Here is a 243793-nt window from a genome sequence, read left to right as displayed (position 1 = left end):
TAGCTCTTGATACATATTGTCAATTATTTTTCAATTCAGTTATACTGTTTTATATAAAGTTTTGTACATAATATATGAATACATAACTTTCCTATGCCCTCAATTTGAACTAAATATTATCATCAAAGCTTTGCTAATTTAATTAGCAGAGTGATATCATTATTTCAGTTTGCATTTCCTTGAATAATAGCAAGACCAGCTTTTTGGTTGCATTTCCTTACAATTATTATTTTTTCTTTTAGGAATTGTAAGCCTATGTCTTTTGTCTATTATTCTTTGATATCTTGCTATATTCCTTATCAAGTTTATGGTACTTTACATAATAACAATCCTAAAATTTTGTTACATTTGCTATAAACATTTTTTTCCTTTTTTTGGGGGTACCCCATCTATGGTCTACTTTTTCTTCAATCATCTACATACCTTTTAATACGATTTTTTTTTGAAGTCCCAGTCTTGAATGTGACAGTCTCCTCCTAAAAACAAAACCAAACAACCAACCAAGAAAAAAGTCAGTAGTTTCTTACTGTTTAATACAGCAGTTCCCATTTCTTTGTGACTCAGGACACCCATGACAGATAGTCATCACATGCCTGTCACACTACCATTGCACATCCAGGATTATGCACAACTTTTCACACATTTGTTTTCACTTCACCTTTTTCCCTCATTTAAACAACACTTATCAAGATTTTCTAATTCTCTGCTGAGATTGCCTATTTTTTCACTTGTTACAAGCATATTTTCTTGATGAGCATAGTTATAATAGTCCCGTTAAAATTCTTTTCTGACAGTACCAATGTCTACATTATCTTGGAGCTGGCATCTGTCAATTGTTCTTTCCCTTAGAAATATCTTCTTGATTCTTCATATGTTAAATGATTTAGGGTTGTGTCTTTGGCGTGTTAATACTATGCTGTGGGATACTCTCAATTCTGTTATATTCCTTCAAAAAGTATTCTTTTTATTTTCTTTGGAAAGCAATTAACTTGTTTAAACTCAAAATGTAAAATGAAAGCTTGCCTGCCCTGGTGGTGACTCTGCATGTATGGTTCAGTGTCTGCCAGGGTCTTGGGCAAAGTGTATATGCAGATTTTGACATTTCCTCCTCTGCTTCTCTTGTTTCTGGAGTTCCCCCATCATCCTCCAGTGCTCCTAGCTGCCCAAGCCTCCTCTTTCTAAATCCCCTTGGCAGAGAGGCGGAGGATTTCAACTGCAGTTTTATCCCCTTCTGCCAACACCATGATTGCCTGCAGGGTAAACTGCTGCAGGGCATTGGCAGTCACCTCTTCCAAACTGTGACTCTCTTTTTGCTTTGCTACAGTCTCCAGAGCCCTCAGAGTGACTTTTTTGTTGTTGCTCAGACTTTATAGTTGTTATCTGTCAGACAGTCAAGCTGTTAGATTAGAAACCTACTCTACAATACTGGAAGCACAACTCTTTCAGAATATATACTTATGCGGTGAAGTTTCATAAAAATACACATACTGTTTGTTCAAGGTGAACACAGAGCCATTTTGGTTTGGAGTATCACTATTTTGCTCATAACTTTTTGTTTAATTAATGGCTGCAAAATTTTAACAAGCAGCTACCAGTGTACTAACATGTCTCTAAATCAATCGCCTATAAACACACTCTCAATGAACATACACAACTTTTGTAATTCTTTTGTTCTGTTTGTTCTGATTATATCCATTGAAATGTAATATGTATCTGTTAACTATACATAATATATATTTAATATATCTGAATATATATTAAATATATTTTTATGTATTTAAAAATATATTTTTATGTGAAAATATTTTTTTATATTTATTTATTTTTAACATCTTAATTGGAGTATAATTGCTTTACAATGGAGTGTTAGTTTCTGCTGTATAACAAAGTGAATCAGCTATACATATACATCTATCTCCACATCTCCTCCCTCTTGCGTCTCCCTCACACTCTCCCTATCCCACCCCTCTAGGTGATAACAAAGCACAGAGCTGATCGCCCTATGCCATGTGGCTGCTTCACACTAGCTAGCTATTTTACAGTTTGGTAGTAGATATATGTCCATGCCACTCTCTCACTTGGTCTCAGCTTACCTTTCCCACTCCCTGTGTCCTCAAGCCCATTCTCTATGTCTGCGTCTTTATTCCTGTCCTGCCACTAGGTTCATCAGGACCATTTTTTTTTTTTTTTGATTCCATATATATGTGTTAGCATACGGTATTTGTTTTACTCTTTCTGACTTACTTCACTCTGTATGACAGACTCTAGGTCCACCCACCTCACTACAAATAACTCAATTTCATTTCTTTTTATGGCTGAGTAGTATTCCACCGTATATATGTGTCACATCTTCTTTATCCATTCATCTGCTGATGGACACTTAGGTTGCTTCCATGTCCTGGCTATTGTAAATAGAGCTGCAATGAACATTGTGGTACATGTCTCTTTTTGAATTATGGTTTTCTCAGGGTATATGCCCAGTAGTGGGATTGCTGGGTCGTATGGTAGTTCTATTTTTAGTTTTTTAAGGAACCTCCATACTGTTCTCCATAGTGGCTGTATCAATTTACATTCCCACGAACCGTGCAAGAGGCTTCCCTTTTCTCCACACCCTCTCCAGCATGTACTGTTTGTAGATGTTTTGATGATGGCCATTCTGACTGGTGTGAGGTGATACCTCACTGTAGTTTCAATTTGCATTTCTCTAATGATTAGTGATGTTGAGCATCCTTTTGTGTGTTTGTTGGCAATCTGTATATCTTCTTTGGAGAAATGTCTATTTAGATCTTCTGCCCATTTTTGGATGGGGTTGTTTGTTTTGTTGATATTGAGCTGCATGAGCTGCTTGTAAATTTGGGAGATTAATCCTTTGTCAGTTGCTTCATTTGCAAATACTTTCTCCCATTCTGAGGGTTGTCTTTTCATCTTGTTTATGGTTTCCTTTGCTATGCAAAAGATTTTAAGTTTCATTAGGTCTCATTTGTTTATTTTTGTTTTTATTTCCATTTCTCTAGGAGGTGGGTCAAAAAGGATATTGCTGTGCTTTATGTCATAGAGTGTTCTGCCTATGTTTTCCTCTAAGAGTTTTATAGTGCCTTACATTTAGGTCTTTAATCCATTTTGAGTTTATTTTTGTGTGTGGTGTTAGGGAGTGTTCTAATTTCATTCTTTTACATGGAGCTGTCCCGTTTTCCCAACACCACTTATTGAAGAGGCTGTCTTTTCTCCACTGTATATTCTTGCCTCCTTTATCAAAAATAAGGTGACCATATGTGTGTGGGTTTATCTCTAGGCTTTCTCTCCTGTTCCATTGATCTATATTTCTGTTTTTGTGCCAGTACCATACTGCATTTAAGACAATTTTAACCCCCAAAATTTCAATCACATGATAAGTTGAAAATTTTTAACATAATGCTAAGGGACAAAATGAGGGTGGAAAACTGTACATTTGTTCTAGTTCTGTGAAAAATGCCATTGGTAGTTTCATAGGGATTGCATTGAATCTGTAGATTGCTTTGGGTAGTAGAGTCATTTTCACAATGTTGCTTCTTCCAATCCAAGAACATGGTATATCTCTCCATCAGTTTGTATCCTCTTTAATTTCTTTCATCAATGTCTTATAGTTTTCTGCATACAGGTCTTTTGTCTCCTTAGGTAGGTTTATTCCTAGGTATTTTATTCTTTTTGTTGCAATAGTAAATGGGAGTGTTTCCTTAATTTCTCTTTCAGATTTTTCATCATTAGTGTATAGGAATGCAAGAGATTTCTGTGCATTAATTTTGTATCCTGCTACTTTACCAAATTCAATGATTAGCTCTAGTAGTTTTCTGGTAGCATATTTAGGATTCTCTATGTATAGTATCATGTCACCTGCAAACAGTAACAGCCTTATTTCTTCTTTTCTGATTTGGATTCCTTTTATTTCTTTTTCTTCTCTGACTGCTGTGGCTAAAACTTCCAAAACTATGTTGAATAATAGTGGTGAGAGTGGGCAATCTTCTCTTGTTCCTGATCTTAGCAGAAATGGTTTCAGTTTTTCACCATTGAGAACGATGTTGGCTGTGGGTTTGTCATATATGGCCTTTATTATGTTGACGTAAGTTCCCTCTGTGCCTACTTTCTGTAGGGTTTTTACCATAAATTGGTGTTGAATTTTGTCAAAAGCTTTTTCTGCATCTATTGAGATTATCATATGGTTTTTATCCTTCAATTTATTAATATGGTGTATCACATTGATTGATTTGCATATATTGAAGAATCCTTGCATTCCTGGGATAAACCCCACTTGATCATGGTGTATGACCCTTTTAATGTGCTGTTGGATTCTGCTTGCTAGTATTTTGTTGAGGATTTTTGCATCTATGTTCATCAGTGATATTGGCCTGTAGTTTTCTCTCCTTGTGACATCTTTGTCTGGTTTTGGTATCAGGGTGATGGTAGCCTCGTAGAATGAGTTGGGGAGTCTTCCTCCCTCTGCTATATTTTGGAAGAGTTTGAGAAGAATAGGTGTTAGCTCTTCTCTAAATGTTTGATAGAATTCTCCTGTGAAGCCAGCTGGTCCTGGGCTTTTGTTTGTTGGAAGATTTTTAATCACAGTCTCAATTTCAGTGCTTGTGATTGGTCTGTTTATATTTTCTATTTCTTCCTGGTTCAGTCTCAGAAGGTTGTGCTTTTCTAAGAATTTGTCCATTTCTTCTTGGTTGTCCATTTTATTGGCATATAGTTGCTTGTAGTAATCTCTCATGATCCTTTGTATTTCTGGAGTGTCAGTTGTTACTTCTCCTTTTTCATTTCTAATTCTATTGATTTGAGTCTTCTCCCTTTTTTTCTTGATGAGTCTGGCTAATGGTTTATCAATTTTGTTTATCTTCTCCAAGAACGAGCTTTTAGTTTTATTGATGTTTGCTATTGTTTCCTTCATTTCTTTCCATTTATTTCTGATCAGATCTTTATTATTCCTTTCCTTCTGCTAACTTTGGGGTTTTCTTCTTCTTCTTCCTCTAATTGCTTTAGGCGTAAGGTAAGGTTGTTTATTTGAGATGTTTCTTGTTTCTTGAGGTAGGATTGTATTGCTATAAACTTCCCTCTTAGAACTGCTTTTGCTGCATCCCATAGGTTTTGGGTCGTCGTGTTTTCACTGTCATTTGTTTCTAGGTATTTTTTGATTTCCTCTTTGATTTCTTCAGTGATCTCTTGATTATTTAGTAGTGTATTGTTTAGCCTCCATGTGTTTGTATTTTTTAAAGATTTTTTCCTGTAATTGATATCTAGTCTCATAGTGTTGTGGTCGGAAAAGATACTTGATACAATTTCAATTTTCTTAAATTTATCAAGGCTTGATTTGTGACCCAAGATATGATCTATCCTGGAGAATGTTGCATGAGCACTTGAGAAGAAAGTGTATTCTGTTGTTTTTGGATGGAATGCCCTATAAATATCAATTAAGTCCATCTTGTGTAATGTATCATTTAAAGCTTGTGTTTCCTTATTTGTTTTCATTTTGGATGATCTGTCCATTGGTGCGAGTGGGGTGTTAAAGTCCCCTACTATGATTGTGTTACAGTCGATTTCCCCTTTTATGGCTGTTAGCATTTGCCTTATGTATTGAGGTGCTCCTATGTTGGGTGCATAAATATTTACAATTGTTATATCTTCTTCTCTGATTGATCCCTTGATCATTATGTAGTGTCCTTCTTTGTCTCTTGTAATAGTCTTTTAAAGTCTATTTTGTCTGATATGAGAATTGCTACTCCAGCTTTCTTTTGATTTCCATTTGCATGGAATATCTTTTTTTCATCCCCTCACTTTCAGCCTGTATGTGTCCCTAGGTCTGAAGTGGGTCTCTTGTAGACAGCATATATACGGGTCTTGTTTTTGTATCCATTCAGCCAGTCTATGTCTTTTGGTTGGAGCATTTAATCCATTTACATTTAAGGTAGTTATCGATATATATGTTCCTATTACCATTTTCTTAATTGTTTTGGGTTTGTTTTTGTAGGTCTTTTCCTTCTCTTGTGTTTCCTGCCTAGAGAAGTTCCTTTAGCATTTGTTGTAAAGCTGATTTGGTGGTACTGAATTCTCTTAGCTTTTGCTTGTCTGTAAAGGTTTTAATTTCTCCTTCAAATCTGAATGAACTCCTTGCTGGGTAGAGTAATCTTGGTTGTAGTTTTCTGCCTTTCATCACTTTAAATATGTCCTGCCACTCCCTTCTGGCTTGCAGAGTTTCTGCTGAAAGATCAGCCATTAACCATATGGGGATTCCCTTGAATGTTATTTGTTGCATTTCCCTTGCTGCTTTTAATATTTTTTCTTTGTATCTAATTTTTGATAGTTTGATATGTGTCTTGGCATGTTTCTCCTTGGATTTATCTTGTATGGGACTCTCTGTGCTTCCTGGACTTGATTTACTATTTCCTTTCCCATATAAGGGAAGTTTTCAACTATAGTCTCTTCAAATATTTTCTCAGTCCCTTTCTTTTTCTCTTCTTCTTCTGGGACCCCTATAATTCAAATGTTGGTGTGTTTAATGTTGTCCCAGAGGTCTCTGAGACTGTCCTCAATTCTTTTCATTCTTTTTTCTTTATTCTGCTCTGTGGTAGTTATTTCCACTATTTTACCTTCCAGGTCACTTATCCGTTCTTCTGCCTCAGTTATTCTGTTATTGATTCATTCTAGAGAATTCTTAATTTCATTTATTGTGTTGTTCATCAATGTTTGTTTGCTCTTTAGTTCTTCTAGGTCCTTGTTTAACATTTCTTGTATTTTCTCCATTCTCTTTCCAAGATTTTGGATCTTTAGTATCATCACTGTGAATTCTTTTTCAGGTAGACTGCCTATTTCCTCTCATTTGTTTGGTCTGGTGGGTTTTTACCTTGCTCCTTCATCTGCTGTGTGTTTCTCTGTCTTCTCATTTTGCTTAACTTATTGTGTTTTGGGTCTCCTTTTCACAGGCTGCAGGTTCACAGTTCCCGTTGTTTTTGGTGTTGCCCCCAGTGGCTAAGGTTGATTCAGTGGGTTGTGTAGGCTTCCGGGTGGAGGAGACTGGTGCCTGTGTTCTGGTGGATGAGGCTGGATCTTGTCTTTCTGGTGGGCAGGACCATGGCCAGTGGTGTGTTTGGGGTGTCTGTGACCTTATTATGATTTTAGGCAGCCTCTCTGCTAATGGGTGGTGTTGTGTTCCTGTCTTGCTAGTTGTTTGGCATGGGGTGTCCAGCACTGTAGCTTGCTGGTCATTGAGTTGAGCTGGGTCTCAGCATTGAGATGGAGATCTCTGTGAGAACTTTCGCTGATTGATATTACGTGGAGCTGGGAGGTCTCTGGTGGACCAATGTCCTGAACTCGGCTCTCCCACCTCAAAGGCACAGGCCTGACACCCGGCCACAGCACCAAGACGCTGTCAGCCACATGGCTCAGAAGACAAAGGAGAGAAAAAAAGAAAGAAAAAAATAATAAAATAAAATAAAGTTATTAAAATAAAAAAAAATATTAAAAATAAAAAAATTTAAAAGTCATAAAAAGAAGAAAGAAAGACGAGAGCAACCAAACCAATAAGCAAATCCACCAATGATAACAAGCACTAAAAACTATACTAAAAAAAGAAACCCTAGGACAAATGGTAAAACCAAAGCTATACAGACAAAATATAGACACTCACAAAAAGAGAAAAAGGAAAAAGATATATATACCTATATATATGATAAAAAAAAAGGAAGTGAGCAACCAAATCAATAAACAAATCTACCAATGAAAATAAACTCTAAATACTAAACTAAGATAACCATAAAACCCAAGACAAATCAGATGCAGAAAGCAAACCTCAAGTCTACAGTTGCTCCCAAAGTCCACCTCCTCAATTTGGGTTGATTCGTTGTCTATTCAGGTATTCCACAGATGCAGGGTACATCAAGTTGACTGTGGGGATTTAATCCGCTGCTCCTGAGGCTGCTGGGAGAGATTTCCCTTTCTCTCCTTTGTTTGCACAGCTACTGGGGTTCAGCTTTGGATTTGGCCCCGCCTCTGCGTGTAGGTCGCCTGAGGGCGTCTATTCTTTGCCCAGACAGAATGGGGTTAAGGAAGCAGCTGATTCGGGGGCTCTGGCTCACTCACGCCTGCGGGAGGGAGGGTTACGGAATGCGTGGCGAGCCTGTGGCGGCAGAGGCCAGCATGACATTGCAACAGCCTGAGGTGCGCCATGTGTTCTCCCAGGGAAGTTGTCCCTGCATCATAGGACCCTGGCAGTGGCGGGCTGCACAGGCTCCTGGGAGGGGAGGTGTGGATAGTGACCTGTGTTTGCACACAGGCTTCTTGGTGGCTGCAGCAGCAGCAGCCTTAGAGTTTCATGCCCATCTCTGGTGTCCGCGCTGATAGCCGTGGCTCGTGCCCGTCTCTGGAGCTCATTTAGGTGGTGCTCTGAATCCCCTCTCCTCGTGCACCCTGAAACAATGGTCTCTTGCCTCTTAGGCAGCTCCAGACTTTTTCCCGGACTCCCTCCCAGCTAGCTGTGCCGCACTAGCCCCTTTCGGGCTGTGTTCACGCCGCCAACCCCAGTCCTCCCCCTGGGATCTGACCTCTGAAGCTGGAGCCTCAGCTCCCAGCCCCCGCCCGCCCCGGCGGGTGAGCAGACAAGCCTCTCAGGCTGGTGAGTGCTGGTCGGCACCGATCCTCTGTGCGGGAATCTCTCCGCTTTGCCCTCTGCACCCCTGTGGTTGCGCTCTCCCCCGTGGCTCCAAAGCTTCCCCCCCCCCATCTCCGCCAGTGAAGGGGCTTCCCTTCCTAGTGTGTGGAAACTTTCCCTCCTTCACATCTCCCTCCCAGAGGTGCAGGTCCTGTCCCTATTCTTTTGTCTCTGTTTTTCCTTTTTTCTTCTGCCCTACCCAGGTACATGGGGAGTTTCTTGCCTTTTGGGAAGTCTGAGGTCTTCTGCCAGAGTTCAGTAGGTGTTCTGTAGGAGTTGTTCCACATGTAGATGTATTTCTGATGTATTTGTGGGGAGGAAGGCGATCTCCACGTCTTACTCCTCTGCCATCTTGAAGGTCTCTCTCAATGTGAAAATATTGACATAAATCAGTCTCTTGTAGTTTACCAAGCTCTGTCCCTTGTGGTTCATCACCATCAAATCAGTTTGATGAATATTCTCATGTAGATTTCTGGTAATTTACGTTTCTTTTCTCCAGAACAAGCAAACTCTGACTAAATTGGTTTATGCTAAATTGGCTTATGCTGACTCCCATAAATATTTTGCATCTACCTCATAACTACTTTACAATATTTTGATACAGTACCTAGGTTTTATTGTTTATATTTTGAGTTTAAAAAGATGTTTTTGAACTCCTATACTAATAGATATTTTGTAAGTTCCATGAGAAACAGTAAGTTCCAGTGGGAAACTGGGAACCAGGGCTCATGAATAGACTTTTCCATACATTTCCAAAGGCAGTTGGAGCTTTCCTGTGCTGGTGAGGGCAAGGTCAATGGACTCGTGGTGCCTGGCAGGAGTGGGAGAATCCAGTTCCTTTTTGATCAAACATCTTAAGAACACTGGCATTATCACTGGTATTCATTCTATGTTCTGATATGAATATTAAAACTTTGATAAGAGCATGAGAACTTTGATAAGAGCATGAGAATTTTGGCACTATTACTAGTTTCCTCCACCTCACATATTGGCCACCACTTTGTACACCTGGTAAAATGAGCCTTGCAGCAAGTCGCAGGAGAGCAGTATTGTCTAACTTCAGACCTAAGTCTATTTTCATGGGCCATGTTCACTGGTGAGTTTTTCGTACAGAGAAGCAGGAATATATACACCTTTTACACGCAAACAATATTTACCCCACTGGGACCACTTCAGTCAACCATCAGCAATCATAAGAAGCATTGATACTAATATACAATACTTGTATTTGTGACAGAATGTCCATGTGGATGCCTTTCTAAAGAGTAAACCTGTGTACATATGACCAGTGTCATATTCTCAGCTCAGCTTCTATTCCACAAAGCCAATCAACTTGCTGTCCTTTATCCATGCTGCACTGGGTCCTCACCAGTGACCCTTTGCTTGGTCATCCTTACAGCCTCTTTCTTCCTCTTTGACCATCACATGAATCCCACACTTCAGCCCACATCTGAAAACTGACCCCATCAAGAAGCTTCTCCAGCAACTTCCTCTTGATCTCTGTTTTAGAAGATAGATTACTAAGTCGGTGCTGCATTAATTTGTACTTGTTTTTAATCCTACCTGCTCATTTTTACTCACTTCCCTGGCTAAACAAATTACTGAGCACATGACTACAATTGCTCCTACAATCTCTCATGTGGGCCTGAAATTTACTTAATACCCCACATTGGTAGATTAAAAAAATATTAAAAAATCTTTTTATTATATAGCTAATACTGTTACATTGTGGAAAAATTATAAAAGAGAGAAAATAATAAAATTACCCATAATTCCACCTGCAAGCAACAGCAACTGTTAGCATGTTGGTATCTATCCTTCTAGAGATCATTCTATATAATTACATAGCTATAGAGATGGATATGGATGCAAACCTAAATATAGACACAGATATAGATATATTACAAATGAAAAAACTGACTAGATTATGAATGGTCATGAAAATAATTGCATGGGGAAAATGCAATTTAGATACTTTATGTTAACATTATGCTTTACCAGTTTTTAGCTTTAATTCCAAAAGACTGTCTCCCTTTACCTGGAAGAGTAAAATGGAATACTGGATTCCAATTTGCTGGATATAATGACTTTCCTGGACATAAGGAAGGTTAAATACAAACATAGGTTCCTGAGGGATATTTAATCTCCTTTAGACATTTTAACAGAAACAGTAACAAAACTACATAGATGTTAATACATAGGGACAAATGTAAATGTGGTCTTCTCTGAAGACTAGAGCAAAATGGCAAAACAACCCTCCAGGTTGCCACAGAAAATTCTGCTTCTATCTACGTGGTAAGTTTTCATGGGGCCGTGAAACCCAGCTCTGATGCTGTCATTACCAAGTCCTGGGATCACAGGGAAGTCCCTTTACCTGTCTCAGCAGCAACAGCCTGAGTTTTAAAATGAGGATGTTATGGAGGAGATCATGGATGAGAGAATGTAGCTCATCAGCTGTGGTCATTACTCCTTTGCTTCTAGATAAGAAGGGACTGGCTTCTTGTTAGTTTCTATACTCTTTTCCTTCCCTTCTAAATAGAAATTACTCTTTCAAAAGACATTTCTTTTTTTTTTTTTTTTTTTTTTGAAGTCAGTATCACTTGAGAGTTTTCAGCTTCTCGGAGACTGGCAAGGACCTTCTGACAAATAAAGACACACACCCCCACCCCACGACCTTACCCTCATGCTCATGGAAAGCTTTTGTATGATCATATGCCATCTCCTGGGTTTGGCAGGACCAGAAAATACAACATAGGGTGAGAACAAGCAATTTCAGAGGTTTTGAAACTCAGTAGGAAAAAAATAATGCAAGCTATTAGAAAATGGGGGAGAGATAAACCTAAGCGGGGTCTGCCCTGTCTTGTCTTCTTGTGCTATTATGTTATCCCTGGGGGGAGGAGAGGGGAAATGTCTTCATAGCACAGAAACACCATACAAACATTAAGGGAGCTCATCACTTCCCCACAAAAAGGCTAACACACTCTTTTATAATCTGGCATTCTTTGGATAGGATTTTGTTAAATGGCATTGTAACATATTTATTCAGACATAGTTTTAGTTTCTATAGCCATGTGGGTAGGACAGAGAAATTAGAGGAAAGAAGGAATTGGTGAGATGAAGAGTAAAGTAACTCCAGACATGGGCTCTCAAACTTGAGAGCCTGAGCATCAGTTTCCTCAACTGTAAAATGTAGATAGTCATTCTCAGTGAGGTGTCATGATATTCAAATTATATCATTGATCTGAAAGGGCTGATAAATCAGAAAGCATTATATAATTATAAGGAAATATTACTACAAAAGATGAAAATCCCCTTGCCTGTACTCTGAGCATGCGTGATGTTCTCCCATAGCAAGATTTCCTCTCATGATACCTGTACAATCCTACTTTGCTGTACTTCTACATTTTACCACCAATCCAGACTTCCTCTCTGAGCTCCAGAATGTTCATCCAATTGCCTACTTGACCTGGGCACTGAGATATCTCAAAGGCACTGCAAACTCTACAGGTCCAAAGGTAAATTCATGGTCTTTCCTCCTCAAACCTCTTTCAGCACTCCTTAACTCAGGAAATGGTGTCGTCTTTCAACCAATGACTCAAGTCAGAAACTTCGAGTTATCATTGACATCTCCCTTTCACTCATGCTCTGTATCCAACCCATCACCAAATCCCATTAATAGTATTGTCTTAAATATCTCTTGAGTTTGCCTACTTCCTTGCATCTTCATCACTACAACAACCACCATCTTGGTTCAAGCCAACCTCACTTCTAGTCTCCTCACTTCTCTTTCTGTACCCCCATTCTTAGCTCACCCCATCTCACCCATGTGTTTACCACACTATTCACCAGAATAATTTTTTCAAAACACAGATCTCATCATGTAACCCTTCTGCTTCAATGGCTTCCATGGCTTCCCATCTTAGGGAAAAAGACAATGATGACTCCACAGTCCAGCCACCACCCACTGGTCCAGCCTTATCTTGCCAGTTCCACACTATCTGCACTAGCCTTTTCTGTTTCTTGAATTTGTAATTTTCCCTCCTGCTACAGACAGTTGTGCTTTCTATGAGCCCTACCTAGAACCTCTTCCCTCGACTCTTCACCTGATTACCGAAGGTGTTATTTCCTTTTCCTTGATATACCTGACTAGGGCAAAGCCCCCCACCATATACCCATGAAGCATCATGTATGCCAACTTCAGAGCCCTTTCATGATTATGGTTTTATAGTTACTTCTGTGAAGCTGTCTCCTCCACTGTCTCTTCAAGCATGTCTGTTTGGCTCCATCCGCAATGTCTGACCTATACTAGATGCTGGATAAATATCTTTTTGAATAAATGAATGAATGAGTGAATGAGTGATGATACAGTTATTCATTATTTCTATATTTGTCTTTCCTAGGAAAAGTGAGCTCCTAAAAAGGCAATGAGACCTAATTCATCTTAGAAGCCTTCAGTGTCTAACACTGGCCTAACATATAACAAATATAAAATGTTTGTTGAAGGAACAAATTAATTCCAATATTGAGGTATATATATATAATTGAAAAAACAGAGTCATATGGATCTTAATTTGAGTCCCTACTCTTTCCTTCACTAGTGGTAAAACCAGGGACAAGTGACCTAGCCTTTCAGAAACTGTTTCCTCATTATATACCTATCTTACAAATCTGTCATAAAGAGGGAGCTAACCCATGTAGAGACCCCACACAGAGACTAATAAATAGTAATCACGCAAAGTTTCACCAGTGTTCCTTTTCCCTCTCTCAGAGTATGTATACCATCCACCTCGATACATCTGAGATATTATGGTGTGTCTTGCCCACTTTTTGTTTGAGAATGTAATCCTATGACCCTGAGTCTGACAAGTATTAGTATGCTCATTTTTTCTCTCCCAAAGCTCATTCATTAATTCAGTGATTCATTCTTGGGCCCATCCATTCATTAAACTGTTGACTCATCAAGAGGTTGCTGTGTACCAAGCACTGTGATGACCCAAATAGCCCTCCTGATGCTTAGAGTCTACTGGGAGAGCCGGCCATCAAAGAAACACTTATGTGAATAACTATTTTCAAAGCTAGGGGAATTCAGTCTTCAGGCAAGATTCAGTCAAGGCTTTCCTAAGAATAGATGCTAGGAATGAGAAGTGAGGAGGACCTAGTCTGGCAAGGATGGCTTTCCCAAGGAAGAGATGTTGAAGCTGAGAAGGGGAGGATGGAAAGGGTTAGGCAAGGGAAGAGGGTATAGAAATATCTCTAGGTAGAGGTGCCAACATGTGTGAAAATGCTGAATGAGGCTATTTGAGAATCTAAAAGAATACTGATGTGTCTGGAGGGTGCCAGTGAGGAGTGAGTGGTGTGGAAGGAGCTCAGAGAGGTGGAGAGATGCCATGGTCTGCAAGCCCCTGCAGGCCATGCTAAATGTCATTCACCTGCTGTGGCCAGAGAGTCAGGCAAAAGTATGGAAGGAATTCAAGGCAAATTCAATATGAAGGAATGCAGAATCCAATCCGATGGTTAACGGAATTCATTGCAATCTGGGACAGAGTGTAGAAAACATCTATTTAAATTAGGTGATAAAAACTGAGAGAAGTTATGAGTGAACTAGGTAAGAGTATAACTTGAACCCATGGAATGCTGGTCGTGAAACCAATACCGTGTAAGGGATATGGACTCAGAGTCCCTTGTTGATACATCAGCTATAAAAAGGGTCCAACATGTCATCTATGGCTTGAATAGAATCATCCTGGACACATGTAGCTCTGGAATCCCTCCAGCTATAAATTTATACAAATTAAGAAATGCCTTGGTAACCTCAGCCTGCCTGAAATGAAAAAATGCTCCAAGAGGGTTTAAAATTAAATTAAAAATGATAAAGTAAATTAAACCTATCATTTGGTTTAGGAATAATCTCTGTGCTGTAACTTAACATGTAATGTTTGAAAGGTTCTTGACATTTTAGACTTGTGATTTTAAGTTTAAACATAAAAGAAAGCTAACTAAACTTGTGAATAGTATTGAAAATTTAAGGGAATTTGGCAATTAGATTTACTAGAGCTATTCAAATACTTGGAAAGTTCCTGTTTGTTAGTGTAGACATTCAAAGATTCCCCCAAGTAAAGTCAAATATAGTAAATGTATACATGAGTTTAAATGTTTAAGATAATTTAATTAATTGAACTTGTATATGGGATCAATTGCATAAGGCAGTTTAATTTGTATAATTTGAGCTCGTCACACATTAATCAAAGAAAAAATGAAAGTGGTTGTTCTTACTAAATTTACAAACAGGATTACAAGATTTGTAAGCTGAACTCAAAAGACCTGAGGGAAAAAATCTGTTTTAACTTTGCAAATTTAACATATTGAATATTATTTTAAAACAAAGTAACTGTAAGTAGTCTGTTCCACACTCAAAAATGGTTCTGAACATTTATCAAAAACAAATACCCTTCACACTGACTTTAAGAACTTGAGACTCTCAGTGCAATTGTTGGTCTATAGCCACCCCAGATTTCTTGATATGTGTATATATATATATATATATACACACACACACACATACTAGTAATCCCTTCCTGAATTAGAGACTGGCTATGAAAACCTTTTAAGCTATGCTAGCCAAATCAGTCTTTGGCTGGATTAAAGACAGAATCTGAAATTAGTTCTCTGGAAGCTCATTCATTTCTCTACTTCTGTGGTTTCCTTTCATATCTTAGTAAAAATGACAGCCTCGTTATGTAGGGGGATGGAACTCTTCGACTGTCAGTAAGGTTAGAGATGTGAGCTGGATATGGAGCCAACAGACTGGACTGGTTCAAGGCCCAGAGTGACTCACAGAGCTGTGGGGGACACAGACTAGGACCCAAAGAGGGAAAGAATTAGTGATACCATCAACTGCCAAGACAGGATTTAAGTATGCCACCCTACAACATGACATGCTGGAAGTGAAGGGGCAGGCTGGACACAGAAGTGAGGTGCCGGGCGGGGAAGGGGGAACCCTCCAGACACCTAGGAGCAGGCCTGCTGGCCTCCACATGAGAGTTTCTGAGAGCAACACTGAAAGGCTGGAGGGGCAGGTCGATGGCAGTTTACTGTAGTGAGCACTGAAGACAATTTCCAGAGTCCACTGGCTGATGGGGTGGACGTTCCCAATGTCATGTAGGACTAGACATAAGATGCGCTAGAGCTGAATCAGGGAGCAAGGCTGGAGGCACGCTTCTTTTCCGTGTTCCACCAATCATTTTTTTCCTTTTTTTTTTGATAAATTTATTTATTTATTTATTTATTATTTATTTATAGCTGTGTTGGGTCTTCGTTTCTGTGCGAGGGCTTTCTCCAGCTGTGGCAAGCGGGGGCCACTCTTTATCGCGGTGCGCGGGCCTCTCACTGTCGCGGCCCCTCTTGTTGTGGAGCACAGGCTCCAGACGCGCAGGCTCAGCAGTTGTGACGCACGGGCCTAGTTGCTCCGTGGCATGTGGGATCTTCCCAGACCAGGGCTCGAACCCGTGGTCCCCTGCATTGGGAGGCAGATTCTCAACCACTGTGCCACCAGGGAAGCCCCACCAATCATTTTTTAAAAACTTAAATCATTGGAACATTTTCTAAAAAAGTAAATCTTAACTGTAAACCAATACATCACAGATAAGGAATGCTGCATTGTTGAAGAGGAGATGGGGGAGGGGCACTGGGCTCCCTTTTATCTACTGGAGATGGAAGAGGTCCAGTTAGCCTCCTTTTAATCACTGGGGATGGGAGAGAGGCACCCGTAACTTCTCTTTCAACCATTATGGATGGAGGAGTGGGAGGCACACGCAGCCCCTCCTTCAATCCTTACCCCATCCCTGAGGGCAACTCAGAGAGATCTGAGTTAGCAAACTCTTGCCTCTGATCATTTGCCCTTAGTCTTGTCCAAGAAAAACGCAAATGTATATGTTGTCTTACAAAGAGGATCTTGCATTGTTGGCCACAGCTGGAGACAAACAAGAAAATTAAAAGTTTCCATGATAGTTATCAGGCTTGAAAGTAGACAAGGAAGAAAAATATATTGCCCATATTTTCTCTGGCGCAAAATTAGGGTGTAATTATGCAATGGCAACTGTCCTGTGAACAACTATAGCCTCAGGCTTTGCTCATAATGGTTACCACCAAGGCAGAATATTCCGGGTTGTTGTGGATCTGAAGCTGTGCTACACTGAGCTGGAGTGACAGGAAGTTTCTGTGACGAGGGTGAAGAGCATACTGAGTGCTCATGTCTAATCAGTACTAAATGCTGGGCTGCGTATTTGCCACATAATGTGAATAGTTATAACGAAATACAGGGGAAGGTGTGTGGCAAAGGCCACTTGTTCTTTATTAATGGGAATACAAATTGGTCCAACTTTCCCTTAGAGAAATTTGGCAGTACAATCACCATTTTAAGTGTGCATAAGCACCAACACAGCAATTCCACTTCTAGCAGTGTATCCTATAGAAATACTCAGCAGATGTACACATATATATAGAGAGAGAGAGATATTAAGGTTTTTTTTTTGCAGCGTGGTTTGTAACAGCAAAAAGAAAAAAATGGGAATACTAAAATAACTTTTAATAGAGATTTTACCTAATATATTATATATATATTACATAATCTGTACCCAGTATGGAACACAACACAGCTTTCAAAAGGAGATACTTTTAAATGTATGGGCATGGAGGGATATGCATGTAGTAAGCAAAAGAGAATTTCAGGCAGTCTGCATAGTATGCTTCCATTTGTGTGTAAAACCCTCAAAACTATGCATCTGCATAATGCATATAGACAGCTGGAGCCATAGTAATTGACATTGCCATAGAAAAAGGTAAACACCAAATTTTAACAGTTTTTTCCCCTGGGGAGCAGGTATACAGGAAAAACTTTAACTTCCTACTCTTCAGTGGTAATCGAAATACTTTCAACAAGAAAACAACAAAGTGGGCATGAAAAACAAGAGAATGACAGAGTCAGCATCTGCAGCCAGGTTGGGCTGACTCACTGTCCGAATCTTCTGCCCTACGCCACAAGCCACAAGCCAATTTTATATATAGACAGCTGGCCACTGTCTCTATATGAAATTACCTGTCAGGCTACCACTTGGTCTACCAACACCGTGGGGCTCTTCCCAGCTGTCACTACTCCTGTTGCAGGAGGCTGGGGCCAAAATTTTAGTTCCTGTTTCACCTCCTCAGAACAATGACCAGCCATTTAGAACCCTTGAGATGGAGAATGGGACTTGCTATTTGAGACCCCAGACTGCTTTGACCAGGAATTTCCCTTTTCATTAATCAAAAATAAAGACTTCTCTTAAAAACCTAAACATAAGTTACGTGTTAAGCAAACCTCTGAACAGAGCAGATGCTGAGAACAAACCTCTCACGCAGACAAGCCTGGGGCCTGGTTAACTACCCCAGCCCTTCCCATCACTTAAACCCCCCGTCCTGTCGCTGTAGGTAGGTTGAGGAGGGGCCTGGGTTCTTTTCCATCTACTTGAGTGCTGTGAAAACCCTCCATGGCTGATACTTGGTGTGGTTCCAGTGAGAAGGCTTCTGGGCCTGCTGGTCTCCTGGCCCCCTGGGGCTTGGCTTTCTGAGACTCTGATCTCAGACTTTCCCTGCTCAGGTTCCGTGGCCAAGGGAGCCAGCTATGGCAGAAAGGCCTCTGACTTTCCTGACCTTGTGCTTTTTCACCTCTTTCTCAAGCCCAGGCTTTTGCCCTCAGCAGCCAGATCCTCTTAGTGCTGGTCACAAGCTACTCACAGGTCTGGGCCACTCCAGGCTCAGACACCTTCTCACCCATGTTACTGACCAACAGGAGAGACTCTTTTGCTTTATGTTACAATTCTGTTTTCACTCTTTCTGTCTGTTCGGGAAAGATCTGCTTTTGACCCCTTGCTTCTAACTTTTCAGACATCCATGGTTTTTTTGAGGTATCATCAGATTAACAGGAACAAGATGTATTTCTCTGGTTCCTATCTCCACACACCATAGTGGGGGTGAAGTAGGAAGATCTCCATCTCTTCCTACTTCACCCCCAAGGGTCTCCATCGTTCTTCTTCTGGGAGAGCTGGATCTTCCTCACAATCCACAAGGCGGGCACCACGTCGCCATCAGTGCTCCCTGCACTCAGCAAAGGAAGAGGCAGAACCGAGACAGGAGCCTCAACATGACGGGCAGGCTGGGGAGGGCCTTCAGAACCCCGACCTTTCTGTGCCTGGAGGTCTGCTGGGTAAGGATCTACCCAACCCCCATCCCTCACCATCCCACCATTTAAAACCAACAAACATTTATTTTAAATCTTTGTCTCCGAGATTTTTCAGTAGGATTCTGTGAGGAGTCCCCAGGGGCGATGCATCCGGGATTTGAAATGCATATTCAATATTAGAATTTAAGACTCTTTTTCAAATTTGCGTTTTATGTTCTTCAAACCAGTGTTTGCAATACCAGTCTTCGCAACTGTCGGTTTAAAAACCTCTGTCTCCTCTTCTCATAGGAAAGAAATCACATGGATGGCTCCATGTTTAGTTCACAAGACAGAAAATTCTTTGCAGGTGGTTCCTTAACTCAGAAAGCTAGGAGAATGAAGAAAATTTGGAAGTCTGTCTCCAAAACAGCCCTGATCGACATGATGACTGTGCTTATCCACCACCACTGCCCTCAATCCCCCCAGGTCCTGGGATGGAGGTATGTTGGTACCGTGGATAAGACCTAGCTTTGCAGACAGTGGTGGACCAAGCCTGAGCAAATGTGTTTGGGGAGATTTCTGAAGACAGGCCTCTACCTCGGTCTGATCTTCGACATTTCTCAAATGTTCTGGTTGTGTCCTGCAGAAGTTTGCACATTGTACCCAGTCCCATTCCAAATTCCATCTCTCACGTGTTTAAGCTTCCTGAATGACTCTGTTTGGAGGTAACCACTGGTTACAAAAGAAAAGAAAGGATAATACTGCAAGCGACTACCCTTCTCTTTCTTGGTTTCTAAAATACTTCTTTTCTGATATACCATAAAATGTCTTTATTTATTATGTTTACTGTTTATCATTTATCTCTTCCTGTGGAATGTAAACTTCAAAAGGGCAGGAATCTTTGTTTTGTTTACTGACAAATCCCATATGCCTGTAAAAGATCTGACATATAGTAGGCAGTCAAAAAGTATCTGTTGAATTAAATTGAAGTTGAAACTGGGACACAGTTCAAAGTTCCCTTCCCTGATATCCGAACCCTCTGATTTTCAAAGTTTTTCTTGATTACGGGTTAGGCCCATTTGTGCCAGCTTGTTGGTATTCTCCTTGGAGGCGGCCATGCTCCCTCCTCCTGCCAACTGCCGTGACACTGATACATTGTTTGTATAGAGCTCCTCCTAGGCACGGAGACAGTCCTCCATATCAGAGCCCACAGCCAAGCTCAGGCAACCAGCTCAGATGTGAAACACTAGACTTGGCAGCTGGCACCTGGCAGCCAGACATGATAAGCGGTCCCCAGCTTTCTTCAGACATTTCCAAGCACTCCTGGGTATGCCTGCACTTCCCTGAGCATGAGCTTTTTCACTTGACATGACTTGGAAGGGAATGAGCAAGCCCTGGGGCTCTGCTCACCATCAGCTGCTTTTCATTAGAGCAAACATTCAGCCATGCCCATGTGTTTGGCTCAGCCCTGCCTGGAGAAAAGGGCACAAAAGCTGGGCCAGTGACCAGCAGGGCCAGAAGTGGGCCCCAGATTCGGGTTCCCTGCCAGACAGAAGGGAAGAGGACTGCAGATTATCACTGAGGAAGTAGAAGTACTGAAGACCAGATGGGTGAGGGGATTTGTCCAACATCATATGGCAAGATGGTGGCAAACTGTATTGCATTTCCTACTCCTTCACTGCCCTGCCTCTTGACTGTTAACGTGTCTTCTTTTACCTTTAGCCCAAGCGACAGGGCCACCACACCTGCCCTGCATGAGTATGGCTCAGGCATGGAGGGTCTTTGAGGCCTTTCTTGTCTACGTGTCTTCACACAGCTCGATTGGTTCTTTACTGGAAGACAACTGACTTCAATGACATTCTCATTCATTCTATTTTACCCATCTCTTCTGCCCTGAGCACCTAACACAGTTACTTGCATTTAACAGGTACTCGATAGACAGCCACTGAATAAAGAAATGAATAAGTAAATATGTTTCATCCCCTTAGTTCTATAGATGTGGCACATGGTTTCTTCCATGAGTATTGTAGTTTAAGCACCAACCTACCAAGGCAATCACACAGCTGACCAGTCCTCACTTCTGGGAGCAGATCTCCAGGGTGGATATTTTAGGTAATTTGGTGCTCTTGAGCAAAGGCAAGGAGGCCTGGTTGTTGAGCATCAGGCCTTCTGGAATTGATGCGCCAAATGGGAATTTCCAGCAGGGCCAAGGAGAGACCAGGACCAAAGGGGCAGGTATGAGACAGAAGAGAAGTATTTCTGCCCTGCATTAGCCAACATCAGAGCTGGACAATGACAGTCTGTTCCTTACTAGCGAGGCTAATGTGTCAGCAACGATGCAGGCAGATAAGTGAAAGCATTTGAGTTATGAAAATACATTTTAGGTTAATTTCTGGGAGACAACGTGCCAAAATGGCAATAGCACAGGTTCTGTGGTTAAATCAATGAGGTTCGTATCCCTGCTGCACCATTTACCAGCTGCAAAACTTAGGACAATTACTTAACTTTGTTTACTCATTTGTAATAAGGAGGAAAGTAAATTGCTGGCAGGAATAATGTGAACGTGAAAAGGAAAAATAATGTGTGTGTGTGTGTGTATCTTAACACAGTACCCAAAACACTGAAAGTACTCAGTTGCTAATATAAGACTAACTTCAGTCCTTTCATCATCACTCAATAATTGTTTTTAAGCACCTGTTATGTGCTAAGCAGTTGGTATTCTGTTTAAGTTTTATTTTAAAATATCCCACATTAAGAAATATGCACTTTGAGGACTTCCCTGGTGGCGCAGTGACTGGGAGACCACCTGCCAATGCAGGGGACACGGGTTCGAGCTCTGGTCCAGGAGGATCCCACATACCATGGAGTGGCTGGGCCCGTGCGCCACAATTACTGGGCCCGCACTCTAGAGCCCACAAGCCACAACTACTGAAGACCGCGTGCCTGGGGCCCGTGCTCTGAAACGGGGGAGGCCACCACAATGAGAAGCCCATGCACCACAGCAGGGAGTGGCTCCCGCTTGCCGCAACCAGAGAAAAGCCCGCATGCAGCAATGAAGACCCAATGCAGCCAAAAATAAATAAATAAATAAATTTATTTTTAAAAAAAAGAAAAAAGAAACATTCACTTTGAAGAAGTTTTCAGAAGCGGCAGAGGCATTTTATAAAAGTTGCAGGTGAGCTGTAATCATTGATAAGTCACCAAAAGAAGCCTCTGTAATACTAGCTCTCTGCTTGGTAACTATTAATGAGCAACAGCTCCCTCTGACTGAGTAAGTGGGAAAACACTATCTTCTGATTAGAGAGGATACGGTCTTGAAAAACTGTCTTCTTAACAAAGGGAAACCTGTGTGGTTTCTTTCCTTTTGCCTCTATTGCATGAAAGGGAGGTGGTAAGAAAGAAAAACGGCCCCAGGTCTTTAAGTCAGGTGTATCCACCTTTATAAAATTCACGTGCTTCATGTGGGGTTTCAATGTTTTTTAAGCTAATAACAATCATGAGTCAAGAAGCTCCTCGTTTGGTGTAAGTATTGGATGTAGCTCCGATATTAATGAAATATACACAGTCTTTATTTCAAATTATTTTATTTTTGTCTGTCATCCTTTATTTTGCCTCAATGTAGATTAATTAAAATCAGTTCAGAATTATATAATTAATTACATTCAGCTTTAATTATGGTTACTGCTAACATGATATCTGGTGAGAGTCAGTTACTAACGGCCACAGCCAAGTGCGGTCCCTACTGGATTTGTGTTAGCTAAAGAAATTTCAGAAAATTTTGGCTAATGAATTGTGGCCTGTAGGCCACATCTTGGATCCCCAGGGTACTGGTGATCTGAACTGCTTGGAAGGGAAACTGAGATCACCCTATATATACCTTCGATAGCTTAGGCCAAGTTGACAAATAATGTTGCCTTCTTGATTTTTTTCATCCTAGCACACATCACTGTTGATCACTATACTCTCTCCTAGTAAGCCTAAACTCTGCCCCAGAATATTTTTCAAGATAGCCATCACCAGTTGTATTAGTTATCTATTGCTGCCTAGCAAATTACAACAAACTTAGCAGTTTAAAAAAAACACACATTTATTATCTCACAGTTTCTGTAGGTCAGGCTTCTGGGCATGGTTTAGCTGGATTCTCTGTTTCAAGATCTTTCACAAAGCTGCAATCCAAGTGTTGGCCAGGGCTGGGATCTCGTCTCATCGAGGGCTGGGGAAGGATTTGCTTCCATGCTCCTGTGGTTGTTGGCAGCATCTAGTTCTTCACAAGCTGCCAGGCTGAGTGCCTCCATTTCTTGCTGGTTGTTGGCTGGAGGCTTATCTCAGCTGCTGCCACATGGCTCTTTCCCTAGGCCGCTCACAACATGGCAGCTTGTTTCTTCAAAGCCAACAAGGAAGGGAGTCTTCTAGCAAGACAGCCATTACAATTTTATGTAATTAGGTACAGCTTGTCACCTTTGCTGTATTCTACTGGTTAGAAGCAAGTCACATGTCCTGCCCACATTCAATAGAAGGGGATTACACAAGGGTGTGAATGCCAGGAAGTGGGGATCATAAGGGTTACCTTAGACTGTCCCTTACACCAATATATCAGAGTTATCTGGAGAGATAACACAGTTTCACCTTTCTTGATTTAGGCAGTTAGATTGCCTGTGATGGGAATTTTTGACCAGCTGAACCAGGCCACTTAAAAGTATTTGAAGGTCATGTTAAGCCATTTCTGGGAGACTATAACTCTAAGAATTTTTGTTACAAAGGAGCATTCTAATTAAATTCTAAGTATTCAGACTAAAAAATATTAGGGAAGACTTACATGTTCAGCAATATGGCAAAGTTTTTCAGTACAAAACATCTAAGAATATAGGATAAAAATACATGAAAACTTTAAGGGCATGGCTGAGTCTATTAAAAAAAAGAGTAAGACAAAGCCTCAGAAATTTGAATCAATCAGAATACACAATTCTAAGAGGCAAGAGAGCACTGAAGCACTTGTCTGTGGCATCTGCTAATCACCAATGAACTGAAACTTAGGTTTTAATGGGCTAAAGATGTGGCAGGGAGGAGAAAATCCTAGGTCCAGCATGGTGGGAGGTTGGATTGTAGCCTATCTTCTCCACCCATTAAAGCCAGGACATTGAAAAGACAAGACCCTCAGTGGTAAACTGGTGGGGAGGAACCATCTCTCACAGAGAGATGATAGAAATGATTACTTGACTATTAGGAGAGAAGAAAATATGGGGGAAAAGTGCTCCCCTGAGAATTGCTAACCACCATGAGCGACCCTCATGAAGATTTGGGGCAAGAATTTGTACTTGTACCTCCAAAAAATCTCAAGCTGAAAATTTAGATTAAAATTATCTTGGGATATAGCTACTCCAGGCCTTTGGTAGAAATGTTCCTAATCATTTCAGAAGGAATGTATTTAAATTCAAGCTTCACATAATTCCCACAGATAAAGTTTGAATGAACTCACAGTAACCATAACCACAACAACAAAATCACAAAACATACAAGGAAACAAGGCAGTGTGAGCTAGAGTCTGCAGAAACAAACAAACCCAGAAACTACAAAGGTAGACTTGCAAAGACTGCAGATACAGAAATTATAAGATATAGAGTATAAAATAAATACATTAAAAATGTTTAAAGATGGAAAAAGAATTCAAAAGGATGCTTAGGAATAATAACTTATCATATTTGATTAGGCAAAGTTGAAAAAATTACACTGCTAAAAACACAAGATACATAACTGACATTAGAAACTTGGTGGGTGATTTTAAAAGCAGATTAGACACAGCAGAAGTGAGAATTTATGAATTGAAATATAGATCTGAAAAAAATTGCACAAGAATCAGCTCAGTAAAACAAAGGAATGAAAATTTGGGAAGAGAAATGGGAGGGTAAAGTGAGAAAGTCTAATGGGAGTTCCAGAAGAAGATAAAGAGAATAGGAAGAGGTGATATTCAGAAAAAAAATAGATGAGAATTTCCCAGAACTAACAAATGATATAAATCTTCATATTCAAGAAGCTCTGTGAAACCCAAACGAGGTAAATTAAGAGACAAAACAAAAACCCTAGATTTATTGCTCTTAAACTTCAGAACACCTAAGTCAAAGAGAAGCTCTTGTATCATGAAATATTTTAATCTGTTGAGGAAAAAAGGCAGATTACTCATAAAAGAACAATAGTTAGACTGATTTGACATCTGAGTTCTCAAAAGCAACAAAGAAGACAGAAGAAAATGGAATAATATATTCAAAGGGTTGAAAATAATTAACTGTCAACTTAGATTTCTGTTGTTAATACACTAATAATAATATCTAATTTGGAACTTACAAAAGAGAACACATATACAGGGAAACTACAAATAAGGTGGAAGAGTGTGACAGGAGTTAAAGTTCTCATTTTTCTGGAGAAGGGAGAAAATATTGATAACTTGAGACTTTATTGAGTTAGTATGAATATTAAAATTTCTAGGGCAAACACACAAAAAAATCAACGGAGTATATACTTTAGGAAAAATTTTAATATGGACTGTGGCCTCAAACAATCTAAAATGAGGCAACAAAGAGAAAAAAAAGATACACAGAAAAAGTTAGAACTAGAAAGCATACAATAATATTGTCAAAATTAATCCAAATATACCATTAAATTTAATCAATGTATACAGACTAACCTCCCTAAGTTTAAATGAAAAAGATGGTCAGATGGGGTAAATCCTACCTATGTGAAGACACACAAAACTAAAATACAATAAGGTTTAAAAATTTTTAATGATATTCTAGGTAAGTAGTAACAAAATCTGGAGTAGCCATGTTTATAGTAGACAAAATAGATTTTTAGGAAAAAAAATCACTAGAGACAAAGAGGGTCACTATATATGAATAAATGTTCAATTGGGCAGGAAAATACAATTCTACACTTGTGTGTTCCTAATTAGATAGCCTCAAAATAAGTAAATTCAAATTGACAGAACTACAAAAAAAAATATTCAAGTTCACCATCATAGTGAAAAATGTTATCATATTTTTCTCAACAATGTATAGACCAAAAAGTTGAAGATTTAAACAGTGAAAAGCTTGATCTAATGAACATAATCAGAACACGGTACCCAACAGTTACATTCTTTCCACACATTTTTCCAAACACACATGGAACACTGTGGCAGAGACAGACAGAAGACTTCCGGTAACCATTCTCTCTCTCTCTTCTCTGAGTTTTAACCTGGGAATATGGCCATTCCAAATAAGGAACTACATTTCCCAGCTTCCTTTGAAGGTAGTTGTGGCCACCTGACTACATGCTGGCTAATAGGATATAAGCAGAAGCAATATATGTGCACTGAAGGGAGGGCACAAGTTCTTTCCTTCCCTGTCCTCCTTCCTGTCTGGAACACAGCTGGGGTGGTAATGTACACAAGGAGATAAAAACAAGAATGTTCATAGCAGCGTAATTCGTAATAGCCTAAAACCAGTAACACACTAAATATCCATCATCAAAGAAAGGAATAAGTAAATTTGGAAAATCCATAAAATAGAAAACTATTCTAGAGTAAAAATGAGTGAACAGCAGCTACACTTGTCAACACAGCATGGAATGAAACAGGACACAGAGGAATACATATAGTACAATTCCAGTTATATAAAAGTAGAAAACTAAATAATATATTTTAAGGGATGCATACAAATGTGGTAAAAACTAAAGAAAAGCAAGAGAATTATAAATCCAAAATTCAGCAGAGGATACTTCTTCATAGGAGAGAGGGGGGCAATAAAGGAGGGATATACAGAGAGCTACAGATGTACTAGTAATTTTTATTCTGAGTGATTACACAGGTTAATTTTATTATAAATCTTATAAATCTATTTATAATCTTATAAATCTATTGAAATTATATATACATAAACACACATATATTATGTATTCTCTACTGTATATGTAACATACTAAAAAATGAACTTAGAAGAGATAAGTGGTAGAACTACCAGATTCTTCCTAGACATTCATATCTTTAAAAGCCTGCAACAATTATGACTTACCTATTATTTAATGTTTAACTGATTTAATAAGCCCTTGAGTGTGGAAACCTGAACTATCTGGCACCATTTTAGTAACTTAGAGATGGACTTCCCGGGTAGCTCCTGGCTTAGCCCACCCTTTATCAGACTTTCTGTCTGGACCAATAGTTTTCATATTTTACTTTTTGAAATCCTTTTTTTAGTGGACCCTTCCATCAAATGAGAGCTCGTGGAAAGCCAAAACATACAACAGATAAAAGCAGAGCTGCCCTGACTGGGGAGAGGGGTATGTGAGACCATTCTTGTTAACATTACTAGTGCCTGGACGTAATCCTGGGAGTCTATGGCTCTGGGGAATGTCATTAATGAAGGTACAAAGCAGAAGTGACATTATCGCATTTGTGCAACATCCTCCTTTTGCAAAGGAGGAAACTAGACCCCAGTTGAAGCTCAGACCAGCGGCAATAAATCTGTGGTCATTGGAGAGGACAAAATTAATTAGATTAATTGCTGGGTACCATCAGCTTTTAATAACTATCTGCCAGACTCTGCTCTAAATGTAAACACACACACACACACACACACACACACACAGGGAATATCTCGCCCCTGCCCCTTGCCCCTACAGAGCTCACCGTGAATGAACCTCCCTAATATGGCTGGTTCCAAAGGGGACAGCAGCTTTTGCCATGGCACGCGGTGAAGCTCATTATCACAGGAGAGCTGGTCATGAAGCAGCGGAGGCAGCCTTTTCCTGCTGGGAGACTCGTTCTTACCACCTGCTTTACCAAGTAACCCTGTCAACATGAATCAAAGCTAGGCAGGACGCAGACAATTGCTTGTAGAATACTCAGCTGCAACAACAAAGGCCTAGACGAGGTGGGTGCCTTGGCCTCTTCTCAGCAGGCCGTCCGGGCCTCAGAGACAGTGGAGATCTCAGACCTTGGCTCCTGCACGTGCAAAAGTGCACGTGCACAGTCATCTCAGCAGCTGCTGCTCCTACCAGGAATTCCCTCTGGGCGACGTTCAGGCCTTTGTTCCAGTCAGCGTGTCTTTTTCAGTTCTAAAGCTAGAGTCAAGAATCAGGCTTACGCATCTTGCCTAGAAAAATGTCCCACAAATGCTTTTACCTTAGAGATGACTATACATGAACTGACGTGTATACTTTAAATGTAGGCAGTGCAAAGAGTCTGGTACCTAAAATTTCTCCTTTAAAACACTTGTGAACATCCATTTGGGTCTTTCTTCCAAGGCCTTTCTCCAGGTCAGCCAAAAGCATAGACCATCTTTATCTAGAATTTTGGATTTTAATCTTCAGCTACCTGGTTTGTAGGTCCAGAATGCCTTTGAAAATACGATGAAAGCTATAACCCTCTCCGAGAAAAATGCACAGAACTTTGCACACAATTTTGGAGGATTCATGGATCCCTGCATGAAAACCCTTCCCTAGGCTGACAAGCATTTACTTTCTCCAATTATAAGAAGAGTTCCTGACCAAGAAAGAATGGAGCTTGGCATTACCCCCTACTATCAAGTCAGTCTGTATAGGTCTGTTCAATAAGCTCGTCAGGTTGACAGTCCTATTCCTCCAGCCACACTCATTGGGAAATTTTGGTTCCAATGGAAGATAGATTAGATTAGATAAATAGATTAGAAAGCTGTAAGGCATATTTGCTGCCTTTTCTCTCCTCCATTCCCCACCCTGGGTTTCTCTTCCTCCATCACCGCCTTCAATGTTGGCTCCTAATCATATGGCTCCTCTGTTTGAAACACTTCAGTGATTTACCATCTCCTACAGGACAAAGTCCAAGCTCCCCGACATACTTTCAAGGCTGTCCATCTTCCTCATCCATCTGGCTCATATCCCTCCACTCCTTCTGGTCCCATCCACCCAGAAGTCCACCTCATGCTTCTGCCTCTCGTGCCCGGCTCATGTAGTCCCACGGCCTAGAATACTCCTCTCCCTTCAGTAGGCTCATCCCTGGTCATCAGTTCATTTGGCTGCCATCTTCTCCAAGGAGACTTTGCTGACCCCTCTGTGCGTCCTTTGTCATGCTGAGCTTCCTTCCCCCTCTCAGGGCACATATCATTTTTCAATTGTCCGCTCACAGGTCTGTCTTCCCCACAAGACGGTGAGCTCCCCAGGGCTGCTTCAGTTTTATATCACCAGTCTCTGCTGCATGGTGGATACTCAGTAAATGCTTGAGAAAGGAAGGATGGAAAGAGCCTTTGAATACACCCATTACATGCTCTAACAGGACAAGGTCTCCCTGAAAGTTTATACCTGCAGAACAATGCTAAATCACAGGGTGAAAAGGAGTGGGTCAGAATTAGTACGGGGACCTGAAAAGAAGCAAATCACTCAGTCGGTTCCGAGGGAGCCTGACATGCTGCACTCACCACCTCTCCTTACGGCTTCATGGCTAAGGGCCCAGGGAGAACAGTTCTCAGGTGGAACTGCACATCAGAATCACTGGGGAGCTTTAAAAAAATACCGATATCTGGGTCACATCCCCAGAGATTCTGATTTAATTGTTCTAGGGTATAGCCTAGGCATCAGGAGTTTTAAAATCTCCCCAGGCGATTCTAATGTGAAACCATGGCTGAGGTCCGCCACTTTAGATTTGGACATGCATTGAAGTCTAGCTCTGGCACTAAAGCAGCTTTGAACATTCTGGTAAGTCCCCTAATCTCTCTGAACTTCAGATTCCCCTTCATTTGGATAGTGTGAGGATTAAATGAGATGATGACTATTAAGTGCTCAGCCTGGCACCCCGTAAGTAGACACACAGTAAGTGTCAGCAGATGTCATTATGATACCACCGACTTTGTCCTCCCAAAGGGAAACTCTAGAAAGATGCTGAAAGAGGTAGTGAGTCATACAGAGCACCAGTTCCTACAAGACTGGCTGGCTGGGATGACTCTTGGTTGTTCAAGCATTCTGGAACCAATAGGATGCTCATAGTAATCAACACACCTTGGTTAACGAGGTAAGATTACTGAATGCAAATTAGTCAGAGATATATTGCAGCTGCTTGTCAGCGAGGCCTTGGAACATACTAAAGTTTATGAGCTTAATAAAGCACGGGTTTTTTTTTTCAGTCCCCAACCTCACTGAGTCTGACCAACATCAGCAGCCCAGCAGTCACTCAAATCAGTTCAAAAATCCTCAGGATGTGGGGTAACATTAGCAGAGGGGCTCAACTGCAGAGAGCACAAGAATCACCTGGGGGCATGTTTAAGTACAGAACCCCTGGCTTCACCCCAAGGATCAGTGGGGCTACTCAGAAGTGTTTGGGGGCTTTAGCCCACACTCCGTAATCCCCACGAGCACCGTAAGCCACCCCAAATTTCATAAAAACAGTAATATACATTGATATGAAATGGACAACTGAAATTTCCTTATCCTGTAAAGTGTGAATCTTTAGAAAGCATTGCTCTTTGTAAAAACTGGCTGTATTTTAAGTGAAAATGCACCCATTTAAAGGGAAAGTTTTGATCAATTTTGACAATTTTACACACCTGTGTAACCACAACCACAAACACTGCCAAACATGTCCATCAACCCCAAAATTTCCCCCCCCAGGCTCCCTTTCAGTCAGTCCTCACTCCACCCCACATCCCCAGACGTGGGCAACAATGAATCATCCCTCTGTCACTATAGACGAGGATGTATTTCTAGAGGTTTGTTTTTTTTTAACAAATATAATCAAGCAGCGTGAATTCTTCTGTGTCTGGCTTTTCCCGCTCAGCACAGTGTCTGTGAAATTTATCCTTGTGGCTGCACGTATCACTAGTTTATTCCTTTTTATTGCTGAATCATGGTCCATTGTAAAGATGTACCACAATTTACTTATTCACCTGTTGATGGACATTTAGTTGTTTTCAGTTTGGGCTTTTATTCAGTTGCACACATTCTAAGTCAAACAGTGCATTTACTACTTAAACAGTTTCAAGACAAGACTCAGCCCCTTTACCAAACAGATTGCTGACCCTAAGTCTCTCCTGTATGAGAGTTCTAGAGTTGCCTTCTCCAGGAATTCTGATGAGGTTTGAGTTACAGCCCAGGAACCTGCATCCTTAATAATTATGGCTGGTTATGCTGATACCCAAGTCCCCAGACTATACCATGAAGATATCGTCCCAAAGTTTAGGGCAGTGGCTAACCCCAGGTACAACCCACCTCTGGTCACAAGGATTTGCATCTTTCTTCTGTGGCAGAGCTACGTTAAGACCCTCTCTCTCAGAGTCCACAGGGCTCACCAGGCTCCTGTATCAAATGGCCAAATCAGAGATGGGGGGAAGCCAGGGCACTGCTTCCCAAATTGTGAATCCTCTCAGGCCAACAAGCTCGCTGCTATGCAAAGATCCTCAGGGAGTGAGAGGCAGCCATGAAGGCCTTTTGCACACCCTCCATCCCTAGTCATTTCAAGACCCAATTTTTCGTCTCATTAAGGAGTCAGACATGAGGTAAAGTTGATGCCACTGATGTCTGAAGCAAGAACCTGTAATTATGGCCTAAAGAAAGATACCACCTAATGGAAGGGTATGAAAGAATTCCAGAGATTGGCCCGAGCATAAAACCATGGGTAATCATTAGTTAAATCCATCACACCTCTAACCTGCCCTAACCAATCAAGGTCATCTTAATTGTTGCTACAAAAGACTTAACAGGTCCTCCAAGCAGCACACAGCCTAAACAATAAGATGTTTGCCTGAGTTGTTTTCCAGGAACTTGGAGTCAGCTGTGTCTAGTTGGAGTTGAGCTGGTTAAGACTGGGTAAGACCACCGACCCTCCAACTGGGCATGCACAAGCGTCCGCTTGGTGACCTTTTGACAGCAGAGGGCTGAAAACTCCACCCTCAGATCCCGCTAAGCGCCTCCACATTTGAACGAGTGCAGAGGCCTGTAGTTAGTTACACCTGCGCAGAACAATGATTACCATACCTTTTCCCAATCACCTTTCCCCAGGCTCCCTATGCCACCATGCTTCAGACCGCCCTGCTGCTTTATCCCAGAAGTACCCTGGGCCCACTGCCTTTGGGGAGGCTGAACTAAGTCTTGTCTTGCGTCTCCTCACTTGGCTGCCTTGCAAATAAACCCCCTCTTTGCTGCTAAACCTCAGGGTCTCAGCATTTTGGCTCCCTGCGCGTAGGGCAAAACAAACCCGGTTGGGTAACAAGTATGGCTAAGACAGAACACAGGTGGCCAAAGTTATAGCTAAAGAAAATGAGGCTCAGTGCTAACAAGGCTGGCCTGCTTGGCAAGGATCCTTTAACGAAGATTGAAGGAGAAGTGGGGAGTATCAAAGGAGGCGAACACAAGAACCAGGGCTTAGTTTGTGGGGCCTCTTCTTATCATCTTAAAGATCATACTAGTTAACCACTGACAAAAGGATTCTCATTTTTCCTCTAAGAAAAACATACATTTTGTTGAGCCTTTCCTCCCCAAACCACTCTGTTGTTAGTTTCATTCCTTTAGATTTCTCCTTTTTTGGGAACACTTTTAGCCTGTAGGATACAACAGATGAAACACATCCCTAAGTTTCCACATCCACAGAATTAAGGAAGCCATAAGCTTTTCCTTCTCCTTTTTCTCTTTCCCTCCCAACCATCTTTTTTTGGGCCAAGTTTCATGACCCATGCCTGGCATTTTGCACAACAGGAGTGTGTCAGAGTCAAAATGATAAAATATTATGCCAAGGAGGAGAGAGGTGGGAGATGGATGTACTGGGAGGTTGGGATTAGCGGATGCAAACTGGTATATATACAATGGATAAACAAGGTCCTACTGTATAACACAGGGAACTATATTCAATATCCAGTGATAAGCCATAATGGAAACGAATATGAAAAAGAATGTACATATGTGTGTAACTGAGTCACTTTGCTGTACGGTGGTAATTAACACATTGTAATTCAACTATACTTCAATAAGAAAAATCTCTCAAAAAGAATATTATGTCACATCAACCTAGTCCATGTGTGAAAGCTTGCCAGCCAACCTTGGATGTTAATAGAAGTGTTTTCAGTTTCTACAACAGTTCGGAGTTTTTCTTCCATTTATTCATTCTTTCAGCAGATAGTTAATGAGGACCTAATAAATGCCACGCACTGTCCTGGATGCTGAGGATGCCAAAATTAGAGTTTACGGTCCAGTGGGAGAAACAGACATTGAAGCAGACAAATTACAAGTTGGTGCTGCAGGGCAGGAAAAGAGATGGGAGCACAGGAGTGGGAGGAGGATGCTGCAGGAGCTGGGAGATACTGACGTTAATTTAAAAGTCTGCTGTGCCATCAGTGACCTCCGTTCATGCAAGATCATAGCAGATTTAATGGAGTGGAGGGAAGGATCGAGGGCAGGAGTGCTGAGGAAAGCTTTCATAATTTATCACTCTATGCAGGCTGGAACCCTGGTTTTCACCAAAACAAAACCTGTTGTTCTATTAGCTCTTCTCGCTTGAAAGTCAAGATTGTCCTCTTTCTTCAGGACACTGTCAAGTAAATCTGTTGATGTGTGAAGCTGAGGGATTCGAGATGAAATTACTCATGGAAGAAATGAGTATTTCAAGGAAAATAACATGAGCTCTCTGAGAATCTCTTGAAGTTTGGCCAGAAGTTCATACCAACCCTTTGTGCTGGCCAAATGCCTGATTTCTGGGAAGTTTAAACATGTAATTGACATTTCCCCCATGGTTGTCATAGAAACTCTCCAATGGGGATGGATGACCAAAAACATTGTAAAAGTGGGGGGTAAACAATCAGAAGGAATATATGTTGGGGTTGCCCTGGGTTCTTTAGAGCCCCCTTTTCCTTGTTTTTCATATTCATCAATTGCCTTCTAGGCCTTCCACCCCCATCTGACCGGCCCTCCCCATCTGTGTATTCAGCCACTAGCTTTCCCTCCAGCTGTAGAGCTATGTGTCTATCTGCCAGAGCCAAACTTAGCATCCACCCCCTCCAGATCTGTGGGAAAGAACATATATAACAGGAATGTATGGAAAAATCTACAGTCTAATGCAGATAGAGATGGGGATTCTGATCTCTTTCCCAGAATTTGTTTTTTAAGTCAGATCTAATAGCAAGTAAAAAAATGGTTTAGTTTGACTTTCCGTTCTTTCTATTTCTTTTCTCCTTGAAAGGTCCCAAAAGCAGGAAGACAGAAAAACAGACAGCCCCAAGAAATCCAAACGGGATGTGGCAGAAACTCTTACATGCCTCCAATATAGCCACTCTTCTCTTTTTCCTTAGTAACAGAACCTTGATTTTACTTGGTCCAGCAGTGCATACAGCTGAAAGACATTTCCCAACCTGCTTTGCAGTTAGCTGTAGCCACCTGACTAAGTTCTGGTCAGTGAGACTTAATTGGCAATATCTTATGGGATTTCCAAGAAGGCTGTTTAAAGGGATTTAAAGTTATCTGACACTGCTGGGAAAAGAGCCCTTCGTCCTTTCTCTCCTTCCTCCTGCCAGGGATATAGACATGATGACTAGAGGTTCAGCAGCCTTTTTCTGCTAAGAAGACCTTGGTGATAAAAATTATGTGCTGATGAGGGAAGAGCCAGGCTCTCTAATGACCTCATGGAGCTGCCATACAAGCCCTGGACTGCTTATTTCCAGACTTCTTTTAAGTAAAAGACTTTAAGCCACTATGTACTTAAGCTACTATATTCAGGTCTCTGTTATGACAAAACCTAACATTTACCGATACATTAAATAATAAGGAGTTAGCTATAATATCTAATAATCGGGGGTTAACTGTAATATCAGCAGTTAAAGCTTGGGAGAGACCTATAGTGTCTGGTGAGTGTGATAATAAATTAAACATCAGCCCTTCCCATTCTCAACATTATTGTGGCCTTGACGGATGCAAGGCAGTGACATCAGCAGGACAAAGGAAATGAATGTTGGGTTAAAGTTTGACTGCACAGCCTGATGAAGTTCAAATGCCCTAGCAGCTGAGGTTCTTCTGGTTTTATTGTTTAACTGCTTTGCTCCGGGCCTAAATTCAGCACTAGGATCCTCAGGCTCCACAGCCTGTACTGATCAGATATGAGCCACATGACCCAAGTCAGCATCAAGCAAACAACCCTCACAGTAACAACTCTGCTCCCATTTGCCTTATCAGGAAGCTGGTGACAAATCCACTCAGAACCAAGACCAAGCTTGGAAAAGGGAAGAAGCCTCATTTAGTGACAAAAACAAGTTACTCTCTGCCCCTCCCAGCTCATCAAGATGTCCGTGCACATCCCCACCAAACCCCGGGACAAGAATCATCACTATCACCAGGCCTATAAGCAGATGAGGCCAGAGGTCACATTTGTACCAGTGGCACTTCCCCCCCACAACCTCTACCCCAGCCTTGATATTCCACTGGGTCAAGCAGGGCTCAAGGCAGTCACTTCCCCAATCAAAGACTCAGGCAGCCTTCTCGCCTGGAATCAGCCCTGCCCGGCTGCCTCTGACTTTGGCCCTCCTCCAGAGAGACTGAGAGCCCTTGTCCAGGGGTGAAGACAGGACAGGCTTTCCCCACCAGGTCAGTGGAGAGAGGCCTTGCCTTCTCCTCATGTTTCTTTTGGCTCCCTGACATGACCTCAGTAGGTCCCACAGCAAGGGTTTCTTCAGAATTTTGGGGGAACACTGCTGGGCAGGAGTGGGATTGCAAGCCACTTTTCACTGGGCACCCCTCTCACACCACCATCTTATACTCTACCATTTCTTAATTTAAAACAGGGCTTTCAAATCTGAACGGAATTAGCTGGATTTTTAACACCTTGTCAAAGGCAACCTGGCTCAGTATGGTGCATTGGAAAGAGCTGAGTTATGGGCCACCAGAGGCGTGGGTTCAAGTGTTACTGTTTTACTAATTAGCCATGGGGTCTTGGGCAAGCCCCGTTTCATCCTTTTTCTTTTTTTCTTTTTTCTTTTTTTTTTTGGTGACTTCTACATACCAAGTATTTGTCAAGGTGCTGAGAATTCAGGAGCAAACAAAACAGATAAAAAAATCCCTGCCTTTATGGGGTTTATGATTTGGCTGGAGGTGTGGGGAGAGATAGACCTGAAACAGAGAATGACATATGTACATGTATGTTTGCAGACTCTGATAAATATTATGAAAAGAAAGCATATGGTTCTCAGAGGGGGAACCATCTACTTTAGACTGAGGGAGATAACATTTTAGCTAAAGCCTGAGGAACGGGCAGGAGTTAGCTAGGCAAAGAATGGAAGAAGATGGTTTGAAAACAGAAACCAGACAGGCAATGGATCTGAGTCCATATTTCTCTTTCACGGCTCCAAAATAATAATAATAATAATTATTATTACTATAATAGTCAAGCGACCTGTATATGTATGTATACAATGTACACACATGAATAATAATTATAATAGTCAAGTGACCTGTGAGAGCCTGTTGACCAAGACCAGATGAGAGATGTGACATTCAGGAGACACTGATGGAACAGAGGCCAGTCATCAAAAACCAGACAAGAGGGTTTGCACCCTGTAGACACCAGCCAAGGGCCAAACCACCGCCCCAGCCCTCCACCACACCCTGAATCCCTGACATCGTGCAAGACCAGGGCTCTTGGGTCCCCATGAGGGTAAAAAAGGCAGGTGGTAGTAGTTATCCTGAATTCACTGGGATTAAATCTGAAAATTCTGAAAAACACTGCAGTGACCAAGCCTATTTGGAAAGAATGAAGTGGAGTTTTCCGCCACGGGCTTGAGATGGAAATTGTTTTTGCCATGAGAGATTATGGTTTTGTTTTGGTTTTTTTTGCACATCTGACTGTAACCTGTGAGGTGCTTCTGTGTGAGTATGTATGTGCATTCCACAAAAGGAGAGAGTGATGGGAGAGTGAGTCAGCTGCTGGCTGTTATGGAGTGCAGACTGGGAGCAGCAGAACACATCACCAACCTCTTGGCAGCCTGGCAGCAGGCTCCCCCAGCCCACGCCCGAGCTCAAGCTCCCTTACAGACCTCTCCACCCACACTCCCTCCGCTCGCTTGGCCCAGGCCTAAGATTTCCCAGCACCCTCCAGGAGCATGCACACGTTAACAAACGGGTCTACTCTGGTCCTGGACATACTTCCCAGCGCTTCCTGACTTCTTCCGGCTCTACAGGGTGTGCCATCTGAGGCCCGAGCCTGGGGGTCGCCTCCTAGTAGCCCCCTCCACCCCAGTGGGCGCCTGCGACCCCAACTGTGTTCTCCCAGACCGAATGGCCTCAACTCCCACTTCTACCTGAGAGAAGGGGCTGGCAGCCCTGACTGGGTGGAGAGGTCGGAGCAGGGATGTAAATAACTCTGAGTTAGCATAGTGTACTTGTTTTTCTCTTTCTGACACATATATATGGAATCTAAGGGGGAAAAAAAAAAAGGCCATGAAGAACCTAGTGGCAAGACGGGAATAAAGACACAGACCTACTACAGAATGGACTTGAGGATATGGGGAGGGGGAGGGGTGAGATGTGACAGGGTGAGAGAGTGTCATGGACATATATACACTACCAAATGTAAAATAAATAGCTAGTGGGAAGCAGCCGCATAGCACAGGGAGATCAGCTCGATGCTTTGTGACCACCTAGAGGGGTGGGATGGGGAGGGTGGGAGGGAGGGAGATGCAAGAGGGAAGGGATTTGGGAACATATGTATGTGTATAACTGATTCACTTTGTTATAAAGCAGAAACTAACACACCATTGTAAAGCAATTATACTTCAATAAAGATGTTTAAAAAAAAAATAACTCTGAGTTAAGATGAGGCAGCTTGGCAGAGTGAAGAATAGGCTATGCAAAAACCTAGAGGGCAATGGCCATTCTGACCGGTGTGAGGTGATACCTCATTGTAGTTTTGATTTGCATTTCTCTGATAATTAGTGAAGTTGAGCAGCTTTTCATGTGCTTTTTGGCCATCTGTATGTCTTCTTTGGAGAAATGTCTACTTAGACCTTCCACACATTTTTTGATTGAGTTGTTTCTTTTTTTGATATTGAGCTGCATAAGCTGTTTGTATATTTTGGAGATTAATCCCGTCTCTGTTGCTTCATTTGCAAATATTTTCTCCCGTTCTGTGGGTTGTCTTTTTGTTTTGTTTATGGTTTCCTTTGCTGTGCAAAAGCTTTTAAGTTTCATTAGGTCCCATTTGTTTATTTTTGTTTTTATTTCCATTTCTCTAGGAGGTGGGTCAAAAACAATCTTGCTGTGATTTATGTCAAAGAGTGTTCTGCCTAAGCTTTTCTCTAAGAGTTCTATAGTGTCTAGCCTTACATTTAGGTTTTTGATCCATTTTGAGTTTGTTTTTTGTGTATGGTGTTAGAGAATGTTCTAATTTCATTCTTTTACATGCAGCTGTCCAGTTTTCCCAGCACCACTTATTGAAGAGACTGTCTTTTCTCCATTGTATATTCTTGCCTCCTTTGTTATAGATTAGGTGAAAATAGGTGTATGGGTTTAGCTCTGGACTTTCTATCCTGTTCCATTGATCTATTTTCTGTTTTTGTGCCAGTATCATACTGTTTTGATTACTGTAGCTTTGTAGTATAGTCTAACCAGTCAGAATGGCCATCATCAAAAAATCTACAACCAGTAAATGCTGGAGAGGGTGTGGAGAAAAGGGAACCCTCCTACACTGCTGGTGGGAATGTAAATTAGTACAGCCACTATGGAGAACAGTATGGAGTTTTCTTAAAAAAAAAAAAAAAAACACTAAAAATAAAGCTACCATATGATCCAGCAACCCCAATCCTGGGCATATATCCAGAGAAAACCATAGTGTGAAAAGATACATGCACCCCAATGTTCACTGCAGCACAATTTACAATAGTCAGGACGTGGAAACAATGTAAATGTCCATCAATGGAGGAATGGATAAAGAAGATGTGGCTTACTAGAAGACATCAACAAACTAACACAGGTAGAAACATGAATGACTTAGACCAGTAGGAACAAAAGTTTGGGGTCAGTCTGCAGAGCAGTGAGACATTGTCAGCTGAGTGACTTTCTAAAACTAAAGAAGACATTTACTGGAGAGAGAAAAATAAGATATACCGACCAGGGACCTTCAAGACAGTGGAGGAATAAGACATGGAGATCACCTTCCTCCCCACAAATACATCAAAAATACATCTACATGTGGAACAACTCCTACAGAACACCTACTGAACTCTGGCAGAAGACCTCAGAACTCCCAAAAGGCAAGAAAATCCCCACGTACCTGGGTAGGGCAAAAGAAAAAAGAAAAAACAGAAACAAAAGAATAGGGATGGGACCTGCACCTCTGGGAGGGAGATGTGAAGGAGGAAAAGTTTCCACACACTAGGAAGCCCCTTCACTGGCGGAGACGGGGGGTGGGTGGGGGGGAAGCTTCAGAGACATGGAGGAGAGCGCAGCAAGAGGGGTGCAGAGGGCAAAGGGGAGAGATTCCCACACAGAGGATCGGTGCCAACCAGCACTCACCAGCCCGAGAGGCTTGTCTGCTCACCCACCAGGGCGGGTGGGTGCTGGGAGCTGAGGCTTGGTCTTCAGAGGTCAGATCCCAGGGAGAGGACTGGGGTTGGCTGCGTGAACACAGCCTGAAGGGGGCTAGTGCACCACAGCTAGCTGGGAGGGAGTCCAGGAAAAGGTCTGGACCTGCCTAAGAGGCAAGAGACCATTGTTTCGAGGTGTGCAAGGAGAGGGGATTACTTCCCTGTCTGCCCACAGAAGGCAGAGCACCACCTAAATGAGCTCCAGAGAAGGGTGTGAGCCATGGCTGTCAGCTCGGACACGAGAGACAGGCATGAAATGCTAATGCTGTGGCTGCAGCCACCAAGATTCCTGTGTGCAAGCACAGATCACTATCCACATGCTGCACCCCCAGTGTGCAGCCCGCCACTGCCAGGATCCCGTGATCCAGGGACAAATTCCCTGGGAGAACACACAGTGCACCTCAGGCTGTTGCAACGTCATGCCAGCCTCTGCCGCCGCAGGCTCATCCTGCATTCCAATTATAACTACCGTACCTCTCCTTCCCCCTGGCATGAGTGAGCCAGAGTCCCCTAACCAGCCGCTGCTTTAACCCCGTCCTGTCTCGGTGGAAACAGAATCCTGAGGGCGACCTACACACAGAGGTGGAGCCAAAACCAAAGCTGAACCCTGGGAGCTGTGCGAACATAGAAGAGAAAGGGAAATCTCTCCCACCGGCCTCAGGAGCAGCAGATTAAATCCCCACAATCAACTTGAGGTATGCTGCATCTGTGGAATACCTGAATAGACAACGAATCAACCCAAAATTGAGGCAGTGGCCTGTGGGAGCAACTGTAGACTTTCGGTTTGCTGTCTGCAACTGACTTGTTTCTGATTTTTATGTTTATCTTAGTATAATTTTTAGCGCCTGTTATCATTAGTGGATTTGTTTATTGGTTTGGTTGCTCTCTCCTTTTTTTTTTTAATTATTATTTTTTCTTTCTTTATTTCTCCCATTTCTTCTAAGCCATGTGGCTGACAAGGTCTTGTTGCTCTGGCCTAGTGTCAGGCCTGAGCCTCTGAGAGGGGGAGCTGAGTTCAGGACATTGGACTCCAGAGAACTCTCCCAGAGATCTCTGTCTCAATGCTAAGACCCAGCTCCACCCAAGAGCCAGCAGCTCCAGTGCTGTACACCCCATGCCAAACAACTAGCAACACAGGAACACAACCCCACCCATTAACAGAGAGGCTGCCTAAAATCATACTAAGTTCACAGACACCCCAAAACACACCATAAGATGCAGCCCTGCCCACCAGAAAGACGAGATCCAGCCCCCCACCACCAGAACAGAGGTACCAGTCCCCTCCACAAAAGCCTACACAAGCCACTAAACCAACCTTACCCACTGGGGGCAGACACAAGAAACAACAGGAAATACAAATGTGCAGCCTGTGAAAAGGAGACCTCAAACACAGTAAGTTAAGCAAAGGGAGAAGACAGAGAAACACACAGCAGATGAAGGAGCAGTGTAAAAATCCACCAGACCAAACAAATGAAGAGGAAATAGGCAGTCTCCCCGAAAAAGAATTTACAGTAATGATAGTAAAGATGATCCAAAACCTTGGAAATAGAATGGAGAAAATACAAGAAACGTTTAACAAAGAACTAGAAGAACTAAAGAGCAAACAAACAATGATGAACAACACAATAAATGAAATTAAAAATTCTCTAGAGGGAATCAATAGCAGAATAATGGAGGCAGAAGAACGGATAAGTGACCTGGAAGATAAAATAGTGGAAATAACTACCACAGAGCAGAATAAAGAAAAAAGAATGAAAAGAATTGAGGACAGTCTCAGAGACCTCTGAGACAACATTAAACCCACCAACATTCGAATTATAGGGGTCACAGAAGAAGAAGAGAGAAAGAAAGGGTCTGAGAAAATATTTGAAGAGATTATAGTTGAAAACTTCCCTAATATGGGAAAGGAAATAGTCAACCAAGTCCAGGAAGCACAGAGAGTCCCATACAGGATAAATCCATGGAGAAACATGCCAAGACATATATTAATCAAACTATCAAAAATTAAATACAAAGAAAAAATATTAAAAGCAGCAAGGGAAAAACAACAAATACCATGCAAGGGAACCCCCATAAGGTTAACAGCTGATCTTTCAGCAGAAACTCTGCAGGCCAGAAGGGAGTGGCAAGACATATTTAAAGTGATGAAACGGAAAAACCTACAACCAAGATTACTCTACCCAGCAACGATCTCATTCAGATTTGAAGGAGAAATTAAAACCTTTACAGACAAGCAAAAGTTAAGAGAATTCAACACCACCAAACCAGCTGTACAACAAATGCTAAAGAAACTTCTCTAGGCAGGAAACACAAGAGAAGGAAAAGACCTACAAAAACAAACCCAAAACAATTAAGAAAATGGTAATAGGAACATACATATCAATAATCACCTAGAATGTAAATGGATTAAATGCTCCAACCAAAAGACATAGACTGGATACAAAAACAAGACCCGTATATATGCTGTCTACAAGAGACCCACTTCGGACCTAGTGAGGCATATAGACTGAAAGTGAGAGTATGGAAAAAGATATTCCATGCAAATGGAAATCAAAAGAAAGCTGGATTAGCAATTCTCATATCAGACAAAATAGACTTTAAAATAAAGACTTTTATAAGAGACAAAGAAAGACACTACATAATGATCAAGGGATCAATCCAAGAAGAAGGTATAACAATTGTAAATATTTATGCACCCAACATAGGAGCACCTCAATATATAAAGCAAATGCTAAAAGCCATAAAAGGAGAAATCGACAGTAACACAATCATACAGGGGACTTTAACACCCCACTTTCACAAACGGACAGATCATTCAAAATGAAAATAAATAAGGAAACACAGGCTTTAAATGATACATTACACAAGATAGATTTAATTGATATTTACAGGACATTCCATCCTATAATGGAACTCATGGAACATTCTCCAGGATAGATCACATCTTGGGTCACAAATCAAGCCTTGGTAAATTTAAGAAAATTGAAATCCTCTCAAGTATCTTTTCCGACCACAACGCTATGAGACTGGATATCAATTACAGGAAAAAATCTGTAAAAAATACAAACAAATGGAGGCTAAACAATACACTATTAATAACCAAGATATCACTGAGGAAATAAAAAAATACCTAGAAACAAATGACAATGAAAACACAATGACCCAAAACCTACAGGATGCAGCAAAAGCAGTTCTAAGAGGGAAGTTTATAGCAATACAATCCTACTCAAGAAATAAGAAACATCTCAAATAAACAACCTAACCTTACACGTCAAGCAATGAGAGAAAGAAGAACAAAAAAAAAAACCAAAGTTAGCAGAAAGAAAGAAATCATAAAGATCACATGAGAAATAAATGAAAAAGCAATGAAGGAAACAATAGCAAACATCAGTAAAACTTAAAGCTCATTCTTTGAGAAGATAAACAAAATTGATAAACCATTAGCCAGACTCATGAAGAAAAAAAGGGAGAAGACTCAAGTCAATAGAATTAGAAATGAAAAAGGAGAGGTAACAACTGACACTGCAGAAATAAAAAGGATCATGAGAGATTACTACAAGCAACTATATGCCAATGATATGGACAACCTGGAGGAAATGTACAAATTCATAGAAAAGCACAACCTTCCAAGACTGAACCAGGAAAAAACAGAAAATATAAACAGACCAATCACAAGCACTGAAATTGAAACTGTGATTAAAAATCTTACAACAAAAAAAAGCCCAGGACCAGATGGCTTCACAGGCGAATTCTATCAAACATTTAGAGAAGAGCTAACACCTATCCTTTGCAAGCTCTTCCAAAATACAGCAGACAGAGGAATACTCCCAAACTCATTCTACGAGGGCACCATCACCCTGACACCAAAAACCAGACAAAGATGTCATAAAGAAAGAAAACCGCAGGCCAATATCACTAATGAACATAGATGCAAAAATCCTCAACAAAATACTAGCAAACAGAATCCAACAGCACAATAAAAGGATCATACACCATGATCAAGTGGGGTTTATCCCAGGAATGCAAGGATTCTTCAATATACACAAATCAATCAATGTGATACACCATATTAACAAATTGAAGGAGAAAAACCATATGATCATCTCAATAGATGCAGAGAAAGCTTTTGACAAAATTCAACACCCATTTATGATAAAAGCCCTGCAGAGAGTAGGCACAGAGGGAACTTTCCTCAACATAATAAAGGCCGTATATGACAAACCCACAGCCAACCTTATCCTCAATGGTGAAAAATTGAAACCATTTCCTCTAAGATCAGGAACAAACAAGACTGTCCACTCTCACCACTGTTATTCAACATAGTTTTGGAAGTTTTAGCCACAGCAATCAGAGAAGAAAAAGAAATAAAAGGAATCCAAATCAGAAAAGAAGTAAAGTGATCACTGTTTGCAGATGACATGATACTATACATAGAGAATCCTAAAGATGCCAGAAAACTACTAGAGCTTATCAATGAATTTGGTAAAGTAGCAGGATACAAAATTAATGCACAGAAATCTCTTGCATTCCTATACACTAATGATGAAAAATCTGAAAGAGAAATTAAGGAAGCACTCCCATTTACCACTGCAACAAAAAGAATAAAATACCTAGGAATAAACCTACCTAAGGAGACAAAAGACCTGTATGTAGAAAACTATAAGAAACTGATGAAAGAAATTAAAGAGGATACAAACCAATGGAGAGATATACCATGTTCTTGCATTAGAAGAAGCAACACTGTGAAAATGACTATACTACCCAAAGCAATCTACAGATTCAATGCAATCCCTATCAAACTACCAATGGCATTTTTCACAGAATTAGAACAAAACATTTCACAATTTGTATGGAGACACAAAAGACTCCAAAAAGCCAAAGCAATCTTGAGAAAGAAAAACGGAGCTGGAGGAATCAGGCTCCCGGACTTCAGACTATACTACAAAGCTACAGTAATCAAGACAGTATGGTACTGGCACAAAAACAGAAATATAGAACAATGGAACAGGATAGAAAGCCCAGAGATAAACGCATGCACGTATGGTCACCTTATTTTTCATAAAGGAGGCAAGAATATACAATGGAGAAAAGACAGCCGCTTCAGTAAGTGGTGCTGGGAAAACTGGACAGCTACATGTGAAAGAATGATATTAGAACATTTCCCAACACCATACACAAAAATAAACTCAAAATGGATTAAAGACCTAAATGTAAGGCCAGACACTATAAAACTCTTAGTAGCAAACATAGGCAGAACACTCTATGACATAAATCACAGCAAGATCCTTTTTGACCCACCTCCTAGAAGAATGGAAATAAAAACAAAAATAAACAAATGGGACCTAATGAAACTTCAAAGCTTTTGCACAGCAAAGGAAAACATAAACAAGAGGAAAAGACAACCCTCAGAACGGGAAAAAATACTGGCAAATGAAGCAACTGACAAAGATTAATCTCCAAAATATACAAGCAGCTCATGCAGCTCAATATCAAAAAAACAAACAACCCAATCCAAAAATGGGCAGAAGACCTAAACAGACATTTCTCCAAAGAAGATATACAGATTGCCAACAAACACATGAAAGAATGCTCAACATCACTAATCATTAGAGAAATGCAAATCAAAACTAAAATGAAGTATCACCTCACACCAGTCAAAATGGCCATCATCAAAAAATCTACAAACAATAAATGCTGGAGAGGGTATGGAGAAAAGAGAACCCTCTTGCACTGTTTGTGGGAATGTAGATTGATACAGCCACTATGGAGAACAGTATGGACGTTCCTTAAAAAACTAAAAATAGAACTACCATATGACCCAGCAATCCCACTACTGGGCATATACCCTGAGAAAACCATAATTCAAAAAGAGTCATGTACCACAATGTTCATTGCAGCTCTACTTACAATAGCCAGGACATGGAAGCAACCTAAGTGTCCACTGACAGATGAATGGATAAAGAAGATGTGGCACGTATATACAATGGAATATTACTCAGCCATTAAATGAAACGAAATTGAGTTATTTGCAGTGAGGTGGATGGACTTAGAGTCTGTAATACAGAGTGAAGTAAGTCAGAAAGAGAAAAACAAATACTGTATGCTAACACATATATACGGAATCTAAAAAAAAAAAAAGGGAGAAAAAATGGTTCTGATGAACCTAGGGGCAGGACAGGAACAAAGATGCAGACATAGAGAATGGACTTGAGGACATGGGGAGAGGGAAGGGGAAGCTGGGATGAAGTGAGAGAGTAGCACTGACACATATACACTACCAAACGTAAAATAGATAGCTAGTGGGAAGCAGCTGCATCACATGGGGAGATCAGCTCGGTGCTTTGTGTCCACCTAGATGGGTGGGATAGGGAAGGTGAGAGGGAGATGCAAGAGGGAGGGGAAATGGGGATATATGTATACCTATAGCTGATTCACTTTGTTATATGGCAGAAACTAACACAACATTGTAAAGCAATGATACTCCAATAAAGATGTTAAAAAAAAAAGTTGTGGTACATATATACAATGGAATACTACTCAGCCATAAAAAAGAATGAAATGATGCCATTTGCAGTGACATGGAAGTCAGACATATAAATATATATTTATATATCGCTTATATGTGAAATCTAAAAAAAAATGGTGCAAATGAACTTATTTACAAAACATAAATAGAGTTACAGATGTAGAAAACAAACTTATGGTCACCAAGAGGGAAAGTGGGGGGGGGATAAACTGGGAGATTGGATTGACATAAACACACTAGTATATATAAAATAGATAACTAATAAGGACCTACTGTATAGCACAGGGAACTCTACTCAGTAATCTGTAATGACCTATATGGGAAAAGAACCTAAAAAAGAGTGAATATATGTGTGTGTATAACTGATTCATTTTGTTGTGTAGCAGAAACTAACACAACATTGTAAATCAACTATAGTCCAATAAAAATTAATTTATAAAAAAAAACCTAGAGGGCACATGGCTCTGGGTCCAGGAGGGCAATCCCCCAGAGCTGGCCAAGAGACCACCTCTAGCCACAAGGTGCCCCCTGCAGAACTCGCCACTGGAAACCAAGACAAGGCCTGGCCTGGATTACTCACGAACAGTATGAGGCCTTCCCCAAGGAGTGAATTCTATCCAGTCCACCATTTATTTGTTTGGAGGACTTGCTTTTCCCTTTTTTTTCTGGAAGACAGGGAGCTTGCAGACAGGACAGCAGAACGGCACCTAGAGCTGACAGTAGTCTGGAAACTTGACCACATCCCCTGGGGTGGCAGAGGGGGTCTCCTGTGCCTTGAAACACAGCCCAGGGAAAAAGCACTGGTCTTGAATTGGAACCAAGATAGCGGAGTAGAAGGACATGCTCTCACTCCCTCTTGCGAGAACACCAGAATCACCACTAGCTGCTGGACAATCATCGACAGGAAGACACTGGGACTCACCAAAAAAGATACCCCACATCCAAAGACAAAGGAGAAGCCACAGTGAGATGGTAGGAGGGGCACAATCACAGTAACATCAAATCCTATAATTTCTGGGTGTGTGACTCACAGACTGGAGAACACTTATACCACAGAAGTCCACCCACTGGAGTGAAGGTTCTGAGCACCACGTCAGGCTTCCCAACCTGGGGGTCTGGCAACGGGAGGAAGAATTCCTAGAGAATCAGACTTTGAAGGTTACTGGGATTTGACTGCAGGACTTCGACAGAAATGGGGGAAACAGAGACTCCACTCTTGGAGGGCACACACAAAGTAGTGTGCGCATCGGGACCCAGGGGAAGGAACAGTGACCCCAGGGGAGACTGAACCAGACCTACCTGCTAGTGTTGGAGGGTCTCCTGCAGTGGCAGGGGTGGCTGTGGCTCACCGTGGGGACAAGGACACTGGCAGCAGAAGTTATGGGGAGTACTCCTTGGCTTGAGCATTCCCAGAGTCCGCCATTAGCCCCACCAAAGAGCCCAGGTAGGCTTCAGTGTTGGGTTGCCTCAGGCCAAACAACCAACAGGGAGGGAACCCAGCCCCACCCATCAGCAGTCAAGCAGATTTAAGTTTTACTGAGCTCTGCCCACCAGAGCAACAGCCAGCTCTACCCACCACCAGTCCCTCGCATCAAGAAACTTGCATAAGCCTCTTAGATAGCCTCATCCACCAGAGGGCAGACAGCAGAAGCAAGAAGAACTACAATCCTGCAGCCTGTGGAACAAAAACCACATTCACAGAAAGATAGACAAGATGAAAAGGCAGAGGGCTATGTACCAGATGAAGGAACAAGATAAAACCCCAGATAAACAACTGAATGAAGTGGAGATAGGCAACACTGCAGAAAAAGAATACAGAATAATGATAGTGAAGATGATCCAGGACCTCAGAAAAAGAATGGAGGCAAAGATCGAGAAGATGCAAGAAATGTTTAACAAAGACCTAGAAGAATTAAAGAACAAACAAACAGAGACGAACAATACAATAACTGAAATGAAAACTACACTAGAAGGAATCAATAACAGAATAACTGAGGCAGAAGAATGGATAAATGACAGAATAGTGTCAGTGCGGAACAGAATAAAAAAAAAGAATGAAAAGAAATGAAGACAGCCTAAGAGACCTCTGGGACATTAAACGTAACAACATTCACATTATAGGGGCCCCAGAAGGAGAAGAGAGACAGAAAGGACCAGAGAAAATATCTGAAGAGATTATAGTCGAAAACTTCCCTAACATGGGAAAGGAAATAGCCACCCAAGTCCAGGAAGCTCAGAGAGTCCCATACAGGATAAACCCAAGGAGAAACATACCGAGACACATAGTAATCAAATTGACAAAAATTAAAGACAAAGAAAAATTATCGAAAACAGCAAGGGAAAAACGACAAATAACATACAAGGGAACTCCCATAAGGTTAACAGCTGATTTCTCAGCAGAAACTCTGCAAGCCAGAAGGGAGTGGCATGACATACTTAAAGTGATGAAAGGGAAGAACCTACAACCAAGATTACTCTACCCAGCAAGGATCTCATTCAGATTCGATGGAGAAATCAAAAGCTTTTCAGACAAGCAAAAGCTAAGAGAATTCAGCACCACCAAACCAGCTCTACAACAAATACTAAAGGAACTTCTCTAAGTGGGGAACACAAGAGAAGAAAAGGACCTACAAAAACAAACCCAAAACAATTAAGAAAATGGTCACAGGAACATACATATCAATAATTACCTTAAACGTGAATGGATTAAATGCTCCAACCAAAAGACACAGGCTTGCTTTCTGGATACAAAAACAAGACCCATATATATGCTGTCTACAAGAGACCCACTTCAGACCTAGGGACACATGCAGACTGAAAGTCAGGAGATGGAAAAAGATATTCCATGCAAATGGAAATCAAAAGAAAGCTGGGGTAGCAATACTCACATCAAATAAAATAGACTTTAAAATAAAGAATGTTACAAGAGACAAGGAAAGACACGACATAATGATCAGGGGATCAATCCAAGAAAAAGATAAAACAATTATAAATATATATGCACCCAACATAGGAGCACCTCAATACATAAGACAACTGCTAACAGCTATAAAAGAGGAAATCGACAGTAACACAGTAATAGTGGGGGACTTTTAACACCTCACTTACACCAATGGACAGATCATCCAAAATGAAAATAAATAAGGAAACAGAAGCTTTAGATGACACAATAGACCAGATAGATTTAATTGATATATATAGGACATTCCATCCAAAAACAGCAGATTACACTTTCTTCTCAAGTGCGCATGGAACATTCTCCAGGATAGATCACATCTTGGGTCACAAATCAAGCCTCAGTAAATTTAAGAAAACTGAAATCATATCAAGCATCTTTTCTGACCACAACGCTATGAGATTAGAAATGAATTACAGGGGAAAAAAACGTAAAAAAACACAAAAACATGGAGGCTAAACAATACGTTACCAAATAACCAAGAAATCACTGAAGAAATCAAAGAGGAAATCAAAAAATACCTAGAGACAAATGACAATGAAAACACAATGATCCAAAACTATAGGATGCAGCAAAAGCAGTTCTAAGAGGGAAGTTTATAGCTATACAAGCCTACCTCAAGAAACAAGAAAAATCGCAAATAAACAATCTAAACTTACACCTAAAGGAACTAGAGAAAGAATAACAAACAAAACCCAAAGTCAGCAGAAGGAAAGAAATCATAAAGATCTGAGCAGAAATAAATGAAATAGAAACAAAGAAAACAATAGCAAAGATCAATAAAACTAAAAGCTGGGTCTTTGAGAAGATAAACAAAATTGATAAACCATTAGCCAGACACATGAAGAAAAAGAGGGAGAGGACTCAATCAATAAACTTAGAAATTAAAATGGAGAAGTTACAACAGACACCACATAAATACAAAGCATCCTAAGAGACTACTACAAGCAACTCTATGCCAATAAAATGGACAACCTGGAAGAAATGGACAAATTCTTAGAAAGGTATAACCTTCCAAGACTGAACCAGGAAGAAATAGAAAATATGAACAGACCAATCACAAGCACTGAAATTGAAACTGTGATTAAAAATCTTCCAACAAAGAAAAGTCCAGAATCAGATAGCTTCACAGGTGAATTCTATCAAACGTTTAGAGAAGAGCTAACACCCATCCTTCTCAAACTCTTCCAAAACATTGCGGAGGAAGGAACACTCCCAAACTCATTCTATGAGGCCTCCAACACCCTGACACCAAAACCAGACAAAGATACTACAAACAAAGAAAATTACAGACCAATATCACTGATGAATATAGATGCAAAAATCCTCAACAAAATACTAGCAAACAGAATCCAACAACACATTAAAAGGATCATACACCATGATCAAGTGGGATTTATCCCAGGGATGCAAGGATTCTTCAATATATGCAAATCAATCAATGCGATACACCATATTAACAAATTGAAGAACAAAAACCATATGATCATCTAAATTGATGCAGAAAAAGCTTTTGACAAAATTCAACAGCGATTTATGATAAAAACTCTCCAGAAAGTGGGCATAGAGGGAACCTACCTCAACATAATAAAGGCCATATACGACAAACCCACAGCAAACATCATTCTCAATGGTGAAAAACTGAAAGCATTTCCTCTAAGATCAGGAACAAGACAAGGATATCCACTCTCAGCACTATTATTCAATATAGTTTTGAAGTCCTAGCCATGGCAATCAGAGAAGAAAAAGAAATAAAAGGAATACAAATTGGAAAACAAGAAGTAAAACTATCACTGTTTGCAGATGACATGATACTATACATAGAGAATCCTAAAGATGCCACTAGAAAACTACTAGAGTTAATCACTGAATTTGGTAAAGTTGCAGGATACAAAATTAATGCACTGAAATCTCTGGCATTCCTATGCACTAATGATGAAAAACCTGGAAGAGAAATTATGGAAACACTCCCATTTACCATTGCAACAAAAAGAATAAAATACCTAGGAATAAACCTACCTAGGGAAACAAAAGACCTGTATGAAGAAAACTATAAGACACTGCTGAAAGAAATTAAAGATGATACCAACAGATGGAGAGATATACCATGTTCTTGGATTGGAAGAATCAATATTGTGAAAATGACTATACTACCCAAAGCAATCTACAAATTCAATGCAATCCCTATCAAATTACCAATGGCATTTTTTTATGGAACTAGAACAAAAAATCTTAAAATTTGTATGGAGACACAAAAGACCCAGAATAGCCAAAGGAATCTTGAGGGAAAAAAACGGAGCTAGAGGAATCAGACTCCCTGACTTCAGACTATACTACAAAGCTACAATAATGAAGACAATATGGTACTGGCGCAAAAACAGAAACATAGATCAATGGAACAAGATAGAAAGCCCAGAGATAAACCCACGCACCTATGGTCAAGTAATCTATGACAAAGGAAGCAAGGATATACAATGGAGAAAAGACAGCCTCTTCAATAAGTGGTGCTGGGAAAACTGGACAGCTACATGTAAAAGAATGAAATTATAACACTCCCTCACACCATACACAAAAATAAACTCAAAATGGATTAGAGACCTAAATGTAAGACCGGACACTATAAAACTCTTAGAGGAAAACCTAGGAAGAACACTCTTTGACATAAATCACAGCAAGATCTTTTTTGATCCACCTCCTAGAGTAATGGAAATAAAAGCAAAAATAAACAAATGGGACCTAATGAAACTTCAAAGCTTTTGCACAGCAAAGGAAACCATAAACAAGACGAAAAGACAACCCTCAGAAGGGGAGAAAATATTTGCAAATGAATCAAGAGACAAAGGATTAATCTCCAAAATATATAAACAGCTCTGCAGCTCAATATTAAAAAAACAAACAACCCAATCAAGAAATGGGCAGAAGACATAAATAGACATTTCTCCAAAGAAGACATACAGATGGCCAAGAAGCACATGAAAAGCTGCTCAACATCACTAATTATTAGAGAAATGCAAATCAGAACTACAATGAGGTATCACCTCACACCAGTTAGAATGGGCATCATCAGAAAATCTACAAACAACAAATGCTGGAGAGGGTGTGGAGAAAAGGGAACCCTCTTGCACTGCTGGTGGGAATGTAAATTGATACAACCACTATGGAGAACAGTAAGGAGGTTCCTTAAAAAACTAAAAATAGAATTACCATATGACCCAGCAATCCCACTACTGGGCATATACCCAGAGAAAACCGTAATTCAAAAGGACACATGCACCCCAATGTTCACTGCAGCACTATTTACAATAGCCAGGTCATGGAAGCAACCTAAATGCCCATCGACAGATGAATGGCTAAAGAAGATGTGGTACATATATACAATGGAATATTACTCAGCCATAAAAAGGAACGAAACTGGGTCATTTGTAGAGACGTGGATGGATCTAGAGACTGTCATACAGAGTGAAGTAAGTCAGAAAGAGAAAAACAAATATCGTATATTAATGCATATATGTGGAACCTAGAAAAATGGTACAGATGAATGCAGGGCAGAAGTTGAGACACAGATGTAGAGAACAAACGTATGGACACCAAGGGGGGAAAGCAGTGGGGGGGTGGGGGTGGTGGAGTGATGAACTGGGAGATTGGGATTGACATGTATACACTGATGTGTATAAAATTGATGACTAATAAGAACCTGCTGTATAAAAAAGTAAATAAAATAAAATTCAAAAATTAAAAAAAAAAGTAGTTGAGACAGTATGTATACACCTTTTTAAAATAGTTTGGTAAAAATATAAAGACAGAAAGGAGGAGCTAAAATGCGTGTGTGTGTATTTAAAATGATTTTTCAATTATCAAACCACATCACCGAGAAATGCAAAGCCTATAGTAAAAAAAGAAAACAGAATCCCTCTACCCAAAAACAAATATGGTTAAAATATTACTTAAAAATTGATTAAATTTTTCTTCTAACATTTCTCCTATAACAACAATAATAATTACTAGGTGCCATTTAGCAAGCTCCTATGCTAAACTGTTTTCTAAATTCTTTAAAAATGTTCTTTCAATGGATGAATGAATAACTAAAATGTGGTATATAATAATACAATAGAATATTATTCAGCCTCAATAAGGAAGGAAATTCTGACATATGCTACAACTAGATGAACCCTGAAAACATTATGCTAAGTGAAACAAACCAGACACAATAATACAAATATTGAATGATTCCACTTATATGAGGTACCAAGAATAGGCAAATTCAGAGCGACAGAAAGTAGAATAGCGAGGTGGCCAGGGGCCAGGAGGAGGGGAGAATGGGGAGTTATTGTTTAATGAGGAGAGTTTCTGTTTGGAACGATTTAAAAATTTTGGAAATGGATGGTAGTGATGACTGCACTATATTGTGAATGTACTTAAAGCCACTCAATTTACATTTAAAAATGGCTAAAGTATCAATAGTAAATTTTATATTATGTATATTTTACCACAAAAACCTATTCTCATTCAAATCTTCAATTCTATAAGATGAGTTATACAACTAATAGATGGATTTGAACCCAGGCAATCTGACTACAGAACCTAGGTTCTTTGCCCATATTTTTAAAAAGAAAGAGAGAACAGTATAAAGAACCTCCACACCGATCACCCTGTTTCAATAATTATCTGCTTCTGGCCAACCTTGTTTCATCTGTTCCCCTACCTATTCCCTGCCCTGCCTCTAGGATATTTTGGTGTAAATTTCAGACATCATGTCATTTAATCTGTAAATATTTCAATATATAGCTCTAAAAGAATAATTTTAAAAAAATTGTAACACTTTAAAAAAATCTAACGATTTCCTAATATCATCAAGTATTCTGTTACTGTTCACATTTCCCCAATTGCCTTACAAATTTTTAAGTTTGTTTGAATTAGGACCCAAATAAAACTTACACACTGCAAAAAAAAAAGAAAAAGCACTGGTCTTGCATCCAGCTCCCCCTGTGTCACGTGGAACAGACTACTTAATGTGTATAGGATCAGGGAGAACAGGTGCTTCATGGATGTTTGGCAGGTTAGTGATATTGTATGTGAATGTGTCTAAAACAATATCTACGTTTTTATTTTCTATCTCAGCCACCTTCTGTTCTGACACTGCATTTATTGTAACTTGTAATTTTATTATTTTGTGTTTTGACTTCATTATTTCTATTGTTTTTGCTGTTGTTTATATCCCTCATCAGACTATAAAATCCCTGAGAACACAGAGCAAGGCTGTCTTGCTCACATGTGTCCCCAGAGCCTAGCGCATAATAAGTACTCAATAAGAATATTTTCAATAATGTATTAATTCATTCAATAAAAATTAGATTCTCTTGTTCTTTTGACCCCATGGGTAAGTCAAATATTCCTGAGCTAGCAACCAAAGCTGGGTGGCTTTCCTGGGATACTCATTGCAGCATTTAAACCCAAAACTACTGAGAAAGGAAACCAGTAACCTCGGGCAATCACTAGACACGGTTCTGTGTTTATCTGATGAGATATTACTAAGTCACTCACCTAGGAGCAACTTTAGAATGAAGCAATCAACCAGCTCACTCCTGGAGGACAGCAGAGTAGGGATGTGTGGCTCTGGCCCCTCCGCCCGCCCCTCCTAGGAACATCAGCAAGACCCTCTGGTCCTGGAGGTAGGCTGCTGGGAGAGCAAGCTTCCAGTAATTGCAATGCTGTTTCTTCAAGAGGTGGAGGGAAAAGCATTTCAGTAATAAGCAAAGAAGAGGGAAAATCAATAAGGATGTGTGTAATGAATTTTTGTTTCCTGAAATAGCCTGGCAGGAGCCTTGCCAGGAAAAGTTAGGAGTAATCAGTGACAAGATTAGAGACACAAATCCAAGAACATTATGCAGCTCTGCAGGCTCCCCTGATGGAAGAATGTCAGTGTAAAGAATTAGAGAGCCCAGGCTTTGTCCAGAAAGACAGTCTTTAAGAGAAGCTGGACAAGGTAACAACAGAATCTGTTGGGGAGGAAAACTGAGCTTCTCTTGTCACTTGGAATTTGAGAGGGGTCTGATCAGGTTGGACAAACTGTAATGGTTTTTGAACCCTTCAAGTCAAATAATCGTCCTCCATTAATATTACACATATTCCGCGGTTGGGATACAACATAATGGTTATGAGCAGATTTCAACTCTGCCATTTACTACTCATTAACTCTGTAATCTTGGGTAAGTTACTTAACATCTCTGAACCTCTGCTGCATCTTCTATAAAATAGGGAGCTAACAGCACCCATGTTGTAAAGCTGTTGGGAAGATTCAATGAGATAATATGTCAATCATGGAGCTCAATGCCTGCCACAAGGTAAGCATGCAATAAACAGTAGTTATTATTGTTATCATCATTGTTAACTAAGCCCACTGTGCTGAGTCCTTGACAAGATCACTGGGTCTTTTTCTAGACTGTTTGTTCACCCTTAACGGGCTGGCATCGTGTTTTCATCCTAGAACACCCTGTACCTGGCAGAACCAATAAACATTGGCCCAACAAAACTGCTGAACTGAAAGCTAGAAATTAGGATAAGGAGTTTCTCACTTTAATTTTCTCCCCTGTATATCTCATCTTAGTTTGTGTCTGTGTGTGCATGGTTCACCTGAAAAATAGAGGGAATTCCCTTACAGGGACTTCAAACATCTAACAACTCACTCACTGATGACAGAGCAATTAGCCTCATATTAGCACTTTTTAAGACCACTCTGAAGTAATTTCACTTCTTGCCATAATTATTTGCAACATAGTGAAGTGGTTCTGAACCACATTATCATCATTTTGTTAATTCCTGTAACTAAAGTTTTAAAATCAATTTTATTTGAGGCACAATTTACATGTAACAAATAGACAAATTCTAGTGTACGGTGTAGTGTGTTTTGATCAATTTCTACACTCGTGTAATTACCAGATAAATCATAATGTAGAAAATTTCCAAAAAGGCTCCCTTGTGCTCTTTCCCAATCAATCCCTACCTCCACTTCCATCCCCAGACAACCACTCTTGCGTCTATTATAGATTAGACTTGTCTTTACTAGAGTTTGATTTAAATGGAAACATACCATATGTAGCCTGTATTGTCTGGCCTCTTTTGATCAACATAATGTTTTTGATATTCATTTATTTTGTTGCATGTATCAGTAGTACATTCCTTTCTATTGGTAGGCAGTATTCCACTGTATGACTATAATACATTCTTTTAAAAAATTGATTCACCTACTGATGAACATTCTAGGTTGTTTCCAGTTTTTCTTACTCTTATGAATAAAGCTGCTACGAATATTCATGTACAAATCTTTTGACATGTTTTCATTTCCCCTAGGTGAATATCTAGGAATGATATTCCAGGGTCATATGATAAGTGTATGTTCAACTTTCGTAGACACTGCCAAACTATTTTCCAAAGTGTCTGTGCCATTTTACATTCTCACCAGCAGTAAGAACTCCTGTGGCTCCATACATTCTCCAACACTTGGAGTTGTGACTACATCGTAAGTGACTTACTCTATTTTACTTGGACCTTCTGAGAATTTCTTCTTCTCTCCCCCATCCCTCCAATTTCTAGAACCTCTACCCTTCCATTTAGTGTCTCTGGAGGGCAGAAGTAAGGTTAAAGTGTTTATTATTAAATTCCAAAACTTGTTTTAAATATATTTTAAAGTGCTCATATGGAAACAATCTAAGTGTTCATCAATGGATGAATGGATAAAGAGGATTTTCATACATATATGACAATATTATTCAGCCATGAAAAAGAAAGAAATCCTGCCAACAACATGGATGGACCTTGAGGACCTTATGCTAAGTGAGATAAGTCAGACAGAGAAAGACAAATACTAATACTGTAGGATCTCACTTATATGTGGAATCTGAAAAAAGCCAAACTCATAGAAACAGAGGGTAGAATAGTGGTTACCAGGGGCTGGGGGGTGGGGGAATTGGGGAGACATTGGTCAAAAGAGTACAAGCTTGCAATTAGAAGATGAATAATAAGTCCTAGAGATCTAACGCACAGCACAGCGATTATAGTCAACAATACTGTATTGCATACTTCAAAGTTGCTAAGAGATGAGATCATAAATGTTTTCACCACAAAAAAATAATAATTATGTGACATGATAGATGTGTTAGTTAATGCTACAGTGGTAATCATATTACAATATATAAGTGTATCAAATCAACACATCTTAAACTTATAGAATGTTATATGTCAATTACATCTCAATTAAAATAAAATAAAATAAAATGCTCAAAAGATGTCAGAAGCTCATCTACCAGAGAAAGTTCTTCCATAGCAGGATCGCTCTTGTTTATGTCACTATAACCCACACATGCAAATATACACACTTAAAATCTTCTTATCTTTGGGCAAATGTGGCTCTGGAATAATTTAATTACAGCAGACAAAGGAAAGAAGAAAAAACCCAGCTTCCTTTAGACACTAAACTATTAGCTTCCAGGACCTTCTTTCCAACAACTGCTCAGAAAATGGAATTGTCTGGCTCACCTTCTGTGGTGTCCTTCCCTCTGGGCTTGTTTTCAGTCACTCTTGAGCCCCGTTTGGCCTCCATATTGCATGCCAGTCACTAAATTCACAGTAGCCAACCACTGCACCTGTAAACAGATTCATTGCTTCATAAAATTTATTGTCTAGGCTGTGTTTCATTCAGTACTATCAGTTCTTGTTTTAGAAAATAAAATCTCAATCTGTAGCAAAATGAAGAACACATACAAGGTATTTCATTACAAAGATTTTGACTTAGGAAAATAAAAACCTCATGTACTTTAAATTTCCAAGATTTCAACGTAACCATGTTCTTTCTAGGATTAAAAGAATAATAATAATAAACAACAAATCTTTGTGATGGAAATGCCAAGGTCTTTTTTAAAGATGTGTGTAAATGATTTCTTAAGGCAAGTAATGGGGTCTATCAGGCTCTGAGGTTCAGATCATGTTTGGATGGTCAGATTATATTCCTTGAGGAGCCTACAGTTATTTTCCAAACCCCAAGTATAGGAAAATGCAACCTTTTTTTTTTTTTTTTGCCAAATACTTTCCAGTTTTAAAGCCAAGTAATTTAAGGAAGATGTTTATGCCACTACTCCTTTCCACTTAAGTCACTAAATGTTGTATGCCATAAACTCTTTGATACCTTTGAAAGCCATTTGCAAGGGCTTTTCTGAGTTCTTTTTCTTAGAAACAGAACATTTTTATTTTAAGAGTAAATTAGCTTGAACATCAGAAGTTTCCACTTCAGGTGAAAACGCTGAACCCAGGAGGTTTGGGTGAGTTATGAACTTGGCAAAATGCATGCTCTGCCATCCCCAGCGATCAGTGCAGCTTCCAGCAACAGAAATGCAATGGTCAAACGCTGCAGGAGCAGAACATGGCCAATCACTGTGACAGGCAGGTGATCAATAATGCTGTCAGCCTCTTCTTAAGGTTTGGAAGGATAGAAGCCCAGGGGCTCCTCAACACTCCAGTAAATGAACAAAAACAAATGCCTCCACCACAAAAACAAGACACTACAAACCCAAGCGGAAACTCTCATAAATGTGAAAGGTTCTTTGCATTCTTATATATAAGCTGTTATATTTTTTGCAAATAGTAATACTGTTTCACAACTGCATTACTATTTCATAACTATATTTACTATATTTATTATATAACCGTATATACTATTACTATGATATATATTACATACCATCTATAACTGTTATATAACTGTATATACTGTTACATTTCATAACTGTATATACTATTTCATAGCTACATATTACGTATGTGTGTATACACGCACACACACACACACACATATATATATAAAAGAAACATCAAAATGTTAATAGCAGTTGTCTTTAGGGATTGGCATTAGGAGTCTCTTTATGTTTCTCTTTGTGCTTTTTATTTTTCAACAGTTTGCATAACAAATGTGTATTACTTTTATAATAAAAAAAAGTCACTCAAAAAGTTAAGAAAAAAAAGATGAAGATGAGAAACAAAATCTAACATGACTCAGTTGGCACAGTGTGTTGGACTTGGCCTGGGGAAGGGCCTTGAACTTTAAGCCCTGGACACAAAGTTTAGCCTTGGAGCATTCAGCGTCCTACATGAGGCTCTGTGGGCATCTGTATGGGAACCCAAGCTCAACTTGTCTTCACCTCTTTTATTCCAGGGACACTGTTAGGGACTCCATTACTTTACAATGCCTGTTCTTCATGGGAAAGCAGCCCAGACAACTGATTAGATTATTTTTAATCCCTTATTTAGAAAAGCTCAGGTTGCTACAACTGATGTTCTATCCAACTGGATGAACACAAAGTGAGTAGCCAAAAGGTTCAGTAATTGCTGTTGCTAGAATATATTAATTACTCAGACAGAGGTACAGCATTTTAAGTCTATGGAATTCACTGTCCACTGCACCAAGCAGTAGAGAAAAAATATCAAGTAGATTCAAATCTCATTTGAAGAATGGAAGAGAAATAAATATGTCAGCATTAACACAAAGGGTAATATATAAATAAAGTAAAATTTCTACTAGAGCTATTGATCCTGCAGAGTGTATTAAACCAAAGGTAGTACCAGGAGGAGGTGCTGCGACCTATTCCCTAAACTAGACCCCTCAAGGCAAATCTGAGCATCAATAGTGTTTGGCTTAAAACAATGATAAACCAGAATGACAATCTGTTAACTTCAGTGAGAAATCTATTTTGTATGGGGACAGTAATATATCAATCCATGTGACTAGCTCATGGCATAGTGAAGTGCATAGGCATCTGAGCTAGAAAGATCTCGGTTCAAGTCCTGGCCCCTGCACTTAATTGCTGGGTGACCTTGGGTAGACATTGATCCCAAGGTTTAAGCCTTGGTAACAACAAAACCTTACTGAGGTGTTTTGCATTAAATTACATAATGCATACAAAGCACTTGGAACATTGTCTACATATGGTGAGAGCTCATTAAATGTTAGCTATTATTATCCCATTTTACAGATGAAATTCAAAAAGGTGGAGTAATTTGCCCAAAGTCCCAGAGATAAAACATAGATGTGAATCCAAGTGAACCGGGTCCTCATATACAGATCACAATGAAAAAAAATGATAATAAGTTCCATATTATCAGAAGGAGACTCAAATGTATTCTCATTTCTGTAATATTTATAATCAACCCCGACCCATGTTGGGGGAGGAAAGAAAAATCTCTCTAATTACCTTTCAAAGGTAATTTGAAACTGCCTGAATTGAGGGTGGCATATTCAGTTGTACAAGATGTACACTGCACAACTCTAGAGTGTGCCTTTTACACAGACAGCAGCCTTAAGGGTACCTGACTCGTGAACTGCAGAACCACTGTTATGCACTGGGATTAAGAGGACACTGGAAGTGAGGAGCTAAATTGCAGAAGCTACATATTGTTAAGGAACTCATGTAGATATAGTCAGAACTGTCTATGATTTCCAGAAGCACAGGGAATAGTGCTCAGTACCACTACCACCTCTTTTTGCAATGCTAAACAGTTCTCCCTTCGGAAAGGACAAAGCACTTTTATAAATATCCTCATAATACCAATTGTTAATTTGGTAGTGCTTAGTCACAACAGGATCCACTGTTTAAAATAGCTCTGGGCCAAAAACCTAAAATAGGAGTTTGATGTATAAAATAAGTGCTCTGAGTGATGAAATGATTCTAAGAGAATTCTTCTATGAAGCAAGAACAGGCCAGTCATCAATATTCCCCAGCTGCCAGGACCGGATGGGCTGTCCACTTGTGGGCCTTAGTTAGAGCTAAGGCTCACCCTCATTGTAGTATTTATTGCAGTGCTGAGCACGTCCGCCTGTGTCCTGGGAGCTTCCCAAGCTGGGAGGCTCCGGCGAGCCAGAAGGACTGTGTGTCTCATCTCTGCATTACCAGTGCCTGGCACAGAGCAGGGTATCAATAAACGTTCAGTGAATGGATGAATTTATAACTTCTGAGGAGGCCTCTCTGATTATTAACAGATCCCACATTTGTAGAAAATTTTGTTGAGAAACTGAATTTTTGTCAAAAATGAATCAGAATGACTTGCCTGACCCAGGGCTGATGCTAAAAAGCTTTTCCTCCCACATCACAGCCAGCAAAGGAAGGCCAGGCACCAGAGGAAACTCCCAAGACTCTCTGGGATTCTCATGATATTGGGTTCATCCCAATCTAGTCCAAGGAGACATGTTCTATTCTTCACTTGGAATAAGGCATGAAGTGGGCTATCTCTGTAAGTCTTCTCAAGACCTCACTCAGTGACATTTACCCTTCAAAACTGTCACCAGAGCTATGTTCTTTCAATTGAGTCCCTTCTAGGAGGACACCGTAATAACCGTACATTTATCTGTTTTTGGCTTCCTGAAAGTCTGTTATGATGCAGGCAGAACAAATCTATTTCCACACTGTGTTCAGCAGCCTTCCCCCCACTCTTCTGGCCCACTGCTATTTTTAAAAAATATATAAGGAAAATATTTTAAATATATAATAATTAGTAATTATAATAATGACAAATAATTTTCGTGACAGACACTGCTAGGATACACACACACACACTACTATAATATATATACAAATGTGTGTGTGTGTGTGTGTGTGTGTGTGTTTACACAGTAGGCCCTTGGTACCTACAGAGGATTGGTTCCAGGACATGCCCCCACCAACGGATACCAAAATCCAAGGATGCTCAAGCCTTCTATACAAAAGGCAAAGTACAGTTGGACCTCCAAATCCGTGGATGCAGAGGGCTGACTGTATATGCTAAAAAACTCTATATATTTAAAAAATCTCAACAAGTCCTTACAATAACAATACCATGTTAGTTCTGTTCACCAATTCAATTCAATTCAACTGATGGCGTATCTGAGGCTCACTAACTCCCACTGTCACATAAATAATAAGCGGTGGCACGTGGATCAGATCTCAGACCTACCTATAGCCCAAACCCCACTCTTTACACTAAGCTTCACCAGTAAAGCCACAAAGCTGCCCCCATCCTGTTAGGTTCTTAACATATCTTTTAAAATTCATGCAATCCCCTCCCAACCTTCCAGCCTCCCAAATAATAAGTAACCAAATAATAAGATTGTCTCCCAGGGTGAGATTCCATCTGAGCGATGAAGGGTACACACCTAGGGCTTTGATTTAATTCTCTTGCACTAAACTGATTAAGTGCAGAGCAGTGTAGAATCTTTTATAATTTTATTAGATTAGATCATTAGATTTCAGAGATGAAATGAATGGAAGCCTGACCTGAGACTAAAACAGCCAAATCCAGCCGCATGGAAGGTTCCTCAGGGCTAGCTTTCAGGACTCAAACACTCAGTAATACTGCAAAGCATGACACTCTGAACAACAAGGATAAAATTTCGATATTAAAATAACTTTTATGGTGCCAGGAAGTATAGTGACATGCTTTTGTCTTGAAGCAACATGCTTTTGCTTTAGTGAAACCGTAGATTATCGATTCTCAGACTCGGGAACACTGTCCTAATGGATTTGGTCTCGAGTTATATTACTACTACAGCCATTAACTCATGTAACTAAAAGCAAATGACTTCACCTCCTTGGGCCTTATCTCCCTTGAACCTTTCCCGAAGAATTTAGAAAAATGAGGGCGTTCAATTAAGAAAACATTTGATTCCACATGTAAAAGACACAGTAAAATGGAATGTGTAGCTGCTTCTTATGCTTCTTGCTGGATTCCCGGGGTCAGAATTCCTTGGGCAAAGCCAGTTTTGTAATATTTCAACAGACACAAAAATAGCATCAGGTGCATATCACACCTGGCTCAGTCCTGAGATGGTCATTCTTCTCCATCTCTATACTCGTTCTTGAGGTCCTATAAAATGTTCAAAACCGGCCACATGCAGTTCTCTCCCAGGCCTCTAATTTCTAGCGCTAATTCCTCATCCTGTCCTGAATTTTATATCTCCAGTTAACCATGGAATATCTCTACTTGGATATAAAAAATTAATAATCCAAGCACTGCTTTGCCACCCTCCTCTCCCAGTTTCTCCTTCCATCCGTGGTACCAGGGTCTCCAGGCTCAGAACCTCATCCTTTCTCACCTCCCACATCAGATCAGTCACCATGTCCTGCTCATTTTTGTTGCTATTGATAGCTCCCTTTTTACTTCTTTAGTTCCACTCTTAATCCAGGACTCTTTACCTTATCTCTAACTTTTTGGCAGTTGCCTTCCACCTCATCCAGATTCCTCTGATTTTTCTCTATATTATTCTACACATAGATCCATAAGAAAGAACCCTCCTCTTGACTGTCATATAAACTCTGATTTCCAGGGCTTCCCTGGTGGCGCAGTGGTTGAGAATCCACCTGCCAATGCAGGGGACACGGGTTCGAGCCCTGGTCCAGGAAGATCCCACATGCCGCGGAGTTAACTAAGCCTGTGCACCACAACTACTGAGCCTGTGCTCTAGAGCTCGTGAGCCACAACTACTGAAGCCCGCGTGCCTAGAGCCCGTGCTCCGCAACAAGAGAAGCTACAGCAATGAGAAGCCCATGCACCACAACAAAGAGTAGCCCCCGCTCTCCACAACTAGAGAAAGCCCGCACACAGCAACGAAGACCCAACACAGCCAAAAATAAATAAAATAAACACAACACAACTCTGATTTCCATTATGGGGCCTTGCTCTTTTATCTGTTCTCCCTACTCCATTAACCCCACAAGCTTCTTCTGCATGTTACAACCTTAACATGGGCCCTGTCCTCCAGACAAGCTTATTTGTGTTCTGGCTCCAATATACTGCTTGCTTGTTCCTATTATTGGTATTCCAAAAGAATTAAGTGAATCAAAGAATGGATGGATGGATACACAGAATGGGTGTATATGCCCAAACCTGAACTCTCCTCTACTATCTCTGTCCCTCACCACAATAATCAGAGCAAAATACATTCATAAAGTCTTTGGAAATGGATCATCTTCATAGATTGCTGCTACTCAGAATTGGTGTTATTCTTCCCTGGGTTCCTGTCTCAGACACATGATTTGCAGTTTCACGTGTGTGTGTTCTCCTTCCTTGTGGCAGAGATTGCTAGCTCTTTACCAAACCCAGTTCCTCTTCTTGTATATAACTGGGCATATAACTGGACTACATTTCCCAGCCTCCTTTGCAGTTGGCTAGGTGTAGCCATGTAACTACTGGACGATGGAATGTGAGTGAAAGCAATGCGGGCCACTTCCAGGCTGTGGAAGCTTAAAACCAGGTTGTACCTCTCCATGCTTCTTTATCTGTTTCCTCTGGGGTGGGGAAAAGCAAAGAGCAAGTGGCTTTGGGAGTCAGGTGTTGAAGGTTGCAGAGTTGCCACCAGCCTGGGCCCCCAAAGAGGAGAGTTAGACACTAACCTGGAACATTTCCCTGGATGCGAGCATAAAAACTTCTGTATTTCTGGGGCCACTGAAATTTTGCTGGATCTTGTTACAACAGCTCAGCCCTCTCTAAATAATTCATTCCTCAACTGGATCACCAGTGCCCTGATGAGTTGCAGCAGCATAAGCAGTCAGGACTACACCGGGATGTGAATCAGAGCTGCGGAAACACCTCGAGTAGGACTAGATAATCCAGCTGAAGGTACAAAGGAAGGCGGACTAGGCTGAGCTTTGGGATTCCTCATAAGTGTGGATGTAGGCTGAATCACGGACAAGGAAGAAGGCATTTTAGAAGAATTAATGTGTGATCAGTGCTGGAGACTGTTGAGGCAGAAGCTTGGAGAATGGGTTAAAATAGCACCAGGGATCATTCTCACTGGGTTTGGTTCTACTGCTAAGTTTGTAAAGAACATTGGGCTCTGTTCTAGAAGAGCTTAGGCTTTTCTTCTAATCATACCTGGTAAATCTTTTGGAGTCTTATTTCTGCAGGTTCATGATTACTTCCTTATCTGTGCCATCTCCCAGGGATAGCACAAGGTTGGATTGAAATAAAGTCTTCTGAGTCCCTACAACAGGATGGGCTAGAGTCCTGAAAGCTGGGTTTTGGGGCAGGGCTTAAACTCCATTCACATTGCCAGGACAGCTCAGGCCAGGCGAAGTGGCAGAAGGCTAAAGAAACTCTGTTCTGGACCTCTGGATTAGACCCCCTTCCAGAGGATTGAGGGTACATAGGAAGATCTGAGGCTGGTGAAGGGGTGCACTGGAGAAGCATTTTGGCATTGTGCCAAGGCAGAGGAGAAAGCAATGGAGGTAGGATGGGTCTTTAGGTCACTAAGGAACGGAAATTTGTAGATTTCAGGTTCATTCATTGGAAAAACAATTATACAACATCTTTTAAGTTCCAGGAACTACAGATGTAGAATTTTGATGCTACGTAAGCATCTAAAGAAGCAGTGTACCCATTTTTTTAATAAAGCCAAATGGAAACCAAGAGCAGAGTGTATGGCCATATCTCTCCACCACAAGGTCTTCCTTTGTTGAAACTGTTGAAATTTTATACAAGTGTTTCGACTGGGCTACTTTGAAGTCCCCATCTTGAACAGTCCATGGGTAGGAAGGGGATGAGGTAGGGAAAAGCAGCAGCACAGGTAAAAGCCACGATCTATAGGTAAGAGGCATCCCCAACCAGGATGTCAAGGTGTAATGATCAGCATAAGAGTCTCTAATGTGACAGCTGGAAGAGCGGCAGATCAGAGAGCTAAGAACTGCTCTTGAATGAAGAGTCTTCTTACTGCAGGAACTTGATTAGCAACATGAAATCCAGACTGGGCTGATGGACAACAGCATTCCCTGGTCAAAAAGCCAGGGGTGCTGATGTCCTCAAACCAAAGCTGGAATTCCAGTTTTAATGACAAAGCCTTGGCTCTCCAAGTCAGAAGCTAGGCAGACATTTGTCTGGAAGTTAAGAAAGAAGACAAAGAAGGGTCATTACATGTGACCAGAGCCAGCACAAAAGGATGCTTGGTTCCCTCCATCTGTTATTGGGTCTCAAGTGAAGCCTTTCTTGCCAGCAATGTTCCCGCAAGATCAAGTCATTCAGTTCTGTAACGAGCTTATGTCAGGTTATAACTTATGGCCCATACTGAATTTAGATGCTCTATACCTACAGTGTGAAGAGACATCTTAGATCCCCCAAATTTGTATGACTAAGGCCGATGATGCTTTCTTCACTTCTAGAAAAACATGCTCTCGGGAAAGGAATCATTAAACTCAACCACTCAAGGGGAAGTGACTTTGATAATATGATATAGTGTTCATTCTAGGGATGGTTATACTTTAACCAGCCATGAGAAGTCTTCATCTTAAAGAGTCAATCAACCAGGTTGAAGAACTGGGAGATCAACATAAGTCTAATAACTAAGCTCTCCCACATGTTCACCTTTCACCAGATGGGCATATGCAGGGAAGGGTTGAGGTGAGGATTTGTGGGATTTTATGTACTGAGAAGAGCAGTGAAATAGAAGTTAAGGACGAGGGTCTATTCCCACCTTCAAGAGTAAATAGCTGTAGGACAATGTCCAAGCCATTTAGCCTTTTTGTAACATATTCTGCATAAAATAAGAATAACAATACTTTTTGCTCTTACATGGGTATTATGAGGATCTAATGAAGTGATAGGTGTGGATAATTTTACTAAATACATATGAACACAAAACATATTATTGTGCTAATGTTGCCAGCATGGGAGTGTGTGTGTGTGTGAATTTGTTAAACAGCAATGTGGAAAGTAACACAATACTTTATACTTTACACAATACTTTACAATAATAATTCTCAGCTTGTACCCCACCCAAGCAGCAGAAGGTGACTCTTCCCATCAAGGAAACAAAACACACACAGATGTACTGAGACACGGAACATGCATGTAAGACAGCGAACTCAGGTTAGAGAGAGAGCTGCCAGGCCAAGGAACAGATCAAAGTTAACCCATGAAAAATGAGTAAAATAGTCAGACAGGGATTTATTGAATCTATGCTGGTAATTTTTTAAAAATAGCCTCCCACAAAAATAACTGACAAGATCTTGCTATTGGGTTGGCCAAAAATGTTCATTTGGGTTTTTCCATAACATCTTACAGAAAAACCCAAACGAACTTTTTTGGTCAACCCAATACTTAAAGTAAACTTTAGAAAGCAGAAATAGGAATAACCCACAGATATCAGCAAGTGATTTGAAACAAGGATGCTAATTCCAGGGCAGACAGCCTGGTGAGGTGTGATGGACACCAGGAGTATGATTCGTGGCCTAAAATAAAGTGTAATTAAGGAATGGGTGCCTTGTCACTTTCACTAGCTGACTACTCCAGAGAAGGACGGCCACAGCTGTGCCATCCATGGTGTGAGATAAGCAGCATTCACAGCCTGCTTTGGTGCCACCACAGTGCCAGGTTGGAGCATTGACAGCCAGGACCTGGGGCTCGAGGATGAACCTAAAAGGAGGGGGCAGTGGAGATGCCCCAATGTGCCTGAGAAGACAACTTCCCTTCAGCAGTACTGTGAGTTTATTCCTCCCCAGATGAAGGTTGGCTGGGGTCCCAGTGATTTCCTGGGAGGGGCTGCCCCAGACACTACGGAGACCCTCATTCCTTAGTGCACACCAGGCTGGTGTGGTCTCAGGAAGCACAGTGCTTGTGTATTACAAGAGAACAACTCTCCATTTTAGAGTTAAAGAGAAACTTAAGGAAGTGAGTGACTGCTTTCCATAGCCTGCTTGCACCCTGCATGTGCTTCACAACTTTAAAAGCAACTGGAAGGCAAAAAGTTAATAATAGTTAAACATTCAGACAGAGTTGGAAATGGATTACTTTTGTTCCTTAGAATCTGTGTAGCCAGCTTATGTCTTTCTTTAGCAAGGGATGAGGGACCACAGAAATTGCAAAAGAAAGCTTCTAGAGAGCAGTACTTGGCGAGCTGTAATACGTTTACTTATGAATTAGCCTTTAATCAACAGATTTAATATTAATTAATAATTCATAAGCTGCCTTTGCATAGAAATGACATAATTATGTCTCTGATTCAACCCAAAGTGTCCACTGAAGAATGTGTAAAATGTTAATTAGTAGTGAAAGGCAGTTAGGAAAAAAATTCTTTTAATTATGTAATAATGCTCATTACAATGGGTAATCAACAAAGCCGCCAAATTAGTCCTCTGGTGGCATTTTTCTACATATAGCAAATAAACTTTTGTTTGAAGAAAATGTGTGTTTGAATAGACCGATTTTGAATTGCCTTCCTGAAAGGAGCAGCAGTAAATCCCAGAAACAGTTAGAAATGATCTCGTAATCTTTCAATTCTGTGAGCCAATAAAGATGGGTCAGATAAAGGAAGGAAAAAAGTCCCAAGTATGCCTCCAATAGTTGAACAAATGCTCAAAACTTCCCCTGATTTGAACCAATGTGATATTATCTTTTGGAGACCTCAGCTGTTTCTGAAAGAGTTCAGGTAGCAGAAGCATTATTATAAACAGGGTATTAATGCAGCACCTATTGAATACAGAACATCAAAGAAAGAGAAAATGTGATCCCTGCCTTTTATTGATAAGACCTCAAAAACTGAGTCTCCATGCATCCTACATGTGTGAGCTCCATGGCCAAGAACTCACCAAACACATATTCATGAGCAAAGATGCAACTTCATCCATCATTCATCATTCACTCATTCATTCATTCTGCAAAAACGTATTGATTGCTTTCCGTTTTCAGGCCCAGTGCCAGAACCACAAAGATGGCCAAAGCATGACTTCTGTCCCCACAGAGCTCTCGGAAGTAGTTTGAGGAGTAGATTTGAGGTCTGAAAATCAAACCATCCTAGACTCCCATACATTGTAGCCCCATCCTCACCACATCATAGCCATGTGAAGTTGGGCAAATAACTTCCCTAAGGCTCAGTTTCCTCATCTACAGGAGGATGATCTTATCTACTTTGTGGGGTTCTTTAAAGGTTTCAGTGGGTTAATAATGTAAAATGCTCAGCCTGTGCATGGCAGAAGGCAATGCACAAAGACTGCCTCTTCCCTATCCTTCACGTCTTGGGTGGTGGTGATTTGTCAGCTTCAGCTGAATTTAATACACCTTATGATATAAAGACATTTACGGAATGTCTACGGAACTTAATTCAAATTAACCAACATTTGTATTAAGTGCTGCCCTAGATGCAGGGAATATAAAGGGGAAAGCTCTAATCCCTCCTTGCCAGGAGTGTCAAACCTATTTCTCCTTGTCTTGGGCCTTGAGCCCGCACTTTCCACCCATCCTACTTGTCCTCATCCCTCCTAGGACTTTGCCTCTATTAGGTTGTCATCTGTGATCAGTTCTCTAGTCCTGAATGCATCTCTCTGGCCACTTTCATTCCTCCTCTCCGCAAACCCCCAGGTCCTGACCTCTGCTGCCCATCAGAACCTCTGCTCAGGCCTGCAGAGGCCAGACTCATAATGCCCCTGCAGGGGCTCAGGTCAGACTGTCCTAACCCCAGTGAAGAGAGTGGAAATTCACTCCCTCCCCCACCTTACCATAGTCCTTTCCATCACGAAGCAAAAGAACACAGCTCTGCAGACCCTGGCGCTCCAGCCGGGAGCAGGAAGTACAACCCTTTGGTCATCCCACTCTGGCTCAGCCTCTGAGGGTCCCCTTCCAGCTCACTCCCACCAAACAAGTGCCCAGTTGGCCCTGGAAGAGTTGCAGAGCCTTCAGGCTCACCTCCAGATGAGTGCAGAGCTCCAGCAACTGAGTGGGGGCGACTGAGAGGTCTTGGGCACTTTCTGATATTCAGTGGCTCAGAGTGCCTGGGCCACAGAGGGTGCTTAATACGTGTAGAATGTACAAATGCATGAATCTGACATGTAGGCCACCTGCTGTCTACCAGCCTATCCCAAAGCTGGGTATGACCAGAGCTTAATCACCCAGCTTAAGCAGACTTTCTGAGACCCACTCTGCCAGGAGGCTGTCAACTGTCAGACTTCACGGCTCTAGCAGAGGCACTGATACATCCTGGGGCATGTGAGTCCATGACAAATGCCTAGACCCTGAACTGGAATGAGATGAGTCTGCCATGGTGGACATGGTCCAGGCTGGATCAGGGATCCATCCAGGAGCAGCTTGCCCAGGCTGAAATGTATGAATCCATGCCTAGAGTAAGCAACCGACGCTGCTGAGATATCCGTACCATATCCGTATGGTTTCCTGCTGCCAGGACATCCTTAGTTTAAAAAGGAGGGTCACAGCAATCCCACTACTGGGCATATACCCTGAGAAAATCATAATTCAAAAAGATACGTGTACCACAATGTTCATTGCAGCACTATTTACAATAGCCAGGTCATGGAAGCAACCTAAATGTCCATCGACAGATGAATGGATAAAGAAGATGTGGCACATATATACAATGGAATATTACTCAGCCATAAAAAGGAATGAAACTGAGTTGTTTGTAATGAGGTGGATGGACCTAGAGTCTGTCATACAGAGTGCAGTAAGTCAGAAAGAGAAAAACAAATACCGTATGCTAACGCACATATATGGAATCTAAAAAAAAACGGTACTGATGAACCTACTGGCAGGGCAGGAATAAAGACGCAGATGTAGAGAACAGACTTGAGGACACGGGGTGGGAAAGGGAAGCTGGGACGAAGTGAGAGAGTAGCACTGACACATATACACTACCAAATGTAAAATAGATAGCTAGTGGGAAGCAGCTGCATCACACGGGGAGATCAGCTCGGTGCTCTGTGACCACCTAGAGGGGTGGGATAGGGAGGGTGGGAGGGAGGCTCAAGAGGAAGGGGATATGGGGATATAGATATATACTTATAGCTGATTCACTTTGTTATACAGCAGAAACTAACACAACATTGTAAAGCAATTATACTCTATTAAAGATATTAAATTCAAAAAAAATACAAAGGAGGGTCAGGGACTGTGCATAAAAACCAGGAGATGGGCACGAGCCCAGGGCAAGTGCAGAAATACTCTGAGGTTTGTTAGATCTCAGCCAGTTCTTCTACTTGCCCTCCTCACCCAGAAATTGCTTTTTTTAATGGATATAATAAACAGTGAAGAATAGATTGGATAGACAGACGAATGGATGGTGGTGGATGGATGGATGGATGGATGGATGGATGGATGGATGGATGGAGATACAGAGGGAGGGGGTTTTAATTCAAGATACTTTCCCAGAAGTATTAGCATTTCAAAAGAGAATATAAACCTTTACGATGGAAAAGCCTCTATATGGAAATCCATGGGACAGCCCAATTGCCAGCTACGTGGCAGCCAGCCCTCAGACACAGGTTTTCTAACTCCAAGTCATCATCCCAGGCTGCACTTATACATGGCATTATAGCCTTAGGGAAATAAATATGGATAATTAGCTACTCCTGCTTTTAAAAATTCATTCCAAGACACAAACCCTGCTATAGAACCAAAGTTGAGATAATAATTTGGGGACAATGATGACAGCATTCAGACAATTGAGACAGGAGGCAACACGACATTTTTTGACTCATAAAACCATTTTCCTATTACCCAAATCCAGTTTAAGTCCACACAACAGCTGCTGATGGTGCTGCGTAATTCCCTAGAGGTACCTCCTCCTGAAGACAGAAATTTAAATCGCAGCATCAAATCCTGGTGAACTGTGGCCATCAGCAATGACCCTGAGGCTAATCAGATCTCCATTCTCTATAAGTAAAGATGCCCAGAAGTGCTGGATATGTTTGGGTGGCCTCCTCCTGGAGCTACATTCATTTTTAAGCTATAAAACCACAGCAACCATTTCTATAAAACTTGGATAATTCCAGTTTCTATGCTATTGTCTTTCATTAGGATGGCTCACATATCAAAACTAGCTGTAAAATATTAAATGAGCAGTAAGGACAGATTCTTCCAGGATAGCCTCCTCAGTGTTCACCCCTGGGGTCACTGCGGGTGCTGAGTTCCAGGCATGGCAATAGGAACATTTTTGCTGTCCCTCTATGATCACTAGCCATATGAACTTGGGATGCTGGTTGGCTCTGTAACTCAGATGTTAGCTGGAGTTTCACAGCTACTTCAGATCTAGATAAGATGGATTCACAACCTTTACCAAAGCCCAAAGCCCTGTCCGCAAAATTCCTCAGCTCCCCATAGGCTTATATTTCTATATCATCCTTGACCTTAAATTTCCTGCTTCTGCTGAAATTCTGTTTTTCGCTTGGCATCCCTTGATCTCATCTGGAATTGACCCAAACTTGGTACCCACTCTCCAAAATCCTCAGCTTCAAAACAAGTTCAAATAATTATTATTCACAACTAAGATTTATTGGGTGCTTACTGTATATCAGACTCTATCCAGAGCACTTATGTGTATGTTTTCATTTGATCATCCCAACAATACTTTAAAAAATATCCAGAATATTACCTGTAGCAGAATCAAGATTTGGGGATCACAGGAAAGTGGCATCACATTCTGCACAAAAGAAAAACAACTTACGATTGTCTTGGTCTGTCTGGCTTCCCTGGTCTTCAGTTTTTCACAGGCTCTATCTATCCCCTGTGGCAAGCCCTCCTTGCAACCTCATTTTATTGGCTTCTACTGTCTCCCATCATAAATTTCCTTCTCACTTATTCTGTCCGGTATTAGTCTAGGAATCTTATCTTATGCAGGGAAATCCTGCTTACTTAGAGCACCTATTTCCAAATTCTCATGTACGAAATGACTCTGGTGCTCAGCAGAACAAGGTGATTCACTCTGCACAGAGAGGACTTTCCTGAGAAGGTAGCTGGGATTATAAAAATCAGGTTTGGTTGATACTCGTGTTATGGTCCTTACTTCTTGTTATTATGACTGTAATCCCCAAGAAATCAAACCGAACATCAGGAATAGAACTGGACCCATTTGTGGACAATCACTTTTAAGATTCTTAGTTTCAATCTTTTGCATTGATAGTGCATTTTCATGTTCTAAATTCAAAGATTTCAAAGGATATATGGTGAGAAGGCTCCCTTCCACCCTGGTCCCCCAGCAAGTGAGTTCTTTTCCACTGAGGGGAATAAATTTTATCAATATTTTGCATATATTCTAGGGATACTTTAGGCGTCTACAAACACACCCTTTTAAATTTCACCCTTCCCCTTTTTATTACAATGGCTGTAAAATGGTAGCATGCCATGCCACTGTTAGGCACTTTGCTTTTCTCACTCAACAATAGCTCTCAGAGGTCATTCCACATCAGTATATAAAGAGTTCTTCATTCTTTGTTACAGCTGCATAGTATTCTCTTGAGTTCCATAATGTATATAAGCAGTCCCCAAAGGGGGGACATTTAGGTTGATTCCAATGTTCTGCTATTATAAACTATAGTTCAGTTAATAACTTACACATATATCATCTCACATATGTGCAAGGGAAATGGCTTTTGGAAAAAACAATCATGAGAGAAGTGCTGTAGAGAGAAACAGAACCTATCTACAAAGCTACACAGATGCAAAGCTACCAGGTCTCTTACACTTCACAAAAGAGGAGTGGCATCCAAGTGTGTTCCCTCAACTCCGTCCTCTCCCTTAGCATCTTCACTCATTTCCTGCTTCCCTCCAGTCTCAGAGGAAGGCCTGCTGCATCAATGATGTCTTTTTCCATCAGTTATCCTCCCTCTTTTGCTTGCTACCTCAATCCCTCCCTCTGAATTCGTTCCTTCCACTCGGCCTACAAATATGCTAAGTCTGCCAAGCTGAAAACAACCAACCAACCAACACTTCACTGACTATTATCTCTTGGTTGTCTAGTCCAGTTTTTTTAAGTTAGTATTTGTGGAGCACTCATTATGTGTCAAGCACTATTCTAAAATCTTTACATGGATTAACTCATTTAATCCCTGACAACCCTATAAGGAAGGTACAAAATTATCTTGTCCAGTTTTTGTTTTTGTTTTTAATGAGGAAATAGGCACAGAGAAGTTAGGTGACTTGCCCAAGGTCACACAGCTAGTATATGGCAGAGCCAGGGTTTGAACACAGCATCCTTGCTCCAGAGCTCACAAGCTTGATCACTACACTGCCCTTTGCCTGCACACTTCTCAACAGAGCCACCTCCATCAGTATGTCTGCTTCCCACCTCTGACTCACTCCTTAACCCTCCATTCTTACTTAACTAACTTCTACCCTTGTTATTCTACTTAAACTCTTTTGGAAAACTACCAGTGACTTCCTGAGAAGCAAACCTAAAGAATCTCATTTTACAAATGTTATTTTCTAGTCATTATGCCAAGCAAATAGAAAAACTACAAGACGACACAATTTTTACTCTCAAGGAGCGAAGAGTTTTGTACATTAGAAAATGCAATCACGACACAGTGTGACCTGTGTAAAAATATAAATGTGCACAAGATACAGAAGAGTGTTTACCCCATCCTGAGTGGTCCAAACATGCTTTGTGAAAGAGATGGCACCTGAACAGCATTTTGAAGGGTGAATAAGAATTTTCCAAGCAGACAAAGGTAGAGAAAGTGTTCCAAAAAGATTGCAAAGGGCAGATACTGTTTGAAAGGCTCAGGTTCAATGTCGTGGGGAATAAGCAACAGTTGACTCTACGAAGATGGGAACAGGAGGGTGGAACTGATTGATAGAGGATGGGAGAAGGGGCTGGAGAGTCAAGAAGGGCCATAAACTCAGAAGAAATGAAAGCAAAAGTAAACAAATGGGACCTAGTTAGACTTACAAGCTCTTGCACAGCGAAGGAAACCACCAACAAAATGAAAAGATGACCTACAGAATGGGAGAAAATACTTGCAAATGATTAGACTAACAAAGGGTTAATATCCAAAATATACAAGCAGCTCATACAACTCAATATCAAACAAAAACAAAAACACATACACACACAATCCAATCAAAAAATGGGCAAAAGACATGAATAGACATTTTTCCAAAGAAAACATACAGATGGCTAACAGGCACATGAAAAAATGCTCAACATCCCTCATTATTAGAGAAATGCAAATCAAAACCACAATGAGGTATCACCTCACACTGGTGAGAATGGCTATCAACAAAAAGTCTACAAATAGCAAATGCTGGAGAGGGTGTTGAAAAAAGGGTACACGCCTACATTGTTGGTGGAGCCAACAGTGGAGCAGCCACTATGGAAAACAGTATGGAGGTTCCTTAAAAAAACAACTAAAAATAGAACTAACATATGATCCAGAAATTCCACTCCTGGGCATATTTCTGGAAAAAATGAAAACACTAATTCAAAAAGACACATGCCCCTCTATGTTCATAGCAGCACTATTTATAATAGCCAGGGCATGGAAGCAACCTAAGTGTCCATCAACAGATGACTGGATTAAGAAAATGTGGTATATATACACAATGGAATATTACTCAGCCATAAAAAGGAATGAAACACTGCCACTAGCAGAAATGTGGATGGACCTAGAAAATATTATGCTTAGTGAAATAAATCAGACAGAGAAAGACAATACAATGTGATATCACTGACATGTGGAATCTAAAAAATAATGCAAATGAATGTTTATACAAAACAGCAATAGACTCACAGACATAGAAAACAAACTTATGGTTACCAAAGGATAGGGGGGAGGAGGAACAAATGAGGGGTATGGTATTAACAAGATACTATACATAAAATAGATAAGCAACAAGGACTAACTGTACAGGGAACTATACCCAGTATCTTACAGTAACCTATAACAGAATATAATCTGCAAAAAAACTGAATCACTAAGCTGTATACCTGAAACTAACAAGAGGGAAGGAGCCAGCGCTACCTCAGTCCTCCCTATTCAACTCAATCTCCCTTGGAACTCTTGTGCCTGCTATAAGCCTAGTTCATGCTCTTTTCATAACTGTTATAAAAATATCCTAACTGGTTTCTCCATCTCCATTCTCTCTCCTGCTAGTAGGACATATGTCCCATCCCTACTCAATTATTGCTATGATTTCCCATGGTCTTGTGAACCTGCTTTGATTCATATCTGGCATTTCAGACGTGGATTCATAATCTGAATCCAAGTCCCTTCTATCTTATCCTTAACCTGCTCCTCTCCCCACCCTCCATTCCAGTTCAACTGATCTCCCATTTCACCCTTATCCACTCCAAGAGCATTTCTACTGAACGTGCCCTCTCCATTTCCATTTCCCTACAGTATCTCCTCCAGGAATCCTTCTTCCTGGACCCGCACTCCTCCAGGAGCAACTCATTCCTCTTCTAGACTCATGTGGTGTTTTATCTGTACCTCCCTTTTGGTCTTTTTGGTAATATAGTTATTTGTGTATTTATTCAACATTCAACAAGCATTATTTAGAATCTATGATGTGCCAAGCCCTGTGCTAAGTGCTAAGTACACAGGGGTAACCAAAACAGGGTGCAGGGCAATTTCACACCCTAAGGAACATTTGACAATATCTAGAGACATTTTTGGTTGTAACGATGTGGGAAAGAAGGTGCTATTGACATTGAGCAGATAGAGGCTAAGGATGATGCTGAACAGCCTGCAAGGCACACGACAGCCCTCACCCAGCAGAGAATGATCTGGCGCCAAATGTCAGAAGTGATGAGGTTGAGAGATCATGTACAAAATGCACAGGGGCGGGTGGGGGTGGGAACATCCTCCAAAACACCCAACATAGTGATTTGATAGATAGCGGCTCCTAAGTATTTTTAGGAATAAAAAATGGTACCCTTAGGATCTAGAAAAGGGATAAGTTTTAATTAGAAAAAGCAATAAGAAATAATAATTTCTTATTAATAAGGGGAAATCATAGCCTAAACTTCTCTGTTATGGGTATGGTAAATTAAGTTAGTATTTTATGTTCCATTGTTGTGTTTTCTTCATTATAATATTTATCATGTAAATCCACCAACTTACATAACTCACTGGGAAAGCAAGGGATTAATTAAGCAATTTCAAGATGCATAAGTACATTAATATTAACAAAATATATATGGTGGTGGAGGAACACATTAAGAGACATAAATCAAAGATAATACAGCAGAACAAACTTACTAGTGGAAAACAGGCTTGCAATGTCTAGAAATGTTTTTCTTTTGTATCTAATAATGTGACAGATTCCTGGAACAATACTCCTGTTCATTACAGGGTTATTAATTTCATCATATGTACCTTGTGTGAACTTGCTTTATTTCATTTGTGAGTATGTGAAGGGTCAATAGAGGTCACTGCCATGGCAATGACTTGGCATATCCACAGCTTTTGAAATGGTTCTTGTACATCCAGCAAAGACAAACATCTGGCAATGGATGGGTTCAGGATGTGCTAACAGGGCCCACACACAGACATGCATTTCAGGGTCAGGCTAAATGGAAGCTCCAGCCAAGTCCAGACTCTCCCCCACAGATGGGGCATTTTCCTCCCCAGCTATCCAAGGGAGATTTTACTCAAAGGCATAAATCCTTAAAATTCCAGCCTTAGAAGTATACTGAGAGTTGATCTAATCTGACCCTTTCATTTTACAGAAAGTGAAACTGAGGCAGAGGAGTTTAAGTCAGTTGCCAAAGGCAGAGAGCTGGCTAGCAGATGCCCTGGTTTGGATGCCTTCTGACTCCACTAATTCTCCCTGCATTTTCTTACCATTATATCCTTCTGATTTTAAACACATCTCCTACTATTGAACAGAGATTACATTTAATATACCAGTTGCTACTCACTTGTCTCTTTATTTCATGGATTATTTGATTTCAAATGCATTTTATAGTTCAAAGAGGCTTTGTATATATACCTTTAACCAAATATGGATGCATCTAGATATTGATTTGTTCATTTGTTGATGTCTAATGGTCAGTGTTTGTGTAGCAGCCAGTGTCTATCCAGGAAAATGGAAAGTACTCCAGGTATTTCAGAGGGGATTTAATACAGGTAATTGGTTACAAAAGTGGTGAAAGAATTGAGGGGCCCAAAAGGCAAAAAAATATTCCAGTTTAAGTAAGCCCCTAGAGGAGCAAAGGGGAAATTATGTCCAAAGGGTTCATGTACACTGCCACTGTCAGAATCTAGCTGCTGAGCAAGAACCAGGGGAGGCACCTGCTCCCCACCGATACTGCTTTCACTGCTGCTACTGCTGCCCAGAGCTGTAAAATGAAATAGCTCCTCCCTTTCTTCCACCTTCCAGTCACCCATCAGTACCTCCCACCAACAGAATCTAATAAGCCAGCTAGCTAAGAAGTCTGGGAAATGTAGTTTACAGGCTTCCCACCCCAAAGTAGAGAGATGGGTGAAGAAGGATCGGTAAGGACCTGAGCAACCACAGACAGCATCTGGCACACCCCTCAGTGGAAAATCCTGTGTGTGTCTTGTGCAAGAGCAAGCTGCACATGTATTTAAAACTGTCCTCACTGTTGCTCCCACACCTGCCAACCTCCCATCATCTCTTATTCCTGCTTTCCTTCCTTCCTCCCTTCCTCACACATTATATGCTAAGCAAGGCACTTGGCACTGGGAATACAAAGTGAACCAGACAGGGCTCCTACTCCCGTGAGGGTGAGATCCTCGTAGAGTGTAAGACAAACAAACATTCTGAGCTCTCCCTAATTCTTTCCTTTCCTGATTTGTGTTCATGCTTTCCCATTCCTAACTTTCCCAGGATAGCAATTCCCTTATTTAAATGACATGCCAACGCTACTGAATATTCATGCTTTAGAATGCTGTTTACACTTCTACTGTGAATGTAAATCATTTGTCTAATAGGACGCTATTCCAAGATTAAGAGAGGATACGAGTTAATGAGTGTGTGTGATTTCCAGAAGTATGTTTGAATTTCTTAGTCTTATCCTTCACAGCTGAGCCTCAGATTCAGTTGAGGCTTTCTGTATTTTCATTATAATCAATTTGAGGGGTATTAATAAATAATAAGCTTTGTCAAAACAAAAAGGACAGAACTATAGTTTATAGAATTTTCTCATAGATCCTCCCTGAAAAATGCATAAAACCAGTTTGTTCACTGATTTAAGTGAATGAATTGACAGTTAACCATGCGTTGCTGCTGGGTACTAAGAATGCAGAAGAAAATAAGAAAGAGTCTCTGTTCTCAAGGAGCTTGTAGCCTAGAGGGGGAGGTAGACAAACAGAATTAACAGTGACAGCCCAGGGTACAAAGTGCCTAATCGTGGGGTAAGAACACAGAAAAGGGGTATCCATGTCAGCCTGAGGGCTCAGGGCAGTTTCCAAGAAAAATGAGGCTTTAGATGAAATGGAAGGGTGCAGACAAGTCAAGTGAAGAAGGGAGAAGAAAGAGGAGGCCTTTGACCCCCCCTGCACAAAGCACTGGAGGGTCATGAGACAAGAGTGAAGGAAGGTGCAGGAGTGACTTCCATGAAGGAAAAAATGAGATGACGTGACGGTTGTTAGGAGGAGTTGGGTTATGGAAGGATTTAAATAACGTGCAAAAGGCTTTATTCTGAAGGAAGTGAACCAGCCACCAGCTTTAGAGGAGAGAATAAGATCACTCTGGGAGCACCATGGAGGGTGTACCAGAAGGGCTCAAGAATGAGACAGCAGGACCAGTTGAAAGACATTGTGGTAAGAAATGACAAGGACCTAAACTATGCGACTGGAGAAGAAATGAAGAGCAGAGGGCAGGGATGAGAAATATGTAAGCTAGAGAGGCAATAAGATATAGTGAGAAGGGCTGTAAGAGCAGAAGAAGGATCTAGAATGATTCCCGGAGTGCTGACTTATGTGACCAGCGGGCCAGTGGTCCAGTGACCAAGGCAGTGAAGTACAGAAGCAGGAAAAGTTCAGGCCAGGTATTGGGGTGGTGGGAGATGGCTGGATGAGAAGACTTTTAACATGCTAAATTTAAAACACTTAACAAACATCCTAGTGTTTGGTAGAAAATATGAATATGGAGCTCAGTAGACAGACCTGGGCTGTCTACCCAGCTTTAGGAGTTGTCTGCTTTAAAGAGAAGCCAGAGATGGGCAAGAAATCACACAAGGAGAAGAAGGAGGCCAAGGCCAAATCGCTTGAGAACTTCCATATTTAAAGGACAAACAGAGTAAAAGAAACTCACAAAGAAAACTAGGAAAGAATGGTTAGAACTGCAGGAGAAAAAGTCTGTGTGTGTTCTGCCTCATCTCATAAACCTCCAAGATGCATCCTCCAAGTTGCTTTTGTTGGAAACTAGGAGACCATCCTTCCACTTCCAATTCTTCGTTGAGTTCCATTAATGGTATCTTCAATATATACTACGAATCCAGTGCCACTGGTAGCAGCTGAGTCCTGTTTCAAGCCACCACCTGCTCTCTACTGATCTGTACGATTGCCTTCCACTCATCCCTAACTCCCTCTTGCCCAGCTGTAAGCCAGAGAACCTGTTTTGTTTAAACAGCACAACATAGCTTCTTGAATGAATACATGATCAAATGAATGAATGTAGCACTGCTGGAAGACACTGGTGACAGCTGTTCTCCTGAAGGAGTGGAGGGCACTGGGGTTAAGTCTTGAGTTCCCTATGATGTTAGGGACCCTGATTATTCTCTGTGACCAGAGGTCACTCTCCTGTCATTAGGTAGAAGAGCCAAAATTAAACTATTTCTTAAGGTTGAGAATAAATCCTTAAGTATTTATGCTCTCCTTCCCATTGAGGATGGGGAATTTTTGCTGGATGGACAAAAATGTCCATTATACCCATTATATCACAGCATTAACTGTCCAAACCTTGAATCTTCCTTATGATTCTTCTTCAACCCACTCAAATGCTGATATACCATAAGTTTCAATGCCCTTAATGAGATCCAGGACCAAATCCCCTGGGCCCCTGATATTCTATTTCTATGTCACATCTTAGCAACTTTCAGGAAGTCAGGTATGGAATTCTGTGCCTTCTACACTTGACTAAATTGAGGAGTAGTAGCTTTCACAACAGAAAATTTGTCTCACTTGGTCAACATCTGCCAGATTATTACTGCACCTTTCTGCAACCTTCATGAGGTGTGGAGTGAGTGTTTTTAAGGGAAAAAAAAGATTCTCTAACAGGATTTCTCAGTAGCCAATTGCCAGAGTTGGCAGAGAAGGAGTAAAACTCAGTTGATGAGGAGGGAGGGGTAGCGTTTTGGTGTAAAATTTGGGCCCCATTAGAGCTTGGCAGCACTGACCTAGTGGAAGTCTGGGAGCATCCCTTGGATTCCAAGGTCCGGGGAGCATCTCCAGAAGAAGACAGGCAGACAAGTGCGGGCCTTGGGGCTGTAGCCAGCATGCCCAGGCAAGAACTGCAGCCCGATGTTTATTGCTTTGCTGCCGTTTCCCATTATAGACGTCCCCTGAAGGCTCTAGTGCTGGGCACGATTTTTCAGACAGAAATTTAGTAAAGCAGTTGGCATCCACCTGGGCCCCGTGGCAAGTGGGAATAAAGCTTGTTGTCCCTTAAACTGACAACATGGTGATGAATAGGTCTCCTGTGTCTCCCTCTGTTGTAGTACTCACTCTCTGGCCCTGCTGGATATGAAAACTGTTTCCAGTAGCACCTTGCTAGAAGGAGGCATGTATTAAACCCGTTCTCCCAAACTGAGCTTGAAGCAGAGTGTAGGCACTGAGCTGGATTTGGAGCCTGGTAACTGTTGATGATACCAGATTGTCCTCGAGGTCTTTGCACCCCAGTAGAAAACGCCGAGATTTTCAGGATAGAATTTAACCATCCCTCCCAGCTGCCCTGCGAAGTAGGCAATTCGTCTTGGGGACTGTCAAAGTCAGAACAGCTGCAGGGGAAACCTGATGCGGGGAGGGGTCCAGAGAGGAGCACAGGGGAAGATGCTGCCTTGCCAGCAGGCACCGAGGATGTCCTCCAGCTGGATTTAGCAAAGAAACGGGTTCACAGCAGGACGTCCAGTTCTCCAAACTGGATATAGAAGAAAACTAGTCTCCCCAAGACTTTGAATTTGTTCCAGACTGACTTTTAAGAGCCACAGAGATTCTCACAGGGGATCAGAAGGAGAGCCCTGGAGTCCTGGGAAGGTGCTGTAAAAGTAGGCCTGTTAAGAAACTGCAGGAAGAAAGCGGGGCTTCCTGCCCCTCCTTGATATCCCTGTGACCCAGGATTCCTAGGTTTCAGTAGCCTGGGCTTCAAAGCTGGGCCATTTTAGTGGTACCAACAAACCCACCAACGAACCCAGAAGGTGCCTCCGTGGAGCACATCCATTCAGAGTTAGGCAATTTTCCATTTCTGTCTCCTGCTGAGTCCCTCCCTCTTGGGTCTCAGTGCTCAGTCAGGGAGGGGATCTTCCCTGCTTGTGAAAAAACACAGGCCCTTCTCAGGTGTGCTCTGTGGTTTAACTCTGACCCTACTGCAGAAGCATTGAGGAGCTCTTAAAGAAATAAATGTTCAGACCCCCCCTCTAGAACCACTAGAGGTAGTGCCCAGGAACTGTAAATCATTTTAAAAAGAGACTCGGATAATTATGATGCAGCCATCCACAGGCTGGCTTGGAAACCACAATCCTGTAAAACAAGAGTCCAGACTTGAAGCCAAATTCCTTCTCTGCCACCAACCAGCTTAATATTTAGGCAAGCTATTTTAACATCCCCAGGCCTTGATTTCCTCATCTCTATGGTACAGGTAATCTATTGATATTTTTAAAGCAGTGATTTTTATTTGTATTTTCTTGCTGCCTTCTAAGACAGCATTTTCCATGAGATTTAGTGTCCCAGAGGAGAGGGCAGACCAGTGGGGACCCCTCCCCTTTTAATATATGGGGAGGAGCCAGGGCTGGAGACTGTGGTCTTCAAACTTCCAGAAACTTCTCACTTTCCAAGGCACCCCAATCTGGAGAGTTGTACGGGAATCAGTGTTGTCTGCTACACTTTCCTACCTCCCTCTCCCCTCACTGTACAGAGAAAGGTAGACAACTCAAAGAAAGGAAGCTGACTCAAATCTTACTAAGAGGCATTTTCGTAAAGTGCAGAACCTCTGGCAACAAACAAAAGGACACTTTGAAGTATTAGTAGCTACAAAGCCCACTTGAATTGCCATAACAACCCTCCCGTCCATTTCATTAAGAGATAACATTTCTAGCACAATTGTTTTTCTGTTTAATGATTAATCATAAAACTATGTAATACATATATGTATATGTATATAGTTTTGATCAATTGTGTACTAATAATAATTCTATTGAAAACTTAATCCATAATACTTTTTCTAACAGGATGCTGTGGTGACTCCTCCAAACGTAACAATTTAAAATTTTCAATGTATATACATATTTTTGTTGAAGAGCAGAATGATAGGGTGATTAATAAAAAGACTTTCAAGCATAAAATATATCACATTAGGATAAAGCTCTGCAGGAGAAGCAAAATGGAAATGCAATTTCAAAAAGGAAAAGAAAATATTGTAAAATTTCCAACTTAAAAAAAAAGCTTGTTCATGTGTTTTTTGAACCATGGGTATTAAATCACTATGGTATTTAGATTTCACTGGGTAAATTTAAAAGAGCACTATAACAGTTTTATTCTAAAATGTCAATATTCACGGGGAGGGGGAAGAGTAAGCTGGGATGAAGTGAGAGAGTGGCATGGACATATATACACTACCAAACGTAAAATCGATAGCTAGTGGGAAGCAGCCGCATAGCACAGGGAGATCAGCTCAGTGCTTTGTGACCACCTAGAGGGGTGGGAGGGAGACGCAAGAGGGAGGGGATATGGGGATATATGTATATGTATAGCTGGTTCACTGTGTTATAAAGCAGAAACTAACAAACTAAAAAAATAAAAAACATAAATATGATCGGGGGAGTGGGGGTGGTGGTGTAATGAACTGGGCGATTGGGATTGACATGTATACACTGATGTGGATAAAATTGATGATTAATAAGAACCTGCTGTATAAAAAAATACATAAAATAAAATTCAAAAAATAAATGAATAAAAATAAATATGATCCTCATGTATTGTACAACACAAGGAATATAGCCAATATTTTATAGTCATTATAAGTGGAGTATAATCTTTAAAAATTGTGAATCACTATACTGTACACCTATAACTTATATAATATTGTACATCAACTATACTTCAATATAAAAACATCTAAAGGAAGAAAAATAAATAAATATGATCCTCATTTTAGAAAGAAAAATGTCAGTATTTACAATAAGACAAAAATTAGATCCTTTCGCAACTCTTTCGTTTAGATGAAAAACATGTGATACCAACCTGAAAAGGAGGTCAGAGCTTCCCAGAAGTCTTTGAGGGGGCACACAAAACAAGCGTATGAAGACCACGGGGCTGTATCACAGGGCGGTACGACATGCCAAGGAGGGAGAGGACACACAGCTGGCTGACAGGTAGGGGGAGCCATGGTCCTTTGCAGCCCAGGGATCAGGGCAAGAGAGGCAGGGAGAGCAATGAGTCAGCGCAGTGTCCTCCCATGGAGGGCGGCCTGAGGTTGCTCTCCGGGCACCCCACGGCCCAGGTGTGGCATTCGGGAAGTTTCCACGAGCCCCAGCACAGACGGACGATCACCTCCTACAGACTTCACGACAGCACAGATGATCAGCCCCCAGTAGTGTGAGATTCATGTGACTCCGGAAGACCAGACGGGCCCATTTACCCTCCCTGGTCAGCCAGCCCATATGCAGCAGGGCAACAAGTGTCCAGCAGCCCCGTCCCCTGCCTGTGGAATCCCAGTGAGTCCTGCCAACACCCAGGACCATCTTTGGGGATATGCAGCAAGAGTACGTGCTCATCGAGGGAGGATGAGTCATCCAAAAGACACCAAGGGAAACAGCCCTGAGAGGGCATTCGGCTTAGAAAACCCTGACTACTGAAACAGGAAAGAGGCTATAAACCAGGAGAGACGCAAGTGTTGTTAACTGGTGAGACTCAGTTCCATGCTACCCAGCAGGGCGGGGACACATAAGGAGGTTCAAGTCAGCTGGAGAAAAGGGTTTACATTGTCTCTGTGCACCGAGTGTCATCTGAGCAAATACACCATCCTATTGCACCTGCAAGTGAGGCTAACGATACTTACGTTGCAGGGTTCCTGTAAGAATTACAGAGAATGAACATAAAGTCACACAGCACATACGTGCTCTGTGAAGGGCAACTATGACTGTTATCATAAAATCTGTCTGCCTCCACTGCTGCCTTGGGGTGATGAGAAGATGCGTGGACCGTGGTCCCTGGGGCCAGTGTCAAGCTGTCCCTACCTTTGTGCGGCAGCAGCAGTCCCTGGGCACTGAAGCCCACTTCTAACAGAGGCAGGAGGACCCCTCTCCTGTCACGTTCAGTACTTTATCCCTGGGTACGGTGGGTGCTGCACTGGGCTGCAATATCATATAGAACCAGACAGGAACCAGTTCTGAGGAAAAGCCCTCACACTCTTCTCAGAATCAGTTCTCTGATAACTGGGGCATTGTTATTAGTAGGCCTGACCCTTCCCTAGAGCAGGTTCGTTCCCAGGGAGCACCCCATCCTCCCTGCAAACAGGCCCTCAGTGAGCCCACCCCAGGAGTCCCCGATAAAGCTGCATCCCAGAGGGTGCAGAGCACCCAGCCCCAGAAGCAGAATGACCATCAAACTACTGAAACATAAGCTTCCATACTGCTTCCCAGACCCTGTGCCTGATTTCATATTCCTTCTCTCAAACAGAGCCACCCAAAATGTGAACAGCTCTGGCTCCACAAAACCTGGATCTGTCCCATCCAGACCTTATTCTTACTCTCTCTGGTGAGTGGAATAAAGAACTGGGCCTCCCATGCTGCTATTGTGAGAAAGCCCTAACTGTGTCAGTGATAAAAGCACCTCCACAGATTGGAAAAAAAAAAAAAAAACACTTTCAAGTTAGATTTTCTCACCAAGTTCTCTCAGATAATGAATTCATTGATCAAATGTTAATTAAGCACCCACCAAGGGCAGGCACCAGGCCAGGTGCTCCCAGCCCATACCAGGAAGATCCTACAGCCAAGTGGGGGCATCTACCAGCACACTGCCTAAGGAATCTCTGCAAACTCTTTCCCTTGGGGCTGATGATCAGCCCAGAGGCACCAGCATGTGCCACCCTGTGTCAGCTCCCCAAGGTCCATCAACTAAAGGGTTAACACAGCAGGAGATGCGAACCACACTGGTTGTTAATATTTTCATATTATCCCTCCTTCCAACTAGTATTTTCCAAGTCCTTCAGTTCTACTGGTCTTCATTAGGGACCAAAAACAAATCCAGGAATAGTGATCATTCTGATCATCTACACAGGAAGCCCAGGTGAGTCTGGATGACCTTTGGAATGTTCTCTACCATGCACACAGCCATATATAGGTAGATCCTGCTTGAAGAAAAATCTAACTCTAAAACTTAGGTCTAAAAAAAGGCCAACTAGGAATTCTAATTCCTTTTATGGGATTGATGAAAGATAGGATTCATTTGAACAACAGCTTTCTCCTAATGCATTTAAAATATGTTCTACCAGAAGCTAACACAATGTTGTAAATCAACTATACCTCAATAAAAAAAAAACATGCTCCATTTAGAATAACTAATTTATACACAATTGCCCAGGAACATGTCCATGGGGTAAAATGAGTCCAAGCATTCATTCTTTCATTCGACAAAATTTTATTAAGTATCCACTATGTGCCAGGCACTGTTCTAGATACAGTAGTGAACAAAACAGACAATGGTTATTTTCATGGCGCTGACATTCTGGTGGGAGTAGACAAATAGCCAGTAAATATGTAATATGTTAGGATGGGAAAAGTGCTATATATAAAATAAAACAGAGCAAAGGGGGCATCAGAGTAACTGGGTAAGGAATGGGGTGCTATCTCTACAGGGAAGGCCACTCTGCTTGGTGATGTTTGAGCTGAGAAGATGTGGGCAGAGGAAAGAAAGAGAACATGCCTTGAAGTCAGAGCGTGCTTGGTGTGTTTGAGGAACAGCAAAGCAGGCTAGCATGGCTGGGGCCTGGTGCAGCTGGGGTCGAACCTGCAAAGGGGAGTGTGGAAGAGTGTGAGGTTGGAGAACGAGCCAGGACTTATGTCTGAACTGCCTGAAGCAGACGTTTGTTCTGAAATAGTCCTCGATACGCGCAGCATATAGTCAGGACCCAGAATCTCCCTGACTCCTCTAGAAAATTCAATAATAAAATGCTAAACCAAATTTAGGAACTCTAAACACATTTTAGATTAAAAAACAAGTTCCTTCCGATATCCTGTAACTTTACACCAGGATATCCATGGCAAGCTGGACACGGTATACAATGATTGCTTCTCACTCAATAAATGTGCTGTCAGCTACCCAGGCCTAGAGAGGAAAGGATGGTACTCTCACGTACTTAATTCCACTCTGCTTTTGATTAGGTCTTTGTGTTGCACCACTAACTCCCAGAAGGCTTTCTGATACACCAGCTGCTGACGGCCTGGTATGCAATATTCACTGGAAAGGTTATTCTCTGACGCTGACCTCCAGATTCCCGATGATAAACATGAATGAGCTAAGAAGCACATTAAACCCACCCCGGTGTCATTGCTGACCCAAAGAGAAGTGCTCTTCAAATTCTCACCTCTTCCTTTGATGACTTAGCCTTTATCCTCCACTTTAAAAAATTAAAATATATCAACAACTTTCATGAGTTACTTTTCCCCCTTCGTACCTCTGAGGCATTCCGTTACTGGTGTATGGGAAGGGCCAGTGTCTCAGGACCCCACGGAGTCATGCCACAATAATGTCAAAGAAGGATCATTTCTTTACACGGGGAAATCAGTCACCTAGCATGCTTGACTGTAGGAAGTTATCAGGTAGCATCTCAGCAAGAGAAAACTGTTTCCAGAAACTGCTCAACTAGGCAATCCATCTCTCAAAAGGATTTTAGCTTCCTAACCAAGCAAAAGAATAACATGGAGGAAATTTAGTAAATAATGACCCAACTCCCAAAAGCTACTAGCAAGTGTTTATTTTGTTTTGTTTTTAGATTAAAATAGCTTCCATAAAAACAAAACATTTCTCAGTGTAGAAATATATTAATGCAATTCAGAAAAGCATGAAGGAGAAAGTGAAAAAATAGTCACTTGATATCATCACTGAGAGATAACCCATGTTAACATTTTGGTGAACACTTTTTCAGACATTTTTATGCATGAGCACACACAAATAATTTTACATAAATAGAATCAAAGCATACCTAAAGTTTTGTGATTTACTTTTTATTCACTCATGTATTGTGGACAGCTTTCTAAATTATTAAATATAGACCTAAATCATTACTTCAACTAGATGCCCAAAATTCCATTATACAAATTGTGAGAGTCACGAAATCACTTAACTACACTCATACATGTGAAGAAATAAGGCTTCTTTATGGGTCATAAGTGGAGCCTTTCACCAGTTAGTGGAGAAAAAATAATTTAGTCCAATTCCATAATCTCAGTACAATCCCATAATGTGAATGGTCCTCAAAGGATAATATTCTTTTCTAGGCAAAATTCTTAATCTCTCATATTCATTTCTCTCCCACATATTTTTACTAATAAAAGTGTGGCTGCGTAACAGGAAAGGGTACAGATTATGTGACATTATGGTAACAAGGGAGAAGGATCCTCAGGTGCACCTCCCTTGCCTGGTCTGCTGGATCCTAGCTGGGACTTCCAATGATGTGGCAGGTGTTAGCTGCCTCCTGAACAGAGGCTGTGGAAGTACAACTGGCCATCTTGGTTTTTTGTTCAGGCAATGAGCGAAATCCACCCATGAGAGCAACCACTATATACCACCATGGTCAGGGTGATCCCCAGAAAGGAGTGGGGCTCCCAGGCAACTCAACCAGTGTAGGGGTGCCCAAGGTAGCACACTTAAAAGGAGACTATACTGCTGACATCTTCCATTGCACCCTTGGGCATATACTATTAAAGACAGACATCTGCAAGCCTAGGGTGGCTGCCTGATTATCCCACCCAGGAGACAGACCTGCTGCAGTCTCGTTCAGTTGACCCTGATCTCAAAGGTCCCAACTCGGGCAGCCTCTTCCACCTGCCCCCAGTCCCTGCTCATTCATTGGGGCTCTCAGCACCCCCAAAGCTCCTTGAGGTTGCAGCGGCTAGTACTTCCTTGGCCGGGAACCCTCCTGATAGCAGTGCCTGTGATCAGTAAAACACCACCCAGTTGGGTTTAGAATTCTCTTAGGGGATCCAGGTGTCCAATCACCTGCCTCCCCATCCTCTGTGGGGTCCAGAGTTCCCCATCTTTGGAGTCTTCCTCTCTGCTCTGTGCTGTCAGGGTATAGAGGTCCCATTGTACTCTAGCCTCCCCCATCCAAGCATGGAGCACATTCCTCTTCAATCTGCAAGCTCCATGAGGGTGGAGACCACATCTGCTGTGTTCACTACTGAGTTCACACTGCCCTGCAAAGGGCATTATATGTGCTCAAGGCACATTTGAGGAATGAACAAATGAATGAATGAATGAATGAGGTTCATAACATAAATGAGGTTCCTGCACCAGTGTGGCCCTGAGAGGAGCATTTCCTGCCTAGCACTTGACTTCTGTAATCCTGGGGATGTTGTTTCTGTCTTCTGGGTCTGTCAGAACTCGGATAGGATCCCTGGACAGGATCTTGTTCCTACTCTGACAGAAGCTTCCTTGTGTCTGGACACCAGATTGGATGCTAACAGCAGGAGTCATGAGGGAAGTTAGGCATTCAGAAACACTCTGTTTCCTGACATCTGGAGAGAGAGAGAGAGAGAGAGAGAGAGAAAGAGGGAGAGAGCACACTAAGTGCTACCAGGAGATCAGCCATACCCCATCTAAGCTAAGTGCTACCAGGAGATCAGCCATACCCCATCTAAGCCCTGTTTTGCATTGCAGTGTCTTACACTTATTAAGAGGTGAGAATCTCCCCATCATGATTTATCAAACAACTCTAATAAGCACATTTTATGGTCCAGGTCATATCCTTTCATGAGCCTCATTATTTTAAACCAGTTTTATAGCAATAAGAGAATGTACCATAAATTATTTTTCACTAAGCGTCAACTAGCAGTTCTGTTTAAGCACTACTTCTAAATCCAAAGGAAGAAAGTTGTTTGTGCTAAATAATACGTTGCTATGATAGGGTAAGTGCCAAAAATGTAAGTTCATGTTAATTTTAGTCCACTGAGATAAACTATAAAAGTCTTTTACTTTCATTAAAAAAATACTGCTTTTTTGCCAACATCTGAAAAAAAAAAAAGCTTGTGGATTTTTGTTGCCATTGTTTATTTATTTATTTCCCTCACTTAAAAAATAAAGTTACTGATATTTTTCTGTGAGTAGCTGTAATTAGTTCTGGCCAGCCAATAAATTCAGGGAGGAAATTAGGGTTTTTCTTGTGCTATGAGTAAGTTACCCAGGAACGTTCTCTAATTACCTTGTTTTATGACAACTGCTTCTACTCAGGAGGTATTTATTGAAAAATCCCTTCAACTACTTCAGAGATATACTTCTAAAGCAAAAGTATTATTTATTTCTAGCTTTTTGCTAGAGTAAACTACTGCCACTTTTACCTGGATGGAGGTGGGGAGATGCCATCCTGCTATGCTGTTATCTCTGACTCAGGGCAAATCAGCTCCAAACCATTGTGTCTCGTGGCCCTCGTTCATCTGAGCAGCTTCAGCCCAATGTGATCACTGGTCTGTTCCCCACAGTGTCACCTGGCACCATCTCATGACCACCTTTAAAGCAGGCTCCTTCAGAAGTTCTGTGCTGCAGTTAACCTCTCTTCCCCTTGGATTGTCCTCCAGTCTTGCTCTAATAGAACCTCATCCTGGAGATCTACTCGCCGGCATGGTGCTCACAGCCAACAGCACTGTATTATGTACCTAAAGTTTTCTAAGAGGGTGAATCTTAAGTGCTCTTACCACACACATGTACACACAAAATAATAACAATATTAATAATAATAAAGAGGAAAGTGGCCCCTTTTGCAAGGTGATGGATATGTCTGTAGCCTTGAAGGTGATGATGGTTTCATGGGTGTATACTTATCCCCAAACTCATCGAGTTGTATATATTAAATATGTACAGCTTTTCCCATGTCAATCATACCTCAATAAAGTGGTTTTTAAAAAATAAACATTTTTTTTAAATTAGGAAACAAAAAATTGGGTCATATCTCTCTTTCAGCTAATGACCCAGCATGGCTGGCTGCTAAAATTACGCTATATTTTTCTTCCACCAAGATCACCACTCCTGCTCACAAGCTGTAAGAGAATCAGCATTCTATTCACCCAGGAATAAAAGGTAATCATCAAGAGGCATTAGGCTGTAAAATTCTATTTCCAGGCTTATAAACTCAAGTTATGAAAGACAGGTACATCCAAAATTAATAGGAATAAAGCAATACTTTGAAAAGGCATTAGTAAAACCAAAGCTGATAACTTAAAGTCCAGTTAAAATCAATATTCTCATATTTAATAACAAAAGCAAAGAAAGAGTGGCATCAGGAAGCCAGGAAAAGATATTTTGGGAAAAGGATCTCATTCTTGGAGTTAATGAGTTTCCCTACACAAGTTCCACGAGTTCAAGCATGTTGATAACATCACAAGCGGTATTTCGGAGCCAAGATGGAATCACAGAGCTATGTAGCACGTGTTTCGTAAGTTCAAGTTTCAATGAGGATTTCTGCATTTACCCAAAAACCTCTGAAATAATTACGTAAGGATGTAATCACGATTTTCCACTTACCACATTGTTGGAGTTGTTTTGGTGTATCTCAAAGTTTTTGGAACAGCAGTTTGAGACAATGTGATTTGACTGTGTGAAATTTTCCAGGGTGAGTGCGTAAGCATGTAATTCATGTTTTTAAATACACGCTATGAAATGCACGTTGCTTATTAGCTTTCTAGCAATCTCCCAACTCTTCTATTTTCATCCCTTTAATTTTTATTAAATGATTTTTTTTATCATTATCTTCCTTATTCCCAACTTCAAAGAAATAATTATTTACATGACCCTATTTTCTACTCACCTTTGAAAGTATTTTCCCTACCAGCCCCCATCTTTTTTTGGTGATATTTTGTGCAACGGTTCTTGGTAGTGATGTCCAGTCATAACAGTTAGCATTTGCTGGCAGCTTACCATGTGCCAGGCACTACATTATCTCATTTAATTTACTGAAAGCACAGTTGTAACTTCTCCCGTTGCTTTTGCTTGGGAGAATTTGTTAAAACCCCGTTTATTAGTGTGAGAATTAGCAGCAGCTTTGCTGCTTGAAGTAGACTAAAAGCAAAATCCGCTCTGTATTCAAGCCAGGGTACTGCGTGTGGCTGCCAGGTCCAGCTGGCCACGGGAAATGTCTGGATGATTTCATTTAACGCCTTTAGAAATATTTCTCACTGGGCTAATTCAAGGAAAATGGCTTGTCACGGATGATATCTGACTATAATAAGCGGGTAAAATGCTTTCCCAATAAATATTGTAAAATGAAACAGGTGTAAAGCCACAGTTGGAAAATCAGCAGCCAAAGAGTGCTGCAGGGGTTATGGGCCAACTTCCCAGCAGAAGGCTGATCCCTGGGAGGTGGCAGGGATCCGTGTTAGCCGGGCATTTCCCCCAGTGCTTCCAAGAAATTCATCATTTATTCAAGCATTCATTTAATAAATGCTGATATACTACATAGAGGCATTCTACTGGGTCTCAGCAGGACTCAAAGATTAATGCACTTCAGCCTTAAGGAGTTGCAGGCTAGTGGGAATTAGAGGACCTGGTAGGATCTGTGTGAAGCCCTGCCACCCCACATATGCGCAGATTGCTTCCTGCTGCACGTAGAGAAAACCCAAGTCCCTGAGTTGAAGGAGGTGCCAAAGGGCAATCAGTCTGGATTGGTTAGAGAGAAAAGGACCTGCAGAAGAAGCTGAAAACGAGCAAGGTGGTAGATACTGGTGGCAGGAAACAGCTCCCCTCTCCCCTGGAGGAACACCAGGGGTTTAGAGACCTGCAACATAAGAGCTGAGCCCGGGCGAGTGGCCTGTGAGGACTGCCTGTTGTGTGGAGGAGCTGGAGCGGAGGCAGGCAGTGGAGGAGAGCCAAGGGCATACCTTGCGGGTTGGTCAGCTGGCTTCTGTTTGCCTCCAAGTTGTTGTGCAAGCTGAGCTCAGGGCCAGCCCTGAGGAGTGAACGGCACGTCCAGCGTTCAATGCAGAGAGTGGAGGGCTCAAAATTTAGTGTATTCAGCGGAGCTCCAGGGAAGTGGGAGCTGTGAGGCTGAACTGAGGAGCCACCCACCCTGAGGCTTACATGTCTGCACAAAGGAGGAAGAGCCAAGGTTGTGCAGAAGCCGATGGCCCTTAGGGGAGAGAAAGGGCCCTGTGATTTTCCTGTGCTCCCAACATGTGCGTGATGATGGTGATGTACTGAGTGTTTCCTATGTGCCAAACATTTTTCTAAACATAGAAAAATGTTATCTCATTTAATCTTTATAACAACTCTATGAGGTAAATATTATTATTTTCCCCATGTGGCAAATGATAAACCTGAGTACAAGAGAGGTGACAGAACTTCCCCAGGTTCCCACAGCTAATACCCACACAGCGGGATTTCGAACCCTGGCTGCCTGCCCTGGACCCACACTGTTAATTACTGAGCCGTTCTGCCCCCTGGAAGATGGTCATGCTTCAGAGAAAGGAAAATCCATACAGTCATGAAGCCAGGCCAGCATCAGTCAACACAGGCATCTAAGATGCAGCTCAGGAGTGTATAACGGAGACAGCTCAGCCAAGTAAGTGCAGGACATGGCTTTCACGTTTATTTGCTTAAAAAGTCTTCATTCTGTCGGACTTGGAAGTGGAGCAGGAGAAGCTCGTGCTGACGGGGTGAAGGTGTCAGCAGGTCCTAAAAGCCAGTAGGAGAGCAAACCATCCCCGTGATGCTCTGTGTGAATGCTCAAGGACATTCTGTTACAATTAATGTGTGAGTCAAGACCTGTCCATATTTAGATCATGAGCTTCCAATGGCCAACTTCTCTTAAGATTCTAACATGTCATTGCTAAGTAAACAAATGTACTTTTCCAGTAATTCTCTTATATCTCAAGTTGGAGTTTAAAAAAAAGGAAAATATTACTCCTGGATTTCAGGCTTTTGGTGGGGGACAGAGGGAGAAGGAGAATAATAAAGGCATATTTCAAAAATATTTATGTTCACATGAAAATCTGTACATGAATGTTCACAATAGCTCTATTGCCAATAAGCAAGAACTAGAAATAACTCAGACATCCTACAATAGGTGAAGAGTTTACAGTGGTACATCCATACCATGAACTACTACTTAGTAATAAAAAGGAATGAACTATTGATACATGCCCCCCAAAGTTGTACTTGCTACTCATTAAACTCCATTTCTGTAGGGCTGACCGCCTATCCTTTCTTTTATATATTCTTAAGAACACTTGGAAAAAAGACTGTGGCAGTCCCATAATACTCTGGGAAATTAAGTGCCTGGGCAGTTTGTGTTAGGGGTGGCTGTCACCAATGTTACACTGAGTTATGCGTAAGTAGTGGTATGCTGGAGTCAGCTTGTACCATTCATCACCCCAACTCTATGCTCAGTGACATCATAATGGTGCCTAAAATTAGCCATGGTGGGAGTATTTACATCATGGAAATCAGCAAATCAGAGGTCACTTCCAACCCTGAGAACTTGTTATTAAAGCTTTGCCAGGATGTCACTGTGGATGTCATGTGAATAAGTTATTTTAGAAAGTTCCAAAGGTGGGAAGTGGGAATAATCCAAGACAGGGAAATCTAAATCAGTTCATATATTGTAGCACCACCACTGTATGATCCCTCATGTATCACCACCCTGACAATCAGTTCTGAGCCAGACACATTTCTCAAGCCAGAAATAAGACTTGAGTGGAAAAACCTGGGAGATGTGAATAAGGAAAATATTTGAGTTTTAATAAAGTCCTTTCACATTTTTCAAGGAACATGAAAAATAAACCAATAAAATGTCACCCAACACAGTAAGACAAGTTGCTGAAAGGGAAAACACCTGGGCAAGGTCAGTTTTGACCACCTGCAGGTGCCATGTATCCATCTTGAGGAAGGTGATTCAGCACCTACAAAGATCATTGCCTGAGTGCCTTACAAACATTATTAAAGATCAAAAACCTATATCTTAAAAAAAGCATTTGACAAAATCCAACACTCATCCTTGATAAGGGAAAAAAAAACAAAAACAAGAATCTCTTAGCAAACTGGGAATAAAGGGGAACTTTCTTAACTTGATACAGAGTTTCTAAAAACAAAAAGAAAAAAATAAACAAAAATAAACCCTATACAACTAACATCATACTTAATAAAGAAATGCTGAATGCTTTCTCCCTAAGATTAGGAAGAGGGCTAGATTGTTTCTCTCTCTCTCTTACTCAACATATGACTCACAACTCATTCAACATAGTATTGGAAGTTCTATGTTGCAATAGGTCAAGAAAAAGAAATAAAAGGCATTTAGATTGAAAAGGAGGAAATTAAAATGTCCCTATTTGCAGATAACATAATTGTGTAGAAAATCCCAAGGAATTTACAAAAACAAAACAAAAAACAAAAACCCTTCTAGAACTAGTAAGTGAGCTCAGCAGCATTGTAGGATACAAGGTCAATATTTTAAAAATTAATTACATTTCTATGTACTAATAATGATATATGGAAAATGAAATTAGAAACAATACCACTCATGACAAAAAAAATGAATACTTGGATATAAACTTAACAAGACTTGTACAGAATCTTTATGCTGAATTTTACAAAACACTGATGAAAGAAATCAAAGACCTAAATAATTGAGGGACATATTAAATTCATGGATTGAAAGACTCAACATAGTAAAGATGTAATTTCTCCCCAAATCAATACATAGTTTTAATGCAATCCCTACTGAAATCCCCAGCAAGATTTTTTGGCAGATACAGACAACATTATTCTACAATTTGTATGGAAAGGCAAAGAAACTAGAATAGCTAAAACAATTTTGAAAAATAAAGTGCGAGGAATCACTCTACTTGATATTAAAGACTACAATATACTACAGTAATCAAGACGGTGTGGTATTGTCAAAGGGATAAATACATAGATCAATGGGACAGAATACAGAACCCATAAATAGACCACACAAATATGCCCAACTGATTTTTGATGAAAGTGCAAAAGCAATTCAATGCAGGAAGGATAACCTTTTCAAAAAATGGTACTGGAGCAATTCAACATCTGCAGTGAAAAAAACAAAACAGAACAAAAGAGGAAGAACCTGGACTTAAGTCTCTTACCTTACAGAAAAATTAACTCATAATGAATCACAGACTTAAATGTACAATGTAAAATTAAGTGTTATAGCTCTTTTAGAATTGGTCTGGCAGGTTTCTGGTCCTTACCAGAAGACCTCCATAGGGGGGAAAAAATGTGAAACTAGAGCTTTTAGAAAAAAAATAGGAGAAAAATTTGGGGACATAGGACTAAGCAAAGAATTCTTAGACTTGACTAAAAAAGCATAATCTATACAAGGAAAAACTGATAAATTAGACCTCATCCAAAACTTGCAACTTTGCTATGTAAAAGATCTTCTTAAAAGGATGAAAAGATAAGCCACAGACTAGGAAAAGATACTTGCAAACCACATATTCAACAAAGGACTAGAATACATAAAAACTTGACATTAAAAAGCAAATAATCTAATTAGGAAATGAGCAAAAAACATTAATAACGTGTCACCAAAGAGGATATACAGATGGCAAATAAGCACATGAAAAGATGTTCAATAGCATTATCCATTAAGAGAATGCAAATTAAAACTACAATGATATTATCACCACACACCTTTCAAAATGGCTAAAATGAAAAACAGTAACAGCACCAAATTCTGCCAAGAATGTAAAAAACTCAATCATCCATAGACTGCTGCTGAGAATGAAAAATAAAACTCTGGAAAACTATTTGGCAGCTCCATACAAAACAAAAATATGACTATCATACAATCCAACAATAACACTCTTGGGCATTTTCCCCAGATAATTAAAATGTATGTTTACATCAAAATCTATGTACAAATGTTCATAACAGCTTTATTCATAATAAACAAAAACTGGAAACAACTCAGATGTCTTTCACCAGGTGATCATTAAACAAATGTGGTATATCCATACCATGGAATACTACTCAACAATGAAAAGGATAAACTATTGACACACATGGCTTGGATGAATCTCCAGGGGATTATGCTGGGTGAAAAAAAGCCAATCCTAAAAAGTCAGACACTTTATGATCTTATTTATATAACATTCCTGAAATAACAAAATTATGGACATGGAGAACAGGTTAGTCATTGCCAAGAGTCAGGCATGGGAGTTAGGGGGAGGTATACATGGCTATAAAAGGGCACCATGAGGGATTCTTGTGGTGATAAAAATGTTCTTTACCTTGACTGTATCAATGAGATATCCCGGTTGTAATATTATAATATGGTTTTATAAGATGTTAGCTTTGGGAGAAATGGCACAAATGGTACACAGGATCTCTCTGTATTATTTCTTAGCAATGCATGTGAATCTACAATTATCTCAAAATGAAAATTCTAATATTTTTAAAAACCCTATATCTTGAGAACTTGTTTTCTTTTTACATTTTTATCTATACATTTTTTTGCTTATAACTTTTTGTAAGTTTCTTTGAAAATATTAGCCTGTTTGTATATTTAAGAGACTTTTAACATGTTTGATCATTTGACACAGTAATTCCAAGCCCAGAATTATAGCCTGAGAAAAAATTCAAAATGCAGAAAAAGATGTTCATTTTAACAATATGTGCTAACAAAAAAATCCTAAAAGCAACTTTGTGTCCAACATCTAAGGAGGGATTAAATAAAATATCATATCCAAATGATGGAATATTCTGCAACCACTGAATACAATTTTTTTAAACATCTTTATTGGAGTATAATTGCTTTACAGTGGTCTGTTAGTTTCTGCTGTGTAACAAAGTGAATCAGCTATACATCTACATATATCCCCATATCTCCTCTCTCTTGCGTCTCCCTCCCACCCTCCGTATACTACCCCTCGAAGTGGACACAAAGCACCGAGCTGATCTCCCTGTACTACGTGGCTGCTTCCCACTAGCTATCGTTTTACATTTGGTAGTGTATATATGTCCATGCCACTCTCCCACTTCGTCCCAGCTTACCCTTCTCCTTCCCCGTGTCCTCAAGTCCATTCTCTATGTCTGTGTCTTTACTCCTGTCCTGCCCCTAGTTTCTGCAGAACCTTTTTTTTAGATTCCATATATATGTTACCATATGGTATTTGTTTTTCTATTTCTGACTTACTTCACTCTGTATGACAGTCTCTATGACCATCCACCTCACTACAAATAACTCAGTTTCATTTCTTTTTATGGCTGAGTAATATTCCATTGTATGTATGTGCCACATCTTCTTTATCCATTCATCTGTCGATGGATATTTAGGTTGCTTCCAGGTCCTGGCTATTGTAAATAGACTGCAATGAACATTGTGGGACATGACTCTTTTTGAATTACGGTTTTCTCAGGGTATATGTCCAGTAGTGGGATTGCTGGGTCGTATGGTAGTTCTATTTTTAGTTTTTTGAGGAACCTCCATATTGTTCTCCATAATGGCTGTATCAATTTACATTCCCACCAACACTGCAGGAGGGTTCCCTTTTCTCCACACCCTCTCCAGCATTTACTGTTTGTAGATTTTTTTTTTTTTTAGCTGATCTCCCTGTGCTATGTGGCTGCTTCCCACTACCTATCTATTTTACATTTGGTAGTGTATATATGTCTATGCCACTCTCTCACCCTGTCACATCTTACCCCTCTCCCTCCCCATATCCTCAAGTCCATTCTCTAGTAGGTCTGTGTCTTTATTCCTGTCTTGCCACTAGGTTCTTCATGACCTTTATTTTCCCTTAGATTCCATATATATGTGTTAGCATACTGTATTTGTTTTTCTCTTTCTGACTTACAAGAATGTAAAAAACCACTAGGTTCTTCATGACCTTTATTTTCCCTTAGATTCCATATATATGTGTTAGCATACTGTATTTGTTTTTCTCTTTCTGACTTACTTCACTCTGTATGACAGACTCTAACTCCATCCACCTCACTACAAATACCTCCATTTCATTTCTTTTTATGGCTAAGTAATATTCCATTGTATATATGTGCCACATCTTTTTTTTTTTAAACATCTTTATTGAAGTATAATTGCCTTACAATGGTGTGCCAGTTTCTGCTTTATAACAAAGTGAATCAGTTATACATATACATATGTTCCCATATCTCTTCCCTCTTGCATCTCCCTCCCTCCCACCCTCCCCATCCCACCCCTCTAGGTGGTCACAAAGCACCGAGCTGATCTCCCTGTGCTATGCGGCTGCTTCCCACTAGCTGTCTATTTTACATTTGGTAGTGTATATATGTCCATGACACTCTCTCACCCTGTCACATCTCACCCCTCCCCCTCCCCATATCCTCAAGTCCATTCTCTAGTAGGTCTGTGTCTTTATTCCCGTCTTGCCACTAGGTTCTTCATGGCCTTTTTTTTTTTTCTTTTTTCCTTAGATTCCGTATATATGTGTTAGCATACTGTATTTGTTTTTCTCTTTCTGACTTACTTCACTCTGTATGACAGACTCTAACTCCATCCACCTCACTACAAATACCTCCATTTCATTTCTTTTTATGGCTAAGTAATATTCCATTGTATATATGTGCCACATCTTCTTTATCCATTCATCCGATGATGGACACTTCGGTTGCTTCCATGTCCTGGCTATTGTAAATAGAGCTGCAATGAACATTTTGATACATGACTCTTTTTGAATTACGGTTTTCTCAGGATATATGCCCAGTAGTAGGATTGCTGGGTCGTATGGTAGTTCTATTTTTAGTTTTTTAAGGAACCTCCATACTGTTCTCCATAGTGGCTGTATCAATTTACATTCCCACCAACAGTGCAAGAGGGTTCCCTTTTCTCCACACCCTCTCCAGCATTTATTGTTTCTAGATTTTTTGATGATGGCCATTCTGACCGGTGTGAGATGAAATCTCATTGTAGTTTTGATTTGCATTTCTCTAATGATTAATGACGTTGAGCATTCTTTCATGTGTCTGTTGGCAATCTGTATATCTTCTTTGGAGAAACGTCTATTTAGGTCTTCTGCCCATTTTTGGATTGGGTTGTTTGCTTTTTTGTTATTGAGCTGCATGAGCTGCTTGTAAATCTTGGAGATTAATCCTTTGTCAGTTGCTTCATTTGCAAATATTTTCTCGCATTCTGAGTGTTGTCTGTTGGTCTTGTTTATGGTTTCCTTTGCTGTGCAAAAAGCTTTTAAGTTTCATTAGGTCCCATTTGTTTATTTGTGTTTTTATTTCCATTCCTCTAGGAGCTGGGTCAAAAAGGATCTTGCTGTGGTTTATGTCATAGAGTGTTCTGTCTATGTTTTCTTCTAAGAGTTTGATGGTGTCTGGCCTTACACTTAGGTCTTTAATCCATTTTGAGTTTATTTTTGTGTATGGTGTCAGGGAGCGTTCTAATTTCATACTTTTACATGTACCTGTCCAATTTTCCCAGCACCACTTACTGAAGAGGCTGTCTTTTCTCCACTGTGTATGCTTGCCCCCTTTATCAAAGATAAGGTGACCATATGTGCGTGAGTTTATCTCTGGGCTTTCTATCCTGTTCCATTGATCTATATTTCTGTTTTTGTGCCAGTACCAAACTGTCTTGATTACTGCAGCTTTGTAATATAGTCTGAAGTCAGGGAGCCTGATTCCTCCAGCTCCATTTTTCGTTCTCAAGATTGCTTTGGCTATTCGGGATCTTTTGTGTTTCCATACAAATTGTGAAATTTTTTGTTCTAGTTCTGTGAAAAATGCCAGTGGTAGTTTGATAGGGATTGCATTGAATCTGTAGATTGCTTTGGGCAGTAGAGTCATTTTCACAATGTTGATTCTTCCAATCCAAGAACATGGTATATCTCTCCATCTATTTGTAGATTTTTTGATGATGGCTATTCTGACCTGTGTGAGGTGAAACCTCATTGTAGTTTTGATCTGCATTTCTCTAATGATTAATGATGTTGAGCATCCTTTCATGTGTCTGTTGGCAATCTGTATATCTTCTTTGGAGAAATGTCTATTTAGGTCTTCTGCCCATTTTTGGATTGGGTTGTTTGTTTTTTAATATTGAGCTGCATGAGCTGCTTGTATATTTTGGAGATTAATCCTTTGTTAGTTGCTTCGTTTGCAAATATTTTCTCCTATTCTGAGGGCTGTCTTTTCGTCTTGTTTACGGTTTCCTTTGCTGTGCAAAAGCTTTTAAGTTTCATTAGGTCCCATTTGTTTATTTTTGTTTTTATTTCCATTTCTCTAGGAGGTGGGTCAAAAAGGATCTTGCTGTGATGTATGTCATAGAGTGTTCTGCCTATGTTTTTCTCTAAGACTTTTATAGTGTCTGGCCTTACATTTACGTCTTTAATCCACTTTGAGTTTATTTTTGTGTATGGTGTGAGGGAGTGTTCTAATTTCATTCTTCTACATGTAGCTGTCCAGTTTTCCCAGCACCACTTATTGAAGAGGCTGTCTTTTCTCCATTGTATATTCTTGCCTCCTTTATCAAAGATAAGGTGACCATATGCGTGTGAGTTTATCTCTGGGCTTTCTATCCTGTTCCATTGATCTATATTTCTGTTTTTGTGCCACTACCATACTGCATTTAAGACAATTTTAACCCCCCAAATTTCAATCACATGATGAGTTGAAAATTTTTAACATAATTCTAAGGGACAAAATGAAGGTGGAAAACTGTACATTCAACATGATTTCAATAATATACAATGATATGGATAGAAAGAGGGAAATACTCCAAATGTCAGCAATAATACTCTCTAGGTGATAGAATTACAGATGAGTTTTATTCTCTTCTCCAATATTCTTTTTGGTTTTCGGTGATGAGCTTACAACTGGTATGATCTTGGACTAGCTGTTATCCTTTCTAAGCCTTGGAGTCCTCACTCATTAAATGGAGATAATAATAGTACCTTCCTTATGTTTGGTATTAATCTATAGTGCTTAGCAAATTATCTGATACACAATAAATGTTATTTATTTGACAAGCATACATGTATAGTACTCACAATGTACCCGGCACGATTCTAAGATCTTTCCAAATATTAACACATTTAGTCCTCATAACAAGCCTCTGAGGTAAGTACAATTATTATTGAATGAGGAAACTGAGGCAAAGAGAAATTAAATAATTTGCCCTAAGTTATACAACAAATAAATAGCAGAGCTGGAGTCTGAACCCATAAAGTCTGGCTCCAAAGTCTGTACTATTAATCATTACGCTATTTAGCCATTGTTTATTATTATTATTAGGGAGTAAAAGTAAAACTTTAAGTCAGATCCTAAAATAATGAAAAAGGCAGAATTTTTCTAGACATGTATGGTTGATGACAAGCAGCATAGAGAAAGAATGGCAGAACAGATACATTGCTAGGCGTGCTTATGGAATTTGGAGGCATATAATTTGAACTGGATATCAGTTCCCTCAATTCTAACCTATATGGCCTTGCATAAATTATTTAATCTGTCTGGGCATGAACTGAATAATCTGCGAAATAAAATTTAAAAGTACCTACATTTCAGGCTCATTGAGAGGATTATTTAAGTTAATACAGGTAAAGTAATTCTATATAGTACATACTCAACAAATGCTTGTTTCTTTTCTCCTTGTTAACATCTAAAACACTGTTTTTAAATAGGGCAGAACACATTCAGATGATCACATCAATATATATGCCTCATGATAAACAGACCATGTCCTGATTATCACCAGCAAAATAAAATTGATGCATGGTATCTAAGTGGCTTAATGGACCATCTTGACTACATAATCCAAAGTTCCTGGAAAATGTAGAGCCTACAGAGTGTGTAGTTGAATCATCTCTTGGAGCTTGAATACCCAGCACAGACAGCAAGTGGGTGATTCCTGGTAACATTGTTTACTTGATAAATACAACAGACACTATAAAACACCCCTTGCAGAGTCCTAAGACTTCACAACATCAAAAGCAAATATACACCATCCGGTCTTTATGGAGCTTTATGACCCAATAAAAATGGAAACAATAGACCACTGCATCAATATACAAACCCAATATAACAGTGAGGCTCAAGAGACACTGGGGTACACCATCTGCAGCTAAAGAAAGGGAGAGTGATCAAGTATAACTAAACTATCTGTAGCAGGTCCAAACAGGTAGTGTGGTATTACTTACAGCTGGGGACAGTTGGTCAGAGAACCTTAAGGGTGGTGACCTATGAGTTTCCTGGTCACAAGGATTAAAATAAAAGCCTTTCCTACACAAAGCATGAAGCTGAGGGAAAATGGATTATCTGCTATGATACAAAATGTGTTTTACATTGATCATTTTAACAGTCAGGTAATTTCATATTTCACGTCAATAGCCACAACAATTAGTAAAATCCTGTGTCTAGAAGTCATACGTGCCAAAATTGTGGAAGTTGCCATGGAAAGAACATAGGCTTTGGAGCTAGATGGAGGTTGGCCTCCTGACCCCTCTCTTTACCATTAAGGTGACTTTGAGCAAGACATTTAAGTTCCTTTAAGTCTCAGTTTTATTCATCTATAAAGTGAAAAAAATTACTTAAGCTCAAAGAATTATTATAAGATTATAGATTAGGTATGGAAAGGGAAAACATCAAGTGCCCACTAAATCAACTGCTATTATTATTATTATTAAATTTAAAAGTGTGGAAACTCTTACCACTCAGTCATAAAATAGGGTGGAATCTTGCCATTTGTAAAACATGGATGGGCCTTGAGGGCATTACGCTAAGTGAAGTAAGTCAGGCAGAGAAAGAAAAATATCATATGATATTATCTCAGTTACATGTGGAATCAAAAGAAAAAACAAAACAAAACAACAAACCAAGTTTATAGATAGAGAGAACAGACTGGTGGTTTCCAGAGGGAAAGCTGGATGGGGAAGTGGGCAAAATGGATGAAGAAGGTCAAAAGGTACAAACTTCTAGTTATAAAATAAATAAGTCATGGAGATGTAATGTACATCATGGTGACTATAGTTAATAATACTGTGTTACATGTTTGAAAGTTCCTAAGAAAGTAAATCTTAAATGTTCTCACACACAAAAAAAATTTGCTTGTAACGTGTATGGTGATGGATGGTAACTAGACTTATTATGGTGTTAATTTTGCAGTGTATACAAATACCAAATCATTATGTTATACATCTGAAACTAATATAATGTTATATGTCAATTATACCTCAACAAAAATTAATTTATTAATTTTTTTCAAAAGAAATCATGCAAATTCTACACAACTCTTTCAGAAAATAGAAAAGCAAAGAACAGGTCCCACCTCATTTTATGAAACCAGAAGTCATTACCCTGATACCAAACCAAGTAATAAGAAGAAAAGAAAAGAAAGACCAAAATTCCTCATGGGCATAGATGCAAAAATCCTCAACAAAGTATCAGTACATTGCATCTGACAATACATAAAAAGAATAATGCACCACAACGAAGTGGGGTTTATCTAGGGAACGTAAGGCTGGTTCATGTTTAAAACTCAATCATTTGATCCACAACATTAACATTCTAAAGAAAGAATCCCGGGCTTCCCTGGTGGTGCAGTGGTTGAGAGTCTGCCTGCCAACAGGGGACACGGGTTCGAGCCCTGGTCTGGGAAGATCCCACATGCCGCGGAGCAACTGGGCCTGTGAGCCATAATTACTGAGCCTGCGCGTCTGGAGCCTGTGCTCCACAACAAGAGAGGCCGCGATAGTGAGAGGCCCGCGCACCGCAATGAAGAGTGGCCCCCGCTTGCCACAACTAGAGAAAGCCCTTGCACAGAAATGAAGACCCAACACAGCCATAAATAAATAAATTTAAAAAAAAAAAAGCAAACCTTTTAAAAATAAAAAATAAAAAAAAAATAAAGAAAGAATCCCATATGATCATAGTAATTGATATAGAAGAAACATTTGAAAAATATCAACATCCATTATGACAAAAACTCTCAGCAAACTAGAAACACAAGAGAACTTCCTTGCCCTGATAAAAGACATCTACAAAAACCTAGAGCTAACATCATACTTAATGATGTAAGCTGAATGTTTTATCCCTAATACAGGGAACAAGGCAAGAATGTCCACTCTCACCAGTCCTATTCTGTATCAGGAAGTCTTAGCCAGTGCAACTGGCAGCAAATAGAAATAAAAGACACACCAAATAGAAAGGAAGAAATAAAACTCTACTTATTCATATGTGACACAGTTGTCTACATAAAAGCCTAGGCAATCTGAAAAAAAAAGAATAAGTGAGTTAGTAAGGCCTCAGAAAACAAGGTCACCTCACAAAAATTAATCATATTTCTATATACTACAATGAACATGGAAAACCAAAATTTAAAAATACGGTACCATGTAGAATAGATACAAAAATGAAATATTTAAGTATAAATTAACAAAATATGTACAGGATCTATATTTGAAAACTACAAAATCCTCATGAAAAGTTTAAAGAAGACTTAAGTAAAATAAGGGACCCACCATGTCTTACGTATAGAATGTTTGTGTCCCCCCAAAATCCATATGTTGAAGTCGTAAGCTCCAGTGTGGCTGTAAGAGATGGTACCTCTAAGCAAGTAAAGTTAAAAGAGGTCATAGGGTGGAGCCCTGCTCTGATAGGAGTAGTGTTCTGATAAGAAGAGACTGAAGGAGCTCACTCTCTCTCTTTCTCCAAGGACAAAAAGAAGAAGTCATGTGAGCACATAGTGAGAAGATGACTGTCTGCAACCCAAGGAGATAGACTTCACCAGACACTGACCCTGATGACATCTTGATCTTAGACTTCCAGTCTCCAGAACTGTGAGCAAATAAATTTCTGTTGCTTAAGCTATCCAGTTTATGGTATTTTGGCATGGTAGCCTGAACAGATAAATACACCATGCTTATGGATTGGAAGACTCAACAAAGTAAAGATGTTAATTCCACCCAAGTTGATCTAGAGATTTAATACCATTCCAAACAAAACACCAACCATATTTTTTCTAATTCTCAAATATATATGGAAAGGCAAAGCAGCTAGAATAGCCAAAACAATCATTAAAAATGAGAATAAAATTGGAAGAACCACACTACTTAAATTTACAACTTACTAAAAATTACAGTAATCAAAAGAATATAGTATTGGTCAAAGAACAGACATATAAATCAGTGGATCAAAATAGATGGCCAATAAATAAATTCATGGAAATACAGTCAATTGATTTTTGACAAAGATAAAGACAATTCAATAGAGAAAGAATAGTCTTTTCAGCTACAGTGTTGGAAAACTTGGATATCCTTATATCCAATAAGAATCTTGGCCACTGTCTCCATTAGTACTTTTAACCTCATAACTTACACAAAAATTAAAATGTATCATGGGTTTAAATGTAAAAATAAAACTCTCATATTCTTAAGAGAAAACCTTGTGACCTAAGGTTAGACAAAGAGTTCTTAGACATGAAGCAAAAGCACACACAAAAAAGAAAAAATTAATAAACTGGACTTCATAAAACTTATCACCTTTTGCTCTACAAAAGACACTGTTAAGAGAATTAAAAGATAAGCTGCAGACTGGGAGAATATATTTGCAAGTCACATATCCAACAGACAGTTTGTACCCATAAAGAACTCTCAAAATTCAACAGTACGAAAACAGAGAACTCAATTTTTAAATGGGCAAAAGACTTGAACAGACACTTCAGTAAAGAAGATATATGGATATCAAATGAAAGATGTACAACATCATTAGCCATCACAGAAATGCAAATTAAAACCACAATTAGATATCACTACACACATATTAGAAAGACTAAAACTAAAAACTAAAAACACTGACAATACTAAGTGCTGACAAGGATATGGATCAATAAAGTTCTCATATGTTTCTTTGAAAATGCAAAATGGTACAACTTTTCTGGAAACATTTTGGCAGTTTCTTATAAAGTTAAACATACACTTACCATATGATCCAGAAACTGGTATTTCCTAGTATTTACAAGGTATTTACTATAAAGAAATAATAAACCCTTGTTCATACAAAAGCCTGTTAATAGTAACTCTACTCATAATCACCCACAACTGGAAACAACCCACTGTCCCTCAATGGGTAAAAGGATAAACTATGATACAACTATACAGTAGAGTACTACTAAGCAATAGGAAGGAATAAACTACTGATGTGTGCAACAAACTGGATGAATCTCAAAGGCATTATCCTGAGTGAAAGAAGCCAGTATCCACAGGGATGCAAGGATTCTTCAATATCCGCAAATCAATCAGTGTGATACACCACATTAACAAACTGAAGAATAAAAAGCACACAATCATCTTAATAGATGCAGAAAAAGCTTCTGACAAAATTCAACACCCATTTATGATAAAAACTCTCCAGAAAGCTGGCATAGAGGGAACTTACCTCAACATAATAAAGGCCATATATGACAAACCCACAGCTAGCATCATTCTCAACAGTGAAAAGATGAAAGTATTCCCTCTAAGATCAGGAACAAGACAAAGATCACCACTGTTGCCACTTTTATTCAATATAGTTTTGGAAGTCCTAGCCAGGGCAATCAGAGAAGAAAAAGAAATAAAAGGAATCCAAACTGGAAAAGTAGAAGTAAGACTGTCACTGTTTGCAGATGACATGATACTATACATAGAAAATCCTAAAGATGCCACCAGAAAACTACTAGAGCTCATTAATGAATTTGGTAAAGTTGCAGGATACACAATTAATACACAGAAATCTCTTGCATTCCTATATACCAACAATGAAATGTCAGAAAACGAAGTTAAAGAAACAATCTCATTTACCATCACATCAAAAAGAATAAAATACCTAGTAATAAACCTACCTAAGGAGGCAAAAGACCTGTACTCTGAAAGCTATAAGACACTGATGAAAGAAATTGAAGATAACACAAACAGATGGAAAGATATACCATGCTCTTGGATTGGAAGATTCAGTATTGTCAAAATGACTATACTACCAAAGGCAATCTACAGATTCAATGTAATCCTATCAAATTACCAATGGCATTTTTCACAGAACTAGAGCAAACATTTTTTTTAATTTGTGTGGAAACACAAAAGACCCCAAATAGCCAAAGCAACCCTGAGAAAGAAAAACGGAGCTGGAGGAATCAGGCTCCCTGACTTCAGACTATACTACAAAGCTACAGTAATTAAAACAGTATGGTACTGGTGCAAAAACAGAAATATAAATCAATGGAACAGGATAGAAAGCCCAGAAATAAACCAACACACCTATGGTCAATTAATCTATGACAAAGAAGGCAAGAATACACAATGGAGAGAGAGAGTCTCTTCAATAAGTGGTGCTGGGAAAACTGGACAGCTACATGTAAAAGAATGAAATTAGAACATTCTCTAACACCATACACAAAAACAAGCTCAAAATGGATCAAAGACCTAAATGTAAGGCCGGACACTATAGAACTCTTAGAAGAAAACATCGGCAGAACATTCTTTGACATAAATTGCAGCAATATCTTTTTTGATCCGTCTCCTAGAGTAATGAAAATAAAAACAAAAACAAACAAATGGGACCTAATGAAACTTAAAAGCTTTTGCACAGCAAAGGAAACCGTAAACAAAACAAAAAGACAACCCACAGAATGGGAGAAAATATTTGCAAACGAAGCAACTGACAAAGGGTTAATCTCCAAAATAGACAAGCAGCTCATGCAGCTCAATATCAAAAAAAATGAACAAGCCAATCAAAAAATGAGCAGAAGATCTAAATAGACATTTCTCCAAAGAAGACATACAGATGGTCAAAAGGCACATGAAAAGATGCTCAACAACACTAATCAGAGAAATGTAAATCAAAACTACAATGAGGTATCAGCTCACACCAGTCAGAATGGCCATCATCAAAAAATCTACAAACAATAAATGCTGGAGAGGGTGTGGAGAAAAGGGAACCCTCTTACACTGTTGGTGGGGATGTAAACTGGTACAGCCACTATGGAGAACAGTACGGAGGTTCTGTAAAAAACTAAACATAGAACTACCATATGATCCAACAACCCCACTCCTGAGCATATGTCTGGAGAAAACCATAATTCAAAGATGCATGCACCCCAACGTTCATTGCAGCACTATTTACAATAGTCAAGACATGGAAACAACCTAAATGTCCACTGACAGAGGAATGGATAAAGATGTGGTACTTTTATACAATGCAGTATTACTCAACCATAAAAAAGAACGAAATAATGCCATTTGCAGCAAAATGGATGGACCTAGAGATTATCATACTAAGTGAAGTAAGTCAGACAGAGAAAGACAAACATAATAATGATATCACTCGTATGTGGAATCTAAAACATGATACAAATGAACTTATTTACAAAGCAGAAACAGAATCACAGATTTCAAAAACAAACTTATGGCTTCCAAAGGGGAAACATGGCAGGGAGGGATAAATTAGGAGCTTGGGATTAACATACCCACACTACTATATATAAAATTGATTACCAACAAGGACCTACTGTATAGCATAGGGAACCCTACTCAATATTCTGTAATAACCTATATGGGTAAAAATCTGAAAAAGAATGAATATATGTATATGTATAACTGAATTACTTTGCTGTACACCTGAAACTAACACAACATTGTAAATCAACTATACTCCAATAGAATTTTTTTAAAAAAGCAACCAGTATCAAAAGATTATGTTTTGTAATGATTTCATTTATATGACATTCTCAAAAAGACAAACCTATAGTGTTGGAGAACACATCATTGGTTGTCAGGGGCTGTGATGGGGGGAGGTCCTGACTAAAAAGGAGTAGCAAAATGGAAATTTTTTGGGTGGTGCAACCATCTGTACCCTGATTGTGGGGATAGTTACACAAATTTTTAAATGTGTTAAAATCCATAAAAATGTATATACAAAAAGAGTAAATTTTACTGTATATTCATTTACAAAGTAATTTTTTTTAAACAGAAGTAAAAACATTGCATTGCTAGCATCGTTTTGACCAAATTCCATTGGGTTTGATAACTGTATTACAGTGACCATGCTGTGAGTGTCCAGAATCAAATTGCAAATTTGGATATAACATGATAATGTGGACATGAACATGACAGTGTTGTATTTACTGGCCTAGAGTAAGGAAACACATCATAATCTTTACTTGGTATTTGTTTACCTTATAAAATTTTATAGCAGAAGTCTAATTTATCATAAGTAAGATTGCCTGTCCAGAGACATTTACAAGCTATTCCTTGATGATATGATGGGCCAAATCAAGTTGGATTTTATGATCAATATTCTTCATAACAAAGAGACAGAAGCCAGGTTGGCTAAAAGAGTCAGTCTTCTTCGATCTACTAAATTTTATTTGCTATGTCTTATTCTCCTAGCACTGCCTGTTTTTAATAGACATCTAAAATACAAATGGTCAGAAACTCCCTGTTCAGATACCAACAACTGCCCACTGTCTCCATTAGTACTTCTACTATGCCAGAATTTAATTGGACCTGAGAGCTTATGTTTGCCAACTTTTTCTAAATATAGTGCTTTCAAGCTTTATACAGAATATGATACTTGGGCACTTAATACTTTGCTTTTTCTTGCTTGGAAATCAGTGACAGGTGTGGGTGGAAAAATCTCTGAGCAGGGTAAAAGCAAACTGATAATGAAGAAGCTCTAGAATAGTATCATTTCTAAAGACATTCACTCATTCATTTACTCATACATTCATTTATTCAAGAAATATTTACACAGTAGCAACTGTGTGATAGGCATTATGCTAATGAATAAGACAGTCAAGGTCCCTGCTCATACAGCTTACAATTGGATGGGGTGAGGGAGGGTCAAAAATAATCAAATAAATAGCCAAATAAATAAGATATTCACAGATTATAATAAGCACTAGGAAGGAAAGTCCTGGTGAGGTGATAGAGAGTAATTGGGAGAGGCGACCTAAGAGGGGATGGTCAGAAAAGGCCCACTAGCAAAGTAAGATTTGAGCCAAGACCTGAAGGATGAGAATGAGATGGCTGTGAGGAAATGAAGGAATGGGATTCCTAAATGGTGAAGGAAAATGCCCAAAGGCAGGAGAAGGCTCAGTGTATCTGAGTAACAGAAAGGCCAGTGTGTTCATGGAGCAGTGAGTGAGAGAGAAGCATGGTATGGAAAGATGTCAGAGGAGTGCTGTAGACAAATCAGGCATAAACTTGTAGGTCAAGCATTCTTTTCTTTCCAAAAGAAATAGAAAGCTACTAAAGAATTTTAAGCAGGGAAGTGACATATATAATTTGTTATTTTTTTAAATCTCTCTGGTTGGTACCTAAGAGAATGGGTTGAAAAGGGGCAAAGATGTACCCAAGTTAAGAAGCAACTGCAGAAATTCAAATAAAAGATAATGATGACTTGAACGTAGGTGGTAATAATGCAGATGGGGAGAAGTGGACAGATTTTAAACCTGCTTTGGATGTAGAATCAACAACATCTGCTGATTGAGTAGACATGTGGAGGGTTGAAGGAAAGGGAGAAATCAAACATAGCTCCTATACTTTTGGCTTGAGCATCTGAGAGTTTGACAGTGCCATCTATTGAGAAGGTTAATACTGGAGGAAGATTCAGTTCGTGAGAGAAAGAAACTCCTCCGTTTTGAGCACATCAAGTTTAAGAATTCAGTTAGACATTCACATGGGAAGAAATGGAAAGTAACTGGATATGTGAGTAAGTTGCTCAGGTGACAGGTCTAAGCTAGACTTAACCAGGGAACATACTGAACCCTTGGGGAAGAGCTCAGGACTGAACTCCAAGGTGTGCCAAAATTTGGAAATTAAGTAGAGAAGGAGTAACCAGCAAAGGAGGATGAGAAAGCAAAGCCAGTGATGTTGAAGCCAAACCAGGAGAGTTCAGTGCTTTGGAAGCCAAGACATGAAAGTGCTGGTAGATGGAGAGGACGGTCAACCAGCCAACAACTGGAGTGGTTGATGCTGCTCAAGCATCAAATCAGATGAGGGCAGAGAACAGCCCTTTAGACTGACAACATGGAAGACATTGATACCCTTAAGGAGAACTTTTTAGTGGAAGGAAACCAGTTTTAATGCAGAAACTTGACTAGAGTTCAAGTACAAATGAGAAGTAAAGAAATGGAAGTGGTAAGCATAGGTAATGCACTGTGAAAGTTCAGCTATTCAGGAGAGCAGATAAGTGGGCTCAAGGGTAAGTTTTTCAACATGGGAGAGCTTAGAGAGTATTTATGTGCTTATGGAAATTGTCAGCCAAGAAGGAAAAACTGGTGATGTAGGAGAGAGTGGACGCAAAGGAAGGAGCACTGTTATGAAGAGGCAGGTGATCCTTGATAAAAGAAAGGGCAGAGATGGGTACACGTGCTTAGTTAATCCTTGTAAGGTAATAATTAGGATGCAATGCCTATAACCTGACTCTCCAGATTAAAGACTGTGTGTAAGACCCAACCCAGAGAGGCTGATCTCTTTCCATCTCATGTGTCCCCGGCCATCATGCTATCATGAGGGCAGCTGGCCCGACAAACCCAGCATGCCTCCCTCCAAAGGGAATTGAGTGAGGAGAGGAGCCACATTCAAGAAAATCTGTAATCGTTGCTTATCCCATGTGTATTCAGTTTCATGCAATGTAGGAGTAAACTGATTTTATGTTATTAATAAAATAGAGTTGTCAGTTTATTTTCTATCTAAGGTTTTTTGTGGAAACTTAGAGGAGACCATAGTTTAGCCTGTAACATACCCTACCAGTGAAATCTATCAGCAATACAAAAAGGCTTTGGGAGTAAGAATGTCCTATTTCAAATAGGTTGGTGGTAGATGGTGGGCTGGCGGGGCTGTGCAGTATGCTGAGACCACTATGGCAGACAAACTCGAAAGCGGGACAGACGCTCCCCTACACAGACAGGATAACTAGGAAAAACGGCTATAGTCTCCTGGACACTCAGCGCCCTTTAGATGATTAAAGGATTATCCCTTCAGGTAGCAGATTAAATCCAGGCATCGTCTAAGGGTGGACATTCACTCCGATAGAACTGCAAAGCCGGCTCTCATTGGCTATGCTCAATTACAGGACAGAACTACACCCACAGCATGAAAGCCACAGTATCTTCAGCTGAGCAGGGGTTAGTAAGCTGAGAGCACAGAGTGCCAGGATCCAGGGAGAAATGAACCAGTCACTTCCACCGAATCCTATGAGATCTGGGTAGTGAATATTAGCAACGAATTTAAGCTTGCTGGGCAACGCTGCTGACACCAGAGATTTCTTTTTATCCCTCACCCTTTAGTCATGGTTAAGCTCTAATAAGGATATGTTTTTACTAAGTGAATTTAGAGTGACTTTTTTTGGAGACCTGAATGGCCTTCTCTATCAAATTTTCTACTGAATTCTTATTTTACCATAAAAATGTATACAAACACACACACATGCACACACACACATGTCCTAAAAATAGTCCAGAACATATTCTAATTTAGCCTGTAGGAATAGAGCAGGAAGCTATCATACAATCAAATCTTTCGACCCATAAACCTCACCAAATCTCTTAGAGTCATTAAGAAACTTCTGTAGTCCCATGAGAATGCCTCCAGAGGCACGTGCGTGATGGCATGCACACAATTATGACTCACTTAGCAGAGTCGGCATCTCTATGAACAAACACAAAACCCAAGATTAAACACCCTTCCGCATTAGGGCAATCCAAAAAGCACATCTTCTATCGGCTTCAGAGCTGAAGCTATCGCCGAATGTATCCTCTGAGGCACCACACTTCCCATGATCAAGAAATTCGAACTGTCCTTAGGGACCCTGGTGTGACATTAAGCTCCATCCCTAACTGACTGGGGCTAAGAACAACTCTTTCTGTTTGCAGAACCTGCTACAGATCTCACATTTCCTTCTTGAGTGTTTTCTCAACTCTCCTTAGAGTTATTTTCACATTTCATTAGTGGTTGGTATATGGTTCTTGGAAAATCACTTATTTGAAAATGATGTCCCAAAAGCTTTTTTTCTCTCCCAGGCAATCTCTCAATGGCTATGCCTCTCCAAGAGTCATTGCCCATTTCTCTCTCATACAAACTGAAGGCCTGTGGGGAGATACAGAAGAACCATTTTTCTTAGCTAAATCTTGAACATATCACATAGGTCACCTATGTGCTCTTAAATACAGTTTTCTCAGTTTCATCTGCCATTTTACAGTACTGGGGGCAAATCACATTCAACTTACCCTGGACTTCTGATTCATGTGAAGGAAGATGTGATGGTGGGATAAGAGCAAGAGAGATAACTTTGAGAAACACAGTTTATCCCTGCAGACACTGTTTGTTTCCCCTGGGAAGAAATAAACAAGGCCTCAGACCAGGAGCTGAAGATGGAGGCACACAGGTATAGCGGTAACTAAAAATTAGGGCGAGGAGTGGATATCAGGACAAGTGTGCTGCTGACCATGGTCCTGAGAAATATTTGCCTGTTAGGGTCTAATCTTCCTAATCCTGAGATACTGGTGACTCTGGTACAACCCTCTTCAGGACTTCTGAATCAGGTGAGGAAGGAAGTGGTGGCAGGAAAGAATGGAAGAAAGCAAGAGAGAGATGGACAGAGGTTCTCAGAGAAGCGTAGTCATTAACTAATTCCCAGGAAGAAAAAAAGACTTCCTGGACAACATTTTCAATTAATTGTAACCACTAAGAAAGAAACAACTAACCATACCTAAAAATCAAACATTTGAGGGTGACTAAGAAATGTTGTACCAGAATATGCAGAGTTGTACAAGGGGAGGCATGAACAAATAAGTATGACCAGGAGATGAACAGCTGTGTAGAATCGAAATGTCATTGTGAGTTGAGTTATAACAACATCCTCCTCTCGTCCCTCTGCATTATCTCCTTGGAGGATCTTGTCCATTTCCATGGCTGCAACAGCATCTAATGCTGATGACTCCAACTTCATATTTCCACCTGTGATCTCACCTTTGAGCTCTAGAAATCAGTATCCAACTGCCTACTTCCCATCTCTACTTGTATGATTCGTAAGATATGAATTCCCCAATTGAACACGCCTATAGAGAGAGAACAACTGGCAGTACAGAAAAAAAAATGTTTCAATAGGATAAATACAGTATCAGACAGTGTAAACCACGCGACAACATTCAGGAGAAAGGAAAAAATTCTAACTGGATAGGAGACTTGGATGTGAGACAGGGGGCTTATTCAGAGAGGATAGTGAAGACATGGAAACTCAGAGGCACTTCCTGCTCATGGTAACTATAAATAAAAGCAATTCCTTTCTGAATACCCTGCAGAAAGAGTTGCTGGCCAGGCATGTCTTCCCAGTCATATCTGTACCCACAAATAGGAACACTGTCAAATAATGATAATAAGATTCTCAAATCCAGAAACTCAAAGGCTGAAGGTAAGACTGAAGGAAACTCACATATACTGATAAATCCAGAAAAGTGATGATGGAGTCATCATGTTCCAAAGCCTCAGAATTCCAGAACCAAGGCTTGCAGGATGATATCTTAAAGGAAGTAAAAGTAGCATTACTTTACACAGTGGGTAGTAAATTTATGGAATTCTTAGCTCTAGAGGTAACAGAAGCTAAAAACATAAATCAAGTTGAAACTTTTTGGATCCCTTTCTTGGCAGAGGCATCATTGTGTATTAGCAAGGGACTTTTATTTGGGGGAAACGTAACTAGTTGTGTAAGCCTGGAGTCCTAGAGAGATTTGTAAACGCCATCCTGATACCATCTTCTGCCTAAATTCACCTCCCGGAAAAGCCAGGACCTCCCAAGCCTCAAATAAATGCAGAGGTAAGACAAGACTGCCCACAGGTTACAGAACATGGAGCTGATAGAGATCTGAATGTCAACATCTTGGACTAAGACCAGAATTGAGAACTGAGATAACCCAAATGCCACATGTAAAGTAACAGAATGGCATTTAATAGCAAAAAGACAGAAGGAGCGGGCTTCCCTGGTGGCGCAGTGGTTGAGAATCTGCCTGCCAATGCAGGGGACACGGGTTCGAGCCCTGGTCTGGGAAGATCCCACATGCCACGGAGCAACTGGGCCCGTGAGCCACAATTACTGAGCCTGCGCGTCTGGAGCCTGTGCTCCGCAACAAGAGAGGCCGCGATGGTGAGAGGCCTGCGCACCGCGATGAAGAGTGGCCCCCACTTGCCGCAACTAGAGAAAGCCCTCGCACAGAAACAAAGACTCAACACAGTCATAAATAAATAAACAAATAAATAAAAGAACGTGAATTTCTTTAAAAAAAAAAAAGCAAAACTGGGCTATTCATTTCAAAAAAAAAAAAAAAAAGACAGAAGGAGCAAGTTCAGAGACGAGGAAGGAGGTAGATACTGGAAAGATGTTTCAAGACACAAACATAGGAGCTTATCTAGGGGGCAAGGGCTTGGCCATGGGTGAGGAGCAGGGTGTCATGGGCACAAAGCTATGGCACCCCTTCAAGGATAAAGCCTGCCAATGGACCAGTGACCTTTCTGTATACTCTTTGGAACATGAAATGCAGACACAGATTATAACATCCTCTAAAAACATATTCTAGTATGAAGATTGGCGCGTGGCATGAGAAGGCTCACGCATGCACACACACACACATTCCCATAAAGTTTTTATTAGCATCAAAAGCCAAGAAAGGAGGAGGGAAAGGATCCTTTGACCGAAAGACTGAACAAAGTTTTTCACAATATGTCATGCACATGAGAATTTAATGAGTCACAAATTCCAGGGGGTATTTTTTCCCTCAATTTTCCAGTTTGTTCTATTTTGCAAATATTTGTACTCAAATGATAATGTGACTTTTGTTGAACAGCCACACTGACTCCCTCATGAAGAGCTTTATTTTGAGCCAGAAGACATCTGCTAAATTGAGATTTACAAAGAACTTAATAAACCCAAACATAAATAGATGAGCTCTGAATATTTTATTCTGAGCATTCACTTCCTTATGTACTCACAAATTATACACCAGTACGCAAAGCAACTCAAGAGAGCGATGAGTAAATCTCCTCAGAATATTTTCCTTGTGGACACCTTGGAGATGTTCTTCCATTCAAAGCCATTAATCAGGGAGGCTAGACACTGCCTTCCTCATATGCAATCTCTGTCTCTACAGGCTACTGATGCAGAATGTGGGGAAAGACAAAGCCAGCGCATTGGAGGATTATGACAGTTGATGACTGACATCAAGAATCCATAATATATTCCAGACACAGATTTCAGTCAAGTCTAACAGTGCACAGGATGCACTACGGCACAAGCCAAAATCCTTGGGAACTTCATATTCCTAGGGAGCAGGCTGTTTTACGATTTTCAGCCTCATAAGTGAATCAGATTTGGCCTCATTGCTTTGCTTTTGAAACCGTTACTTGGCACTGTCACAGTGACAAACCAATGGCCTAAAATGCAATTAGCTATTATGCATCCTTGTTAAGCAACAGCCTGCTTGCCCCTGGCAATGCATGTGAGATGCAGTTAATGTGGCACGCCTAGCTGTCAGGCCGGTCCCAGTCCAGATGAAATAAGGAACTCAAGGCATTTCTCTGCAGACTCCAAAACTATTTTTAAAAAACTTCCTGCCAAATTAAAGAGAAGTTTTGTAACATGACATAGATGCAGTGTTGCAGAGGTTCTGGGCTCCCTCTGGAACTGTGTAATATTTTAATAATATTTATCACTTATCTCCTGTGGTTAGAAAGGTAGAGAGGGTCAGAAGGGCCCAGCATATAAATTGGTTTCTGCGGCCTTTGATAAAGAACTGTTTGCATTACATCATTTTAGTGGCTCTTGAATTCTGACTGAGGACATTATTTGGCTCTCCAAAACTGACGCCACCTCCTCGGGCGATAAAGCCATAATATGGAAAACTTTGCACTTCCTGCCCTTCCCTTGTAAATTCAAGTCCTAGCAAGAGGAAAGACATCAGTTTTGCCATCTATCTGCAAATGCATGACTATGATAACGATAATGACCAATTCCACATCACTTAACAAGAGTACTCCATTAATTCCGAGGAGCCAGGTCTCAAACATAAATGAAATAAGTGTCCAGTGGTCTCAGTCCCTGCCCTGGGTCCTACCAATCCCAGCTGGCTCCCAATCACCCACAGTGAAATCCCAGTTGTTTCCTGAATGTGCAGCAACAGCGTATAAATTTCTTTCCACGATAAACCAGCTTCTGAGATGGTAGACCCTGATCATTGTAGGGCTTTGGTTTTGCAGTGTGCAATATGCACGTTTGGGGCCTGTGAGACCGGCTGCATTAACAGCTCCAATGAATATCCTCCCTATACTCATCTCTTTGTCCTGTAACTTTGTAGGCCCTGTCCACTGTAACTCTGGGCTTGACCATGTGACTTTCTTTAGCCAGTGAGCCCATAACAAACCTGACACTTAACAGAGGTATTACAAAGTGTTTGAGTACTTCTGCTTTCTCTCTTGTTCCTCTGTGATTATCATGAGTATATGTGCAGGGCAGCCGGAGACCATGCCTGAGCTAGCATGCCAGGGGCATATGTGGGACATGTGCATGTGACAGACCCATGGAGGAGACCTCAGCATGCCCAGCTGTGGCCACCCCAGCCCAGGCAGTCTTCATCTGACTCACCAGCTGAACAGATGCATGAATGGGCCCAGCTAACCCAAGATGCATGGGAAATAATAAATGGCTATTGTTTTGGGCCACTATTTGGGGGTGTTTTGTTACATGGTACTACGTTGGCAATAAGTAACTGATATAGAGCCAGAGCTGAATTTTTTAGGGCAACAAAGGACAATGTGAGTGCTAACATCATCCTGCTTCTCCATTCTCCCCTGTGCAACCTCATTAAATGCCAAACAAAAACGTAAAGAGTCAGCTTGAAAGAGCACCAAATGATTAGTCTGTCTGAAGCACGCACAGTTTGGGGAGGCATCATAGACAAGAGGTGAAGCAGGACCCCAGGAATCAGGTGACTGTGAACAGGCCTAGGTGGATGGGTCTAAGGACAGATAGGACTCAAAAGCCTGAGACACCGACGCATCATGAAGCTGAGTACCCAACTTTGGCCGTGGGGCTCCAGAGTCTTTCAGCAAGCTTACAGGTACAGGTTATATCTCATCAACACCTTCCTTGAGAAAAACTCTGAAGAATCTCAGAAGGAATCTCAATGGTCATCTGGTATGTACACTCCTGAAACTTGATAAACGTGAGCTGTCTGTCATCTTGCCTGGTTTGTTATAAGTTAAACAAATGATTGTATCTGGGAGAGGTGGTACATTAATGACAATCACTGGAGACAGTTAGACAGGTCTGAGAATTAGAAAAGGCCTCTGTGTGTTCAGGTTCCTGCCTGGAACTCCCTCACTAGGCTCTGCCAGCAAGAAACACAAACCGAGCCAGAGCCTTCGATTTCTCTAAAGCTTTTAATCCACACATTAAAGCCAGAATCTGAAGGAAAAATAAACTGGGTTTAATTAATCAGGATTTTACAAAATCTCAAGTCAAACAAAAATGTATAATATGCCTGGTTTTGTGCCCTCTGCTGGACACTATGGTTTTTCAAAATAAGAAGGACACAGACTTCTGCCTTCAAAATTCTTATAATTTGCTAAAGTAAGATCAACATACTGGAAATACTAGCAGACCAATAAGGACTATATAATTATGATAATCATTTATATGTTCACAAATATTCAGATTCTCCTTCCACACACAAGGATTTTATTTTTTTAACATCTTTATTGGAGTATAATTGCTTTACAATGGTGTGTTAGTTTCTAATCTATAGCACAGTGAATCAGCTATACATATACATATATCCTCATATCTCCTCCCTCTTTCATCTCCCTCCCGCAATCCCTATCCCACGCCTCTAGGTGCACACAAAAAACCGAGCTGATCTCCCTGTGCTATGTGGCTGCTTCCCACTAGCTATTTTACATTTGGTAGTGTATATCTGTCCATGCCACTCTCTCACTTCATCCCAGCTTACCCTTCCCGACCCAGGTGTCCTCAAGCCCATTCTCTATGTCTGCATCTTTATTCTTGTCCTACCCCTAGGTTCTTCAGAACCATTTTTTTTTTTTAGATTCCATATATATGTGTTATCATACGGTATTTGTTTCTCTCTTTCTGACTTACTTCACTCTGTATGACAGTCTCTAGGTCCATCCACCTCACTACAAATAACTCAGTTTCATTTCTTTTTATGTCTGAGTAATATCCCATGGTATAAATGTGCCACATCTTCTTTATCCATTCATCTGTCAGTGGACACTTAGGTTGCTTCCATGTCCTGGCTATTGTAAATAGTGCTGCAGTAAACATTGTGGTACATGACTCTTTCCGAATTATGGTTTTCTCAGGAAATATGCCCAGTAGTGGGATGGCTGGGTTGTATAGTAGTTCTATTTTTAGTTTTTTGAGGAATCTCCATAATCTTCTGCATAGTGGCTGTATCAATTTACATCCCCACCAATACTGCAAGAGGGTTCCCTTTTCTCCACACCCTCTCCAGCATTTACTGTTTGTAGATTGTTTAATGATGGCTATTCTGTCCTGTGTGAGGTGAAACCTCATTGTAGTTTTGATCTACATTTCTCTAATGATTAGTGATGTTGAGCATCCTTTCATGTGTTTCTTGGCAATCTGTATATCTTCTTTGGAGAAATGTCTATTCAGGTCTTCTACCCATTTTTGCATTGGGTGGTTGTTTTTTTTGATATTGAGCTGCATGAGCTGCTTGTATATTTTGGAAATTAATCCTTTGTCAGTTGCTTCATTTGCAAATATTTTCTCAGATTCTGAGAGTTGTCTTTTCCTCTTGTTTCCTTTGCTGTGCAACACCTTTTAAGTTTCATTAGGTCTCATTTGTTTATTTTTGTTTTTATTTCCATTGCTCTAGGAGGTGGGTCAAAAAGGATATTCCTGTGATTTATGTCATAGAGTGTTCTGCCTATGTTTTCCTCTTAAGAGTTTTATAGTGTCTGGCCTTACATTTAGGTCTTTAATCCATTTTGAGTTTATTTTTATGTATGGTGTTAAAGAGTGTTCTAATTTCATTCTTTTACATGTAGCTTTCCAGTTTTCTCAGCACCACTTATTGAAGAGGCTGTCTTTTCTCCACTGTATATTCTTGCCTCCTTTATCAAAGATAAGGTGACCATATGTGCATGGGTTTACCTCTGGGCTTTCTATCCTGTTCCATTGTTCTATATTTCTGTTTTTGTGCCAGTACCATACTGTCTTGATTACTGTAGCTTTGTAGTATAGTCTGAAGTCAGGGAGCCTGATTCCTCCAGCTCTGTTTTTCTTTCTCAAGATTGCTTTGGCTATTCAGGGTCTTTTGTGTTTCCATACAAATTGTAAAATTTGTTCTAGTTCTGTGAAAACTGCCATTGATAGTTTGATAGGGATTGCATTGAATCTGCAGATTGCTTTGGGTAATATAGTCATTTTCACAATGTTGCTTCTTCCAATCCAAGAACATGGTATATCTCTCATTCTGTTTGTGTCATCTTTAATTTCTTCCATCAGTGTCTTACAGTTTTCTGCATACAGGTCTTCTGTCTCCTTAGGTAGGTTTATTCCCAGGGAATTTATTCATTTTGTTGCAATGGAAAATGGGAGTGTTTCCTTAATTTCTGTTTCAGATTTTTCATCATTAGTGTATAGGAATGCAAGAGATTTCTGTGCATTAATTTTATATCCTGCTACATTACCAAATTCATTGATTAGCTCTAGTAGTTTTCTGGTGGCATCTTTAGGATTCTCCATGTATAGTATCATGTCATCTGCAGACACTGACAACTTTACTTCTTTTCCGATTTGGATTCTTTTTATTTCTTTTTCTTCTCTGATTGCTATGGCTAAAACTTCCAAAACTATGTTGAATAACAGTGGTGAGAGTGGTCAACCTTGTCTTGTTCCTGATCTTAGTAGAAAATGGTTTCAGTTTTTCACCACTGAAAAAGATGTTGGCTGTGGGTTTGTCATATATGGCCTTTATTATGTTGAGGTAAGTTCCCTCTATGCCTAAATGTATGTTGAATTTTGTCAAAAGTTTTTTCTGCATCTATTGAGAAGATCATATGGTTTTTCTCCTTCAGTTCGTTAATATGGTTTATCACATTGACTGATTTGCGTATACTGAAGAATCCTTGCATTCCTGGGATAAATCCTACTTGATCATGGTGTACGAGCCTTTTAATGTGCTGTTAGATTCTGTCTGTTGGAAGATTTTTAATCACAGTCTCAATTTCAGTGTTTGTGATTGGTCTGTTTATATTTTCTGTCTCTTCCTGGTTCAGTCTCGGAAGGTTGTGCTTTTCTAAGAATTTGTCAATTTCTTCCAGGTTGTCCATTTTATTGACATATAGTTGCTTGTAGTTATCTCTCATGCTTCATTGTATTTCTGGAGTGTCAGTTGTTACTTCTCCTTTTTCATTTCTAATTCTGCTGATGTAAGTCTTCTCCCTTTTTTTCTTGATGAGTCTGGCTAACGGTTTATCAATTTTGTTTATCTTCTCACAGAACCAGCTTTTAGTTTTATGATCGTTGCTATTGTTTCCTTCATTTCTTTTTCATTTATTTCTGATCTGATCTTTATTATTTCTTTCCTTTTGCTAACTTTGGAGTTTTTTTGTTCTTTTTTCTCTAATTGCTTTAGGTGCAAAGTTAGGTTGTTTATTTGAGATGTTTCTTGTTTCTTGAGGTAGGATTGTATTGCTATAAGCTTCCCTCTTAGAACTGCTTTTGCTGCATCCCATAGGTTTCGGGTCATCGTGTTTTCATTGTCATTTGTTTCTAGGTATTTTTTTATTTCCTCTTTGAATGCTTCAGTGATCACCTGGTTATTTAGTAGCGTACTCTTTAGCCTCCATGTGTTTGTATTTTTTACAGTTTTTTTTTCCTGTAATTGATATCTAGTCTCATAGTGTTGTGGTCGGAAAAGACAGTTGATACAATTTCAATTTTCTTAAATTTACCAAGGCTTGATTTGTGACCCAAGATATGATCTATCCTGGAGAATGTTTCATGGGCACTTGAGAAGAAAGTGTAATCTGCTGTTTTTGGATGGAATGTCCTATAAATATCAATTAAGTCCATCTTCTTTAATGTGTCATTTAAAGCTTGTGTTTCCTTATTTATTTTCATTTGGGATGATCTGTCCATTGGTGAAAGTGGGGTGTTAAAGTCCCCTACTATGATTGTGTTACTGTCGATTTCCCCTTTCTTGGCTGTTACCGTTTGCATTATGTATTGAGGTGCTCCTATGTTGGGTGCATAAATATTTACAATTGTTATATCTTCTTCTTGGATTGATCCCTTGATCATTATGGAGTGTTCTTCTTTGTCTCTTGTAATAGTCTATTTTAAAGTCTATTTTGTCTCATATGAGAATTGTTACTCCAGCTCTCTTTTGATTTCCATCTGCATGGAATACCTTTTTCCATCCCCTCACCTTCAGTCTATATGTGTCCGTAGGTCTGAAGTGGGTCTCCTGTAGGCAGCATATATACGGGTCTTGTTTTTGTATCCATTCAGCCAGTCTATGTCTTTTGGTTGGAACATTTAATCCATTTACATTTAAGGTAGTTATCAATATGTATGTTCCTATTACCATTTTCTTAATTGTTTTGGGTTTGTTACTGTAGGTCTTTTCCTTCTTTTGTGTTTCCTGCCTAGAGAAGTTCCTTTAGCATTTGTCGTAAAGCTGGTTTGGTGGTGCTGAATTCGCTTAGCTTTTGCTTGTCCGTAAAGGTTTTAATTTCTCCGTCGAATACGAATGAGCTTCCTGCTGGGTAGAGTAATCTTGGTTGTAGGTTTCTCCCTTTCATCACTTTAAATATGTCCTGCCACTCCCTTCTGGCTTGCTGAGCTTCTGCTGAGAAATCAGCTGTTAACCTTATGAGGATTCCCTTGTATGTCATTTGTTGCTTTTCCCTTGCTGTTTTTAATATTTTTTCTTTGTATTTAATTTTTGATAGTTTCATTAATATGTGTCTTGGCGTGTTTCTCCTTGGATTTATCCTGTATGGGACTCTCTGTGTTTCCTGGACTTGACTATTTCCTTTCCCATATTAGGGAAGGTTTCAACTATAATCTCTTCAAATATTTTCTCAGTCCCTTTCCTTTTTTCTTCTTCTGGGACCCCTTTAATTTGAATGTTGGTCCGTTTAATATTGTTCCAGAGGTCTCTGAGACTGTCCTCAATTCTTTTCATTCTTTTTTCTTTATTCTGCTCTGTGGTAGTTATTTCCACTATTTTATCTTCCAGGTCACTTACCCGTTTTTCTGCCTCAGTTATTCTGCTATTGATTCCTTCTAGAAAATTTTTATTTCATTTATTGTGTTGTTCATCAATGTTTGTTTGCGCTTTAGTTCTTCTAGGTCCTTGTTAAACGTTTCTTGTATTTTCTCCATTCTATTTCCAAGATTTTGGATCATCTTTACTATCATTACTGAGAATTCTTTTTCAGGCAGACTGCCTATTTCCTCTTCATTTGTTTGGTCTGGTGGGTTTTTACCTTTCTCCTTCATCTGCTGTGTATTTCTCTGTCTCCTCATTTCACTTAACTTACTGTGTTTGGGGTCTCCTTTTCACAGGCTGCAGGTTTGTAGTTCCCGTTGTTTCTGGTGTCTGCCCCCAGTGGGTAAGGTTGGTTCAGTGGGTTGTGTAGGTTTTCTGGTGGAGGCGACTGGTGCCTGTGTTCTGGTGGATGGGGCTGGATCCTGTCTTTCTGGTGGGCAGGACCGCGTCCAGTGGTGTGTTTTGGGGTGTCTGTGAACTTATTATGACTTTAGGCAGCCTCTCTGCTAATGGGTGGGGTTGTGTTCCTGTCTTCCTAGTTGTTTGGCATAGGGTGTCCAGCACTGTAGCTTGCTGGTCGTTGAGTGGAGCTGGTCTTAGTGTTGAGATGGAGATCTCTGGGAGAGCTTTCACTGTTTGATATTACATGGGGCCAGGAGGTCTCTGGTGGACCAATATCCTAAACTTGGCTCTCCCACCTCAGAGCCTCAGATCTGACACCCGGCTGGACCACGAAGACCTGGTCAGCCACACGGCTCAGAGGAAAAGGGAGAAAAAGAAAGAAAGAAAGAGAGAGAGAGAAGGAGGGAGGAAGGGAGAAAGAAAAAAGGAAGGAAGGAAGAAAGAAAGAAAAAGTAATAAAATAATATAAAGTTATTTAAATAACTTTAAATAATGTAATTAAAATAAAAATTAGAAAAAATTATTAAAAAAATAAAAACGTAATTTAAAAAAAAAGAAAGAAAGAAAGAAGAGAGCAACCAAACCAAAACACAAATCCAACAATGATAGTAAGTGCTAAAAAGTAAAAGAAAAGAAAAAAAAAAAAAAGCAGACAGACAGAACCCTAGGACACACGGTAAAAACCAAAGCTATACAGACAAAATCACACAAAGAAGCATACACATACACACTCACAAAAAGAGAAAAAGGAAAAAAAAAATATATATATATAAAGGAATAGAGCAACCAAATCAATAAACAAATCTATCAATGATAAGCTCTAAATACTAAACTAAGATAAACATAAAACCAGAAACAAATTAGATGCAGAAAGCAAACCCCAAGTGTACAGTTGCTCCCAAAGTCCACCACCTCAATTTTGGGATGATTTGTTGTCTATTCAGGTATTCCAGAGATGCAGGGTACATCAAGTTGACTGTGGGGATTTAATCCGCTGCTCCTGAGGCTGCTGGGAGAGATTTCCCTTTCTCTTCTTTGTTCGCACAGCTCCCGGGGTTCAGCTTTGGATTTGGCCCCGCCTCTGCGTGTATGTCGCCTGAGGGCGTCTGTTCTTCACTCAGACAGGACGGGGTTAAAGAAGCAGCTGATTCGGAGGCTCTGGCTCAATCAGGCCAGGGGGAGGGTGGGGTACAGTATGTGGGGCGAGCCTGCGGCAGCAGAGGCCATTGTGACGTTGCAGCAGCCTGAGGCACGCTGCGCTTTCTCCCGGGGAAGTTGTCCCTGGATCATGGGACCCTGGCAGTGGCGGGTTGCACAGGCTCCTGGGAGGGGAGGTGTGCATAGTGACCTGTGTTGCACACAGGCTTCTTGGTGGCTGCAGCAGCAGCCTTAGCGTTTCATGACCATCTCTGTTGTCCACACTGATAGCCACGACTCGCGCCCATCTCTGGAGCTCGTTTAGGTGGTGCTCTGAATCCCCTCTCCTCACGCACCCCGAAACAATGGTCTCTTACCTCTTAGGCAGGTCCAGACTTTTTCCCGGACTGCCTCCCGGCTAGCTGTGGCGCACTAGCCCCCTTCAGGCTGTGTTCACGCAGCCAACCCCAGTCCTCTCCCTGGGATCTGACCTCCAAATCCCGAGCCTCAGCTCCCAGACCCCACCCGCCCTGGAGGGTGAGCAGACAAGCCTCTCAGGCTGGTGAGTGCTGGTTGGCACCAATCCTCTGTGCGGGAATCTCTCCACTTTGCCCTCTGCACCCCTGTTGCTGCGCTCTCCTCCGTGGCTCCAAAGCTTCCCCCCACCCCCGTCTCCGCCAGTGAAGGGGCTTCCTAGTGTGTGGAAACTTTTCCCCCTTCACAGCTCCCTCCCAGAGGTGCAGGTCCCGTCCCTATTCTTTTGTCTCTGTTTTTTCTTTTTTCTTTTGCCCTACCCAGGTGCATGGGGAGTTTCTTGCCTTTTGGGAAGTCTGAGGTCTCCTGCCAGAGTTCAGTAGGTGTTCTGTAGGAGTTGTTCCATGTGTAGATGTATTTTTGATATATTTGTGGGGAGGAAGGTGATCTCCACATCTTACTCCTCCGCCATCTTGAAGGTCCCTCCACACCACTTTTTAAATATGTTAGGTCTGAACTCAGTGCTCCCACTTGCTCAGACTTCAGTCCACCTGAGGCAGGGGCCAGTGCCCTTAGAAGCACCAACCCTCAGGCCAAGAGCTAAGTGCTTTACAGGCAGAGCAGGCCCTGGGGGCTTGAAATACATGACCATTCATCATGCCATCCCGGGACTGTCGTCCGGCTCCAGGCAACCAGCTCTTCCACCAGGAAACTTCAGACTAGAGCTTACTGTCTGAACTGTCTTTGACTAGGCCTGGGACAGCCTTCATCCTAGGTAATATAATTAAGCTATTAAGCAATAATGATGGAGACTATGCTTATTATAAGGTAATTGTACACTCAGGATGGTTTTAGCAGCAAGGCCTTCCCAGAGGGCCTTAAGTCTCCAGGAAGGAGATTAACTCGTGATAAAAACACTCACTGGGGCCTTCTCTGCTTTGGAAATTTTTTTTTAAATGATAATATTTATCATAGAGAAAGATGATACGATGGGGGGGGGCAGAGAGGACTTTTGAACAACAATTTCAGATGCTACACATTCAGATTAATGGGCCCTACTAGACTGCCCCACTACCAGTCAATGCCTCATTAACCTGACTCTTCTTACAATAAAAACAGAAATACTCAAGACAAGGGTCTCCTATTGTGGAAAACAGATAAATAAATACCCCAAAAGCTAATCTTGGAGAGGCTCAATATGGGGATGAGGGAAGCAGGGAATTCACCTGGTCTAATTACATAGGCCAGTTTAACGATTTCTCTTTTATTTGCACTTTCTTGAGAATGCTCAGGAAAACATGTCATAGATTTTTCTGTCTGGTTTCAACAAGCTTATTGAGTCATCTGTGCCAATTGCACATCAAAGCATATGCTCTTAGCCTCCTAGGTGGTGTGTGATGTGTGTGTGTGATACCAAGGGCTAGGTGGTTCTCTGATATCTCTGCTCCTCACTTCCAGAGAGGCTTCTCAGTCACAATAAGATGAGAGAAAAGTTACCAGTACAGAAGCTCCAAAATATCCTCTCCCGCACAAAGCCGAAAATTCTCCACAATGGCACAGCAGCATAATGGATGCCAATAGAATATGTTCTATTCTACACGCACCTATTGATACATAATCAAGGAATTCTAGGTACGTAAAACAAAAAATTCAAGTGGAACATCCCAGGGAAGAATTCCTGCCATTTCCCTTTTATTTTGACACCACACTAGGGATCCTGTGATGTGAGGGTTGGTCATTAGTCTTCTACAGTTATCTCTAAATACCTCTTGGATCCATACCTGCCTTTCCACCTTCATAGCCGCCTCCTTCATCCAAGCTATCATAATTTCTCACCTGGACTATTGCAATAGCCTTAAAACCTGTCCTTCTAGCAGCCTCCACATTGCATTCAGAGCAATGTGGTTTTCTTTTTTATTGAGGTGAAATTCACATAACATAAAATTAACCTCTTAAAGTTTACAATACACTGGCATTTAGTGTACATGCACAGTCCTGTGCATGTACCACCTATATCAAGTTCCAAAAGCTTTTCATCATCCCAATAGGAAACTCCATACCCATTAAGCAATCACTCCCCATTCCCGTGCTCTCTCCAATTCCTAGCAACCATGAATCTGATTTTTGTCTCTATGGCTTTACCTATTCTAGGTATTTTGTGTAAATGGAATCATGAAATATTTGTCCCTTTGTGTCTGGCTTCTTTCACTTAGCTTAATGATTTCAAGATTCATCCATGTTGTAGCAAGCATCAGTACTTCATTCCTGTTCATGACTGAGTAATATTCCATTGTATGTATATACCCTAATTTGTTTACCCATTCATTCACTGATGGACGTTTGGGGGTTTCCACTGTGGGCTAGTGTGAAGAGTGCTGCTATGAACATTCTGGTGGTGGCAGAAGTCAATCAAAGCAGCTGGGTGGCATTATGAAAAGAAATTTTAGTTTCTACCTAGTCCTGTGAAGTTTATAGAAGTCTGTCCGGCCTAGAGCTGTTGAGCCCCCACGTTTCAAGGGGGAGAAATGGGGAAAACTTACTCCTCTCCAAACCGAGATCTTCTAGCCAAGGCCATTGTCAGCTGTCGCTTCACAGACATTGGAGATTTCCCTTCTCACTCTTCAGGGCTCTCACCAATCAAAAGAACATAAACCAGCCAATAGGACAGGGTCAAACATGGGTCTTTAACCAGATTATGGTTTTTGCTTTCAAGCCTGTCATAATACCTATAAGCTGTATAACAAACCAAAAATGGAGAAAGACCTCTGTTTCAATGGAATTTACCCAGCCTTCTAACTGTATGCCAATGTAATGAACCCTTTTATGCTAATATCAAGCCAGATCAGTTGCAGGCATTTTGTTCATTAAAAGGTATCATTTTACAACTCTTATCAGCATGTAAATTAGATTGACTCTCTGGCCACCTGCTCCAAAGGCACAAACTCTCAAAATTCAATTAACATAATTTTTATTCTAGTGTGACACTTCTGTTGATGAGGGCTGGATAGAGCCCCTAGCTGAGGACTGGGATGGGGTTCCTCTAATTTTGGCAGAACCAGAAAAGGCTAGGTTTTCCTAAGGTAAAAGCCACTAGAAATCAAACCTCGGGGACATGAATCAGAGGATGCCAAGTATTTTCTTGCTGGAAGTTCTTCAGAAATTTCTAATGCCAACCCCCTTTTTTGACACATCAGGACACTGAGGCTCCAAGTGCAGAGATGGGAGGGTTCTGATGCAGATGTTCAAGAGGGGCTATCTGAATAGTGGGTGAATACCTGGACTGAATGCCAGAGGCAGCTTCCGACCTAGGTCCAACTGTAAAATCAGAGAAATGTGTTTTCCATTGTTAAAAGAAGAAAGGACAGGCCCAAAATAAGAGTCACTTGTGCTAAGCCCCACATCAATAAACCAAGACTTAATATCTAACCTAACTGCAGTTACAACCACCCGCAGGAATGTAGTCTGACCCGGTCAGTCTGGAATTTTCTGGTCAGCATCAATGAGGTAATCTGCCACATAGCTCCCTTCCATCCCCCATAGGTAGGTTACCTAAGCCTAAAACAGTTCACTCTTTTGCCTCTTCTGCCTATAAAAGGCTTCCATCTTGTACAACTCCTTGGAGCTACTCACTACTTGCCAGATGGGATGCTGCCCATTCATGAATCATTCATAAAGCCAATTAGATCTCATTCATAAAGCCAATTAGATCTCTAAAATTTACTCAATTGAATTTTTATTTTTTAACACCACCTACTCCTATTTCCTTTTTTTTCACCCTTTTCTCCTCCCTCGTACCATCACCCCCAGCTACCCAGAAGTCTACACCATGGTGTCCCATCTCTATCTACTCTCTCAAACACTGCCTTAGAACACAAACTTCTCCTTTCCTTCCTTCTCCCTCTTCTATCTATGTTATTGTTTACTTTGATAATCTGATGAATGCAATGAACTCTCTCAGAAAAAAAATGCACCCACACAATTTTGCATTCAATTTTAGAGTTTTCAGACCTCCTGAAGTCTTATCCACCTATCACAACTTAAGAACTCTTGACTTCTGCCTTTTTTTTCTCTAAGTAATCATGGGGGAAAGCAGTCAGAAAATTTAAATTTTGTACTGAAAAGTATTTCCCAACCCAGGTTCCCCACAAAGAAGAGCCTGAGACAAAAGCTTAAAATAGAACACTTCATTGGGAAGTCTGATACCAGGGAGATGGATGGGGGAGGGGTGAAGGTTGTATTATGGAGTTTGCCACCTGAAGGGGGGAGGGGGAGGCATGAACTGTTCTGGATGGCACAGCCTATGAACCTCGCAGATATCTGAGGAATCCCAAGCTAAGGCATCAGTAACAAAGCTCTGGGGTGGGTGCTGAGAGATGCAGAAGGTGGGCCTGAGGTGAGGCATGGCTTGCTGCACCTGCATGAAGCTGGTCTGAGCTCTCCCTGAGTTGGTCCCCACAGCAGTGGCCAAAATAAGACACAGGTGAGGCTAAGAGGATCTAAAGCAATGCTTAAGAGGTATCTGACATAGGAATCTTGGAATTTGTCTAAATCATTTTCCACATTTATCTGATAAACTAACTCACACTTATCTGTCAGGGATTGGTAAGAATTCTGGTTACCCAGAAATGGCATTAAATTTGGAAAAGGCATTAAATTTGTACAATAAGATATTTTGAGAGAGACCACACTCACATAACTTTTACTACAGTATATTGTTACAATATATTGTTCTATCTTATTATTATTGTTAATCTCTTACTTTACCTAATTTATAAATTAAACTTTATCATAGGTATGTATGTAGAGGAAAAAACATAGTACAATATATATAGGGTTTGGTACTGTCCATGGTTTCAGGCATCCACTGGGGGTCTTGGAACGTATTACCCATGGATAAAGGGAGACTACTGTATATCCATATATATTTCATAAATACTCTGCAACCATGAAAACTGTTCTTATAGATGAATATTTAATGGAAGGGAAAAGTGTGCCCAGAACATAATAGGGTTCTATAAATATTGGTTAAATGAATAATAGCTACCACATATAATGTATATTACCTGCCAGGCTCTATTTTTGTATATTAACTCATTTAATCCTCAGACCAATGCTATGAGGTAGGTACTAATATTATTCCAATTTTATAGACAAGGAAATTTCATGAAGAGATTAAGGGACATGCTCAAGATCATGCAGCTATTAAGTAGTGGAGGTGAAATTCACACCTGGAAGTCTGAGTCAGAGTTCCTGCTCTTAACCATTATGGATGGGTGGACAGATGGATGGATGGATGGGATGGATGGATGGATGGGTGGGTGGACGGATGGATGTTGATTCTCCTTAGCAACTTATAGTTTTCTGTATAAAACCACTATAAAACCACACTACAACTGGGCATTTTGTGCTACAGGTATTTCACGAACACATAAAACTCTACAATCACTAGGTTTTATCTTCGATCACAGGAGCATCTCTTTGGAAGTCAATTGTTTCCTCCCATATAAAGTGAATCTCATTCTCCAGGTGTTAGTAGCTGATTTTTTCTAGTGCTGTAAGAATCCTTTGTCTTTAAAAGAGTAGCATTGGGACTTCCCTGGTGGTGCAGTGGTTAAGAATCCGCCTGCCAATGTAGAGGACACGGGTTCGATCCCCTGGTCCAGGAAGATCCCACATGCTGCAGAGCAACTAAGCCCGTGTGCCGCAACTACTGAAGCCCGCACGCCTAGAGCCTGTGCTCCACAGCAAGAGAAGCCACCCCAATGAGAAACCCACGCACTGCAAGGAAGAGTAGCCCCTGCTCGCAGCAACTAGAGAAAGCCCACGCGCAGCAACAAAGACTCACCTCAGCCAAAAATAAATAAATAAAAATAAAAGAGTGGCATTTTATTCCTAGAGAACAGTGGCTTTTTTATGACATAACCTTGCCATTAGCCAAGCCTGAGGGGCATTTTTAACCCTCATTTTAATAACGGAAATGCATTAATGTGGTACACTAACAAGGGCAGACTCAATTTGGGGCAGCCTGTTCTGTTTCTTGTTATTATCTTTTTCCTTTTCTTTCCACATCATTGTTTACTTCCTTCATTCCCTCCTCCTTCCCTCCCTTCCTTCCTTCTGAAGGTAATTCCTGGAAGGAAAAATGAATTCGAGTTCAGAAAATGTGGCTATTTTTTAAATAAGGACCTTACTACACTCAATACAAATGCCTTTTTCTTTGGCAAAGTGCTTTGTACTTCTAAAGTACAACTTTCCTGGGTAATATCTCCTTTGAGCCTAGTGAAAATCCCATGAAATAAAACCAATACTCTATCATTATTTTGCAGATTAGAAGACTGGAGTTGCCATTCTATACTTTCCGCTCAAACAAACAAACAAAACAAACAAAAGAATCCCACTGCCCTGTTTCTTTTCTCCAAAAAGAGGAGAGAGAAACCCATCTGTTGGTGGTCTGTCCTCAGGCTGAAGCATCGTGTAGAAGTACTCTAGCAGCAGCACTGCCCAGAGGAGGTCTGTCCTACTGAGCCAGGTGGGCAGGAGGGCGCGAGGCTGGCGGCTGGCCGTGGAGTCGGCTTCCTCCGGCAGCTTCTTCCTCCACTTGGTGAGGCTGTCCTGTGTTCATGTCTTTGCTGCACAGCCTCCGGTAAACACACGAAGGTGGTAACCATGCACTGGCTCACACAGAGGCAACGACAGTCCTGAGGTGGAGTTGGGGAGGAGGGCAGGGCCGGAGGGGACAGGCGACTCTCAGAGAACTCGCACGGCCGGTGGATGTGCAGCACACAGGCCAGTTGATCGGAGCCAGAGTCGGGAATGTTGGTGATCCTTGCTGCCTTCTTGGCCTACAGATAGGTGATGAAGGCAGATAGGTGACGAGACACTTAGTCTGGCTCACAACGTCCTCTTGGTGATGGCCACAGGGCAGAGCCAATAATCTGTCTCTCCCGTCATCTTTCATTTCAGGCAACCCCTTCCAGATCTGAGGCCTCCAGCTGCATCCTCCGTGGAATTCCTAGGGGCGCCTCCTTCAGAAAGGGGCAGAGACCCATGGACCAGGGCTTTGTTGCCATTCTATACGTTCCACCGATTTGTTTAGAGACAGGATGATGCATTTGTTCAGTCCATTCAACAAACATTTATTCAGCGCCTATTATGGTCCAGACACCATTCTAGTTGCTTTGGATATATCAGTGAACAAAACAGACAAAGATCTCTGAGGTGAAGGAGCTTACATCCCAGAAGGGGAGACACATATTAAACATGAGAAATAAAGTGTACAGTATGTTAGAAGAGGGTGAGGAACACGGAAAATGAAAACAAAGCACAGAGTAAGAGGGACAGGAAGTGCGGTGGCAGGGGTAAATGCGGAGTCAGGAAAGGCCTCATTGAGATGGTGAATTCTGAGCAAAGACTGGAAGAGGCGGAGGGCATGTGAGCCATGCTGCTATCTGGGGGGAGAGTTCCAGGCAGGCAGAACAGCTTGGGTAAGAACCCAGTTCTCCTGACATCTGGTACAGAGCCTTTGGCATCTCACCCAGTGTAATCTGACATGGGGAAGGGAAATAGAATAAATGAGCCTTTTGCATAAAATCTATTATGAAGACATTATAATCCAGGCCTCCCAACTGTAATAAACCAAGCACTCTGTGAGGGCACCTATGATTCTCTGGTAAAAGTTTACCAACCAGGACTCCAGAGAGGCTTGTGTGTGTCAGTTTGCATGGTGTAAATATCTTCACTATGGCTGAGTTCAAGCTACCAAAATGAGATCACTGAACTTGGAGTTGGAGCTGATGCCAACATACTGATTCTCACCTTCTTCTAGGGAAAAATGCCAAAAATTACCCAGTGTTTCAGGATTTCTCATCACCCACTCGCTCCTTAATATTTCTTTATTCTGAAGTGGAACCTTCTTTCCCCTACCTTTACACCCAGCACCAAAAGTCAAATCAAGAACATCTCTTTTTCTTTCTGCCTTGTAAGAAATTTTCTGGAGAAGGGCCTAAATGGATAAAGAAAAATCCAGGGAGACAGAGATGTAAAACATGGAGTCAAGAGGCAAATGCTGAGATGAGGGGAGAGGAAAACCTAGCTCATAACACACAGTTCAAATGGATGAAACATCAAGAACTTAGTCAGAAGCCTGTGAGCTCCAGCACCAAAAAAAAAAAAAGAGAAAAAAATAATAAAATGTACTTGAAAGCAAATGTACTTTTTTTTTTAAATTTATTTATTTTATTTTTATTTTTGGCTGTGTTGGGTCTTCGTTTCTGTGCAAGGGCTTTCTCTAGTTGTGGCGAGCGGGGGCCACTCTTCATTGCGGTGTGTGGGCCTCTCACTATCGCGGCCTCTCTCGTTGCGGAGCACAGGCTCCAGACGCGCAGGCTCAGTAGTTGTGGCTCACGGGCCTAGCTGCTCCGCGGCATGTGGGATCTTCCCGGACCAGGGCTCGAACCCGTGTCCCCTGCATTGGCAGGAAGACTCTCAACCACTGCGCCACCAGGGAAGCCCCAAATGTACTTTTACTTGAGCAAATGATGTAAATCCATCCAAAACACAAATCTGAGCACAGCTGTCCCTCCTGAGCTGGTTTTATGCACACACACACACACACATACACACACACATATAAAGAATTTGGGATGGGGTTAGGAAAGGTAGGCCTATTTGAAACTAGGTTTGCAGATTTGTTTTGATCACAGCCTTTCATAGTAACAAAGGCAACCACACTACATGAAGCCACCTGCTGCTCTTGGTTTCTTCAGCAAAATCAACAAGGAACAAAGGATGAGATTAAAGGTCCAATTAAAACAGGCAAGAGGATTTTGAGTCAGCCTGTGCCCCGCCCAAAGAAGCTCTGGGGATGAACAAAGGGGCCAGGGAGAGGAAGCTCAGACGTGCCCTTAACCCATGGGCAGGGGGACTCTGAAATCCTTTGGCTAGACTGTCCCAATCCATTTAGTAGCATAATCCCTTTGTGTTTCATTCAACTTTGTATCCACTAGACAATACTGAATTGAATCTACCTTGGAAGGCTATTGTAGGAAATAGCCATTAAAAGTATTCTTAAGTCTTTGTCTCTGAAATTCCTTTCCAGTTTGGTTCAAAAGGAACCAACTCTGCCAGCCCTCCAGATGCAATAGTCAAGGTATTCTTTCTGAGCACTTGGTGGAGAAGGGAAACAAGAAAGATCCTGCAAATGTTTTAGAGGCTTTCTTCCAAAGGGGCACTATTTTCATTTTATGAAACATTTTCTACCTAACTTCCTCATCGAGTTCCTCTGAAGACTGAGCTTTAAATAAAACTTACAGCACTTTGGGCTCTGGATGAAAGAAGTTTTGATACGTGCATTATTATTAGTTGCTGTCTTAATGGATATCTACTGTTTTGTCTTCTGAGGAAGGTGCCTTTCACTAAACTCTAAATATGATTAAATGAAAGCTGCTGTCATTTTATGAGCCGTGCCTCCCTGGCCACAGAGATTGTCTAGAGATAGCACCTAACCCAAGTAAGAACGGTCATGGCAACCTGCTCCCGGGGCCATAACGTTAAGAGAATAAGCTCTGAAGCACCATAGTTCAGAAAAGTCTTTAGTAATAAAAGAAGTCTCAGCTACACAGGATGTTTATCTGGAACCAGCCAGGTCTGAGTTTAGTCCAAATGCACAGAATACTTTTTGTTCACAACTTCAAATCTTCTCCGCCTCACCTCTTATCCATCCACAGCTAGAACAACCAGTTCTGCATAGATTTTGAACAGATCATGCAGGTACAACCTGACAGCAGCACCTCTACACAAGCTTCTCACGTCCCACCCTGGGTTTTGCCTGACCAGGAAGCGTAGGCTCAGACAAGAACAACCCAGAAGTGCAGGAGAATTAACACCCGTAGAGCAACACCTGACTACTGGGGAAATAAGCCAACAGAGAGATGCTTCCTCCTTTCCTTCTCCAGGTGGATGCTTCTGACACCTTCAGTGGTCCTGTGAGACAGATCACACAGTCACCCCAAGCGGTGGCCACACATAGCTCTGTGACCATGGGGAAGTAACTGAATGTCTCCAGGTCTCTATTACCCTTTCCAAAAATGAGTATGCTATTACTTACTTTGAAGATTTACTTTAAAGATAACTATGTGACACGTGGTTAGTATTGTGAATATCAGCTGTAACCCTTTAAAACCCACTTGCCAACAAAAAACAAACATATCCTTCGATCCGATTCTTCCTTAAAATCAAGTGGAATGCCTAGCAGGTCATCCTCACTTTATGTTGCTATTTCAAACTCTTAATGATGATCACATCACATCACATCACTCACACTTTGTCTTTCTCTTGTCTAAATAACTTCAGCTTTTCTCTTCCCCCAAAGCTCTCACTTTCCAAGCTCTACGTGACCATGGTAAGTGACATTTTCCCAAAGTCGTCCCACGCCTTTAAGAATGTGAGACATGAATTGGGAGATTGGGATTGACATATATACACTAATATGTATAAAACAGATAACTAATAAAAAAATTTTTTAAAAAAGAATGTGAGACAGTATTTAGTGGGAGAACAGAAAAGACTCTGGACAACAATCAGGAATCCTGGATTTCAGTTTCAGCCTCCGTGACCTTGGGCAAGAGTGTCCACCTCTCAGTTCAGTGTCCCCCAATGTGAAAGGAGGTGGCCTTGAAGTCACTGCTGAAGCTCCCTCTTGTGCTGACTGACAACACCTGAGCCGGATGTTGCAGGTCGATGCGGTGGTCTCAGGTGTCATGTAGACCTCAGTGCCATCCTTTGCCTCCTCATCTCCATCCTGCCCACTCCCTCATTTCTAACCATGGAGGCCACACCAAAACAATGTCCAACAAGCGATCACACAACTACTATGAATGCATGCAAAAGGGTGTGGAGGAAGACTGTTCAATAACATGATATCGATATCTTAAAACTGATACAGAGGGGCTTCCCTGGTGGCGCAGTGGTTGAGAGTCTGCCTGCTAATGCGGGGAACGCGGGTTCGAGCCCTGGTCTGGGAGGATCCCGCATGCCGCGGAGCGACTAGCCCGTGAGCCACAATTACTGAGCCTGCGCGTCTGGAGCCTGTGCTCCGCAACGGGAGGCCGCGATAGTGGGAGGCCAGCGCACCGCGATGAGGGGTGGCACCCCACTTGCCGCAACTGGAGAGGGCCCTCGCACAGAGGTGGGGACCCAACACAGCATTAATAAATAAATAAAAAATTAAAAAAAAAAAAAAAACTGATACAGAGTATCGTCTTATTTTTATAAAAGGAAAGGGTGAGCATGTGTATAGAGGGAGAGGTGCATGCATAGAAACGCTTTAAAGTGCATCCACCATGGCAGGTGTATGACTGATATCTTTTCCTTGTGGTTGCTGAATTTTCTAAGTTTCCTACAATTAGCATATATTTGTTTTGGAATAAAATGGAAATAGGATTGTAAATTGAATCTGCTCTGCCCATAGGCCAGGCAGGCAGCCTCTGACCCTGGCCTGAGCCTCCCAAATCCCCAAACATCTCTCTGAGCTGTGGCTCCTTTGTAGCTTTTCCCCCTCAGCCCCAATTCCCACCATTCATCTCACCCCATCTGTGTTGAACAACAAACACAGCAGTGTCCCCCAGAGGCCCCTGTTAACTGCCCATGTATTCTTTTGGAGGAAAGCAGGGGTCCTGAGAGCCTAATCTGGCCTTTCCCATTGGTACATAGGAGCTGGTTTCCTTCTCATATTAGTTCATTCTCACCTCGGATGGCAGTAACAGGTGACGTCAATGGCCTGAGGGTGTTGGGGAAAACTTGGGAGTCATGAACCAGAGAGGGTAAGCCCTCATGGTGGACCACCCAGAACCAGACTCTGGGTAAAGGGATAAGGAAGGGAGAGGAAAAGGGAGGTCAGGGATGGTGAGAAAGACACATAATCCCAAAAAACACATTAGGAGGGAAAAGCTGCCTCCAAATGAACATAGGGAGAAAAGACTATGAATTCTGGAGTCAAATAGAGTTGGTTCTAATCCCACCTACTAGCAACTCCTTAAGAAGGTTACTCAACCTCCTTCGATCTTAGCTTCCTTAACAGTAAAATGGCTAGAGAAAAAAACCCATCTTGCTAGGCGATTTTGAAGATTAAAGGAGAAAATGTCTCTGAAGGGCCTACAATAATACCTATCATAGATAAAGTAGGCCCTCCTATAGAACTCCTACTATTAATAATTTGAATTTATTGTTGTAATTTATAATAAAAAGAAGAAGAAGGGGAGGGGAGGAGGAAGAGGAGGAGGAGAAGAAGAAGAGGAAGAAGTGAGGGGAGGGGAAGGGGAAAGAGAAGAATAAGAAGGAGAAGGCAGAGGTTGTCCTTGGCTGCATCCCAGATGGATTTCACAGGCAATCACATATTATCACAAACCATCACTCATGTTATCATTGTTCAACAAAAATTTACTGAGCAACTGCTGAGTACCAGGCTCTGGGGAAATAAGTTCCTGTCTTTAAAAAACAACCAGTTTGGAGAGTGAGGGAGAGGTGTAAATAGAGAGGGGATGAGTGGATGAAAGGCATGAGGGGGGAGCCACAGGAGCACTGGAAAGGGGGCTCACTGCCTGGGAGAACCAGGCAAGGCTTCACAAAGGAGGCAAGGCTTTATTTCAGTCCCTGAGGAGGCTGTTTTGGTAAAGAGCAAGAAAGGCCTTTAGGGAGCTCAGTTTGTGCAAAGTCAGAGTTGCAGAAGGGGCACACTGTTGTCTGGGAAATGGAATGACTTTCAGTGTGACTGGGGGGCATGTGTATCAGGTGAAGTGAGAACTTAAACAGGAGGATAGAACCGGGTTGTAATAACCTTGCGAGCCATGATAAGGGACTTGGCAAAAGGGGGAGCAGCACAAAGCTTCAAGCAGATGAATAACAAGCTCAGGTTTGTGTTTTCACTCTGATAGGACACTGGAGGCTGGACTGAAGTGAGGAAAGCCTTTGGCAGGAAGACCAAAAAGGAAGCAGTTGTAATAATCCAGAAAAGACAAAATGAGACCCTACAAAAGACAAGACAGTGGCAAGAAATGGGACTGGATTCAGAAGCTATTTCAGTGGTAGAATTGAAAGGATCTGGAGACCAACAAGGGGCAATGCGTGGGGAAGGATGGGTTCCAGATCCTAGCCAGGTAACCAGCTCAGAAGACTGGATGCTGTCCTCACTAGGAGACAAGCAGGAAGGAGGCGATTTTGAAGGGACGCTGGACCCACCTGAGTTTGAGATGACTGTGGGGCACATGAATGAGATATTTGGCCCAGACCTGGAAATACGGATCAGGAGCTCAAGAGGGAATTTAGATGTAAACTGGGGAAGTATTAACATGTGGGTCATAGTTGACATCATGGCAACGGATATGATCATAAAGGAAACAATTATAAATTGGAAAGGGGCCAATGACTAGGGGGACCATACATCCTTGTATCCCCACGGCAGTCCTGGTTTACACCTGCTGTCCCAGCATAACTACCCATAGCACCCTGCTTAATTTCAAAATTGTCCCAGTTTAGACAATGAATTATATAGTCCCCCTACCAATAACCCAGCTCTGGGGACCATCAGGCAAAGACTGAAGGAGACAGGAAAGCATATCAAGATGTGGGAGAAAACAGGATAAGGGGGTATCTTTAACCATGTGGGGACAGGCCTCTAATGAAGTGTGTAAATGTCATGCTATCAAAAAACCCAACAAATTTTTTACTGGAACTTGATCATTTAAACTAAAATCACTTATAAAAAAATAAACATAAGAGATAAGCAGTGAAAATTCCCAAATAAAAGCAAAAGGAACAAGAATGTTTTAAATTGATTTTAAGGCCACAGCAATAAAAGAGTTTAGTACTGATGAATAAATTGACAGAAACATCAACGAAACAGAATAAAAGGTAAAAACATTCAATCAATCACACACAGAAGTTTAATACATGATAGAGGTGACATTTCTAATGGATGAGGCTAAGATATATTAATAATTAGACAATGTTAAGATAGTTGGCTGGGCTTCCCTGGTGGCGCAGTGGTTAAGAATCTGCCTGCCAATGCAGGGGACACGGGTTCGAGCCCTGGTCTGGGAAGATCCCACATGCCGCGGAGCGACTAAGCCCGTGAGCCACAACTACTGAGCCTGCGCGTCTGGAGCCTGTGCTCCGCAACAAGAGAGGCCGCGACGGTGAGAGGCCCGCGCACCGCGATGAAGAGTGGCCCCCGCTCTCCGCAACTGGAGGAAGCCCCCGCACAGAAACGAAGACCCAACACAGCCAAAAATAAAAATATAAATAAATAAATAAATTTAAAAAAAAAAAAAAAAAAAAAAAAAAAGATAGTTGGCCAACCATGTGGAAGAAAAATGGGTTAGATTTTTACATATTACTCCCATTCCAAATGGATAAAACATTAAACATTTTTAAAAGAAACCATAAATGTACTAGAAGAAAGCATAGATGCTTTTTTTTTTCCCCCCAAATCATCCTGAGCCTGGTGATAGGGTTAAAAAGGTCTTTATACCCAGGAGTGAAATTGCTGGATCATATGGTAGTTGTATTTTTAGTTTTTTGTGGAACCTCCATACTGTTCTCCATAGTGGCTGTATCAATTTACATTCCCACCAGCAGTGCAAGAGGGTTCCCTTTTCTCCACACCCTCTCCAGCATCTGTTATTTATAGACTTTTTGATGACAGCCATTCTGACTGGTGTGAGGTGATATCTCATTGTGGTTTTGATTTCCATGTCAACCCAAGTGCCCATCAACAGACGACTGAATTAAGAAAATGTAGTATATATATAATGGAATATTAGCCATAAAAAAAAGAATGAAATACTGCTACTTGCAGCAACATGGATGGACCTAGAGAATATTATACGTAGTGAAATAAGTCAGGCAAAGACAAATACTGTATGATCTCTTACATGTGGAATCTAAAAATAATACAAATGAATGTATATGCAAAATAGAAATAGACTCACAGATAATAGAAAACAAACTTGTGGTTACCAAAGGGGAGAGGGAAGGGGGAAGGGACAAATTAGGAGTATGGGATTAACAGATACAAGCTACAATATATAAAATAGATAAGCAACAAGGATATACTATATAGCACAGGAAATTATACCCCTTATCTTGTAATAATCTATAATGGAGTATAATCTGCAAAAATACTGAGTCACTATGCTGTACATCTGAAACTAACACAATATTTTAAATCAACTATACCTCAATTTAAAAAAAAACAACTTCAAGGTTTAAAAAAAAAAAAGACCTTTATAAGCATGACATAAAACCCCAAACCCACAAAGGAAAACTTGATAAATTTACCTCAGTAAAACTTAGCATTTTCTGTTGGGCAAAAAGAACATGAATAAAGTCAAAAGTCAAATAGCAACATGGAAAAATATTTGCAACACATATGATAGACCAATCCTGTGCTCTTATGACTCAATAAGTAAAAGACCAACAACCCCATTTTTAAGTATGAAAAGAAAAATAAAAATTACCAGTATGCATATGAAAACATGCTTAACTTCATTCATAATTTTAATCACTTCCACCTCAGATTGGCAATAATTAATAATCATAATAACAGCTTTATTCAGATATAATTCATATATGCCATAAGATTCCTTCATTTAAAGAGTGTAATTCAGGGGACTTTAGCATATTCACAGAGTTGTGCAGCCATCACAGGAGACCTTTCTGAGTCTCAGTAAACCTGGGGGTGATTATGGTGCCACCCTCATGGAGACATTATGACAAGTGACTAGGAACATGTTTACAGAGGGCATGGCACAGTGCCTGACCAACAGAAAGCCCTCAGCCAGGGGAGCAGTTATGGTTATCACCTAGGGTCACACAGTGAAGCTGATGGTGGCATGAGACTCCCTTCCCCTGCCATATAGCTGACTCTGGGCAGTAATTTAAGGAGGCATAGGTGGGAGGGAAGCAATGACTGCAGTTGTTTAAAAAGCCCTGAGATGGCTAATATCTGAGTCAGCAATAACCACTCCTCTCAGCTAAACCAGTCATTCTCAAAGTTAAGACTGAACACCCTCTGACACACTTTTAGGAATATTACCCTACATATATATTTTTATAAATACTCAAAATATATTTCTAAAGTAATATTAAAATTAAAATTTTGGCAGACAAGAAGATTCAATTAGACATTGCTCTCCAAAAATAGGATACTAAACAAGATACAGCAATTTTCGAAGTAGGTGGCTGATAATGAGTTAATCAACTCAAAAAACCCCTAATGCACACTGAGAATACAAAAGGGGTTTAAAATTGAAAGATTCTGTTTAATGATTTCAGGAAAGAGCTGTTGCTATGATGAGTCTCATCTCCTACTAAGGACTGGAACAGACACAAATAGCTCCTCATTTCAGAGGACTCAACTTGCATCCCTTGCTGCTGGGGGATGCAGTGGACTGATTTCTGGCATACCTCGCCTACTTACACAAATCCTAAAGTTGGCCATCCTATTCAGGGAAAGGATCTGTTGGGAAAACTTTCCCATACAACTACAGAGGAAGCTCACATCAGTCCCCTTTATTAATCAGGCTAGTCCTTCATTCATAAATGAAAGGAACCTCAAAAAAGCTAGATTTTTTGAGGAAAATAAGCAATGTGAAATGGAAGGACCAAAATAAACAAACACAGTAATTGAAACTTCAGGAAACAAAACATTCAAGGAATAGGAGAAAACTTAAAAGGAAAATTTTTAATTGGTATCCTCAGAAAGATTCAAGAGGAATTGCATTCATAAAATAAGAATACTGCTATGAAAAGAAATCATCAGGAAAAAAGAAGAGTACATGAAAATTTAAAATATGATTGTCAAAATGAAATTATTTAGCAGAGGGTTGGAATATTAACATAGATGTGGCCAAGACTGAATTGGTACAATATAAAGCCAAGGAAAGTTTCCACAACTTCAAACCAAAAGACAAAGAGAGAATTTGAGAAGAAAGTTGAAAAGACAGGGAGGACCAATCCATGAGGTCCAACACCTGCTCAGTAGGAGTGCAAAAATCAGAAAACAGAAATTGGAGTGAGGAAGCGATAATAGAATAAACAATATAGGAATTTTCTGAGCTGAAGACTTAGGTCTTTAGATTAGAAGGATCTACAGAGTCTCGAACAGGTGAATTGGGGGAAAAGTTGACATATAGACACATTCTGATAAAATTTCACAACTCAAAAGATAAAGAGAAAATTCTAAAACCTCTCAAAGAGGGAAAAAAACAGGTCACCCATGAAGGAATAATAGAGAGGATGCTATCAGACTTCTCATCTGCACCACAAGCTATCAGAAGGCATTGAAGCAAAATCTTCAACATTCTAATGACATGCTCCTGAACCTAGATGTGCCAGTTACTGATTTATTGCCTCTTGGCTCCAAATTCTCCTTTTTCGCTTGTTCTATGAAAATACATCTGGGCCCTTTAAATATTTCTCTTTGCTGCTGTCACTAAGTTTGCCACTAGAGGGCTCTGGAGAGACACCACAGGGTTTTGTGTCCTGGTTTGGGTATGCTTACTCAGCAGGCTCCCACAGTACTACAAGCAGCTGCTCCAGCACCCGACTCCTATAGTATAGTCCAAGGCTGCAGCACCCAGTGGCCAGAAGTTCTCCTGGAATCATCTTTCGAGCAGTTTTGTCATGCAACGCCCCGATGAGATACTGCCCCGTGAACAGTTTTCCCCAGCACCTAGAGAGTAGATTTCCAGCAAGTTCCAGAGGGTGGATTTCCAACTGGCATGTCACCACAATGACCTCTCTGCTACTTGGTGAGCCATGGCTGTGCTCTCTCCAACAAGATCTGGATCTCAGCTCTGGCTCAGGGGAGGGGAGGCTTGCTCTTCCTGGGTGCTCTGTCTCAATCTATGGGTAGAACTGCTCCTTATAACTGCTATTCTTACGTTCCTCGGAATTCTCTTTACTTCTTACTAGACAATTCCTCATTACTCCAATCCTCTATCAGAGCGAGTAATTCTCTATATTACTTTCCCTGTTCAAATTACTGTGTGGTTTCTGTCTCCTGACTGGACCAAGACTGATACACTAGACTTTTAAATCTTGCTAAGTATCAATCATGTATGAAGGCCAAATAAAGACATTTTCAGAAGTCTAGCAATGAAAAAAATTATTCTATATATTATTTCCAGTAATTATTTGATGATGACCTTCATCAAAACAACAAAAGAATTTAAGAAAGAATAATAAATGATTTCTGAAAATAAAGGAACTACTACAAGAACCCAATGAAAAGAAAATTAGGATGACAACTTTGAAATCCACTTAGAAAGCAATTGATCCAAATTAAACCAAGAAGTCCGAAGGCTCTATGAAGATCTTCAAAAAGAAGATGGTTCTATTTATGATGAAGAACCTGGAAGATCTTAAAGACATGTTTCTTCAGTTAACAAGAAAAAAGAAAGATATTTAGGAACTCCAGGGGGAAACAACCAAACAAAGCCTGTACAAAACATCACTCCATACATAATGCAAACTAAAATGTGAAAAAAAATTGAGCAATTATTACAATGTAGGGAAAAATAATTCATTTGACTTGAAACATACTCCTATTTGTGGTATAAAATGACATTTCCTTCTCTGAAGCTTCATTCACAGTAGTTGATTCTACCAGGAAGAACAGTTACATAATTATGGCATTATAAATGTTATTCATTGCATTTCAGCAATTAAAAGAAATCTGTCTGTGATTAACCAAGCATTTCCCAAAGTTATTTTACCACTGAACTCTTGTTTTACATATTGAGTGTCAATTTCCCAGAAGATATTTTGGGAAGTGTTTTAAGAAAAAAAAAAGAGTGAAGGCACATCGAAGGGGGATCTGAGAAGCATCTTCCTTGATGACAAGGACTCACACGGTAACACCTATCTGGGAATTAGAAATAGGTATCCTGCTAGACGAATCCATTTTTAAAATGTGTCCTTTCTTCAGGCTGACACAGCTGCACACCTGGGCGAACAGCTTTGCCAATGGAGCCGGCTAGATTTTGACCTCCACATTCACCCCCTCAGCCAAGCAACTTCACTGTGCATGGAGACCCTACTTGACCCTAGACTAATCAGTGACACATTCCCTGTCCTTGCCATCATCCAAAACATGGAGACTAGGAGAGCCCATCCCACTGAAACCCTCACCCCCGCCCAGACTGTAATGGTTTTGTCAGGACATGGGAACACTTAAGCATAAAGGAAAATCTAAGCTTATATTGGGACTGGCGTGAACATAATTTCCTGGACCTACTTCTAAATTACCCATGTTAGATGAGGTTTGGTTAATGCTTTCCACATCCTCTTTATCCCCATGTATGTTCTTCACTTTTCTCAGGGCATTTGTTCTTCAAAACAACTCACACACCTGTCTCTTCTGAGACAGCTGTTTCATCTAAGCACACTGGGATAGTGTTGACTTATCGTACCACACATGCCCACCCTCACAGCACAGAATTCTAGCTCAGGACCTGGAGAGTAACCTTTGCCTTGGCCATGCGATCTACACATGCCAACAGGAGTATCTTTCTTAATGTAGGAAATGTGTTGCTCCTGGGTGACTGCAAATCCCTTTTCTCCAGCTGCTTGCCTCTCTGAGACCAATACCTTGGTGGTTCCAAAGGATTGGTCCCAAAAATCACAGGGAGGAGAAGTATTAGGAAATAGGAAGAAACAAGGCATGTGGCATATGGAATTCATCCAGAACCACCCAGATGCCTGCTAGCTACAGTCTTGGAGCGCTCTCCCTCTCTCTCTCTCTCTCTCTCCCCCTCCATTACCTGCAGGATTAATTTGCCCTTATTATTATTTGTTCTGGGAGGTTTTCCTTTTACTAGAACATCTGGCACTATAGTTTCATGCCCTGAGGTTTCCTGGAAACACTCTCAGGGAGGAATTTGAACCTCTGCTACCAGAACTGGCCTGGACCTGAAATGCTGTGAGCTGTAATCTCAGCCCACGTCACGTTCTCTCCCTTGTTTCCTTTGCAGAACGTCATTGCAATCAGCCCTGCTGTTTTTCAATGAGAGGTGCTGGCACCAACCCCAGCAGTGGCTGCACAGGCCTTGCCCTGCCAGGCAGTGGGGGTAGCACAGGCCTGATAGCCCTCCCACCGTATCTTTGGGTGGCTGCCCAGCTTCCTGGGTGAGGTCAGCGTGCACCAAGCAGGGGAGTGGGCTAGGTGTGCACTTGGCTCACACGCTGGTCCCAGACACACTGTTACTCACATAGCTGAATCACAGGTGAAAAGGCCCCTCGGTCCACTGACTCCTTCAGGGGAGCCACAGGGCCCCTTTAAGTTTTGAAAGACCCTGAGCAAATGAAGAATGTGAACTGGGAGGCTCTGGAAGGGGCCCCTCCTGCCTCTCCCCTATCCCTCTCCTTTCTGGCCCTGCCTTGACTGTTTTTTGTTCTGGCTGTTGGTCTGCAGAACTTCTCTTCCCCATCATCTTCGCAGCCTGGCTCCTTGTCCTTCAGACTGCAGCTTAAATATCACCTCCTCCAAAAAGCCTTCCCTGACCCTCCCAGGTTAAAGTGGTCACCCAGGGGCTCCACCAACATCAGCCTATTTTAATTCTCCACGTGGCACTAATCACTATCTCAGAGTTTGTTAATACATCTGCTTCTTGGATTTTTACCTGACTTGACCTGCTAGCAGAGGAGCAGGGACACTGTCTACCTTGTTCACCTAGAACAGGTGCCTGGCATGTAGTGGGTGCTGAATACATAAATAATTGTTGAAAACATGGAGTTTGTGTACCGGCCCCACTACTTACTAGTTGCTTAATCTTAGGGAAGTTATTTAACTTCTCTGTGCTTCAGTTTCTCATCTTAAAAACAGGAATGATTACAGTTCCTAATTTGGGGGACTGTTAAAAGGATTAGATGAGATCACCCTTGCACAGCCTTAGCAGAGCGCCTGGCACAAAGCGGCGGTCAACAAACATCAGCTATTATCACTACTAACATGTTAACCCATAAGCGCTTAGTCACCTCCCAGTACTCACTAGTTTCTCAGCTTGGCTGGGTCCTGAAAGAACAGAGAGGAGTCGAGGCCACAGAAAAGGGCAGACAGAGGGACAGCACCAGAGGAAGAATGTCACAGGAAAGCTCACAGAGCCAGGCCAGAAAGTAACACCTCCCCTTTCTCCAATAAGAGCTACTCCTTTCAGAAGGGTTCTTTCTTTCCCCCTTCCCTTTCTCTTCCTGCCCCTACCAACCCCACAGGACTCGGCTTGGCCCTACACCTGTCAAGGAGCAGCAGAGGTCAGAGTGATGCTCTACAGCCAGGGCAGCCTAGTATTCCAACCGGGCTGTCCCGCCACCTTGCCTGAGGCTAGGGGACAAGTGACAGCTCCCTCCTAGCTGTGCCACCTAAAAATAGTGCAGGGAAAATGTCCAAGAAGTCACATAATTTAACTTCGGATATGACAAGAACGGGAGAAAGGTCAGTCTCCTTCGGTTGCGACCACAGTTCAGTACGGACCCAAGCCTACGACACCGTTAATACTCTGTGCACAAGGTAACAAAGCCACTGGGCCCTGGAACTTGGCATTCCGTAGGAGACGGTTTCTCTAGCCACCCAAAGGGAATGGGGGACACAGGTTTTCACTAGGAAAAGGAATTGTGTGCTCCTCCAGACCAGATATGATCTCTGTCATACCCTCTCCCCACCCACCCCAGCAGAGAGGGCCCTGCAAGCCCCTCTCCTTCCCAAACCAGCCAGCTGCTTGGAACCTCCCATCAACACCCAGCTGATGCTCTTTCATTCTGAACCAGACACCACCTGGTATTTCAATTAATGGTGTGGGGGTCATTCCAGTGGCCCCTGAGGCCCACCTAGCATTCGTCCTCTATTACCGCCAGGGCAAATGCTATATTGAGTAATAATAGCAATTCTGCAGCTCCGTCTGATTTCCCCACTGAGTTGTTATTCTTACCTTGTCTACATTGTGGCACTGTACTCCCCCACTGCAGAGGAGATCAGCCCCCAGCTGGACAAACATCTATCTACCTACCAACAGCAGAGGGAGGAGAAGGCTGTGGACCTCAGCGAGTTCTCGCAGCTCAGCCCATGTGGCCCTGTGAGCTCTCCACAGTTGGTCTAACCACCCCTCCACTTTCCAGGCACTCTAGCTCTGGCAGGAGAAGACCTAGACATTTGTCAGGTCTCACTGGAGTTCCCTCATAAACCCGAGACCAGGACTGGGTGCAAGTGTTTATCTGGAGGTGAGCAGTACGCATGGTGACAGAGATGGAAACCGAGACAGGGTGGGCACACAAGCTAAGTAAAAGGCACAAATGAGAAACTTATGGCTGCAGGTAGCTAATGCTCCATCCCACGGGGACCCTCACAGAGAATGTGTAGAACCCACCTCAGAATTGGCCGTTGTTGGCAAGGAAGCTGGGGGATTTACCCACCAACTCCTGCCCTTATTGACTGAAGGTTGTTCCTGGGGTGTTAACTCCTCAGGACTTCGAGTCTGTCCCCAGCAAGCACTACCAGAGAATGTTCACCAGCAGAGAGCCCAGACACCATGGGGCCTGTACAGGATCTGTCTGTGGGCAATATTTAAGGTGGGCCAAGGAGATCTGGACCTGGCCAGACAATTCCTGCTACATCAAGCTTTCTAATGACCAGTAATGAGCTTCTTAGAACAATGCCCTGTGGGTAGAGGCATTTTAGAATATCTATTTCAAATTTCTCATAACTTCCTAGAAATCCTTTCAATAATCCTTAAATAGATATAGTTATATAAATCAGCCTCTCTATGATTTCTAATGACATGAAGCAAAGCCGTTCAGACAAATGGCCCAAGTTCCATCCTCCCTGGACTCATCATCAGGACCCACAGAGCTCTGAGTAGACACTTTGCTTTGGACACTTTGGGAGGAGGTCAGATCTCACCAGTTTTCCATGGAGACCAAGCAGGAAAAAAGATAGAGGAGCCTGCTTGGCAAAGCTTTGAAGTTCAGATTAAAAGCTCAGCAGGGAGGTGCACACCCTTCCCCCAACTATGGGGCCAAGTGAGCTAAGACCTGGTGGAATAAACTGCATCCTAATGAGAAAAAATAATCTCTTCTCCCAAGCACCTCTCCACCCACCCATCTGGGCATGCCTACTCTCACAAGCCCTGGGCAGGAACAGGCTTACTTTGAACAATAGAAATCATATCAGGGGGAATTTTCCTGGAGTTCAGCCATGGAAAAATTCACCCAACTACCATTTGATACCTTGATCCATGGAGCTCCCACCCACCTCAGGCACTCTGAAACTCCTGTAGAGTCTTTTGATAACATCCTGCTTCAACTAAATACCACATTGCTCTTTGCCGACAAAGACAAATTTTCCACAGGCATTGCTGACTCTGTTACATTCTCAAAAGTAGCAGGTGATTCAGCCTAGAAGGTTCCGAAAGAAAAGGAAAAATCTCCTTATTCCTATGCTACAGCCGAAGCTGAGGGTCAACTCTTTATCAAAGAGATACAAGAAGATCAAGGAGTTTTCTGCAATTTATAGCCTAGAATAAAAATGCTTACAATCAGCTCACCTGGGTGATGATGAGATGGTTACAAGATGCACACCTATGAAGTCAGGAGTCCTGTGTTCTGGCTGACTTTTACCAAATAATTCTGTGGCCTCAGATGAATCATTTGACCTACCTAGACCGTAAAATGACGGGTCAGTCAGGGATAGCAAATAGAGTCAGCTGCTAGAACAATGCCTCTGCACCTCGAATAGAGACTCGGCAACTAAAATAGTGTCATGCATATAACAAGCACTTGATATTTGGTGGTTGAATGAATGGATGTGTCAAACATGTCACTGCTCCTGATTTCTTCACCCCTGACAGACACTGCTAATCAACTGTGATAGTTTTTCACACTGAAACTGGATGCAGTATCAAAATTCTTCTCAGCACAACTCTCCAGACAGGTACCACCAATCTACTGGCGCCCATGTGTGAAATGATATCTGTTTGCCTTACCTGGACAAACTCTGGAATTTTTCCACATTCAACTTTTGTTTTAAGGGAAATGCTAAAAGGTAGACTATTTGTCACTCAGAGAAGATAAATATAAATATGAACGAATATTTTAATCTAATCTGCATAAGAATGTGTATTTTTATCATCCTGACTAGAGCAAGGAAATGCATTTTATCAGTGAAAACAGGCCACTTGGAGTCCTTACAGGCAACTATACATTTCTAGACCCTTGTGGAAGCCATCAAATTTCTCATCCCAACCATGTAGAAGAAAACCAGCTCTGAGAGGTATCCTCACCCCTGCAACTAGACACCTCTGATCCGTGATAACTCTAGAAATATCCAGTGTCTGGGATCTGGTTCATCATCTGGGTGGCATGCTCTCTCACCAACTTCACACAGATGAAATGTTGTTATTAGTCACGGTTCCCCAGAGGAACAGAACCAATAGATTATACATAGAGACCCATTACATGGAACTGGCTTATGTGACTTCAAAGGCTGAGAAGTCCCACTATCTGCTATCTGCAAGATGGAAACTCAGGAAAGCCAGTCATGCAGTTCAAAGGCCTGAGAGCTGGAGAGCTGGAGAATCCAGTTGGACTCTGAAGGCCTGAGAACCAGGAGCACCAAGAACGTGAGAAGACTGATGGTCCAGCTCAAGTATCCAGGCAGAAAGAGAGTGAGTCATCTCTTCCCCACTTTTTTGTTCTATTCAGGCCCTCAACAGATTGGATCATGCCCACCCACCCTGGGAAGAGCAATCCCTTTTACTCAGTCCACTGATTCAAATGTTAACCTCTTCCAGAAACACCCTCACAGACACATCCAGAAATAATGTGTCTGGGCATCTTGTGATCTAGTCAAGTCGACACATGAGATTAATTATCACAGATACCAAGGACAGCACTGAAAGGGAAAAAAAGTCACAGAAAGACAACAGAGAGTGAGATGGGGAGAGTGGCTCATAAGAAGGTACAGACCCTTCAATGTTTTCAGCCCCCAGTGCCTGACCTGCCTGGAAATACTTGGTAATACTAATCTATGATTCCCTTTGGGCACAAATAGTAAAGGTCACCAAATGGCTTTTGGAACATCATCAAAAGAGCCCCAAGGGTGTCTAGCTGCTTATCTTCATTTATGAATACAAAGCTTCTTGGGGGCCGCTGAAGACTTGCGTTCTTCTGCATGGTATTCATGCAGGTAAGCCATGACCATGACCCTTCTCTGCCACCTTAGGTTTCCATCGGCACTGGGCCCTTGTCTGGTGATACACCTGAAGTCTACACTGATTGGCACGTGCTAAGTTATGTCTGCTTTTCTGTAAAATGAGAACAAATGAAGTGAGTTACTTTCCCACTACATACGCAAAGCACTGAGGCACAGATGTCCCCTCTGGCCCAAAAGTCAGTTTTCAACGTGTTCATCTTCTGTTGATTGTCTCTCAAGGCTTGAACCTGGAGACATAAATCATCAGAAATCTCTAGGCATGAAGGGAAATGAATGAGGTCTGAATTCTTAGCACACAGCTCTAGTGGTTGGGGGTGGGTGGGGAAGGGTACTTTATTGGTACCAATAGCTTCCAGGAGGCCTTAACTGTCACTCATGCTGGCTTCAGTTAAAACCCTCAGGGCAGTAAATTACTAAATCAGTGGATTTAACGAGAGCCTAGGGATCTAAGAATCAGAGAAGTTGCTATGGAAGGAGGGGCAGGGGGACTTCAGCTAATGGCCCCACAGTGCTGAAAGAACTGCTCCCCAGTTTAGTTCCCCCACGCAGTGCTCCCACATCCTCAAGAACTGTCCCACTGGGGGAACAGAGACCAAATGCAATTATTGGTGCCCTATGGGCTCAACATAAGACCATGCTTTCTTGACTTTCCTCTGGAAAGGAAACACATGAGACAAAATGCTGACTTGCCCAATCTGTTTAAGTAAAGATACTCTTAGCAAAAGAAAACTCTTTGTCAGCACCATGCTGACCACAGAATTGTTCCTGTCTATGGCAGACAGAGCTTGCTGCAGAGCAAAGATTTTGCTCCTCTCTGTAGAGTTGTTCTTGGGAAGTAGATGCCCAGCCAGGGAAAACTTGGTGATCTAAAAGTCAAAGAACTTGTCATAAATGCAGAGGGCCTTCAGTTAGTACTTACCCAGTTCAAGAAATACTTCCTCTTGCAAAAGGGGGCCCATTCAGGAACATGAGTGGACATTTAGGTTGTTTTCATGTCCTGGCTATTGTAAATAGCGCTGCAATGAACATTGGGGTACATGTGTCTTTTTGAATTATGGTTTTCTCAGGGTATAAAGCAATTATACTCCAATTAAAAAAAATCATTATGTCCTTAAACTTATACAATGTTATATGTCAACTGTATCTCAATAAAACTGGAAAAAGTCCTTAAAAAAAAGGAGGAACATGAGTGGAATGGATGTGGTTCAAAAGCAGATGTGTTTCTCTGCTTGTTCTTCCCTCATTTGCTGGCCTGGTATCAATGGAAGGGACATGTCGTGTGCCTTGTATTTAAGATAGCAGAGCTTCCGTCAACCTGGATCCCTAAATGCCTACAGGAAGTAGAGCCACCCCACTTTTCAGCCAATCAGAAGAAAGTCCTAAGAAATAAAATGCTTGTATTAAACCACGGGAGTTTGTTTGTCATAGCAGTTAGGTTGTTCTAACTAACCCACTATTCTTAACTAGAAGAGTATGAACCCCAGTCATTACTCTCATGGCAAACGACAGCACACCTCCCCATCACCACCCACACACTAACATTCTATCCTAAAAACTCTCAACAGCCCCAGAATTGAAGATTATTTCTACAATCACCTTGATCAATATTTGCTTTGGCTTCCAGGAATGTATTCTATCTGTAACCTGCCACCCAAATTTAGATGGGTCAGCCCTCCAGAGGAGTGGAGGCTTCATTTGTTTGGGTTTGCAAAGGTTCTGTTTGTAAGGCTGCCAACTTGCCAGACGCCTTTGCCTTTCTCCTTAACATGCATCCTGTAATCCTTTGACCTTAGTTGTGTGACTCTGACCTTGTCAAATCTGCATGCACATCAGGCTGCAAGAAACAGTGTCTGAGGCTTTCAGAGGAGCCTCAATGTGTTGACTCCAATACACCTTCACAGATGGTCAAAAAGCTCCTCTCCCAAGGAGGCTTAGTTTGGACTCCTAACCACCCCTCCCCCACTCTCCAATAAATCCCTGTGCAGATTCCCAGCCTTAGAAGCAAGCTCACAATTTTGTGCCTTCCATGCTGAGTTCGCAGGAGGCAGAAGGCCCAACAGAGGTGTCATGCTTTGAAAATTCACACCAGGAAGCCCCTTCTTCCCTAAGCAGTCATGTCTAGAAACTGCCTAGAAGCTCTGTTGAGCCATGATGGTGTAATTACCCTGTAAAGGCAATAATATGTCGGAACCCATTCCCTCGTCTTGAGATAACTGACTGGACGCTTCTCTTCCCAGCTCCAAACTCAGTGATACCACACTGATGGCCTGAAGTCAGCCCTGGGGAAAGTACACCATGGAAGCTGGCACACACTACAAGTCAGGGCTTTTTTATGTCCCAGAGAACCAATTATTAAACATTTGCAGAACTGCCCAGCAAACAAGAATCAGTGGAATGAGCTCTGTCTGGCTGCCTCTTTCCTTCTTGGAAAGGACAAGGACAGAGCACCCCCTCTCCAGAGTAGTGGCAAGGCCCTGTTGGCTGTGCTCAGTGACAATTGTAGGGCCTTTGTTCTGGATCTGATGAGAAAGGAGGCTAAGGGATGGTGACCTTCCACGGCAAATAATGGACACAACGATGCTGAACTGCTGCAGACAAAGACACTTCAAGAGGCAGATTCATCATTTTGGATGCCACAGAATGGATCCTATCTCAGTAATCAGATTCTAATTACTTGCTCTGCCACTCACCTGGCCACTCCGTAGCTCTGAGTAGGAGGAGGAAAGAAGAGGACCGAGTTCACTGTCAGGCTGTCCAGCCCAGTGCTGGGCATTTCACACGAGTTAATGAAGTTGACCCTCACATGGTCCTATGTCTCAGAGTTGGAATACCCATTGCTCAAAGCAGGGAAATGAGGCACCAGGAGGTCAGAACAGCAACCTGCCTAAGGGCACACGGTGGTAAGGAGCCTGGGTGCAAATCTGGGTATGTCTGATGCTAGTGTCCACACTCTGCATCCCACCACATTGCCAACGAGCCTCGTTTTAGTTATCTGGGGAACTGCAGGAAAAGAAGCTCTCACCCTGCCTCGTTGGAAATTAATGACAAACCTGTATTTTTTTAATAACAGCTTTGTTGAGATATAATCCCCAAACCATAAAATTCGCCCTTTTAAAGTATACAATTTGATGGTTCTTAAGATATTCACGGAGCTGAATTTCACCGTCACCACTATCTAATTAGAAAATATTTTTGTTACCCCGAAAAGGAAACCCCACACCCATTAGCGGTCACTCCCTCTTCCCTCCTCCCTGCAGCCTCCGGCAACCCCTAATCTGCTTTCTGTCTCTGTGGATCTGCCTATTCTGGACATTCATACATATGGAATCACACCATTATGTGGCCTTTGGTGTCTGGCTTCCTTCATTTAGCACAATATCGACGGGTCTGTTTTAAAGTTCGTGGAGGCTACAGATGAAATCCACTAAGTTGAAAGGCAAACATACGCAGTTTTTATTTAAATACAGAAGCAAGGCAATGAATGTGAAGTACTTGCATCGATGTGTTTCTTTAATCCAATTCTACAGCATTTATTGACTGCCTATTATATGCCAGACACAAAACAGACCAAATCCCTGCCTTCATAGAGCTTCATTACGGTGGGGAGAAACAGACCAAAAAAATAAATAAATAAACATAATAAAATAAGAATAGCATATTAGAGTATTTTAATTACTGTGTGTGGAAACGAGCAGATTTGGAGGATCGTGGATGCTGGAGGAGGCCTTCTGAAGGGCCTCCGGAATATGGTATACTTCTTCCTTTCTCATTTCTCTCTCTCTCCCTGCCCCGCCTCACTAAATGCCCAGTTGTGACCCAGGTGCTGTCCTAATGCCTTCTGTGTTTCCAGACACCCGACAGCAGGAGTACCCCAACCTCCATGCCATGGCCCGCCTCTGAAAGTTAGTGGGCATCCTTCCCACCACGGGCAATACACCAGCAGGCAGCACCCTTCACTCATTCTGTGATAGCTCCATCCCCAGGCCAGACTCACTTCCTCTCTGAAATCCTGAGTTCAGAAGAGAGAGAAGTTCCTCCTCCTTCATCTCTTCCGGCCAGAGGAACCCTGAAAACACCACCACCCCAGCTCCATCCTCCCCAGGCTCCCTGCCCTGCCCCCATATTTACATGCATTTATCAATGACCTGCAGGGGTTCTTGCCAAATATTTCCAGGCATAACATCTGCCTTGGTCTGAAGCTTTCTGGATCCTGGCGAGGTTTTCCTTAGCCTCCGCATCCTGCCATTTCACAAATTATTGTCTACTTCAGCTCTCCTGCCACTACCGTTGCTGGTTCTAAAACACTAAAACCTCTTTTTTAAGCCTGCATTTATTCTTATAATTAGAAACATTCCAACTTTTCCTCCCAGGTAACTTCACCATCTCAAATACCAACAAGAGTTATCAGGCCATAAGGATCCACACCTGAGTGTGGTGGAGCCTAAAGAAATCCCACTTTTCTTCCACAAGGAATATAGTGCTTCCTCCACCACAGTAAGTACTGCTGTATATATAATTAATCATGGTTTTCAAATAGGTTTTCTTATTATAAAAGTACTGTGGGGGGCTTCCCTGGTGGCGCAGTGGTTGAGAATCTGCCTGCCAATGCAGGGGACACGAGTTCGAGCCCTGGTCTGGGAAGATCCCACATGCCGTGGAGCAACTACGCCCGTGAGCCACAACTACTGAGCCTGCATGTCTGGAGCCTGTGCTCCGCAACAAGAGAGGCCGCGACAGTGAAAGGCCCACGCACCGCGATGAAGAGTGGCCCCCGCTTGCCGCAACTAGAGAAAGCCCTCGCACAGAAACGAAGACCCAACACAGCCATAAATAAATTAATTAATTAATTAATTTTAAAAAAAAAAAAAAAAGCACTGTGGGTCGTTAGAGAGAAAATAGAAAATACAGATGAGAAAAGCAAAGTCCCCCTGTGTAGTGGTTAGTCTCTAAGAGGGCCCCCAGAGATCCTTCCTCCTGGTATTCACATCCTTGTGAAATCCCCTCCATACTGTGGGCTGGACCTAGTAACTCACTTCTAATGAACAGAATACAGAAGAAGGCATGGCTATCACTTCCAAGATTAGGTGTGTAGAAGAGAGTTAACAGAGCAGGCCTGAGACTGTTATCCTTAGAAAGGCCTGCTTGCAAGGTTGACCTGTGGCCAGCATCTGGGAACTTGGATTTCAGGATGAAAGTTTCCCACTATTCCCTGATAAGAAAGGCTCGCTGTGCCTAACCTGTTTGTGCAAGCAATATGTTTATTTATGCTAAACACCAGCCTCCTTTCTAGGAGTCTGGAATTTTGATATGAACTAGGCAGAGGGTGCCTACGTGTCCAGCCCCCAGTAAAAACTCTGGGCATTGAGTCTTTAATGAGGGTCCCTGGTAGATAGCATTTCACACTTGTTGTCACAACTCACTGCTGGGTGAATTCAGTGTGTCCTGCATGATTCCACTGGGAGAGGACTCTTGGAAGCTTCTGCCTAGTTTCCTCCAGACTTCACCTCATGTACGTTTTCCCTTTGCTGATCTTGTGTTGTGTCCTTTCACTGTAATAAGTCATAGTCTAAATGCTATAACTATATAGAATATGACTATGTGCTGAGTCCTATGAGCCCTCCTAGCCAACCATCAAACCTGGGGTGGGTCTGGGGGACCCCTAACATATTAGGCTAGCAAAAGACTAAGATTTCTCTCTTTATCTCTGTGTGTGTGTGTCTTTCTCCCTTTCCACTCTCTTTCTCTCTCTGCCTCTCTTTCCTCTCTCTCTCACACACACACACACACCCTTCCCTAGTTGAGCCTTGAGATGACTAAGGCCCAGCCACAACCTTGACTGCAGCCTTGTGAGGCACTCTGAGCCAGAGGACATCCAACTAAGCTGCATCTAGATTCCTGACCTATAGAAACTGTGAGATAGTAAGTGCTTGTTGCTTTAAGCTGCTAAATTTTAAGGTAATTTGTTACACAGCAATAGATAACTAATATACCTCCTGTCCCTAGAGATCACTGATGTTTATATTTTAAGGTATGTCTCTTCAAGGATGTGTGTGTGTGTGTGTGTGTAGGGGGAGAGAGAAAGAGAGAGAGACTAAGTGTTCTAGTTGAAACTGAATTCTTTTTTTTGGAAACATCCTTTGTAAAAAGCAAAGGCATGGGGCAGAGGTACAATATTTCCTTTTATTACTACAAGAAATATTTGTATTCCAGAATGATAACTGATGTTTCAAATTGTCTCTTTGTTCTGGGGAGTAGAGGGAGTAAAGGGAAGGGTCTCTTTAATAGCCTTTTGGTCATGCAATCATAAGATCTCACCCTGAAATGGGGAGGTTTCACACACTAAGTTAAATCACTCAGCATAATAGGGTAAATGTTATTATCCTCAGTGTGGGTACAATTAATTTCTACAAACTATATTTCCTTTTAGGAAAGCTATTTTCCCCTCTCCAGGGCCTCAGAGGGATTGGTGGCAAGGACTCCTGGGAGGGGAGATGAGCTTAAGGACACTCTTGAGAGGAGAGTAATAAGCTAGTCCTTGCAAAATGGTGACTATCAGGCAGAAAAGGAGAGAAACAACCAATAGAGGACACATAGACACATGGGTGAGACTGACCCAAGCATAAGTTTTCTGAGAGCAAACATATCTAGTATTCTATTTTAAGTTTTCCTTTCTTGGCTTTGCCACTCCCGTATATTACACCCAAGTGCTCAGGGAAGTTGTACATTATTAAGCATCAAAGCTCAGTCTTACCTATGTTTGGGAAAATTAAGGGAACCAATCGTTGCCCATGTTTCTGCAAAGCTTCATGAGCGGAGAGATATCAGCCTAGAGAAGTTGGCTTCCAGAGGACAGGGGTGACCTGCAAAGGAGTGAAGCACCAGGCTAAGGTGATGAGAGACAGAAGAGGGAATTTCCTAGAAGAAAGAACTCTTGCTATCAAGCTGGATGGGGGCTAGAGTCACAGGATGTGAATTTTAAAGGCAAGTGTAGCCTCTTGAGGCTACAGGAAGCTAGAAAGTCAGTTATAACAAGTTGCAATCAAACTGAACATACTGTTTATAGCCTGCTTAAACTGCTTAGCAATATACTGTATCCTAAAAATTTGTCTACAATGCAATTTGTACTGCTAAGTATTCCCCCATATGGGAAAACCGTAATTTTTTTCACCAATTTTCTATTATTTCACATGTAGGTCATTTCCAGATTTTCATCACTATTATAAACAACACTGCAATGAACATCCTTGAACTAAATCTCTGTCCAAAAATATATCTTTAGAATACACTGTTAAAAACGGAATTGTTATATCAAAGCTTCTGCACATTTATGAGTTTTGATGCATTTTTCCAAATTGCTTTCCAGAAAATTATACCAATCTAAACTCTTGCCAAAAGGAGCTAAGAGTGTATTTTGTCCCATCACTTAGCCAAAACTGTATATTATCTTTTTATTATTTTTACAATATGATATATATGTATGTCCTCACACTTGCTTGAACACATTGTAAGAGAGATATGATTGAATACTACCTTTTTGTCTCAGGTAAGAAACAGTGTCATAATGGCTGGATTTTATTCTTTCCTCATTTACTAATGATCCCCATTATTCATATAGGAAATGTGACCATGCTCGAAAATAAAAGGTTATTAATTTAAGAAACTTTAAGTAACAAAACAATTCTGCAAAAATGTAGTGGATGAATATTAAGTGCCTTGTTGGAATAGAGAAGGCGAGACAAGGGTGACAAAGAATGAGGAACAGTCACAGGCTCGATCCTCAGTATAGGTACAATTAATTTCTACAAATTATATTTCCTTTTAGGAAAGCTATCTTCCCCTCTCCAGGGCCTCAGAGGGATTGGTGGCAAGGACTCCTAGGAGAGGAGATAAACTGGGTATATTTTCTTCTATGATGCTTTTCTGGGGGAAAATATACAAACTTCTAATCTTGCACCACCTCCTGCAATGTTCTGAGAAGAGAACATTATCTCCTGTAGTATTCTTGCCAAAAATGAATAACCTGAATTTAATCAGGAGGAGACATCAGACAAACCCAAACTCACACACATTCTACAAAATAACTATCTAGCAATCTTCAAAAGCATGTCTTGCTAGACAAAGAAGACTGACTCCAGCTTCAAGGAGGTTAAGGAAATATGACAACTAAATGCACTAGGGGATCCTGGGTTGGATCCTGGGTTGGATCCTGGACCAGAAAAAGGACATTAGTGGGGCAACTGGAGAAAGTCGAATGATTTGCTTTTAAATTAAATTTCAATTTAATTCTACAGAATTAACCTATAGATTAATTAATAGTATCATATTGATGTTAATTTCCTGGTTTTGGTCATAGGGCTATGGTTTCTAAGAAGTCAATATTTAAAGAAGCTGAGAGAAGAGTATAGGGAAGCTTTGTAAGATTTTTGCAACTTCTTTTGTAAGTCTGAAATTCTTCAAAATGAAACATTAAAAAATATTAATGATGTAAATATTTATTAAGTGGGGATGACTGTCTTCTTCTTCCATCCCTTTTTCTTCCTTCTTCAAAGTACCACCTCTCCTTGGCTGTCCTGGCTTCTCAGAAGAAGGGTGGGGTAAGGCAGGTATTGGCAAAAGAAAAGAAATCATTTTTTTTAGGCCAGCACATCCTCTTCTGGGGAGGAAGGGGAAGACAGGGATTTTATCATGCAGATTGCCTCCTATTAGGGGATGGGGGGGTGAGGTGGGAACAGAGTGGGCCCGTGTGACAGACTACATCATTGGTGCTGACCAGAAGATTCCAGAATGGTTAATTAGGATTACATTTCTGGGGAAGGTCAAAACTACTATTAAGTCAGGTATTAAGTCTAGATTTGGCATGGGCTTCAATTCAAGTGATACCATTTTAGCCCTGTGGTTTTTCTTTTTAACACCAAGTAACCTTTTTAAGAATAGCAAAGAAGATGACAAGCTTTAGGGGTACCTTCACTACCCTCCAAGGGCTGTGGAGAACAAGTTAAGGTGACAGCTGCTCCCTCCTCTTCCCAGGGACACTGCCCCACAATCCCATAAGTCTTACTGGCACTAGCAACTGCAGTGGGCCTTCTGTCTTCAGAACTCTCTAGACTCTACATTGTGGGCACCAGGCTTTATGTCCACACTTCCTCACCTCAGGGGCCCAGGTTGGCCTTTCCAAGGACTTCTTCATCATGCTGAATTTTGGTGACAGCACAGTGTGAGCCTGTGGGTTCTGCCACTCAGCAAACCTCCAACAGCTAGTTTCCCTTCTCAGGGGTCCCCAGTCTTTGCATTTGGCATCAAAGAAGGAAAAACATTCCCTTCCCCCTGGTAAGATAGCAGCTCCTCACTGCACACATGGCCTGAGTGCTAGGAAGACCACTCTTCCCCTTGCCTCCCAGTCCTCTTCCCAAATAGCCTCAGGAGGGGCCAGCAGGAGAGCAGTGGGTGGTGGCAGGCCCCATCCTGCTGCTTCTTGATTAACCTGGCACCGAGGGTCTGGCCCAAATCTTCAGGAAGCGCTGCTTAACTTCTTGTTTCAGACTTGGGCCATAGCCACCATTCAAGACCACAGCACAAGTCCCACCCTATGAATGAATGAATAAGTTTTGGCATCAGACAAAACTGGATTCCAATTGTGACTCCTCTATTTACTGTGTAAGTCACAACTTTTCTAACTATAAATTGTCATTCCTTCTGTTCTGGCCTCTAGGAAACCCTGAGCTAAATCTATGGCCACATCTAGCAACTCTGCCAGTGTGCTGTGCATTTCTGGTAGCTTAATATTCTTTCCATGCTTTGCCTTCACTCTTTGTCTGTGCATCAAGTTTTATTGTTTTCCTTTTGAATCCTAAGTGCTTTTGTTAACTATCTCAAGTCCTTCAAAGAACAGCAGGGAGTGAAATAAATAAACTTAACTTCCCTGAGACTGTGTTTCCTCATCTAGAAAAGATGATGAAAATAACTGCTACCTCACAGGCTCACGGGGAGGGTAAGTTAAGTCAGCCTGCATAATGGCCCAGCGGAGGGCCTGCAGCAGATCAGGGAGGGGCTCACCAGGTGCTGGGCTCCTCCCCACCAACCTAGCCTCCTTTCAGCCAAGTCGAAGGACCTCGAGGACTCAGACTGCGTTTCACAGAGAAATATTTCTTCTTGATTGCTTTTGCCCAGGATAGACTGCTAGAGTGTGAGCCTGGTGGACAGTCCTGGGCTGATCATCCATGAAAGACAGGCACCAGCAGGAGAGGGGCAGGGGCAGAAGAGGATAATGCTTGCACTATGGACCCAGGGTGAGTCCCATGTGGGTGTGGGTACATTTCCAGTATAGATCTCCCCATTTAATCATGCTGCAAAAGCAGTCACAAATCTTACTTCCTCCTGTTTATCGACAGGAGGGTCCCCCACCCTGTTTTCAATACTAGTTAACCTTTTTGCCATCAAACTGTGGGCACAAGGCCCAAAATTCCTTCCACTGCAGGTCACAAGGCCCTGTAAAGCGTGTTGCCCTGGAATTCTCAGAGCTGGCCTTCATGTTCTTTCTGGAAGGTGCCCCAGTAATGATGTGGAAGGAGGTGGTGGGGAAGAATTTGTGCTGGGTTTTGCTTGTAAGCAAACTGGGGCTAGGGGAGGGAGAGGCAGGAGGGAGTGGAGGAGACAGAGTGCCCCCTTCGGTCCTGTGCCTACAGGGTAGTTTGGGAGTCAGAGATTTCCCCGCGTTCCTTTTCTCATAAAGCTGCACAAAGCCTGGAATGAAAACCTCCCTCCCTCTCCAAGCTCTGAGCTGACGGGCATTGTCCTAAAACACGGTGGCCCAGACATCACCCACAAGGCCCTTCCATCACACCCAACCACGTCAGTCACCCCAGCTTCAGGAAAAGCCTGAATAAACAGGTGAATCAAGCCTCATAGGGACAGGAAAGCTTTATAGGTTTTTCATTAAGCATGTTTGGGAGGGGAAGGGTAGGATACATTTTTCTTTCATCCACAATGGAGCTAAAATCTTCTCCTCTGTGATGTGATCTTCTGACTCCTGTAATGCTCCAAGTATAATACAAACTAAAGGGGGCAGCAGTAACATGGGCAACAAGAAGCCGGTGAGGCCCCCAAAGACACGATGAAGCTGGCAGTGGTTTTCCCACATGTTGTGGAGGCCCATCTGGGCTTCCTGGTAGAAAAACACTCTGCACATTTAAAGAATTATCACTTAATCATGTTAGCAGATTGGGGCTTTATAAAAGTGTAGGGTCACTTCTTGGCAATCCTGAACTGTCTTGACAAGGAAAATAAGCCAAAACACGTATTAGCCCTATGGACCGCCCTTCCAGGGTACAGCCTTATAGGAACACCTCCCTGTAACTGACAGAGGAGAATTCTTAGACAGATGTGGGCTAAAACACCAGCGGGTGTCCTGGTGACATTATGAAACCTAAGACAGGGCTCCAATGGCCTGTGCAGTCAGCAAGCAGACCAAGGAGAATTATGGCCCGTCATTCAAAGTCCAGCAGGGTGGCCATCCATTATTGCCCTTCACCATAGGGAGCCCAACAGCTGAGGTTTTTTAAAATCACACTCCCCTAGGCCTTCCATTTTGCACATAATTTTTTTAGCACTAGGCATTTATAAAACCAGGAGGCAGCTTAACATTCCCATGGGCCCCACTTTCAAGTGCAAGAAACGTGAATGCCAAAAAGGGCTAGCCGCTCTGCTGGGCTTATATCACAACCTCCAAATTCTAGCTCTGTGCCTGGAGTATGTGGAGTTCTGAGTCCTTGAAGAAACCTAAGATCAGTGAAAACAAGCAAAGGGCAAGCTTACAGGACAGGAAAGATAACCTGCAAGAAAGATGTTGAACCACTTTGAAAGGAAGAAGAGACTAACTCATCCAGTCGATGTACAGGTGCTCCTGATATGAGAAAGACCACCCTTGTGGCAAGGGCTGTTAGTCCCGAGCAGGTGGCCGATAGAGTCAGAAAGTCCTGTAAGAGGACTTCCCTGGTGGCGCAGTGGTTAAGAATCCACCTACCAAAGGAGGGAGTATAAGAAAGAAGTATGTATTCCTGAGTAGCGGGGGTCCCATCCTACTGCTTGGCAGCAGAGCCAGGGAGGTGGAAAGTAGGGAGAGCTGGGGCACAGAGTCTTTGCAAAGACCCTATGGCCCAACAGTTCCTGGAGTGGCAGGGCTCCTGTGTCCATGTAGGTTGTGCAGGTAGATGACAGGGGACAGGTGGGGCCACCCTATTCCCCATGTCTCACCACTATATGTTTCCTTGAACCTTCCTGGGGTGGTAAAGAATCTTCAAGAATGACTTCGATTAAATTCTCTGCCTGCACTGAGTGAACTGATGAGGATGATTATAATTTTTGTGACTTTGAATTAAAAAAAAAAAATCCCACAAGGACTCAGAGGCAAAAAATATACAAATCAATTTTCACTGCAAAGTAAAGGAGCTGTTACAGTGGAGGATTACTGGACTGAATGTCAATATTATGACATAGTATGAGTGTGTTTCGTGTTTGGTAATTGCAATCATTGTTGCTTTTGTTGTGGTCATTCATTTACAATGCTTGGTGTCAGTCTATTTATCTCTTGTAAAAATAAAATACAGTGTGTGTGTGTGTGTGTGTGTGTGTGTGTGTGTGTGTGTGAAAGAAAAAAAAAATTCTCTGCCTGCTTGGCAGACTGAGGACTCCAGGTTAGAAGTTAAACTGAGTTATAGAAAATAACCAGACATTTCTTGCACATCTAAGTTTGGTGACTGACATTCATATCTGCTGCACAAGTGTGATTTGCTTAATCATTCTTTGGCTGCATCCAGGCTTTTTCTGTAAGCTAAGAAGAAAATGAAGCCCCCATTCTAAATTTATATTATTAAGTTTTAGGAATTAAATTCAGACTTTATATTAAATCCTACTAAGTTTAAAAAAAAAAAAAAAAAAGAATCCACCTACCAATGCAGGGGACAGGGGTTCGAGCCCTGTCCAGGAAGAACCCACATGCTACGGAGCAACTAAGCCCATGCACCACAACCACTGAGCCTGTGCTCTAGAGCCTGCAAGCCGCAAATACTGAGCCCATGAGCCTAGAGCCCGTGCTCCACAACAAAGAAAAGCCACTGCAATGAGAAGCCCGCGCACTGCAACGAAGAGTAGCCCCTGCTCGCCACAACTAGAGAGAAAGCCTGCGTGCGGCAACGAAGACCCAACGCATCCAAAAATTTAAAAAATAAAATAAAATTTAAAAAGAAAATCCTTTAGGGCTTCCCCGGTGGCGCAGTGGTTGAGAGTCTGCCTGCTAATGCAGGGGACACGGGTTCGAGCCCTGGTCTGGGAAGATCCCACATGCCGCGGAGCGGCTGGGCCCGTGGGCCACAGCTGCTGAGCCTGCGCGTCTGGAGCCTGTGCTCCGCGGCAGGAGAGGCCGCGATGGTGGGAGGCCCGCGCACCGCGATGAAGAGTGGCCCCCGCTTGCCACAACTAGAGAAAGCACTCGCACAGAAACGAAGACCCAACACAGCCATAAATAAAATAAATTAATAAAAAAAAAAAATAAAATAAAATAAAATAAAATAAAATAAAATAAAAAGAAAATCCTTTAAGAAAGAGATAGGCAAACACTTTCTGGAATAGTTGAAGCTCAGACCCCAGAGTCTAGAAACTGGTGCATGCCACCTTTTCAAGACTCTTAGGAGTCCACAGTTAATGATCTTAGCCTATGGTTCCATGTCTAAAAACAGAAGTAAACAAAGAAAACAGCCTTTTTTAAAAAAAGTCATAGCAATAGCTGAAAGAGGGAAACAACCCAAATGTTCATCAACAGAGGAATGGATAAACAAATTATAGTACATCAATACAATGGAATATTATTTGGCCATGAAAAATGATGAAGTACTAGGACTTCCCTGGCAGTCCAGTGGTTACGACTCTACGCTTCCACTGCAGGGGGTTTGGGTTTGATCCCTGGTCAAGGAACTAAGATCCCACGTGCCGTGCTATGCAGCATGGCAAAAAATAATAATAATAATGAAGTACTGATACATGTGCTACAATATGCATGAAGCTTGAAAAAAATCATGCTAAGAAACCAAACACAAAAGGCCATATGTTGTATGATTTCATTTATATTAAATTTCCAGAATAGGTAAATCCATAGAGACAGAAACCAGATTAGTGGTTGCTGGGCATTGGAAGGTGGGGAATCGGGGAAGAATGGGGAGTGACTGCTTAAGGGGTACAGGGTTTCTGTTTGGAGTGAAAAAAACATTCTACAACTAGATTGAGGTAATGGTTGCACAACTTTAGAAATGTATAAATGCCACTGAACTGTACAATTTAAAATGGTTGTGTGTTATATGAATTCCACCTTAATTTTTTAAAAACTCATAGCATCACTCAAATGATCTTCATGCTTTAGAGAGAGTGGTTGCTAGAGCATATGAGGGAGGTGTGATGGAAGCAGGAGAAATTAAGCATCTGAAGACACTAAAAGCATCAGAGGACAGGCCACTGGGCAGAGGGGAGCTCAGTACAAATTTTGCAGGCTCTGTGGTCCAGGAAAAACCCTGGGCATATCCAGTGAAAAGACATTTAGCAGGTCTTCCCTTGCTGGGGAAGGGCTTGAGAAAACATATTTTTGCCAAAGTCCAGACCCTTTCTTGGTGGCCCAGCCAAAGAAGGGGTGGCCCTGACTGTCAATCCCCTAGGAAAGCTTTGCTAGACAGAGACCTCATTTGTATAATACCACTGAAGAAACAGAAAGACCATGCAACAGGTGGAGCAGAGCCCAGATGAAGCTCCAGCCCCTTCTCAAATCCGTGATGGGGGAGGAGGGCACAGCACTGCCTGAACTGGGCCTCTCCCCATATTCAGAGCACACAACTCAGCACAGCCAGCCTCCTCCCGCCCACCACACACCATCTGTTATAGGGTCAGGCACCTCCTTCTTCCTGTCTGCCCCACAGGCCATGAGCACCCACCCAAAAGCACTAGAGAACAGTGGCAGTGACTGAAAAATTATTATAATAAGTTCGAAATAATCTTATCTCAGGGTGCTTTATGATCTTTATTTGATACCTCTTTGAATGACTTTTTAAAAAAAACAAGATTTTAGGTAGAAAAATGTCATGCTCTTATCTTCTTGGCAGTGAGCTTTCCACGGAAATAAAAAGACTCAGTAAACAGATTCAGTTACTCTAAGAGAAAAATGTTACATAACAACATTTATGGCTCTAAAAAGTATTTTAAATATTTATCAATTTTGACATATACATAGCCCCAAAATGTCTGAAATGAATAATCTGACTTTTCTATGTGTTCTCCATGGCCACGTCTGGGGGAAAAAATGTTTAAATAATGAATATAAATGTTTGAAAAATCAATTTTATGACTCCACTAGACTAAATTTCATAAATGATTAGAATTACTTAACGATTCTCATGAGTATGGAGCTGAGTAACTACACAGTGTATTGCTCCTTAGATTTCTATCTGAGGACTTTCCTATTATTTGTCAGTTGAGTGGCTGTGGTTTTCTATTGCTGTTATAGCAAGGAAGTAGGTAGATGCATAAGTGGATTGATTGATGATGATAATGACAGTGAAGATTTTTAAATTTTTTATGTTCTTTGAAAATTCTAGTTCTTGCCCTTTTCCAATTGTTTTTTTAAAAAATTTTCCTCTAACATTTAAAGAATGCAAGTTCTCTTTAGACTGAATTAAATGCTAAATGCAAACAAGAAAGTAGGGTAGCTGAGATTGTCATGGTCAGGTCAACCTGACCACTTCACCTCATGGGGCAGAAACTGATGACTGATGCTGTGGGTTGAATTGTGTCCCCCAGCAAATTCATGTGCTGGAAGTCCTGGCCCTCAGTACTTCAGAATGAGACCTTATTTGGGAATAGGGTCATTGCACACATAATTAGTTAAGATGAGGCCATATTGGGGTAGGGTAGGGCCCTAATCCACTATAACTGGTGTTCTTATAAAAGGGGATAAAGGGGGAAATTTGGACACAGACATGCACACAGGGAGAATGCCATGTGAAGATTAAGACAGAGATGGGGGTGATTTCTACAAGCCAAGGAATTCCAAAGATTGCCAGCAAACCACCAGAAGCTAGCGAAAAGGCATGGAACAGATTCTTCCTCATGGCCCTCAGAAGGTCCAACCCTGCCAAGACTCTGATCTCAGACTTCTAGCCTCCAGAACCATAAGAAAATAAATTTCTATTATTTAAGCCAGTTTTTGGTACTTTGTTACAGCAGCCCTAGAACCTAATACATCTACTTACCCAACAGCAATTCCTCTCTACTTTCCTATTGAGTCTTGATAACATTCATGGAGCTACAGGCTCAGAAAAAGGGAGGTCCTCTCTAGACCCAGGAAAGGAACCATGATAGGTCTAAACCAAAATGGTAGCCCCATAGGCAGTGGCTAGTGATTGGTTTAGAGATGAGCATGTGACTTGCTTCTAGTCAAAGAGAGGTAAGGTAAACCTTCTGGAAGTTTCTGAGAAGGATTTTTCTCCTGGATGAAAGAGAAAGAGAAGAAGAAAGGGAGAGGGAGAAGAAAGGAAGGAAGGGAAGAGGGGGAGAAACGTAGGAAAAGGGGAGAGACAGACAGATGGGGAGGGAGGGGGGAGGGAGAGAAGAAGAGAAAAATACCCTTTCTTTCCCTCTTGGAGTCCTGTTGGAACCTCAGAGCTGTGATGACCATTTTGTGATCTTGACAAAAAAATGGCCAGAAGAATTAAAGAATCACCAACTCAGAGAGCTGACCTGCTGAACAAATTCTGAAACTGCCGACCACCAACTCCTTATTAAGAGTAAGTTTTCTTTGCTTTAAGCCACTCGTAGTCCAGTTAACTGGCAAATTGCAGAAAAAGGCAGCCCAACCGGCGTGTATGGACATCATGTGTGCCACAGGCTTTGAAAGGACACCTTGTGGCTTCTCTTCAGGCTGTGCCACTGAGTGCCCTAATCAGGGCTGGCAAAACTAGAAAGAATTCTGTCTCTGTCTGGAGTGACGGGTAGTTTAGATTTTAAAATATATTCTTCTACAGCTACATTTTTTCTGCTTTGCTATTTTTACTCCTATTCGCTAAGGCACACATTTAAGCTATTATAGAAAGTATAACTCATTTAATGAGACCCAACAAACTCTGCCTGCTATGAAAGGCTTTCTGTGTTCCTGCAGTGGCGGAGAGGAGTCCGGGGGGGTGGGGAGGTTGTTTTTAAGCATCCCCAGCTTTTGAATGTGAAGAGAACATCATCCTGTTAAGTCTACTTAGGAGGTCTCTGCACACAGTTACTTCCTGTCTCGCTTTATCAACATCTCTCTGGGTGGTAGGCATCAACTGTTGCTAAAAACTGCCCACTTGATACATCCTGGGGCTTTGCTATTTAGTTATTTTATGACTATGTCAGACTGATGTCTAACTTTCAGGTGAATGTCAACTCCAGCCCTAACCCTTGAGAAATCTAGCTTGGTTCAGGGACTCCTTGGAATGGGACACAGTCCTACCCCTCAAGGAGTTTATAATCCATGGAGGAAAAAGCATCTACAATGTATGGAGCATAGGTTATAGACCCTGAACTGTGCTAAGTTTAAACACATCATCTCATTTATACATCATCTCATTTATACACCTAAGCTCGTTTAACTAACCTTACTCGGTGTCTTGTGCAAACACACAGCACAGAAAATGTGCAGAAATGTCACCTAAGCCAGACTAACAGGCCCAAGTCACCCTGGCCACCAGTGAATTTGTACAATCCCAGAGTAAGATCAAGGGGTATGATCTGGTCATGCCATTCTCAGGTGGCTCCATAGGAACAGGAAGAATCTGATCTGCAGCAAAGTGGACTCTGCAATGGTCAGGAAGTAGAGGGCTAGGGAATGGTACCTGGAGAGACTGCCTGAGCAACGGTGCTCACAGGAGGAAGGGAGCCATCATGGGGACCCACAGAGGAGGACATGGGCCTGGACAGAAATGAGAAGGAGCCTAAGCTGGTTAGGAGAAACTTTCCCTCTAAAGTTCTGAAATGCCATATCCCCCAGAGAAATTTCTTTCCCTAGTGTGCGAGGCCCAAAGGGCACCTGCATCCAAAATCATCAGGAGAGTTGTTAAAAATATGGATTCCTGAACCCTTTCTCTGACCTACCAAATCATAACTTGGGAGGCTTGAGCCTGGAAAGACTCTAATGAGCCATCTTGGTGAACCTCATGCAGGCTAAAGTGAGAACCACTGCCCCAGACAATGGCCCAAGCACCAAGCCAAACAATTATTCATTCAATAAACATTACTGTACACCTCCATGTGCTAAGCCTAGTGCTGGGAGATAAGTAAGACTAACTACCCTCATTACCCTCATTACCATGAGCAATAAGAAAGAGAATCATGCATATGTGTATTTTTGGAATATACTATATTTCCAAGGTCACCAAAGTATACAAGAAAAATTATTCTTATTATGGCTTAATTGACAGAAGGAAGACCTGGGAACCTCATGAGCTCAGATGTGAACACTGAAGAGATCTGAGTAAGTAGCTCTGGAGGGCTATTCTGAGCTTCATTAAAAGATACCCCTGGGCTTCCCTGGTGGCGCAGTGGTTGAGAATCTGCCTGCCAATGCAGGGGACACGGGTTCGAGCCCTGGTCTGGGAAGATCCCACATGCCACGGAGCAACTGGGCCCGTGAGCCACAATTACTGAGCCTGCGCGTCTGGAGCCTGTGCTCTGCAACAAGAGAGGCCGCGATGGTGAGAGGCCCGCACACCGCGATGAAGAGTGGTCCCCACTTGCCGCAACTAGAGAAAGCCCTCGCACAGAAACGAAGACTCAACACAGTCATAAATAAATAAAAGAACGTGAATTTCTTTAAAAAAAAAAAAAAAGCAAACTGGGCTATTCATTTCAGTAACAGTCAAGTGGTCTTAGTTTGCATTCAATTTCCAATCAGTTTAAAAAAAAAAAAAAAAAGATACCCCTGTTGCAAAGAGTTCTATCCCCTTTTCTCTCCTACAAAAGTGTGAAAACAAAGAAATATTAAGGAAATGCAATTGGGAAAATGAGACTGTTTTTAAAAGTCATTTGCAGAAATAGACAAAAACAAAGGAAATTCTGTGACCGAGTCTGCCCCTGTATTCCAAATCCCTACTCATTTTCCTTCTGATTTCTTCTTCAAAAGTAATTTGCAAGGTAAGGATAGAGTCAGCCTTCCTGTAGATGGTCCTGGTGTCAGCCCTGGATAACACACTCCAGCAAACCAGAAGCATTCAGGCAGGCACAAATGAATCTCAGGAGGCAGCCTTCACAGTTAGGAACAAATCTGACTAATCTAGTAAAAAGAAATATCTAACCCAAAACATATGCATTTAGATATAACTCTATAAAGCCAATGCTAATTAATCCTCCTGCTCATGTAAAATGGCAAAGGAATGAACAATATTGCCAAGTCTCAAAAAGCCTTTTAATTGCACTGCAATTCTTTCCAAGCAGCAGGCATCTGAGCCACATGTGGCTACACACCCTACTCACACGCGGATTCACCCTTCACGCAAAGCACTTGGCACTCAGCCTCACAACCACGTTTTGTTGAAGCCTGGTACACATCTCCCCACAAACTGCTCAGAAACCAGCAAGGCAAATCCTGTTTACCTTTGTAAAAGATCAACTGCTGAACATTGCAGGTACCCCAGGAACCCTTCAAGTCCCCTCTGGCATTTACCTTCCTGGGAAGATATTTTTGTTTGTTCTTTATGCTAGGAAAGGAATTGATTTAGATTAAAAGTATGGGCTATGGGCACCTTGCCTTCCATTTGGGAAAGGGCATTAAGTACGTTCTTGAGGTACAATGAAGTGGACTTGCCTTTTTGATTCTAAGGCTAAAATGAAAAGCAAGGTTAGGTAGGGTTCCCTTAAATACAAACTCTGGGATAGACTCCTGGGCATACTGGATGGAATATGCTGGTGAGGTGCTCAGACCACTGCCGCTGAAAGAGAAGGGCATCCCAGGAAGCCCCCGTCCCTTCTCCCACCCCTGCTCAAGCAAAGGGCTTTAGGGTCTCAGTGGAATGTGAGTTCTGGGAGCATTCTGTTTCCAGACTAAACCCTGACACTGGATTTTCCATCTTCCCTGGCTGGGAGCCTCCAGATGTTTCCAACTCCCAGAGACAGGATTATTCTGCTGGAGAACCAGGAGCCAAACCTTTCTGAGAGGCCCCGGCTAAAAAAGCTCTGATTCATGATCACATGCGTTATACAAATTACCAGGTTAAATGACAGAATAAATAGTTATTGAGAGATAGCCTCATCCACCAGAGGGCAGACAGCAGAAGCAAGAAGAACTACAATCCTGCAGCCTGTGGAACAAAAACCACATTCACAGAAAGGTAGACAAGATGAAATGGCAGAGGGCTATGTACCAGATGAAGGAACAAGATAAAATCCCAGAAAAACAACTAAATGAAATGGAGATAGGCAATCTTCCAGAAAAAGAATTCAGAATGATAGTGAAGATGACCCAGGACCTCGGAAAAAGAATGGAGGCAAAGATCAAGAAGATGCAAGAAATGTTTAACAAAGACCTAGAAGAGTTAAAGAACAAACAGAGATGAACAATACAATAACCGAAATGAAAAACAGATTAGAAGGAATGAGTAGCAGAATAACTGAGGCAGAAGAACAGAGAAGTGACCTGGAAGACAGAATAGTGGAAATAACTGCCGCAGAACAGAATAAAGAAAAAAGACTGAAAAGAAATGAAGACAGCCTAAGAGACCTCTAGGACAACATTAAATGCACCAACATTCGCATTACAGGGGTCCCAGAAAGAGAAGAGAGAGAGAAAGGACCTGAGAAAATATTTGAAGAGCTTATAGTAGAAAACTTCCCTAACATGGGAAAGGAAATAGCGACCCAAGTCCAGGAAGTGCAGACAGTCCCAGGCAGGATAAACCCAAGGAGAAAAATGTCGAAAAATATAGTAATCAAATTGACAAAAATTAAAGACAAAGAAAAACCGTTAAAAGCAACAAGGGAAAAACAAGAAATGACATACAGGGGAACACCCATAAGGTTATCAGCTGATTCTCAGCAGAAACTCGACAAGTCAGAAGGGAGTGGCATGATATACTTAAAGTGATGAAGGGAAGAACCTACAACCAAGATTACTCTACCCGGCAAGGATCTCATTCAGATTCGATGGAGAAATCAAAAGCTTTACAGACAAGCACAAGCTAAGAGAATTCAGCACCACCAAACCAGCTCTACAACAAATGCTAAAGGAATGTCTCTAAGTGAGAAACACAAGAGAAGAAAAGGACCTACAAAAACAAACACAAAAGAATTAAGAATATGGTCATAGGAACATACATATCAATAATCACCTTAAATGTGAATGGATTAAATGCTCCAACCAAAAGACACAGGCTTGCTGAATGGATACAAAAACAAGACCCATATATATGCTGTCTAGGGACACATTCAGACTGAAAGTGAGGGGATGGAAAAAGATATTCCATGCAAATGGAAATCAAAAGAAAGCTGGAGTAGCAATTCTCATATTAGATAAAATAGACTTTAAAAAAAAGAATGTCACAAGAGACAAGGAAGGACTACATAATGATCAGGGGATCAATCCAAGAAGAAGATATAACAATTATAAATATATATGCACCTAACATATATGGCAACTGCTAATAGCTATAAAAGAGGAAATCGACAGTAACACAATAATAGTGGGGGACTTTAACACCTCACTTACACCAATGGACAGATCATCCAAAATGATAAAAAAATAAGGAAACAGAAGCTTTAAATGAAACAACAGACCAGATAGATTTAATTGATATTTATAGGACATTCCATCCAAAAACAGCAGATTACACTTTCTTCTCAAGTGCGCACGGAACATTCTCCAGGATAGATCACATCTTGGGTCACAAATCAAGCCTCAGTAAATTTAAGAAAATTGAAATCATATCAAGCATCTTTTCTGACCACAACGCTTAGAGATCAGAAATCAATTACAGGGAAAAAAACATAAAAAACACAAACACATGGAGGCTAAACAATACGTTACTAAATAACCAAGAGATCACTGAAGAAATCAAAGAAGAAATCAAAAAATACCTAAGGACAAATGACAATGAAAACACGATGATCCAAAACCTATGGGATGTGGCAAAAGCAGTTCTAAGAGGGAAGTTTATAGCTATACAAGCCTACCTCAAGAAACAAGAAAAATCTCAAATAAACAATCTAACCTTACACCTAAAGGAACTAGAGAAAGAAGAACAAACAAAACCCAAAGTTAGCAGAAGGAAAGAAATCATAAAGAGCAGAGGAGGAATAAATGAAATAGAAACAAAGAAAACAATAGCAAAGATCAATAAAACTAAAAGCTGGTTCTTTGAGAAGATAAACAAAATTGATAAACCATTAGCCAGACTCATCAAGAAAAAGAGGGAGTGGACTCAAATCAATAAAATTAGAAATGAAAAAGGAGAAGTTACAACAGATACCACAGAAATACAAAGCATCCTAAAAAAAAAAAAAGAGTTATTGAGCACCTACTATGTATAAAGCAATGCCATCCTAGGGGCTCTGGAAGGCATGAATGAATCAAAGATTCTGTTCTCAGAGAACTTAAATTTGGGGACAAAGAGGAGAGAGGGCAAAGGGCATGTGAATAAATACACATTATCACTAGGTTTGGGGTGGGAGGGTGGCACTGATGACACCTGAGCTTTCCAAGTTGTTCATTATATTTGGAAGTTTTATTAACATTATGAAGTTTCTGGACTTCCTTCCTGGAACAAAGAACTAGATATGAGGCCCTCAAGGCTTTTGGATTCCATGTTCTGCAGCGATGATTCTGTTTAAAAAAATACAGGGTTAAAGTTCATGAAACTTGAAAGTCCTGATGCTCCCTCCCTCTAGACCACCGCCGTGGAATTTAAATAGGGGGCAATAGATTAGACTAAACAGAATCCACCGTCTTCTTCAAATCCACCTCCCCTACAATTATTCCCCTGGTCCCACCCTGCCTCTAACCCAGACTATTTCAGAAGATAAATTAAAGGAGAAAACCACATTAATAGGAAACCTTGTCTTGGTCAAAGCTGCCATATATAGTTGTATTCAACTGAGTCTATGTGAATGGTGACCCTAGAGCTGTCTGGGACACAACCTGCAACTGTACATGCGTCCCCCAAAGTAGCAGCTGGTTCTCATGCCATTCTTGGCCATGGTCTCCATAAATTGGGCAAGGCAGAGCTGGTGAGTTCCCAGCAGCTTAGGGAATCCTTAACCTGAGGAAAGTCAGACAAGAAGAATAGCTCTAGGATCACCTTACATGTCCAGACCTAAGCTGTCCTCAGAGGCTAGAGTTCAAGTAGGCCTGATGAAATTTTCTCAGATTACCTTGAGTTAAAATTTTTTAATTACTCCATTCTTCTGAGAATTCTTCCTTGACCTTCTTAGCTAAAGTTGCTCCCTCCGTTCTTCACTAGTTTATACCATCCTGGTTTTGTTTCCTTTATAATACCATAATTTGTAAACAATATATTTGACCACTTACTTGAGTTTTTCTGTCTCTTCCCTCTAGACCTTAACAGCAAGCTCCACGTCTGTTTTGATCACTGCTTTATTCTCAGCTGAGAACAGTTCCAGATGTGTAATAGGTACTCAGAGAAATGTTTTCTGATTAATAAATGACTGACAGGAAAGGACAAAGGACATATACCATAAAGGTCAAGTTTCCCTTCATTCAGATATGAACCCAGCAGAAATAGCAAATTATGAGGACAATAGTCATATAGTTTGCACAGAGAGGTTAATTAAGTCTTTAAACATATATGTAATTTTGTATCTAGAACTCTACCTAAACTTTTCCTCCCCATCATCTAGTTGAAGAATTGGACTGAACAGTCTCTGAGATCCCTTTCAGCTCTAACATAGCATGACCTATGATGCACATCTGGGGAGACCAATCCATTTCCTATCTCTGATCTCTGATCTCTTTAAACCAGAAGCAGGGCTAGTACTGCCATCAACTGCAGAGAGGAATAGCTTGTTTCTAAGATAACTGAAAACAAGTCAATACTGACATTATTTTTGAGACACTTCTGCTCCTGGTAGTACTGGCTCTGACTTAGATACATTAGATACATTATAATTTCCTTATAATGCCTAAAGGCAGGATGTGGTTCAGCTTAAGTATGTGTCCTTGGAGATGTCTAACTATAAGTGACCTCCGATTAGATCGTTACATCATGTTCTCCCAATAATTGTCCTTGGATGGGTCACATTATTCATGGACCACAGTCACCCAAAGCACTTTTCTCTCCACCTGTTCCCTGAGCATGCTGCCTCTCTCCCCTCACGTACTGGGCATTTTTTGTTTGGACCACTCAGCTTATACTTTCCCTGTATCTTGAAAAGAGAAGTTTAATTCTCATTCAAGTATCTACCTGCATATCTACCATATGCATTGGGAAAAACTGACCCTACTCCTAGCTCTATGAGTGAAACTTTACTAACTTAAACCACAAACTGGTTGAGTGTGCTCAGAATGGCTGAGCACCAGGGGACACTCCTGGTTATGTCATCCTGCAGTTCCAGTGAGAGGAGGGAGCTGTCCTCCCTAGTGAGTTACTGTAGCTCCATCCCTGACAGCTAGATCTCAGCTGTGGGTTCTTCTGGGAACTCTGTAGAGTTCATAGCAAAGGTCCAGATCCCAGTCCTGAAGACCAGGGAGCTCTACCCTTGGATGGCTAGTTTAGTAGTAAAGCCTGGATCTAGTCTCAAGGTTCATGGGACAAGATGAAGAAGTGAAAATTCCTAGAAGAGAACAAAACCAAAAAATACCCCTATCTTACACCACTCATAAAAATTAATTCAAAATGGATTAAAGACTTAAACATAAGGCCTGATAACTGTAAATTCCTAGAAGAAAACATAGGGAAGAAGATCCTTGACATTGGCCTTGGCAATGATTTTTTGGATATGGCACAAAAAGCACAAGCAACCAAAGCAAAAATCAACAAGTGGGACAACATCAAACTAAAATCTTCTGCACAGCAAAAGAAACAATCAACAAAATGAAAAAGTAACCTATGGAATGGAAGAAAATATATGCAAACCATGTATCAGATAAGAAGTCAATATCCAGAATATATTTTAAAACTCATACAACTCAATAACAAACAAAAAAAATCTGATTTAAAAATGCACAGAGGAACTAAAAATAGAACTACCATATGACCCAGCAATCCCACTACTGGGCATATACCCTGAGAAAACCATAATTCAAAAAGAATCATGTACCACAATGTTCATTGCAGCTCTATTTACAATAGCCAGGACATGGAAGCAACCTAAGTGTCCATCGACAGATGAATGGATAAAGAAGATGTGGCACATATATACAATGGAATATTACCCAGCCATAAAAAGAAACAAAACTGAGTTATTTGTAGTGAGGTGGATGAACCTAGAGTCTGTCATACAGAGTGAAGTAAGTCAGAAAGAGAAAAACAAATACCGTATGCTAACACATATATATGGCATCTGAAAAAAAAAAAAAGTCATGAAGAACCTAGGGGCAGGACAGGAATAAAGACCCAGAACTACTAGAGAATAGACTTGAGGACACGGGGAGGGGGAAGGGTAAGCTGAGACAAAGTAAGAGAGTGGCATGGACATATATACACTACCAAATATAAAATAGCTAGCTAGTGGGAAGCAGCTGCACAGCACAGGGAGATCAGCTCGGTGCTTTGTGTCCACCTAGAGGGGTGGGATGGGGAGGGTTGGAGGGAGGGAGACACAAGAGGGAGGAGATATGGGGATATATGTATATGTATAGCTGATTCACTTTGTTATAAAGCAGAAACTAACACACCACTGTAAAGCAATTATACTCCAATAAAGATGTTAAAAAAATAAAATAAATGTGCATGTTTATTTGCTAACAAAAAAAAAATGGACAGAGGAACTGAATAGACATTTTTCCAAAGAACACATCCAAATAGCCAACAGGTATACGAAAAGAAGCTCAATGTCACTAATCATCAGGAAATGCAAATCAAAGCCACAATGAGATATTGCCTCATACCTGTTAGAGTGGCTATCATTAAGAAGATAAGAGATAAGTGTTGGCAAGGATGTGGAGAAAGGGAACCCTTCTGCACTTTTGGAATGTAAATTTGGTGTAGCCAACATGGACAACAGTATGAAGATTCCGCAAAAATTAAAAATAGAACTACCACATGATCCAGCAATCTCACTTCTGCCTATATATCCAAAGGAAATGGATACTGGATATCTAAACTTTAAATGATATCTGCACTCCCATGTTTATTTCAGCATCATTCACAATAGCCAAGATATGGAAACAACGTGTCTGTCAGATGAACAGATAAAGATGTGGTATATATAGTGTATATACACAGTGTATATACACAATGGAATGTTATTCAGTCATGAGAAAGAAGAAAGTCTTGCCATTTGTGACAACATGGTTGGAACTTGAGGGCATTATACTAAGTGAAATAAGTCAGAAAGACAAATACTGTATGATCTCACTTATATGTGGAATCTAACAAACAAACAAACAAAAAACTGAACTCACAGAAACAGAGAGTAGAATGGTGGTTACCAGGGTCTGGAGATTGCAGGGAATTGGGAGATGTTTTTTAAGTGTACAACATTACAACTAGTAGATTTAAAAGTCCTAGAGATCTAATGCACAGCATAGTGATTATAGTCAACAACAGATATATTATAAACTTCAAAGTTGCTAAGAGACTAGATCTTAATTGTTCTCACCACAAAAAAAGAAATGATAATTGTGACATGATAAAGGTGTTAGCTAACACCACCGTGGTAATCATATTGCAATATATGTGTATCAAATCAACACATTGTACACCTTAAACTTACACAATGTTATTTATCAATTATATCTCAATTTTTTTAAAAAATAAAGAAATACTAATCCCCCCCTCAAAAAAAAAAAACTCTCACAAAATCAGAAAGACAGGAACAGCCAAAGCCAAAAAAGGCAATGAAACTAGCATATAAAGATACTCAACATCACTAATTATTAGAGAAATGCAAATCAAAACTACAATTAGGTATCACCTCACACCGGTCAGAATGGCCATCATCAAAAAATCTACAAACAATAAATGCTGGAGAGGATGTGGAGAAAAGGGAACCCTCCTACACTGTTGGTGGGAATGTAAATTGATACAGCCACTATGGAGAACAGTACAGAGGTTCCTTAAAAAACTAAAAATAGAGCTACCATATGATCCTGCAATCCCACTCCTGGGCATATACCCAGAAAAAACCCATAATTCGAAAAGATACATGCACCCCAATGTTCACTGCAACACTATCTACAATAGCCAGGACATGGAAGCAACCAAAATGTCCACTGACTGAGGAGTGGATAAAGAAGATGAGGTACATATATACAATGGAATATTAATCAGCCATAAAAAAAGAATGAAATAATGTCATTTGCAGCAACATGGATGGATCTAGAGATTATCATACTAAGTGAAGTAAGTCAGACAGAGAAAAACAAAAATCATATGATATCGCTTATATGTGGAAACTAAAAAAAAAATGGTACAAATGAAGTTATTTACAAAACAGAGTCACAGATGTAGAAAACAAACTTACGGTTACCAGAGGGATAAATTGGGAGACTGGGGTTGACACATATACACTACTATGTATAAAACAGATGACCAATAAGGACCTACTGTATAGCACAGGGAACTCTTCTCAATACTCTGTAACGACCTATATAGGAAAAGAATTTTTTAAAGAGTGTATATATGCATAAATATAACTGATTCACTTTGCTGTACAGCAGAAATTAACACAACATTTTAAATCAACTATACTCCAATAAAAATTTTAAAAATAAAAAATAAACAAAATAACCAACAAGGACCTGCTGTATAGCACAGGGAACTCTGCTCAATATTCTATAATAACTTAAGTGGGAAAAGAATTTGAAAAAGAATAGATACATATATATGTAAAAAAAATTAAATCTATTTTTGAGAGGCTTAATTTAAAAAAAAGAAACTAGCATGTAAAAGGAGAGCAGTGAACCTTTCCTGGCTACACTCCACTCCACCCCACATCTATGTTAGGTGCTCCAGCTCTAAATTCCCATTGCCCTCATCTCTATCAGTATTTATCCAGTGTATTGTAAATGCAAAACTTTTCCTCCGTTCCTTCAGCTCCTAATGATTTTGGACTCATCATTGACTCCTCTCTTTCCCTCATCCTATACAAATAATCCATCAAATCCCATCGGCTTTATATTAAACATATGTTCCAAATATTTACAACCATTTCTCAGTAACTCATCACAACCATCTTAGTCCAAGCCACTATCTTGCCTGTACTAATAAGACAGCCCATTAAGTAGAGTCCCTGAATCCACTCTTAGCCCCCTTTGCTCTCCACAGAGTAGTCAGAGTAATTTTTTTTTAATTTATTTATTTATTTATTTTTGGCTGTGTTGGGTCTTCGTTTCTGTGCAAGGGCTTTCTCCAGTTGCAGCGAGCGGGGGCCACTCTTCATCGCGGTGCACGGGCCTCTCACTGTCGCGGCCTCTCTTGTTGCGGAGCACAGGCTCCAGACGCGCAGGCTCCGTAGCTGTGGCTCACGGGCTTAGTTGCTCTGCGGCATGTGGGATCCTCCCAGACCAGGGCTCGAACCCGTGTCCCCTGCATCGGCAGGCAGACTCTCAACCACTGCGCCACCAGGGAAGCCCCCAGAGTAATTATTTTAACACTTAGGTCAGATCCTGTTACTCCTCTGCACAAAGTCCTCCAAAGTGCTCAACAGTGAAAGTAAAATTTGAAGCCCTCACCATAGCTTCCTAAGACTATCTGTCCTGACCTCACTCTCCCCTTCACTCTTTCTGTCCAGTCATGCTGGTCTTGTTGCTTGAAGCCTAGAATGCTCTTCTCCCCAATATTTACGTGGCTTGCTCCCTTACTTCATCTAGATCTCTGTTCAAACACCACCTCTTCTGAGAGGAGGCCCCTGATCAATTTATCTTAAAAGGTCATTTCTCTCCTTTCTATCCTCTTACCTGCTTCATTTTCCTTCAAAGTGCTTATCAATTGTTTGTTTGCTGTCTGTCTCCTACTATTAGAATGTTAACTCCCATGTGGATGGGGATCAATGCCAAACTCTGCCTTTTCCCAGTAAGAGTTGAAGTGTTAAAGGCATAAATAGCCTAAGACCACAGAGCCATTAAAACACAAGTTCTATTACTACCTCCTTCTTAAATTTGGGCAAGTGAACCTCTTTGTCTCTCTGTTTCCTTCCCATAAGGCGCATGTGATAAAATGTATTTTACAAAATGAAAAGATGAGGCTCTATCTTTCTAGCTTCATTATTCAAGGTCTGGCTTGGCATCTATTATTATTTGATCCATCCAAAAAAGTTAATGAATTATAAAAATATGCTTTGGAGCCTAAAATAGTTTTCTTTTGACCCTTTACTTTCCTTTTCTTTTTATGTGTTAACTTACCATTTGTATTTCTTCTCCTGTGAAATACTTATTCATGCCTTTTGCCCATTCTAAATTTTATCTGTTTTTCGATTATTGCAATATAGCTCTTTATTTGTCTATAACATCTTTTTCTGATATAAACTTTTGGGGAAATTTTTTAATGTAAAATTCTAGCTTGGCAATTATTTTCTTTCAGCACTTTAAGATCTTATGCCAATATTTTCTGGATCCCATTGTTTTTGTTGAGAAGTCAAATGTCTTATTGTTGTTCCTTTAGAGGTAAATGTATCTTTCTTCTCTGACTACTTTTAAGATGCTTCTCTTTGTGTTGATTTTCATCAGTTTCCTTATATGACTAGTCATGGTTTTCATTCTATTTACCCTGCTTGGGTTCACAGAGAATCTTTGTATTTATGGCTTGATGCATCAGTTTGGGAAATTCTTGACCATTATCTCTTCAAATATTCTTCTACCCCATTCTCTTTCTGCTTATAGAATTCAAATTCTATAGATTATGTCTCTTATACTCTTTTATATATTTTCCTTTTTTTTTTTCTCCACCCTCCAGTATGGATATTTCTACTCACCCATTGTATAGCTCACCAATCCCCCTTTACCTGTGTCTTATTTGCTGTTAAACCCATCTACTTGGGTCTTAATTTCAGGTGTAGGATTTTTTAATCTCTAAAATTTCCATTTGATATTTTTCTGTATAGATTCTTACTCTCAGTGAAATTCTCCATTTTGTGGGTCACTTCTTGGTCTGCTTTTCTAGATTCTATTTCTTTCTCTTGGCTTGATTTATCATTTTTTATTGAATACTAAATGTTGTACATGAAAAGCTGTGGAGTCTCTACATTATATCACTCCAGAGAAGATACTCCCTATTCTCTGCCAGATGCTGTAGCAGCGCATAACATCAACCCAGTCAGGATCCCATCTTGCTCAAGATTTGCTTTCAGTCCTCATTAGGTTCACAGTATTTCTGGTTCTTTCTGCACTCCTAGAGATTAGGCCTCCCAGGGGTCCCAACTGAGAATCTAGGATGTTTCCTATGCTTCCTCCTCCTTAATGGGCCCTGAACTCAAGTTTTGTCTCCACAGCACTGTCTAAGATTCCACTCTGTTTCAACAGCCTTCTGGTTGCTTACTCTACATATATTAAACAGTAAATGTCTCAAAGGGAAAACTGGTGCAGCATCTGATCCACTCCTCTCCAAGTTCTTGGGCCCTTGACTCCTGGTTTTCTTGCAAGCCTGGACTCTAATAGTTGTCTCCCCAGCTTCATGAAATTGCTAAAAGCTCAGAAGTCCTCTCTGACCCTTAGAAGCCAAACCACTGCCCAGAGTCTCAGCATCTTATCCATGTCTACACTTACTAAATGTCCCATGAAGAAGGTAGCACATAAAATAAAATATGCTTATTTCAATGAGCCTTCTTTCTTTCCAGAATCTGGCCCTTCAAATCATAGCAGGCTTGGCATCTCTCTGATGCTTTCAAACAAAGCTTTCTTTTGTACTATATCCACATTTTCTAGGCATTCTTGGCAGAAGCAATGGTCTGGTACAAGTGATAGCCTTATCATAGCCAGAAACCTAACACATTGTGTATTAAATCATCATTTTTTTATTTTTTTTATTTATTTTTTTAAAATATCTTTATTGGAGTATAATTGCTTTACAATGGTGTGTTAGTTCCTGCTGTATAACAAAGTGAATCAGCTGTACATATACATATATCCCCATATCTCCTCCCTCTTGCGTCTCCCTCCCATCCTCCCTATCCCACACCTCTAGGTGGTAACAAAGCACCGAGCTGATCTCCCTGTGCTGTGCAGCTGCTTCCCACTAGCTACCTCTTTTACATTTGGTAGTGTATATATGTCCATGCCACTCTCTCACTTCGTCCCAGCTTACCCTTCCCCCTCCCTGTGTCCTCAAGTCCATTCTCTACATCTGCGTCTTTATTCCTGCCCTGCCCCTAGGTTCTTCATAACCAATTTTTTTTTTTTTTTTTTTTTTTTTTTTTAATGTCTGAAACATTTATATTAACATATTTCCATACATATTCCAATTTTTTTTTAATCAGCAATTTTTAAAAACCAAAACAGGTTTCAGTAAAAGCATCATGTTTTCCCTACAGTAAAATAATTTGTTAAGGAACATAGGCTGATTGGATATAAAATAATTGTATTTTTCATGTAGAACACAGGAAAATTTCTCACTGGTGGCAAAGAGTTTTCTTGCAACAGAAAGCACTTCTGAAAAGTTACCATTTTCATGTTTTCTTCTTCAGAAAGAAAACAAAGCACATTTTTTTTTTATGATTCCATTTATTTATTTATTTATTTATTTATTTATTTATTTATTTAAATTAATTTTTTTATTGGAGTATAGTTGCTTTACAATGTTGTGTTAGTTTCTGCTGTACAGCTAAGTGAATCAGCTATACGTATACATGTATCCCCTCTTTTTTGGATTTCCTTCCCATTTAGGTCAGAGCATTGAGTACAGTCCCGTGTGCTATACAGTAAGTTCTCATTAGTTATCTATTTTATACATAGTAGTGTATATATGTCAATCCCAATTTCCCAATTCATCCCACCTCCCCTTCCCCCTTGGTATCCATACATTTGTTCTCTACGTGTGTGTCTCTATTTCTGAACAAATCACATCTATTCAGTCTTCGTATGTGGTGGGGCAGTTTGGAGGGTTGCTATGCAAGAAGCAATCTATAATATCAGAGGGATGGGAGTTACCAGACAGATAGGAGTCAACAAGGTCGAGTCTCATAGGCCACTGAAAAGACTCCGCATGTTACTCAGTCTCTCTTTTCTACCTTCTCCCATCTCTGAATAGCGTGTACATGTGGTTATGGTCAGAATTTGTTCCTTGGTGCTCATTAACTGAAAATAATACCAATGTCCTAGAATGTTGTCACCAAATAATAGCTTCCAGCAATGACAGAAATGCATTTATATTTCCAAGCCAAAGCAATTGATCCTCCTGGCAATATTCAAGGGCACTGACAGCACTTAGGCTGGGCCCTGTGATTAATGCAGATTTAATCAGTTTCTCAGATGGATATCAGTGCAGAGCTGTGACAGTGCCCCTGCGGACCCCAACACACTGATTGGTGTACACAACAGAACCACTGTGGCTGAAGCCAATCAAAGACTGGACCAGTTCATCCCAGGGGCATTGAACTCTTATGAATAAGCTGCTTTCTGACTGGCTCAAGTCACTGTTTATTAATTTTGCCAATGAATAAAGCTTATCCACATTCATTGGATCCAATTGGTTGGCCCCGATCCCAGGCCACATAACTAATGCCACATTGTGTTGGAATATTTCTGAACTGACATGTGGCAGGCAGAGAGATTCTAAATGAGTTCATCGCCACCAGGGCTCTGACCAAAAAAAAAAAAAAAAAAAAAACTGTCAAATTAATGCAGAATAATGGATTGGCCAAACGGCCAGCTGCTATCTTCCTGTCCCAGCACATTGTCATTCATCTCTAGAAATTGTGTCCAACTGGTTATGGCAAGGAAGTTCTTGAAATATCCCACTGTGTGTAAGAATAGGAAATTTTAACTCCAGCACCTTGGCCACCTTCCATTTTGAATAATTATATTCCATATGCCAAGAATTTCCTCTGCCTTAGGCCTTCAGAAATATAGCTGGATGGGGTCTCAGTACCCCCAATCTCAACGCTTCATCCCAGAAGAATCTTTACTCATGGTAGTGCTAATTAGAGAAGTTTTTACGCACATACACACATGCACACACACACACACACACACACACACACACACACAATCAGAGGCAAGTATGTTTTCCCATACACATGACAACTTTATGCCTACCATTAAAAAGGTATGAGCATATTTAAAACAATACTCAATTGGGGAAAAAAATGTATAATTTGGTTCACTATTGGGCATTTGTAGCAGAGGTTTATTGGTTTCTGCATCACAAGGGAGCTCATTATAATAGAAGCTTTGCCTGGAGTGCAGCACAAATAGGGGACTGGCCCCATTTCCTGGGCTTTTGGTGACGGGGAGGGTAGAGAAAGGGGAGCTGTAATGCTCCAGACAGCTGAGGCCAAAAGCAAATTGAGGAGTGTAGGGGAGGAAAACTTTTCCTTCTACCCTTCTAGGTTCTTTGGCTGGTCTAATGATCAAATTGACATGAGACAGATTAACAGGAGAAAAACCAATTTAATTTTGTACGCACGGGGGTGCCATAAAAATATGAGGCACAAAGGCAAGATGGGCGGTTGAGGCTCATATGCCATCCTGAGCTAAAGGATGGCATAGGGGCCTGGGGCTTCCAAGGGGAGGAGGACAACTCACAGGACAGTAAGTAGAGCAGAAGTATAGTAATTAGATGTTTGCCCTGCCATAGGGATAGGTCATTCAGATGAAAACTTATCTCTGGTAATAGCTCTCTATTACCTAAATTCTTTTATGTAGTTAAGGGGGAGGTAGAAAGCTCTTCCTGAGGCTCTTGGGCCTTGACTGTCTTCAGCTCAAAATAATCCACATGCCAAAGTGACACATTTTGAGAAGGCTTGTTCTGAACCCCTTGGACATAGAGATGGCCTAGCCAGCTGCTCTTTTAAAGACGTGAGTGGATCATTTTTAGAAATTATCTATATATATATATATGTGTGTATATATATATATATAATATATATATATATATAGTGCACATATATTTCATACACATATAGAGATACATAGCACATATATGTACTCAACATGGGACAGCCCACACCTTCCATCCGGCAGGCTGACCTTTTGCATCCTCTCCAGGCCTTTTTCCCTTCCAGAGTGAAGCTTTGACTACTTCCCTCAATCTCATGACTTTGGGAGACATTGATTCTACCACCAACATAGTACGATGGCTTTGCCATGGTTCCTGATTTGGAGTTCGGAAAATATGGCACCCAAATAGCACTGGAAGATCCTTTTAGTCAATTTTATTCGCAAAGAAAGACTATCAGGCCAGGGAGTAGACGTGGTGTGTGTCAGTCTTCTTCATGCCCCCACCCCTACCTGCAAGAGATGGCAAGATATTAAAGATTATTGTTTCACCTTTAGAGTCCTGGTACTCCAGCAAGGTAACATTTAAAACACCGAAGTGCTCTTTATCATCATAATGATTCCACATTCTATTTGCATAACAACAGTGTAATATAGTGCAAAGACTTGGAAAGATATCAGTAAAGGTCCATCTCTATGGTAGCTTGGGGTTTGGAGTTTTCTTTTTTCTTTCCTTTTTCTCTCAAACACTCTTTTTAACATCCGTTTCATCTAGCTTCCCTTAAGTTTTGAGTGTACCCCTAAAGATAAAATGGGGTTAGGGAACCTGGAAGAGGAGGCTTTCACCTATGCAAGAGAGACTTTCCTGGGTAAAGCAGAGCCAAGAGAGAAACAGGACTCCCCTGGGTCATGACACGAGCCTTGGGAGTCTCAAGAAATGATGTTAGGTGATAAAGAGAAATCTACAGAGGAAACTTCTATGAAGAGAAATTTTTAAAAGTCCCCGTATAGCCAGGCAAATGACTGCAGTAAATCTAAAGCACAAATTGGGACTAGAAGTGAGCACACTTCATGGGAAAAAGAGGAGACACAGACAGGACAAGGGAGCCCTTGGCATTGCAGAAAATGCCTGCAGGAGGTATGGTATTCAAAAACGGGGTGAAGAACAGCCCGGAGCACGTGACAGATACACATGATGCCAGGGTCAACACAATATATTTGTGTAAAATGCAAACTTCCCCAGATTTTAAGAAGTCAAATTGCTTTATTTTAGTTGGTTAGGTAAAGTAACAGTAGAGTAAATCTTGCACTCCATGAATTTCACAGAGCTCTCAGGGACAGAAGATGCTAACTGCAGTAGGTAATTATCTGTTACAGAACATGGTTCATGATTATGTTCAGAAGATGTTAATCACGCTTAGGGAAAAGATTACAAGGTCTTCAAAGGGGTCCCTCTGGGCCATGGGACTGTAATGTGGTCTGAGGAGCCTCTTTAATGCAAATACTTGTTGTCATGGTGACAGGATAGCACCCGTCTGCTCACCAGCAAGATGCAAAAGCCCCCTATTTTGGCACAATAAGCTTTTAGTTCAAGATAGACTTTATAAGTAACCAAGAATGGAAAGTAACATCCCATATGCTTCTATCTATCCGTCGCTCTGTGAGGACCTAAAGTTCAGAGTGAATCTAATCCTAGGAAAGGTTTGGAACAGAATGGAAGAAACTGAGAAGGCCCTAAGAATCCTCACTCCCCTGACACACACACACACACACACACACACACAGTCTCCTGTTTTCTGAAATTTAACAGCTACTGCTGGCAGAATTGTCCTTGCACTAAGACACATCATCATTCGGTTTTTTGCTCATTTCTTCTATTTCATTCATAATAAAGGAGATAGCACTTTAAATATTTTGTGATGCCTTAGAGATAAGTGCTCACCTGGAGTGAGTGATGATTCATGGGGGTCAAGTAATAAAGAATAGGAATTTCATTTATTTTATTGCCTGTTTACCTCCTGGGGGAAGGGACAGCTGGTAAATCATTTGGTGGGTTAGTAAACTGGGGGGCCTTTGTTTGCTGGGCCCCAGAAGAAATCACAGGATGAAGAGGGTCCAGGGGCTGCCTCCTTCGCACATCCCCTTCTGAGTAGGACTGCTCAGAGCAGATCGGCAAGAAAGCTGTTGATTCTTCCATTTAGAAACTCTAGGCTAAAAAATAATGAGTTTCTTCTCTCTATCGTTCCAATGCCTTTAGGTCCTCTTAGTCTCTAAGTACTTCCTTGTGTCTAACCTGAAGCCTCTTGTTTCCCATTTTCACCAGTTAATTATTTCTCTTCTATTCATGTAGAGATTTCCCTGGAGGCAAACACAAGCATTAGTACTTGTCTCAGTTCAAAACTGGATTTCTTTGGGATATCTGGTCAGTTCCTACAGAAACCTCAGGGCATATCTATTTCCTTCCTCTAAAATAGGAAGAAGACCCCTTGCCCTCAAATAGCCAGTTGAGAAAATATAGACATTTCTTTGCTCTTTTACATGAAGCTCATCAAAACTTAGTTTAATCATTTCCTGAGAGGTCAGCACTCATGCAAGGTGACATCATTATTTTTGTGATCAAATAAGTAAGGATAAAAATTTATATTATTTTTTTCAGAACTATTTTGCACCATAACATACCATAAATACCCAATGTCTCCCTGCCCTCATTCTAGTTCTTCTGGGATATGGCCCTCAAGATGAAACAGTAAGGAGAAATGTTGCTCAGGAAAAGTGTGCATCGTCTGCCTGTATTTCTTGCACTTTGCCCACATATGTGTGTGTTTAATGGGCCAACCCAGTGCTTTTAAATTTTTTAAATTAGTTGCCAACATTTTGTACATGGGAAATTTCAATTAAAAGTCTGGATTTCAGGTTTTTCTTTAAAAATGTGAAGATGTAGCAACAATTGCCTATATAGCCACAAGTGAAGCTATATAGTAGCTGCCCCCTTTAATGGGGTCTTCACTTTCCACTTCTCCCTAGTCCTCAGCAGTCTCTACTGCATTACACCCTGCTCTTACCTTGCGTTACTTGTCTGACCCCTTTTTCACAGCTAGTTACTTTATTCTAATTTGGGATAAGTCTATATACCCAATTGAAATCAACTTTCCAAATGCAATCCTTTTTTCCCTTTGCTATGGAATCTGGGGACTGCTTATTCTCAGAAGGACATATCCTAGTGGGAACTGAACAATCAGCACTGCCCCATGTCCCCTCCCCACTGGCTCTTAACAAAGGGACAGATCTCACAGGGGTCTCCAATAAGGAGGATTAGTGTGAAAGCGCATTTCCTCTCTCTGAAGTGCTCTTTGACCCTCTGTCTACCCATGGGCTGCATCTTTTTCTGTGGCCGAGAATCCATATCTGAACAGCTGAGGGGGGGACAAGAACCCTGAGCCAATCAAGTCACCTCAGAAGATGCTCCAAGATGCCCTACCTCCTTTCTTCCTGGCATGCAATCATTCCCACCTCCCAGCAGTCATACCCTGGACTTACTGATTCATTCCTAACACACAGAATAGGCAGAAGCCATGTGATATCAATTCCAAGTTTAGGTTATATAAAAACTGTGGCTCCCATTTTGAGTGATCGCTCACTCTCTCGTTGATCTCCTGCCCTAGGGGAAGCCAGGTGTCACGTTAAGAAACAGCCGTATGACAAGGCTAATGGGGTGAGAGACAGAGACCCAACAACGACCACATGAGTGAGCTTGGAAGTGGATCTCCCCTCCTTCCGATGGGCCCACAGCCTCTACTGGACAGCCTGACTGCAACCTCATGAGAGACTGTGAGCCTGAAGCTCCCAACGAAGCCACACCCAGATTCCTGACCCACAGAAACTGTGAGATAATACATGTTTGCTGTTTGAAGCTACTAAATTTTGGGGTAATTTGTTAAGCAACACTATGTAACTAACACACAGTGGATGCTGGGGCTGCTGATCCGAAGACAATTGTTTGAAAACGTTGGCTCTAATGGAACAGCTTCTTCTTCAGTCTTTGACTTGTTTGGGCAGGGAAATGCTGGTTTTTTGATATTTCTGAGCTCTAGAGTGTCACAGGAGCAACCTTCCAGTCTCTTCATCATATTGATTACAGAGACAAGTTTGACATATCAGCACCAGTCACCAAAGAGCCCCACCTTCTCTGCAGGTGGAATGATGAAGGCAAGGTGCTGTGGGTGGGCTGTCCTCCCGCTGCTGCCCAGAACTATGGGAGATGATGGTCGGGAGATTGAAGATCTCGATTACAAGGAAAGACACAGGCCATTCCTGCTTCTACTGAGAGCACAGCAAAAGTCAGGGCCCAGAAAAATTGGAGAAGTGAATAAAGTATTTCTTTGGAAACCCTCATTGTCTCTCTCCACCCTGGTGAGCAGCCTTGGGGGCCTGCCCTGTGCCTCACTCTCTGGACTTAGCTATCAGGGAATCCACAGGAAGCTGCCCTATGTACGTTCCACCGTCATATGTACATTCCACAAGGGCAGAGACCTTTGCCTGTTTTGCTTACTGCTATATACAAGCACTCTGACCTGTGAGTGGCATGTAGAAGGCACTCAGTAAATGTGTGTTGAATTTAAGTTTTAATACCTCAGGGTGGGACCTGACCAAGGGTTAATGACCTCCTATAAACCAGAGCATGCATCTTCCACTCCCTTCCCTTCCTCCCAGCATCAGTTTGCTCACCCCTGGAGTCTGGATTGGGGAACACCCCCAATCAGCTTAGCCAGGTCCCTGGCACTGTGGAGATGGGGGACCGGCACAAGGGCACCACCTTCGGACCGTTCCATATTACCACAGTGTTCAAGGAAAAGGACCATCCCTGTACCCAGCAAGGAGACGGATACACAAAGATTCTGCAGGCCATCTCTGTAAAGCTTCAAGGCCAAGGTCTCAGTTCAAGGGACACAAGGGGCTGGAAACACCAATGGGGTCCTTTGGTGACTGGGTCCAAACTGCCTGGTGCCAGACACCAGAAAATATAAAATGGCAATTTTTGTACATATAGCAACTGGCCTAGGGTCTTATTCCACCAGCTTCAGAGGGAAATAAATCATGTTTGTTTAACACACCCAGTTGAAGAAAGTCCTGGCACAATGCCTGACACCCAGTAAGCACTTAATAAATATTTATTGAATGAATGAGAAAGATCGTAAGCCCAGCAATGTATTTCTTGGCTGCAAGTGGGGAAAGGTAAAAATCAGATTTTTGAAGCCATACATCCCCTCTCTTCCCCACAACCCACACACAGAAAAGAGCAAAAAGGAAAGCAAAAAAAGGTATCATTAGAGCAGTAGGAAGAAGCCACCTCTGCTTTGTGACTTGGGTCAAAGCAGTTAACCTCTCTGGGCCATAACTGCTTCGTTTGTATAATGGAAAGTCTGGGCTTGGTGAGCCAGTGCTGAGATCCTATGGCTCTGAGCTTCTCTAAGGCACAGCCCCTCACACCTAATTACACAGTTTGCCTGCAAAAGGAGTGAGGCCTGCCTTTATCAAGGTAGTAACAATAAGGAAGAGCCATTGTCATTCAAATCATCGGGTTGACCTTTCTCTCAACCTCCTGCTTTGAGTAAGGAGCCCAGTTACAGAGCAGATATTCTTCTTTAGAGCTCTTTTTTAGCAACATTGGGAAGAGGTTGAAGAGGAGAAGGTTCTGGTGAAAACATGCCCTCCTTTTCAGGTTTTAATTTTTCACGCTCACTACAATAGAGAAACGCCCTCGCCAAGGACAGTGGGGAAAAAAAAAGGCCAGGGTATATGCCCAGTAGTGGGATTGCTGGGTTGTATGGTAGTTCTATTTTTAGTTTTTTAAGGAACCTCCATACTGTTCTCCATAGTGGCTGTATCAATTTACATTCCCACCAACAGTGCAAGAGGGTTCCCTTTTCTCCACACCCTCTCCAGCATTCATTGTTTCTAGATTTTTTGATGATAGCCATTCTGACCGGTGTGAGATGATATCTCATTGTAGTTTTGATTTGCATTTCTCTAATGATTAATGATGTTGAGCATTCTTTCATGTGTTTGTTGGCAATCTGTATATCTTCTTTGGAAAAATGTCTGTTTAGGTCTTCTGCCCATTTTTGGATTGGGTTGTTTTTTTGATATTGAGCTGCATGAGCTGCTTGTATATTTTGGAGATTAATCCTTTGTCAGTTGCTTCATTTGCAAATATTTTCTCCCATTCTGAGGGCTGTCTTTTGGTCTTGTTTATGGTTTCCTTTGCTGTGCAAAAGCTTTTAAGTTTCATTAGGTCCCATTTGTTTATTTTTGTTTTTATTTCCATTTCTCTAGGAGGTGGGTCAAAAAGGATCTTGCCATGATTTATGTCATAGTGTTCTGCCTATGTTTATGACCCAGCAATCCCACTACTGGGCATATACCCTGAGAAAACCATAATTCAAAAAGAGTGATGTACCAAAATGTTCATTGCAGCTCTATTTACAATAGCCAGGACATGGAAGCAACCTAAGTGTCCATCAACAGATGAATGGATAAAGAAGATGTGGCACATATATACAATGGAATATTACTCAGCCATATAAAGAAAGAAATTGAGTTATTTGTAGTGAGGTGGATGGACCTAGAGACTGTCATACAGAGTGAAGTAAGTCAGAAAGAGAAAAACAAACACCGTATGCTAACACATATATATGGAATCTAAGGAAAAAAAAAAAAGGGTCATGAAGAACCTAGGGGCAAGACGGGAATAAAGACACAGACCTACTAGAGAATGGACTTGAGGATATGGGGAGGGGGAAGGGTAAGTGTGACAAAGTGAGAGAGTGACATGGACATATATATACTACCAAACACAAAATAGATAGCTAGTGGGAAGCAGTCGCATAGCACAGGGAGATCAGCTCGATGCTTTGTGACCACCTAGAGGGGTGGGATAGGGAGGGTGGGAGGGAGGGAGACGCAAGAGGGAAGAGATATGGGAACATATATATATGTATAACTGATTCACTTTGTTATAAAGGAGAAACTAACACACCATTGTAAAGCAATTATACTCCAATAAAGATGTTAAAAAAATAAAATAAATAAATAAAACACAAAAAAACAAAAAAGGCCAGCAAAGTTTCTCCACATGGAACTCTTTCTCAGTCTGCTGCTGGGGTCGAGCAGCTGGTATTCAAGAAACAGGCGTAGTTTTACTGGTGACAGGAAGTGGATGAGAGGAAGGGGGAGAGCAGAGAGCAGGCTCTTTTGCCTCTCTGCCTTTCCAGTTTTGCAGACAGTGAAAAATGTCCTTTTGAAGAGAGCAAAAGGAAGAGGGGGGAAAAGAAGTTTTTAAGTGAAAAAAAAATTAAATTATTTTTTGTGAAAATAAGGCACTTATTTTCAGTATCTGTAGTATTGGTGGTTAGCACCAAAATCCTTGCTGAAAAGAGGGCAAACAAATCAAAATCTCTGCCAGGAAATTGCAGAGATTTTAATAAATGTCACATGGCAAAAGGATTCCATGTTCAAATTAGTTTGGGGAATGATTTACTGCAGGACTTCTCAGAGCCTTTAATGTAGGAATGGGCATGGTGACTTGAAAGAGACTTTTTCCTCAGAGAGCAGATTTTTCAGAAGACACTTGGGAAACACTGCTTTATAACTCATTTCTCTTATCTGAAGGCAAATCATGCAAATGAAAAAGAATTATCTTCTCTAGTTTCAGAAGACAACACATGTTTAAAATTATTCCTTTGGGAGAGTGGAATTAACAATTTAGTTTCAATACTGAACCTCTGCATGGAAGTTAGAGGACAAAAGATCCAGGCTTGATATATTGAAGCACTTGCTGACAATAACAGCTGTTCCCAAACGAAGAAGTCCATCATCAGGAAGACGCAATAACCTCTCTCTGGAATAATAATAATAGCCACCCCAGACGGAGTGTTTGCTCTTTTGTGATTCTGTGCTAAATAGCACTATCTATAGAGATATATAAAACATATATGTATATATGGTATGTATGTATGAATTTATATTTATGTTTGTATCCATTTTTTTCTATTTCATCTTTACAACCCTATGTAAGGAGATACTACCATTTATCCCCATTTTGTAGATAAGTAAACTAAGGTTCCAGAACATTACCTAACTTCCCCAAGGCCATGTACAGAGTATACGGCTTAGCGGAGATTCAAAGGCAGGCAGCTGACTACAGAGGCCCACTCTTCCCCACACCAGCACACTGGCCCATGGAAGTCACTGGAAGGTAGCTGTAACTAACAGTCACAACAGGGACCTTGTAGAAGGGGTTCTGGTATAGAAAAGGTATGTTCTATGTGATTTACAGGATCCTTACAAATAGTTATGACTAATTTTCCATCAACCTATATAGACTACTACTAATAGTATTTACAAAAACATTGAATTCAACTTTTAAACATATTAGTGGCTGCTGTGTGCCTATCATTGTAAAGAATGCAATTGGTAAGAGGGAAGTAAATATTATCAAAGATGGTATCTACCCTTGAGGAGCTCGTGGTTCCATGAGAGACGAGATGACACACAGGAAGCCATGAGACACCAGAGCCTGAACTGGCTGTATTTCTAGCTAGTGCGCCCAGCCTCAGTTTCTGGGGGTGCCCAGAGGACCCAGGTCTATGTGGGTTGTAGGGACCCCCAACACAGCGTGGCTGCCTACCTGACAGGATTTCACAAGGACCCCAGGGTGGATGTTGATCACGGTGGCTGCCCAGCTTCTGAACTTCCCTCCTATGTTTGTGTAAATGTGGGCGAGAGGCAGCAAATGCTCGGTGCTTATGCATCGTCAGACTTCCAATTGCCAGCACCCGTGGCTTGTTGCCTGAGGGCTTTCTCTGGCCCCCAAAGCCCACTTTGCAAATGCAGGATGCAAGAGGAGCAGGAAGGGTACACTGCACCTCCTACCCAGCAGCCCTCAGCTAATGACTGTCTAGGGTTGATGGACAAACATCCTACCTCCTTGCCCGTCAGTGACATAGCTCTGAGGTGCATGGTCTACACTGTCTCCCAGCAGGGTTATGCTCTAGTTGCCCACAGGGGTAATTTGATTGATAACACACCCTTCATTACTTCATTCTCTCCCTATCTGACTTTCCCACTCCCTTCCAGTGTTTCCTTGGATCACCTCCCAAATTAACCACTTGCACTCAAATCCTTGTTCAGGGTTGCTTCTGGGGGAACCCCACCTGGACTTGGACTCCCAGCCCCTGGCAACGAGGGCATCCAACTTAAGTCCAAATGACCTAAATGCTTCCACCTGAGATTTTTACCCTGGAGCAAGTGAAGGATTAGGAACAGTCCAGAATTTGTTCTGAGGCCAGCAGCGAGGGCCTCCTGTGTCCAACAAGGTGATATTTTACTCCTTGAATTTTAGAGTTGGGAAGGACATTTGAGGCCATCCAGTTTTTTTCTTCACAGATGAGAAAATTGAGGCTTGCAAGGTTAAGAGATTTACTTAAGGTCCCAGAGGGAGGTAGAGGCAAGAGACAGTTTTTTGACGATAGTGGTTGAGAACCAGGCTTTTTGAAGGCAGGCATCTTGGTTTGAGGCCCCACTTGCTGCTTGTGTGATTTGTAGAAAGCTATTTAAGATCTCTAAGTCACCATTTTCTCATCATTATAAAGTTGTGAGGATTAAGTGAGATGATCTATACAAAGCATTTAGCATGGCATTCATTGGGATGCTTTCAGCTCTAAATAACAGAATACTTCACTAAAAGTATCAAAAAAAAAAAGGGGGGGTGGGAATTATAAGAAGAAGCTCGGAATTGGGGCTGCTCCAAAGCTAGTTAAGCAGTTTTTTATGTCATCGAGGACTCATGCCCTCCATGTTCTGCTATGCCGTCTGCAATCTGTCTCCACTGATGGGATGCAAAAATGGCAAAAGATGCTCCAAGCAGCACCACCTCATGCAACAACAATCAGCAGGAGAGCAGGAGATTCTCCCACAAGACACTCCATATCAAGGGAGAAAACCTTTTCCAGAAGCCCCCTTATGTCTCACTAGCCAGGTCTGCATTGCATTCCATCTCTAAACCAACCCCTGACAACAGGAATCCAGGCAGCATGATTGGCTTAGATCAAAGCAACATGTTCCTCCTGGTACAGGGGTACAAGTCACCTCCCTGGAATACGTGAGGAGGAGCCAAACAGACATCAGGCTCTTCCAGCAAGAAGGAGGGGTTGGTACAGACTGACTGATGGGTTAGGAAGCAACAATGTCAACCACAGTTGCTGAGTTTATAGAGATGCTGAATAAATGCTATTTTTAGTGTGATGCTCAGTTCTCTGTGCTATAAAATTACAACTCTTTCTTTGGTTTAAAGCTATTTGTCTTCAAAGGTAAAATTAACTAGTAGTATAAGTAACACTCTGTCTTAACACACATTTTGTTTGGTTCGTTGGTTCGTTGGTTTTGGCTTTGCTTTTTTTTTAAGACATTATTTTTTAGAGCAGTTTTAGGTTCACAGCAAAATTAAGAGGAATGTACAGAGATCTCCCATATACCCCTGCCCACACGTACACAGCCCCCCATATCAACATCCCCCACCAGAGTGGTACATTTGTTACAACTGATGAACCTACACTGACACAATACCATCCAAAGTCCATAGTTTACACTCGGGTTCACTCTTGGTGTTGTACATTCTATGGGTTTGACCATATATGTATAACATGTATCCATCATTATAGTATCATACAGAGTATTTTCACTACCCTAAAAATCCTCTGTGCTTCACCTATTTGCCCCTCCCCTTGGCAACCACTGATCTTTTCACTATCTCCATAGTTTTGCCTTTTCCAGATTGTCACAGTGTTGCATCATCCAGTGTGTAGCTTTTTCAGTTTAGTTCCCTTCACTTGGTGATATGTTGAGTCACTTTTTACTTTACAATATAGGGAAGTTTTGTAAAGGGGAAAGGTGGCTGTGGAGCTGGGGAAATAGATGGAAGAACAGAGAAAGAAGGGCCTTGTGGAACCAGAAAGCCATGGAATCAGAAAGCCAATTTCATAGGCATCCCAGTTTTTTCACAGGCAGGGCCTGCTCCAAGCTGGGCTTTAAAGAATGGATTTTACACTTGCACTTGTCCTCCTGAAATCCAAATTCCCACTTGTACTAAGAGACTTTCAAGCTAAGAGCAAGTCAAAAAACAAATCCTGTTGAAGCCCCTTCTAATAGCTCTGCCTCTTAGCACACATCGCCCTGGCAGGGGACTGTCTAACTTGTTTTGTTCACCCTGACACGGCCAGCACAGCAGATGACCACGAAGTGGCCCAACCAGACCTTCCCAGGTTCTGTCACGAATGCAAATCTTAACCCTCAATGAGCATCTTTCATCTTTCAAGTTCCTCACCTTGAAAAAGGACTGTTACCTTAATGCTCATCTCAGCCTCTTAGCTGACAGGATCTTTTAGCCTGAGTGTTCTCTGTTCCCCTGTGACTCCTAACTCACATTTTTCCCAGAGAGGGAATCCGGTTGACTTCGCTCACTGGCCAGTCTACTATTAAGGACCTCCCCCTCAGGTGAGGTGTAGCCCCCAGCCTGTCAGCAGGATTTAGGCAGTACAGGGTCCCATCATAATTTCCAGTGTGACCCGACCTGTGAACAGGGGCAGATTCCATTCTCTTGAAGGGGATATGGGGGGAGTGGAGGGGTGGCAAGGACCCAGACCAAAGTACATGGGGAAGGGGGGGAGGGCATTTACTCAGGAGTATTTAGCCAGAAGAACTAGAGAAAGCTTCCACTGGCCTTCTCCAAGAGAGAGAGACCCCGGGGAGCACAAACATGAAGTTAGATCTAAGGCACAGTGTTTTTGAGGGACCCAGAATTAGTCTGCCTCCTTCCCCTTGTCCACACCCACTTTCAGGGTTTTCTGTAAACCAACAAAGATAAAAAATAATGAAGGTGGGAAATTGCACAGGTAATAGAAGCTTGCTGAAGTCTAAACATGGGAGCTCTAGTCTGAAGTTTCTGCCTTCCTTCTGATGTGGCAAACTGCAATCTCTCTGGACTTTTCCCCTCTACCTTCAGATTGGAATTCAAATTTCTCTCTGTCTCGAGCCACAGAATTATAGAGATAGAAAAGTGCAAAAAGTACATCTCCTTGTGTTCAGATACAGAAACCGAGACCCAAAGAAGCTGTGCGACATGCCTAATTGCCGGAACTTGTCTTGGAATTAAGTATTTGGCCTGGCTACCCATGTACTCTGGTACCAGTGGGACCTCTCCAGAGCTACCCACAGAAGTCTCGGCGTTACAACAGCTGCATGGGTGACAAGAGCGTTTGCAGACATCAGACATGGGAGCCTGGAGGACCCCTGAGCTTCCATGTCCTCACAGCTGATGCAGGTAGGAGCAGTGTCAGCCCGGCTCAATGAGGACCATCTGGCGGCACCAGAGAAGCCGAGGCGCACTACAGCACGCCTTGCTTAGGCAATGTGAAGATTGAGAGATTCAGGCAAGCTACTCTGCTCATTGTGTGACATGATGTTGCTGTTACTTATGAAAGAGCACCGGCCAAAATCACTAGTCATTAAAGATGAATCAAGGTAAGGTTAAAAAGTTACAAAGGCGAAGACTTAATCCAACTACAGGTTACCTAAAGGAGGGGATGACCAATTCCTGGGCAAAACCCATCCAAAAGCTGAATGAAAGACGCTTAGCCACTGCCCTTCCCCTCGATTTTCTCGGGAATAGGCAACCCCGGCTCTGGAGGGAAGAGACCTGGGAACAAACCCTGAATCCTCTGCTTACTAGCCGTGCAGGCTTGGCCAGGCAACTGCACTTGTCTGAGGATCTGCTTGCTCATCTACATGAGCTGGGACTGTTGTGAGAATTCAATGGGATAATGTGCATAAGGGGCCCAGCTCTGGACGGGCACAGAGTAGGTATTAATGAAACAGTCATGCACGTAGGTGTCACCATCATCGTTTGACCACAGTGTGCCCAGATCTAACCACGACCAACCTAAGTGAGCTGTTTCAGCAGGTGAGAGCCAGGCTTTGGCTGGACAAAGCCACCTGGACCTCACACGCCAGTGACAGCAGAGAGCCAGCACTGGACATTGGTTGGCCTAAACCATGGTTTCTCAACCTCGATACTACTGACATTTTGGACTAAATAACTCTTTGTTGCGTAACCCTGTCCTGTGCTTTGTAGAATGGTTAGCAGGATCCCTGGCCTCTACTCGCTAAATGCCAGTAGCATCCTCCCCTTGTTGTGACAACCAAAAATGTTTCCAGGCATTGCCATATGTTCCCCCTGGGGCAAAATTACCCCTGGTTGAACCACTGGTCTAGTGACATGCCTAGAATGGGTTTCTCAGGTAAGGTCAAAGAATCTACCCAGAGTTTCTGGTTACAAATCACCTGCCTAGGGTTACCTTTTTCTGGCAAACCACTGAAGAACATTCACCTCATATAATTTATAAGCACTACATTCCAAGGGAAGAGAATGAACTGGGGAAATAATTTGGTGGGCATGTAACATTTGTACTTATTAACAAGGCTGCTTCATGCTAATACATCTGTGACAACCAACTGCTGCTTGATAAAATGGTGGGATTCTCTAAAGCTCGAGCACAGACCAGATGTTGGCAGGAGCTCCCTGCCCCTGGTTAAACACTGTGGCTGGTCAGCAGCATTCTTTCCAAGGGTATTCATCACTCTCTAGTTAAACATACCAAGGCACTGTTCCAATTCCAGGGGCCTGCGTCTGCAGGGGGCCCTTTAACAAGAAAATAAAAGGATAAAGGAGTAAAAGAATGAATGAAACCCCTCCTTTTCCTGCCACCTTCTGTTGACCTGTGTGACTCAGGTTTACTAATATATAGGCTCTGCCCAAACACCTACCTCCCTATAAAAAAACAAATAAAATTATTTTTAAAGGGAATAGTTTTTTGTTTCTGTTTTAATTTTATTTATTTATTTATTTTTGGCTGTGTTGGGTCTTCGTTTCTATGCAAGGGCTTTCTCCAGCTGCGGCGATTGGGGGGCCACTCTTCACCGCGGTGCGCGGGCTCTCACTATCGCGGCCTCTCTTGTTGCGGAGCACAGGCTCCAGATGCGCAGGCTCAGTAATTGTGGCTCACGGGCCTAGCTGCTCCGCAGCATGTGGGATCCTCCCAAACCAGGGCTCGAACCCGTGTCCCCTGCATTGGCAGGCAGACTCTCAACCACTGCGCCACCAGGGAAGCCCCAAAAAAATAATAAATTTTTTTTTAAAAAAATAGCAGGCTGTGATTGAGGCACACCCTTGGCAGGGAATGGGTTCTCTTGGTCCCCAACCCCTGGCGGCTCACTGTTGGCCCCTCCGATTACCTCCAGGAATACACTTGAGAGAGCACTCTGAGTCCTGCTGTGGCCCAAATGCCTCAAAAATGTGCAGAAACTGGTTCTTTCCAGGTGCAGGGGACTAAAGTGAGTGCAGTTCCATAGTGAGTGGAGAGAAGCAACCCCACATCAGGCACACAAAGAGTGCCCCAAGATCTGGTGGTCCCAGAGGGGAGAGGGCACAAGAAAGGAAGTAGGGAAGGGAAGGCAGACCCAAAAGGAGAGAGCATCTACTGAGCACTTATTATGTACCTTACAGTAAGACCCTTTTGCAAATGTTACCTCCTTTACTTGTCACCACAGATGGAGCCATTACTGGGATGGCCAAAAAGTTCGTTCGCGTTTTTCTGTAAGATGGCTCTACTAGTGCTTAGTTGTCTTTAACTTCATTTGAAACAATTTTGTTACATTGTATTGGGACAGCTGTCATAGCGTGCATTTAAAAAAAATCGAAACTGGTGAATTTTTTTTTATTAGTTATCTATTATATACATATTACTGTATATGTGTCAATCCCAATCTCCCAATTCATCCCACCACCACCCCGCAACCCCCCTTTCCGCCCTTGGTGTCCATACGTTTGTTCTCTACATCTGTGTCTCTATTTCTGCCTTGCAAACTGGTTCATCTGTACCATTTTTCTAGATTCCACAAATATGCGTTAATACATGGTATTTGTTTTTCTCTTCCTGACTTACTTCACTCTGTATGACAGGCTCTAGGTCCATCCACGTCTCTAGAAATGACCCAATTTCATTCCTTTTTATGGCTGAGTAATATTCCATTGTATATATGTACCACAACTTCTTTATCCATTCGTCTGTCAGTGAGCATTTAGGTTGCTTCCATGACCTGGCTATTGCAAATAGTGCTGCAATGAACATTGGGGTGCCTGGGGTCTTTTGGAATTATGGTTTTCTCTGGGTATATGACCAGTAGTGGGATTGCTGGGTCATATGGTAATTCTATTTTTAGTTTTTTAAGGACCGTCTATACTGTTCTCCATAGTGGCTGTATCAATTTACATTCCCACCAACAGTGCAAGAGAGTTCCTTTTTTCGCCACACCCTCTCCAGCATTTGTTGTTTGTAGATTTTCTGATAAGGCCCATTCTAACTGGTGTGAGGTGATACCTTATTGTAGTTTTGATTTGCATTTCTATAATAATTAGTGATGTTGAGCAGCTTTTCATGTGCCTCTTGGCCATCTGTATGTCTTCTTTGGAGAAACGTCTATTTACGTTTTCTGCCCATTTTTTTGATTGGGTTGTTTGTTTTTTTAATATTGAGCTGCACCAGCTGTTTATATATTTTGGAGATTAATCCTTTGTCCGTTGATTCATTTGCGAATATTTTCTCCCATTCTGACGGTTGTCTTTTCGTCTTGCTTATGGTTTCCTTTGCTGTGCAACAGCTTTTAAGTTTTCATTAGGTCCCATTTGTTCCTTTTTGTTTTTATTTCCATTACTCTAGAAGATGGGTCAAAAAAGATCTTGCTGTGATTTATGTCAAAGAGGTAAGATTAAAGGTAGGCCTTTAATCCATTTTGAGTTTATTTTTGTGTATGGTGTTAGGGAGTGTTCTAATTTCATCCTTTTACATGTAGCTGCCCAGTTTTCCCAGCACCACTTACTGAAGAGACTGTCTTTTCTCCATTGTATATCCTTGCCCCTTTGTCATAGATTAGTTGACCACAGGTGCATGGATTTATGTCTGGGCTTTCTATCCTGTTACATTGATCTATATTTCTGTTTCGGTGCCAGTACCATATTGTCTTGATTACTGCAGCTTTGTAGTATAGTCTGAAGTCAGGGAGTCTGATTCCTCCAGCTCCGTTTTACCCCCTCAAGATTCCTTGAGCTATTCAGGGTCTTTTGTGTCTCCATACAAATTTTAAGACTTTTTGTTCTAGTTCTGTAAAAAAAAAAAAATGCCATTGGTAATTTGATAAGGATTGCATTGAATCTGTAGATTGCTTTGGGTAGTATAGTCATTTTCAAAATATTGATCTTTCCAATCCAAGAACATGGTATATCTCTCATTCTGTTTGTGTCATCTTTAATTTCTTTCATCAGTGTCTTATAGTTTTCTGCATACAGGTCTTTTGTCTCCTTAGGTAGGTTTATTCCTAGGTATTTTATTCTTTTTGTTGCAATGGTGAATGTGATTGTTTCCTTAATTTCTCTTTCTGATTTTCCATTGTTACTGTATAGGAATACAAGAATTTCTGTGCATTAATTTTGTATCCTGCAACTTTACCAAATTCATTGATTAGCTCTAGGAGTTTTCTGGTGGCATCTTTAGGATTCGCTATGTATAGTATCATGTCATCTGCAAACAGTGACAGTGTTACTTCTTCTTTTCCAATTTGGGTTCCTTTTATATCTTTTTCTTCTCTGACTGCTGTGGCTAGGACTTCCAAAACTATGTTGAATAATAGTGGCAAGAGTGGACATCCTTGTCTTGTTCCTGATCCTACTGGAAATGCTTTCAGTTTTTCACCATTGAGTATGATGCTCGCTGTGGGTCTGTCATATATGGCCTTTATTATATTGAGGTAGGTTTCCTCTATGCCCATTTTCTGGAGAGTTTTTTTACCCTAAATGGGTGTTGAATTTTGTCAAAAGCTTTTTCTGCATCTATTGAGATGATCATATGGTTTTTATCCTTCAATTTGTTAATGTGGTGTATCACAATGATTGATTTGCATATATTGAAGAACCCTTGCATCCCTGGGATAAATCCCACTTGATCATGGTGTATGATCCTTTTAATGTGCTGTCAGATTCTGCTTGCTAGTATTTTGCTCAGGATTTTTGCATCTATGTTCATCAGTGATATTGGTCTATAATTTTCTTTTTTTGGAATATCTTTTTCTGGTTTTGGTATCAGGGCGATGGTGGCTTCGTAGAATGAATTTGGGAGTGTTTCTCCCTCTGCAATTTTTTGGAGGAGTTTGAGAAGGACTGGTGTTACCTCTTCTCTAAATGTTTGATAGAATTTGCCTGTGAAGCCATCTGGTCCTGGACTTTCGTTTGTTGGAAGATTTTTAATTATGGTTTCAATTTCATTACTTGTGATAGGTCTCTTTATATTTTCTAATTCTTCCTGGTTCAGGCTTTGAAAATTGTACCTTTCCAAGAATTTGTCCATTTCTTCGTGGTTGTCCATTTTATTGGCATATAGTAATTTGTAGTAGTCTCTTATAATCCTTTGTATTTCTGCACTGTCAGTTGTGATTTCTCCTTTTTCATTTCTAATTTTATTGATCTGTGTCCTCTTTTTTTCTTGATGAGTCTGGCTAAGGCTTTATCAATTTTGTTTATCTTTTCAAAGAACCAGCTTTTAGTTTTATTGATCTTTGTTACTGTTTTCTTCGTTTCTGTTTCATTTGTTTCTGCTCTGATCTTTATGATTTCGTTCCTTCTACTGATTTTGGGTTTTCTTTGTTTTCTTTCTCTAGTTGTTTTAAGTGTAGGGTAAGATTATTTACTTGAGATTTTTCTTGTTTCTTGAGGTGAGACTGAATAGCTATAAACTTCCCTCTTAGAACTGCTTTTGCTGCATCCTGTAAGTTTTCGGTCATCATGTTTTCATTGCCATTTGTTTCTATGTATTTTTTTATTTCTTCTTTGATTTCTACAGTGATCTCTTGGTTATTTAGTAGTGCACTGTTTAGCCTCCATGTATTTGTGTTTTTTACAGTCTCTTTTCCTGTAATTGATTTCCAATCTCATAGCGTTTTGGTCTGAAAAGATGCTTGATACGATTTCAACTTTCTTCAATTTTCTGAGGCTTGATTTTTGACCCAAGATGTGATCTATCCTGGAGAATGTTCCATGTGCACTTGAGAAGAAAGTGCATTCTGCCACTTTTGGGTGGAATGTTCTATAAATATCTTTTAGATCTATCTCGTCTATTGTGTCATTTAAAGTTTGTGTCTCCTTATTTATTTTCTGTTTGGATGATCTGTCCATTGGTGTAAGAGGGGTGTTAAAGTCCCCCACTATTATTGTGTTACTGTCATTTCTCCTTTCATGGTTGTTAGCATTTGCCTTATGTATTGGGGTGCTCCTATGTTGGGTGCATAAACATTTATAATTGTTTTGTCTTCTTCTTGGATTGATCCCTTGATCATTATGTAGTGTCCTTCCTTGTCTCTTGTAACATTCTTTATCTTAAAGTCTATTTTATCTGATATGAGTATTGCTTCTCCAGCTTTCTTTTGATTTCCATTTGCATGGAATATCTTTTTCCATCCCCTCACTTTCAGTCTGTATGTGTCCCTAGGTCTGAAGTGGGTCTCTTGTAGACAGCATATATATGGGTCTTGTTTTTGTATCCATTCAGCCAGTCTGTGTCTTTTGGTTGGAGCATTTAATCCATTCACATTTAAGGTAATTATTGATAAGTACATTCCTATTACCATTTTCTGAATTGTTTTGGGTTTGTTTCTGTAGGTCTTTTTCTTCTCTTGTGTTTCCCACTTAGAGAAGTTCCTTTAGCATTTGTTGTAGAGCTGGTTTGGTGGTGCTGAATTCTCTTAACTTTGCTTATCTGTAAAGCTTTTGATTTCTCTGTCAAATCTGAATGAGGTCCTTGCCAGGTAAAGTAATCTTGGTTGTAGGTTCTTCCCTTTCATGACTTTAAATATGTCATGCCACTCCCTTCTGGTTTGCAGAGTTTCTGCTGATAAATCAACTGTTAACCTCATGGGAGTTCCCTTGTATGTTATTTGACACTTTTCCCTTGTTGCTTTCAATAATTTTTGTCTTTCATTTTTGTCAGTTTTATTACTACGTGTCTCAGCATGTTTCTCCTTGGGTTTATCCTGCCTGGGACTCTCTGTGCTTCCTGGACTTGGGTGGCTATTTCCTTTCCCACGTTAGGGAAGCTTTCCACTATAATCTCTGCAAATATTTTCTCAGGTCCTTTCTCTCTCTCTTCTCCTTCTGGGACCCCAATAATGCAAATGTTGGTTCGTTTGATGGTGTCCCAGAGGTCTCTTAGGCTATCTTCATTTATTTTCATTCTTTTTTGTTTATTCTGTTCCACGGCAGTGAATTCCACCATTCTGTCTTTCAGGTCACTTATCTGTTCTTCTCCCTCAGTTATTCTGCTATTGATTCCTTCTAGTGTATTTTTCATTTCAGTTATTGTATTGTTCATCTCTGTTTATTTGTTCTTTAATTCTTCTAGGTTTTTGTTAAACGTTTCTTTCACCGTCTCAATCTTTGCCTCCATTCTTTTTCCAAGGCCCTGAATCATCTTCACTATCATTATTCTGAATTCTTTTTCTGGAAGGTCACCTATCTCCACATCAATTAGTTGTTTTTCTGGGGTTTTATCTTGTTTCTCTCTCTGGTACACAGTCCTCTCCCTTTTCATTTGGTCTGTCTTTCTGTGAATGTGGTTTTCATTCTACAGGCTGCAGGATTGTAGTTCTTTTTGCTTCTGCTATCTGTCCTCTGGTGGATGAGGCTATCTAAGAGGCTTGTGCAAGCTTCCTGATGGGAGGGACTGGTGGTGGGTAGAGCTGGGTGTTGCTCTGGTGGGCAGAGCTCAGTAAAACTTTAATCTGCTTGTCTGCTGATGGGTGGGGGTGAGTTCCCTCCCTTTTGGTTGTTTGGCCTGAGGTGACCCAGCACTGGGGGCTACAAGGCTCTATGGTTGGGCTAATGGCAGACTCTGGGAGGGCTCATGCCAAGGAGCACTTCCCAGAACTTCTGCTGCCAGTGTCCTTGTCCCCATGGTGAGCCAAAGCCGCCCCCCACCTCTGCAGGAGACCCTCCAACACTAGCAGGTAGGTCTGATTCAGTCTCCTATGGGGTCACTGCTCCTTCCCCTGGGTCCCGATGAGCACACTACTTTGTGTGTGCCCTCCAAAGTGGAGTCTCTGTTTTCCCCAGATCTGTTGAAGTCCTGCAATCAAATCCCACTAGCTTTCGAAGTCTGATTCTCTGGGAATTCTTCCTCCTGTTGCCAGACCCCCAGGTTGGGAAGCCTGACCTGGGGCTCAGAACCTTCACTCCAGTGGGTGGACTTCCATGGTATAATTGTTCTCCAGTTTGTGAGTCGCCCACCCAGCAGTTATGGGATTTGATTTTATTGTGATTGTGCCCCTCCTACCGTCTCATTGTGGCTTCTCCTTTGTTTTGGGATGTGGGGTATCTTTTTTGGTGAGTTCCAGTGTCTTCCTGTTGATGACTGTTCAGCCGTTAGTTGTGATTCTGGTGCTCTCGCAAGAGGGAGTGTGAAATTGGTGAATTTTTGTGTAGCCATTTTAATACTGAAGATGGAAGAAAAAGAGCAACATTTTTGGCATATTATGCTTTATCATTTCAAGAAAGGTAAAAACGCAACTGGAACACAAAAAAAGATTTGTGCAGTGTATGGAGAAGGTGCTGTGACTGATCAAACGTGTCAAAAGTGGTTAGCGAAGTTTCATGCTGGGGATTTCTCTCACTGGATGATGCTCCACGGTCGGGTAGACCAGCTGAAGTTGACAGCGATCAAATCAAGACATTAATTAAGAACAATCAATGTTATACCACGCGGGAGATAGCCAACATACTCACAATATCCAAATCAAGCGTTGAAAATCATTTGTAACAGCTTGGTTATGTTAATCACTTTGATGTTTGGGTTCCACATAACTTAAGTGAAAAAAACCTTCTTGACCGTATTTCCACATGTGATTCTCTACTTAAATGTAATGAAAATGTTCCATTTTTAAAACAAATTGTGATGGGTGATGAAAAGTGGATACTGCACAATAATGTGGAACAGAAGAGATCGTGGGGCAAGTGAAATGAACCACCACCAACCACACCAAAGGCCAGTCTTCATGCAAAGAAGGTGATGTTGTATATAGTGGGACTGGAAGGGAGTCCTCTATTATGAGCTCCTTCCGGAAAACCAAACAATTAATTCCAACAAGTACTGCTCCCCATTAGACCAACTGAAAGCAGCACTCGATGAAAAGCATCCAGAATTAGTCAACAGAAAACACATAATCTTCCATCAGGATACCACAAGACCGCATGGTTCTTTGATGACCAGGCAAAAACTGTTACAGTTTGGCTGGGAAGTTCTGATTTATCCACCATATTCACCAGACATTGCAGCTTTGGATTTCCATTTATTTTGGTCTTTACAAAATTATCTTAATGGAAAAATTTTCAATCCCCTGGAAGACTATAAAAGGCACCTGGAACAGTTCTTTGCTCAAAAAGATAAGTTTTGGGAAGATGGCATTATGAAGTTGCCTGAAAAATGGCAGAAGGTAGTGGAACAAAACAGTGAATACATTGTTCAATAAAGTTCTTGGTGAAAATTTAAAATGTGTCTTTTATTTTTACTTAAAAACCGAAGGAACTTTTTGGGCAACCCAATATTATCCCCAGGTTCCATCAACAGTCAACCCAGAAAAGTCTGGCCGGCTGAGACTGGTCTTTACCACACCTGGGGCTCCCAGCCCTGGCTGCAGAGTTAAATCACCTGAAAAACTTTAGGAAAATACAGATGCCCAGGCCCCAGGGTCCACCAATTCTGTCAAACCCCTAGCAGCGGAGCCAGGCATATTAATTTTGGAAAAGCTCCCCCGGTGATTATAGTGAATATGTAGGGCCTAGAACCACGGCTCTACACAAGGAATAGAGGAGGGAGGCGTGGACAGAAGGACAACACAGTGGGCAGCCACTGTCTGTGTCCAGTCATCCACCCCCAGAGCCACACAGTGCTGCAAGGGATTCTGCAAGGCATTTAATTTGGCACACAGTTTTAATGTGCACCAAATTAAATGCCTTGGAAAGATAAATCCACAAACCCTGCACGCTGTGTGATATATTCCAGTAAAAACTGCTTGTGCATAATGGGCTTTTTCAAACAGTCTGCACCCCTGTCTCACTTTATTCCTATAGAGCACTGGTTCTCAGACAGGAGCAGTTTGGCCCTCCAGGGGACATTGGGCAATGTCTGGAAACAAGTTTGCTTCTCACTACTTGGGAGGGATAGGGAGGTGTTACTGGCATCTGGTGAGTAGAGGCCAGGGATGCTACTAAACATCCTATAATGCACAGAATGGTCCCCTGCCACAAAGAATTATCCAGCTCCAAATGACAACAGTACTGAAGTTGAAACACTCTGCTGCAAAGAAGCAGTAGTCACCACTGGGTAGAAGCGAAGCCTCGAATACAACCCTCCTCCAGGTCGGAAGCCCGTCCCTGACCAAGCATGTTTCAAAGAATCACAGAATCTTAGAGCAGGAAGAGACTTCAGAGACAATAAGCCCACTGAGACTCAGTTGGGTTTTTAGGAAAATCCTAGAACAAAGCTACACAATGTTTACCAAACCACATTATAATGCATTGCTGGCTTGACTTTCCGCCCAGGTAGTACAAGTGTTGCAAATTAACTAAAAATGGTATTCCTTACAGCAAATTCTTATTCGTTGATTTAACAAGTATTTGTTGGGTGCAAATATGGGTGCAAGTATGTTCAGGGCACGTTGCCGAATTTCCCTGCCAACACTGTTACCCACCCTGGGATAGCCCTCTTAATGTTCAAGCCCAATATAAGATCCAGGCAAGATGTGCAGACTCAGAACACAGCAAAATCACCCCCAGCTGGGTTTATGGTGGTTTTATTGTTTTCTGGCTCATTGGATAACTTGGCAACCTGGGATCAGGTGTGCAAAGAACTGAAGGAGACCCATCCAAGAATCAGCTCTCCCAGGGGCTACACTGGGGTGAGGCTTAGCACAGCCTGAAGCCCAAGGTCAGATGCCTAGCATTCCTCCCAGCTGCCCAAAGCTGCCCTCTGCCCCCAGCCCAGCCTGCTCCAGCTCCCTCTCACATTGGGCGAGTTACGGGCAGCAGACTCAGGCCAGCCAGCACCCAGCCACTGAGTCCAAGGCTCTGCTTCTCCACGCCCCCTCCTCACGTCCTCGCTGCCACACTGTTATCGACAAGAATAAGCACTTCGTGGTAATTTGCCACAGAAATGAAAACTGCTCTGGGGGAAGAAATTGGGAACGTTTTGTCCTCCAGGGTCACAAGAGATTTAAGTTATTCTCCCTACTGGAGGTCTCATTTACACTGGGTGGAAACAACAACAAAATAAAAACCTGTCGAATGGACTGTGCAATAAAGGGAAATAAATGCTGCAGACCCAAACTGGTGGGGGCAAAGAAGAAGGGAGAGGAAGGACACGAAGCCGCCAGGAAGAAGAAACTGAGTCCGTGTGCCAGGGGGTGCTGGGCACTGGGTGATGCTGGAGGAGGGGGCCAGGGGCCACCCTCCTGCCGGCTCCTTGAGATGTCCCCGTGCCTGCAACCATGCCTCCCCGTGCCAGGAAACACAGCTCCCCATGCCTCTGCCCACCCCACAGAACTCTGGGCTCAGCTGTGCCACTGACACCTGGCCAGAGACAACTGTCCCTGATATAAAGCAAGAGCCACCAGAGCCACCTGCCCGGCGGGCCTGTGATCACAGCAGACGCTCCCAATATTTCACCTCTTTCCTCCTCCTTTGGAACGCTGTCTCAAAGTTATTTCCTCAGGGATGCTTCCTCTAATCCCCTAGATTCATTCTTTCACTCAACAAATATCTACTGAATGAATTTACTAAGTGGCCCCCCCAAGGGTAAGGTGCCCTTCATGTAATCTCCCACAGCAAACGCCTTCTCCTCTTTAACAATAGTGATGGTAATTAAGTACTTACATAATTATTTCTTAGGGTCCAGTTCCCACCCCAAACCACCAGTCCTTCCAGAATATTGAGCTACATGAGAACAGGAGCCAAATCTGTCTGGTTGACTCTGCTACATCCCACCGTCGGTGCCTCCCACGTGTCGGAACATATTGAATGAATGAGTGAACATATGTGTGAGCAAACGGTCAGAGACACTCTTTTCATCATGTAAGTCCTCAAAAATCCAGTACTTATTTTACCCTTACAGCAGATGTCAAATTGGACAAGCCTCATTTCAAGTGCTCATAGCCACACGTGGTTACCATACGGGACAGTGCAAGGCCGGGCTCCTCCAGGGCCTTACCAATGTGCTTGTTTGCTGGTAAAGTAGGAGAAAATTTAACCTCTGCTACACCGGGAGACAACACATCCCTTATGCTTCTTTCTGGTCGTTAGATGGCCCGGGTCCAATCCTATCTCTGCCACTTAACTACTTGCACGACCTGGGCAAGTTATGTGACCTCCCTGTGCCTCAGTTCCCTCTTCTATAAAGTGGGGGTATTTTTATAACAGTATCTACGTTATGGGAGAGATGGCAGGAACAACGAGGTAAGACCCCTCAGTCCTTAGAACACTGCCTGTCTCATAGTAAGTACGCGATAGCATCAGCCATTTAATATCTTATTATACGTTTATATCATGTACAGATATTCATGCTCCACTTCCTGCCACACGAGATGGGAGGTAGCTCGAGTCACCACACATTCCGTGGTTACAACAAAAGAAGAACCAGTATCCATTTTAGAACTACATTCTGAGCGTATCAGTCACCGACAAAGCCCACTGGGTTCCCCAAGGAAAAGCAAGATGGAATCTAGGTGATAAGATAAGGTCTAACCTCTTCCTTTGCGCTTCATGTAGTTTCCCTTGTTCTTAGGGTGCCGCATCCAGAGGCCTCGCACCTGGCGCTTCAGACCGGAGCTCCCGGTGCAGCACGGCTGGGCCGTCCCCTCAGCTCCAGGGCTCTGCGCAGAAACACCGCACCCAGCGCTCAGTTCAAGATGGCGGCGGTAGCGGGCCGTGCGCAGAGCCGCTGCTCTCGGCGCTGCGACCTGGAGGCGGAGCCGCAGCAGCTGCACCGGATCCCGCAAGAACTCCGCCTCCTCCCCCCCTGCCGAGATCCCTAGAAAGCAGCCCCACCCACAGTCCTTCCGGGAGAGCGTGCGTTCTGCAGCCGGCGCTCACACCTCTCTGTTCTTTGATCAAAGAATAAAACTCTTTTGCTTCCAAATGGAAGAACTCAGTCTCGTTCTATTGGTTTAAGCAACACTGGGCAGAAGGACCCTTCTTAGGGACCAACTCGGGAGGGTCAGTAACATGTTCTTTCACGGGTACTGCAAGATATATCTTAACACGTGAGACTGATTATGGATGTACGAATTGTACAGGCTAGTGAAAAATGTAAATGCACGTAGAGAAGAGAATTTAGACTCGGCCATGGCACACATTATCATTGGTGAGAATGGGAAGTACTCGTTTAAATAAAAATCTTTGTGCAACTTTGTACAGGTTGTTTTAATGCGGTTCTCCCATCTGTTAAACTCAAATTCCACTGTACAGGCCAGACAAGCTGTGTCCTTTCCAATCCAGCACAGAAAGAAAATGACATTTACATTTGATTTCCTGTCTGGGGCATAAAGTCGGCTCCAGAAAGCTGAGCATTCAGCAGGTTCCAGATGCAGGGCAAATGCTGGAACCATGACTGCTGTCATCATGGCCCGGGAGCAGGGGGATGCCACATTTGGAATGAGGTAATAGTACCTACCTTGCAGGAACACTGTGAAAATTTAATTGAAATAATATATGTGACAGTGCTTGACCCAAAGTAGGTATTCGATAAACGTCCTTAGGGAAACACAATCTAATGTCTGGGTCTTCTAATGATGCCACAATCTCATTAAAAAGACTTCTATATTGAACTAAAAATGTGTTCTAATTCTGCCCTTTTTGACTATACAGAATGAGTCTAATTCCTCCTCCAGAAAGCCCTCAAACATATGAGGGTGACCTTTCATGCCCTCTCCACCAAACTTCTCTTTTCCAGCCAAACATCCTCAAGTTCCTCCAGTAAGACAAGAATTTGTTGTCTTCAAAGTAACTAGAAGCATCTGGGCTCCAGTGGATCCCAAGACACATCTCAGCACCAATAACATGCCTATAGCCCTGCAGGATCCCCAAATTGGTCTTGTGGGATATGGATAAAGTTAACCTCATGGTTAAGCCTAATGCTTTCTTCATCATATAAAATTCAGGGAACTTTCTGCATATGCTCTCCCCAGCCCCAGCACCGACTGCAGATGCTGCTTTGTTTGAAAGAGCCCGTTTTAGGACTAATACGCTCTTCACAGTTGAAATTCAGTCCCGAACCTTTAAAGTGACGTTTATTGTGGTCTTGGGAAAGGTTCAGTGGAGGTGAGAAGTGACAGCTGAGGGTGATAAATCAAATGCAGCTCAGTTTTCATTTAAGGGCAAACTATCATCCAGCCAGCCTGTCTCAGTCATCAAGCAGCTCTGGCAGCTTGTGACTTCTTATGTACATGGTAAACAGAACACTGAATGGTGACAATTTCTTCAACTGCTAGGATGAGCCATCAGCTTCTGTTCTCTGCTCAAACTTGACATCTTAAGCTGCTGGTTAGAGGACAGGCATGTTAAAAACTTCTCAGGACTAATCATAATCATAAAGCCTCTTTTAGAAATGATGCTACTTGTACAGCATGTTCACAGCACACCTTGTCTGCTCTGCTTCCTAAAGCACTGAGCTGAAGGTTGTAATACTCTAGCACTGACTGTCCAGTACATAGGTCACTAGCCACATGAGGACACTGAACATTTGAAATCTGGCTAGCTTGACTTGAGACGTGATATAAGTACAAAATAATACAGGATTTCAAAAATTTAGTACAAAAAATTGTAAAATATCTTATTTCTAATCATATGTATTGGCTTTATGTTGAATTGATAATGTTTGGGATATATTAGATTAAACTAAATAATTATTAAAATTAATTTCACCTCTTTCTTTTTACTTTTTTTTCAGTGTGGCTACTAGAAAATTTTAAGTTACATAGGCAATTTGTCATGTGGCTCCATTACACTTCAATTGAACAGCACTAGTCTGGAAGGCAAGGTGGGAGCTGGAAATCCCTCATTTCTCTGGCTCTTCCTCTGGGTTCAGACTTAGGAAAAAGGGACCTACTTCAGAAACCATCACTCGCTTTACTGTTTATTTATTGGTTAGACTACAGCAGTGGTCCTCAAACTTCAGTGAACATAAATGCTATGGACTGAACTGTGTTACCCCAAGATTCATACGTTGAAGCCTAACCCTGCTTGTATTGGAGATAAGGCCTTTAAGGAGGTGATTAAGGTTAAATGAGGTCACAAGGGTGGAGCCCTGATCCAAAAAACTGATACTCCTGGGTATATATTCAGAAACACCAAAAACACTAATTCAAAAAGATACACACACACCCTAATGTTCATAGCAGCATTATTCACAATAGCCTAGAAATGGAAGCAACCTAAGCATTCATCAACAGATGAATGGATAAAGAAGATTACACACACACACACACACACACACACACACACACACACATACTCAGCCATAAAAAAGTGAAATTTTGCCACTTGCGGCAACATGGATGGACTTGGAGGGTATAATTCTAAATAAAGTAAGTCAGAAGGAGAAAGCCAAATACTGTGTGATATCACTTATATGTGGATTCTAAGAAATACAACAAACTAGTGAATATAATAAAAAAGAAGCAGACTCACAGATATAGAGAACAAACTAGTGGTTACCAGTGGGGGAGTGGGAGGTACAAACTATTAGGTATAAAATAAGCTACAAAGATATATTGTACAATAGGGGGAATATAGCCGATACATTATCAAAACTATAAATGGGGTATAACCCTTAAAAACTGTGAATCACTATATTGTACACCTGTAACTTATATAATATTGTACATCAACTATACGTCAATAACAAAAAAAAGAAGAGGAGGAAACACCAGCGCTCTCTCTGCACCATGTGAGGACACAGGGAGAAGGTAGCCATCTACAAGCCAGGAAGAGAGACTGCACCGGAAACTAAACCCTGATGGAACCCTGATCTTAGATTTTCCAGGCTCCAGAACTGTGAGAAAATACATTTCTGTTGTTTTAAGCCACCAAGCCTGTGGTATTTTGTTATGGCAGCTTGAACAGACTAAGGCAATAAGCATCACCTGCGGAGCTTGTTAGACATACAGGTTGTTGTTGTTTCTATTCCTGACAGAGGCTGACTATTGATTTGAGACAGGCCTGGAAACCTGCCCTTCTTTAACAAGCACTCTAAGCATTCCATGTGTATTTTGAGGTACCCTGGACCAAAAGAAACATCATCATCTAGACTCCTGTTGGCGCTGTTGCAGAAGGAGTTGGTGGGCAAGAACTGAATTCCTAGTTCTACCACTCCAGCAGTGGTAGCCAAATTAATTTGATCGTGAGCGTCCCCTTTTGGTAAAGCATTCTTGAGCATGCAACCGGCTGAGCACTATACTTCGTGATAAATTACGTATGCCCAAACTATAAACCATACACTGAATATTAGCAAAGTTAATTTTTACATAAAAATCCAGGTATGAAGTTGTGCTATTTTCTTTTTGGATCCCAGTGGATCATCTTCAGCCTGTGGAGGCCTCTCACTGAACAAGTTATAACACTTTATATGTTATATGAAGTCCTTGCTTTTGCCCATGCTGTTCCCATTTTGCCTTCTCTGCACTTAGAAAATGCCTATTTATTCCTCAGGCTTCAGCTCATAAATCTCCTCTGAACCGCTCTGCCTTCTCCTCCCCCTCTTACAGACAGCATTTCAGCTCCTCTTTGCAGCACCTCTATGCACTCACCATACTGAATTGCAAATATTTGTTTAACCTGTCATCTCCTTGAGGGCATGGACTGTGCCTTATTTATCTGTTTCGCCTGTGCCTTGCACACAGCTCCTGGCACAAGGTATGCATTATTTTTTAATGTTTGTAAAATGAGCAAACCAGTGAATGAGACTGCAATTAATCAATACTTTCAGCAAGTCACTGCCCTTCTCTGCGGAAGCAGAATCACCATAGTTTATGTGAGAAATACCCCACATAAAGGAGTGCAGTGAGAAGCTATCTGAAGCCATGCTGGGCTTTAAGTCTGGGTTTACAAAAGCACGTATAATTCACACCAAGCTGAGGATGAAAGCAAAGTGAACAGCCTAAACCACTCACAGCATAAAGAGCAGAGAAGGTTTTGGGATGTTGTTTTTTTTTTTTTACTGCTATTTTTAATTGTTCGTCTTAAGGTCAGGATCCTCCTGGCAAAGTAATAAGGGATGGTTTGTGAGAGATCTCAGTGCATCTTTGTGGGGCAAGACAAAGATGGATGGGGAACGAGAGGGCTTGTAGAGGCAGTATCATTTGTGAGCTACATCCAGGTCTGCACCTGCACAAAATGAAGGAGTCACTTGGTCCAAGCCTCAGAAACGTTACAGCTAAAAGTATCACCTTTTGGAAATTTAAACCTGGCTTGGGTGTGTAATAGCAAGTGTCCTCCCTCTGTGAAGTCTAAAGCCTCATTAGTTAGACGTTTGTTTCCCCCATTCCTTCACGTGCATTGTGTTGTCTCTGTCCCCAAGCTTCCCGTCAGGGAGTCATCATGGGCGGCAGCAGTACCCTGGCTGGAAGAATTCTCTGCGTGCTCTCTCACATGTGCTGGGGCCCATAGGAGAAGAGAAATGCTTTGTCACTTCCCTGTTTACATAACAGCTTTTCCTCTCAGCAGGAACTTGAAAGAAACAAAGTTGTACATAATCGGTTTATCTTCTCAGGCCCACTTACAAGGATTGACCCTGTGATATACTGAAAAGTAAAATACATGTCTGTTTATGAAGCACTTTTCAAGGTGATTAGCAAGCAACATTACCAGTAGAAAGGTTTCTATATTGTTCCCCTAAGAGTAGGGTTGCCAGATTTAGCAAATAAAAATATAGGACGCCTGGTTAAATTTGAATTTCAGATAGGCAATGAATAATTTTCTGGTATAAGCGTATATTGCACTTGTCCTGCATTTTATCTGGCAACCCTACTTGAAGGGGAAAAAATCTCTACATAACCCTCATGGGGAAAATTTCTCTCTATGTCTCTGGAAATGTTTCCCACTAGCTGAGAGGTGTATGTTAATAAAAACATACGTCTGAAAGCTAAGATATCTGAGTTCTCTTCTAGTTCATGTTCTCATTGATTCATCAATGTTTCATCCCAAATACTGAGGTATGACTCTCCTGGGAGCGTGTTTTCTTTGTAACATAGCAGGTTTCTAAAGATCAAATATGTTACCTGACAGGAGGAACCCTAATGGAGGGAATTTCATGTAACAGTGGCAGATACATGGTACTTTCTGTCCTAGCTAAGCCTTCAAAGTGTTGTAGTTACCTCTTCTACCTATGTTTAAAGGCTGTCCTGCATCTGACTTGTTGTTGTTCATTTATTATTACATCTTGTGCCTGCTTCCAAAATGGATGTAATTTGCAGTGAAAAAGAATAAAAATCACCCAAAGTAAATATCATGTGAGGACTGAGCTTGCTGGAAGCCAAGGCAGAAAATAAAATGCAGCACATTACATACCTCTTACTGTTGGGTAAACAGCACTGTTGGCTTCTCAGAAGAAACAAAGTTCTTCCTGGCATTAAATTCCAACATGCATGTGCGTGTATGCATGCATACGTGCAAAAATGTGCATGTCAAGATGCCCCTTCAGAACTGTCCTTCCAGAACTTTCAAAGTTATTTGATAGGAATTCTGCAACAGAGATCAAGACTCTGCCCATAAATTTAAATTCCTTTTATTGGGAGTTAGCTCTGCGGGGAGGAGGGTACTAGCATAGTGTAAACGCAAAGCAGGGGGAAGATTAAAAAAAAAAAAACTGGCTGAGCTTGGTCACAAATGTGAAAGTAGACTTTCACACATGAAAAACACTATAGAACCTGAATACAGCTCTCCACAAAGTGTTCTTCACTATTATTATTCATTAGTGTAAACATGTGGCTTGTTTTCAATTATTCCGTATTGAAGCTAGTGAGACAAGATGATAAAGTTCCAAGACGTTAAATTACTAGGGCCTCTTATTACAAAGCAGCATTTTTCTTTTCAGGGTTATGTACCACCCTTTTTCTTGTTCATTACTAATGTAACATCAAGCTGTGAACTTCTACAAGGCTGAAAATAATTCATGCAACCAATCTTCTTTAACAAACTAATCATCTTGCTCCCTCAGGAAGTACAAGATATGGAACACTGGTGATGATTATGAAAAATAACAGTATTTATAAGAACCCACCGTGCTCCACACTATAGCTAAGGAAAATTTAACTGTGTTTAATGATCTTGCCACTAATACTCTCATTGAGATAGTCAGGGCCTGCCACATCATTTTAGGACGGAAGTTCTCAAACACATTGTTCTCAGAACGCCTTTATACTCTTACCAAAATTATTAAGTACCCCAAAGAGCTATTGTTTAAATGTATTATAAAGATAAATATAATATGTTGCTATATTAGAAATTAAGGCTGAAAAAAATTTAAATATCTATTTGTTAACCTTACTAAGAAAAAATCTAATACATGTTAACATTTTTATCAAACACAGCTATGTTTTCCAAAACAAAAACATTAGTGAGAAGAGTGGTATTACTATACATTTTTGCAAATCTCTTTAATGCCTGGATAGCTGGATTCTCATATCTGCTTCTGTATTCAATCTGTTCCAATGTCACATGTTACATGACATCTGGAAAACTCCCCTGTACACTCGTGAGAGAATGAGAGTTAAAAAAAGGAGATAGGGAGGGAGACGCCAGAGGGAGGAGATATGGGGATATATGCATAGCTGATTCACTTTGTTATAAAGCAGAAACTAACACACCACTGTAAAGCAATTATACTCCAATAAAGATGTTAAAAATAAAAAGGAGATAACAACTTAGTATTATTATTAAAATAGTTTTGCCTTCACAGACCCCCCTGAGAATGTCTCGGGGACTATTAGGGTTCCCTCAACACATTTTGAGAACTGCTGTATTTGGATAAGACTGACTTCCATAAAAGCAAAATTAAGTTTACTATCTAGTGAAGAAAGCACTAGAATTACAAGAGTAAAAGTTCCATTCTACATATATAAGCTAAACAGAAGTATAAAACACAGTATCTATTTTAAGGGGCTTAAAATTTATTTTGCAATAGAGTAGTGGGGTATATTGCATTACTCTTCAAAATATCAGCTGCTCCTCTTACAAGGAGCACCTAAATGGGCCCACCCAACAGAGACTATCCCTATGGGAAGATTATACTCTTCCCACCCTATTGTGTTCATGTCTGTCCATCTGACTCACTTTGGCCAATGAAATGTGAGTGGAAGTGGCATGTGCTACTTCTGTGCAGAAGCTTTAATGACCATTAATGGATGCTTTAATGGATAGGTGATTCTTCCATCCCTCATCTCCTCTCCCATGAGACTCACAACATCCAGGAAAGAGCTGCTTCTTCAGCCTGGGTCCTGAAATGAAGGCAACATGGAGCAGAGCGGCAGTTAATCCATGCAGTGCGTGTAACAAAGCAGCCCACTGAGATTTTTGGAGTTATTTGTTACCACAGCATAACTTAGCCTATGGTGACTGATAAAGGTGGGATAAGATAAGTAGAGAAAAACTTAACATCAAAGAAGTATCATAATAATTATTCCCACTTATTAACCAATATAAAGCAAAGGGAAATCTATGTCAGTATCCTCAATTTTTAAGCAAATATTTAATTAAATGTAACAAGCATTATGGAGTCAGGCTCTATGCTAGACACTGAATATCCAGGGATGAGTAAGATATGGTCTCAGCATGGAAGGAGGTGGTGGGAAGGACAGCTTTGACACTGGAAGCTTAGCTCTGCTACTCACAACTGTATGACCTTGGGTAAGTTCCTCTGAGCCTTATTTTCTCACCTGTAAAATGGATATAATAATACCGACTTCAGATGATTGTAAGAATTAAATGATATGATTATGTAAAGTATGTAGCAGATAGCCTAGCATAGTGTGTATTTTCAATAAAGACTATTTTCCTTCCTCATATGTCTCCCCATCTCCCACCTCCCACTCCTAGATGAGGGTCTTAGGATTCTAAACTTAACTCTATCTACTGGATTTCTGAGTTACTTTTCTAAATTTTAGTCTCTCCAAAAATAAAAAAATTGCATATGTACCACATACATATACATACACACACAAATATATTCATTTAATCTGTCACTCAACTAATACTTACTAAATATTATACTCACTTTACAAATAAGAAAACTCAAGCAGTGAGAGGTTGAATAACTTCTCCAACGTCATATGTCAGCACATATATATTTAACCTCGTTTTCTTAATGGCTGATAATATTCAACAGTATTACTAGATTACAATTTACTTAACTATTCCCTCTTTGATGGACATTTGTAAGATGTGTTATGTGTTTACTATCACAACAAAGAAACATCCTTATACAAATATTTTTTTATACATATGTAACTACATTTTAGGATAAATTCTTAGCATTGGATTGCCAGGTCAAAGAGCATAGAAATTTAAATTCTGATAGGTACTGTGAAATTGCTTTTTAGAAAGTCTTTGCCAATTTATACTCCTGCCCTCGGAGAATGAACATGCCCTTTCTTCAGAGCCTTATCTACACTATCCGCTAAACCTTCAACAGCTTGTGCCTCTGGATCTGGATCATGTTCCCAAGAATACTCTCATTGGGCACTGTTTAGGAAAGCTGCTGAACGGGGAGGACCCGTATTTTTGTGCCTGGCGGGTTAATGCCTTCTTTCTCTTCTTTCACATACAATGCATTTGGGACATCTGGCTGGAAGTAGGCTTTGATCTGCTCTGAACTACACAAGAATAATTCATCTATGTGAAAGGTAACTTGTATATTGATCCAGAAACATTGCAGGAGTGTAGCTTTTTCATTGATTATTTGATAATGGGTCATTTCATTTTTATCTACTTCTGACTTCTCTGTCTAACTCGGATTAAAAAACCAGGTAACCCTGAGCACATAATTCATCTCAGTGGAAAGCATTTTGCCTGCCAATTCACATTAGCTCAAAAAGTGACCCTGCAAACCTCTAAGTCCTTCAGAGCAATACATTTTAGAGATGGCTCTTCCAACCTGCCTTATTCTTGTTTAATATCTGGACAAGACACTAAGGGAGCATTTAGTTTGAAGCAAATTGCATCTCATATCTTCTTGGAATGAGGCAAAAGCAAATTTAAAACATCTTTCAATGAAGTGAGCCCACATTGACAAGAGTACATGTATTCGCTTCCATTGTATGTTCTTAGCTAATTTACAACTACATTCATTGAATTAATAATGATCAGCTGGGATTCACAGAGGCCTGATACCCAGGGCTCCATTCAGGGGCTGCTGGCCTGATATTTAAATATTTATTGATGATAATTGGGTGACAGACAGGGATGGGCTCAGCCAGAAATAAATTCAATCTGCTTGCACAAGCATCCTAGCCAAGAGTCCTCCTTAGGCCACATAGATACAATACCAAGAGAAATGGGAGGTGAAAAGAACATTGAAGATATGTGAAAACTAAGAAATTGAGTCTTATGATTGCTTTGTTTAGTTAAAGGTAAAGGTAAACTCCTTAAACATTTTTTTTAACCAAACTGCCAACAAAAAGAAGAGAATGTGGAATTCAACACTGCTTTCCTGGATTCTGAATATTTCCTCCCACTTTAAAAAACATTTGAGTGCTACCAGGCACTAGGCATTAGATCTGTATAGAGACTAAAAGGAGACCCAAAGGAAAAAAAATGAAAGAGGTAGAAGGTAGAGGAAAAAAAGGTAAGAGAGGGAAAAGAAGTTGATCAGAAAGAAAACACTGGAAAAAAATGATAAAAGATCCTTTTCAACCCATGATCTACCTTATTAGCACTTTGAAACATTTAGTCATTATTCTCCCCCCACCACACACACAAGATGATTCAGCCTGCTGCCTCTACTTGACAAATAGGAATATTACAGATAATTTAGCCATCAGTGTTAATCACCTTACTGGAGCATGTATTAGTCAAGATATGCCAGGTTATGCTGCAGTAACAAAGAAACTCAAAACCTTAATGATCAAAAACTACAAAGGTTGGGGCTTCCCTAGTGGCGCAGTGGTTGAGAGCCTGCCTGCTAATGCAGGGGACACGGGTTCGAGCCCTGGTCTGGGAAGATCCCACATGCCGCGGAGCAACTGGGCCCGTGAGCCACAACTACTGAGCCTGCGCGTCTGGAGCCTGTGCTCCGCAACAGGAGAGGCCGCGACAGTGAGAGGCCCGCGCACCGCGATGAAGAGTGGCCCCCGCTCGCCGCAACTGGAGAAAGCCCTCGCACAGAAACGAAGACCCAACACAGCCAAAAATAAATTAATTAATTAATTAAAAAAAAAATTCTATGAGAACAAAGCTTTAAAAAAAAAAACAAAACAAAAAACGACAAAGGTTATTTCATGCTCAGGCCACGTGCCCATCTCAAGCTTCAGGGCATTCTGCTCATCAGAGTCACCCAAGGACACAGGCTGACAGAGCAGCCAATGGCCCTGCAGACGGAGAATCCTGCATTGGCAATGAAATGATCTGGCCTGGAAGGAAACAGCACTGACGACCACCACAGGGGACCACCTGCTTAAGACAGGTGTGGCTTTGAATCCCTTCTCTGCTTCTAACTAACCCCGTGAACTTGAACACATCATTTAAACTCTTGGAGACTCAGATTCCTTAACTGAAAAATGGAAATAATACAACTTACTCATGAAGTTGCTATAAAGAATAAATGAGATGATAAATATGCAGAACCTAGCACATACTGGGGGCTCAATAAATGATAGGCTCTTGGTTCTTACCACATTAAAAGACTTCCCAAGAGCCCAGTGTGCTTTTACTCTCTTGCACTACATTATACACAAGATTCTTTAAAATATATATTAAACCACAATACATACGTATCTCAAGGCTCTCATTGTCACCTACTGTGGTTTCCAACAGCTCAATTTTGTACATGGGGAAAGGTGACCTGGAGGTGATTGAAGAATTCAGCCAAAGTTGTTCCATAGTCAAGAAGGCGTAACAACCATCCTTGTGTCTCCTGACGTCCACTGCAATCTCCATCTCACTGCTACGCCTGACCTACTGTGCATGGGGGCAAGAAGGGGAAACAATATACCTCACCCCAGAGAGCATCTTTGGCAGCAAGCTTTTAGACAAGGAGCAGGTAAGTCAAAAGGTTACTTTCTATTCATATGCAGTGATTACTCTTCACTGTATTTCCCATAATAGCCAAGGAAAGCTAAAGAGATAAAAAAAATGATTACAATTATAATAACCATAATAATGGCTAACATTTACTAAGAACTTACTCCGTGCCAGGTCCTATTCTACAAACTTTTAGAAGATTCTCTCATTTAATCCTCACACTAACACAAGGAAGTAGGTGGTAATATTACCCCATTTTGCAGGTGAGAGAACTGAGGCCCCATGAGGTGAAGCATCTTGCCCAGGGCATCCTAAACAGTAAGCGGTAGTCAGCAGTCAAGCCCAGACAATTTTATTCTGAATCCCATCATCTTAGCTTCCCCACTATGGTTCTAATTCATATACAGTCACTATTTTGAAATCTTGCTTACCAGGAAAAAGGAATGGTGGCTGATGGAATTGCTCCATAAGTTCAAGGGCTAAGAACTGTAGGTTCATTCAGACATTCTGTTGTATTCTTGTCCGTCATTATACTCAGCATCTCCCTAGCATCAGACAATTAAACAGACAAGTTCTTGAACATGTAAAGAAAGAGTAAAAGAGGCAGATCAGAGCACAGAGAAGATGATCCACTGATATTTACCAAACACATGAATGTCAAATTCATCATCATTAATTGAAGAAAATTCAAATCGATGTTCTTCCTGTGCTAGTCAACAACATCCCAGACATAAACGAAGCTCATTATTTTAACTTCATCAGCCCCTTAACACAAGATATGCATGCCAGATTCTGAATATTGAACCTCATTGCACCACTGCCTTTTTATAAACCAAGGAAGATAGCTCATGGAACAAAGTGCTTTAGGGAAGTGTCACAGGGTGGAAGAAGGAGAGGGAATTCACACTTATCTCCAGGGAGAAGAGGGGACCCCGTGGAAGGAGCAGGCCAGCTCCCTCAGTCCTGACAGGTACTATTTCAGTGTTACGGGACCAATAAATTGGAGAGAGAATTAGTACCTATTATTTTAATACTCAGCTAAAAGAAATTTTAAAATTCTATATCTATGAATTTTCAGGGAGAACCAAGTAGTCTGCACTAACCCCAAAATGTCACAGCTAATGCTCTGTCAAACAAAACAAATCTCTCTCCTAATAAAGACAACAATATTAAATGGAATTCTGTGTGTTTTTAAATGCATAACCAATTAGCAATTACTCAGTAATGAACTAATAGAACTTACAAGGTTCCCCTTTCTAATTTTGCAGAAATATTTGGAAATTAATGGGATGTGATTTATCAGACTAAGCTCACAAGCTATTTCCAAGTCCTTGTTCTTTTTCCTTTCACATGACAAAGTGGGCTGCAACTAACAATTTCTGTGGTCACAGTGTATGATCACTATTGTTAAGTGGAAGTTGTAGGGGTAACAACAGCAGTTGGCCAGGGTAGGTTAGGATGGCAAACAAGGCCTTGTCAGTCAGTGCCCCTCAGATCACATACTTCCACCTGCTCCACATCTCCTTAGCTGTGTTTGTTGAGAAAGATTTAGCCTCAGCAAGCTGGTGAATGGTCCATGACATGCTCCGGCAACGGGGATCAGAAACATACAAGCACTGAAAACTTGTTGGGGAAGTAGAGGTCAATCCAAATACATAGGCCTTAAAGCAAAAGTTATCAATTTGGTATCAGTGACTTTAAAATCAAATAGAACAGACCAGTTTCACTGTACCAACAGAGGGTCAAGGTAACCCCAAAGGAAGCCCTTTGGCTTTCTGACTGTCAAGGAGCCTTGATTCAGAAATGATGGAGGAGGGCTTCCCTGGTGGCGCAATGGTTAAGAATCCGCCTGCCAATGCAGGGGACACGGGTTCGAGCCCTGGTCTGGGACGATCCCACACGCCACGGAGCAACTAAGCCCATGCGCCACAACTACTGAGCCTGCGCTCTAGAGCCCGTGAGCCACAACTACAGAGCCCGCGTGCCACAACTACTGAAGCCCACGTGCCTAGAGCCTGTGCTCCACAACAAGAGAAGCCCCCGCCATGAGAAGCCCGGGCACTGCAACAAAGAGTAGCCCCCGCTCACCACAACTAGAGAAAGCCCACGTGCAGCAACAAAGACCCAACACAGCCAAAAAAATAAAAATTAAAACGTTAAAAAAAAGAAATGATGGAGGACTTCTGCTTAAGTCCTGAGCAGACTTGCAGCTCACAAGACTACAAGTCTTGTAGTCAAAAAAATAAAAAATAAAAATAAAAATAAAGAAATGATGGAGGACTTCTGCTTAAGTTCTGAGCAGACTTGCAGCTCACAAGGCTACAAGTCTTGTAGTTAAAAAAATAAAAATAAAAAAATTTAAAAAAAGAAACAGTGGAGGACTTCTGCTTAAGCCCTGAGCAGACTTGCAGCTCACAAGGCTACAAGTGGCCTTCCCCATATCTTTGTGTTTTCTGGGGGCGTGGCACCACCACCATGCACATATCTACGTGCTTATTATAAGACACAAGTTGTTATTTTCCTCTAGGCAGGAATTAACTATCAAATGGCCTTATATAGGAGCCATAGCACCTGTACCTTTGATATCCAAAAATGTTTACTTTTCAAACTAATGACGGTACTGTGGTCTTGCCAATCAGCACCAAAATAGATCAGGTCACACTTCTTGCTAGCATAGTAGTTTTCCACTGTTCCACAGAGCGCCAGGGTTTCAAGGAGGGGCTCCTCCAAGAGAGGAAGCAGGGAAGTGAAGGTCAACAGGGTGAAGCATCTCTCCCACCTCCACAGCCATGGTTTCTGCTTTATCTGTTATATCAGAGATACGGTTTTTCACTTGAGGAGGGGTCCGGTTCCTTAAAAAATTTAAAAACCACTATTCTAGAAGATGCCCAGGTTATCAGAATAATAAAATCAGTACGTAGCGTGCCTCATCCAAGAGAAGCAGCTATGTGTGTATCAGTGTTCTGGGTTTCCGGGGTAAAGTATTTCCCTTTCTCAACAGTGAACAGTAGTTACCCCTCAGAACTCCAGGAAGAACCAGCAACACTGAGTGCCTCAACAGCCTAACAGAGCCTCTACTTGATCAATCTGAAGAAGAAAAAAGCCATGTAGGGGAAGAAGAGATATGAATAAAACAAGTTAAAAACAACAGCAAAACAGCAGCACTATGCCACCACGGAAATGCTATATTATTAACTTGCTTCATGGGAATTTACCCAGCCCTCTGCATGCGAATGGTCCAACCCAGCTATTGAAAGATTCATGCAGACTGAAGGAAGTTGAGAGACAAAAGGAGCTGAGTAGAGGCCGTATCTGCACTCAGAAGGCCTGTGGTGACCTATCAACTCACAGTCCTGCTGAGTCTATAGAGAGAGAGAGAAACTAGACCCCGGGGCTGAATCATCGGTAGTCAATTCTGAATGCATCCCCAGACAAAACAGCAGTCAGACACCCTGGCACCAAAGACACAACGAAGAAAATGCTGGGGAAAGATCTCTGTTTAAAGGTCTGTTGATTCCCAAAGAGCCCTATAGCAAAAAGTCTTTGACTCCAAATGCAGCAGACTGTTTCCATCTTCGTTGTGCCTGCGACACACACAGCCTGATGTGAAATGAGCCTGTGCTGTTCTGATGTTCATCCATTAAGCAGGAAAGGGTATCCAAGGTAGAAGAGCAGAAAGCTCTTCCGGGAAGCATCCAGACCCCTGGATCTAAAGGCGTGATGTGGATCCTAGAAGCCTGCATGTGGGACCCTTCTATGAGGCCCCCTAACCTGTTCTGTCTCCTAGGGACCAGACAAGAGTAGGGGGGCGGGTCTCACTAGCCAGGGAGGAGAATGGGACACAGAGTGGATGGCGGACGGAGAAAGAGACCCAAGGTTTGGGCAATGGGGTCTCCGAACGCCCAGCCCACTTCTGGCTCCTGGACCTGAACGGCTCTTCCATGCAGACACTCCAGTGCCTCTTCTTTGGAACATCCTGGGACATCTCCCTGCCTTACCTTTACCCAAGTTCCCTGCCTTTCATCACCCCTAATGCTTTCCCACTGACCAGCTCCTTTCAGAGCAGGCCCAGGTGACTACTACTTCTTAGGCCATAGGCCCAAGACATTGTATGCCCAATGGAGCTTCTTTGAAGAGCCCAGGGAGAGCCAGTTTAAATGACCTGTCCTCCAAGCAGTGCCTCCAGAAGCTCCACAATGCACCTCTCTGCCTCAGAGCGTCTACCTGAAGATTTAGAGGCGGAAAAGGACAGAGTTATGTGGGTTATGCACTGCTGGGTTGCTTTCTCCGACCTCCGAAGACCTTCCTCCATCTTCTCTCCAATCTGACCCAGGACTCTGAAGTCATAAACTAGTCCTTATCCTTTCTCTCCCCAAATAAGGCAGATTCTTTCATAGTGATATTACCAAGGCGTCCACTCATCATTAGCTTGGAATGGAAGTTCAGCAACTTTGCTATGGCGTGGCTTTGCTCTGATGTTTTCATTATGATAGCTATAGAAGAATTGGGGGACATTTTATAAACCCCAAAGTCTTAAAGTGAATTTTTAGAGATTCATTAGCTCATGAAATCTTAGCTTATGTCATTGTTGTGTGACAGCCAATACAGAGGGATCTGAAATATGTGTCTCTAGTGACCACATGGTTTCTCAGAGTGAGACTTCTCCATAGCCAGGGGCCAACAGATGACCAAGTGACAAGCTAGTGGAGGTGGCGTTGCCATAGGAAACCAGAACTTCTGACTCTTAGCGTTTCCTTAGTCCACTGGGGGAAAAGGTTCCAGTTCTTACTTCTGTTTGCCAGCAAAATGTTCAGATGTCTAGAATCCATCTGTGAAGAGCCCCACAAGAATTTGGCAGTCACATCAGAGCAAGGGAGCTCGTTCAGAGTGATTAGAATGGAAAGTCATAGCAGTAACTTTCTAATATCACTAATCTGCAACAGATTTGCATTCCTTAGGGGGCCGAGCCATCACTTAGCTTATTAGGAAGGAAAGGCATATGGCTCAGTCAGAGGAGTTTGGATCATCTCAGTACAATAAGGTTTGAAGGCTGAGGGCATACCCACCAGTGAGAGACAAAAGAGAGAAGATGGGGCCAACAAGGCAGGACCAGGTAAGCAGCAAGGAAATGAAAGATGGTGGCAGATGTCACAGTCCTCTGGTTATGAATGCCCCATCCCAATCAAACTTACCATGGAGATATTGGGGGTCAAGCTCTCTGAGCAGAGCCTACATCTGCTACACCAGAGCCACCAGGCTCTACTTCTTGGAAGTCTGGTCCATGGACAGTCATCTTTCCTTAAAACTGAATGGTACAGGATAGTGACCTAGAGGAAAAGTTCAGAGGGAATTTCGCTTTGAACTCTGAAGCCCACGTAAGATTCCTCTTAGCCTAGATTTCTTAGGCAAGGATTAAGGGCTAAAGCTTTACTCAGGCAATACAATGCCAGGGCAGTGAAAATGAGGGGAAAGGAGGGTCAGTCTGGAAAGGATGGAAAGTAAATGCATGTTGATGTCTTACTGTGCTGTCCACTGCTTCCCAACAAGTGTTAAAGAGATGCAGCCCTTGCACAACGGGTGTACCTGCTTGGCCACAGCAGGACATCTCTGGTCAAGCTATAAAGAGAAAAAAAATGTACCTCAGGACTGTCCATCAAAGGGAAGAATGGAGAGGGAATTTACCCATCTCCAGTCTTGTTGGCCAAGATGTGGCCCATTTAACTCCCCTGCATTTCTGAGTTGCATCGAACGGCTCTGCCCCCACCAAGTGCCATGACGCTCATTCACATCCAGAGGCGCTGGGAGGAGGCAGAGCCTCTGGGCATCAGAACCGCACCAGAGCCTTGCCAGAGTTGACCCACACTGCAACCGCTGAGACGAGTAAGCAGCTGCGTCCAGGAGGCAGGGGAGGCCAAGAGAATGGGGGCACCTGAGGTGTGGCCATAAACTGACATGATCTTTAGTTAAAGGAAACTGCTTCCCCTTGCTCCTGATTTTCAGTGTAGCTGTCGTCAATTCTGAGCGCATCACTGCAACTGGTAGACTCTGGAGTTGAGGAAGCCTAATGTGAAGCTGGGCTCCCCGCCCCTCTGCCCCTCTAGGTGACCTTCTGGAAGGGAAGGTGCCTAATGCCTCTTTGCACCTGCTCCCTGAGACAGGCTTTCCACTTCCATCCACAAACACGTTAGTAACCGGATGAGATCAGGTTTGGCCCATCGGGCGATTGTGGGATTCCACTCTAGTTCTTGGCTTGATGATGCATATCAAAAAGCCAACAAGAACTACACATCCCCTTTCCCATATATTGAGGCAGCACAGCATCAGGCTGAGGGTTTTAGGTTGGGCTCTGGAGGGAGACAGCCTAGAGTAACTGGGGCCACCACCTCCTAGTTATGTAACCTCTTTCTCTGTTCTCTCATATGTAAAAATGGACATAAGGTTAGGACGCCCTCACGGAGCTGTTGCGAGGGTGAAGCGAAACATTCCCTGGCAAGTGCCTAAACAGTACCTGGTACCTAGAAGGCATGAAATATTAGCTTTTAATAGTTAGAAATTCCCTTGCCCATTATTATTTCATTTTTTTTGTCCTTGCTGCCAAAAAGTCAGGAGGTAAATTGTGACTCATTTGACCTCATCGCTTACAAACCTGTTTATTCCTCCTGAATCAACTTGTTTTTTTCCCTGCTCTGTTGTATCTGCACTGTCATGGGAACGTCCTTTATAACAAGCTGCATCTTTTATCTTCTTTCCTATCAAGCTTTCCTCCTTTAATCCACCCTATCACAATCCCATTTTTCCGGATAAGGTAACTGGCCTCTCCCTGGCTTGCGTCCCGCACCCAGCACCCTTCCTAGGGTAGGTGGCAGGCTGAGCGCTGACCCTTCCATGTTTTGTGTCTGGAGAGGGCTGCCGGCTTCGTTAAAGGTGAGCGCAGCCCTGCAGGACCCAGCTGTCACCATCTGGTGTGCTGGGCTGCAGAGTGCTGAGGAGGAGAAGGAGGAGAAAGGGTTCTAGAAAAATCACTCCACAGACGCTGCAGCCTCCAAAGGCCAGCTCCCCGCCCAAACCATCCGCGAGCCACTGGGTATCAGCCAACACTCTTCTGGGGATGTAGGAGCCGACGCACCCCCATTTTCTCTTCCCCAAACGAGGCATTCTGTGTCCTAGGACAGGGAGTCTCTCGGGTAACGGCCAGTTTATTATTCGATATTTGAAACTCAAAGCCTCAGAAACAAACAGGATTGCAGCTTCCTCGATGCTCCTAAAGCTACAGATTTCCACGCAACTTCCTTGGGCGCCCAAAGGTCACACTCACCTGCGTGACTCCTTCACAACTACCAAAAGCCCCCAGCGGTGGCTTTCCGGGGCTGGCGGCCTCCCAGCCCGGCCCTGCCTAGTGTAGAGCGAGTACACGGCGCGCGGGAGGGCGCGGGGCAGCTGGCGGGGCCTCCCCCCGCTGCGCGCTGCACCAGCTTTGCAGGCTGACCCTCCCGCCGGCCGGGGAAGTGACCTGATTGGCTGAAGGAAAAACTGCAGCAAGAGCTCCCGCCGCCTGGGGTGGAAGAGAACCTCCTGCTGCTGAGGAACTGCGCACTCTAGGGCGGCGCCCGGTGCGGACTGAGGTTGGGGAGGGGCCCCCGGAGGGACCCCCCCCCCGAAGGTCGAGAAAGATCCACCGCAATCCATCGCGAGCCCTTCTGCGTCAGGAATCCCAGATGGACCAGGAAGGAGAAGGAGGCTAAAATAAAGGGCCTGGGCTCACAGTGCTGGGAAACTTTTAATCCGAAAGAAAACAAGCAAGGCAAGTTTAGATACCGTCTGCTTTCGGTAACAGCAGTTTGTTCCGGCCCCAGTTAAACCCAACAAAATGTCAATAGGTATAGCCATGCAAATTGCAGAGCCTCTGACTCAGACTGTCAAGGTATAACATTAATTTTATACAAACCAATTTAATTTCTGTATCTGAGCCCCCGTTCTGCTGATGGTAGCAAACACATTCTTGTCAAATTTAAATAAGTGTACATGTACGCATCTTCCCCAGCCCCACTCTGGGCCTCTCTCAGCCCCTCCTGCCCTTCCAGGGGCCCAGGATGGTTGGGTATTCTCGTTGCACTAAGATGAGGTGCCAGGACTCCACGAGGCTGCCCTCAGGGCCCCGTGGCTGTCCCCTGGCCCCATGTGCCTTCTCTACCTCTGTGGGTCCTTGGGCAACACCACAGGCAAGGAAACACAGGTCACCCGTGCTCCGGGGTCATCCAGACTTAACTGGGGTTTCCATCAACATTCCTCCAAGCTGGGGCTTGGTTCTGATGGTGTGAGCCTTTCTCTGAAATACTCCTGACATCAAATTCAACTTATCTCCTAACTTAAAAACCAAAATCAAAAAAACTTCTCCAAAGCCAAGAAAAGGTTTGTATTTGGCAGGAAATACTGTCCTTACATAATTTATTCATTCTTTCCAATGCTATTGTTTATGAAGTCAACCTTATGCCCTGTCAGGTTTGTTTGTTTCTTTGTTTGTTTTGTTTTGTTTTTACTTTTGGAACTCAAAAAACCACAGTAATAGTAGCAAAATAATAATGATAATAATTTTCAAATGGCAACAATGTTTTTCCTCTTGGCAAGAACTGCAGGCTTCACTGCCCCTGGTGTGGTCCAAGGAGCTCCATGATCCAGATGACCCATTTATGAAGCCTCCCTCGTTCGTCTTCTGCCCTGGGTATTGAGCTCGAACGAGCAAGGAAAGGAAGTACTGTATATTTCAAATAAGCAAACTTTTAGAACCCAAAGGAAGTAAAAATGCCTTACCCCAAACCAACACTTTGTCCAATAAAAACAGAAATGGCCCCATTTGTCAAGAGCTGTGGCTCTCCCACAGCTGTCCAAAAAGGAAATACCCGCTAATAATGGTGCCCTTCAAACTGCCATTTCTTGATTATTTTCCCTCTTCTTTGTGAGAGCCCTCTCACTGAGAAATAACAGAAAGAAAATGGAAAGAGAAGATCAGAAAAGGAGCAAGTAAGGACCATAGGAATATTTACCAGCCCATAAAATTTGCAGGATTTTAGAAAAACACAAAGACTCACGTACATGAATAATGAATATTTTATTTCATTTTATTTCTAATTTCATTTTTTACACAAATTATGATTTCTAACATTGATGTGATACTATTACCATCCATAATCAAATTTCCTCAATTGTCCTAAAGTTGTCCTTTAGAGGTTAATTTTTCCCAATATCCAGGATCCAGTCAAGGATCACACATTGCATTTAGTTGAAATGTCTTGTTACTCTCCTTTAATCTGGGATAGTTTCCAGACATTTCATCTTTTATGACATTGAATTTTTGAAGAATCCAGGCCAGTACTTTTGTAAAATGTCCCCAAATTTGGATATGTTTGATAGTTTCTTCTTGATTAGATTCAGGCTCAATATTTTTGGCAAGAATCCCACACAGGTGGCGTTGTGTCCTCAGGTGTCACACCAGAGGCCATTATGTCTATTTATCCATTATTGGTGATGTTAATTTTGATCACTTAGTTAAGGTGGTGTCTGCCAGATTTCTCCTTCATAAAGTACCTTTTCCCCATTGTAATTAATAAGTAACCTAGGGGATGAAACTTGGAGACTGTGTGAATATCCCCTGCCCCATCAACCTTTCACCCAGTGGTTTTAGCATCCATTAAAAAATTCATACCTGAATTAGTTATTACTGTGGTGGTTGAAAAACGATGGTTTTGTAATTGTATCATTCCTCCATATTTATTGACATTCTTCTACAAAGAAGGGCTTTTTCTTCTCCCTTCCCTCTTTTATTCAGTATAAATGTAGACTGGGAGATTCTTTTTTTAATGCAATGTGTTATTATCCATTACTGCCATTATTACTATCATTATTAATTTTGATGTTCAAGTTGCCCCAAATCTGGTTAGGGGAGCCCCTTCAAGCAAATTCGGTGTCCTTTTGACGTGGCCCTTTCAGCTTTTAACACATTACAGTGGTATTTAGAATGAAAGACAGAGATCGAGGGAAATGTGGAAGAACTAGGAAGAACTAGGCAAGGGGATAGTTACGGTCCCAGTGGCAGTTCTTTTCAGTCAAAACAGAGATCACATCTTCAGCCAGAGCTTCCATGTCCACCACTGTGGGTCAGGAGCCATAGGGACAGACCTTGCGGTAGTTGACGTGCATGGGAAGTCTCTTGGAAAGAATTCGGGATATGTCCCCTGATATGTTCAAAAATATTAGGTCAGGCCTGGCAAATAGCCTATTTTCAGAAGGATGTAGGACTCGTCTTGAGGGGAGTTGATCACCACTGATTGGCCCGTGGTTGTTAAAGGAGAGTAGATGTTCACAAGATGAGTGGGATGGGGGTGGGGAGAGAGGCTATTCTGTGAATCCACCCCCCCCAGCCAGTCCTGAAGGTGAGAGAGGCAACTGACACGACGGTGAACTCTGTGACACTTGGAAGTTCAAGCAGCACTACTCTGGGCTCTTTCTAGCAGGTGGTAACACAAGGTAAGCCTCTCTTCTTTCTGGCAACAGAGTCCCACGTAGGGACTCTGGTTCTAGGGAAGCCACGAAGAATCTCCACCTGGCAGAACAGAGCAGACACCACAGGTGGAGACTTCTTCATGCGTACCTGGGGACTGACTCCCAGAAATACTTGAAGTGGGAGAGAAGACGGACTATTCGGATAATTCTGCATGAAAAGCAGAGGCAAGAGCAAGATTAACGTGGGTTACAAAGTAAATAGTGCTATACCTGAATGGTAGACTTGGAAGCAAAGGCTCAGTGGCGTTCTGCTATGTCTCAAGGTCAACTAGCTAGTGAGTGGTATTCATAGGGCTTGAACTCCTAGTCCAAACATTCTTCCCTTTCCAAAAGGGAAATGAAGAATTCTAGAAGAATGGAAAGAGAAGAGAACAGATCACCATAGGAAGAAACACAAGGATGACAATGAACTAGAAATAGCCAGAGAAGGGTCTGCATGCAATAAACAAACAGACCAGCCCACAGGAGCAGAATTAAATGGATGGGAACGGTCAGGAACATGCCTTACTAGCTCTGCCAACAAACATGGTCTGCAGAGAAATGCAGTGGTGAAAAGAAAGGGGAAACTGAACCTCAAGGAAAACAGAAGTGATCACAGAGGAACAAGGCAAGAAGCCAGAGAACAGTGAGAGAGTCAATGCTTAGCCTTTAGTCTCTTCCATTCATCTGTTGGGCAACACTCACTATTCAAAAGTATTCATGAGAGACTAAGATGCCTTCATGGAAACACTTCAACAAAAGCACAAGATCAAACCTGGATGAGAATGGCAGCCAGTGCCTAATACAGGCCTTTGCTTTTCTGTTTTAAATCCCTGAGCATCGTTTACAAGAAAAATACACTTCCCTTCGGAGAGTAAGTTTGCTTGTATGCGCTATCTATTGCCGCCCCCTAGTGATTGCATTTGAGATGTGCACTAAGAATCCACTGGTAGAGTTGAAAAATTAAATGACCCAATGATAATAATTATAATGCCTCTTTATACTTGTACAATATCGCAGGTCCTCAAAATGCTTTTCTGTATCCTGACAATAGCCCCGTGAAACAGGCAAGGTGTATTCCACCAGTAAATCGCCTCAAGCTGACATTGCTTGGGAACCTATTAATCAAAACCTAGGGGTTTGGAGTGAGACCTGCACTTGAAGCCTGGTGCTGCCGTGTATCCCTTTGTGATGTCCAGCCAGGGGCTTAAACTCTGTGCCTCCACCTCCATTCGTGTGAAGTGGGGCGGGGGGGGGGGGGGAGACTGCAAGTATCACGGAGATGCAATAAGGACTCAGTGAGTCATATTTCTGCAGGCTTGAGCACTGAGCCGGGTGCACAGATAAGGCCTGTAAGAATGATACGGCTGCTGCTGCTGCTGATAACAGCATCTCTGAGGAGGGGTTTTCACTGCCTCAGAAACCCATTTACGGTTTCTGAACCTGCTGGGAGGCATCTTACTGAAAAACATGTCACTATAACTGCTTAAATCTATTTTCTTTTGCTCAGTTTTCCTTATCTTCCAGTTGTTTCTCCCTTTTTAACCTGGCTTACAGTTCACATCTAAGGGAGAAGAGCTTTGACATTGCAAGAGTCCTGCTATCCCTCAGCTTTGGTCTCAAGCCCAGAGCCATGTACAAACCCAGAGGATGCCCTTTCCTAATGCTCCCTTGGTTCCTGTGAGAGTGTATCTGCCCAGCTCTGGGCACCCAGGGAGCCCAGCACAACCAGAAGAGCATGTTCAGACCAGGCTGTGTTGTGGATTCTCTTCCTCAAAGACTTTAGCCCCTGGTGGATAAAGAGGAACCAGTGGTCATGAGGAAGGGCAGAAAAATCCATAGGGAGCTCTTTAAGACGCTAAATCAGACTTATAATCAGACACACACACACAGGTTCAGAGCAATTATAGGCTCATGAGATCGCTTTGGGGATGATGGGAAGTAATTCCTGTAGTTGGCTACCAAAAATAGCTCCAGCGCCTGGACTGAGCAGATGTCAGGATGAAGAGCAAATACCTTTGACACAACAGGAGTCACCCAGGCAGCCCTCGGAACAAGCGTTAGCCTCTTGTCTCCATTCCATGGAGGAGTCAAGACTCCACCAGGTCCTTTGGGGTCTTATGAGATAAATGGGGAGAAAAAAAAAGGGAAATCGGGGACTACAGGAACTTCTTTATTCAGGTGCTCCTTCCTGTTGCTGAAGAAAACACCACCCTTGCCACCTCCAAGGTGCAGAGGACTGGAATTCTTTTTACCATGCGGTAGGAAGAAGCTCTCCAAAATTCATGCTCTGGGATGTGCGACATCGGGCATACAGCCAAGCCCGTGCTTGCTTCTCTGCATTGAGGCTAGAGAACTTGTACTCCAGTCCCTAAAGGGGAAGCAGGAGATGCCATCATGGTCTCAGTTCCTTCAAAACTTCTGGTCGGGGGCTTCCCTGGTGGCGCAGTGGTTGAGAATCTGCCTGCCAATGCAGGGGACACGGGTTCGAGCCCTGGTCTGGGAAGATCCCACATGCCGCAGAGCAACTAGGCCCGTGAGCCACAACTACTGAGCCTGCACCTCTGGAACTTGTGCTCCGCAACGGGAGAGGCCACGATAGTGAGAGGCCCGCGCACCGCGATGAAGAGTGGCCCCCGCTTGCCACAACTAGAGAAAGCCCTCGCACAGAAACGAAGACCCAACACAGCCAAAAATAAAAATAAATAAATAAATTTTAAAAAAAAAAAGAGAAAAAACTTCCGGTAGGTCCTGCAAGCCCACGCCAAGGACCGACAGAACTGTAACAAGGCAAGGACCCAGTCTGCAGACCCACCCCAGGAACCAGGGACACTTGGGAATCAGAGCCCATCATATTTGCACTCAACAAACATCTGTTAGATTGATCTGAAGGGTTCTATTCATGTGTATTGAAAAAAACCCCAAGATGCCTACAAATTTTAGGTAATGATGGATTAAGGATGCAGGACCAAGAAGTTATAACTCTTCCTTTAGGAGACAAACATTCCTTGAGTCCCTTCTAAGTGTCAGGCACTGTGGTATATGCTTGACCCAGGTTTATCCTTTAGTCCTCACAATGATCCTATGAAGAAGGTGCTGGAATCCCTGCTTGACAGATATCTATGGCCACACAGCTTGAGGGACAAAAGGATCTGGAACCAATTCCTGGTTACTTGGAAGTGATCTAACTACAATGCTGACATCCCAAGAAGCAGCAAATGTCACTGTTGGTGAGAATTGTCACCTAAAAAGATGGCATATCCAGTCCTGCACAGCTTGACTCAGGCAGCATTTAATAGGCAAGCTGTGCACCTCATCAGCCCAGTCTGGACACCAAAATCTTGACTGCAGTTGCCAAGTAGGGACCACCCCATTCAGGAACTTGAAGGGTATCTTTAACTTTATGAAGCCAGCCAAAAGAACCAGATGAGAGCGGCCATCTTCACCCCAGGGAATGGAGCTAAGAACATAGGCTGTACATCATACTGCCTGTGTGAAGCCTTGATTGGGCCACTCAATAGCTGTGTGATCTTGGGCAAGTCAATGAGTCTCTCTGCGTCTCACTTTTCTCTTCTGTACAATAAGGTAATACGAGAATCTACTTCACTTAGCGTGAAAGTTAAATGAGATGATATACTTAAAGTACTTAGCACAGCAGCTGGAACGCAGCAATCATTCAATAAATGTTCACCATTATTATTACTATCATTACGGTTAATCAGAATTATACACAACAAAAGATAAATAATCTACAGAGGGGTAGACTCTAATACTAACTTCCAGTCTCTCCTTGCTAGGAACTGATGAACAGCTTTAGCCAGGTACGGCTAAAGTAAATGTCTTCCTTTTCTTTGGTTTTGCATTTTATGCAGATACTGTTCTGTGTGACACATGACATCCTCCTTTCCCTCTTCACGTCTGTGTCTGGGGGAAGGCAGAGCTTCCAGACTGGTCAGTGAACACTGTGATCATTACAGCATTCACAGAGGCTGTGAAGGAAGTCTGGTGATGGTACCCCTGGGGTCTGAGGAAGTGAACTGTCTACTCTCCCGTCCAGTGCTCATCAATGCCATGCTACCATGACCTGTCCTTTCCTGGAATCAGAGTCCTTAATACGAAATGCAAGGAATAAGTAATATTTGCTCCAAGTCCATATATAACTGTAAATATAGTTTCTATCTACTGCATTTTGCAGGGAAAGCTACTTTCTTGCTTCACCACCACTTGTTGGCATATATGTGCACAGCACTGCAGTGTATTCATTCAGGGCTCTCCAGAGAAAGAGAATCTGGTGTGTGTGTGTGTGTGTGTGTGTGTGTGTGTCTGAGTGTGTTCACACGCTCAGACACACAGAGAGATTCATCATAAGAAATTGGCCCATGTGATTATGGAGGCTGACAAGGGTGAGTCAGCAAGCTGGAGGCCCAGGAATACTGATGGTGCAGTTCCAGTCTGAAGGCCAGCAGGACTCAGGAAGAGCTGATGCTTCAGTTCAAGTGTGAAGGTGGGAAAAACTGATGTGCTAGCTCAAAGGCAGTCAGGCAGGAGGAATTCTCTATTACTTGGGAGAGGTCAGCCTTTTTGTTCTAGTCAGGCCTTCAACTGATTGGATGAAGCCCACCCATTAGGAAGGGCAGTCTGCTTTACTCAATCGACCAATTCAAATGTTAATCTCATCCAAAAATACCCTCACAGAAACACTCAGAATAATGTTTGATCAAAGATATGTGCACCTGTGGCTCAGCCAACACATAAAATTAACCATCACATGCAGTGTGAGTTTTTTTTTCTCTGTTAGCTCTATGTCTCCCTGGTTCTTCCACCTTCAGCCCATGATTTAGGCATGATAAAGGTTTTATACTCTGCCATTTCTGGTGGCAAGTAAAATTCCAGAATGAGTATGAGTTGAAAAGCACCTCCTGTAGTACAGAGGCAAAAACTCCTCCAATAAAATTTCCTGAGCAGCAGTATCATGAGCTGCAACACATTGAAAAGGAAATAGCAAAATCCTGGTGACCAGACCTGGTTTGAATCCTGGTTCTACCTCTTCCTGGTTGGTGGATCTTGGAAAATGTTAATCTCTTCAGTCCTCAGTCTTCTCATCCTTAAAATGGACATAATAATATCCCACTCTTGCAGGGAAACCAGGGGAATAAAATAACGTGTAAAACACTTGACACCCATAGGCATTAAGTAAGCAGAGCTTTTGTCTGCTTTGTTCCCGTGTAACCTTATAAATGGCCCTTGTTGCAGCAGCTGAGTGTGGTTTGTGCCCTACCATCTCATCCTGCCTCATCACGCAGGATCTTCCACTGCCTCGAGGCTAACATGGTGCCTCTTATGTTATTCTTGCTGTTGGGTTGCAGTAATTGTTTCAGAAAATCTGTTAGGCCCAACCCTCTAGAGACTCCTACTGTGCCCCAGAATAGCTTACATTAAAAATGAGTATCTTCGACTCTTCATTTCTTACCCTAAGCCCCCTGGGACATGTTTAAAACAATAATCAAAGCAGCATAACCAGTTGACACAAGTCTTGAGTAAAAGCAGCCTGTACTTCATCTCATTCCTCTTGAGATCATTAAATGACTTTCAGTCCCACTTTAAATAAAGCCTTTCTTTCCAGGGGATGAGACTGAGGTGTTTAACATCCTAAAGTCACTCTGCTAGCTACCTGGCCCTTCCTCCTCATTCCTCCTGAACACCGCTCATTCTCACTTCCACCTCTCTCAATAGCCTCCTTAGTTTCTTGCTCTCCTGCCCCAGTATCGACAATGATGGTGACAGTAACAACCTGGGAACACCTACAATGTGCCAGGCCCTGTTATAAGGAACTTATAGGTGCCAAGTCATTGACTTCCCACAACAAACCTAAAAAGAGTGTGTTACTGTTATCCGCGTTTTGCAGATAACAAAGGTGCCGACATGTCTGAGTAACTACCCCAAGATCACAGACCAGTGGACGCCCAAACCACCACGTATTGAGAGGCTCTTATCCATTCTTGAGCCTTCTTCTCCCTCCCTCTCGTCCCCAAGCCGTTACCCTCTATCTCCTAAATAACCCCTGAATCCATCCTTTCTCTCATCTGCGTGGTCCTGCTTTAGCTCACGCTCTCATCATCGCCTCTCGCCTGGATTCTTACCACTACAACCTCTTCCCTGGTCTCACGGTCACTACTGTCTCCTTCCCTACACCATCCTCCACATGACCACATTATTCATTCAGTCCTTCACTCATTTAACAAAGTGTTACTAGGCGGCTGTTATGTGCCACGCACTGTAGTAGTTTTGGGGTCACCAAAGTGGTAAGATAGTCTCTGACCCCAAGGAGCTCACAGTATTGGGAAAGTCAGACAGACAAACCAAAGATAATAGTCAGTGTTAAGAGAATAGAAGACTGTGCAACATGTGAAACAGAAACTCAGAGGAAGGACTATTAGATTCTGCCTAGCATTGTGTAACAGGATTGGTTTGGGCTGCAAATCAACTAAAGTGGTTTAAACAAATTGTTTTTGTTTTTGTTTCTGTCTACATACTCAGAAGTCCAGAGGTGAGAAGTTACATGGGTACTTAAGAGTTTCAAAGATTTGGGGGCCTTTTCTGCAATTTCTTTGGCTTGTCCTTCATGTCACAAGATGGCTGCTGCATCTCTAGCCATTCTGTATTCAAGGCAGGAAAAAGAGGAAAGGCCAAAGGGCTGAACCAGCTCATGTGCTCTTTTTTTTTTTCTTTTTAATCAAGAGAGATTTTGCTTTCCCAGAAGCCCCTCTACTTAGGGTTCACAGCCCAGATCTGGGTTACATGGCCACTCTAAGCTACAAGGGAAGCTAGAAAAGTGAGTATCTGGCTTTTCAGCCCCTATATTGGGAGGCAGCAAAGGAGAAGGAGGTTGGGTATAGCTTTTGGGTGGACAGGCCACACATGGTCAGGAACATTTCAAAGCAGATATGATGCTTGCTATGGCCTGAGTGTGCCCTCCTAAAATTCATATGTTGAAACCTAAGCCCCAAGGTGATAGCATTAGGAGGTGAGCCTCTGGGAGGTGATTAGGTCATGAGGAAGAGTCCTCATGTATGTAATTAGTGCTCTTATACAAGAGGCCCTTGAGAGTTCCTTTGCCCCTTCTACCATGTGAAGACACAATGAGAAGTCTGTACCTGGAAGTGGGCCCTCAACCCACCATGCTGGCACTCTGATCGCAGACTTCCAGCCCTCAGAACTGGGAAAATGTGTTTCTGTTGTTTTTAAGCCACCCAGTCTGTGGTATTTTGTTATAGCAGCCTGAATGGACTAAGACATGCTTAAGCCAGGTCTTGACTCCTAATTCACAATCCATAAATAAGTGCCATGATTGCTGTGCTGGTTCTCATTCAGAAATGCTTTAAGAGCGAAACTCTATGTACAGAATTGTTATGTCACCATTACCATGTACCTGCTCGACAACAGGAGGGGAGAACCCTTTAGACGAAGGTAGAAACACACCTAAATTCTCCATCACCCTCTCCTGTACCTCCTGCTCCACCCCCTCATCCCACTCTGCCACTCCCCACCCTAAATTCCCTTTGCTGCCTGTACCTTCCACTTTAGGCCTTAGCTGAAACGTTGTGTCCTCCTGGGAGCCGTCCCTGACCTGGGTCAGTGGCCTGTCACTGGCTTTTCTGTGACCTGTAACCCCCTGTGGCCCCATGAGCTCTGTAGAGACACCATCAGGTCTCTTATACTCTGCTGTGGTCCAGCCCCAGAACTTCTGCCTGGTTCCTAGAAGATGTACAGTAAAAACTTGTTGAATGAATAAAAGTCACACATCCTCTGTAAACATACTGTAGCATACCCGTATTTTTAGGAAAGTGCCCTTATTCCTACCCCAAAAGCAGGCAAGTAAGCAAACAAACAGAAACCACCCTAGAAATGAAGCCAAGAAGGAATGGGCTTAACCTTGATGTGCCCAATACCCAGATGCTGTTCATGTTGAGATCTGTAGATAATCCCAACACCGGAGCCCAGTTTAGAAAGAATAAGAAAGACATACCAGTAAATTAGGCTGAGACACGGTGCTTAAGGAATCTAAATGGGCTTCCTGGCAACAAGGGCCCAGTTCCCCTGCCACAGATGCACTCCGGCACACGTGCCGGTGCCTGCGTGCTGAGGGCTGCTCTGGTTCACCATGGGGGGGTGGGAGCACTTCCATTACCAAGACTCAGCCCGTGCCAACACTTCACTTTTCTCACCGCAGCCCTCTGGGGTAAGTGACTTTGCTGTATGTGGGAAGGTGCTAAAAGGCTCAACACACTGCGGTAACTAATAAGCCCCCGTGGCCACGCTCGACAGCAGATCACGCTCCTCGCCGACACAGTGTGCGCTGGGCGCTGGGCGCTCTTCTGCACGGCCCTCCTTCAGCACTGCCTCTGGGATCTGAGCTCCCTGGTGTGACTCCCAACTCTGAGTCCTTCCTTCCCAGCCTTTGAGATCTCTCACCTGCACTTGCCTTGAGGGCAGGAACTTGCTGGTTACTTCTACCTCCGTTCATAGGCCTCTGGTGGTATCTTCAGCTTTTGTCTGCTGAGGTCTTTTCTGGACAGAATCCAAGACAATCCCACTAGCTTTTTCCCTCATACGGCTCGTGTCTGGTCCATGGCAGACACCCACATATCCTGTATTCTGAAAAATGTGGGTAGTGTGGGCCATCCAGCATGGCCACCTCTCCTTTAATCTGCCATCAAAGCAACCATCTCTCAGCCTTTGGATTTTCCAGGAGGGAATCAGTCACCAGTCCACTCTGTTTTCCAAATGCGGAGGATGCATTACAAGCTCTTGAGATGGTCCCATTGAAGGCCCTCCCTCTTGACTGGAGATGAAGGATCCGACCCTCCAATTTCTCCCCCCCCTGGTGAGAGTGGGACTCACAGTACCATAACAGCAATCTCTGAAAAATTCTCTTTTCAACTAATTTCTAACTTCAAACCCTATTATGCCATCACTGTGGATGCGGGAAATAAGGGCAGCAGGACCATTCCCCCATCTTGCATTTTCAGAGTCCGCATATCACAGAGTCCTGCCCCACTTGACAGTTTCGCCTCTACATAAGCTTCCACTTGAATATACTATGATACAGATTTGGAGCTCTTTGCCAAGCACGTGTAAGAGACAAGGGGTAACAGGATTTTGTATATTCACAGAAGAGGTACAGATACGTGGAATCATAGAGAAAGGAATGAAATCAATAGGTATTATAATTTTTTTTTTAAAGGCTGTCGAGGGCAAACGGCAGGACCTGTGGGATTTAGAGGCCGAGAGATCTGGAATGATGGGAGACGGTATCAGAGGTTGGAACACTGGAGGCTAGTGACAAGGTTCAAGGTGTGCTCATAGGTGTGAAAGAGACAAAGGTCTTTGGAGTTGCAGTACTCTGAATCATGGCCCCCCAAAAGATAGCCACATCCTAATCCCCAGAAGCTCGCCATATGTTATGTTACATGGTAAGGCGGACTTGCAGATGTGATTATTTTAAAAATCTTGAGGTAGGAAAATTATCTTCGATTATCAAGGTGGGCTTTATGTATAATCACAAGGATCCTTCCTTAAGAGGAAGGCAAGAAGACCAAAAGAGGAATTAGGAGGTGTGACAACAGAAGCAGGAGGTTGGAGTGAGATAAGGAAGGGCTCACCAGCTGAGGAATACAGGCGGCCTCCAGAAGCTAGAAAAGACAAGGGAGGGACTTCCCTGGTGGCGCAGTGGTTAAGAATCCGCCTGCCAATGCAGGGGACATGGGTTCAAGCCCTGGTCTGGGAAGGTCCCACATGGCGCGGAGCAACTAAGCCCGTGCGCCACAACTACTGAGCCTGCATTCTACAGCCTGTGAGCCACAACTACTGAGCCCACGTACCACAAATACTGAAGCCTGTGCGCCTAGAGCCTGTGCTCCGCAACAAGAGAAGCCACTGCAGTGAGAAGCCCGCGCACTGCAACGAAGAGTAGCCCCCGCTCGCCGCAACTAGAGAAAGCCTGCACGCAGCAATGACGATCCAACACAGCCAAAAATAAATAAATAAATAAATAAAATTTATTTTAAAAAAAGAAAAGGGAACAGGTTCTCCTCAAGAGCCTCCAGAGGGAACCACTCCTGCTGACACCTTGACTGTAGTGCAGTGACATCGATTTTGGACTTCTAGCCTCCAGAACTGTAAGAGAATAAATTTGTGCTGTTTTAAGCCACTAAATTCACGGTAAATTGTTATAGCAGCCATAAGAAACTCTACAGGAGTCAAGGTCTAAAAACTGTAAGCCTAGAATGCTGAGCGAAATATCCACAGGGACGTTCAAATCACCTGTGATGGTTGTGGAACTTGCACTGGAGAGAAAGCTACAAGGTGGATGCCAGTTTTTAACAAATGGGGAGGAATGACTAGGAGGCATATGGTTGACAGCAAAGAGGAGACACAATATTTCTAGATAGCATAAGATTTAAGGGAGTAGATTTTTTTTTTTTTTAAAGAATGTTTGAGGGGGTATCAGTTTTCCAAAGGAAAGGATTTCCAGAGGGAGAAGTGGAAAGATTCAGGTGGGAAGAAACCAAGGAGATTGGGCCAGTGGGGAAAAAGCACAGGGCAGTGTGAGGAAGAAAATCTGGGAGAGGATGTTTGATTAGAGGGTCTATCAGTTAAGGTCCGATCAAGACACAAAAACCCACAAAATTTGAACAGGGAAAGTTTAATATAAAGAATTATTAATTATACCAGGGGATGACCTCTAACATGGTAAAAATAACTCTAAAGAATACCTCAGGGCTGAGGTAGAGTACCTAGAGAAGGACAGAGTTGGAAGGGAAGGCAGGAGTTCAAGCCTCACTGGAGAAGCCTGGAGATGGCAGAGAAGTTCACTAGGTTGCCCTGGGCCACACAGCTGGTCTGCAGTCACTGAACAAGCAGGAACACCCATCCCAGGTGCACATGATAGGAAATTGCATCCAGGAGTGGTTATATCAGTTTCCTATTGCTGCTGTAACAAATTACCATAAACCTAGTGTCTTAAAACTGCACAAATTAATTTTCTTATCATCCTGGAGGTCAGAAGTCCTACATGGGTACCACTGTATAAAAATCAAGGTGTTGACAGGGCTGAGTTCCTTCTGGAGGCTCTAGGAGAGTATCCTTT

General features: G+C 41.7%; 1 long non-coding RNA gene and 1 other non-coding gene across 4 annotated transcripts; one reads left to right on the top strand and one right to left on the bottom strand.

Moving 5' to 3' along the window:
- Positions 1 to 447: 447 nt before the first annotated feature.
- LOC132360642 (uncharacterized) lies at positions 448 to 229594 on the bottom strand. 3 transcript variants are annotated; one of them, XR_009501138.1, is made up of 6 exons: positions 229424 to 229594; positions 227630 to 227724; positions 227301 to 227435; positions 222540 to 222682; positions 57433 to 57539; positions 448 to 476 (listed from the first exon to the last, which is right to left on the bottom strand). It is a non-coding gene; the product is annotated as an uncharacterized LOC132360642 (long non-coding RNA). The 3 variants fall into 3 exon arrangements; XR_009501137.1 differs by lacking the exons at positions 448 to 476; positions 57433 to 57539 and adding an exon at positions 218036 to 218369; XR_009501139.1 differs by lacking the exons at positions 448 to 476; positions 57433 to 57539 and adding an exon at positions 221876 to 222045.
- On the top strand, positions 96181 to 96241 carry LOC132361447 (U7 small nuclear RNA). The gene has a single exon (XR_009501735.1). It is a non-coding gene; the product is annotated as a U7 small nuclear RNA (small nuclear RNA).
- Positions 229595 to 243793: the final 14199 nt, after the last annotated feature.

The sequence above is a fragment of the Balaenoptera ricei genome, chromosome 2 (assembly GCF_028023285.1).
Source record: "Balaenoptera ricei isolate mBalRic1 chromosome 2, mBalRic1.hap2, whole genome shotgun sequence".
In the NCBI taxonomy this organism is placed as follows: domain Eukaryota; kingdom Metazoa; phylum Chordata; class Mammalia; order Artiodactyla; family Balaenopteridae; genus Balaenoptera; species Balaenoptera ricei.
The sequence above is the reverse complement of the archived record's forward strand: the minus strand, read 5'-3'. Positions and strand labels throughout refer to the sequence as shown.